Below are 252935 nucleotides of genomic sequence, written 5' to 3' on the forward strand. Positions count from 1 at the left end.
GGAGGTGATGGAACTCCAGTTGAGCTATTTCAAATTCTGAAAGATGATGCTGTGAAAGTGCTGCACCCAGTATGCCAGCAAATTTGAAAAACTCAGCAGTGGCCACAGGACTGGGAAAAGGTCAGTTTTCATTCCAATCCCAAAGAAAGGCAATGCCAAAGAATGCTCAAACTACCACACAATTGCACTCATCTCACACGCTAGTAAAGTGATGCTCAAATTCTCCAAGCCAGGCTTCAGCAATATGTGAACCGTGAACTTCCAGATGTTCAAGCTGGTTTTAGAAAAGGCAGAGGAACCAGAGATCAAATTGCCAACATCTACTGGATCATCAAAAAAGCAAGAGCATTCCAGAAAAACATCTATTTCTGCTTTATTGACTATGCCAAAGCCTTTGACCATGTGGATCACAATAAACAGTGGAAAATTCTGAAAGAGATGGGAATACCAGACCACCTGACCTGCCTCTTGAGAAACCTATATGCAGGTCAGGAAGCAACAGTTAGAACTGGACATGGAACAACAGACTGGCTCCAAATCGGAAAAGGAGTATGTCAAGGCTGTATATTGTTACCCTGCTTATTTAACTTCTATGCAGAGTACATCATGAGAAACACTGGGCTGGAAGAAGCACAAGCTGGAATCAAGATTAGTGGGAGAAATATCAATAACCTCAGATATGCAGATGATACCACCTTTATGGCAGAAAGTGAAGAGGAACTAAAAAGCCTGTTGATGAAAGTGAAAGAGGAGAGTGAAAAAGTTGGCTTAAAGCTCAACATTCAGAAAACGAAGATCATGGCATCTGGTCCCATCACTTCATGCCAAATAGATGGGGAAACAGTGGCAGACTTTATTTTTGGGGGGCTCCAAAATCACTGCAGATGGTGATTGCAGTCATGAAATTAAAAGACACGTACTCCTTGGGAGGAAAGTTATGACCAACCTAGACAACATATTAAAAAGCAGAGACATTACTTTGCCAACAAAGGTCCGTCTAGTCAAGGCTATATTTTTTCCAGTGGTCATGTATGGATGTAAGAGTTGGACTGTGAAGAAAGCTGAGCATTGAATAATTGATGCTTTTGAAGTGTGGTGTTGGAGAAGACTCTTGAGAGTCCCTTGGACTGCAAGGAGATCCAACCAGTCCATTCTAAAGGAGATCAGTCCTGGGTGTTCTTCGGAAGGAATGATGCTGAAGCTGAAACTCCAATACTTTGGCCACCTCATGCGAAGAGTTGACTCATTGAAAAAGACCCTGATGCTGGGAGAGATTGGAGGCAGGAGGAGAAGGCGACGACAGAGGATGAGATGGCTGGATGGCATCACCGACTCCATGGACATGAGTTTGGGTAAACTCCGGGAGTTGGTGATGGACAGGGAGGCCTGGTGTGCTGGGATTCATGGGGTCGCAAAGAGTTGGACACGACTGAGCGAATGAACCGAACAATCATCCATAATATGATAATAATCCGATTACACCAGCTCTTATATCAGTTAATACCAGTTGATCTGAGCAATTTGGCAATGTACGTTGTACAATCAAACCTGAACGACTCTATTGATTCTGAAAAAACCTGCAACGCTCCAGGTAGCCATCACTGTTCACAATTCCCACTTAGGGACAAGATTATGCAAAGTTATATTTTTGTTAGCGTCCTGTACTCTCGCTGGATATCCACGAAGGGAACCAGGTAAAGCGCGCCAGGCTTTCACTTAGGAACATGTGCAGGTGGATAAGAGCTGGTAGCAAGTGTTTGGGTCAGTGCTTCTTTCCCCACCGCATAATGCCAACGGAAAGTCGAGTGCCGCTTGGCTTCTCATTGGCCAAGTGAACGGAGACGAGGGAGGAAACCGAGCAGAAGACTGGGTCTTGCAACAGGTGCCTTAACCCTGGGACTTGGCGCCACCGACTATCCAATCAGCGCCGAGTACTGCGTTCCTCCACAATCTTCCTCGTTCAGTAGAGCCCTCTGCCAGCAAAATGAACGAATCCCCAGACATTACGTTGCTACCCAAGCCACGTTTGCATTCATGACTTCATTCACGCTCAACAGCCCAGGGATACAAGCATTATTTTTATTTCTCAGAAGATGGAACCGCACCTGAGCGACAGGAACCGTGACCTGCAAGGCAGATGCGCGAATCTGGAGCTGGGACCACTCCAGCGGGAAGAAGGACTTTGATCCGAAGGCCACTGCCGTCACCTCCCCAGCCCGGAGCTCCCGGATAAGCCGCCTAACTTGGATTCTCAGACGGCTACTACCTTCCCTTGCGGCCCATCGAGCCGTAACCAGCCGTCATTCACCCGACTTTCCAAACCAGGAAAACCCCCGCCAAGAGCCCGCGCGTCCCGGCTTGTAACCCGCAGCGTGTACAGGGCGAGGCCGCGCGCCTGCAGTCACCCCATGGGTTGTTACCCACGAACCCGGATCGGGCGTTGAGTGGCTAACCCTGGCTCCCAACGCCCTCCCGACCTCCGTCACCAGGGAAGCTCCCAAACGCCACCGGACCCGCCCCTGCGCCCACAAGCCGCTCTAGCCGCGCACGGAGCCGGCACTCTCGTTGCTCCCGGCCTGACGTCATCCGCGGGCGCCGCGACGAATTGGCGGGCACGCGCAGCCAAGAAGATGTCTCCGACGCCGCCGCTCTTCAGTTTGCCCGAAGCGCGGACGCGGTTTACGGTGAGTTGAGGACCGGTGGGCGCGGCCCCGGGCCAACACTGTTTGTTGCTCTCCTCTCCCTGAAATTACTTGAATTTTGCACTGGGGTAAAGCGCGGACAGAGGCGTTGCGCCGTGGCGACGGGTTCCCGGCCCTGTCGTGGGCTGAGGAGGCGGCAAAGGCGCTTTACTAGCCTCTTCCAAGAGTCCTCTGCGGTCCGCCGCCTCCTTTCCGCCGGCGAGTCCCGGAACCCTCCGCCCTCCGTGGAGGGCTCACCCGCAGACTACCTCCTTTTGGTTCCTGCTTCTCTGCGGTGCTCGCTTAGCCAGGCGGGTGTTTCCAGGACTGGCAGGGGTCTGCTCTAGAGGGAAGGCGGGAATGGTTTTAGTCCCGAGAACAGGCTCCCGCCCCGCCTCCTAACTGCCAGGTGGCTCTTCTCGCCCCTTATTCATCACCCTTTAACCTTTAACTCCTTAGAGATCGATGAGGACGGTCCTAAGTGGGGCGAGGCAAACTGATCGGCTTGGGAAGGGTTGTCAGCTGTCATTTTATACTTCCGCCTTGGGGAACAGTAATTTAAGCATTTGGGGAAACACTTTGCAGAGCGTTTTGATGTTAGCTTATTTAAATCAGAATAGCCCTGAGAAGTAGGGTGTTTAATTATCCACAGTAGATGAGATAGAAACAGACAGCCCGCCCCCCAGCCCCACCCTCTGTTGTTCAGTCGCTAATTCGTGTCCGACCCTTTGCAACCTCATGGACTGCAGCATGCCAGTCTTCCCTGTCCTTCACCATGTCCCAGAGATTGCTCAAATTCATGTCCGTTGAGTCGGTGATGCCACCCAACCATCTCATCCTCTGTCACCCCCTTCTCCTGCCTTCAGTCTTTCCCAGCATCAGGGTCTTTTCCAGTGAGTCGGCTTTTCGCATCGGGTGGCCGAAGTTTGGAGCTTCAGCATCAGTCCTTTCAAAGAATATTTAGGGTTGATTTCCTTTAGGGTTGACGGCTTTGATCTCCTTGCAGTCCAAGGGACTGTCAGGAGTCTTCTCCAGCACCACAGTTTGAAAACATAAAAGTTAAATGATTTGCTTCACTGTTTTTTCTGACTTCAGACTCAGTAATCTTTTTATGTTGCCCATCACCAAATGAAGAACCCTGTTCTAAGTCGTTTGACTGTATTCGTCCCTAGTTTTCTGTAATTCTGCGAGGAGAAACTGTTAGGTGTGTCCAAGGTCATATCAGTCCTGGAAGGGACTATTTAATAGGAGATCATCTAGCCCAGTGCTTCTTAAGATTGAGCATGGGTTGGGATCACCTGGGGATCTTGTTAAATGAGATTCTGGTTTCGTAGGAATGGGGCCTGAGATTCTGCGTTTCTAACAAGTTCTCAGGTGATGCCACTGCTGCTGGTGGTAATAAGGATCTACAACAACCCACATATGTAACTGGTGAGGAAAATGAAGCACAGAGACAAAGGGGTATGTTCTAGATTACGCACTTCCCAACTGCCAGTGTAGGAGGCAAAGGAGATGTGGGTTCATTGCCTGGTTGGGGAAGATCCCCTGAAAAGGGAATGGCAACCTGCTCCAGTATTCTTGTCAGGAGAATCCCATGGACAGAGGAGCCTGGCGGGGTACAGTCCAGGGGGTCATGAAAAGTCGGACACCACTGAGCTTGCACGCACCAAGATTACACAGCCTACTCACAGTCAGGAATGGACCGTTTCCAGTATAAATGTAACTCCTGTGAGGTAACAAGATGATTTTCCAAGTGTATGTGAATTTTCACAGAGTGAATGACTTGGCAGTATTTTTCTTTTTCATTTACGACTACTTTGTGACAGTCAGCAGGTTTAGTACTTTAAGACATCAGTGTTTACTTGATGTCAGGGACTGTGCTGTGCAAGCTACCTAGAGGAAGTGGGACTTCTGTTGGGTCTTGAAGAATGGATAGAATTTGCATGAGCATGTGGGAAGAACAATGTGCATGGATACACTAGAGTGAACTTGATAGAAAATGATGGGAAAAAGGCTACAGCCTAGTGGAGAGTATGTGTTTGGCGTTACTGGGAAGTAAGGTTGGATAGATTGAGCGGGATAACATTATTAAGGACCTTTAGAGGAAGCTGTGAAACAAAACCTGTAAATAAGGGGCCACTTAAGAGATATTTTTTAAAGCAGAATGAATAGCATAAAGGAAAGATAGGCAGTAAAACCTGGAATGAGAAAACTGAGCTGGGAAGCTCTCAACAAGCTTCAAGTGATGAGTAAGTAGCATTTGAATGAGAATTACTGCTGAACTGACAGGTAATTTTTCTCAGGTATAAACATTTTTTAGTTAGACATACAATTAATGAGTGGTATGTTTTTCAGTGAACAAGAAATCCTTCAACTTATGTGCTTTTTTTTTTTCTTCTAGAAATCTACGAGAGAGGCCCTGAACAGCAAAAATATCAAGCCCTTGTTGAATACCTTTAGCCAGTTACCTGGAAGGTAAGACATTAATATCCATGACTTGGGCTCATTGAAATCTTTATACTTACCCTGAGCTGTTTTAAAAATGCAGGTGTTTTTTGTTTTTAATAGTGAAAATGAAAAAAAATGTACCCTTGACCAGGCTTTTAGAGGTGTTCTAGAAGAAGAAATTGTAAGTATGTTTTTCCTTTATTTATTGTTAAAATTTTGCTGGCAGATTAGTAAATATTATTTTTTAATTTGCTTTTATTCTTAGGATAGATATTTAACCATGACTATTTTTTCCTGGAGTGAACTGCTTAGTCTGTGAAACCTAACTTGGTCATAGATAGCATAGGAGTTACATAATGAATAAGGGTTTTGATAGCATAGGTGCAATTTAAGAGTTTGGTTTAATAAATTAGCAGAGCTCTCTGCCATTGAATATGTATAAGAAAAGTTGACACGAGGTCTTCCTGAGCAAGAACTAGAACTTGAAGATGGGCCCTGTCTTTGCTGTATAAACAGCGACACATCCTGGAGTGGATGAGAAGTCTAGTCCAAGGATGTTCGACACGGATTCCAAGCCCTCATTTTCCTTATCAGCATCCTCCTTCTCAGTTAGTAATAGATAACAAGAGCCTATCCAACTTCAGTACAGAAATTTAAACGTGAAAAATCTGACTTTGTGTACCATTAGTGGATCACTCGAAAGGAAAACTTCCAACAGTTTATTCTTCGTTTAGCAAAGCTTGGATCCCAAGAAGCTAGATTCTTTTCCAGTGACCATAAAACAGTGTCCCGTTCTTTAGGACAGTTCTGTGTTCATTTTGTCATCTTCTTCAGACCTAGTCACCTGTTGTCAGGCATTGGGCAAGGTTACCTTGCTTTTTTGAGCCTCAATTTCATTTGTAAGAGAGGAAACACCATTTTTACAGGGTTGCATAAAATGACACTTAATAAACACTCAATAAATGCTGGTTTTTATGATATTATCACACCTAAGCATCATCTCTCTTCTATTATTAATAAAACCCTTCCCAGACATATTGATGCACTAGTACAGTTAATCCCCCTGGCCCAGTCTTTTGTCTGGTGCCTTTGAGTGACTTATTGGCCTCAGCGCATCTGTACTTGATTAGCTTACAGGCTTAATCACGCTAATATAACCATCTTCCCAAGACTCTTGGATTTTAAGTGAATCACCTGCTGCTTATTTATTTAATATACTTTACAGTTAGGGCTCTTATCATTCATTTAAAAAATATTCTTAGTAATTTTATCCTCTGTGAGAAATATCCTTATCCAATGTTTGTAATAATCAATTTAATGTCAGAGGGTATGTTTTTCTTATTATCAAATTAGTCTAAATTCTGGTTCCTAAATTAAGTTGTTTTCTCCTTTGTTGGTAGATAAATCATTCATCATGTGAAAACGTTTTAGCTATTATTTCTCTTGCTATTGGGGGAGTAACTGAAGGTAAGTATGGTTTGGTTTGGTTTGGTTTTAAAATAATCCTAGACTTGACATGCTTTATTGAAAACGTATTCTCCCCATACCTCTCTACCTAGTTGATTTTGTTCATTTTTCAAATTCTGCCTACCGACCCCCATTGCCGAGAAGTCCCACTGAAAGTGGCTCACGGTTATTTCTTGTCACTAGTATACAGTGTACACTTTGACATATTTTTGTTTGCCACTTACTTTGTTCATCCAGTGCCTGTTTATTGAGCATCTACTATGTGCCTGGTACTGAGCTAGGACTTGGAGATTCAGTGGTGAATAAAACATATTCCCTGCCTATAAAGAATCTAGTGGTTCATGGAGGAAACACATGTAAATGTCTTATTGGGGGTAATTGAAGTGGGAATGAAGTATAGTTGAAGTGATTCTTTAAACTTCAGAGTCTGAAGGGACCAGGATGGGCTAGAAAGAAAACTGTAACATAGGAGCTGGGGTGTAAGGGCTATAAAAAAACTGGAGCAGGATGGTGAGAGGATGATGAGAACCATGAGGAAAGAAGCAGGAGGGTAAGTTAGGATCATTTGTAAAGGGCTTTGTATGCTGTGCTAAAGAGTACCTGTGAGAAAGGCGTGGGATGGGGAGAAACTGCTGGCAAGAAAACTCGGTAGAGGTTGGTTAAGATGGGCCAGGGGTAGTAGGAGGTAGTTTCAGCAGACTTGTAAAAAGGCATGTAGTAAGTACACAGTGACTAATACACAGTAGTAGCTCGTTAAATATTTGCATAAAGAAGCAATGAAAAAGTAGCTCATCAGTACTCTTTTTTTAATTAGTCTTGTTAAAATATTCCTTTGATTTATTCATATAATTTATGTGAAAAGTGCCTTTTAATCTGTAAAGCACTATTCATATTTATTATTTTGATACTTATTCCTACAAAAAAAAACTGAAACATACAAGGTAAAAGTGATCTTCCAGTGTAGCTGTAAGCAATTTTATGAACTTAAGTAGTTCATAAATTTTGACTTTAGGAGTTAAACTTGTATGAAATGCTTATTCATCATCATTTATTAAGCATATTCTAACGAGTACTGCAATGGAGTGTTCCTTGCCAGTTCCTGTCAAACAGTTTGCAACATCTACTTCATTCATTGATTATCCTGATATGATTATTCTTGTAAACTGGTAATGTTTTTAATGCTTCAGTCAGTTCAGTTCAGTCACTCAAGTCGTGTCCTACTCTTTGCGACCCTATGGACTGCAGCACGCCGGGCCTCCCTGTCCATTGCCAACTTCTGGAGCTTGCTCAAACTCATGTCCATCGACTCAGTGATGCTATCCTACCATTTCATCCTCTGGCATCCCGTTCTCCTGCCTTCAATCTTTCCCAGCATCAGGGTCTTTTCCAATGGCTCAGTTCTTTGCATCAGGTAGCCAAAGTACTGGAGCTTCAGCTTCAGCATCAGTCCTTCCAATGAATGTTCAGGACTGATTTCCTTTAGGATGGACTGGATAGATCTCCTTGCAGTCCAAGGGACTCTCAGGAGTCTTCTCCAACACCACAGTTCAAAAGCTTCAGTTCTTCGGTGCTCAGCTTTCTTTATGGACTCTCACATCTATACATGACTACTGAAAAAACCATAGCTTTGACTAGATGGACCTTTGTTGGCAAATGCTTGAAGTTATGCAAAGTCTGTGTTTAAAACTTTGTTTGAGAAAGATAGGGACTTAAGAACTCAGTTAAGCCATGAATAAAAGTTTAAATACCTTTTTATTTTAATTTGATGGGAAAATTTTCTTCTTGAGACCAATATTATTGTTTATTATGTGACAGATTTTCTAATTGTCCATAAACATGTTTTGTTAAACTCAACTTGGCAGATATTTATTGAGCTTCTGTTGTGTCAGACTCTCCACTGGTGAAAACCTTCAAGAATGCCTACCTTTAAAAAGCTCATAGTCTACATAATAACAATAAACAGTTTGGATATGATAAGTACTATAACTTATGTACAGTGGCTTTCAGAAGCAGATATGGGGTAGCCTACACAAAAGTACCAGAAGAGTTTTTTAGATGCAGTATGTACTATATGCTTTGAAAGACTGAGTAGGAATTTACCATGTGATAGAGAGGAAGAAGCCTATTTAGGCAGAAAACATCGTAAACAAAACCATGCAGGCTTGAACATAGCAAGGTGTGTGGGAACTCAGGAGCGGTGTCTGTGGCCAAGGTTAAGATGAAGCTCAGAGGGCAGCATAGAGGCTGGGTCACGGGTTGTGACAGTGTTGGGGAATCATGTGATAACCCAGCTCATCAGAATCACCAGTGAAGCTCCATTTTCAAATTGACTGCCAGGCTTTCACTCAGTTTTACTGAATCTTTGAGAGTGGAATCTAGGTAATTTTCTTAAGTTCTGTAATTAAATGTGTGTGATTTTGCCAAATTATACTTCAGCTAAGGGCAGGGAGTATGTCTCTCTAATCTCTTGGATATACAGGACACAAAGTATCACAGATCTAGTGTTAGAGGACTTTGGAGGTCATCTGGTTCAGTCTTGTGTCTGGCCTGTCCTGTTTCCCCTCAGTAACTGAAGCTCACCGTTTGATTTCTCTTAGCTGGTTCTGATGATCAGATTTCCTTTGCATTGAGTTGAACTTTGCTGCTTTATGCCTCACTAGTTGTAGGCAGTATCCCTCATATTACATTCCAGCTGTGATCTTTCCAGTGCAGTGTAGAGCTGGAAATACTACTTCCTGTTTCTGAGCTACTGTGTTAATGCAGTATTAGGGGCTAATAATGCCCCTAGATACTTTTTTTACATATCATGCTGAAGTGGCTACTTTTCCTAAACCCTTAACAAGTATTAGTATCTATTACCGAAAAATAGAAGGAAGAATGAGTAGGGAAATAAAAGCATTTTTAACTAGCCTAGATGACCTTAAAGTCTTTAGTTTATTGCTTTAGTAAGATTGAATTTAGACGTAGCTTTTTATTTTACCAATTTTTTCTTTGAAACAACAGTATATTTTAAAAGTATAGTAAGAACTGAAATTAGTGTCAAACCTTTTTGTTATCTTTTTTGAACTAGATCTTTTCAAATGACAAAGACAATTTAAATTTAGCATTATTACAGAACATTTGGAAATGAGGGAAAGGGAAAATACTAGTTCCAGTTCTTCTACTTCAAAAAACTACAATTTATTTTGGTGTATGATTTTAGCCTCTCTAGTCTTTTTAATAGATTTTATTGTTATAACCATAATATCCATACAGTTTTGAGCCCTGCCTTTTTCACTTGACATTAAATCATAAGCATTTTCCAAGTTATTATAGTCATCATAACCATTGTTTTTAATTGGCTGCATTATATTCTTTTGAATAGCTTAGTGGTGAAGAAAACAGACTGTGGAGCCAGACTGCCTGGGTTCGTATCCCAGCTCTACCGCTTATTGGCTCTATGATCTTGGGCAACTTATTTAACTTCTCTGTGTCTCAGTTTTCCCATTCTGTAAACTGGAGATAATGTTCTCTACCTCATAGGGTTATGAGGATTACATGTGTTCGTGTATGTGAAGCACTTAGTGTGCCTGACATATACTAAATGCTCTAGAAGGGTTATCAAGGATGACACATACCAAAACTTAAATAAACTTAAGTATATCTTCCTTGGGGACTTTTAGGTTGCTTCTGTTTCTTGCTTTTCACAGCCTTGTTAGGATGGACAAAGTGTACCTTTAAGATTATCTTCAAAATTTTTTGCATGAGCTCTTTTACTCAGCCATATTTTAAACTTTGAAATTGGCTTGTGCTCCACTTGAAGGTATTTGTACAGCATCTACACCTTTTGTATTGTTGGGAGATGTTTTGGACTGTCTTCCTTTGGATCAGTGTGACACAATATTCACTTTTGTGGAAAGAAACGTTGCTACTTGGAAATCAGTAAGTGCCTTATTTCTTCTGCTGCTATCTTTAGCTTCCTGTAGATCCAGAGTTCTGAGCGTAGTTTGTTTCGTTTGTGGCTTTTATTTCTGACTTTGCTGATTGCTAAAAAGTTTACCTTTATGAGAATTATATGTTCTGCTCTCTTGGAAAAGCCAAGTAAGAGTCACATGGAGATAAAAATGACAGTACAAAATTTGAGTAGAAACAGTTACCTGGAAAACACACACTTTTACATGTTTTAAAAGTTACTTAGAATCGTCTTTGTTATATGTTTGAAAATATTTCATTAAAAATGTTATTTGCTTAGAAGAATTGAAAGCGGCATAGTAGATTCAGCACATATTAGTATTCTTTAAAATCTTACTTCCTGTGACTTACTATTGAAGAATGTGCAGCAACTTCAGAACAATAATAATAATTTCTGTCTTAATTTCAGAATACATTCTATTCTGCTGGGAAAAATTATTTACTACGTATGTGCAATGGTAAGTAACTGAGCAGTAAATGATTGGTTTTTAAGAAGGAAATATGGCCAGGAAACCAGGTGGTTGAATTAAACACAAGTGATAAAATTTTTTTTAAGTAGATTGTATCTTCATTTTAAAATAGCAATTTGATTTATTAAAACTGATCATTTGCTTTAAATTTATCTATTCCTGTTCCAGGTGTAAACTTAATGAAAACCAAACGTTAAGTTTATCTTGTCCATGTTAAACTCATTTTATTTTTAATTTTCTAGTCCTTTTTTTTGTGACAAAAAATAGTTTCTACCCCCATTTTGAGAACTGCTTTAGGAAAATACTTTTGAACTGGTTAAGACATTGGGTATATTGTAATAAATATAGAATGATCTCTGCTGTGTAACCTTTGTTTCCGTTTGTTGTTAGATCTCCTACGAAGATTATCAAAATCCCAGAATACAGTCTTCTGTGGACGAATTCAACTCTTTTTGGCCAGGCTTTTCCCTTTATCTGAGAAATCAGGTGAGCTTTTGTACATAAATTGCTTTGCAGGAAAATTTTTACCTGTTTTTCATGGACTAGAATATACCATGATGATTTTTAAAAAAAAAAAGGTTCTAAAAAGTTGAAAGATAGCATAGGAAATTGTCACTTGATTTTCGTTTACTTGTAAATAGTTGTACCTATTCCAGTGCATAATACAGGTAACACTCATAGCCATTGATTCTTCAAGTTCAAAGCTTATTAATAATAATGTACAGTTGAATCACACTGAAATATGTAGACATGAATCATGTTTTTATTTTTCTGCTTCCATTTTCTTCTTCAATCACTGTTTAGCCACATTTACTTTTGTTCATTTATCATTGTGAAATATAACAGTAGTATGAAAAGTGCATAAAGTAAGCATATAGTATAATAATTATAAAGCATATAGTTGTATTACCACTGTTCAGGTCCAAAAGTGAAGCATGGCAGTTCTCTCGAGCCCTCCACAGTCTGTTCAGATATGCCAGATTTTAACTGTCTATTTGCCTCAGTCACCCCTTCCTTAATATCAGGCTAATCTACCACCTACTTCACATGTTGTAAGGATTAAATGAGTTAAAATATGTGAAGAGCTTACAGCAGTGCCTGCTTGTGGTAAGACCTATAGTTTGTGTTACCAGTGGCAAAATTACCTGTGACTTTCTTTTTGTCCTGCTGTGTCTCTGCTTTTTTTCTTTCCTCTTATTTAAATGTGGTCAGGATTAATTTCAATTTACCAGTGTATTTACAACTTGTATTTCTGATCCTCTGTCTGTGACTATTTTCCCCTTTAGACTTTTCTGTAGTGCAAATTTTGTTTTGTCTGAAAATCTTTATTTCTTTACGAAGAATGGTTGAAGATTAGATAGAATGGTTGAAGTAGGTTGGCACTGGATATAGGATTTCATTTAGTGGAAGGTCATCATTACTTTGCCTTTGTCTTCTAGAGAGGAGTCAGATGTCAGTCTAACTCCTTTGAAGATAATCTAGTTTTGTTTTTTTCTCTGTTTACTCTTGAAATTTTCTTTTGCTTTGAATTTTTGTTTGTTCTTTTGTTTGTGGGGTTTTTGGTTTTTCAGTTTTATATAATGTATCTAAGCTTGGATTTTTAAAATTTATCATTCTTCAGATTTGTGGGCATCTTGAGTTTGTGCATTGGTTGTCCTTCATCCACTTTGTAAAAATTTAAGCTGATATTTCTTCAGATATTGTGTATGCTGCTTTCTCTTTATGGAACTCTAGTTAACATTCTATACTTTGTCTGTCTCTTACACTTTCTGCATTTTTCATCTGTCTCTCTTTCCATCACACTTTTTTTTTTTTTTTTTTGGCTGCTCTGGGTCTTAGTTGTAGCATGTGGGATCTAGCTCCCTGACCAGGGATCGAACCTGGGCCCCCTGCACTGGGAACTCAGAGTCTTAGCCACTGGACCACCAGGCAAGTCCCATTTCCATCACATTCTGCGTGATTTCTTTAGAAATGTTTTCTGGTTTACTACTTCTCAGTTCATCTAAGAATAATCTGCAAAATGAGTTCTTAATTTCTGTAATTGTATATTTCATTTCTAGAAAGTCTTTAAGTCTGCTGTGTCACTTTTTAGTTTCTTATTCCCTGTTTTCAAACTTGTTTTTTAGTTGTCTAACCGGGGTAGGCATTGTTACCTTTATCTGTGTGTCTGATAATGCCAGTGTCTTAAGTCCTTGCGGCTGTTTGTCACTCACACTTGTGCCTGTTTCTCACTGTCTTATCTCTTTGTGTGTTTCTGGTTAGCGTTTGATGTTATGTTTGAGAAGATATTTGAAGGAATAATTCAGAGGCCTGGGTTAGATACTTTTCTCCAGAAAAGGGCTTTCGTGATCTGCCAGGCACCTTAGAAGGTACTACGACTAGTGTAAGCTTACCTTCCTCTAGCCCAGCTCAAGGTCTGTGATTGCTTAGGTCATCGAGAAGGCTTGGCACTGGGCTGCAGTTTGGTTCATCCCTACCCAAGGACGTAACCCTGTAAGTCCCAGCCTAGAAGGTGGTTGGGGCAGGATTTGTTAGATTCCGCACCTTCCTTGGACTCAGATTTATTTTTAACATCCTCACTTCAGGAAGCTGCTAAAAGAGTGGCTCAGTTTGCAATGGATTCTTCCTCTTTGACAGACAGAAGTGGCTTTGAGTGCTGACGCTGCATTGCTTATCTTTCTTGCCTTCTTGGTTTTTGCAATACATTCCTCACTGAACGTTAGCTCTTTACAGTTTTTAAGAAAAACCAATTTTTCTATTTCGTTGTCTAAAACAATGCTGTGAACAGGGTTTATGCTCTGTAAGAATTTATAGAATTAATGTAATTGATCCAAGTTTGTAGTTGTCCTTAGTGAGAGGATTAATCTGAATTGTTAATTAGCTAATTATTAGCCTTCTGTTACTGGAAGCTCAACTTTTTCTATTTTTTTAACAGCTTTACTGAGATGTGAATTCACATACCATACAGTTCTCCATTGAAAATGTGCAGTTTTCTGTTTTTTTAGTATATTCACAGGGTTGTGCAGTCATCACTGCAGCTGATTTTAGAACATTTCTCCTCCTATAGGAGCCCTGTGCCCACTAACTGTCACTCTGCACTTACCCCCATCCCTGCCTCTCTCCCAAGCCCCGAAGAATAGGTCATCTACTTACTCATCTCTGGATTTTTCCTATTCTAGACATTTAAAAAAATGGAATAATACAATATGTGGTCTTTCGTGACTGGCTTTTTTAACTCAGCTTCACCTCTTCAAGGTTCACCTGTCTTGTGTGTATCAGTAGTTCATTCTTTTTTACAGCTCAATGATATTCTCTGTATGGATAGACTGCAGTTTGTTTATCCATTTGTCAGTTAATGGACACTTGAGTTGCTTCTGCTTTTTGGCTATTGTGGATAATGCTGCTGTCAACATTTGTGTACAAGTTTTGTGCGGATGTATGTTTTCACTTCTCTTGGGCATATCCATAGAATGGAATTGATGGGTCATATGGTAACTGTTTTAATTTCTCCTGGAGATATATAAGAGTAGAATTACTGGGTCACGTGGTAACTCTGTGTTTAAGTTCTTGACGAGCCACCAGACTGTTTTCCAAAGTGGCTGGTTCATTTTACAGTCTTACCATTGATGCAAATGCCTTCCAGTTTCCAAACATCCTTACTAACAGAAGCTAGGTTGGCATTTGGGGATATCTTGTAGTACTTTTTTTTTCTTGTGTTTGTAGATGCTGAAGAGTAAATAGAGTATATCCCAAGACCTTTAGAAAGCTGTTTTAGCATGTAGTTTATCCATTAAATTTAGTTAAGTATGACTGAAATTTTTAACCTAATGGAGAATTATGTCATGTGCTATTGAGTAATAGAGGCTAGACTAAGATATTTTAAGTAAGTAATACAGAATGGTGAGCCAAGTTCATTCACTAGCTTAATGACTTCATATCTAGCATATTGGTTTTTCTTTAAAAAAAAAAAAAGAGGCTTTTTGTTTTAAAATAATTTTAGACTTAAAGTCTAGAGTATATGTAAAGATACTATAAAGTACCTGAATAGCTTCACCTAACGTTAACCTCTTACATACTATGTACATTTATCAAAACTGAGAAATCAACATTGGTGCAGTACTTTATTTAGACTTTATCAGTTTTATCACTGCTTTTTTTTTTGTTTAAGGATCCAATCCAGGATCCTGCATGTAGTTGTGATGTCATTTTAATCTCTCCAGTCAGTGACAGTTCCTCAGCCTTTGCAATTTTTTTCATGACCTTCATAGTTTTGAAGAGTTCTGGTCAGGTATTTTGTAGAATGCCCTTCCATTTTTGTTTGTCTGGTGTTTTTCACAGTTAGATTGTGGTTGTGGATTTGAGGAAGAAGACCACAGAGGTGATGTGCTTTTCTTGGTGCATATTTCAGCATGGTGTTGATGTATCTTTCTGCTGGGGATGTTATCATTGATCACCTAATTACCATAGTATCCTTGAGTGCTATATTTCTCTACTACAAAGCTACTATTTTACCCTTTGTAATTAATAAATATTTGGAGGGAGATACTTTGAAGCTTTGCAGATATTCTTTTCCTCCTTAAATCTTTGCCCACTGAGTTTAGTAGCGTTCATCAGTGGATCTTGCCTAGAGTGATTATTATTAGGTTTCCTGGTGGTAATTTTCTATCTCTTTCATACCTTCTACATTTATGAATTGGGATTCTTCTCTAAAGAGTTGTCTCTGGAATTCCCTGACGGACCAGTGGTTAGGACTTTGAGTTTTCACTGCTGAGAGCCCAGGTTTGATCCCTGGTCAGGGAAGTAAGATCGCATAAGCCATGCAATGCAGCCAAAAAAAAAAAAAAAAAAAACAGTTGTGTCTTCTTTCCCTTGCTTATTTATCAGTTCAATCATCTATTTCAAAATGAAACTCATGAATATTTATTTTATATGAATTATAATCTCACAATATCATTATTTACTTTGTTCAGATTGTTCTAGTTCTCCCCATCGGATCTCTTTCATGCATTCCTGATATAAAAGGATAGTCCAAGTGCATCATGTATTTTTCCTTCTTAGCCGCTGGAATCAGCCACTTCTCCAAAGAGCCTGATTTGTCTTATTTTTAAAATGGTGTTTAGAAGACAAGATCTGGACCCTAGATATGCTAATTATTACTAGAATATCACTGCTTCTAGGCCATCTCAGTGGACAGAGCTTGGAAAGATATGTATAAATACTAACATATACATATGCATCTTTATTTATGTTATCTGTCTACATTTTTTCTTCAATGACCAAAAACAGTGATATCACAGTGACTGATAACTTGTGAGTCTAATCCCACACCAGTAGACCTGCTTATTTCTAACTTCTTTCCCTGACAGTGAGAAACATAGCTCTCACTATAACTTTTTTGTATATATTATTACACATTTATACTATCTGAGTAATACAGTTTCTGATTGTGCTTCAGCAAAATCATAAATTAGTACATAAAGCATTCTGTAAAATTGTTCTAGAGCACTCATAAATAACAGATCAACTATATCTGTATTAGTATATATAGAATTCTGCATACTCTAAAAGCACCTTCAAGAAATGAATTTTAGAAAGAATTTGAAAATCAAGTGTGATATTATTTCTGACTTGATCTTTTGCTTAATTAGTTATTTATCATTTTATATATTTTACTTATATGACAACAAAGTTGTATTCTTAAACTGGTTTAGGTGTTTGGGTTTGCTTTGAAAATCTTTTTTGTTTGTTTTTTTAATAGGTCTTAACTTGCAGAGTCAATTTAATCTGGAAAATGTCACTGTTTTCAATACCAATGAGCAGGAAAGCACCTTGGGTCAGAAGGTGAGGCTGATGTGAAATCAACAGAACGTATTTTAAATTATTGAGATAACTAGGACTTCCCAGGTGGCACAGTGGTAGAGAATACTCAAGAGACATGGGTTCAATCCCTGGGTCAGGGAAGATCCCCTGGAGAAGGAAGTAACAACCCACTCCAGTGTTCTTGCCTAGAAAATTCCATGGACAGAGGAGCGTGGCGGGCTGTACAGCCCATGGGGCCCCAAAGAGTCGGACCCGACTAGCATACATGGCATTGAAGACAGGCCAGAGTTGGCGAATGGTGGGGCATTCTTTACCTGCTCTTCGTTTAGGAGCAAGTTATGAAGTTTAAAAGGTTTTCAGTTAGATATAGCTAATATTTCACATTAAATTAACCAGAATACTTAATTTATCCTTTAAATTGTAATCATTGTCAATTTGGAAATGATACTGACTTTAAGATTTTTCCTTTCCCTTTTATGTATCTTTTAGGTTTTTCTTGGACTATTCTATGTAAACTAGTTGTTTAAAATTTTTCAATATGGAGCTGGACACCAAGCATATCCTAAAGTGTTCCCAGATAATAAGTGTTATGTGTATGAGTTGGGGAAGATTTTCAGAGTTCAGTTAAAGTTGGGGACAAAAACTACTTAAATTCCCTTTGAGAGTTAGTTACTGTGATTCATGGAGTCCTTAGTGTACTAATGATCCTCTCACTTCTCACAAAAGATCGTTGTGTACTATATTTCCAAATCATGTTTGGCCATAGATTCTCTGTTCATGGAGAGAATCTACTGACCATATTTGGAAAAGTACTGGTTTAAAACTCTACACTGTGTCTTCATGATTATCTTATTGTCATACGGCTTTTGAGTTCTTGGATCCCTGTCATGTAGAATTCTCTTCTGCCTGACAACTGCTTCATGACCAAATTACATTTTTAAAAATTTAGCACACAGAGGACAGAGAAGAAGGAATGGATGTAGAAGAAGGTGAAATGGGAGATGATGAAGCTCCAACAACCTGGTGAGTGTTTAGAAGTTCAGATTTCTTGATTTACACAGAAAATACCTTAATGATTTACCAAGTAAAAAGTTATGACCAACCTAGATAGCATATTCAAAAGCAGAGACATTACTTTGATGACTAAGGTCCATCTAGTCAAGGCTATGGTTTTTCTAATAGTCAAGTATGGATGTGAGAGTTGGACAGTGAAGAAGGCTGAGCGCCGAAGAATTGATGCTTTTGACCTGTGGTGTTGGAGAAGACTCTTGAGAGTCCCTTGGACTGCAAGGAGATCCAACCAGTCCATTCTGAAGGAGATCAGTCCTGGGATTTCTTTGGAAGGAATGATGCTAAAGCTGAAACTCCAGTACTTTGGCCACCTCATGCGAAGAGTTGACTCTGATACTGGGAGGGATTGAGGGCAGGAAGAGAAAGGGACGACAGAGGATGAGATGGCTGGATGGCATCACTGACTCAATGGATGTGAGTGTGAGTGAACTCCAGGAGTTGGTGATGGACAGGGAAGCCTGGCGTGCTATGATTCATGGGGTCACAAAGAGTCGGACACGATTGAGTGACAGAACTGAACTGAAGGTAGAGAGAGGAAGGAGGTAGGAGAATGTAGACAAGGAAGAAGGAAATAATGCTTACAGATTCCTTTTATTTGTAACTTTATGTCTTAAAATTTTAACTCCTAAATCACTAATGGACTGAATCAATTGGTTTCTAAATTGTGTGCCGGCAGTCTATTGTTTAGGTGTGGCTGACCTTATACAGATGCATAACGTTTGAAAAGCTGACCACAGGCAGCTTTCTCCCTTCCATTTCACTTTGCAATCATGGTGGTATATGGGTCACTAAACCTAGTTCCTGTTTCCTGTATAAAATTACAGTGTTTTTTGGAATATTTGTCTGGGCATGAAGCTTAGCAAAGATGCTAACTATTATCCATAGGTTCAACTTTTTAAGGTTTATTCAGAAAGAATGGAATAAGCTAGTGTGCAATTATGTTTACAGACAGAATTAATTTTAAGTGGTGATGTGGAAATATTTTTGTAGATACTGGAGGATATGAAGTAGTTGATACCGCAGCCATTTTTAACATGGTTAATACTAAAAGACTTCATTGGCCGTTTCTAATAACAGGATTTGCTGATATAAAGTCTGAATGTCTGTTTTAAAATCAAAAGTTGAAACAGTTTATAGCATAATGATTGCTTACAAAATTAAAAATTAAAAGAATATGTGTTCACACTGAAGTTTTGTAATGTATCCAGATTGAACTAGTAATGCCATTTTTGTAATCCTAAATTGATATATACCTAATGTGTTTCTTCCCTACTAGGTCTGCTTAACTTAGTGTGTTGGTTGGGATATAGCACCTTTGACTTTTAACAGTAGAGTCAAATGAACATTAGTTTAAACCACATAGAAATTAACTTCTTTCTCATGTAAAAGTCTGAAGACAGGCGCTTCAGGGCTGACGCAGTAGCCCTTGAGGGAGATCATCTGGGCACCCAGGTTCCTTCTGACTTCTTAGTCCACTGTCCCTGGGTATTTGCATTTTTTTCCTGTAGGCTTGGATGGTTCATCATCACATCTGCCTTCCAGCCAGGGAAAAGGGAAAATGGTGAAAAATGGCCCACAAAGGACATGTGACTCCCACTCCCAACTGATTGGGCAGAATCTAATCACACCTGGTGCAAGAGAGGTTGGGAACATAGCCTTAAATTCTTAATGTATCTAGCCAAAATTCAGGGGTTCCACTACCGAAGATAAAGACAGAATAAGGGTCTGAGAACCCCTGAAATTATTTATAGTTAAGTTTATATAAGTATTTTATGAATTTGTATTCTTTTCTGGGGAAAGAGGCCATGGCTTTCATTAGCTTTTTAAAAGAATTTGTGCCCCAAGGAAAACTAAAGCATTTAGATACTTCTAAAAGGACTTAAATGATTTATTGAATGTAACATTTGTTTTATCAGCTCCATTCCAATTGATTACAACCTGTACCGAAAATTTTGGTCACTTCAGGATTACTTTAGGAACCCTGTGCAATGCTATGAGAAAATCTCATGGAAAACTTTTCTCAAGGTGAGTTGCCGTTGCAGAGTACCAAAAGCCCATTATTTTATAGCTAATGGCAGAGTCAGAACTTGACTCTTGTCCAGCATACTTTTCACTATTTGGTTCTTATGCCTGTTATGTTTTTATACCTATTTCATAATATAGATGGTAAGCTGTAGATTACTATGTAAACAGTTGATTTTGAGAGCAGTTTATAAATTATTTGAGGATTTAAAGGTTAGTAGTTACAGCTTTGGTTTTTTTATATTGGTTTGATTTTTTACATAGTATTGTCAACATGCATTGGTAAACTGTTTGCAGACTACATTCTGCCTTTATTTTGCACAGAATTATTTTGCCTATCCTGTTAGAACAGGACTCTGCAGACTGTCGCCTTGGACCACATCCAGCCTAATGCCTGCATTTGTAAATAAAGTTAATACAATATTGGCAAACAGCCACACCAATGATTTACCTATTATCTGTGATTGCTTTTGTGCTATGATGGCTGACTTTTGTAGTTGAGACCATTTGATGAGTCATATGGTCTAAAATATTTGCTGTCTGACTTTTGTAGGAAAAACTTGCTAACTTTTTTTAAAGAATTCTCTGTATTTCTTTTCTTGGCCACTTAAAGATCAGTTTGTCCTTTTTGTTGTAAAAAGAATCTAAAATTAATAGGTATAGCTTTTAAAAGTAGAATAGTGTGTATTCTGTATTACTTTTTAAAGTTTTATATGCAATAAAGTTTTTATTTTATATGCAGTACTTTTTTTTTTTTTCCTCTATAAGTGTCCAAATTGAGATTAAATAGTAAGTGAGAAGTCACTTGGAATTGTCCCTCAACTGGATGGGGTTTGACATCATGTTTTTATTTGGTCCCTGTCTTTAGCACAGAAGAGGCTTGAGAGTTCCCACTGCTGATTAGACAGCTAACTTTACTGACAAATGTCTTTATTCTCTCAAAACATTCCCGTCTCTGTTTTCTCCTTACACATACTGTTTAAGAAATCACATATCTTTAGAAGTAGAGAGCTTATTCCTAGTTTTAGAATAACCATAAAATCTCACGCAGAATAGTTTTATCCTATTTTGCTGTCATAATTTTTCTTCCTTAATGTGCCTTTAGTATGTGTATATGGTTAACTGGGAATAAATTATAGATTATTTTGATACAGAGAAGCACTAAGCAAGTGATTGGGCAACAGTGCCAAATTAATTTGTATTTTTATTTTGCAGTATTCTGAAGAAGTCCTAGCTGTTTTTAAGAGTTATAAATTAGATGATACTCAGGCCTCAAGGAAAAAGATGGAAGAATTGAAAACAGGAGGAGAGCATGTATATTTTGCAAAATTTTTAACAAGTGAAAAGGTATGAATCTCCTTTTTTCATGAAGCACAGTAAGAAATTTTTTTTTTTTAATTTAGATGATACCCTTGTAAGTTAAGTACAGTAGAAAAGTTTCTGACTTTATTTTTTGTTAAAACTGATAAATGTTAGTTTGAGAGTCCTGTTTTTTTCTTGTAGAAGTAAGACTGATTTCAAAGGTAAACAAAATTGTTCTGCATTGTCTGTTTTGTAAATTTACTTTAGGATAAGTGGGTGTTAGTTACTTTCAAGTACATATATTTGAACCTTAAGTTAGGATTTAATTTGCATTTATGAAAATATTTTGTAATTAATTTGCCATTTAGGTACAAATAAGGGGTTTTTAAATTCCCTGCTAATTTTATTTATACAGTTTAATAAGTAAGTTTTTTTCAGTTACAATGCTAAAGGATTGTGTAAATTTCTAGTCAGGATGGCATATTGAGTTTGTTTCAGCTCACTTCTTTTGCTCCAAACACATAGCAATGATAGGTAAAATATAAAAAGAGAAAACCACAAAGACAAAGCCGGGCTTCCTTATCCAAAGCTGGATAAATATCTTCATGGACCAAAACTGCCAAGTAGTAAGTGAAAAGAAAGCCTTGGGCCTCCTGGATTCTATATTCCAAGCAGGTGGTGGCACCCAAGGGTTTGGCTATAAGTGAGACCAGGTGGGTTCCATGTGGGACGACCAGCTGAAGCCACACAAAAAAATATTCACCTGCTTGACGCCAGAGACTGGGGTGGAAATTAACCCACTTTTGAAAAGAAGCTAAGATAGTATATGACCATTCTTTTGCCAAAGGCTGTCCTTCCATTCAAAACTCTCTGATGAATTCTGAAACCCAGTGCTAAGAAAGATCACCGACAAAATCAACTATTGATGTATATGTTCCAAAACTTTAAAATACGTATGTTTTGGATGATCAAAGAGATCACTGACAATAGAACATCCTTTGAGAATGGGAAGTTGTGAAACTGAAAAATGTGAGCAGAAATGAAATAGAACAGTTTAATATGACAACTAATTGAGAGTCTTGAAAATGAAAAATATGATCATTGAAAGCACAGCACATAGAATTAAACAATAGATTGGACATAGATGACAAGAGAACGGGTGATGGAAAGTTCACCCAAAACACAGCACAAAGAGACAGACTTTTGCTAACCTGAGAGCAGTTAGGAGCCATGGAAGATAGACTGAGAAATTCCAGCATGTATTTAAGGAGGATTTCCAAAGAACAGAAGGGAGAGAATGGTGGAAAAACTAAGGGACTGAAGGAAATCCCAAGTTCTCACATTGAAAGCGTGCTACAGCTGCCAAGCAAGATAAAGAAAGATGAATCCATACTTCAGTACATTATGCCGTTACCTATGAGTATAAAGAGAAACCTTAAATAGGCCACCAAAGAGGGGAGAGGGAAAAAAAAAAACCCACAGATATACTGGAACAGAGTCCTAACAGCTATCAAGAATAGGTACCAGAAAACGGGAGAAATATTTCTGCTGAGGAAAAAAAACAAACAAAAAAAACTATCTATCTAGAATAGTGTCTCCTTTACTGACTCTTTGTGAGCGTTTTCACCAGTGCAGACAGCGTGAGCTTTCCGGGTTAAGTGCTGGAATCCCATTAGGTAATATTATGACAGAGGTAAAAGCAGCTTTTAGGAGCCTAAAACTTTACAGTATGGAAGAAGAAAAGGCACGGAGAATTGCAGCAAAGAATGTAAGGAATGATGTTTTGCATTTTTACTTCCATTTCTTGCCTCTTAAGCACAAGTTTATCTTACATTTCAACATAGAACCCTTCTTGAGCCATCTTCATATTTTCCCCATGTATTTCCAGCATACAGTGCAGGCATTGATGAACCTCTAGAGTTTTACTAACTGCAGTTTGTTTGAAGACTTTTGCTGACACTCATGCCAGTTTTAACGTATGAGTGTGCTTCCACTCATCTGAGAAGGCAAACACAATTACCAGACCTTTCATCAGTACAAATAAAACCAACCTGAAACGGTCCTCAAGGTGGAAGGCCTGAGCTGCCGTCTTTCTTGTAAACACTCTTGTACTCTTTGGGTCTGACGCAGGGCAGCTCCATGAATATCAGTGAACATAGTGGAAAGTTTAGGGCATACTCATCATCCTTTCTTGTTTTTAGAATCCCTTCCATGTGTGAGTCAAGCCATAGTTATGCAAACAAGATAAGAGAGTAAATCCTTTGGGGCTGCCAAGCAGCCGTGACTAAAGATAGGGTTAAAAAAAAATACCCTGCCAATGTAGGCTCTGGATCTGGAGCCTAATTCTAAAGAAGAACAAATTCTAAAAGAATTGGCAGAGATGACTGGTTAATTGATATAAAGATAAGAATAAAGCTGGAATGAGAAATGACCCATTGTGACTATGTTATTAGCCAGAGTAATAGAAATTAATAATAACTATAGCAAAAGAACCATTCAGAATGTTAGCTCCTCTAGAAATGAGGGCACTACATAGTCAGGATTCACACAAAAACATAAGTCAGTATATTTATAAGTGCTGACAGCCATTTGAAAACAAATATTCACAGCGAGGGTGGTCCCTGCCACTTGAACAACTTCCCAGGATTATGTAGGAACTCGGTGGTCCCTTTAAACAATTGGAGAAAGAACTGTAGTACACTTGAGAGAGGCTATGTTTTCCTTGAAATCTCTCACGATACACAGTTGATGAGTTTTATACAGTATACTCATTTTTTTATTGAGAAATAGGCAGCTTCTGCAGCAATACTACTTTTATATCAGAAAGACTGCTGTCCAAAGTCAGTGGGCTTTCACAGAAAAGAAAAGGCTAATCAATCGACAGGAAAAAAGTAATATTAAAATGGATATTATTTTTATCAGAAATTATTAGGCAAACTGGAGATTATATAAAAGCACTCTTATTTGAAGTGAACATTCTCAACTAGCTCAGATAAGGCAGGTAGAAGCCCACGTCACCAAAGGCCCAAGAGAAAATCGTAGATTCATGTGCTAGATTGCTGTTGGTCTGTCTTCCAGGGAATAGTGGTTTCCTTTTAAAGAGATTTGCCTTTTATAATCTTACCCTTCTAGTTTCCTTGCAGTGCATAGCTAAGCTTTGTAATTCCATTGGTTTGCATTAAGAAGCAATAAAAATAGATATAAGCTTTAAACTTATGTGGAAAAGAGAACACAAGAGAAATTTAACAACTGGAATATAGAGTACATGCATAATAATTTGCATCCACGGAGGATGTATATAAGTAAAAACTGATAAAAAAAAGTTGAAGTATTAGGGTGGAAAGAGACATACCAGGCAAATACCAACAAAAAGAAAGCTATATAAATACAAATAAAATTTAAGGCAAAATGCGTTAAGTAGGATGAAGGAATGCATATAAAAGGAATGAGCCACTAAGAAGCTCTGATACACTTACCAGCACTTAATAATATACCCTCAAAATACATCAGGAAAAACTTCAAACAATATGAGAAATTGGCAGGTCCACAGTTATAGTGGGATATTTTAAGTGCCTTCATCAAAAACTAATAGGTTGAGCAAACTAAAGATTAGTAGGTATTTGGAAGATTTTAGCAGTAATGAACTTGAGTACCTGATGGTTCAGGCAGACCAAAATTAACAGGTATATGATAGGTTTGCATAATCCTGATGTATATATGGAAACTTGTACACAATAAGTAGAGATAGTGTTTTGAGTACACATGGAATGTTCACAAAATTTGTGTACTAGGTCATAAAGGGAATCTCAGCGTATTTCAGAGATTCTTGTGCAGAATACACACATTCTCTGGCCACAAGGCAATTAAATCAGAACTATGAAAAGGATAGTTTTAAAAGATGTGAATGTATGGAAACATGAAAAGCATTCTCCAGGAATTAAAGAGGAAATCACAATGGAAATTCTAAATTTGTTATAAATATGTTATTATATAGCAGATTGGAAGTATTTTATGTCATGTGTGTGGGTCACAAAGTGAGAGGTAAAAATATTACTTGAAATGCACTAATGAAAAATTTAAGAAAGAACGACTGAGAATTTAATAAGCTCAAAAAGATACAGAATAAGCCGTGAGAGAAGTAGATAATAACACAAATTAATGAAATACAAGAAGCTATAGAACACAGCAAAACCAAAAGCTTGAAGAGAAAAATATTATAAAAAGAATTTTTGTAACAGTTCTCATAGAACAAGCTTGACCAAGGAAAAAAATAAAAAGGTACCAATAAACATTGTTAGCAATAAAAATAGGAGTAATTGGAAGTCAAGAGACAATAAAATGTGTAAGAGATTATATTCTGAACTGCTGTATTTTTCGATCTAATGAAAGTCATTTCGTAGAATAATTAATTGCCAAATGGATTCACAAAGAAATTAAAACCCAGAATAAACATAGAACAAGGAAATAGTAACCAAAGTGACACCTTTCAAATTACATCAGGCCTCTATTTTTTAGGTAGATATTATCAGTACCTCAGGCATAAAGGAAAAGCAACCTAGGTTCTTATATAAGATTAATGTAACTATTAAATGAAATCACAATAAGGACAGAACAATAAAAAAAGTATATATCAATTTCACTTATATTGTAAAAACTAATAAATCAACTGTAGTTATTTTTTAAAAATAAAGAATAATAACTAGTACTTATTATAAAAATAAATAAGAAGGGAATTCAAAAGAATTCTCAGTAATTTCAAGAACAAGACACGGTTGTCTACCAACCATATTTCTGTTCAGTGCTGTAATGGAGGACCTAGTCATTTCAGTAAGAGAAAACAAAAGCAACGAGAGTTGTATGCCTCGGAGAGAAAAGACTGCACTGTCTGTATTTGAAGTTAATAGAATTGTCTACAAAGAAATCCAAAAGAACCAACAGACTGTTTCAGTTGAGGAAGATTAAGCAAAGTTACAAAAGGAAAACATCAGTAGTGCTCCTGTTAACAAAATGTTGTTTAAAACAGCAGTGAAGACTAATACCTGGGAGAGATCTTCATGGAGAAAATGATAAAAATGAAGAGGTCTGATGACACTTATAGATAGGAAGCCCCAGTGCTACTTCTCTCCAAATATGTCCATAAATCCAGTGTGTTTTGAATCAAATCCAAACAGGCTCTTTTAAGGAACTTGAATAGTTGATCTTAAAGTTTTTATGGAAAAGCAAACGCCAAGAGTAACTAGGAAAATTTAGAAGAAGGTGGGAATGGTTGCCCTGTCAGATATTAAGACCTATAAAGATCTAATAATTAAAACAGAGAGTAAGTGTCAGTACAGGTACAAAGAAGAAAAAAGAACTAGAACTAGACAGCGTGAAAAGACAAGCCACGAACTCGGAGAAGGTATTCACCACATCCAGAACCAAGAACGATTACTATCCCGAACACACTTTTGACAGAAACACAGCCACATGGAAAACTGGAAAGATGGTATGAACAAGTAACTTACAGATATAGGAACCTGCATAGCTAATGAGCTTAGAAAGGATGCTAAACATCTGTAGTAGCTAAAGAAACTTAAATGATGAGATAATCACATCACACAACAAATTGGCAAAATTTAAATATCCTAACAAAAAATATATTGACAGAATTGTGGGGAACAGAGAGCTAGTACACACACCACTGCTGCTGCTGCTGCTAAGGCGCTTCGGGCGACCCCAGAGACGGCAGCCCACCAGGCTCCCCTGTCCCTGGGATTCTCCAGGCAAGAACACTGGGGTGGGTTGCCATTTCCTTCTCCACTAATTGAGTATAAATTGAAAACAGCCACTTTGCAGAGCAATTTATAATAAAGAGCAAAGTGAAAACTTCTTTTCTAAGAAGTGGGCCCTAGAGAATCACACAAAAACCCATTGATTGTAACCTGTGTGTGTGTGAGTGAAAATGTGGGAATAACCAAATGTTGATAAGTAGGAGACTGGGTGAGGGGTAAACTATGGTAAATCTTTATCCCATTGAGTTCCATAAAGCACCGAAAATGGATGACAGGGGTCAGCACATCGCTCACTGCATGTTTCTATAAGTGAGTATTTATAGAATACTCCCAGCTACACTTATTTCTTAACGTGTTGTCTGTGCTGCTTCTGCCCAGCGACAACAGAGAGGAGGAGTTGTGGTGAAGACAGTACAACCACAAAGCCTAAGATAATTTACAGACTGACCCGTAACAGAAATTTGCCAACCCCTGAACTAGAGCTCCAAGCATTAAGCTGTACATGTCAAAAATAATGTATGAAACATAGCTTTTTGCAGAGTAATGCATGTAGTATAGTTTGAAAACATGCGAAATACCGTGATATATTATTTATTGATGCCTCGTATATATAATAGTATATGCGTTAGAATCATCAACACCAAATACATGGCAGTGCTTGCCATAGTGAAAGGAGCGTCCAGAGGGGTGTCAACAGTTTCAATGATACTCTGTTTCTTTAACAAACGTGGAACAAGTAAGAATGTTAGGATTTGATATGTAATTGGATTGTGAGACGTGAATGTTATATTACTTAACTGTGCCTTTTTGAACTTTAAGAAATACCCATAATTTGAAAATTAGGTATTTTGATCTCATGTGTTAATAATGACAAATTAAGAATTTGATCAAAGAGAATGCTCTTAATATTTTGTTTTCTAGCAAAGATTTTTTTAAGTATTTTGTATTAAAGTAACAGAAATGGAAGATTTCATATTTCAGTTTAATTTTACAAGGGGTATTGTTTTGCTTTTTAATTTTTTTATCAAAATTTTCAAATGTGCAGAAAGGGATATTTTTTATGTGTACAATTTATTGACAGAAAGGCACATAAGGATAGCTAAGAGTGGCCTGAGCCTTTTTAGGTTTAGGATAATAATCAGGAAGCCTGAGGCCTGAGCCTAAGAGGTGCAGTAAAAATGAAGGACAATAAACGGCCCTTTATTCACAAAACAGACAACAAAAAAATATTTGAGCCATTGCATCGTGTAAATGTGTAACTTTTAAAATAACTGAAGAAAAGTAGAACTAGAAAATGTATATTGTGGAAGAAAGAATACAATTGAGTGTTTCAGTTTTACTAACTGCTATGTGGGTCATTGCAGGGGTCATTTTAACTTGTTGAGGCCTTGTTTTCTTAAGGATGGTGTGAAGCAGTTAGTTTAAATGATCAAACTAGTCTTTCCCATCTGATTCAATGTCTTGTTGACTCCTGTTTTCAATCTGTTTTTGTTTTATTTTAAAAAAAAATTATCATCCAACATAAAAAGTAAATGTGGAAAAGATGATTTTTTTAAAGCTCAAGGTAGATGAAAAGTTCCTAAACAGTGCCTGTTTCTTCAAGCCAGGAGTTCCAGACTGAACTCCTCAGGGTCTTGCCTCAGTCTGTTCCTCCTATCTTTCTTCTCGTATATATGTGCTCCAACTTTAGGTTTGCTCCTGTGGTTCATGGTTGCTGCTTTTTCCAGGAAGTCTTCCTGGAGTAGTTTAGGCAAATAGGTGAATGGTGGAACCTCTCCTTGAATTAGCCAACACTGGAGAAAAGTAGGCTTTGTTGGGAAAACTGGTGTGTTTTATTTGGGATGGAAAATCTGATCGATTGTCATTGGGACATGCAGATGAGATATGAAGTAGCTTCTTGAGGACACAGATCTGAGCTGAGCGAGATGAAAGTATAGATATGGTGTACAGTTTGGTTAATAGCTTATATGTGGTAATTTAAAAAGAGAGTGTAGACTAGAAGGAGAAAAATGCCTCAAACCAAATCCTAAAGAAAATCAGCACTTGAGGGAGAAGGAAGAAAGGAGGGGAGAGGAAGAAGATTGAGAATTGGAGGAAAACTAGAAAGATGTGACTTCTTGGAAGCGGAGCATATCAGGCAGGATGAGGACTATGAAGAGTGTTCAGTGGATATAACAAGTAAGTCATTGGTGATCTTAATGAAAACATTTCCCGTGGGTTGGTGACGCAGTGCCGCACGGACTGTGGCAGGCTGAGGACTGGATGGGAGCGTTGAATGTAGCCAGTTCTTTCAAGAAGCTTTGCTCTTCAGGGAGGAGAAGGTGAGGCTGTGAAAGAAGAAAGGGTTGAGGGCAAGCACCAAGGTAGTTACTGATGGGACATCCAGACAGAAGGATCAGCTTCAGTGGTGATGCTGTGGCAGAAGAACGAGGCAAACGCGGATGTGGGTGCAGTGGAAACATCCCGTTTAGTGAGTTTTTCCTCCTCGTTGAAGGTAGAGGTGGTTACCCACTGAGAGCGAGAGGGCTGGGTAGCAAGTAGTATTCTGCTAAGTGCAGGGGTTGAAATAGTCGCTGTGGAGAAGCCTTGGAGGGTAAAGATGCTGATTAGAGATCAGGGAGACTTCTAAACTGGAGACAGTAGCATAGCGGTGGTTCCGTCTACATGGCTGTGAGATTTGTATTTTCTTTGAAGCAGCTCTACCTGCAGCCTCGATGGGGAGCCTCAGTGTCAGGATAGAGAAGGTGACCAACAGTTGGTTTGATCCAAGTTGCCCTTTTGCCTGGTAGATATGATGGAAGTATGGGACGAAGGTATGAAAGAAGTTGGCAAGAAGGTGATTGAAGAGCTAGACCATGTGGTCTAGGGCAGGGGTCCCTTGACTACAGCTCACAGGCCACATCTGGCCCACTTCTTGCTTGTTTTTTAACATTTTACATGTTTATATTAAGTACCTGCATACTATCCATTACATACCTCTTGACTCAGATAACCTAAAGTATTTGCTCTCTGGCATTGTAAGGAAACGTTTCCTGACCCTTTGTGTAGACTAAAATAGGGTTAGAGTAAACACAGGATGAGACTTAGAGATATGCAGAAAGTAAGGGTTTAAGGAACATAAGTTGTCAGTAAAGTCCAAATATTAAGTACATTGGACAGTTGAGTGGCAGACCAGGAAGGATAGGCGCTCGTGAGTCAAGATTTCAGAGCTGGGCTGTCTGTGAGTGATGGCCAGGCCCAGCTGGGGCCGTGGCAGTCGAGGACCAAGTAGAGGGGCAGTGGCGGTCAGTGGAGTTGGGGTCAGGGAACTGAGGGCCCAGGTGGAGATGCAGAGCCATCCAGCACTGGAGGGAGGGGAGGCTGGGAGCGTGCCATTCAGCTTCCTGGTTAGGGATGGTTCATATGATAACAGAAAAGACCCGGGCTTTGCTTGAACAAGAGCCGGCCCTGGAGAAGTGGCTGGTGAGTAATATGGCTAATGACTGTCGGCCGCTGCGTGACCAGGTCTCCCAGGATGGCTGTTCTCTTGCTCTATCCGTGCCCTGCCGGCAGTGCCTGCTTCATCTGCTCACATGGCTGACCTTCTTGCACACCTGCCCCAGGCCCCAGCTAGTGACGGTTCTCATCTTTAGGTCAGAATGGGAGAGGGTGCCGGGAGACAGTGTAGCCCAGCTGCTGGGTTAGTAAATGGAAGCATCGCCCAAGGAACTTGGGACCTGGAGCTGGCGACGGGTTCCAGGGGCTGTCAGGAGTCTCACTGGTTATTCCTGTAGAAGACGGCAACCTCCCACTGTTGCTTTAGGTCTTGGGGGCAGGACAGCATGGGCAGGTGTGTAGGAGGTCCGTCGTGAACAGGGTGACGGTGAGGCAGACACTGGCGGAGGACGGACAGAGAGCAGCAGCTTGCCCTCAGCCTCCAGGGACTGATCAGAGGATGCCTTCATCACTGAGGTCATCCTACGGGGCGACCACTAGGTGGCAGTGTTGTTGAAGAGCTTCCTCAAATGACCTTCAAGTCCTTTCTCATTGAGATCCTGTGATAATACAGGCGTGGTGATTTTCTCTAAAATACAGCAGTCCGTTTTATTCACGGGTGATTCTTGACTTCTGAATCTTCTCATTTTCTTGTTATTGAGCACCCACCCTGCTGCAGGCACTTTTAGGGCTACAAAGAGCTACATCTCTTGGCACTGTTATCCACGGTGACCCTCCTTTGGCCACTGTTTCTTTATATGTCATTCTTTCTTGCCTTTACTTTTTTATATGTCTCCTTTTGTTCTGACCTCAGGACCACAGATAGAACATTGTTAACGACTGACATAAATCTCATGGCATAACTGGTTAAGAACCCTAAATGAAGCCTTTGCTACACTCCCCTGGGGCTTGTGCGGTAATGGCTCACGTACAGTGAGTTCTCTGTGTGTTTCTTGAGTTGAAATCTTCCATTTCTGTAGGCACCACCTATATCTTTAGGCAGAGTATGAATTTAATGTGCTGTTCTGTGTTGTGCTTGTTTTTTGAGTAGTTGATGGATTTACAGCTGAGTGACAGTAACTTCCGTCGACACATCCTGTTGCAGTATCTCATTTTATTTCAGTATCTCAAGGGGCAGGTCAAATTCAAAAGGTGAGTTAACATAGGTAGTAAATGCCTTATAAATGGCAGCAAAGAGAAAGATTGCTTGTTGATGTATTTGATTTTTTTTTTTTTTTAATGTACTGGGCTCATTTTATTTGTAAGGCTCACATCCCTGAAAACTAGATAATCAAGGGCTTTTGTAAGATACAAGACACTAAGGAAATCGTTTTAGAGAAAAGGCTGTCAGTGTCTTTTCCTGGTGAGCACCAGGCAGCCCAGAGTTCTCAGTTGTCGTGGGTGGAGCTATTCCTCACCTCGCTCACAACTTCTCCCAGCCTCATTTGCTAACTCAGCAATAATGGTTTTTCTCCAGATGTGGGACTGTCTGGGACATTCCAACTGAAAATTAAATCTCTGAAGCACGGCCGTTCTGGTCTCTTGGGCTCTTCAGGAAACCTGCTCAGGACCCGTGCTGTCGGTCTCGTACCTCCTCTAGTGCAGCCTGTCCTCCTTGTCCCACACGTCCCTGAGGCAGAGCTCCCCATAGCTGGATGGAAGTGTGTAGGGCAGTGTTGTGTCAGTTGTGTAAAGAACGTGGCTTTCTTCCTGCTGGTTTGGAATCCCACTTTCCTCACGCACTAGCCGCACTTCAGCTTTCAGACTTGTAATTTTAAGGTAACACATAGGGAGCACTCAAAGAAAGGCGTTCTTATCCTTGTCTGTTGTGGAGGGTGTGGTATGGCATAGTAGAAACGAGGGGCAGACCTGGGTTTGAATTTAAGCTTCAGACCTAAGCTTTGAGGCCCTGTAGTCTGTTTAACATAGGCACATTTCCTCGTTTTGAAATTTAATGAATAATGTATGTGAAGTTCTTAGATCCTGGTATTATCAGTCTTCATTGGATGGCTATAAACTACAGAGAACCTAGTACACAGTGAGACCTGAACTAATGGCAGCTGCTAACAATTTGGGTCTGTCTTCAGCCTGCTCTAGGGTTTGGAGGTTTCATTTATTACATTTAGCATGCGTTTGAAAGGAACACAGTATGAGTTATTTGACTGTAATTTGGAGAGGAGTATGTTAATATTTTCTCTGAGGCTTTTATGCCATATTGAACTTATTCTAGAAAACAGTCATTGCTCTGTTCATAGTTAATCAGATTGATTCATTGAATGTTTTATTCCCCATTATATATTTTAATGGCTTCAATTCCAACCATCTTTCTAAAGAATAAAATACAAGAACTTCCTCTTACAGTTTCATTGTGATTGTTCTCATATTGGTAATTTTTGACACTGTTTACAGTTCACTTCTCTGTTACATGCTTTGTGTTTCAGACAGTAGATAAACCTTAAAGTTGAATAAACATTCTTGTAACTCAAGCATGCTTTTATTGCTTTGTTTCCTAGTTCAAACTATGTTTTAACTGATGAGCAATCACTCTGGATTGAAGATACTACAAAATCAGTTTATCAAGTAAGTTCATCACGCAACAAACCCATGATTGAACAAAATGAAAATTTAGAATTTTCTTTGTTTCAGCCCCAAATAGGAAAATAAGGATAAAGTTAAGCTCAGGTACAAGACCACAAACACTTCTTGGTTCTCTGCCTACAACCACTCCTATGATGCAGAAAGTTGTTGAAAGCTTAGTATATTCTTTCTAATCACAGCTACTATCTGAAAACCCCCCTGATGGAGAAAGATTTTCAAAGATGGTAGAGGTATGTGTTTTATATTTACATAGTCTTTTTAGCACCCAGTAAACTCTCAAAAGGCTTCATTATGGAAATGTAATTTATTTTCCCCAGCATATATTAAACACTGAAGAAAACTGGAACTCATGGAAAAATGAAGGCTGCCCAAGTTTTGTGAAAGAAAGGTAAATGTATACTCAGCTCAAGCAGTATGAGAAAGGCATTTCAGAATATAGCTTGACACGATCAGTTTACATGACATCTGGATCTGTGTCAGTGTGTTCATGTAACAGTATAAACTGTACTCTATAAAAATACAACTGCTTTGATTTACTTCTGTTATTATTGAGGGGAAAATGCTTGCTGTGTACCCTCGTCTTGTCGTTTGTCCCCTCATGATGAGTGTGATAATATGAGGCGTCCATGTACTTTAGGAAGAAAACAGTAACTAAATTTTCTTGTGCGTTTAACACTGTTCCATCTCTGCCATCCATCTGAAGTCCCAGTGTGTTTTCACAGAACGTCAGACAGCAAGCCCACAAGAGCAGTACGGAAAAGAGCAGCGCCAGAGGACTTCCTGGGGAAAGGGCCCAGCAAAAAAATTCTGATGGGCAAGTAGGTAAACCTGGTTCCATAGCGGCGGTGTCATCACAGAAGCTTTTACATTGTGAAAATACTGCTCTAAGAACTCTCCAGGTTTTGTGTTTTTCCAAGTTTCTTGTGTTTATACCTGATTAGCCTGTAGGGTTCATACAAGACAGAACTTCCGTTTTGTCTCCGGCTTCCAAGATCCATTGCTATAGGTTCTGCCGTATTTTCCATGTCAGACAGTCTACTTGCTGTTAGATTTGATGCATCTTGTTTCTGTTTGTTGCAGGGTACTGTAATCCTTTCATTTCTTCTACCTTCCAGTTAACTATTCTTTTCTTTATACTGCATTTGATTATTTTAGAAAGAAGTTACTGGTTATTATTACTTAATAAAATATATGCTCATATAGAAAATTTGCTAAATACCAAAATGTAATGATCAAAACTCATCACCACCCCAAAACTCACTATTTACTCCAACTGTTCTTATAGCTTTAACATATAAGAGAATGGTGTCCATAAACAATGTATTTATTTTTGTGTGTTTTGTAGTGATGAGTTAACAAGGCTTTGGAATCTCTGTCCTGACAACATGGAAGCCTGTAAATCAGAGACAAGGCAAGTTTAAAATATTTCATATGAAGTGTTGCTTTTCTCAAATGTTAACTAGCATAGAATTTTTTGTCAGCTGTAAGCAGAACTCAAAAGAAATTTTAAAATTTATTGTGGTTGACTTCGGCTCAGCATAATATAGCTTTCCATGGAACACCTAGAGGTGCTGATAAAATAATTGTAGAAATCACAAGAAAGAAGGATTCACAAAAGGGAGAATGAAAAATCGGAGTAAGAACTGCAGGTCAGTTACTTGTAGCTGGGGAGCAGTGCAGGTTGAGTCCCGCTTTGGGAACCAAAGAACGTGGGTTTTATAGCAACAGAGGACAGAAAGTAAGCCTTCAAGCCTGCAGACTGGTCACTGAGTGCCCCTGGGTAAAGCTGAGGCCCTCAACACACTCTGTAAAAAAAGGGCCGTGTGGAAGGAAGAGGGACTGGCTCACTGGCACGGGAAGCAAGGAGCTTATCCACTCCCACCTGAGATGTGGGCAAAAAGAGAAAGGTATTCCCTGAGGAATTATAACCATATCTGCTGTTATGTGGCCTCAGAGTTTAAACTTATACTACCTACAGCAGTGTGAAGGAACAACCTAAGCTAAGAGGGTGAACTAAAAACTCCGAGGCGGGTGGCAGAAAGCTTTTTCTGGGGGGAGGGGGAAATCACATCTTCTACCTAATTCACTCAGGGATTCTACAGATAAGTCTGAAGATAAGCTCACCATCTGAACCTAAAACGATTTCCCATAACTAAGAATCAACAGGTAGAATAAGCAACTAAAAGGAACACGACAGTCTCAAAAAGGACCAGGCAAATTTGAGAAAACAAGCAAGTCTTCTAGCAACAAGAAATTATAGCCATTTTGTCCAGCACAGAGAATATAGCTGATGTTTTATAATAACTGTAAATGGAAAATAACCTTTAAAAATTGGATAAAGATTTGATGTCTTTTTTAAAAAAGAAAACACAGTCACTTGTCATTTCAATGACAGAATTTAAGTCTCTTTGGAGAGACCCATCTTTTAGCCTGGTTGCGTGTATCAAATTTTATTTCTAAAGACAAATTCAAGAAAGATGCAGTTAAAAATCAATCATGCCACCACGGTAACAATCTAAACTAAACTCAGTGTGAAACCATGTTGTCTGGTTCTCATTTCAGTTTGGTTCTGGTTTAAAAAAAATTACCCATGGATGTAGATGTGAAAACCTCCTGCTTGCTGGTCAAATTTAACTGCTCTCAAGCCCCGGGCCGCCCTCTGCGGCGGCAGCACCGCCGTACATGCAGCACACAGTGCTTTGTGTTCCCTTCCAGGCTAGACTGTCTAATCGGGGGCCGGCGGGGCACCACACTGCCCTCCACTGTCCCCATGAGAAGTTTAGTTTTGCCTCACCTCCTTAAAAATCTGAGTTCCTAAGTAATCCAGTTGTAAATCAGTGTGGTTAATACTAGAATCTTTATTGCCTCCATTTTATGAGTGTTAAGCACATACATGATCTTCACTAGTTATTTTAACACCCAGGGAATACATGCCAACTTTGGAGGAATTCTTCGAAGAAGCCATTGAACAGGCAGACCCTGAAAACATGGTCGAAAGTGAATACAAGTAAGTAATGTTTCTCATGAGCTGATTTCCTCTATCTTAAGCACTGCATATATACCAGACACTAAGGGAGACCACTGATACAAGTAGTACTTTTCGCTTAGGTGAGGTTATCTGCCAGCTTCACGTTACTCCATGTCCTGATTTCAACGGCCATTCATTCCTATTTGGACAAACAAGCAACTTAGAATGACGCTTTCTGTCAGAAGTGGAAAGATCCCCTTAGAACCCATCTGTCACCTCTTTTCCCTGTCCCCCTTCAGTTCACGGTATGTCCAACAGCCACTGATAATGAGCTACTCTAAGACCTCGTGGGGGCGTCCAGATCACTTGCAGAAACTTTTAAATGGAACAGATCTGTGCTCTGGATTCTCTGTGGCTCACCGATTTCTGGAACACGATCTCTAGTCTTTTTTGCCATACTGTGTACCACCTGTTACTGCCACAGGGGAGCATCTGGCAGATTCTGTTCTTGGTGTCGGTGTTTACGGTCTAGGCTACTGGCTGTGTCCTTTTCAGTTTTGGAGTCATTTTTTATCCACCAAGGTTGATACTGAGCAAATGAAAGTTTGAACGTTATATAATTTTTTTAAAAAAAGCAGATAGTACATTACAGGGTGAAATCTGTTGGGTTTATAAAACATTCTGAAACTCACAGCTACAGGCAGCACTGCCAGTGAGGATAGAAACGCAGTGAGCCTCTGAGTATCTTTCTAAGTGGTGAGGCAGATGGCTTCTGTCCTGCACACACAGCATCTGGCCAGTCCTGGGCGCCTACTAGTTGACGTTTAAATTTCTGTAAACTTTTAAAATGCGTTTGCTGCATGTGAACCTGCCCCTTTGGACTCTGCTGGTTTCTATTTGTAAGTGAACTGCATGCTGAGAGGTTCTTTAGGGCTACAGTCAGTGTGAGAAGAATGGTGCCTTCAGCTACTGATCTGAGCATAGAGCATAAGTACATTAACTAGAAGAGAATATAAAAATTATAACTATATAAATCACAAGATTGATGTCTCTTTTTATAGGGCTGTGAACAACTCAAATTATGGTTGGAGAGCTCTAAGACTGTTAGCACGGAGAAGCCCTCACTTCTTCCAGCCAACCAACCAGCAGTTTAAAAGTTTGCCAGAATATCTCGAAAACATGGTAATAAAGCTAGCCAAGGAATTACCAGTAAGTAGGAGTGATGAGTGTTTTATCCTTCAGTTGGTGTCCTCTTCTTTTGTAAAACTACTGTTGCTGTTTGAGCTAAGAGCTGAATTTCACGTTAATCATGTGGAAAAAATATGACCCACAAACCCCATTGTTTTAGAATGAGGAAATGCCTTTGAGTATACAAAGTATCAATACATAAACTGATGAAGTAACTTCACATGCTGTATAAAGTTGTTATACTTTGGTTACTCTTCCTGTTGGCCAATGCATTCTATTTTATCACAGGCAGGGCCCATGAGGTGGGGGTAGGCAACTTGGTCTATCTTCCTACTCTGTTCTCTTTTCTAATACAGTATGGCAATAACTATACTGTATGCAAACAACCAAACAGTTACTCAGAGCACGTTGTTAAGCACATGGTTGGTCCCTGGTCTGCCCTAGATTGTTGTTACCATGTATGTGCTGGGTACATGCAAGTCATCGCACCAGGCTTCCTACTGGCTCCCTTCTTCCCAGGCTGGGGTGAAGGGGGTCCTTCCTTCTCCAGGTTAACACTGTGCCACTGTGATCCTTACCTGACGTTCATGTTTAACATTCTAGGGGGGGAAAGTTCTGGGCCCCATAACTGCAATCTCTTACCTAAGATCAAAACTACCCGCACTTCTCTGATTTCAGAAGTTGGTACTCTAAGACATTCCTTTTACTCATTGTAGCCTCCTTCTGAAGAAATAAAAACAGGTGAGGATGAAGATGAGGAAGATAATGATGCTTTACTGAAGGAAAATGAAAGTAAGAATTGAATTTTCTTGGCTATTTTACAAAATTGGAAAAGATTGGGGTTCTTTGTTGAGAGGTACGTTATTTGATCTACTTCTCAACTTCTACTGTTTATCTCAGCTCTGTTTCTTATAGTGAGGAATCTAAAGCATTGCTTGATAACTTTTCCAATAGTGCATTTTATACAATAATATAAAGTGTTGGGACGGAGAGCACTTAGATTTGAATGCACCTCATACCTCTTAATTCTTGGGGTTCAGATTGGGGGCCGCTGGTTTCAGGGAAAACCTTCATGATTATAACACAGACAACAGCTTTAGTTTTACATCCCTAATGATTACAAGAATTGAACCAGGGGAAATATAAAAAGGAACTGTTTTACTTTTAAAATCAAGCTTACTGAAGTCTCAGTGGCCCCGTGTCCCATTATGGGCTTTGACTCATACACATCCTCACACTTTGTTCGTAATTACTTCCCCTGTGTTTTCTAGGTCCTGATGTTCGGCGAGACAAACCTGTAACAGGGGACCAAATAGAGGTATTTGCCAACAAACTGGGTGAACACTGGAAGGTCCTGGCTCCTTACTTGGAAATGAAAGACTCAGAAATTAGACAGATCGAGTGTGACAGCGAAGACATGAAGATGAGAGCCAAACAGCTGCTCGTGGCCTGGCAGGACCAAGAGGGAGTGCACGCAACGCCCGAGAACCTGATCAACGCACTCAACAAGTCTGGGCTAAGTGACCTTGCAGAAAGTCTAACTAATGACAATGAGACAAACAGTTAGCTTCGTTCTTTTATTATTATTATTAAAACTGTGATAAGGTTTTGTTACCAAGCAGCATTTGATAAGAGGTCCACTGGTTTTGGTAAACAATAAACATTTTTATAACAGTTGTACAGTTGGCTGGTGCTCCACGAACAACAGAATGTATGTTGGCTCTTGATGACTGACCTCAGGGTTTAGGGGGAGAAGTTGGGGAAATGGCCAGAATATTTTTGTTAATTATATATGTGTAAGTTAGTTAGCAATGTTCAGGGGCATGGTGTTTCCTGCATGCCATGAAGTTACAGAATTTAACTTGCTGAGAATCCCACGATTTCTGAATCTGCATGACTGCTCTAGTCTCATATATGCTTTAAAGCAGAGGATCAGCAAACAGTGGTCCATTTGCCACCTCTTTCTATAAGTAAAGTGTTTACGGCACAGCCACACTGATCCTTACTTAAATCTTCCCTACCTATGGGCTCCTTTCATGCTACAAAGGTACATGGTTGCAACAAAGACTTATGGCCTACAAAGCTTAAAACGTATGAAAATATCTGGCCCACTACAGAAAAATGTGCCAACCCCCAAGCTTAAAAGAAATGGGGTGACGTATAAAACCTAATTCTTTTAGCCTTACAGGACTTAGGTCTCAAGTCACTTAAAACAGGGCTACATACCTCAGGGATTGCTGTGAAGTTCCAACAAGATGTGTGTGAAAGCGCCTTGCACACAGCTTAGCACTGTGGAGTGACGGCTGGCCCGGACCGTCTACTTCTCCCATTCCCACATAAACTTACCCTTCAGGGCTCTAAGGTCGTCACTGTTTTAAATGCTGAGGGCGGTCTGAGCACCTGTCACACTATAAATGATCCTGGTGGGGCTTTCCCTTGCTGGCCAGTCCAGCAGTGCTCCAGCACAGCTCTGGTATCAAAAGGGCCTCGGGGCGGGGGCTGGGGGGTGCAAAGCCTGTAAGGCACGCTCAGGAATCGCGACGTTTTTTTTTTCCTATTCTCCTTTTCAAAGATCTTATACACAAGGCTGAATTCTAAAATAGTCTTTAACAGTTTAAGAGACGCTAGTAGAAGTCCAATTTCTTACACTTCAAGAAATCTTTGGAATAATGCTTTTTTGGATCAAATGAAGTCAAGTTTTTCATAATGACAGTTAAGAGATTACAATTTAAAATGCTAATCCCACAAAGGCTCCTATAACTTTGTTCTAATCCAACCTGACCTAGTAGCTACAGCATCCTCCAAATCATAAAATCTGAATCCTAATTGCTAAATTTTTGTCCTCAGAGTTGTTCAGAACAAAATAAGACAGTGAATAAAAAAGTTCTCAATTCACAAGCATCATACCAATAGATAAAAGAACCACTACAGTTCTCATGAGCTCGTCCTCCCTTTCCTGTTCTGCACTCTCTCCAAGGCAAGAGGAGGACTGACTGCCAGTATTAAAGCTTAGCTGAAGAAGCTATTTACAGGTAAGTTTCCCTGAAATGCTTATTTTATCCTCTAAATATTCTTAGATTGTACTACATTGTTCAAACTTGAGAGGAAAATGGCCATTTTTTTTGTCACTGCTGTGCTCTGTAGAGCCTTTTAAAACAGCATAAGCAAAGATAGAGATTTCATGATAATCCCTACAACTTTATTATAAATATCTAACTCAGAAAATAAGACAGTTAGCTGAATCCTATCCTTTCACTCACAATAAAACAAAAATGAACTGATTAGAGGGTATTAAAATCTACCATATACTGCAGAATCTCATATTCTTGATATTTCTACTAAAAATCACTGGTATTAAATTTTGAGATAGACATGAAGTTGGGAGTTGACAGAGTAGAAACAAACACCCAACTGAGCCAAAGAACAGATCTGATAAACATGGTTGCATTCATTATCCAAAGAACTTGTTACTTTCACAACTTTGTGTTTCTTTTTAAACAGGCTAGCAGGTGAAGAAGATACTATTTTCAAATAGATACATGAGAGCATAATTAACCATCTGCAGAAACTATAATAGTATTAAACATATCTGAACTTCAGCCAAGCTCCAAGAGACAAAAGACTTGAGGTCAAAAGCTGTTAGTCCCTCTTTTTTCTTTTTTTATTAAATATCCTCATTTTCTAAAAATAAGCAACTGGAGCTTGTCAACATTTTAAAGTTCATTACTACAAAACCATAGCAAAGTTCAATGTACAAACCATAGTACATCAGAGACACAGTAACAAATGTATAATCAAATGTACTATTATTTGATCACAATTTATTTTAAAGTCATGAAAAGCCAGCAACAGTCAGGCTGGACAAATACTTGATTGTACCCATGTTTCCATGGGGGTGGGGACGCAGCACTGAGTTACACAATGAGATCAAACTTACTTCCTTTCCACCTTCCTGGCAACATTTGTGTTAGATAAGGCAAAGGATGGGCAGCTACTGAATCACTGGTGGTTTGAACCATGCAAGAACAACAAATAATAGAGTAATAGGTGTGCAATAAACATCTGATTGCTGAATCTTGGGCTGAAAAAGACAGGGAGAAAACTTATCACAGAAGGTAATAATGGTTGAAAGGCATTTCAACTCATAATTTTTAAAATAATCCAAGCAATAAGCTTTTTAAAAAGTTCTTCCTGCCACCTTTACATAGGGCAGCACAGTCCAAAGGCAATTTTCTCTTTTCTGTAATTTCTTAGGTCGATAACACAAAGTGGTCTGCTTCTGCCCTCTCTTGTTCCACATGAGGGGAAACACCCAAAACCACCTAAACATCTTCTTCCAAAGCTCTGGGTTATAGAAATGATCAACAAATAACATTTATTTCACACCTAAGCATAAATAGCTAAAATGAAGATTACTGTTCACTTTCCTCTTCCATTATCTCCACTCTGCGAGGCCCGTAGAGTAGAACGTAAGCTATGTGCCAGTCTCCACCACCAGAAAGCCGTAAGATATCCTCTGGTGTCACGATGCTGACCTTATCGTCGTCAAACTTGATCCATTCATCTGAAGTGTGAGACAGAAACACAAAATTTATCTCATAGACGACCTTTTCAGCGTTCCATTGCAAAAAAGGTATTGAGTTTTAGGCACAGTAGTATTCCATCTGCCATACCAACAGTTCTCAAAGTGTGGTCCAGGGACTACGCACGTTCAAGATCTTTTCGGGGTTTCCATGAAGATTACAATTATTTTCATAACACTTCTAAAGCATCTGCCTCCCCACCCCCACCATTCTCTGAAGAGTGCTTTGGAATTCTCCAGAGGTTACACAGTGTGTGATAAAGCAGCAGAAGACAGAAGCAGAAACAGGAGAATCCAGCTGCCTCCTGTTCAGCCCAACAAACTCACAAAAATGTAAATCAACGCCATTAAATATTTTTCTGTTTTGGAAAAGATTGTTATTTTTAAAATGTTAGTTGGACTTCCCTGGTGGTCCAGTGGTTAAGAATCTGCCTGCCAATGCAGGGGGCACTGGTTTGATCCCTAGTTAGGGGAGATTCCACGTGCTGTGGGGCACCCATGCCCATGTGCTCTACAGCCTGTCGTCTGAAGCCACCGTAACGAGAAGCCCGCCTGAACAGCAACAAAGACCCAGCGTGGTGAAAAAGAATATATTTTTTAAACAACTAACCTGTAAAAAATTATGTTAATGTGTAATGACTTCATTAATGGCAGTCTCAAATGAATTTCTCAGTTTTCTATTTTAGTAAATATATTAAAGATACAATTCTTATAAACAAAAGTTCTTCAGAATCCTCAATAATTAAAGAATGTAAAAGGTTCTGAGATCAAAAAATTTTCAGGATAAATGTGCTAAAAAATTTAAACTTGTCAAAACAGTATGCAACAATTAAAAAAAAAAAAAACAATCTTTACCTGGTTTCCTTTTCACCCATGATACATAATGGCCTGAAGAGCTAGACCTTCCCTGATGTGTTAGCACTGCTTGTAAATCATAGTATCCGCAATTATTGGAGCCAATGTCTAAAGAAAAACATAAATCCAGTAATACTAGAGATGAACAGATATGTGCTTTCTCAAGTAACAAGGAAGAACAACTTAAGTTTAGCCTACAGAATACTACCTTATTACTAAAATCCAGTTAAGAGACTATGGTGCACTTAAAGCTTCATGAAAGATAAGTATGCTATCATTTACAGAACGTATATTCACTGAAAAGTGATTTTTTTTACTGTCTCATACTAAGGTAAATTATACTTTAAGAAACACGACTTTTTTTAAGCTTGGTATGTGGCAAGACAGTAAATTAAAAAAAAAAACCCTACACACAGTAAAACTCAATTGAAATGAAGATTTCACTTACCATCAGCAAAAGAAAAGGGTTCATATTTAACTTCTTTTTGGGGACTACTGTTTTTGTCACCCTGAGGGAAAAAAACTTTTTTTTAATTTTCATGGTACTGGAATTAAAATTTATATTCTTTTGAGTATATATCTCCACAAACATTTATTATCTATAATACAAATCTCCAAGGCAAAACAAAGGAAAAATACAATCTCCCTTACACAGTGCTAAAATGATATAACTACAATTAACAATATTTTGGCCACCTGATCTGAAGAGCCGACCCATTAGAAAAGACATTGATGCTGGGAAAGATTGAAGGCAGAAGGAGAAGAGGATGACAGAGGATGAGACAGTTAGACAGCGTCACGAACTCAATGGATGGGTCTGAGCAAGGTTTGGGAGATGGTGACGGACAGGGAAGCCTGGCACGCTGCAGTCCATGGGGTCACGGAGAGTCAGGCATGACAGCAACAACAGTTAGCAGCCAACTGTAAACCCCAAAGTCCTACTTCTGAACAATATACAATCTCATAGGTAGAGCAGCAAATCCTGATTACAGGACCAACTTCAAACCACTAAACCAAGAGCCCATCAGTGAAGAGAGTCCAGATAAACACTGTTCTAGGGTAGGAAAAAAAGTCAATTCTGCTGCTTTGCCCACACTATCAAACCATGTAGGTGAGGATAACAGCTGCCTCACAAAAACAGAAGTAGAATTACAGCAACTTATATTAAATCTATTAAGCCATGGCTACCTGCCACTTCAGTCCAAATGAACTATTTAATTCAGCAAGTATTTACCTAAATTAAAAAGATTCACAACTTTAGAGAAGAATCTTTGGTGGGAACTCCCTTGCCTCAACCCATTCCAGTGTGTAATACAAACGCAAACAACTCATTTAGGCATATGGACACAAAGTTCTTTAAAATCTATAATGATAATGACAATGTCAGCAGTTTAAGTGACAGCTAAAGTGACAAGACGCCAAAGCATCTTAAAAAGGCAAAATTAGGTCAACCACTCCTTTATATAGTTACTGAACACCTAGAGCAACTACAAAAAAAGCTACACAAGTAAATATATTAGAAAAACATTATATGTAAACCAAATTAGAATTCTAAAAAATATTCACATAACTGACAAGTATGGAAAAAAGAGAAATGAAAAGCAGAACAGAAGGCAAAATATAGGAAACTACCTTCAAAAATAATATGGGCAAATTAAAAGAATGGAAAAAGATGTATCATGCAAATACTAACAAAAGTAGAAATGGAAAAATTAACATCAAACAAAGCAGACTTGAGAACGAAGAGAATTACCAAGAACAGAGAGGGGCACTACATAATAAAAGAATCATTCCACCGAGAAGACAGCCATCCCAAGTGTGTACACACCAAATAACAGAAAACATGAAAAGCCAAAGCTAATAGAACCCAATGGTGAAACATACAAGCCCACAATTTTACTTGAAGACTTCACCACTCCTCAACAACTGATGGAACAACTAGACAGAAAACAGCAAGGTTACAGGAGAATCCAACACCACCATCAACCAGCTGGATCTAATCAACATCACAAAACACTTCCCTCAACAATAGTAAAATATATGTTCAAGTGCCCAGGGAATAGATACCAAGACAGATCATATCCTGAGCCACAAAGCAAACCCCAACAACTTTAAAGGAATTTAAATCACCCACATGTGTTTTCTCACAATGGACTCAAATCAGAATCAGTAAAAAGTAACAGGAAATTTTCCAAACACATGTAAACTAAACAAGACACTTCTAAATGACCCAAGGTCAAAGGGAAGTCTCAAGGGAAATTTATTTAAAATACAAGAAACATAATGAAAATAGAAATGCAATACAATTTGTTAGGACACAAAACAATTTGTTAGGACACAATTTGAAAGCACTGCCAGGAGGGAAATTTACACCACTAATATTTGAAAACAGGAAGTCTGAAATAAAAAATCCAAGCTCCCACAACTTAAGGACCTAGAAAAAGAGAAGGAAAATAAACCCAAAGCAAGCAGAAGAAAGGAAATAATAAAAGTGGAAATCAATCAAATTAGATGCAGAAAAACAGGAAAAAATGAAACAATATGCTAGTTCTTTGAAAAGAGCAAAAAAATGACAATCCTCTAGGAAGACTGACAAAAAAAAGACACAAATTACCACTATCAGGAATATAACAGGATAGCACTACACACCCTGCAAACACCTGAATAACAGGAACAACTACATGTAAAACTGACAAGCTAGATGAAATGGAACAACTCCACAAACCAAATATGATATAAACTACTTGTATAGCCCGTAACTAAAGCTGAATTTTTAATTTAACTCCTGAAAAAGAACTCTCCACGCTAAGATTATCAGACCAAGACAATTCTACCAAACACTTAAGAGACAACATCAATTCTATACACAATCTCTCAAAAAATAAGAGACAAAAAAAAGTGAATAAAACTGTTTCAACAAAGTAGAGGCTATAGATCAATATACAAAAATCAATTGGTGAATGCAAAAATGAAATTGGAAAAAGTATGCCATTTACACTGGAAAATCCCATGGACAGAGGAGCCTGGAAGGCTGCCGTCCATGGGGTCGCTGAGGGTCAGACACAACTGAGCGACTTCACTTTCACTTTTCACTTTCATGCATTGGAGAAGGAAATGGCAACCCACTCCAGTGTTCTTGCCTGGAGAATCCCAGGGACGGGGGAGCCTGGTGGGCTGCTGTCTATGGGGTCGCACAGAGTCGGACACGACTGAAGTGACTTAGCAGCATGCCATTTACAAAGACATCAAAAATAATAAAATAGCTACAAATAAATTTAAAGTACAAGAAATGTACACTATTAGACTGTTGAAAAACTTAATGACTTACATAAAAGCTATAGTAAGTTCATGGATTCTAAAGCTTAATACTATTAAAGTGGAAATACTCCCCAAATCGATCTACAGATTCAATGCAATCTCCATCAAAATTCCAGTTGTTTTTGAAGAAATGGACAAGCTCATCCTAAAATAAATATGGAAATAAAAGGGACTCAGAAAAGTCAAAACAATCTGGAAGAACAAAGTTGGAAGTTTCGTACTTTGCTATAACCCTTACTACAAAACCACAGTAATCAAGACTGTAGTACTGGGCTTCCCTGGTGGCTTAGTGGTGAAGAATTCGCCTGGCAGTGCAGAGCACATGGGTTCGACCTCTGGTCTGGAAGATCCCACATGACGCTAAGCAACTAAGTCCATTCAGTGTAACTACTGAGTCCTTGAGCCGCAACTACTGAGCCCATGTGCTCTGCAAGGCAAGAAGCCACTGCAATGAGAAGCCTCTACACCACAACTGGAGAGTAGCTCCCACTGGCCATAACTAAAGAAAAGTCCAGGGAGCAACAAACAGCACAGTCAAAACTGAAAAAAAAAAAAAAGACTGCAGTACTGGCCTAAGGACAGCCATACCAACAGAAAAATACTGAGGGTCCAGAAATACACGCACATCTATAGTCAACTGAATCACTACAAGGATGCAAAGACCTTTCAATGGGAAGAGAATAGTCTTTTCAACAAGTAGGGCTGGGACAACTGAATATTCACATGCAATAGGATTTGGACCTATACCTCATCTCACATACAAAAATTAACCCAGAATGACTCAAAAGCCTAACCGGAGGAACCAGGAAAACCTTAGAAGAAAACATACGCATAAACTTTCACAGCCTGTGACAAGCTAATAGCTTCTTAGATAAAACACTAAAAAGCAAGAGAAACTGAAGGAAAAACAGACTGAATTATAACAAAATTTAAAAAATTTTCCTCTTCAAAAGACCCTGTTAATAGGATGAAAAGACAAAGCTACAGGCGAGGAGAAAATATTCGGAAACCATGTATCTGACATAGGATTAGAATATAAAGAACTCCCAAAATTCAAGAGTAAAAGACCAAATGGCAAGTGGGTAGAAAAACAAGGGGCTTTCCTGGTGGCTCAGATTGTAAAGAATCTGCCTGCAATTCAGGAGACCTGGGTTCAACCCCTGGGTCAGGAAGATTCCCCTGGAGAAGGGACTGGCAACCCACTCCAGAATTCTTGCCTGGAGAATTCATGGACAGAGGAGCCTAGTGGGCTACAGTTCATAGGGTCACAAAGAGTTGGACACAACTGAGCAACTAACACATACACACACAGAAAATAGGAAGAGATATCAAAGAGGGCACATAGATGCCAACGAAACACATGAAGACGTGCTCAACATCATCAGCCTTGTGGCCACATCAAGCATCACTGCAAACCTACACAAATGGCTAAAATAATAGTGACACTACCAAATTCTGGCAAGAATTCAAAGAAAATAGATTGGCAAGACACTGCTGATAAGAATGAAGGGGGTGGCGGGAAAGTGGAGTTGGCTACAAAGGGGCAGCAAGAGAGATCTTTGTGATAAGAAAAATGTACTGCATCTAGACCGTATCAATGTCCATATTCCAGTTATGACATTATATATAGTTTTGCGAGATGTTACCACTAGGAGAAACGAGGAACTCTATTATTTCTTACAACTGCATGTGATTCTACAATTATCTCAAAGTTTAATTTTAAAAATGGCTTTTAATACACACACAAAACCTGCAGAAGAATTTTATTTTAAAATTTGGTATCTAATATCACACTGGAACTATTCCTAGTTACCAGGAAATATCTTTTTCCTTTTCAAAACATGTAATTCAGCTGTGCCTTCTCTGAATTTAAAAAATATAATTTATTAAATATAAAGTTGCTAAGGTTATAATTTTAACAGTTACAGGCATACCATTAGCACTTATTAAAAGTGCAACTTTAGTTGTCACAGTGGGCAATAAAGGAAGCAATATTCTGTAATACCAATCCATTTTAAGAAACTGAGATAATGTCATGTCTTACAAAGAAAATAATAAAATACACTAAATTTTACAAGGCAAGATGTTATGTGAAATGCTTTGAGAAAATAAATTTTAAAAGAATATAAGCTGCAGATTTTAGAGGAAAAGGAAATATTATGTTCATTCTATCATAAAGGACCCATTCAGCATAACTAGAGTCCTTTTCCTTAGGCTAAAATATATCTAAAACTTTAAGGGCTTTACCAATACATGTAGGATTTGTATATATGCCAAATATAGATTCACCCATTATTACTAACAGATTAACAATATAAAGTGAATACTGAACACAGAGTAAAGATAAACATGTTAAGGTTAGAAAATGAACAATAAGAACCTACTGTCTTTGGCTGCTGATTTACTTTTTTATCCTCTAGATCCTTGAATTTTGATCGAAAAGAAACCATTTTCTCTTGAAGTTCTGGTGTACATAGTTCATACACATCCAACATAAGAGGGAATTTCACATCCTATATACAAGCCAAAAATAAAAAGTGCAAACAGAATTTAAAAGGTAGTTATTTAAAATATTTATCACACTTTTACATTACTGCTTTCATATTCAAATAAAGCTGAAAATAAGACCTGTAAAAATCATGTGGAGACCCATGCAGTTGAAAATATAGTTCTTATTTTCAATCTGGCCCTAATTTTTAGATAAAAATTCTTTTCAACTTCTCCGTAAATATTTTAACCCATCAAACTAACTGCAGAGGAGCTACCAAAATTTTAAACAAATGAAGCATTTCAGAAATACTAAACTAGCAGATTTCTTCAACTACATTTAACCTGCTTATACAACCCTAAGTATATCTGAACATGTATTAATGAAATTCAGCTCAAGAGGTTAGAATTATATACCCATTCCCGAAGGATCAGTGTACCCTATGGATACACTGCAGAGCTACAGTTTAATGAAACGGACAAATCATAAGGCTTGCTGTGACATCAAATGATTATTCTTTGGGCACCAGTAATTTAACAATTTCCTTTCACCTGGAAGAAAGGAATCACATAGAATACAATGTGTTATATTGCCGCTTAGCCCACTCCTGTCCCCAAACCTACTGGACCGGTATCTCTGCAACTGAGGATCTGGTCTAGTGGTACTACTGGGGAAAGGAGGGCATACATCAGAATTACCTGGGACTCTTGAGAAACATAAGACCCGAGGCCCCACTTAATCAGATGCTTGGACAGGGCTGAGGGGCAGGCAGGCATGTGTTAAAAGAAAAGGGAAAATAGACAATTCCAATATATATTCTTGATTAATAACCACTTGTCTAATATTAATAACTTCTCTATAGTATTTTGAAGTGAGTTCTAAAAGAATAATCTATTGTAAATAAGGAATTACCTTCAAAAATTATTACAGTAAATCATTACTAACCTTAAGAACTTTAGCATTCACAGATTCCTTCTCTTTGTAAAAAAATCGAACCATCTGAATAGTTAAGTAAGCAGGTAACCGGCTGATCTTTGACTGAGGAGAGAAAATGGAAAGAAATTCTGTAACATGCAAATGCCACGCAAGTTTCTAATTCCTCAGTTTGGTAAAAACAAAGTCTGGGTAACATTAATTAACCAGCAACCAACCTTTTGATTAAATGGAATTGGATTCCAAAACTTACAGATTTGATGTACAAAGCATTTCTTTGCAATGTTGGAGACTGTTTGGTGATTTCTTCCTGAAGTCGCTAAAAAAGAACAGAAGACCAAACATTAAAAAAATGTCTTCTGCAATACAGAATTATATCTTTAATTCTTTAAAAAATTAGGACTATTTAATAGATAATATATAGTATGTCAACAGATTTATACCCGAGAAATACTGTGAATGAAGACAAAGTAAAAAGGCTTTTAGATATGGTTTAGTTCTTAAAAGGCATGAAAATAATTTGTCTTTATTTGCATGAACTCTTCACAATGTAAATCATATTTGAGTCTTTTAATTTATGATCCAAATGGTCAGATTCTGAGAGTTTCTACTGTGTTTTATACAACATAAGGAAACCTTTCATGGTATTCTTCTACTTACGGATCATCAGAATATTTGTATTAGAGGAAAAGGAAGAGAATGTAAGTAACTCTTTTTCTTTATGTTTTATGTAGCTAAGCCTTCCAGAACCAATCAGTTATTGTTAAATTTGAGAAAAGTCACAACACAGAAAACCTGTTAATCTAACAGATGTGGGAAAGCCTTCAGCCCTTGCATCTTCTAACCAGTGTCTGCCTTTCCATCCTTACAGCCTGGGTGACACTGAGCAACACAGGTCTCCCTCTGGGCATCATCTGTACTGGCAGTGACAGCACTTCACTGCAGTGCTGGTGTCAGAATTACACGAGTTAATACATGAAGAAAACTTGGAGAACTATTTGGTACATAGTCTATGCTCAGTAAGCATGTTGGGGGCTTCCCAGGTGGCATCCACCTGCCAATGCAGAGACGCCAGAGACTCACGTTTGATCCCCAGGTCAGGAAGACCCCCCGGAGTAGGAACTGGCAACCTGCTGCCATATGCTTGGAAAATCCGACGGACAGGGAAGCCTCACAGGCTACAGTCCATATGGTTGCAAAGAGTCAGACACAACTGAGTGACTAAGCAGCAACAGCAGCAAGAATTGTCTTATACTCGCATAAAAATCATTCCAGGTTTGATTTTTAAAACTTACTAGCCACATTACGAAAGGAATCACTATGGAGTCAGTTTTTAACATTTAACCAAGTTTACTCAGCAATGAAGAGGTAAAGAAATGTGGAGCAAAATTACTCAAGGATAAAACCAACGATGACAAAGCATCTAAAATTACCAAGACAATTAATGTTAACATCTCATGAAAACATGAAAGCATATCTGGTACTTTGCAAAATTTTTAACATGTGCTCAGTTATGTCCAACTCTTTGCATCCCCATGTACTAGAGCTTACTGATCAGGTTAACTGTATATTACTATCATCAGTCCACCATCATCAAGATGTTCCAGGTATATAGCTTTCATTGAGTTTTATAAAATTATTAAGAAAATATCCTGGAAAGTCCTTGTCAAAACATTCTATCCCACACTCTCCAATTAACATTTTGATGCCATGAAACTTGCCCCAATTCACTGCCTAGCCTTCAAAAGACGTACATACTTAGGAATACTGAGGAATTCCCTGGTGGTCCAGTGCTTAGGACTCAGCTTTCATTGTCAAGGGGGCATGAGTTCAATTCCTAGTGGGAGAACTAAGATCCCATAAGCTGCACGGCGCAGCCAACGTTTAAAAAAAGAGAGATGTACATATTCCCCCAAACTATCAAATAAATGACAGACAAGCAAAATTGTTCTATTTTACCAATGTGCCCACTAAAATAGGTTCTTTAGTATGACAGTGGGGAGACAGAACTAACTGAATAGTGAGAGAACCAAGTTTTAGATCTGGCTTTGCCACAAACCAATAAAGTCACTTAAATTCTAGGGCCTCAACTGCAATCCTAGTGCAACGGCAGAATGTCTACAGGCCCTCATCTGCACGGGCCAATCCCAGCGTCTATCTCGCCAGTATTAACATATCCTCATTACAATGCCCCCGAGGCCTCCATCAAGCCTCTGGTAATAACATTTTTGTCAACCCATCAATATAAAGCCTTGTTTTATGAGTCTTCCTGCTGTGTAATGACACCTTAACACACACTGTTGACGCAATAACACTGAACTCACAGCCAAGTACACTGTAACTCAACCCTGAATAAAGCTGATCTAACGTTATTCTCTCCTTAAGGCCATCAACACCTTCCTGCACTTAGGACACCAGAAAGCACTTCAGCAGCATGCCAGAAGGCCACTATCCACAGCAAGATCGCCTACAAACGCACAAAAATTCAAGAAATGTGGCAGTGAAATTACTGCAAGACACATACTAGTTCCCACTGAAACTAGAAGGCAGAGAACCTCAGGTGAGACAGGGTGACTCACACATCTCAGAATTTTTGCCACCTTGTGCATGTCTACAGGTGACCATGAAAGAACCAGGAGTACTGGGGTTACAAATAAAAGTTAGCAAGTAGGTGTATTTGCAAATAAAAGAATCCACAAACCATGTGGATCAACTGTAATTGTCCTTACCAACTTAAGTCCTGTAAAAAGATACTTGACTTCTTGATTAATGAAACAGCTAAGCTGAAGCTGACTTTCCTTTCCTTTAGTGACTTCTTCTTCTTCAGATTCTGTACACTTCATGCTGTGCAAAGTAAGTTAAGGAATATGCCAACAGCCATTCAATTTGCTATATAATCTCTAACAAAATAAGTTATCCCAATGCTTTTAAAATTAATAACATCATTCACTGGTATTTAAAACATTTCAGTCTCCCAGCAGAGATTCATTTCAATACTTAAAAATGCTCATTCACTTACCAACAATATGGATTAATGAGTGTGTAAAATAGGATAAACTCTCAGCAAATAACTTGGTATTTATATAGTCTTAAAATGGTCTTAATAACTCAAAGGTAATTATCTACCCATGATCTAGAAAATGCTGCTCTCCTAAGTTCATGTTTATTAACTGCTTCCATTTCATGTATGTAATTTTGCTGATTTATCCCATTTCATACAATTAAAAATTAATTCTCTGTGAGGTGAATTAATGAGGCATTCTGTTGAAGATATTCTTAGGAAAAAATAATGAATGTCCTTAAAGAGTCCATTTATCTAAAAACCTCAAGATCACTCCAATGGGTATTTTTTCAAATTCCTAATTTCCATATTTTTTAACCATAAAAACCTCTAAAGAATTTCCCTTCGTATCCCATCCACCACTCCAGTCAACAATACTATTTATACCAATTCATATTCAGTAAGTTATGATTACAGTTTATATGAATCTTGGCTCATAAGGATACGTCGTCTCAAATTCAACTCCAAAGAACTGATCAATTAAACTTTTCTTTTTAGAAGGTGTCACTGCTGATGCAGATGAAGAATCTGTCTGCAAAAATTTAGATGAAATAAAAATTCCAATTTTACTTCACATGGATATTAATGTACATCACCTCCCACACAATCCAGTTTAGTAATGCATATTTTTTTTTTAATGTAATCCCTGTCTGCAAAACCTTTCTACTGATCAAAAAATATTACCAAAACATTACAGATGCTGAGTAAGCGCAACGGATTAAATTCAGTGAATAATACATTGATTTCAAGCATCAAATGCAAGCTGTCAAATTCCAACTACAGATTCATTTATCTCAAGTATTCAAGGACATGTCTGTCTATTAAGATGAATTTACTTCAAGACTTTCAGGGTGGGATGGAAGGGAAACTCAAAGCCTACACAAATATATTTCAATTACCTCTTTAACAGTATCATCCTCTATAGCTTCCAATTTCTGCTGTAATACTCGCATCATTTGTACCCAACACTCATTAGCATCCTGTAATTTAAAAAGTGACACAGTTAAGTAATCCTGGCGGATACAGTGTTTGATTCACAAAATACTTCCAAAATAATTACTGTTTCCTTAGGGAAGGGGAAAAAAGTTGTTTTGTTTTAAATATTAAGCCAAATTAAATATTTTATGACCTTCAAAACAATGAAGCATTCCAGAATAGTTTGTTTATTCATTCAAGAGATGTTTAGTGAACTCATTATGCTGAACACCATCCTAGATACAAGGACTACATGGCAGTCAACAGAGTAGAAAAAAGTCCTAGTGGGGAACATAAATAAACAAAACACAACAAATTCAAAAGAAAAAAAAAAAGCAATATGGGAGTAGGAAGTGATTAGGGAAAGAGGAGTGTGCTCTTTTAGTAGGACTGTCAAGGAAAGCCTGTCTGATGCCTTGACATTTGAGCCATGAGACCTGAATGAGATGAGGAGGCAAGGCACATGCCTATCTGACGGCCAAAGGAAAAATAGCAAAGGCCCTACAGAAAGAGGATATGTAGAGAGTTCTTTTTTTTAATAGCAAGGAAGCCAGTGTATCTGGAGAGAACTGCAAGGGGAACAGTGGTACATGACAAGCTCAGAAAGGCAGGCAGGCAGGAGACTGTTTAGGACCCAGACAGAAAACAAGGGGACCAACATAATCTTACATTCTTTAAAGGACTCTGGGGGCTATGTAGAGAAGCACCACAGAGGGCAGAAGCAAGACGGTCAGTTACCAGACTACTGCACCTATCCAGGCAAGAGATAATGGTGGTGTGAACTAGAGGGGACTGGCATTTGTATTTCCAAACAGAGCTTAGTAAGTCAGTGTAGGACACCTAAGTTTTACATGTACAAAATGAAAACCACAGAACGCTTGCCCTGATTACCTGCTGAAGATACTGTCCTTGTTCACCCTTCTCTGCAAACTGTGGAAAAGCCATGTGCAAAAATTGCAGTAGAATAATTGGTGGAATACTAGAAGAAGTTTTATCCATGGAATCAAACAAATCTCTAAGGGCTTAAAAACAAAGCAAATACCTGCTTAGTAAAATAGTGACATAGTTAATATAAATAAAAGCTACTGTAAATTAATTCTCAATTAATAAAGAACTGCTTATTATTTTTAAGTATATCTATTCCTTTTGCAATTGCTGGATCCCTAATAAGAAAAAAAAATTGTTTTTAAATCTTAAAGAACTCATCAGAAGACTTCATAATGCAGTAACTAGCTATAAACAACTTCTGGCTGGTGCACTAAATCTTGCTATCCAATGACAGCCTTTCCCTTCCTAACAAAGCAGTGTATATTCATTCAGTAGAGAACACACAACTTTTGCCCAGAAATCAAACAGGCTTAACTGCTACAAATGAGCCATTATCAGGACATCAGGTAAGCACTCCCAACACTCCTCCCTTTAAGCCTATACTTGGTTGCCTTGTACTGAACTCCTGAATACTGCAGTCTGAAATATGTTTAAATCCTTAAACATACTTCCTGAACACTTTTAAAACTAACTTGCCTTCTCTGATTTTGAAGGCAAGTATTCAGTAAACGCTTTTGGTAGAATATACAGATACTGACCTGCAGTAATGTACTGTGCTGATGCCATCTCTCCTGAAGCTCTCAAGGCGCCTGCATACCTATGAGCAGTAGGACAGTTAGAGAGATTCTGAAACTCAGACGGGAAGAAACAAGTTCAAAGGGCTCATTAGGACACTGACACCCTCAACTGTAAGCTTCCCTGAGCTGTCCCACCATTTTTACTTCTCTTTCAGTCTTGGTTCCTTTAAGAATTATATGGGCAAAAAGGACTGCTAAGAAAAAGCGGAATTTAGGTAAATGAAGCCTACTTTACATTCTTTCCCGTCTTATCTATAATATTTTCTACAAACTGTGCATAACAAAAAGGTACATATTTAATGTCCATTATTACAAAGAAAACAAAATATAATTTGAGAAATGAAGAAAAAAGCTTTGGATCAAAAACATTAAATGGAAATCAATACGCCTACATTCAGCACTAATTTCTTATAAACACAAAATAAACTCCAAGTCCTTTTCCTCACCTATAAAATGAGGGGGGTGTGTGTGTGCGCATGCACTCCCTGTGACCCTGTGGACTGCAGTCTGTCAGGCTCCTCTATTCGAGGAGTTTCTGATTTCTACATTCATTTTTATGAATCTCAGTTAATTTACAGCAGTACAAAGGACTGGTCACCCAAGGAAATATTCAAATCACCATATCTACTTAAATATTTCATTCAGATAATATTAAACACCGGGCCACGGGGAAGAGCTGAGCAGCTGACCAGGAAAAGGTACAATACAACACTAACCTGAGAATGATAACAATGTTCCATTAATTTGACTACAAAATGAGTCATACAGAATTTGTCAAAATTGCTCACATCCAAGACTTAAGATGCATACCTTTCACTAGATATAAATTATATTTCAATTAAAACAAAACAAAAACTCTGTGCTTATATAAGTGAATGAAAGAGGTCACAGAAAATGTTAAATTATATTTAATTGAAGAGTCTTGTTTTTTTTAACGTGTTTAGATCTTTTGGAAACTCCTACAACTAAAATATTCTTAATTTTTTAATATACAATAATCCATGAAAGTGTTAGTTACTCAGTTGTGTCCAACTCTTTGCAACTCCACGGACTATAGCCTACCAGGCTCCTCTTTCCATGGGATTCAATTCTCCAGGCAAGAATACTGGAGCAGGTTGCCATTTCCTTCTCCAGGGGATCTTCCTGACCCAGGGATCAAACCCATGTCTCCTGCATTAGCAGGCAGATTCTTTTACTGCTGAGCCACCAGGGAAGGCCCCTAAATTACATATGTTCATTAAAAAATTAAAAATCATAACAGTTTCCCTGTCAGACACTTTAGCACTTTTAAAGGGCACTTCTGAAGTTAAAATCAAGTACTCATAAAGCAAGTGCATCCCATATCATCACTGAACCATGTCATTACATAACGGGCTGCTGTTACAAATTTACATCTAGCTACAGGGTAACGGGATCTGCCTGCCAATGTAGCAGACTTAAGAGACGCAGGTTCAATCCCTGGGTCAGGAAGATCCCCGGAGAAGGAAATGTCAATGTGCTCCAGTATTCTTGCCTGGAAAATTCCATGGACAGAGGAACCTGGTGGGCTACAGTCCATAAGGTCGCAAAAAGTCCAACACAATTAAGCATGCATACACGAGCATTCACATAGCCATACACAGGATGGAACGATTCGACATTTATGACAAAAGGTGCATTAATGAATTATCAATCTCTTTTTAACAAGTGGAAATAGGAAGATCACAGATGATTTAATACCATCGCCCCAAAACTGTCAATATGATGCCAAGAAAATATATAATTCCTAATTAAGGTAAGACTATCCAATCAGCCAAATAACATTCATAATGAACTTTACAAAGAAAAACCATTAATTAGAGAAGAGGAACTGGACACAAGTACTGAGAGGTTTAACAGATAAAAATATTGAGAGTGTTTACAGACAAAAGAACCAATAGAGTACTTTTCCCAATCTTTGTCAAGTCAATAAATAAAAAAATGATATAGACAATCTGAATGTAATAAACTTAATGCTTATTATACTTTATCACCTACAAAAAGAGGATGTCTTGACTATATTTTAATCATTTGTGAAATATTCGCTACCAATCAATCATAGATCAGATCAACTCAAACGTTCATCGACAGAAAAAAGAATAACTATTTAGTAGTATATGCCTGGCGATGGCACCCCACTCCAGTACTCTTGCCTGGAAAACCCATGGACGGAGGAGCCTGGTGGGCTGCAGTCCATGAGGTCGCTAAGAGTCGGACACGACTGAGCGACTTCCCTTTCACTTTTCACTTTCATGCACTGGAGAAGGAAATGGCAACCCGCTCCAGTGTTCTTCCCTGGAGAATCCCAGGGACAGGGGAAGCCTGGTGGGCTGCCGTCTATGGGGTCGCACAGACTCGGGAACGACTGAAGCGACTTAGCAGCAGCAGCAGCAGTATATGCATACAATGGTGTAGTCTACGGCATGAACAAAAATGAACACACACACACAACATGGAAAAGCCAAACATAACCAGACTCAAATAATATATAATATGATGTTTCTGTTCATACAGAGTTCAGAGTTCAAAAAAAGCAAAATTACTCTATGAGGTCAGGTGAATACAACTTTGGAAAGAAGGGGAGGGGCTGTGGACTGGAAGGGACTGGTGAGGGGATTTAAAGAGTGCTAACAAGATTCTGTTGATCCATGTTGGTTACAGGGATGTGTTCATTCTGGGATAATACATTTCTACATGTTTCTGTATAATTCAATTATTAAAAACAAACGGGTTTTGCACAGCCAAGAAAGGCATAAACAAAATGAAAAGAATGGGAGAAAATATTTGCAAATGACGCAATCGACAAGGGATCAATTTCCAGAATATACAAACAGCTCACTGAACTTAACAGCAAAAAAAAGCCAACTCAATCCAAAAATGGGCAGAAGACCTATATAGACATTTCTACAGAGACATATAGATGACACATGAAAAGATGCTCAAGTTTTCTAATTATTAGAGAGATGCAGATCAAAGCTACAATGAGGTACCACCTTAACAGTCCTGGCCATCATTAAAAAGTCTTCATATAACAAAGGCTGGAGATGGTGTACAGAAAGGGAACCCTCCTCATTGTTGATGGGAATGTAAGTAGGTGCAGCCACTGTGGAAAACTTTATGAAGGTTCCTTAGAAAACGAAAAATAGAGCTACCATATGATCCAGCAATCCCACTCCTAAGCATATATCTGGACAAAACTATATTCAAAAAGATACATGCACCCCAATGTTTATAGCAGCACTATACACAACGGCCTAAAGCTTTTAAAAACTTGTTTAATAAACTTGAATATTGTTTAAAAAGACTAGCACAGAAGCAAAGAAACTGGGAGCTCTCGAGCACTGCTGGAGAGGATGTTAAACGGTACTTTGGAAAACAGTTTGGCAGTTTCTCAAATGTTGTTTGACAGAGCTGCCATGTGAACAAGCAAACTGCTCACAACCAAGAGAAATGAAAACAACTCATCTGCACAAAAACCTGTGCTTGAATGTTCACTGCAGCATCACTTATACCAGCTAAAACGTGGAAACAATCCAAACGTCTATCAACTGACAACTGGAAAGCCAAAACACAGCATATCCACAGTGGAATATTATTCAGTCATTAAAAGCAGTGAAGGACTAATACATGCTACGCGTGCTTCGTCACTCAGTCATGTCTGACTCTGAGACCCTACAGACTGCAGCCCACCAGGCTCCTCTGTCCATGGGATTCTCCAGGCAAGAATACTGGAGTGGACTGCCATGCCCTCCTCCAGGGGATCTTCCCAGCCCAGGGATCGAACCCAGGTCTCCCGCACTGCAGGCGGATTCTTTACCATCTGAGCCACCAGGGTAGACCTTACATGCTACAATATGGATAAACCTAGAAAACAGTATGCTAAGTAAAAGAAGCCAGTCCCAAAAAGACCTTATAGTGTATGACCCCATTAATATGAAATGTCCAGAATCAGCAAATCTGTAGGACAAAAAGTATACTAACGGTTGCCTAGAGCTGGAGTTGGGAAAGGTATAACAAGCAAGTATGAGGGTTTTTTCTAGGTGGGGGCGTATTCTGAAATTAGACTGTGGAATACTTGCATACTGTTGTGAATATAATAAAGACCAACTAATTAAACACATGAACAGGATGAATTTTTGATAAATGAATTATATCACAACTAAGCTGCTAAGTAAATATACAGAGAAGTGCAAAAGAATACTATTCATCCAAATGTGAACCTTCTTTACCCAAAAAAGACATAAAACAATCTCTCTTCTGTCTTACCTTTTAAGGGCATCTTTGAGTTCAGGCACAGAACGAATACACTGAACTGTAGCATTCATGTAACAAGTATTACCAAGGTTTGTCAATCCACATGGTAATTCCATCTGGTAAGGAAAAGGATTAAATCAATTTTATAGAATGACACAGCATATATAAATCATTAAGCACTTTGAAGCAAATGGTTTACCGACTCACACCAATTTATATTCCACACCAACAATGTTTTTATTTTCCTAACAAAAAAAGTTGTACTTGCATCATGCTGACAATCATTTTGTGTTTTAATTCCTGTCGTGAAAATAAAGAATTTTATCAGTCCTGCCTCCTCTGCAGGTTTATCCCCTAGAAGAGGGTAACAAAATATATACTGAAACACTTCAAGGAGACTTCCCATGTGGTCCATTGGCTAAGACTCTGCACACCCAATGCAGGACACCCAGGTTCAATCTCTGGCCAGGGACCTGGATCCCACATGCCCCAACAAAGACAGGGCACAGCCAAAGTAAATAAATAAATTTTTTAAAAAAGGAAACACTTCCAAAAAATGAATGGTACCATATAAATGCTGGGTAGTAGAAACAATAATAACAATAATATTTGACAAGAATGTGTTTGTTAGCCAGTTTCTAAACCAACACTACATTCTTAAATTAAGGATAAAACTGTATGTATTTTTACCATGGAAGGTTTTGAGAATTTAAATATCCCAGCATTTAAACTGTGTAACTTCTTTAAGCTTGTTTTGCCAGAAAATAACAGTAAACACTTTAACAGCACTGTCTGCCAGACGCCTTTATTACAGATATTAATGACTTTGTAATGAATTGTTCAATTAGAAAAGGATCCCACGAGCCAATTTCAAAAACAAAACTCTGGTTTACTGCTGATAACATGCATCCTGATGTCGATTAAATCTTCAGAATGCGCAGATACTACTTTTTGAGTCATCTTACTAACTGTACTTCTTAAAAAGTAATAATCAGGCATATAAAACGTGGCATGTCTTACAGCAGATGCCAACTGTTCTTCTGTCATGTCTTCTACAAAGACAGTTTTAGCTGAGGGTTCCTCAGGAAGAGCATCTGCTGACCCCATCATCAGTACAGTCATTCCCTGTAAAAAAAAAAATCATGAAAACTCAAAAGCTGACCATGTTTATGTTCAAGAAAATAAGTCAGACACAGAAAAACATACATCACGTGCTTCTGTGTACCAGAAAAGGTCAACCTAGACAGATCAGTGGTTGCAAGGGCTGAAGATGGGAAAAGAGTGTCTGGAAATGGGAATACATTTCTTTCTGGGGTGACGGAAATATTCCAAAATCAGACTGTGGTGAAGGTTACACAACTCTGTAAATACACTAAAAATCATGAAATGCTAGGGTGCTGCTTCAGGCGAAAGGTCACCTGCGAAATGCTGGAACATCTGTATCTTGACTGTAGGAGTAATGACATGACTGCGTAAAGTTAACCAAATCCATGAAACTCTAAAGTAGGTGAATTTTACTCTCTATATACTATATTTTATTTATACCTCAATAAAGCTAAGGACAAAAACACTGTCACAAAGCTGAGAATGTTTTCAATACTGGAAAGGAGAGAATTCTTCAATCATTCATCTTTAGTGGCATCATTTCTCTCCATAACACACTAAGCAGTGGTAATATTCCTGTGAAAGTCTATTCTATAACTGTAACCATTATTTACAACTGAACAGAAAAATCTCCATTGTTGGAAATCATCAAGTCAAATATATAAATTAGTTCAAAATGTCCTATTTTATAATTCTACATATTATTAACCTAAGGAAATACTCATTTAATACAGATGTAACATTCCACACAATAGAACAAAGAAGACTGTCACCCTAAAACTCAACTCATAATCTTGAAACGTGAACATCGTACTCAATATCTTAATTGGAAGACATGAACACCTGAGACAAAGAGGGTAGAGAGGTTTAAAAACAGGGGAGAAAAGTCAGAAAAATGTATTTTTTAAGAAAGACCAATAAGATAAAAATATCTAGATGATTAAATTAGGAAATAAATAAGGTCAACAAACTCAAGCCTTATGAGTACCTATGACAATCATTCTATCACCTATTATTTTTACTTATACTTTCTATAAGATAATAGCAAAGGAGTATTAAGCAATCACTAAAGAATTTTTTTCCAAAGACAACTGTCTCAGGAAAACCAAACAGTTGAAGAATATACTAGCAATAGTCAGCTAGAAAATACAACTGAAAAGAATGAATACCAAATAATCTAAGAGTAAACATAATAAGAAATATATAATATTTTAATAAGAAAACTAAAGCTTTACATAAGGATATTAAAAAAACATCTAAATAAGCTGAAGGACACAACAAATTTCTGGACTGGAAAAATTACTATAAAGATATGATTCCAAATTATTATATACATTTAATCAAATCCCTTTCTGAGACCTTACAAAATGATTCATTCATGCAATAAACTCATGTCCATGAAAACAGCTAAGAAATTTCTGAAAAAGACTAAAACAATATCTTTTAAATTAACAGTTTAATTTAAGAATATTAACAATTTAGAAAAATATTCTAGCACTTTACCTTATGACATGCCATGCCCAAAATGAATTACAAATTGAGGACTTAAATGTAAATAAAATAAAACAATTATAAAACATCCAAGTTAATTTTTAAAAAATCTTGCCATTTTCGAAGGTTTTTCTAGAAATGACATAAAAGATGAAAGGACTAATGACACTAACTACATAAACCTTAAAACTTCCCCATTACGACAATCACAATTTTGACAAACTTAAAAAAAAAAAATCAGTGTATATGGATACAACAGAAAAATGGGCAAAGCAGAAAACAAAAAAGGCCTAAAATTAATATATCAAATAAGCTTTACCTTAAGAAGCTAGCACAAGTATATATTAAAATCAAAGTGAAAGGAGGAAATAGAGCAAAGAGGGAAAAATCAATAAAATAACAAATGAACAAGCAAAAGTTGACTCTATGAGGAGTAGGGGAAATCAATAAAACTAAACAGCTTCTCCCTAGGTGACAGAGACAATGAGCAAGAAATCACAATTTGCCACTACGGAGCAGGGTAGGTGGGGATGTTGAAACGATAGCACTACAGAGTCTAGAATTAAAGGTTATTAAGAACATAGTATGCCATCAATTCAACAACTGAAACTAAACAGGCCAATTACCTAAAAAACACAAATTACCAAAACTGGTGTAAAAAAAAAAGTAACATCTGAAGAGTCCTACATTTATTAAAGACCCTAAATTCTTAATTAAATGTCTTCCCACAAACAAAGCTCCAAGCCTAGAGAACATCACTGGAGAATTTTCTGCAACAGTATCAGAATATGAACTCTTTCAGAAAAAAGGGGAGATAGGACTACTTTTGACTCATTTTATAAGACAAACATTACACTGACAGCAAGACTCAAAGACAGTCCAAGAAACTACAGACCGAATTTTTCACACAAAGAAACAAAAATAATTTTAACAAAATACTACCAGTAGAATCTGAATTATATTTAAAAGAAAATACATTAAGATTGGTTAACTAAAAGGAAGTATAATTCACTGCATTAAGAAATAAAAGGATAAAAAAATTAACATTTCAAAATATATGTAAAAAGTATATGACAAACTCAACTCACATTCATGATAACTTTCTACAAACTAGAAACAGAACTTTCCTTAACCTGATAAACATCTATTAAAAAAACCTGTAAGTAATCTGTAAAACAAGGGACCAAAAATCTACAATGGGTAAAACTCAAGAGCAAAGAACATTACCAGGGATAAAGAGGAACAGTTCATTCTGATGAAAGGTCAACTCATAGAGCTATTAACAATCCTATACATGTATGCACCTAAAAACAGACGAAACTAAATTAATACAACTGAAAGGAGATATGATCAAATCCACAAGAGATGGAGATTACGACACATTTAATAAAAGACACAGATAAAACATCAGTTAGGATAGAAAGAACATGAAGACTATACACCAACTTGACCTAAATGGCATTTACAGAACATTTTACCCAACAATAGCAGCATGCCGTATTTTTTCAAGAGCACAGAAAACATTCAAATGAATGGAGTAAAACAAGTTATCAATAAATTTCAAAGGATGGAAATAATATTGGATATGTATGTGACCATGACAGAATCAAATTAGAAATAAGTAACACAACATATCAGAAAAAGCCCCGTATAACTGGAAATGAAATACAGTTCTAAACAATCCATGGCTCAAAAAAGAAATCACAAGGTATATTAGAAAGTATTTTAACTGTATAATAAAAACACAGCATATATAATAAAAACACAACCACTAGATTCAGCTACAAGTGCTTAAAGAAAAATTAGTAATAATAGTTTTAAATGTCTATAAGAAGAAAATAGATTTTTTATAATCTAGGCATACACCTTAAAGAGCAAGAAAATGAAGTAACTCCAAAGAGAAAAAAATAAGAGTAAATATCAACAAAATAGAAAATGGGCAATATGTAAAATCAGCAAAGTCAAAAACCTAACAGACTTATGATAAATCCTCACCAACACTGATCAAAATATTTTTATTAATAACAGAAATAAGGGTCATTGATAAATAATGATGATCTAATAGGATAACTAACAATTATTTCAGACACTAGGAACAACTTTATGTCAATAAATTCAACGTATTTAAGCAAATTCCTCGAAAGAAAAATATTTTTAAAAAAACGTTAAACATTAAAACATTAAAAAAAAACATTAAAAACATTTAAACAAAACGCAAAAACATTAAAAAAAAATCAAAATAGCCTGGTGTCTACTAGAAAAACACTATCAAATTCCCATGAAGAAAACCCAAATCCAGATGTAATGTATTGGTAACTTATTTCAAATATTTACAGAAAATAATACCAATCTCACACCAACTCATTCAGAAAACAGAAAGGAAATACATCCCAACTCTTTTAAATGAGTGTCCCACATAACTCTTGACGACAAAGTGAGGATAATGCAAAACAAAACCACTAATATGCCTCATCAACACATAAAAATATCTTTTGAAATATGAGAAAACTAAATCCAGCAATAACTAAGAGATAAATACATCATGATCCAAGTGAGTCTGTTCTCAAAGTGTTGTCTGTGAACCTCCAGGGGTCTCTCAGATTCTCTCAAGGAGCCAGTGAAGTCAAAACTGTTTCAATAATACCAAGATGCTATTTCCCTTTTTTAAATGTGGTGATAGTACGTGAACCGTGAACTTCCAGATGTTCAAGCTGGATTTAGAAAAGGCAGAGGAACCAGAGATCAAATTGCCAGCATTTGTTGGATCACAGAAAAAGCAAGAGAATTCCAGAAAACCATCTACTTCTGCTTTATTGATTACGCCAAAGCCTTGACTGTGTAGATCACAACACACTGCGGAAAATTCTTCAAGAGATGGGAATACCAGACCATCTGACCTGCCTCCTGAGAAATCTGTATGCAAGTCAAGAAGCAACAGTTAGAACTGGACATGGAACAACAGACTGGTAGTGGTGAAAGGAGTACGTCAAGGCTGTATATTGTCACCCTGCTTATTTAACTTATATGCAGAGTATATTATGTGAAATGCCGGGCTGGATGAAGCACAAGCTGAGATCAAGATTACTGGGAGAAGTATCAATAACTTCAGATATGCAGATGACACCACTCTTACTGGAAGAAAGTGAAGCGGAACTAAAGGGCCTCTTGATGAAAGTGAAAGAGGAGAGTGAAAAAGCTGGCTTAAAACTCAACATTCAAAAAACGAAAATCATAGCATCCGGTCCCATCACTTCATGGCAAACAGAAGGGGAAACAATGGAAACAGTGACAGACTTTATTTTCTTGGACTCCAAAATCACTGCAGATGGTGACTGCAGCCATGAAATTAAAAGACACTCGCTCCTTGGAAGAAAAGCTATGATCAACCTAGACAGCATATTAAAAAGCAGAGACATTACTTTGCCAACAAACGTCCCTCTAATCAAACCTAGTTTTTCCAGTAGTCATGTATGGATGTGAAAGTTGGACTGTAAAGAAAGCTGAGTGCCGAAGAATTGATGCTTTTGAAGTGTGGTGTTGGAGAAGACTCTTGAGAGTCCCCTTGGACTGCAAGGAGATCCAACCAGGCAATCCTACAGGAAATCAGTCCTGAATATTCACTGGAAGGACGGATGTTGAAGCTGTAACTCCAATACTCTGGACACTTGATGAGAAGGACTGACTGATTTGAAAAGATCCTGATGCTGGGAAAGATTGAAGGCAGGGGGAGAAGGGGGTGACAGAGGAAGAGATGGTTGGATGGCATCACCAACTCAATGGACATGAGTTTGAGTAAGCTCCAGGAGTTGGTGATGGTCAGGGAGGCCTGGCGTCTGCAGTCCATGGGGTCACAAAGAGCTAGACACAACTGAGCGACTGAATGAACAAAGAACTGAGTTATCAAGCCATGAAAAGACTTGGAAACTTAAATGCATATTACTAAAGATGTCAATCTGAAAAGGCTACAGACTATAATTCCAACCATACGACATTCTGAAAAAGGCATAACTACAGAGGCAATAAAAATATCAATAGTTGTCAAGGGTAGTGAGAGATAAACATGTATAAAGAATTTTTAGGATGGTGAAACAACTTACACATCACTATACATTTGTCCAAACCCACAGAACACATAATCCCATGAGTGAACCCTAACAAACCATGGCCATTCGGTGATAATGATGTGTCAATGTAGGTTCATCAATTTAACCAATGTGCTACTCTGTGGCGGATGCTGATAATGGAGAAAGCTATTCACACATGAAAGTATAATAAAAATTACAAAGTACCAAGTAAGTTAAAAAAAAACAAAACACACTTCTGGATACCAAAATTACTTGATAGCTGTCTTCACAATAAGCCTACACGAACATTTGTGTTGGAAACCTGACTACTTGCCTTTTTTTAACAAAATACAATTTTTACTTAAAACAACTGACAAATTATGGGTTTTTAGACTTGAGTATTTAGTAACATTTTTTCAAAAATGAAGAAATTGAGCTAGTAGTTTCAGGGCAAAGTACTGACAATATTTATAGCTGCCAATGACAAAATTAGAGCTTTTAAGTGAAAAGAATTTTCCATCTGTCACTATGCATCTGACAGTTTTCTAGAATTAAAGACTTTTCCACTGAGGTTGGTAGTGATATTAATAAATGCAATTTTGAAGAATTATATAATGAAATGCATGAGCAGTTCATGAAACTACTTACATGAAAGTAAGATCTAAATAACTCAGAAAAACAATTTTTCCAAATGACCAATATATGATGTTTCAAAGTCATTCACAAGTATAAGATCCATTCTTCAATGCAAAACAGATTTTTAACATACAAAAGGTCACTGATGTGGTTTCTAAGACATCAAGTTCAGTTCAGTCACTCAGTCATGTCCAACTCTTTGCGGCCCCATGGACTGCAGCACGCCAGGCTTCCCTGTCCTTCACCAACTCCTGAAGCTTGCTCAAACTCATATCCATCGAGTCAGTAATGCCATCCAACCATCTCATCCTCTGTCGTCCCCTTCTCCTCCTGCCTTCAATCTCTCCCAGCATCAGAGTCTTTTCCAATGAGTCATCTCCTTGCAGTCCAAGGGACTCTCAAAAGTATTCTCCAACACCACAGTTCAAAAGCATCAAACAAACCAATAAACCAACTACCACATGCTGAGTTTTGGTGTACTATTAAAGAAAAATGTTCACGATTTTAACTGAAAAGACATCTCTCTTTTCCAAATATTTAACTATTATGAGACCAGATATCTTACTTATACTTCAGCCAAAGCCATATATCACAACAAACTGAGACTGCAAAAACAAAACTAAAAATTCATTTATCTTCTATTAAGCTAGACTGTCAAGAGACATGAAAAAATGTAGAACAAGACCATTCTTTCACTTTGCTGTTCTGAAAAATATTTTTTAAAAATGAAATTAACAGGTTAATAGGTTTGTTACTGCTACTTTTAAATGAATAATATTTTTAATTTCTCAGCCTTTTTTTAAACTTTTTATTTTGTATTTGGGTATAGCCAATTGATTAACAACGTCATGACAGTTTCAGCTGAACAGTGAAGGGACTCAGCCATACATATACAAGTATCCATTCTCCCCCAAACTCCCTCAGTCTTAATTTCTAATACAATAAATATTGATATAACCCATATATATGAAATTTAAAATAATTTGAGGGTTTAAAAATAATTTGAGGGTGTAAAGAGGTCACAAAGATTATGAAATCTGAGAGCAGCATGTCAAAAATGCAAGGTTTAATAGTGAAAAACCAGTGAGACTAGCCAGATTATCAGAGTAAGAGAGAAAAATATGATCCTTTCAATAAGCAGGAAAAGCACTTAAAATTCAATAGCCATTCATAACTTAAACAGCCTCAGTGAACTAGTAAGTGACAAAGATATACACTTCCACCACTTTCTAATCAACACTGTATTAGAAGTTCCAGGAGTGAAGTAAGGCAAAAAAAGAAACAAGTCATAAAGATTGGGAAAGGAAAAGTAAAACTGCCTCAATTTGAAAATAGTCATGCTTATGTTCATAGAAAACCCAGCGGAATCTACAAAAGAACTACTGGGAACTAATAAGTGAATTTGGCAAGGTCACAGGATAAATATAAACTGTATTTTTATAAACTAGCCAGGACCACTGGAAAACAAAGATTTTTAAAGTCGTTAACAGCCAAGAAATAAGTTCCAGAGTCTAACTAAGAAAAACTATGTAAGATTTCCATACTGAAAAGTTATCTGAGCTAAGAGAACTGAACAACTACACGTTATTTAAGGATTTTGGTACTCGATACCTTTATGATGTTCATTCTCCCCAAACTGAACTGCAGATTCAATGCAATCTAAGACAAAATTCTAGGAGTCCATTTGTAGGAACTAATTCTAAAATTATAAGGAAAAGAAAAGGAGCTAAAATAATCTTGAGGAAATAGAAAAAACTTGGAGAACTTACACTACCTTATTTCAAAACTTATTATAAAGCTTCAGCAACCAAGACCATGTGGTACAAGATTAATCAACTATACCAATGAAACAAGAGTTCAAAAATAGGCCAACAATTGATTTTCAAGAAAGATTCCAAGGCAAATCAATGAGAAAAGGAAAATATTTTCAATATGTGATGCTGGAACAACTGGATAGACAGGAAAAAAAAAAAAGCATTAAAAATACATTTTGTGTAATAATTAGGGAACTGCATTACAATTAGTATTCTTAAGATAATACTCACATTTTTCATTTTGATGTTCCCCCAATCATCATCCTGTTTTAAAGACAAATAATAAACATTTAACCATCCTTGTATAATCCAAACATAATCTAAAAATCAAGTAATTTTAAATTACTTCAAAATAAAAATTCTCTGCATGCAGATTTTAAAATTACTGTAATCAAAAATATTTTTTAAAAAGCAAACAAAAAAACTAATGCAGCCTTAAAACTAGTAGGTCTAATAACTGTTTAAACTACCCAAGATACCACCTAAAAGACAGTAAACTTGGCAGCACAAAGGTAGTGAAACCCTTGATTGATGACATATGACAGACGCTAACTTTCTGCATGTTTGGAACCAGCAGAGCTAAAAACAATTTATGTGTTAAAAACAAAGAACAACCTAGGGAATGAAATAGGTCTACACAATTAGAATGATTATACAACTAATCACCCAAATCAAGAGACTTTGAGAATGCAAGTGCTGCTACAAATTATACCAGGAGAGTAAATAAGACCACCCAAGGCAAACTAACCATTACTAATATTTGCTGCATCCACAAATATTTCTCAGGACCTAAATTTCACAACTATGCATCAATTAACAAATACTTTAACTTCTGTATGTTAATTTAAACCATGTTTTCTGAAATGCCCTGATTGGCACAGATATTTTGGCAGCTAAGCCCTTCCTTTCATAGGAGGTCAGTTCCTTATCACTCCTTCCTTTCCACAGAAGGTACCAGGCATTCCATATGCTTCCCTTGGGTGGTGCTACTATCTCTTTTTGGACATCCTGCTTCAAAGGGGAAAGTAAGTTCCTAAATCCCTTCTCAATTTAAGGACTATTACTGCTAATGAAAAGGAATGGTAACTACATATGCCCCTGAGATAATGTACTTCTCCAAGGTCACACAAAGTTGAACCCAGATCTGCCTGATCTGTAAATTCCATGTTTTTTTGGTCCCTTATATGTTACTTAAACCTCTCTGATCATCAGTTTCCTCTTTTATCAAATACATAAAATAATTTACTTTCCTCATTTTTAAAGTACATACAGTTGAATATGAAAGAAAATAGAAGAATAAGTATTCTTATACTGTTTTACTGCCCAGTTAACAGGGGTAGCCAATCCTTATCTCTAAAATAACTAGAGCTCCTTAGCACTTCACATCTAATTCTTAAAGAAAATGTACTTTAACATCTATACTTGCCCAGGATTACAAATAATAATAAAGATAACACCTTTAAATCTTTTCTGTGGCCCTTTATCAATGATATTGGTAAGCCCAGACTCCTAACTGAAATCAGTGTGATCATTGTAAGTGAAGTAAAGGAAAAATTAAGTTGTATTCATTGATACCATGCATTTAAAATAAACACATTAATGCTGCTCAATAGCAGTGTTTTGAAACAGCTACAGTGTTCCTTTCTTAACATGAATAAGAATTTTAATCCCATAGACTATATACAGTCACCAAATAAAAATACCTCAAATGTTACATTTTCTGGTGCTAATTATTTTCACAAGTACGTAATGAAAATTTCGACTGAATTTTACCTTCAGTGTTCCTCCTTTCACCATAACTTTCTGTCTGGCCGGCTGGACTCCAGTCAGTGCAAAAAGCTGAGCCTTGAACACCATCGGAGGTTCATCAGTATTCAATTCTACACCTTCAAATTTCTCCTTTCCCCATTTCACAGTAACTGCAAACAAACCATAATTTTGTTTTCATTTACAAAATAACAAGGTTAAAGATCTGGAAGATCCTTAGAACTACCAGGCTAGTTCTTGAACACCAAACTATGTTACTAATCTTTTTACTCTACTAATGCCTACCAAATCAGAAGTGAAGTGAATGCAAAAGATCTTGGATAAAATTTAACTGGATCTAATCCAACTCTCATTTGATAAATAAGGAAACTGAGACTTAAAAGAAACAGACTGATTTATTAATGTCACAAAACTAGTCAGTAAATATTCAAGGTTTCTGAATCCTCCTCCAATATCTTCAAAAAATGACAACACTGAAACACCTCCCAGAATAGAATAAGGTTCGCAGGCTTCAAAATGTGTTTCAGTTCAATTCAGTCGCTCAGTCGTGTCCGACTCTTTGCGACCCCATGAATTGCAGCACGCCAGGCCTCCCTGTCCATCACCAACTCCCGGAGTTCACTCAGACTCAAGTGCATCAAGTCAGTGATGCCATCCAGCCATCTCATCCTATGTCGTCCCCTTCTCCTCCTGCCCCCAATCCCTCCCAGCATCAGTCTTTTCCAATGAGTCAACTCTTCGCATGAGGTGGCCAAAGTACTGGAGTTTCAGCTTTAGCATCATTCCTTCCAAAGAAATCCCAGGGCTGATCTCCTTCAGAATGGACTGGTTGGATCTCCTTGCAGTCCAGGGGACTCTCAAGAGTCTTCTCCAACACCACAGTTCAAAAGCATCAATTCTTCGGCGCTCAGCCTTCTTTACAGTCCAACTCTCAAATCCATACATGACCACAGGAAAAACCATAGCCTTGACTAGACGGACCTTAGTCGGCAAAGTAATGTCTCTTTGGTCATAACTTTTCTTCCAAGGAGTAAGCGTCTTTTAATTTCATGGCTGCAGTCACCATCTGCAGTGATTTTGGAGCCCAAAAAGATAAAGTCTGACACTGTTTCCACTGTTTCCCCACCTATTTCCCATGAAGTGATGGGACCAGATGCCATGATCTTCGTTTTCTGAATGTTGAGCTTTAAGCCAACTTTTTCCCGCTCCTCTTTCACTTTCATCAAGAGGCTTTTTAGCTCCTCTTCACTTTCTGCCACAAGGGTGGTGTCATCTGCATATCTGAGGTTACTGATATTTCTCCCGGCAACAATCATTAAAATCAGGTAAGGTCTGTTCCCTGAGCAAGAAGTGGTCAAGTATTAAGAAAAATGCAGGAATTCTCTGGCAGTCCAATGGTTAGGACTCTGCTTTCACCGCAGGAGGCTGCATTTGATCCCTGGTTGGGGAACTAAGATTCTAAGTGCCACATAGTGTGGCCAAATTAAAAAACAAACAACAAAAAAAGAGAAAAGTAAAAAAATATACCTGAATCATTAAAAAATATAGATATCCTACTTCACAGCCATTCAGATGGCTCTTACAAAAACAACATGACAAACACACACACAGAAAATAACAAATGTTGGCAGGGATGTAGGCAAACTGGAACCCTTGTGCATCTCCATGGAAATTTTAAAAGGTGCCACCACCATGGAAGTGCAGCAGTTCCTCAAAAAATTAAGCACAGAATCACTACTAAACGATCCAGCAACTCCATTTCCAGGTATATACTCAAAAGTATGGAGAGCAGGGAATCAAACTGATATTCACATGTCCATGTTCATAGCAGCATCATTTAACAGCCTAGAAACAGGAGCAACCCACGCGCCCATCAGCAGATGAAGAATGAACAAAATGTAGCATATACGTACAATGGACGTTACTCGGCCTTAAAAAATAATGGAATTCTGACACATGCTACCACATGGATGAAACTTGGGAGACATTATGCTAAGTGAAATAAGCTAGGTAACAAAAGGATAAGTACTATATGACTCTACTTATGTGGGGTATCTAGAGTAGTCAAGTTCACAGAGACAAAAAGTAGAATGGTGGTTGCCAGTAGAATGGTGGAGGCTAGGGAGAAATGCAAACAGGAAGTTATTGCTAAATGAGTACAGAGTTTCCGTTTAGGAGCATCAAAAATTTCTGGAGGTGGATGGTGATGTTTGCATAGCAATGTGAATGCACTCAAGGTCAAAAACTGTACAATTAAAAATGGTTAGAACTATTACATATACTTTAGAACACGTAACATATACTTTACCATAATAAAAAATTCAATCAATCTCATAAAACAGCTACTTTTGAAATACGTAAAAATAAACTAGGGAATTCCCTGGTGTTCCAGTGGTTAGGACTCCACGCTTTCACTGCTCAGGGCCTGGGTTCAATCCCTGGTCAGAGAACTAAGATCCCCAAAGCCCCATGGGCTGCCATTTAAATAAGCATACTAACTCAAGGATCTACAAAGTTTGTTTCCACTGAAACGTTTATACCTACTCAAAATGAAACTCCCACAACTAGTAGTTTTCTGATTTCTCTCATTACTAAAATCAGAATGTAAAAAAGTGACCCTGGAACATCCCCGGCAATCCAGAGATTACGGCTCCATGCTTCCACTACAAGGGGCTTGGGTTCAATCCCTGATCAGAGAACTAAGACCTCTCATGCCATGCAGCACCATTAAAAAAAAAAAAAAAAAAGTGTGACCCTGACTCCAAATCCCAGTTCAATCAATGTTAGCATTCATTCAGTGATAAACCCAGTAGAGTGCATTAAGGAGATTCTATGGACTTACAATTTAATAAAGGAAAGACAGAAAAAGGTTACAATAACCAACAACATAATATGAATATTACAAATGCCAGAGGAACACAAGGGAATACTTCATGAGTGAGGAAGAGCACCCTGGAGAAAGTGACACTACGAGTTACCACTATTGACTCTTGAGTCTCAAAGAAGAAATTAGGTGTTAGCCTGAGAATAAGAATAAAAGCATTTCTGGAAAAGACACTCAAAAGCATAAGGCAGCACTGGTATCCTGAGAGACAAATAAATCCCAGAGTGAAGGGGAAGCAGCTGAAAAAGGAGAAATGGACCAAGGATCAAGTCAGGGACGACAACGTAAGTCATGTTAAAATGTACAGGCTTATGTTGTACAAAACGCGCAGCCCCTGAAAGGTTTATAAAAGCCACTTTGGTTTGAACGTTAGATCACTCCAGCAGTGGCAGAGAAAATATAGGTTTGAAGAGGGAACAACTACAATCACTGAGATAAGCCAGAAACATAAAACAATAGCACAAACAAAAGATGAGAGAGGACAAGATCAGAATAGTATGAGCAATAATGAAGATGAATACATCTGAAATTTATTTAACTATGTCACTGTGGACAAGTTAAACTTTTCGCTTACCCATAAAGGACAATTATACCAGTACCAAACGATTATGTTGAAGATTAAAACAAAGCAATATGTATAAAAACCTGAGCTTTGCACCAAACACAAACGTATTTACGGCACTTACCCTTCACCATATATGAGACAGGATTTTTTTTTTACTACATCTTATGAATCAGTACTTAAAATGATCTTTTTTTAAATATAGGGGTTTTCACAGAAACTGGAAATAAACATTCTCAATATGGAGATGTCAAAGGAAGAAACCTTAGAAATCTACTTCAGTTCCCTCATTTTGGAAATAAGAAAAAGATCTGATTAAATATTTAAGATGTAACTCAATTTTTAAGCTAGTAAGTTTGGTGAGTACAGGCATTTTTCGAGGGGAACAAAGACAGGGATTGGTTTAACTGTGAGCCTACCTGTGTGTTTAAGTATCAGCATACACTGATATTTACCCACCATTACTTAATGCCCATCAAATTTTTTATTGCATAAATAGAATATTTTAAGTACCGTTCTACCGTTAATTGTTAAGGCTTTCAGAAAGAGGTTGAACAATCATTAATAAAGCATTCAGGCACACAAGAGTTCTGAGGACATTACTCCGCTGTGGTTCCCCTTTTGCCTGGTAAAGCAATAAAGCTATGCTTTCCTACTTCATACTTCTCCCCCCAAAACAAAAAATCATTATTAAAGTATTTAATTCAAAAGCCTAGAATATCAAGAATCCACCTCGAGTTTTAAATATTATTCCTTTGTTTGATGTCATTTTTTCAAAATGCTAAATGTTCACGAAAGGAATTAAGATAAGAGTGTCAACCATGGCCAATGAATCACACACCCATAGCCAACTGGAACCACCAGAGGTTTTAGGTGCCATTTTGAATCAAGACTGAGAGACAGCAAGGTCTATTAACTCCAGTAAAAACGTGATCCTGCCTCACACACTGGACCACCATCACGCCAAAGGGGGGGGGGGGGAACTGTCAAATGCCAATCAAAATGAAATGATGCCCTGCCCGCGGATATTTGTATTCCTTCACCTCTCAAAAGCTAACACTGTGCTTCGGCCGTGGAAGCCCGAAACAATGTTTCATGAAACAAAAACGAAGCAAAAAGGTAAGTTCGCCATTTGCCTCGGGATAAAACTGAAATTGATGCAAAAGGGGCGGTGGCCGCAAGGAGTAAGCCGAGGAAAATCGCAAGAACGTCGGAAGCTAACCTCCCATCCCCGGCCCCTCCATCACTCCCTGGCCCAGGCTTCCCCTCCTGGCCGCCTCCCTCCCGGGGCTACCACTCGAGAAGCCCGGGAAATGCCACCGCACCTCCAGCCTGGTCCACCCTCACCCCACCCCGCACGCGAGGACAGCGACACAAACTATTCTGCAGAGTCACCACTCGGAGGGGGCCGACGCGAGCTGCTTCCCCACCTCGCCCCCCGCGCCCACCCCACCCACCCAGCGGCGCCGGGGGCCCCGGGCTCGCCTCGCGCCGCAAGGCCCGAACTCGCGAGGCGAGAGTAAGGGGCGCGGGGTCCCTCGGCGCCGCGGTCTCCCCCGCCCAGTGCTCGGCCGGGAGTCCGCCCCGCAGGCCGGGCCTACCCAGCGGCCTAGCTCCGGGCGGGACTGCGGGCGCGCGGCGAGGAGGGGCTCACCGGAGTAGAGCGGCATGGTGGGGCGCGGGAAGGCCGGGCCTGGCGAGGACGGCGAAGGGAAGGGGGCGCGAAGGAGGTGCGGAGGCGGCTGAGGCGGAGGCGCGGCGGTGGCGGTGGCGGTGGTTGCGGCAGACACGGTGCGACAAGAAACTCATTCAAACCGGCCCCTGGCGATGACGCAGCAGCACGCCGCCCTCCTGCCGAGCCACCGGGCGATTGCGGGGAGGAAGCGAGGCGGGGCCTGCGGGTGGAGAGACCAGGGCGGCGAGGGCGGCGGGAAAAGGGGCGCGCGCGGCCGCTGCGCCGCACAGGTGCGCGCCTGCGCACTGAGCCCCGCCTGCGCCCACCAGCTCGGGCTCCGCCCCGCTCCGCCGGGCCGCAGAGGGAGCAGGGGGACCTGGGTGTCCCTGCGGCAGCCTCTTCAAAAAGTCTTCCACCCCTGTTTCCAAATGGCGGGGCGGTGCAAGCTGCGGCTTTATTCTTTCTACTAAAGGAGCTGGGTGAAAAGCCTTGCCCGGCCCCTCAACTTGGTCTCCTTATTAGTGAAAATGTCTGGCCCTCCCTTTCAGGATTTTGCACAAAAATTAACATCAAGGTACTTGGAGGGTATTTCATATAGGCTTGCTTTGGTTTTAACGTGTTACTGTTGTTTCTAACACCTGTTGGGACTCTAGTTTGGATCTAGTAAAGGAACAGACACAGCGCCCCTGACTGCCCCGCAGACTTACTCGCAGCCTCCACTTAATAGTCCTCGACCTCTTTCCCCAGCCTGGAAAAGGAGGAAATGAGACTGGAAGGTTCCTGTTGTTGTTTGGTTGCTCAGTCCCCTCTGACCCTTTTGCGACCCCACCTAGAATGTAGCCCGCCAGATTCCTTTGTCCGTGAAATCCCAGGCAAGGATACTGGAATGGGTTGCTGTTTCCTTCTCCAGGACGGTTTCTGAGGCCTCTTCAAACTCAAGTTGTCATGACTGAAATCAGTTTCATTCTAGATGAGCTACAGAGGAAACAGAACCTGTAAATGAACGAAGGAATTTCGAAGAGGTCCAAATTAAAGATGTTTCCTGCCTAATATAGAGGTTTTATAATGATCCTTTATACTGCAAAAGAGGAGCTGGGATTGTGGCAATCTCAAAACTAAAATGGGCCATATTTCAACCCAGTTGGAGAGTGATTTCATCAGTCTACATCAGGAGTCTTATTCACCCTTCACTATTTCACTATTTAAGACCCAAAATGTGACCAAGAGGACACGAAGATGCTGTAGAACATTAAAGTAACGTGTAATATTAAGTCATCATAGGTTCAGATTTTTTTTAAATTGGAGTATAGTTGAGTTACAATGTTGCGTTCCTTTCAGATGTACAACAAACATATATATATACAAAAAATTCTATATAGAATATATAGATTCTTTTTCAGATTCTTTCTCAGAATCAGTTCAGTTCAGTCGCTCAGTCCTGTCCAACTCATTGCAACCCCATGAACCGCAGCACGCCAGGCCTCCCTGTCCATCACCAACTCCCAGAGTCCACCCAAACCCCTGTCCACAGAGTCGGTGATGCCATCCAACCATCTCATCCTCTGTCGTCCCCTTCTCTTCCTGCCCTCAATCTTTCTCAGCATCAGGGTCTTTTTCAGTATACGTTATTACAATATGCTTAATAAACTTTTCTATTCTATACAGTTGGTCCTTGTTTATCTATTTTATATAATAGTCAGTTCAGTCGCTCAGTCGTGTCCGACTCTTTGTGACCCCATGAATCCCAGCACACTAGGCCTCCCTGTCCCTCACCAACTCCCGGAGTTTACCCAAACTCATGTCCATCGAGTCGGTGATGCCATCCAGCCATCTCATTCTCTGTCGTCCCCTTCTCCTCCTGCCCCCAATCCCTCCCAGCAGCAGGGTCTTTTCCAATGAGTCAACTCTTTGCATGAGTTGGCCAAAGTACTGGAGTTTCAGCTTCAGCATCAGTCTTTCCAATGAACACCCAGGACTGATCTCCTTTAGGATGGACTGGTTGGATCTCCTTGCAGTCCAAGGGACTCTCAAGAGTCTTCTCCAACACCACACTTCAAAAGCATCAATTCTTCGGCACTCAGCTTTCTTCACAGTCCAACTCTCACATCTATACATGACCACTGGAAAAAATATAGCCTTGACTAGATGGACCTTAGTCGGCAAAGTAATATCTCTGCTTTTGAATATACTATCTAGGTTGGTCATAACTGTCCTTCCAAGGAGTAAGTGTCTTTTAATTTCATGGCTGCAATCACCATCTGCAGTGATTTTTGAGCCCCCCAAAATAAAGTCTGACACTGTTTCCCCATCTATTTCCCATGAAGTGATGGGACTAGATGCCATGATCTTCGTTTTCTGAATGTTGAGCTTTAAGCCAACTTTTTCACTCTACTCTTACTTTCATCAAGAGGCTTTTTAGTACTTCACTTTCTGCCATAAGGGTGGTATCATCTGCATATCTGAGGTTATTGATATTTCTCCCAGCAATCTTGATTCCAGCTTGTGCTTCTTCCAGCCCAGTGTTTCTCATGATGTACTTTGCCTATAACTTATATATAGTATTGTCTGTTAATCTCAAACTAATCTATCCCTTGCCCCAATTTCCCCTTTGGTAACAGTAAGTTTGTTTTCTGTATCTGTGAGCCTATTTCTGTTTTGTAAATAAGCTCACTTGTACCATTTTTTTAAGATTCCACATATATGATATTTATCTTTATCTTAGTGTAATCATCTCTAGGTCCATCCATGTTGCTATAAATTACATTATTTTATTCATTTTTATGGCTAAATGGGAAGGTATGGAATACATTGTGTATATAGAACCCCTCCATCTTTATTCACTCATCTGTTGATGGGGCATTTAGGTTGCTTCCATGTCTTGGCTACTATAAATAGTGCTACCATCAACACTGGGGTGTATGTATCTTTTCAATGACTTTTCTCCAGACATATTTCCAGGAATGGGATTGCAGGATCATATTGTAACTATTTTTAGCTTTTTAAGGAAACTCCACACTATTTTCCACAGTGGCTGCACCAATTTACATTTCCACCAACAGTGCAGGCGAGTTCTCTTTTCTCCATACCCTCTTCAGCATTTATTACTTGTAGACTCGATGATGGCCATCCTGAGCAGGGTGAGTGGATTCTCCATTGTAGAGCTTTTTGGGGTTGTTTTTTGCCTCAAAGTGTGGCACACAGAACTTCTCAGACCAGGGACTGAACCCATGCCCTCTGCAGTGGAAGCACAGTCTTAACCTAACCTGGACTGCCAGGGAAGCCCTCATTGTAGTTTTGATTTACATTTCTCTGTTTCTCTGATAGGGCTTCCTTGGTGGCCCAGTGCAAAAGAATCCACCTGCCAGTGCAGGAGATGCGGATTTGATCCAGGGTCGGGAAGATCCCCCGGAGAAGGAAATGGCAAGCTACATACAGTCCACGGGGTCGTAAAAGAGTTGGACATGACTTAACGACTAAACAACAACAGATTTCTCTAATAATCAGTGACGCTGGGCATCTTTTCATGTGCCTTCTGGACATCTGTATATCTGCTTCAGAGAAATGACTATTCAGATCTTCTTCCCATTTAACAAAATGAAACTATTTTGCTGCATCAGGCCTTAGTTGTGGTATGTGGGAATCTTTGTTGTGTTTTTCCTCTGTTAGCTTTCAACATACATCTATTTCTTCAACGTCTGTATTCCCCCCACCACATTATAAAACAGAACTGTGGCTTCCCAGTAGACACTCTGGACGTATCAGATGCTGTGAGAACTGGATGTAAGAGAAATTTTTTTGAGCTTGCTTGTTGTATCCATGACCAGGGAGTCTTCTAGTATGTTTTCAACATACACAGCCCCAACTTTTGGTACAACTAACTTCTAGCCTCACTGGGGGACCTGAATTTAAGACAAAGGGGGCAAAGTGAGGATCTGAAACAATGCTAGCACTGAACGGAAGCGTAGAAGGAATTTTGCATGGCTGGTCTCCATGGATGTCTGCAAGACTTGTAGATAACCAGCCACCCTGGTGCACACCTTATACATGCCTAAGTCCTGATCTACTTGTGTCTAATGGAGAGAATCTTCTGCTTAAGGTGGATTTCTTTAAATAATAAATATATTGGTAATATCTTATCCTGTTTATTTATAAACAAGGTCTGTAAAAGATGGCAGATACCAGAAAGGCTTTAAGTTGGTGAACCCCTCTACCGTTTGTTGCTTGGAATGGCCCCCATCATCTGGCCAACAAAAATCCTATGCATCTCTAACGTATTTAATACTAACTCTTTTACATTTGCTTCAAGCCTGCTCCTATACCCCATTTCTATCCAGTAGCAACATCACAGCTGTTTGCTCTTCTGATTCATCAAGTATGTACTGAGTGCAAGACGTTCAGTAGAAGCTGTGGATACAAAGATGAACCAAACAAAGGTCCTTCCTCCCCCTCCTGAGACTTAGAATCTACTAAAGATTGAAATTGGCTCTGAATGCATCAGAGGTCTTGCCTGTAAACAACAGAAACCGGAGGCAAGAAGCTCATGGGTGATACAGGGTAAACTTACACAATTATTAGCAAAACCTGGGAACCAGGCAGAGGTCATGGATAGAAACCCAGGGACATGGGCAGCAGGGAACATAGGCAGGGTCACATCATAGAAACAGTCTGGCCACTCCTGCATGAGTAATTTCAAATCCCAAGTCTACTTCACTCTCTCAAAATTCTGTGTCCTGAACAAGAACACATAGTTCACCAATGGCAAGGAAAGGAATGCCTGACTCCACTTCCCACTCAAACACACTGGGCTACGGGGCATAAGCTGCCCCAAATTAAAGGGCTAGGTATTTATTTCTTACATCTGCTGTAACAAATTACCAAAAATTTAGTAGCTTGAAACCACACACACACACACACACACACACACACAAATTTATCACTTTACACTTCCGGCAGATGGAAGTCCAAGAAGTGTCTTAACCTTAAGGTATTGGCAAGACTGCACTCTTTCTGGAGGCTCCAGAGAAAAATTCATTCCTTACCTTCCCCAGATTCAAGAGGCTCCCCACATTCTTCGTCTTCCGGCCCCACTCCAGCCAAGGCACCATTTGACCTCGGCTTCCATCCGCCCAGCAACTCTTCTCACTCAGAGCCTCTGCCTCCTTCTTTATAAAGCCCCTTGTGGTTACACTGGCCTCCTCTGGATAACCAGGATATGTTCATTTAAACTATCTAGAGTAGTTGTAGAGCAGAAACTAACACAACATTGTAAAGCAATTATAGTCCAATTTTAAAAAATAAACTAAATCAATTAAAAAATAAAATCCCTAATCAGACCTGCATATAAAGTAATCTCCCAGATTTAGGAGATTCAGGCATGGGCATCTTTGGGGAAGCATTACACTGTCTACCACAGGCTTCCTCTTCCATAAAACCCCAGTAAAGATGCAAACAACATATATGGATACATTTTATATTCCCAAATAATATATGAGGAGCAACAGCTTTACTTCATGAGGCCTTCAGCAAAGACCAACATTTCTTCCAAAAAGTTCTCTGCTATCCCCTAAAGCAGAACGTCTCAGTTCAATGCGGATGTGAACCACCTGGGATTCCATTAAAGTGCAGACTCTGATTCCACAGGTGTAGGATGGAACCTGAAAGGTGATGCTGTGAAAGTGCTGCACTCAATATGCCAGCAAATTTGGAAGACTCAGCAGTGGCCACAGGATTGGAAAAGGTCAGTTTTCATTCCAATCCCAAAGAAAGGCAATGCCAAAGAATGCTCAAACTACTGCACAATTGCACTCATCTCACATGCTAGTAAAGTAATGCTCAAAATTCTCCAAGCCAGGCTTCAGCAATACGTGAACCGTGAACTTCCTGATGTTCAAGCTGGTTTTAGAAAAGGCAGAGGAACCAGAGATCAAATTGCCAACATCTGCTGGATCATTGAAAATACAAGAGAGTTCCAGAAAAACATCTATTTCTGCTTTCCTGACTATGCCAAAGCCTTTGACTGTGTGGATCACAACAAACTCTGGAAAATTCTGAGAGAGATGGGAATACCAAACCACCTGACCTGCCTCTTGAGAAATCTGTATGCAGGTCAGGAAGCAACTGTTAGAACTGGACATGGAAAAAAAGACTGGTTCCAAATAGGAAAAGGAGTACATCAAGGCTGTATATTGTCACCCTGCTTATTTAACTTCTATGCAGAGTACATCATGAGAAACGCTGGGCTGGAAGAAGCACAAGCTGGAATCAAGATTGCCAGGAGAAATATCAATAACCTCAGATATGCAGATGATACTACCCTTATGGCAGAAAGTGAAGAGGAACTAAAAAGCCTGTTGATGAAAGTGAAAGAGGAGAGTGAAAAAGTTGGCTTAAAGCTCAACATTCAGAAAACGAAGATCATGGCATCTGGTCCCATCACTTCATGGGAAATAGATGGGGAAACAGTGGAAACAGTGTCAGACTTTATTTTGGGGGGCTCAAATATCACTGCAGATGGTGATTGCAGTCATGAAATTAAAAGACGCTTACTCCTTGGACGAAAAGTTATGATCAATCTAGATAGCATATTCAAAAGCAGAGATATTACTTTGCCGACTAAGGTCCGTCTAGTCAAGGCTATGGTTTTTCCAGGGGTCACGTATGGATTTGAGAGTTGGACTGTGAAGAAGGCTGAGCGCCAAAGAATTGATGCTTTTGAACTGTGGTGCTGGAGAAGACTCTTGAGAGTCCCTTGGACTGCAAGGAGATCCAACCCGTCCATTCTGAAGGAGATCAGCCCTGGGATTTCTTTGGAAGGACTGATGCTAAAGCTGAAACTCCAGTACTTTGGCCACGTCATGCAAAGAGTTGACTCATTGGAAAAGACTCTGATGCTGGGAGGGATTGGGGGCAGGAGGAGAAGGGGACGACAGAGGATGAGATGGTTGGATGACATCACCATCTCGATGGACGTGAGTCTGAGTGAACTCCGGGAGTTGGTGATGGACAGGGAGGCCTGGCGTGCTGTGATTCATGGGGTCACAAAGAGTTGGATATGACTGAGCAACTGAACTGAACTGAGGATGAAGCCTAAGATACTAACAAGCTCTCAGGAAATCACCCTTTTGAGCAGCCAAGCACTTGTCTTTTTCTGCTTGGTCGGAGTTGGGTTGCAAATGTACCTGGGTCTCAGCCCACAGGAAGAATATACGTGGGGGACGGGGGTAGATGGTTGCGGAAAGCACAGGGCAGCAATATCCTTTTAAGAAAGAGGAAGGGGAGGGATGTGGGCAAATCACGTCCATTCACATTTCAGTGGTGAAAACAATCATATGGCCAAGCTGCATGGAAGTTTGGGAAATGTAGTCTCTCTGAGCTCCAAGACCCCGCGCAATCATTTGATGTATTTGCTGAATAATGTACTTGGGGTGGTGATGATAGGAATTCAGAAATGAAAGAAATTGAGGTGAATGGAAAGCAGTTTGGGGTAAGAAGGTTTTAGAGAGACAGAAAAACATCTAAGCGATCAAATTCACTCATTCAACAAGTATTGATTGTCGACTCATGGACCCTACCTGGCAGATGCTAATGGTCCATCAGCAAATGTAGGGAAAAAGCTAGTACAGTAAGAGTAAATATGCATGTGGAGGACAGGAAGGAAAGTAGCTAGAATAGAGCAGAAGACGTGTGCAGGGCTGTGGCAACAGATAACGTAGGGTGGATAATATGGGAGGCAGTTAGGGAGTGCCTGAGTGCCAGGATAAAAGGTTTAGTCTCCTTGAAGCAGTTTTCTGTCTTCTTAAAGTCACTTGTCAGCACAAATGAGAAGTGTAATATTGAAATTTCTTCCATGTGCCACACATTTCCAAATGACCTTATTCCAAAGTGAAGATCTAACCTATATCAAGAAATCTTTTATAGGGATCCCTTCCAGTCAAGACAGAAAGACCACTTTAATTTTCTCTACTTCTGTTTTCTACAAGAAAAAGAATATTTGCATATCGTGTAATTTGGAGCAAGATATTTAGAGCACTGAAGCAGAAAATTAAAGTGGAGAACAGGGTGGTAGTAGCGGGAATATTAGTTTAAAAATCTCATGTACTCTTCAAGTGAGTTTTCAGTGTGACTGGACGTTCTGTCAAAACAAACAAAAAACAGCAGTGTTGTTTTCTTTCTGATAACTCACCTGGGAACCAGGGCAACAAACTAGAAACTTCCTTCCTCCTAAAAACTTGAATGCATTTTAACAAAGACTGGTGGTGGGCACTGTTTGCGAGGAAAATTGGAGGAAAAAATGTAAACACTTTCCAAAGCAAAACAATCTTTTGTATTTTTACCCCCAATTTAGTATTTATCCTCATATTCAGATTTGATTCCACAGAGAACTTCACCATTTGCATGCTAATTTTTCATATAGTGATTACCCCTGTTATCTTTCACCATACACAAATCCATTTTCTGGTTGTTATTCAATTTTTAAAGATTACAGAATGTGCCAAAATTTCCAGGTAAGGAATATTGTTGCTTTTGCCTCTAGCCTTTTTGGAAAAGAGAAGCCTTATTTTCCCTTTGCAAACCAACCCTTCTCCTCTTTCAATGTCAAGGTTTGTGTGGGTCTGGCCTCACGTGTAACCAATCAGAACACTACTTCTCTTGAAACCAAGCAGACCCCTGTAAGGGCCTACCCAGGAACAGGTCCCCCACCACATCCACCTCTTGTGTGTAGAAAAGCTTTAGTCTCCAAAGGCTTCCACGAATTCCAAAGAGCAAATTCAATCAGTGAGAAAGTGCAGAAACAAAGGAAAACAGTCAAGCAGATGAAGTAACAATAGTTTAGCTATAAAATCAAGTCAAGGAGCTTTAGTTTCCCCTCAAGGGTTCTAGATAATATCTTGAACTATATCCTTGACTTTTTAATTAATTAATTTTAATCAGAGGCTAATTACTTTACAATATTGTAGTGGTTTTTGCCATACATTGACATAAATCAGCCATGGGTGTACATGTGTCCCTCATCCTGTATCCTTGATTTGTTTTGCAGTTACTAAAACCTTGGGCTTCCCTGATGAGTCAGTCTGTAAAGAATCCTCCTGGCAATGCAGAAGTCCTGGGTTTGATCCCTGGGTCTAGAAGATCCCGAAGAAGGAAATGGCAACACACTCCAGTATTCTTGCCTGGGAAATCCCATGGACAGAGGAGCCTGGCAGGCTATGGTCCATATGGCCCAAAGGCTCAGACACAACTTAGTGACTAAATCACCACCAAAACAGAGAAAGTTAACTGCATGCTGATCACCAGCACATAGACCCAAAGCAATTAGAACCAGAAGGCTGATTGAGATTCCCAAAGCATCACCCTAGTAACATCACCATCAACCAGTCAAGAATTGTGCACAAGCTGATCACACACCCTGACACACTATCCCTCCGTCTTTACCCATCTGTAAAAGCCACTGGAAGCATGAGGCTTTCTCACTTGGCCCTGCAATCAATACTGTACTTCTCTTCCTTACAACCCAGGGTCAGCAGATTGCCTTGCTGTGTATGGGGCAGGTGGACCAACCCAAGTTTGGTTTGGTAACACCCTCTACACACAGGAACAGCCTCAAGGATAGACATGACTCCAGCAGTATGAGCATTTCCCAGGTCCTAGGAATGATTGCACCCCACTCCAGTATTCTTGCTTGGAAAATCCCATGGACAGAGGAGCCTGGTAGGTTGCGGTCCATGGAGTCGCTAAGAGTTGGACACGACTGAGCAACTTCACTTTCACTTTTCACTTTCATGCATTGGAGAAGGAAATGGCAACCCATCCAGTGTTCTTGCCTGGAGAATCCCAGGGATGGGGGAGCCTGGTGGGCTGCCGTCTATGGGGTCGCACAGAGTCGGACACGACTAAAGTGACTTAGCAGCAGCAGCAGGAATGATTAGGCTTTTCGCTGTGATTGCTATACTTCTGGGCTTTCCCAAAGGCTCAGCAGTAAAGAATCCACCTGCAATGCAGGGGATACAGGAGATGTGGGTTCTATCCCTGGATCAGGAACATCCCAAGGGCATGCAGCAGGCAGGGCAAGGTACTGCAGAGCAATAGCAGGGGGGTGTTCTCCTGACCACGACACTCCCCTGACCTTCATCATGTTGATGTACTTTAGGATCGAGTGATTTCCTGAACTTAGAAAAGAAGTGTTGACCTGGTTTTGCAATGTGGCATTTGAAGTCATTGCTGAAAGCTCTGTCAGTTCTCAATAATTTTATGCTCAAGTTAATACTTTGTTTTGTTTTTAAAAAAAGTCCTCTAGGTCAAGTACATAAAATTCACTGTGTTCTCTGCACTCTACTGGACCTTATTACACTAGACATACTACATTGGGGTGGTGGTGACGGTTCTGAGGAGCTAGTAAGTACACTGTCCAGAACTGTGAAAGATCTGAGGTTCACTTGCGTGCTACAAGTCAGCCCGCCATCACTTCATGGATCCTGGGTCGAAGCCAAATGACTTTACACTTAACAGCACAGCAAGCAGCACAAGCTTCACGTTCCCATCAGTTCCCCTTGCCCTCTGAGTCCCACAGGGGTGATGCAGAGTGGTCCAGGGGGTTGCTGAGCATGCAGTGGGGTGGGTCTGCATCACAGCTGAGGAGTCCAAAGTTTAGGGTACCTGAATCTTTTACAATAAGCACAAGCAACTCTGCCCAACTTTTGCCCTGGGGAGAAACATTATGTTTATTATACAACAGTAAACAAACCTGCCCTCTCCTTGATGGAAACAGAGTATCTCCCAAGGCTGTTCACTATATAAATCTCCTTGACAAAGACAGGGTAGAACAAACAAAGGCTGTCAAAGCTTCCGCTCTCCGGATGTGAGAAACTTAAGAGACTCACGGAGGATTGTTTCTAACAGACATTAGCCAACTTTTCATTTCAATTGTAGCCACTCTTATTTTACAGCACAAACCAGTTTTATCTTTTAAAAATTCACTTTAATCTAGTCATGAGATTTTACAAACATTTGTATGCAGTCAGGGACTAATTTATAGCATGGTTTCTATTCATCTCATCCATGAGAAAACACCATAGCAGTCATTATGAAAGGTCTCCATCCATAAATTACTTTTATTTCTCATTAAATGAGCACAGAGTCATTAGCATATTAATAACAGATATGTTTATTATTACATATCCATCAGTGCGGCTTTTAATACCACTTGAAACATGCATATCATCCTAGAGACGAATCAGTTTTCCAGTGCTTCTTATCTGATAGACATTACTGCAAAGCCATTATAAATTACTGAGGAGGTATTTGGTTAAAAAAATAAACAATAAATCATACTGCCCATATGAATCAACTCTTGTTATTGAACAAGAGTTTAACAGTATTTATCTGGTAATTCCTATGTTAACTGGAAAACATCACAGATGTATTGCCATAATTTTCTTTTATACTGGGTGCAACTTTCTACATATTTTTGCAGAGTTTTATAAAGTCATTCATTATTTAAGCAGGTAGTTTGATGCAAACATTGTCTCAATTTATCAAAGTCCAACAAACCTCTAAATATTTTAAATTAAACCAATTATCAATGAAAAAACCCCTGAACACACATAATTTTTTGAAAATATGTTTTTTGAAATTTTTATAGTCATGGCAGTAAAATAATTCTCTCAAATTAAGGCACTAAAAGGGCAATGCAACTCCCACTGAAGGTGTTCTAAGAATAATTTACATTTCAAACAGTGCATACATTTCTTATATGTTTGTTAACTTAATGTCTTTATCACTTAAAACCACAAAGAAACACATTATACAATTACAGAAATGATGTACCCCACAAAATGCTTTTAAACTTGGTTCTTTTGTACAGTTAGTTCCTAATGTCTCTAGTAGTAAAAATAACTCAATATGGCTTGGCAAAAATGCATAGATTAAATGTAAATTTTTTTTTTTGCCTTCTCCCATTCCCCAATCTACAAACTTGCTGAAACACATACAGTATTTTGTAAAGCATAATGTAAGATATTTATTTTCCATCAAGTCCACCATGGGCAATCAACAGTAAGGCTTTTAAATTCTACAGTGAGGGCACTGAAGTCAAGTGATATCACTGCTTTCTTAAAATAGTTTTGTATAGTCTTGCAAGAGCATGAAAACTGAAGTTATTTTTTTAAAAACCTTTCAGTTGTCTCATTTTGAGATATTCTCTTTACTCCTTCCATGAGCTGATCTTGATAGTGACAGCCATTCCACTTGAAAGTGAAAGTCTCTTCCCCTCACTGGTATGAGGAAAACTGTGTTCCATCATGATTGACAGGCGTTTTCTTAGAAATTCAAAAAGGCAGCACCTTTTTAAAAAAAATATATCTAGCTAAGCTTTCCCTCAATTGTACTTGCATTACATAGTAATAATTAATCTAATCTACCTGTAGGCAAACCCGCAATAAAAAAACAAAAAACAAAACAAACAATCCTCAGTGTGCTTTTGTGCCAAAGCAAGGACAGAATAACAGCAATCTTAACCCTGAAGCTTGTGATATTTGTGTCAAAGGAACAGCCTGTCTGCTCTGCATGGTTAGAGACGCCTGCTTCATCAGGTAGCATCCCACACAATTCCACAAGGCACTAGGTCACGTGGTTAACTGTTGAGGGGGGAGAAAAAAATTGTTAAGTAACGTACTCAGCTGATAAATACAAAAAACAAAACTTGAAAGGAAAGGTACACATACATTATATATAATAATTAAGTAACACACAAAACTTGGCAAACAGGAAAAGGGAAAAAATACACCATTATCTCCTTTCTGCTTCTACTGTTTCAAACACATTGTTCCCCCTACAAAGCTGTAACCAATTTTAAGTACTTTAGATTTATTCAGCTTTTATCCTGACAGGAGAGGCTGATACAGGGTTCTACACAAGGAAGACCGGAGTGAGGTAATAAAGCACTGGAACAGTATTGCAGCTGGGCAACACAAGGAGGACTGGATGTGAGCCAATCCAAAGAATTAGACTTGGTTACTGATGATACGGAATGAAAGAAACAGGGTAAATTAAAGATGGTTTTTAAGCCTGCTTGGGAGAGTTGGGTGACATTAGCAGAGACAAATCAGTTCTAGACTCAAATATCCCTCTCAGTAGAGGGTTAACATTCCAGGGAAAGATTGTATTTAGGATAAGAGAAAAAACATAGGTTTAGAAAGAGATAAAAATGGGTTCCAATGACTATGCCACAAACTGGCTGTGTGATCCTGCAAGCTGCTTAATTTCTCTGAGTCCCAAGGTTCCATGCATTAGAGAACTTTGAAGATAGCATAGCCACTTCTCAAGAAAGGGTTTAATTATGCCCTGAAATTGTTCATTTTACCATTTAAACTTTTTTTAAAATTTTGTCGAAAGTAGTTAAACTACCCTCCCCCCAAAAGAAGAAAAAATGGGTACTTAAATGAAAAGTTTATTTGTAACAGAGATAATGTCAAATAATTTTGATTAAAAAAAAAAACCTATGCTAACACAGCTAAAAATAAGATGAGCAAAGTTTCACATGAAAAGTTATGACCAATCTAGATAGCACATTCAAAAGCAGAGACATTACTTTGCCGACTAAAGTCCGTCTAGTCAAGGCTATGGTTTTTCCTGTGGTCATGTATGGATGTGGGAGTTGGACTGTGAAGAAAGCTGAGTGCCGAAGAATTGATGCTTTTGAAGTGTGGTGTTGGAGAAGACTCTTGAGAGTCCCTTGGACTGCAAGGAGATCCAACCAGTCCATTCTGAAGGAGATCAGCCCTGGGATTTCTTTGGAAGGAATGATGCTAAAGCTCAAACTCCAGTACTTTGGCCACGTCATGCGAAGAGTTGACTCATTGGAAAAGACTGTGATGCTGGGAGGGATTGGGGGCAGGAGGAGAAGGGGACAACCGAGGATGAGATGGCTGGATGGCATCACTGACTCGATGGACGTGAATCTGAGTGAACTCCGGGAGATGGTGATGGACAGGGAGGCCTGGTGTGCTGCGATTCATGGGGTCGCAGAGAGTCAGACACAACTGAGCGACTGAACTGAACTGAACTGATGTACCATATATAACACAACCAACGACAATAAAACCTGACATGGAACTAAATAAATACGATATTTATAAATATTCTGAGCTTGAAACAGGAATCAGTTAAACTACTTGGTAAAGTCGTTTAAGTCATATATAAAGACCCAACTACAAATGATGCCTTTTACAGGGAAAAGAACAATTTGATTTTGGGTTTTGACAGCTATTATCCAGTCACTTAGTGTGAGAAAGGTTAACACTTCAATCCTTACCTAGCTTTTCCAGATGTATTTTTGACCACTTTCCGGAAAGACTGATTTGCAGTGGACCTTGTAGAAAGTGTTCGAGGGGATGCACGCACAAAACCAGATGGTGGATTCTTAGGGATTTTCTTTACTAAATGAGTTACCCATTTTTTTTGTTCATCCTGAGAACACGCTAGCAGCAGCATATCTCTTGCTGACGTTACATCATAACTTACTATTTTAAGAAAAAAGAGCACAATCAAAGTCACATAATACTTAAAGGAGCCCTCTCAAAGGTTCTTGACAATTTGAAAAGATTTACTACACTTAATTAAGCTTGGACAATATCTTCTCTTTTTAATTCAGAAAATTTAAAGAGAAAACATTAGCCATAACCTAGTAAAAATGAAGTAAAATCAGAAATATATATGTGGCTCCACCAGTGCCAAAATATTACATCTTATTGTCTCTTTTCAACTTGTTACAGGAAGTGCTACACTGAAGAAGTTATCTTATTAAATGGTATAAGAATCAGTTTCATGCCTTACCTTTACATGGAGAAATCAAGTCCTCTTTCTTATCTATGTGGTCTCTGTGGCACTTAACATGGCATCTTCGACACTCCAGGGCAGGGGGTGGCTTAAAAACATGCCAGAGAGGTTTGGCACAGGCCTCACAGTTGGCAGGAAAGTGGTAGAGTGTAGGAATGAACTCATGGCCTTTGTGGTTTTGAAAACTTGTTTTTTCAGCTTGTTGTACTGGTTCCACCTCTAAGTCTTTTCTACATTCACCTTCATTTGCATACAGTATCTACATTCAGAAATGGTAAACAGAAGATTAAAAAAGTCTGGATCTGCACAAACAAGTTTCAAATGTATAAAAGTATTGATGTATTTACGTTTACTTCACAAATACACTTATAAGTTAGGTAAAGAATCTACTACAATTATAACTTCAGATTTTTACCTGGAATATTTTAGGAATTTCTTCAGTTTCAGCTCTGTACACATCTCCTTGTGTTACAGGACGAACATGAAACAATTTACTAAAATGAAAAGAAGATGTAAGCGATTATAAAAACACATTTACAGTAAAAGACAAAAGCAGGTATTTCACTGAAGAGAACACAGAGGTGGCAGATAAGCATAGGAAAAGATTAGTTATTAGAGAAATGTAGATTAAAATCAGAGTAAGTTTCACTATAAACCTATCAGAATTTTTAAAGTAAAGATAGAGATAAAACCAAATGCTGGTGGTGATGCAAAAAAAACTAGATCATTCATACAACTATGGCAGGAAACAGAAAACTACAGAGCCACTCTGGAAAAAGAGTACGGCAAGTTCTTACAATCTGTATGAAAACTGGTACATGAATGTTCAAAGCAGCTTTATTTTTAATAGGCCAGAATTAGAAAAAACGCAAATAAATGGTTAAACAAACTCTTGATATATTCATACAACAGAACACTCAATCATGAAAAGAAAAAAACTACATCTTGGATGGATTTCAAGGGAACTACACTGAGTGAAAAAGCGTATCTCAAACATTACACACTATTTGATTCCATTTATATAACATCCTTGAAGTGACAAAACCACACAAATAGAGGACAGATTAGTGGTTGCCAGGGATCCGAGGAGGGCACAGGAAGGGTGTCCTATGGCTACAACAGGACAGTGAGGGATCCCCGTGCTGGAATTTCTCTGTGTTTCAGCTTGGGCCTCTGTGACCTATTATTAATGACCAACATAATTATACATTTTTTGAGATGTTCTATGAATGTAATACCAATAAATACTTGACATTTACAAAAAATGCTTTTCGAATACATCAATCAGGTATGCAATGTTTTCTCTCTCATATTTTGATAAAAGTAGGATTTAATATAAAGCTGTTATTTAAATTTGTTAGGGAAAGAAGTTTATAACATAGTTTAAATAACAAAATAAAAACTAAATGGTAAGTCTAAAAATAATTTAACACTCAACAGACTTAAGATTGGGAATAAAAGGCAACTTACTCAATGTCCAATACCATAGACGGATTGGATTGTTCCTTATCTTGTTCATCATTATAGAACAAAATTTTTTTGCTGCTTACCACAACATACTAAAATGAAAAAAACAAGGGGAAGAGAAAACAGCAGTATTAACTTGGTTTAAAGTGGTAAGTATAATACTTGCCTTTTAAAATGTCTAGATTATATTGTATCAATCTAAAAATAATGACAATTAATATAAGCTCTATGATTTAAAAATAAAATATACAACAAAATATCAACTTAAAAAAATGAGTTATATGGTACCTGTTTCTTCCAGCCATATCTTTTGATATTTCCTCTATTTGGTATTGAAAGCCAACCTTCAATTCTTGATTCTAGAAGGAAAAAAATATATAGTATTCTGTCACAAAAGGAAAAGCTATTAAAAGCTGTGTGACAGCATGCAGCAGCAGGCATTGGAACACAGCTACATGAGTAAGTGCTAAAATCTGCTCTTTCATGCTTTAATCACACAAATCAACTTTAATGGCCATACAAAAATTGCAGAAAAAAATTCCAAGCCACTTTCCCCTTAAAATTAACTTTCAGTACTCAATCATAAAAGTATGAAATAATGACAATACCCTTAACAGCCAGGCAAGACTGGAATGGATTGCAGCTTAGATGGGATATGATACAGAAAACTTTAAATATCACTTAACATTGATATAAAAATACTGAGCCAAAAAAAAAAAAATGCAGCAAGTGGAACAAGTCAGAGGCATGATTTACACGAGAAAGAGCAAGCAAAAGTACAGAAGTGTCCTATTACTCACAGAAGATAAGAATAGAAGATAAATAAATAAGGAATGCAGGCAGAACCAACTAGATATAAAGAATAAGAGACAAGCATTTTATTTGTTTTCTCAGTACAATATTCTGATAAATGATCTGGTAAAACATCTATAACAATTTCATTGAAAGTGTCCAAATGTGGTTGGGGAGAGGTTCCCTAATTCTAGTGGTAAGTCCAATTACAATTTTTAGCAAACTAAAGAGGTATAAACCCTTTAAAGTTTGTAGATCAGAATAAACAGTAAAAGAACACAGAATTCAGCAGGTAAAACTGATAATCTTTTACCAGTTTGTGCCCACCAGAAACTCTTTGACTAACTCAATCAAGGCATTTTATAATTATTATCATTAACATTTAAATATATTAAATACATACTAAATATAATTAATGTTTATGATTCCATTTAGAAATTATTATTTTATATCAGGTTAGAGATAAGACAATAATTTTATTTTTTAGATCTATTACATTTGAAATACAGATGAAAAGCAACCAACTTTAAGGTACAATGCTATGTGACATTATACCATTGTTTAAATCATGAGCCTAAGGGGAATATATATTACCTTCCTCTGTGTAACTTAAAAGCTGGAAAACAGTCTGGTCTTAAAGTAATGATAATAGGTAACATTTACTATATATTTATTATTTATCAAGTGCAAGTAATACCTCATATATAATCTATATATAACCTCATGAACATAGGATATTACATTCTCAGGAATATAAAAGAAGATGGGTCCTCCTATTATCCTCCATTTACAAATGAAGAGACTAAGGCTTAGCAAGGTGAACTGACTTGCCCTAGGGTAATCCTAGCAACTGGCCAAGCTCCAGGGTTCACCCAGGCAATCTAATTTCTGAGTTTCAATTCCTAGAGCACAGTGCTAATCTTTCCTTAGACAAACTGCAGTTAATTGAATTAGGAGTGATGATCTTGTTCCAGCTTCTTCCATGTACCTAATGGCCTCTGATTTTGTTATTCTCCTTCATGTAGTGGTTAAAGTGGAAGAAATAATGAGAAACTTCAGTTCAAAGTGATCCGCTTCTTCTCCCAACTTTTTTCTTAGTTGGCATTATTATTTTGTTCATCAATAATTAATCTGTCCCATTAGGCAGTTCCTTGGAAAGTTTGAGAGCAGGGTACCACATCCTAACACTTAAAAAAATATATATATATACACATATATGTATATATATATACATATATATACACATATATGTATATATATATATACATATATATACCCCAAGGCATCTGACATACAGAGTAGGTACCTGATACACCTTTTAAAAAATTATTATTCTGTAGTTCTTTCTTTCTTAATTAGCCAAGGAAGTGAAAGTGAAGTCCCTTAGTCGTGCCCAACTCTCAGAGACCCCATGGACTGCAGCCTACCAGGCTCCTCCGTTCATGGGATTTTCCAGGCAAGAGTACTGGAGTGGGTTGCCAATGCCTTCTCCAAGTCAAGTAAAGTCACACTCTATTTAAATAATGGTTGTAATTTAAAAACCACAGGGCTAATTTATATTCAATAACATATAGAAGGCTGCTCATTATTCACAAATATTCTAATTTACAAAAGGAAAAGTTATTGCTAGGAAAAGTTCCCTTCAGTGTGCCAAAGTCCATTTCATACCAGTAATTCCTCACTAAAAATAAAAGACATAAAAGCCATGGAAATCTTGACATTTATACAAAATTGTGTATGCCAAAATATCCTCCTTCCAAGCTATTTCTCTATGAGAATAAGTGCCAGAAATATATAAGCTTTCTGGTTCTAGTTTGGATTAATTTGCCAGTGTTTTCTTTGAATATACTGACTGAAATATATTTTCAATGAATTGTTGTATGGTGCCATTTCAGTGTTCCTATAGAAATTTTATACATCAAAGGCATTTTATAAATTAAATAAGCCCAATTTTCTATCTGCCCTAATTGAAATAAAATGAAGAAATCAGAAACTCAAAAAAAGTGCTGAAGATATATGAAGGTTTTTGCCAATTTAAAATTATTTTTTGCCAATGTTATAACAGAATTTTAGTCTTCCCTTCCAGTGAATTCCCTTCAGAGAAGCAGGTAAACCAAACTCAGTGATTTAAAAAAATTACTTACTCTTGTCTAATATGCAACTTAATATACCAGTTTTTTATTCAGTTCTTTAAAATTTTTTTTAGTTGTAAGGACCTCCTTTAAAACTATGACCACCTGTGACCTAAGTGGCAACCCAAAAGTATAATATTCTAAATTCTTTTATAATACAAACAGAAATAAGCTTCTCCAGATAAATAAATGTTGAGGACTTCTAAGTCTAGATTATTATCAATAACATACTATAGAAGTACCAAAAAAAAACCAAACAAACTTGGTCCCAGGTTTCATTTATTTGTAGAGAAATTTGAACTTAAAAAAAAATTTTATATGTGTATGATTGCAATATGAGCAATTAACTCCTTTAAGAGTTAATTATATGTAACTCATATAAGAAAGAGGATAATGTAAGAAAGAGGAGTAAATCAGTACCAAATACAGCCAATTCAAACATCAAGACTAATCTCTGAAGACTAACAAAGTTTACTTGGATGAACTACATATTGCTTAAGAAACACAGCTAGAGAACCATTCCAAAAAATTTAAATTGAGAAGTGATACAAAAAGAAAAAAAATCAATCAATGCTCAAGAATTCAGATGCACTGATTATCTCCAATCATTGATCAGTCTTCCAAACTAAATAAAATTAATCATTACCTTCAAAAAATCTTTCAGACATGTGAATGATAGGTAACTCTCAAATTAAGAATGAATGCCAAAACTTTTTACAATTCTTTCTAGATATGACCACAAAAACTTAACTTTATTTGCCGAAAGTCTAGTAAATGGTAAGACTTTATAAATATAGACTTTCAAGTTACTAGTACTCTTGCTTGGAAAATCCCATGGACGAAGGAGCCTGGTAGGCTGTAGTCCATGGGGTCACGAAGAGTCGACACGACTGAGTGACTTCACTTTTACTTTTCACTTTCATGCATTGGAGAAGGAAATGGCAACCCACTCCAGTGTTCTTGCCTGGAGAATTCCAGGGACGGGGGAGCCAGGTGGGCTGCTGTCTATGGGGTCACACAGAGTCGGACACAACTGAAGCAACTTAGCAGCAGCAAAAAGCAGTAAGATATCTGATACAGAGGTAAAGTAACTTTGATGATAATTATCCATAATTTCTACCTCCGATATGAAAGTCACAGCCTCCAATATGAAAAGGTGCAGCACTGTAAAGACCTCTGTAAAATTTCAAATTCAGAACCCAGTAATAGAGACCGACCCTGACTGGTCAATGGAGAATGGCCACCAGCACCTTTTTCCCCCCTCCGCTTGAACTTTGAAAATATTAAACGCAAAAATCTCTCAAAATACACAGCTATACTAAGTATAGCTCAGAATGGAACCAGTAGAACCATTAAACAATTTCTTTTGCTGACTGATCCCTCCTGAATAGACTTATTAGATCAGGATTCTGAAATCTAAATGGATATCTCACCTAGGTTTGCCAGTCAAACCACCTGATGACGCTTCAAGTTCAGCCTTCCTGAATAAGCCAGGATGAAATAAAACTCATTACCTTCCCCCAACCTCATCTCTCAATTCAAATCCTCTAGACAGTATTCATCAAGTCAGTCTCTGAAATGTTTAACCTAATACAAAGAGAACCAAGGCATACATAGTAAGACATTATAAACAAAGCTGAAGGGAAATGGATGGAATAAAGACAAAAAAGCTTTTGAACGCAGGACCTCTCCAGTGAGAGCACAAAGCCCTTACGACTGAACCGCCAGGAATTCCCATGTCATACTCTTAACTGATGACTGGGTCATAACTTTACAACGATGTTCAAACAACAGCTGAAGCTAGAGATTCTTATTAAATCCAAAGTGATCCTTTGATAAGGAAGTGAAGCTACAAGATTTTCAAGAGGTTGGAGGTTTCAGAGAGCCAAAAATGGGAAAACAAGGAATTTTTTGACCATCGGAGTAAGAAATATTTATTCCCTGCCCTTCCCTTTCCAGATATCTCATTTTGGGCTGGCAAAGCTACAAAAGAATGACTATTACATAGAATACATATCAGAAGTGAATTCACTTCCTATTTTGAATTTCACTTTCTTGACCAATAACAACAACATGAAATTTTCTAGGTTGTCTATCAAGTTTCTTATTTCAAATTCTCAACAACAAAAACAAGTAATATCTGTTAACATAGATCCTTATCATATCAAATGTGGTGATGTGTATCTTTCTTTTCATGCATTATTCAGCAAATACATTAATTAAAATCTACTTCAAGTTTAAGACCACTTAAAACTCTCAAGACCTTGAACTAAGAATATGTAGTACATTAAATGGGTGTCTCTCTGTGTGTATGTATACCTTTAACATTCATAATGCATGGTTTAGTATCTATAACCTATTAATTTCTAAACTGAACCTGCATCAAGTGTACTGCTCATCTCTGTTAAAAAGACATAAATGTACTAAAATCCACACTACAATGTATCCAAAAATGAGGCGGTATTTTTTTTTTCAGTTGATTCTCCACTGGAAAAATAAAAATAAAAAGAAGAGGAAGTCTGACATCCTAGCTCCTCACTTTTGTGTTTACTTCACTCCCTGCCACCTCTCTACACCTCCCAACTGCTTTTATCTATGTTTCCAAATTTGAAACTTTAAGTCTGGTTGAAGTTTATCACTATAGCACTAGGTAGGTTTCTATATAGAGCTACTATGGTTCTGATTATTAAGTACAGTTCTTAGTTTCAGCACAAAAATACATAAAACACTAAACAGCTGCTACACATAAAAACATGTACAATTTTCCTTAAACAATGAGAGCTGTAGCAGCAGTTTTGACTTTCATCACAGGGATGGGCTGCTCAATACTGATTCATAAACTTCAGGTTTCTATTTAATAAGAGCCATTCAGATCTATTTTAAGAGCCTAAGATTGTTTATGACTGCTTTTATGCTATAAAATGCAATAAGTATGCAAATATCAGACTCTGGGCCATGAGAAACAAATCCCTTCTTAAGAATTCATGGACAAAATGACAGAGTTACAAATCCAAAAAAAGAAATCTACATTAATTCCCATGTTTTAGCAAACTTGAATGAAGTAACAGAAATTATTCTTACCTGGAAGGTTTCCATCAGTTTCATCAGCACTGGGAAAACTAGCAACACTTGTAGAATCTGAAAGGTCCAAAAGTTTGGCACGCAGCTGCTCAATGTCACTCTCTTTGCTGGCCAACTGCATCTGAAGCTCATTCTTATGTGTACATTCTTCTACCAATTGCTATTTAAAAAATAAAAAAGTAATAAGATAATATAAAGAATTAAGTTCAAATCTCCAACATTAGAAACTAAGAATCAGTGGAGTTATAAAATATGTAACCGAGAATTGCTAATACTAAAAACTGACTATAAACTTCACAAATGTTTACTACCACAGATTGTAATACAACTGTAAAAACACAAGTTCTCTTCCTCAGTAATACACTGCATGCATAAGCTCCTTTTCTCTTTCCTTTAAAAAAGTATTTTGTTTTTTTTCTTCTAAAACACAAAGCATTAAAAACCAAACTCAAACACCTGTTAAAACAATAGAAAATGCTTTTATGGTTCCAAATGAAAGTGTAAAAGATATAGAGGAAAACCCTTAGTGGTTTCTCCAAAAGTAGCATTTCTAATCAAGCAGATGCTAAGGGGTAAAAATTACTCAAGTTATAGTTAACAGAGTATCTTCCTAGTTTGTCAAGATCATGGTTCATATTAGAGTAATAGTAATCAAACTGGGAAGAATATAAACCTAAATATGCATTTTTTATACTGAACAAACAAGTAGCTAGGTATATACAGTAATAACAAATGCACACACACAACCTTACCGCTTGCATTTCATTCAGCTCCTTCTGATGTTTCACTACCATTTGGTTGAATTTCTCTCTTTCTTGGTTGAGTTCAAGTTGGAGCTTTCGATTTTCTTTTTCTTTCTTTCTCAAATCCTGTGTATTTGCTTTCTTTCTATCAATTTTAAAGTCCTTTCGATTCATTATTTCTGCCAACTTGTTAACAGCCTATTATGATATTAAAATGTTATTAATAAGGTTCTTCATTGTAGCTATTCAATTTAAGCCTCCAGTAAAAAAAATTTTTTTCCTTAAAAAACATTTCCTTCAAAATGTGCGTGTGAAAATTAGGAGAACCTAATGAAGTTTGGAATATGATAACTGGTAGCACAAGTAACTATTACTGACTCATCTCATTGTTCAAATGTTTAATAAGAAACAGATAGGCTTACAAAAAAATCCAGTTACTGCTCAACAATTATTCAGCACTTACTATACTGCATGTAAGCACTCTGATAGGCACTAGATATACGGACAGAAAATACAGTTAACCCCAAGGACATCCTAGTCTGGCAGAGGAGCTGGAAAGCAAGCATGACAGTGCTGAGTGGAAAATCAGGAAAAAGAAGCAAGCAAGGTGCTACAGAAGCAGTACCTAACTGAGACTAGGAGAGGTCAGGGAAGGCTTCCTGGAATACCTGCATTTGTGTCCACGTATATTTCTTAAAAAGACCAACAGGAATCGAATGAGCAAGTAGAAATGGTATTAAGGAGGGGAGCCAAGGATGACACAAGAATTTGACGCAACAGTACACAGGCAAAAAGGCTCAAGATAATTTTTTTCTTTTAGACAAATAGGAGAGCAGGTGGATGAAGCACCATACTCAGGGCCTCTTGAATGGGAAAGAGGTTGTAAATATAGTTGAGGCTAACCCCTTTTGCCAGAAAGAAAAAATATATTCTAAATAAGACAGAACTGTTAAAAGCACAGGAAATTAGCTACATAAACCAAGAAAAAGAAACATAAGCTATGGTATATCTGTCCTGTAGTAGCTAAAAAATAAAAAAAAAAAAAATCAGATTTTTCCATCAAGATAGAACAAATCCCTAACCAGTATCATTTCCATGTAGATTAGATCCCATCAAGGATAAAGAACCCTTGAGTAATTTTTTTAGTGCAGTAAAGGCTTACTTCACCGAACTCATAAATGGCTATTTGGTTTTTTTCCAGTAGTAAATCTAACAAAAAAAAAAAACCCACAGAAGTATAATGTGAAGAACATGAAAAGCTATTATAGTTATCACTCATCAAAGACTATCTCTGCTAAAGCCTTTTCTTTTCTTTCAATCTACTGGGTGCATATCCTTCTAGACTTTTCCTAAAACTATAAGTAGATTATATATAAATGTTTCAATTTTAAATGGAATTTTGCAATACACTGTGTGCTGCAACTTGCTCCCTAAATTTAATACTGTATTAAATATCACAGTAAATACTATTTCTCTGTGTCATTACATGTAGATCTACTTCATTAATTTTTAATGGCTTCTTTGCACCTCATTGTATGGGTTAGTTTTAGTTTTTCACTTTTAAAAATAATGTAGCAATTTTATTTCTGTATATTTCTTTTGAGAATTTATGGAAGTATTTAAATAGGATAAATTCCTAAATGAGCACATACTGGGTCACAGAATATGCACATTCAAATGCTTTCTTCCATTAAATTGTTTTTGTATGAATGAATGTTCCCCATGTGCTTATAATACTCACAGCTGAGTATCATGACTCATTAAAACCTGTCAATTTGATTGTCAAAAAGATATCTCATTATTGTTTCCATTTTTATTTCTTGCTTTACTACTGTGGCTGAACCCTTTCTGCTTTGGTCACGCCTTGAAACTAGTGGGATCTTAGTTCCCTGACGAGGCTCAAACACGCGCCTCCTGCAGCGGAAGCACAGAGTCTCAACCACTGGAGCACCAGTAAGTCCCCATGGTTGAGCCTTTTAAAAAAATCTTTACTGCTTTTTTTTCCTCAAGTGTCCCTTGGCTTTTTCTTTTTTCTACTGAACTTTTTTCCTATTTGCAGATCCTCTTTATCTTTCTCTGTATATGCTATAAATACTGGTCCTAGTTCATTTTCTTTCAACTTATGTTCTTTTGGAGTATGTACAAAAATAAATGTCAATCTTTATCTTCATGGTCTATGTTTACAGAGAGAAGTAAAATCTCCACTGAAGGATTTTCAATGACTATTAAGTGCATTTTTGAAAAATTACTTTAGTTGAAGGATTACTGAGAGAGAATAGATTAGTGGTAAGGAGCTATAAGTACAAAATATTTTACTGTAATAAAAAAAAATGAACTGAGGTACACAGTACCTTTTGAAGAATTAAAAACTACTGGATGACTACTGGTACAATGATAAGATATCAAGTTTTAGTGTAAAAACTGGTCTAGCTGCAAAATACAAAGCGAAATGATACATCTACCCCTTTTAAGTTTCTTACTCCCCATTCTTCTCTTTCTTTTCACTCTTCTCTCTTGACTTCAGTCAAGCATATGCTTTCTCCTCATTAAGTTTTCCTACTGTCAATTATGGGTCCTCCATACAATCTAAAACATATTTTTTACTAATCAGATAACTAGACAAATTAGCTTTCTTAACTCAACTGAAATCCTATTTCCTGAAAAAAGAGTATTACATTATTTGTTCCAATGACTTGACAATCTCAGTTTTAAGAAAAAGGAAATGAAGAACAAATATAAACTTCTGAATATGATACTCAAATACAAACATATGGGGAAGGCTAACCGCATGTATACCTGTGTTTTAAGGGTTCGTTCTGTATTGATATTCTTTTCAAAGGCAGCCTTAAGGATATTGATCTCCTCCTCCTTCTTCAATTTATATTCTGTCAACAAATTACATAAAATGTCATATAAATATGCCATTAATTTCTGCCTTGCAAAGTAACAATGTCCTTTATTATTCAAATTAGTATATACTACATAGTAACTTTCAGTGCCTTTATTAAATAATTCTTTTTTTCAGTTTATTGAGGTATAACAGACAAATAAAATTTTAAGATTTTAAAATGTACAATGTGAAGAATTGATATACGTATACACTGTGAAAGGATCCCCCCACAATCAATTTAATTAACACATACATCACCTCATATATTTACCTTTCTGTGGGGGGAGTGATGGTGAGAATATTTAAGTTCCCTAAGATAATACTTAGGGGCTTCCCTGGTGGCTTAGACAGTAAAAAATCCACCTGCAATGCAGGAGACCTGGGTTCGATCCCTGGGTTGGGAAGATCCCCTGGAGAAGGTCATAGCCACCCACTCCAGTATTCTTGCCTGGAGAATTTCATGGACAGAAGAGACTGGTGGGCTACAGTCCACGGGGTCGCAAAGAGTCAGACACAACTGAGTGACTAACACTATTCAAGGTAATACTAAAGGCTACACAAGTTATTTAACATATGAAAACAAATTCTGCAAAACCCTAACACATAACAAAGATTTACCTCTGAACTTGATTTTAATGTTACAATTTTTAAAAAAAATCTTACATACCTTCCTCTGCCTTCCTCATTTTATCAGTTAGCTCTTCATTTTCTTTTCTTAATAATTCAATATCTTTGGTTAGCATGCTGTTTGTTTCTTCAAGCTAAACAAAGCACAGAATGGCTGAAGTTGTATTGTTACTCCCATATTTAAAGCAATAATCTTTAAAAAAATACTTGCATTTTCCATAGACAAGGACAGGTCAGACATTGCTTAACTATAAAAATGTCTGGTTTCCAGTTTGAAATACGTGGAAGTGATTAAAAATATTTTAAAGTAACTGTTAACTTCCAAAAATTATTTCAGTGTGCATGTATACATACACAGTCATACAAATGAAAGGAATACGAAATGTAATGAAATAAGAACAAGACTAAAAACTAGGAAATGTACATTTAGTTCTCTGTCTCTGTGCCCTCAGCAAGTCACAATCTTTCTGGGCCTCAGTTTCTTCATCTGAATAACGGTGACAAAAAGGACAATTTAAAATGTTTGGCTATTAGCATAAATGATACCACTGTGGGCCCATATATTTCCTCCCTATTTATTCCTTCCCTGACCCTACCCAGACGGCACTGTGTGATAAAATCATTTCTTTGTCATCAAGGGCTTTTTAGGTAGTAGATATTATTTAATAATCAGAAGTGGCCTCTATGTTCTGTAGTCCCCAAACAATGATGAAGACCTTTGCTGACATATTCCTGATGCCGACAGGACTAGTTACCCATTCTTAGGAACTAGGAACGCACTTAGGAACGCACTTCCTACTTTTAAGCACATACCTCCCATACCCTAGGTTAACTATAAAATTGTCCCAATGGTCCTCTGGTGGTGTGGAGTGCAGCAGGAATGCTTCTGGATCATTTTCTGCCTGAACCCACTCCGTGACTACTGGACCCATAGTAACTTGTCCAAAGACTGTACAGAGCTGCCTACCTTGGCGTTTTAGTCTAAAGATACCTTCTCAGTTCAGTGGGTACTTTTCATTCTCTCTGCCCTCCAACAATTACTTTCGGTAATTTACTTGTTCCCCATTCTATTTATATGACTGCATTTAATCTTCATAAGAATCCTATGACACAGAATCTGAGGCTTGAAGAAATCAAAGCAAACTGCCAAGATGACGTTAACTTCTCAGGGGCAAAGCTGTGGTTTGAATCCAGATCTACTTACACCAGAGCACTTGATGGTGGCTTTACCACCAAGAAGAAAACTCTAATTCCCCTTTCTAGCCCCATAATCTATTGACCATACTATACTTTTCAGGAATAGACAACTGTTTGTAGTAATGGTTTCTCTATAATGGATTTGTAGATATACACAAAGAATTTTTGTGGATATCCACATCCCAAAATAGCATCTCTGAATCTTATAGAATTTTGGCCATGAAATCAGTTGCAATTTACTAAGATAATAAAGCAAATGAATTTAAAGTTAAGTATTTCTTCACATAAAATATATTAAGATCTATAACCAGAAAGGGGGAAAAAACCCAATATACTGAACAAGAATTTCAATTATTAACCATTGTTTTAGATTATATAAACTATTTTATATATGCATACAAGTAGACCATTGTGTGTAAGGAAATACTCATGCACATACACTTACCCAAACACTTTAAAATGTGGCCTATTTAGACTTTTCAATTAATTTTAATCACATAACTTAGCCAACTATCACTTACCCGACTAAGAGTGTGATCTTTATCTGTAATCTCTTGTCGATTTCTCGAAGCAGCTTTCTTGCTTTCTTGGGTCAGTTCAAAATACTGCTCTTCCAGAAGCCCTCGAGCCAACTGCTCAGATTCAGCCTTTGTTTCCGCTAGATCCAACTGAGTAGCAAGAGTTTCTCTGGTAGATTTAAGAGAGAGATGAGTATAAACAAATCCAATTCATTCTTCCAACTTAACTATATGGTTAAAAACACAATTCTATTTAAATGATAAAAGAATCAAGTATTCTATTGCTTAAAACAAACCCTGAACACATTACAAACTTTCTAGAAAAGTAACCTCTCACACTTTGAAAAAGGATGCTAAAATTTTGTACATGTTATTTTGCTTAACTAAGAAAAGGTAATAGAACAATGGCAAGCAGTCTACCCCTGAAAAGGAATTTGCTGGGATCTGGAAGGAAAGGCAGCACGGCAAAGTGGGAAAGTCACTGGCTTGTAAATCAAGAGGCCAGACCTAGACCCTGATCCCCTTCTATCCCCATTCTATCCCACTGGGTAGGGACACTAGGCAAGTTCCTTACACTTAAAAGAACTCAATCAAATCCATAAAATGAGAAGATTAAGCTACATTATTTTTGAGGTCACTTCCAGCTCTGAAATTTAATGAGATTATGAAGATTTATAAATAGATCTGCAAACCACTATGAACTATTCTAGGAATGCTCCTTGAGAATTACCCTTTAAAGCCTTTCAGAATTGACATTCGGACCACAACCAGATCACTGCAGTTTGCCTGCTCTTCCTATGAAGAGAAACTGTCTTCAATAAGTTATTTTGGTCATAACTATAACCTGTACATACAGTAGGTGCTCAATAAATGTTTATTAAATAAATGAATGACTTCTACCTACTTTCTATTAAGGGAGTAATACAAATAAAATTTTCTGTCTCAAGCCTAAAGAGGAAGACATACAGTAACTACAAAAACCAGTAATAATATCCATTCTTTTGTCCAACAAATATTTAAAGTTCCTGTGTGCCAAACACTGTTCTGGGATTTAAGGCATACAGCATTAACAAACTCCTTGCCCTCAGAAAGTATATATTAGCAAGGTGAGACAATTTAAAGAAATGAACAATATACAGTATGCCACAGAAAACAATAAAAAGAAAGGTAAAGAGGCTGTAAGTTGTGGTCACTATTTTATTGAGGGCGATCAAGAATGTCTCTCTACTAAGCTGATATTTGAGAAAAGAAAAGGAGGAAGTAAGAGAGGAGCCACACAGGTATCTGAGAATGCTTTCGGGCAAAGGAAACATCTAATAAGAAATGTTCTGAAGGAAGCTAATGTGAGGGGTGTCAGGGGTGGTTGTGAGATGTGATAAGTGAATTGGGGAGAAAGAACAAGTGTTAGAAGGCTTTCTAAAACAAGAGAGGGACTCTGGCTTTTACTCTGAGTGCTCCATTTTAAAGCGATCATTCAGGCTGCTGGTTAAAATCAGACTTAGTAGGGGGACAATGGCAGAAGCAGCAATCTAGTGGCAGAAGCAGTGAGCAGAAGCAGTCAGGAGACACCTGAAAATCAAGACTGGAGATAATGGCAGTTTGGATCAAGTTGGTAAATGATAAAAAGTGGTGAGAAATGATCAGATTCTGGACAGGCTTTTTAGTTACAGCTAGGCTATATTGATGGATTGCATGCAGAATGTAAGAAAAAAAGAGTCTAAGATGATGCCAACTTTTGGATTTAAGCAACTAGGACTAACAAAACAGCTAATAGTGACACGGGGAAGACAGCAAGGAGCAGGTGGGGGAGTAAGGCATTTTTCTGGACATGTTATATATGATATGCTTGTTAAACACTCTAGTGGAGATGTCAGACAGCTGAGTTTACAAGTCTAAAATTCAGGGGAGAATATACTTGTACACTGATGTTATTTAAAGCCATTAGGCTGGATGAGAACAAGCAGGGAGTGATCCCTTGGGCCCTCCATAGTTTAAAATGACAAAGGAGCAAAGACGGGTGAGGAAGAGGAGACACTTCAATAGGCGGAAAGGAGTTTGGTGTCACAGAAACCAAATGAAGCAAATTCAGAGAGAGTAATCAATGATGACAACTGCTGCTATTAAATAAGATAAATAGTTAAGAACTGACTACAGTTCTTAACTATTAGGAAGCTCCAGGTGACCTTGAAAAAGGTTATTTTGGTAGAGTAATGGGTGCAAAGTTTGGAATGAGCTCAAGAAAGACTAAGAGAAGAGAACCTGAAGGTAAATGGTATGTCACTTTTCAAGGAAGTTTGCTACAAAAGGAAGCAAAAAACACGTTGTAAGTAACTATACAGTTTAAAGAAAAGGAGGTTGTTTTTTAAGAAAATGTTTACCTCTATGCTTATGTAACAATGGAAATGACTACAGAAAGGAAAAAATGATACAGGAGTGATTCACTTTGCGGTACACCTGAAACTAATACAACACCGTAAATCAACACTCCAAGAAAAATTAGAGAGAAAAAGAAAAGAAATAAAGGAAAGATGAGAGAATCATCGGAGTCACAGGCAGAAAAGGATGGGATTGAAGGGCTGCCTTTTAGGTCGACTCATGTTAATTTTGTCTATTTTCATGAATCAGAAGGAAGGTAGGGTTTACATGTACAGCTGCAGACAGGTCAGTGGCTGTGTTAGTGGAAGAGAGTAGATGTCCTATGACTTTCAGGAAACAAGACTATTTGCTGAGAATGAGAACAAGAAGAAGTTGTTGATCTGAGGAGGGAGGAAAAGATGAGGCATACAACAATACAACAACGTGAGAAAACTAGCTTCAATGTCTGTTCTTACACCATCCAGCTATAAGCAGTTATTAAACTTAATAGATTCATAAGACTGCCTCCTTGTAAAGCCCTAAGCACACACGCAATAGAAATTAATCTGCCTTATAATACTAAGAGGAACACTCTAAATATCTTTACCTAACATAAAAATTATAATTTCCAAATACTACATGAACTATTTGTATACAAACAGATGTTTGAAGATTGAGAGACCTTTGAAAACAATTTACTGTCACAATTTAGTGAATCTCTGTACAACTGCTATAGTGTTAAAGTACCAAATTATTTCTTCACCATAAAGGCAAATTTTAGTCAAAATTTAGTTTGATTTGTTCTGAATTAGGCCAGTAAGATTTGCTATTCCACTGCCGTAAGAATAAAGACACATCTACTCTCTATGTTTAAACTTAAAAGTTAAGAAATCTTTGCTGTAGGACTGATTCTTGTTCTAAACTAAAATGGACATACTTTTCACTTTGTAGTTCCTGTATTTTCTTTAAGTTTTCTCTGTTTTTTTCTTCAATTTCTTCCTTAAGTTCCTTTACCTGGGTTTTATAAAGTGTCTGCAAAACAAGTGATAAGAATAAATAAGTGTATTGCTGGGGTTAAAAAACAATTTGGTAGTTCTTTAGAAAGTTAAACAATTAACATATGATCTAACAACTCCACTCTGAAGTATTTACCAAAGTAAAAATATATATCTATACAAAGTCTTAAACCTGAATTTTCATTGCAGTTTTATTTCATAGTAACATGATTTTCATTGCAGTTTTATTTCATAGTAACATGAATTCTCATTGCAGTTTTATTTCATAGTAATAGATGCAGAGGTTATAAACTTCTAATTGTGAAGTCAATTTCTGTTTTTTTAACAACACTTTTTAGTTTAAAAGATAAGGAAAAAACAGTGAGGACCAGCAAACAGCTGTGGAGTATGACTTTTACACTGTATACTTAATTATCTCTCTGAGAAACAGCACTTCTCTAGGGGAAAAATGCATTTCTACAAGAATGCAACTGAAAGAAAAATGATGGCTAGCTCTGGTTTGTTTACAATTTCTAAAATGAAATAGTCCATTCTGCCTTTAGTAATCAGATTCTCATTTCTCCGACTTCAATTACTGAAATTTATATGTGGAATCAATGAAGAAATAAAAATAACCGGATCTGAAAGCCAAAACTAAAGAAAACCTTAAATTCAGCTCATAAAAACTTATCAAATTTAGCAACATCTAACCCAGTCCTCACAAGCAACAGAATAAACCAAAACTAAAGACAGTTAATAGTTTGTATTGTTTTATAAAGGCAAAAATCAAGAATCCATAAGAACTACCACAAATCACTTGGACATCCATCCCCAAATATGGAGGCACTGAAAGATTACCCTATGGAAGCCTACGGACAGGAGGGTGTGCTTGATATTATAGACCCCTGTGTAGAAGTCACCCCCACACACTGAAAAAATGAAGGCTAATTTACATTCACGGAAAAGGTTTTCAACAATCTTGAATTTTTTTTTTAATTTAAAAACATATTCCAGGGATTGCATAATAAGCCAAGAAGAAACAGACAAAAAATGGAAAAGTCACCAAGTTTATTAGCATGAAGCTCATAACTGTATGAAATTCCATAGAGCTCTAACAATACCCAGATTTTTTACTGAGGAAATCATTACTTCCAATATTGTTCATACTTGGTTTCTAGGGCATATTCAGCAGTGCAACTCAAACTCTGTGCATTCAATTACACTGCTTAAAGCCCATAGTAAAGGTGGCTTGCCAGTGAAACAGAAACGGAGCAGCTAGATAAATGTCAAACTGAAATGTTAGGGTACAAGCTTGGCAACCAAAAATTCAGAGTTTTCAATAAAGCCTCAAAGCAATAGCTATAAATGCTCATCAATAGTAGTAATGAAAATAACCTGGCCTGTAGTAAAAAAAGAAAATGATTTTTATGGAGAAAAAGCGTAACAGATTCATAAAGTGCACAAAACAGGAAAAATCTCTTGAACCCACAACTGTATGCAGCAAGAGCTACACACACATGTACGAAGGCCACTGTGATGTGCACACGTGAACCACACATGGTAATACTGGCACTCTAACCCACCAGAGCTTGGTACCAGGCAGACAGAACTCTTAACAGACTCTTTTAAGTAGCTCCAGTTTGAAAGCAATTCTGGAAATATTTGCACAAAAATAGTCATTTCTTTAACTTAGACTACCAACACAGATTCAGAAATGAAATGCAGAGAAGGGGATATACAATGGGAGAAAACTACTTCATAGTCATTTGAAAAAGAGTCACAGTTCACATTAAACATCTAAACGCCTTGTTAAGTCAGCTTTGGAAACAGTCTACATATTAAAAGTGATTCTCACCGAGAAATACTGCTCCGCTTCCAGCTGATCCTGCAGCTCCCGCATCTGCCCTTCATTCCCTCTGTACTGTCTTCAGACAAAAGAGAAAGCAGTAAACAAATGCTCCTACTTTTACTAGGCTTTATATTATTCTTTGTTTCTTAAAGTTGCTAAAACAAAAAAGTTTACTGAAATAACCTCTGTTTTAAAAAAAATCATACTTTGTTATTCAGTATTACTTAACTAGTTATATTTGGTTAGGACACACTGTCTGGTGCCATTTTGCTCCTTGTAAAATGATACTATGAAAAGTAGAGGGAACCGTTTTCTACTGAAGTTCACTTTCAGGAGAATATTAACTGTGGATGAATCCAAATGCAAAAGTAAAATGATATTATTTTGGTAAATTTTTGTAAAGAACAGCTTTCTTAGGAGTACATTTAAAATGTCTTATGCAGTAAGTAGACTATTAAAAACGTGAACATATTAAAGAAATAAGAAAAATTTAGTACTATATTTTATGATTAATTAAGCACAAGAGTGGGGTGGAAATGAATACTCAGATATGGAATAAGAAGGGAGACAATAACAACAGCTGACAACACAGATAAAGAGAGATGTACATATATAGAATACATATATGTAAACACCGCTCACAGAGAGGAAAGAACTCAATAAGTCAGATACACAATGCAACCCAACACACAGCTAATTCAACAATGAACAATTCCATCTGCAGCTGCTGGGTTTTCATGTTAGATGGTAAAAGCTTTTTACTTTCAGCATATGGTTGATAGAAATTATTAGTTGAATGTTGCGTGCAAGTTACTGTGGGAGAAGAAAATTATAAAACACCTTACTTGGTGAAAACAGTGGCTCTAAAGGGGAAAAGAATTTCACCAACATAAACTCAACAAAATTAAGAGAGACAATTCTACACAAGAGTTACAGTGTTGTACATGAAGCTGGCAAGTGAATGTAACATAAATTTGGAGGAAATAAAATCCCATGACTTGGCTTAAGGCATCCCCATCTTTGACATTAAATCTCTGAAGCATGTCCTTACACAAATTCTGAAAGTCTCAGTGACATCTTGCTGTGTTTCTATTTCAAGTAAGCAGACACATCACATCTCAAAAATAGAGAAAAAGGACAGTGCATTCTGCGATGAACCAAAGAAACAAAACAAACACACACAGGGTCATCATGTCTAATTCTAGTCTCTAAAGTAAAGAAAACTGAATACTTTCTGTAAGGTACTAAATCCTTAATAAAAAGGTTATTCCTGATGTTTGTAATTCTAGTGTGATGACAGATGATTTTTGTGGATATGGAAATCATACAAAAACACTATTTTTCTACCATAAACAGACTTATTGTAAAGTCAATAGTCCTGACAATGTCTTTTTTTCCCCCTTTAATAACTGCATTTTTTTGTTTTGCTTTTTTAATAACTGCATTTGTTTTAAAGTCTGCCCTTCCAAAGCCTGAGCCTCCTTGCAAACTTTTGCAAATAAATTCTTTTATTTTTTCTGAACGTTTTTTCCTAAATCTTCATTTCACAAACTCTAAGTACATAATCTATACACATATAAAATATCAAACACATAAGCAAATGTTGAACACACACAAAAAAGAAATCAAGAATGTTATTTCTGAGACTTACTTTGTAAGCTGAGCTAATTCAAATTCTAATAATCTCTTTGCTTCCAATAAAGTATTTATTTCCTGTTTCATCTGCTTTTCTAAACCTTTTAAATTGTCTGCCTCAAATGCTTGAGTCTTCAATTCATTTTGTAACAACAGTCGCTTATTTGATTCCTGCTCCAGCTGCAGGGTTAGATTCTTAACCTATGAATATGGGAAAAATAATTGGGATCGTAAATCTGTTTAGTAATTTATTAGACATTATTTGAACAAATACTAATCAAACCTCAAGTACACTATTAACCTCAAGTACACTATTTCCTTATACAAACAGAAAATATCTGTATCCTAAAGAGTCTCCACTGTTTTATGCATTTATTGCTGCAGAATTTAGTGTTAAATCAAATGAATCCCCAAATTTCAGATATCAGATCTTGGAGGGGGGAAAAAAAAATCTGGTTTCTTTGTATGATACCTGTATGGAAATTCTGGAGGAGAAGGTGAGTATAAAAGTTACCTTTGGAGCAACATTCCTAAATGGTACGTAAGTTTATTAGTTCATTCAGAAATGTTTGTGCTCTAATCTACAGCTCTGCAAAGTTCACCCCCAAAATTTAACATATATTGAATTCAATTCAATAAATATTTATCAAGTACTTATTGGGCATAAGGACTAAAATGCTCCAAATTCTTACAGTGGTCATAATTTCCTTCATGATCTGTTGCTTACTTTTCTGGCACTGTCCCTGGCCATTCTCTGAATCCAATCGTACTCCTCAGACCTTCCAGTGTGATATATTCTCCATCACTGCATAGTGCTTGCACGGGTTATTCTGTCTTCCCCTCTTCATTTATTCCTTCAGCTCTTAAATGTCAAACCCTTAGTGAGGTCTCCATTAACCTCCTGAACACGATTAGCCCTGATACTTCTAACTTGGTATGTCCTTTTTAAGTATGTCATGCTTGTCATGACAATGTTAATATCTGTCTTTCCCCTTGGGTTGCAAATTCCACGGAGGTCAAGCCCAGAACTATCTTATTTCGTACCTTATAGCAGTGAACACAGATATATGTAGGTAATTTTATTTAAATCTCCACCATGTTTAAATTATACTGACTTTTTAGTCATAACAATGATTTTCTCCTTTATAAGATGAATGAAACTCAGAACTGTTTTTCTTACTTCATCCTCCATCCTGTCTTTATTTTCAATCAAATGCTCCAGCTTCTGCTGAGATTGTTTCAGATCAACATCTAGCATAGAACACTGCTTCTCAATCTGAACAACCCTATTTTCAGCCTTCTCTCGAGCTTCTCTCTCCTCCTTCAGCTTTTTTTCCATCTCTGGGAAAGAAAAAGTTAAAAATATACATTTAACGAAAAAGACTACTTTTAATACTTTCACTTTCATGGGCTGCATAAGACACTTAGTTGTCAAAAACCCCTACTGTTAACAGCCTGGGATCTTTTAGAGCTATTCATTACTGAAGTAAACTTAATTTTTGCAATGCATATAAAAAGGATTCCATGATAGTGTAATACTTAATTACTATCACAAGATACCAGTCTATAGTGAGGTTCCTTTCTTGATCAACATCAAAGAACTAAGGTTCTAGAGGTTACTTTACTAGGGTCCTGAAACTCTTGAGTTGTACCATCAGGATTCAAATTTAGTAAATCTGCTATCTCACTTTCAGGCTGTCTTGTCTAGGTGACAAAATAGAAACCACCAGAATGGGGTTTTTTAAAATAACTCCCTGATTTCCAGCTTGGATGCTGAATATCACTATCATCCATAGCCATGATGATATTTCCCATTTATTGAAAGCTTTCTATGTACAGGCACTTTAGTGCATTTTCCCCATCTAATTTTTTGAAACAGTCATAAGAGAAGCTAAGCAGCAAAGTAGATTTGTCTGATTACAAGCCTGGGCTCATAAAAACAAGATAATCATTAACCAATACAGTAAGAATAGCAGGAAGAGCAGGTTTGACAGATAAGATCACAAGTTTATCTCTTGAATAAACTGAATTTAAGGTGCCAGGTGACACTTCAGCTTACAATAGGTTAAGAAGTGAGTAGAAGGTGAAGAAAAGGAAGACATCTTTTTATAAATCTGGCTATAAAGGGACAGAATAAAATAGTGGCAATTAGGAAGGACCACAGGTTGCTGCAATGGTTTGTCCTTTTTTTTTTAAACAGATGAGAAAGATTTGTACATGTTAACAACAAGAAGGGATTCAGTGGAGGAAAAAGGTTGAGAATAAAGGAAAGAAAAAGTAATTAAGTTGAGATAAGAGACTGGATCTGAGTATAGGTAGAGCATATTAGCAAGGACAGGAAAAGGATCACGCTCTACTAAGATGAGAGAGATGATAATGAAGATGGTAAAGGAGCAGGACAGCCTGCCCAAATCAGAGAATTAGATTCTGAGGAGTTCAAGTCTATGACTTCACAGTTTCTTTTTGAAACAGGAGAATGTTCACCTAAAAGTGAAGTGATAAAGACATGGCATAGGAAGCTAGAGGAGAAGAAAAATGTAGGAGAAGGAATTGATGAGTGACATATATAAAGCAACAGCTCACTTGAGGCTGAGGACAACGCACTGAGATAACACCCAGCTAAAGAACTAGCTGAAGCAGTGAAAAGCAGCTGGCTGGTCGGATTGAGGTTGCATTTGGAGGCATACTTCAGTGGAAGTGCAAAGAAACAACAGAGCTGAAGGTACAAAGCACAAAAAGTGAATCAACAGACAATGAGTTTCAGAATGCATCTCAAAGAAAACAAAGGAAGGGGCCGAAAAACTGGGAGAAATGAGAATACACTGACTTTTACAGGGAGAGGAGGGTGGTACAGGGAGCAGAGCATGGTGGAGTAAGGGAACCAGCAGGTGAAACTTATTTTAAAAAAAGGAAGGCTTCAAAATGAAAAAAAAGGAAGCCCCCCCCCTTTCCCAGATCATCACTTATAATGTCTAAGAGTTTAAACTACTACACAATGAAATTTGATCAAAATCAAAAATTTTTGTCATTATTTAAAAACTAAGCATGTAGAAAATATTAAAATTGACACTTACCACACATTGCAACAGACTTTGCCTCTTCAATAGATTGATGTTTGTCAGTTAAACGAGCTTTGGTTACTTTATGTTCATTCACCTCTTGTTCTAACCGTTGCTGTAATGATTTAAGCTTGTAGTTTAAATCTATTTCTAAGTTGTTCTTTTCCTGTAAAACGAGAATGAGAGTCAAGTACTACGCTGTGCAAAAAGCAAATCATTAAATCTTACATTAATTTTATCTCTTAAGAGATAATATATGAATCACATTGGCTTGAAATATTACACTGTATGTACTTAAATACTTTTACTCAGAACATAATTTTATATTTATACTTCTTGTGCACTTCACTTTATAATATCTTACTTTAAAAATCACAATGGCTGCTGCTAAGTCACTTCAGTCGTGTCCGACTCTGTGTGACCCCATAGATGGCAGCCCATCAGGCTCCCCCCTCCCTGGGATTCTCCACAATAAGCACATATAATTAAAAACAAAGTATCACCTCTCTGAGCCCTCTACCCTCCTTTCCCAAGTGAATCATTAGCCGTGGCTGATGGCAAGGAAGATTTCTATTATATTCAGAAAGGTTCACTGAGAGTTATCAGAAAAGAACAGGACAATTCTTCAGGTCATTTAAAATTTTTTGCTACTATTTAAAAAACTAATCTCTATTACATTTGCATTGTGATGATCAGATATCTAATACCCTTCAAGGATAAAAACAAGTAACACTCTAAAAAAGCTCAAAATAAGATCCACATACATCACACACCAACCAACCATAAAAATTTTCAGAAATGTAAACATATAGATTAGGAACGAATGGTCTCTTAGAAAATCACCTTATAATATCTGGTAATCAGTAACACTATCTCATAATTGGTATACATTAAATCATTTACCTTTTCTGAATGATTAAGCATGTCTTGAGCCTCTTTTCTTTCTCCTTCCACTCTTTCAAGATTATGTTTGAGATGCTTCACCTCCTCTTGTAAAGATGTAATTCGAGCTGTCAAGTGAGAAAAAAGTTCAAATCACAGTCACTGAGAGAGAAATCCTTTTTTTCCCCAGCATGATCATTAAGATTAAAAAAAAGCTTTAAATCTCCAAGTAGTAAATTTATTTTATTACTTGTAGTTTGGAATAGCTACAACAGTATTGAAAAAGAACAATGAAACTGAAGAACTCAAACTTGCAATTTCAAAACTTACTATAAAGTTACAGTGACCAAAACAGTATGTTACTGGCCTAAGTACAGGCATACAGACCAACTGAATAAAACTGAGACTCTAGAAACAAAACTGTACACCTATAGCCAACTGCTTTTTAACAAGGATACCCATACCCATCAGTGAAGGAAAACAGTCTCTTCAACAGACAGTAATGGGACACCCAGATGCATGTGTGCTAAGTTGCTTCAGCTGTGTCTGACTCTGCGCCCCCATGGACTGCAGTCTGCCAGGATTCTCTGCCCAGGGGATTCTCCAGGCAAGAATACTGGAATGTGCTACTATTCCCTTCTCCAGGGGATGTTCCTGACCCAGGAATCAAACCCTTGTCCTCTTACGTCTTCTGCATTGGCTGGTTCTTTACCACTAGCGCCATTTGGGAAGCCCTTTGGCAATGTGTTATGAGATATGACACCAAAAGCATAAGCAACATATTTTAAACTGGACTTCATCAAAATTAACTTTTGTACATCAAAGGACATTATTAAGAAAAATGAAAAGACAAACTACAAAAGAGGTGTAAATATTAGCAAATCATATACCTGATAAGGTCTTACCTGGACTCTTTAAAAGTCAACAACAAAAAGACAAAAAAATAAATGCACAAAGGACATGCACAGACATCTTTCCAAAAAGAATATACAAATAGCCAATAAGCACATGAAAAGATTGCTCAACTAATTACTCACTAGGAAAATTAAAGTTAAAACCACAATGAGACAATGCTGGTGGAAACTTAAAATGATGAACAATGCTGGTGGAAACATAAAATGAGATGTGGCTGTTATGGAAAATAGTCTGGAAGTGCCTCAAAATCAAACCTAGCATTACCACGTGACCCAGCAATTCTACTCCTAGGTATCCAAAAGATCTGAAAGCAAGTATTCCAATAAATACTTGTACCGCAATTTCACAACAGTGCTATTCATAACAGTCAACAGGTGAAACAGCTCAAAACTCAAATGTCCATCAACAGATGAAGAGCTAAACGAAATATGGAATATATATATATACACATACTACAGGATATTACCCAGCTATAAATGAATGAAGTACTGATACATGGTACATCAACCAATCTTAAAAATATGCTAAGTGAAAGAAGCCTGAACTAAAGGTCACAAATTATATGATGTCATTTATATGAAATATCCAGACCAGGTAAATTCAGAAATATAGAACAGATGAGTGGTTGCTAGGGGCATACAAGGGAAGGACAGTTGAATGGGCACAAAGTTTTCCTCTGGGTTAATGAAAATGTTTTGGAACTAGAATGTACGGAACGCCACTGAATTGTACACTCTCAAATGGTTAACTTTAGGTCATATGAATTTCACCTCAATAAAAAAAATATACAAAAGCCATTAGAAATACAAGCGGGCAATGAATAAAAACTACAGTCACAGTGATTATTTTTCAAACATGTTTCAAAATTTGGCAAATCAAAGAGAGAAAAAATAAATGGAATCTTAAAAATCTGATTAGATTAGAAAACTGATCTACTATTTCCAAAAGTCAAATCCAAAAACATACCAAGAAAAATGGTTACACGATTTCCAAATGCCTGTGTAACAGTTAAAAACAAAAGTACATTACACTATGATATATGACATGAAGCTAAGCATTTTTAAAGGGTTGTAAACAGTAAAAAAGAAAAACATGTAACAGCGATCATATGTGGCCCACAAAACCTAAAGAATATAATGTCCAATTACATTTGGGAAGTCATTTCCTACACACATGAAGAAGCTTCTGCTCATCAGTGTACATAGAGAGCATTCAACTAGCAAATAACCATCACTTTACCACAAGACCAGCCTCCCAAACTGTAAGATCTATACTGAGGGATCTAAAATGTCTTAAGAACCATAAAAAGTTAATGCAAAAATTTTATGTGTGCATGTGTGTGTGTTTTACCACAATGTACTTTTTATATGTATGTTGAGGTTCATATAAATTCTGTACATTTTTTAACGTGTATGAGCTTCGATTCACATGTAAGTCAAAAAATAAACCTTCAAGGAAGCATTGAAAAATGATACACATTAATGATAAGTCATGCTATGAATCTTCCTTAACTTCACCAATATCTAAAGAGTCAGTTAAAACCACTATTGATCAACACATAATGATGGTCTCTTCCTTAAAAGCAAGCACTTCAAAGCTCAGTAGTATCTGGAAAATCACTAACTCAAAGAATTTTAGAATTGCAAGAATTTATAGGAGTCACCCAATCTTCTTGGTTTACAGATAAAGAAGGCAGATGAAGTGACATGCACACAGCTAATAAGCTGTATATTAAGGCCTAGAGAGGCAATTTAAGGACGTGACATATGAGGCTTTTCTAATACATATAATGAGGATACTTTCTTGGTTGTATTCAGATCTATTTTAAGCCTAGTCCCTGAGAAATAAGATTGTGCAACACTCGTCAGCTGAGAACCAATGGGAGACCCTAATTTCTGTTTCCAAAGTCCAAAAACTGACCCTGACCTCTCTCCACAGAATTAGAGCTGATCGTCAAGTCTCAGGAGACTCCAAACTATGTTCCCATCCTGTGACTTAGGTTAAAATGCGCTACCCCACCCGCTACTTTTCCCTGAAAAGATCTGGCAACTTCCATGCATGTCTGTTTTGATTAGGTAGTATGGATGCTATCGCTTACAGAAATAGAAAATAGAAAAAAAAAAAGTGAGAAATGGTTAAAGCCAGGCATCCTGTTGAAAACAAACTGATTTTATTAGTGACAAGTATTCCTTTATTCACTGTTAGTTATATTCCATCTTTTTCCTTTTAGACTCAGAAAGACTGCTGATATCTCTAGTTCTAACCTTTCCAAGTACTGAACTTTTTATTTGCAGTGGGATTCTCTTACTACTGTTTAGTTTCTATTTCTACCAACAATGCATGAAGAATCCCGGGTTTTAATAGTAATAATCTTCTCTACCTGGATTAGTTCCACTTTCAGTAAGACTTCTGTGAATTGGACACTTTAAAAAATTAAGGTTTCAGTAATCTGGCTGTAAGCCTGGAAATAACCACATTACCTCCATCACAAGGGTACCTGAGAGAGGGAAGAAATTACAATTTGATACGAATTCTCCTGAAAGAGAAAGAATGCTAACCATTTCCAGTATTACCAAGGTCATTTTCTTTTTTTATTCAAGTATACTTGATGTATAATATTGTATCAGTTACAGGTGTACTATATAGGACAATATGATCAAAAATATTTTACCTTACACTTAAAAATTACTAACACACAAAAGGACAAATACTGAGGTACCACTTCTATGAGGCAGTCAAATTCACTGAGACATAAAGTAGGTGGTTACCAGGGGCTGCAGAGGAGTGGGAAATGGGGAGTTACTGAGTACAACTTTTTAGTTTGGGAAGATAAAAAAGTTCTGGAGATGGACAGCAGTGATGGTTACACAACACATGAATGTACTTTGTGCCACTGAATTGTACAACTAAAAATAGCTAAAACGGTAAGTTTTAATGTCTGTTTTACCACAATAAGAAAAAATATTACCTTGTAGGTCTCCAATCTTCTCAGAATCATGACCTCTGTCTCTTCGTTCGGCTTCTAATACAGCCTGCAGTTGGTAATAATCTTTGTCCATTTGTGACTTGGAATTCTCTAAAATTCTATTTCTCTCTTGCAGTTCTCTGTTTAGGGACTCTAGCTGAGTGATGGATTTGCTCATCTCTGTGTGACTCTTCCTTAATCTAACCGCTGTGTCCGATTCTGTCCTAAGTAAGTCATTGGCTTCTTCTAGCTAATTTAAAAAGAGAGCAAGAAAATAGGTTTTTTTTTTTAACCAAAACACAAATTTAATTAAAAAATCTCATTCCAAAAACTTACCTGCTTTTGTAATTGTGCCAGCTTCTCATTAGCAAGCTGTGAATTCTGGCTGACTTTCTTTAAGTCTTCCAACTGATCCTTTAATGTAGAAACTAGAAAATGAAGGAATAACATGTAAGTTTTCATTGAGGAAACATACAAAACCCTTAAAAAAAAAAAAAGGAAATTTGGCCTTAGGCCATAAAAGTCAGTTATATTAGTTCTAAATTTCATCTTGGAATTACTTACATTTGAAATTTATTTAAAAGTAGAGTACTGTTTTATAATATACAATGCAAAAACAGATTTGTGTCCACTGTTACATTTCAAATTCTTTTGATAAAGGTTAATCTATTAGTGAAATGACATGGCTATTATTTCTTTTTTACTGTATTCTTTTTTGAGGGGGCCATGCTGCATGGCATGTGGAATCTCAGTTCCCCAACCAGGGATTGAACCCACCCTTGCCTTGGAAGCACAGTATCTTAATCACTGGACCACCAGGGGAGTCCTGATACAAAGCTAATTTTAATGTTCTCTGTTTTTGAAAGTAAAAATCTTTGCTTACTTCAATTACTTTCAAAATGATTCAAAATTTAAAAGGTACCAAATGGTATATAGTACAAACATGAGTCTTTCTCCCAGCACATTGTTTTCCAGCCCCTCTGGCTCTCCTCCTCAGCAACTACTATTACTAACTTCTTGCACATCCTTTCTCAGATAATCTGTGCATCCATACCCAAATATATGAGAGCACAAATGTGTGTTTTCACATGCATATCTGTATATATATATACACACACATCTATACATACATATATATGCACTTCAGTTCAGTTCAGTCGCTCAGTCGTGTCCGACTCTTTGCGACCCCATGAATCGCAGCACGCCAGGCCTCCCTATCCATCACCAACTCCCGGAGTTCACTCAGACTCACGTCCTTCGAGTCAGTGATGCCATCCAGCCATCTCATCCTCTGTCGTCCCCTTCTCCTCCTGCCCCCAATCCCTCCCAGCATCAGGGTCTTTTCCAATGAATAAACTCTTTGCATGAGGTGGCCAACGTACTGGAGTTTCAGCTTTAGCATCAGTCCTTCCAAAGAAATCCCAGGGCTGATCTCCTTCAGAATGGACTGGTTGGATCTCCTTGCAGTCCAAGGGACTCTCAAGAGTCTTCTCCAACACCACAGTTCAAAAGCATCAATTCTTCGGTGCTCAGCCTTCTTCACAGTCCAACTCTCATATCCATACATGACCACAGGAAAAACCATAGCCTTGATAGACGGACCTTAGTCGGCAAAGTAATGTCTCTGCTTTTGAATATGCTATCTAGGTTGGTCATACTTTTCTTCCAAGGAGTAAGCGTCTTTTAATTTCATGGCTGCAGTCACCATCTGCAGTGATTTTGGAGCCCCCCAAAACAAAGTCTGACACTGTTTCCACTGTTTCCCCATCAATTTCCCATGAAGTGATGGGACCGGATGCCATGATCTTTGTTTTCTGAATGTTGAGCTTTAAGCCAACTTTTTCACTCTGCACTTTCACTTTCATAGCATATATAAATACGCCATTTTCTTTTAAACAATTAGTATTTTTTTTAAGATACATTTTAGAGATTCTAAGTTTATAAAGAAATGCTTTATTCTTATAAAATGCATAGTACTCTACCATATACACTAAAGTTTATTATATCACGGATTATATTTACATTGCTCATAATTTTGGCAATTTAAAAACTCTAAAATTAATAACTTTATGTACCAGTATGCATATGCACAAGTGTATGTGACATAAATTACTAGAAGTGAAGTAACTGGATCCAAGGATGCAGAGAGCTATTTCAAATTTGCATCACTAATATCAAGACACATAAAATTCTAGTTTGGTAGTTCTCAAATGTGGCTACTTGTTAGAAGTGCTGAGAGAGTTTATTAAATATACCAATGCCCAGTCTACATGTAGAGGTGAATTAAACTAGAACTTCTGGAGTTTAGGTATTAGTATTCTTTAAAGTTTCCCAAGAGATTCCAATACACACACAAGGGTAAAAATCACTACCTGAGCTATAACATTCTACTGTTTTTAAATATGTTATAAATTTATTTTGGGCCATAGGTATTAGCTCATGAAGGGGCTTAGGACTGAGTCTTCAAAAATATATCATAGGAACTAAATTTAAGACAACCTGAAGACAAAGACCTCAAGACAATGTTAGAAATTTCAGTGTTTTTCCAAGGAAAAGCAACAATTTACCTTCATTTTCTACATTCCTCCTCTTCTCATTTTCCTGTTCTGCTTTTCTTTGGTATTCATTAATTCTGTGTTGTAGCAACATTTTCTCCTTCTCAATCTGAGATACTGTAGATTCTAGATTTCTTCTTTGATTCCCCTGAAATTATAAGAAAAGTTCACCACTGCAATTAATACTCCTCATTTCTTCAAGGGAATACTCAGTTCTTTTTTAAAAAGTACACAATTAAATAAGATAGATATTTAGGCTTCAAAATCACATAGTATTTCCTAATAACGATACCTACAGTGGAATTAGCTTGCCTTAGAAGAAAACAGTAATTTTATTTTAACTAGATATATAAAATTTTCAGAGATTAAAAAAAATCCATGAACATAAAAACAACCCTATGAATCTTGTCAGATTGAAGGTCATTGGATCAGTTTAACATGAACACAAATAATACCAATATTTTGGCTTATTTACAATCCTAAATTTAAGAAATGAAATACACAAGGAATCAGATAACAACTGATATTATTATTGTTTGGCAATTAAATTGTACTCAAATGATACCAAAGATTAGTGTTTGTGGTTTAACTTCACTAGTACCTATATGAGGTCTCCCTTAATTTTTCTTCCTGTTTCTGTAACAATTTATCTTTCCTAAGATGTTCTATATATGCATGTACCTACTTAATGTGTATTAGAAAGTAATGAAAAAGATACTTTAGAAAATGAAACTAAGGGGACAGAAGAGTTAAAGAAAAAAAAATACTTCAAATTCTACAACTTAAGAAAAAAAAACTTCTGCTTCTGCATTACCACTATCAGCATATCTTGCATTTAATGCTATATTTTTCTCTTTAAGACACCACATTGGACAAACCTTTTACAGTGTATGTTTTTCTGGGCTTTCCCATCTATAAGTGAAACCCATCTTTTAAGTAAGATGCTGCCAGAGAGATACAGTAAAATTTGACAGAGACCATCCAAACTCCTTTCAATTATAAGATTTAACATTTTAACTTTTATCTTTTCATTTTGAAAATCTGAAATGATTCTACATTTCAGAAGTTCCACAGACAGTGAGTACATGTAGCCTTCCACTCAGTTTCCCCTAAGAATACATTATATTTAACAATGGTACAATAACCAACTCAGGAAACTGATACTGATATATATACATCATGTGTAGTCTGATGTCATTTTATCTCATGTGCAGATTCACAGAACTACTACCACAACCAAGATACAGAACTGCTTCATCAGCACAGTGATCTCCCTCCAGTCACTACTTATAGCCACATGCACCCCTCACTTCTCCCACCATCGACATCCCTGGCAACCAGTAACAGGAGGTCTTCCATCTGCATAACTGTCATTTTTAAAATGTTATCTTAATGGAATCATACAGTAGGGATCTTTTGAGATTAGCTTTTTACATTCAACAAGTATCTCTGCGATCTGTCCAAGTTATTGTGTATAACAATCGTTCATTTTCCCAGTCTACAGCTTATCATGTCATCATCTTATCAGAATCTTTCACAGAGCAAGCACTGTTAGTTTTGACAAAGTCCAACTTATCGAACTGTCTTCCTTATATGGATCATGTTTGTGGTGTAATGTATAACTTCACCAAGCTGTAAGTCCCAAGGATTTTCCCCTATATTTTTTCCCTAGGAGTTTTATATTTTTTATGTTCCTATTTCAATCTATGTCTGTTTTTTTAAGTTAATATTTGCCTAAGATGTAAGACTTCGGCTGAGATCTGTATCTTGGCCTATGAATACGTCATTGCCCCAGCACCACTTGCTAAAAAGACTGTCCTTTCTCCACTGAATTGCTTCTGCACCTTCGTCAAAAATGAGTTGGCCATAATTGAGGGTAACTGATCCACAGTTTCTCTGCAGTACTGTCTTTGCTTGGTTTTGGTATCTTGGTCATTCTAGCCTCATAAAATCCACTGGGGAATGTTCCTTTCGTTTATATTTTCTAGAAGAGAGTATAGAATCGGCCTTAAGTCTTCTTAAAACACCTGGTAGCTTCGTCTAGTAAAACCATCTGGTCCTGAAGATTACCTTTGGAGGAGCTTTTAAATTATGAATTCACTTTAATAGTTATATAGGGATATTCATATAATGTATTTCACATTGTGTGAGTTGTGGTAGCATGTATTTTTGGAGGAATTTGTCCATTTCACCTAAATCTCACACTTCAGTGTTTAGAACTGTATTATTTCCTTAAGAACTTTTAAAATATAGCCATAAGAGTCTGTAGGAATATGCCCTGCCTTATTCCTGATACAGATCATTTGTGTCTTATCTTTCCTTTGACAATCTTGCTAAAGATATCAATTTTTTGACCTTTCCAAACAGCTGGGTTTTTTCTTATCATTGATTTTGTTTTCCTGTTTCCAATTCCACTGATTTCTGCTCCTTATTTTTCCTTCCTTCTCTTTGCTTTCAGTTTATTTTGCTCTTCTATTTCTAGGTTCCTGAGGTAGGAGCTTAGATGACTGATTTGAGACAGTTCATCTTTTCTTTCTTAATATTTCACTGAAGTATGGTTGACTTACAATGTTTCAGGTGCACAGCAAGATGATTCAGTTATACATGTACACGTATATTATTTTTGAAGTAACTTTCCATTATAGGTTATTACAAGATATTGAGTATAGTTCCCTTGGCTACAGTCATCTTTTCTAATGTAAATGTTTCAATGCACACATTTCTCTTAGAGCACTATGTCAGCTGCATCCCACAAATTTTGATGTTTATCTTTTCATTGCTGAAATATTTTTAAAAGGAGGCAGACCCATAACGTTATGAGATATAATTAACATCATGTTTTTTCATTTCCTTTGAGACTCTCTTCGTTCACCTATGCATTATTTAGAACTGTTTAGTTTAGTTTCCATGTGTTCGCAGAGCTCTGATGCTTTTCTGTTATTCATTCTAGCTTGGTAACATTTTGGTCAGAGAACAGGCTGTTTATGACTTTAATTCTTTGAAATCTGTATAAGTTTACTTGGTATGTGGTCTATCTTGGTACATATTCCTTGAGTGCTTGAAAAGAATGTGTCCTTTGCTATTGTTAGGCGGAGGGGTCTACAAATGTTGAATAGATCCCACTGGCTGATGGTGTGGCTGAGTTTGATACATTTGCTGATTCTCTGTCTAGAGAGTGGTATTTAAAAGTCAACAGTATCACAGATTTGTCCTTTCAGTTTCATCAGCTTTTGCTTCACATATTTGGTAGCTCTTCTGTTTGGTGAATACAAATTTAGGAATGCTATATCTTCTCAGAGGATTGACATTTTTGTCATTCTGCAATGTCCCTCCACCAGTGATAATTTTATTTGCCCTGAAGTCCTGATTTCAATACTGCCACCGCTGCCTTCTTTTTGCTAATGCTTACATGATGTATTTTTCCATCTTCTTACCTTAAAGCTGTCTATATTGTTATTTTTGAACAGTTTCTGGTAGATAGCATATGGGAAGGTAATTTTTAAAAATTTACTCTGACAATCTAACTGCTGCTGATTTTAATTTACATTTAATATAATTACTGATTTATTAAAGGCTCCCATTTTGTTTCTATTGTGTTCTTTTTTCTCATCTTTCTGTAGGTTACTTGAAAATTTTTTTAGAATTCCACTTGCTTTATCTAGTGTTTTTAAGAGTATCTCTCTATAATTCTCAGTGGCTGCTCTAAGTATTACATTATATTACTCGTATTGGCTTATGACCAGTTTGATTAAAGTATAACGTTATCTCTGCTGACACCTATTTATAATTGTCTAAAAATTTCTTCTACACATATGGAGAACCACATTGGACAATGCTGTAATTTCCACTTCAACTGTCAGATGTAATATAAAACACTGACGAGGAGAAGGAGCACGCAGTGTTTACCCGTGGTTTTACTCTCCGTTGTTGTTTCTTCTTTCCTGGTATTTCAAGATTTCTTAATCACTTCCTTTCTATTTAGAGAATTTCCTTTAGCAATTATTTTAGGGATGGTGTGCCGGTGACAATTTCTCTTGGTTTTCCTTCATCTGAGAACACTGTGGTTCTCATCTAGGATGTTTTCACTGGACGCAGAATTCTCAGCCAACAGCTCTTTTTTTCTTCAGCCCTCAAAAAAAGCAGTACCATTTCCTCTGTTCTCCATGGTTTCTGTTAAGAAATCTGTCATTTGCATTGTTCTTCCCCTTTAAGGAAAGGTCACTTGCTGCACTTAAGATTTCTTCTTTGATGTTAGTTTTCATAAATCTATTGTCTGTCTTGGTGTGGATATCTTTGGGTTTATCCTTTTTGTGGTACACTCAAGTTTCTTGTAGGCATGTATCTTTTGTTTACAGGTTCACATCTTTCTCCACAATTGTGGAATTTTCAGCCATCATTGCTTCCTGCCCTCTTCGCTCCTCTTTTTCAGCAATTCCAAAACACAATATAAGAACCTTTCTGCTATAGCCCCAGTGGTCACTGAGGCTCTGACACTTTTTCTGTTATTCAGAGTAGGTAATTTCTATCCATCTTCAAGTTCCCAGACTCTTTTCCTTGTATCCTTCACTGTGCTGCTGAGCCCATCCCCTGAGATTTTTATGTCAGGTATTTTTAACTTTTGGTTGGTTCTACATCTTTTATGTCTTTGTTAAGACTTTCTAGTTTATATTTTTCATCTGTTTCAGGTATATTTGTAGTTGTTCACTGAAACATGATGATTCTTTCAAATCTGTGTCAGGTAATTTAAACATCTGTGTTATCTCACTGCTGGCATCTGTTTATTGTCTTTTCTCATTCCAGTTGAGAAATTTCAAGTTCTGGCTATTATGACTGATTTTCTAATGAAATCTGGACATTCTGGGTATTATCTTACAATATGGGGAATTTTTAAAGGTTTTCTGTTTCAGCAGGCCTCTCTGGTCACTGTTCTGGTGGGATGATGGAAGTGCTGCCTCATTTCTCTCAAATGGAGGTAGAAATCTAGGTTTTTCCACTTGGTCTTCAATGACACACGGGTTTGGGGGGGGGAGTGGATCCTCTTCACCATTGGTGGAAAGGGGAGTTCTGGCACCCCACTAGGCTTCGTCGGATGATACCATGAAGGTGGGAGGGTACCTGGTCACTGCTGCCTACACGACCCCCACAGGCACTGCAATGCAGGGGCAGGCACTCATTTGTTCAGTGTCCAAAGTGTTAACTCTCTAAAAGGCCTCTTCTGACACCAACACAACAGGGAGCAGGAAGAGGGCCTTGCTAACTGCCAGAAGTAGAAGATGAGATTCCCATATGGTCTCCAATGACACTGTCTTTTTGGGGGTGGGGGGGGGTGGTGGTGGTGGAGGGAGGGCAGGGGGTTGGGTGGTTGGGCAGGAAGGCTCATCATTGCCCAGCAGTGATGCAAGTCCCTCCAATGGACCTTCCTGGTCATGGGGCTGGAAGTCTGAGCTCCCAAATCTGTTTCTGTTGGTGGGGATGGGGTTACATTTTCTATGTTGTATTTGGTGAACAGAGCAGTGACTGTAAGTTTTCTGATTTGCTAGCCTGCCGCTTTCCTGGTCCTCTACTTAGAGAGTGGCTTTTTTCACCTGTGCTTGTTGGTGTTCCCAGACTGCTGGCTTATCCAGCACCCAGCTTGGAATACACACTGCAAGCAAACAAAAACCCAAAAAACCCAGAGTACTTATTACTGTATCATTTCTGGAGGTTCAAGTATTCTAGCTGGTCTGTCTTCCCTCCACCTTTCATAATCTTTTTAATTTTTTTTTGTTTAATGCCCAGGGTTTTTAAGCTGTATCTAGTGGGAGAAATAGGGGAAAGGACTTTCATTCCATCTTTATAGAAGCAGGACAATTTTAATTTTATAATTAATATTTCCCTCTTTACCTTGAATTTAGAAAGCCGAGTAACTTAAACCTAGCATATTTGTTTTTTATCTGTGTTCTAGAAATGAAACAAAAAGTGGAGGATATACGAAAAGGATTTCTTAAACATTTAATGTTAAATACTACAGTGCCAGGCCAAGTCCACAATGACTAATGGCAACTTGGTAAAATATTACATAAATCTGTCCAGACTATGTTTATTTGAGGCTATGAATATGGGGGGAAAGAAAACAAAAAACCCACCATCACTGACATATGCTGTTCTTTAGGAGAAAATTAAGACAGCACAAAAATCATCAGGAAGATTAAATCTAAAAAGGACAAAGGATGTAAACAGTGAGAGGAAGGACTTTGGAAAGATATTTACAAGGTAACCAAAAGGAATAAAAATGTGCTACATACTTGCAAAAGAACATCTGAATCATAAAATGTTCATGCAGTATTTCCCTGATAGTAACAAGTTCTTGCTAAGTGACGATAGAAAAAAATCATTCCAAGATTCATATAATTCCCATTTGATCATATGAAATTATGTTAATGTAAGTCCTTTTGAAGCTGTATTCTTCCTTCTTTCCTATTTGTCTCTTTCTGCTACAGTTCTAGACTCAACTTCTCACCTCCTGCTCCTTTCTCTCTTCAACTATTAAGAACCACTAAACTGAAATTCATGTACTAAAATTTGAGCATGGTTCTAGAATAAAACCACACAAAAGGAACTAAAGCATAGTCTAATTTCACATCAACTTTTAGCTCCAAAGTGAGGCTTTCATCATGATTCTGTAGTCCTGTTCTATACTGCAACCTATCAAGTTCAGATGTGACATTCTCAAAAAACAAAACAATCTGCAAGAGGGAAAAACTCTAAAAAAGGACAACTTCTGATGAGAAAACAAAAAGTACCTCTTCATCCAATTCTTTCATTATCTTGTCTAGTTTTATGTTTGACGTTCTGTAAAAGTAAAAGCAATACAGATTAGAAATACATTTACTTTTTACTGCCTGGGGTGAAACACCACATTCCTTACTTTTCCATTTAGCTAAGATTTCTTAACCTTTTTTGTGTGTATGCCGTGGACCCTTCTGAAGTCAAGTCTGGTGAAGCATTTTCACAAAAATATTTTTAAAGCATAAAATACACAGGATTAAAAGGAAATGTGAAATACAGTCATGAACTTTTAAAAACAGTATGATTCACTAATATACATGTTTTATTAATATATTAAATGACATAATCTAGCAGTAGTAATTTTAAAGTAGTAATAAGCATAAATGGAATTTAGAGATAATATTTGCATTCTAGGAAAATATTTGTGTGATTTCTACTGGTAATAAAAAAAATTCACAGCTACTGCTAATACTTATAGATTACTATGTTCATAATTAAAGAAAATGCTGAATTTCAGTTAAAGGTTACAGAATAGATTCACTATTCTCCCCAAGTTTAAGGATCTTAAATTCCATGCATGGATGCTTTAGGAGAGGTTCAAGGATTCTAGGTTAAGGAGCCCTGAATTCCTCAGGCAATACTTGCTACTAAACAAAGATCAATCATTTAAACTTTAATGCAAGATTAAGTAAATGAAGGGAAAGGTGGCATATATAAAGCAAACTTGGCAACTTGGGCAAAAATTTGAGATAAACTGAAAGGGTATCACCTCCATCACAATTCATATTTTGGACTCTAAACACATTTCTGCGCTTCAAATCTGTATACGCAATGCTTCACTTGGATGTCTCACCAAATACTTCATTCAGCATGTCCAAAGCTACACTTATTCCCTCTGCCCCACCCCCCTGGCACAGTACCAATCTGCTGTTTCTCTGCTATCCCCAAACAAGGACCCCACCTGGGAATTCTCCGACTCATCTTCCTCCCTCATTCTCACTTAGTGAATAAATATCAAGTGCTGCCTTATTAACCAGAGAGTTCTTTTTAAAAAGCAAATTTGATCTTTTGTTTTCCTTTAAGTTTAATAAATTTAATGCTTTAGAGAGATCAAATCCTAAAGGAAATCAGTCCTGAATATTCATTGGAAGGACTGATGTAAAGCTGAAATTCCAATATTTTGGCCACCTGATGTGAAGAACTGACTCATTGGGAAAGACCTTGATGCTAGGGAAGACCGAAGGCAGGAGGAGAAAGAGACAACAGAAGATGAGATGGCGGGATGGCATCATCGACTCAATAGACATGAATTTGAGCAAGCTCCAGGCATTGGTGATGGCAGAGAAGCCTGGTGTGCTGCAGTCCATGGGGTCACTGCAACACAACTGAGCAACTGAACTGAACTGAATGCCTTTCAATCACCCTTAGGATAAATTCCAGCATCTTATCTTTTCAAAAACAGAGTCTTCCAAGATTTAGACTCTCTTAATCTACCCAATAGACTGAGGAGCCTGGTAGGCTGCAGTCCATGGGGTGGCTAAGAGTCGGACACAACTGAGCGACTTCACTTTTACTTTTCACTTTCATGCACTGGAGAAGGAAATGGCAACCTGCTCCAGTGTTCTTACCTGGAGAATCCCAGGGACGGGGGAGCCTGGTGGGCTGCTGTCTACAGGGTCGCACAAAGTCAAGACACTACTGATGCGACTTAGCAGCAGCAGCAGCAACCTACCCAAATCTATTTGAGGTCACCACCTCCCTCCCCATCACACATGCACTCATTTTCATATAATTATTGGCCACTTTGGCCATTCTTAATTTCTTCATTAAATTGATCCCTACTACCATCACTATCACTAATGTGTCATTTGCCTTCTAGTTTTAATTATACAAACTGTTCAACATTTATATAACCAATATTTATCCATTTCCTTCTCCTTATTTCTGTTTTATACCCAGAAATTCCTTACAAATCCCGTGTTCAGGATTATATTAAAGTGCTTTTCTAAAAAAAGCCTGTATTAAATGCTTCACCATTTAATCTATAGGCAGCAAGCAGTTTACTAGTTTCTTCTCCGCTAGTCACCAAATTGCCAGTCTTACCAATCCCATTTTTTGAATACTTCATCTCCATATTACCTACTTTTATTTATTCAATACTAACCACTAACAGTAACTATAAAATGTTAAAGTTTGTAATAAATAACTCAGCATTATGCTAGGCTACTTTAAGTTCTCTTGATCACTTTACATTTTAATAAATATATTGGCTCTTATTAAATTTAGACTCGCAGGACAAAAAAATTCTGAAAAAATACTGTTCTAAAGAAGCAAAGTGGAAATTAAGAGTGTTCACATCAAAAATTTAGTGAATTTTTTAAATTTAGTGAATTTTAATCTTCAAAAACTTTTACATTTTAGAAAGTATCTTATCTAATGTAAACTAATTTTCCCTGTCAGCTAATTAAAATGGGAGAGAAAATGAATAAATCAGTGAATCAGTGTTAAGTGAATAGTCTGCACTGTATGTATATCAGTGGCAATCTTTACATCCCTGCCTTACTTCCATCCACTTTTAGGGATTTAAAGTGCAAATAGGCATTCGTTATGCAACTTTTAATGGGAAAAATGTAAAGCATATTCTCACCTGCACTTCTGCTCCATTTCATCTTTTAATTGCATTTCATTATGTAACTGTTCTTCCAGCTTATAAATTGTTTTCTGCAAATTTTCCTGCTTTAATTAAAAACAACAAAAACTCACTTTAATAAGAATATTCAGAGAATTTTAAAATAGCAAGTTTATATTACCATTTTATTTATAGCTGTTCACAAGGAAATTATCTGATCCAATCTTACCTTTTTCCCTTTTGTCTGAAATTTTTATTAACTCAACAAGCACCTCCTTCTAACACTAATATGTCAGGCGCTGTGGCTGGCACTAGTAACATAAAAATTCAAAAGATTTGGTCCCAGTTCTCGTAAAGCTAATAGTTAAATAGTGGGACACAGGGAACAGGAGGGGGAAAAGAACCTATAATAACTCAAAGACATATACACAAAATATTATGATGTGGTAGATATAAATAAAATTACACATAAGGTGTACTGCACAAGCAAAGAGGACAGACCTCATCTGCCAGGAAGATGGAATGTTTAAGATGAGACGTGTAAGAAGAGAAGTATTTACCAAGCAGAGGAAGTGAAAGAATGAATGCATTTTGGCCAAAATGAATGAGTCCGAAAGTAGAGAGACAAAGAAAATATGATCGGATAATGGGGAGAAATCACATCCAGAAGACAGAACATACAGGGAGACTGAGTCACATAACAGCTGAAAAGGCAAGTGGGACTATTTCCTTGTATGCAGAAAAGGAGTTGGGCACTTTAACACGTAAACAGTTTAAAAGGGAAAATGACAGAGTGGTGGCATTTTAGAAATATCACTTCAGTAATAAAGAAGGTGAATACATTAGTTAGCAGAGAAATTCTAGACAAAAATCAATTAATAGACAGTCCAGGCAAAAAAGAATACACAGGTCTAATGTAAGGAAGAAGCTGTAGAAATTGAAGAGAAAATGAATTACTACATCAATCAGAAGGCAGAATTTATGATCCAGCAACCGATTAGAAATAAGAACAGAATAGCATTACAAAAGATGTATGACAAAAAGAATTACTGGGGAGAGGATGGAGAGAGAAAGGGTGAGTTCAGCTTTGGCCTAGGTTGAGGTGTCTAAAAGTTGTGCCGGAAGAGAAGTCCATTCAGAGAAAGAAAGGATTCAGGTCTAAAGCTCAGAGAAACAAGCTGGTCACACATGAGATTAATTATAGAAAATGGGCAGAGAGCCAATGTCAGAAGTACTCTGAGAAACATTTAATAATTAAGGGGAGGAGGAAGCAGGAGGAGAGCCTGCAAAGAGGACTGAAAATAAAATCCAGAGGCAGAAAGAGAAAAGGCAAGAAATAATGAGAGTATGAGAGTTCTTAGAGTTCTGAGGACAACAGAGTGCTCAATGTCAAATGCAACAAAAAAGAAAAATAAGATATGAAATGAAAAATATTCATCATATTTGGCAACTGCAAAGCTGTTCTCTAGCATCTCTGCTAGACGGATTTCAGAGAAGAGTTGAAAATTAAATTGGTTGACTTTTATACTTTGTTCTGCTGCTGCTAAGTCGCTTCAGTCGTATCCGACTCTGTGCAACCCCATAGACGGCAGCCCACCAGGCTCCTCCATCTGTGGGATTCTCCAGGCAAGAGTGCTGGAGTGGGGTGCCATTGCTAGGTTAACAGAAATAGTAGGCACACAAGTGTTTTCTTCTTCCCCTCTGATCTTGAACAGAGCAAAAGATAAGAGCCACTGACAGAAACTTATGGCAATCACCGCAGAACGAGATCAACCCAAAGAAAATACGCTACCATTGTTATTTAAGTCCTAATGTACCTCTATACTTACAGATAAGTAATACAGTAAGAGTGGAGTTATAACAGCTCCTTATTTTCACCTTCTCCAGATCAAATGTGCTTTAATTTTGAAGACTTCTGAGCCCTAGTTAGCTATATAACTTGGCAAATAGCTTTATTGGGATGAGAATTTAAAAGAGAAAAATCCATAATAGCTAACAGGTACCCACACAGTTCTTTCCCTTTTTTCTCACTTCCCCTTCCCACCATATGCTCTCTCGAATGTAAAAGGAAACATGAAGGAGAAAGAGAACAATTTTATCAGCTTTTAAAAATGAACGCTGCCTATTCCTCGTCTCAATTAAAAATACAGCCTGCAGCACACAGAGTTCAAAGACTGGTTTGAAGACAGCCAGGTTTATTTAAGAAAATTTCCAGTTAACCCAAAAGGACCTTCTCAAACATAAGCAAGTAAAAATTTTTTAAATCCGTTCTCTTATGAACTATTCTCACAATGAAAAGAACTCATGTTTCTAATATTTACTTCCTATAGTAATTCACTTTTCAGGGTCAAATGAGCTGACGCTCACTGTACTAGATACTCTCCATTGGCCACCTCTCCCTTTCAGGCTCGAAGATCCATCCTCTGCCTTCTTTGTCATGAAATTTACAGACTGCATTACGTGGGCTCTTCTCTCCCATGATTTTAAAGTTGGTTTCAGCCAACAGGTGCCACTAGCTGGAGATCAGTTGGGAGAAACGAAATTCCCACTCTCCTCACTCTCCTCTTGCCTTAGTGTGGCTTTGGCAGTGTTCTCTGTTCTATGCTCCTCTTTCATGATTCTCCACATTCTCTCTGAGCTGTGGGAACAAGATTTGTCTCTCCTCGTCCTTCAGACTAGGGGCAATGGCTTCCCACTGCTGTCAGTCAATGGCTGCTTTACCCCCTTTATTTACTGCTCCCTGTGATCCTGCTCATGACACCATTTACAGTCTCTTCATTAAACTCTCTTCACTTCATGAACAAACAAAATGTGGCACATAGATATAACAGAATATATTAAGCCTTAAAAAGGAATGAAATTCTGATACGTCTACAACATGTTTGAGCCTTAAGGACATTAAGTAAGATAAGCCAACCACAAAAGGTCAAATATTGTATGATTTCACTAGAACAGTCAAATTCAGAGACTGAAAGTAAAGACAGCAGTTATCAGGGGCTGGAGGGAGAGTGGAATGCAGACTTTAATGGGTAGAAAGTTTTAGTCTGGGATGAAGAAAAAGTTCTTGAGACGACAGTGGTGATGACCACCTAACAATGTGAGGGTGCTTAATGTTACTTAAAAATGGTGTTAATAAAATGGTAAATTTTGTGTTACATAAATTTTATAACACACACAAAAAAACTCTCATTTAAACTTTCTGAATTTGCCATCTGTTTTCCTGTCAAGATCCAACCTGATGCACTGATTTATCATAAATTCCTAATTCCAAAGATTAAAAAGACCACCTCTGTCAACCTGTGTAGCAACGTGTAGTTTATTAACTGCTTCCACATATAATATCCCATTTGATATTCAGGCAAAAAAATCAAACAGGAGAGGAGACAGTACGTAAAAAAAAAAGCTATAAAAATGGTGGTCCAGTGGTTAAGATTCTGAGCTCCCAATGCAGAGGGCCCAGGTTCGATTCCTGGTCAGAGAACTAGATCCCAAGAGTTCACCATGTTACAACTAAGACTCGGCATGGCCAAATTTAAAAAAAAAAAAAAAAAAAAAAAAAATCAGGCTCACTAACTACACATTTGGAAACAATATATATATTAGTATCATGCATACAAAATACATTATCCACAAAACAGCTTTTAAAAAAATAACAATAAAAAAATACCTACCAAGCTTTTATCCACATTAGAGCTAGTTCTGTTATCGTTAGGATTTGCTGAAGACAAGTATCTGAGAAGAAAAAAAGTTTTTAAAAGAAAACAAAACAGTCTTTAATATCAAGTAGTAACCAGTAACAAATACTATATGCCTATTTTTTGAACTTACTCTGCTTTTAAAAATTGAGTGCAGGTTCTTAATGCTTTATTTTTACAAACATAACACAGAAATAACACATATATTACATAAAACCCACAGCTAGGTCTGAAGTGGTCTTCCCTAGTGGCTCAGTCAGTAGAGTCTGCCTGCAATGAGGGAGACCTGGGTTGAAACCCTGGATCAGGAAGATCCCCTGGAGAAGGAAATGGCAACCCACTCCAGTATTCTTGCCTGGAGGATCTAACGGACAAAGGAGGCTGGTGGGCTACATACAGTCCATGGAGTCACAAAGAGTTGGACATGACTGAGCAACTTCACTTTCACGAAACATGAATACAAGGAAAAATCACAGAACATAATCTAGAGTATGATAATGTAGTACAAATAGTGCATGTGTGTATATAATGACTATTTAATTCAAGATTACCTTTGTGTAGAAAAAGTAATCACTTTTGTGTAGAAAAAGTAGTTAACTGCTGAACTCTACTATAGAAAATCTAAAAACACTTAGGGGGTTGTTTATATCAACATCTTGAGTGTTTCAGAACACTCAAGACAGAATAATTGATAAAAATATAAAATTTTTAAAAGAGAAAAAAAAGAAAGAATGCTGAAACAAACATACCACTTTACAGGGTCTCTGTGCATTTCAATATAAAATAGTTCCAATATTACAGTCATAGAGTATTAGGGAGGGAAAAGAGATTAAAGTACTGTCTTTTTCTAGGGGTCAAAACTCAAGTATTACCTACTTGTCTGATGATACAGAGAAAGTATTCTAGCATCAAAAGAACAAAATTATTGTCTTATAGTTGGATTACTGGAGAAATTGCATAACACAGGACTAAACTGAATTCCTATTTTCTAAACTTGACCTGAATTAACCTCTTATTAAAAGTTTTGACTAAAATGACAAGATGTTTCACTTTAAAAGAAAGTGAGCTATAATAACCTCAAATTTAATCGTTACTCCAAGAAATTCAAATGTCTACTACCATTTGAATGGAGTATAATTTGACTAGAAGTACATATTCTAAAATAAATTGATCAAGCAGATTTGACATACCCAGTTGATGCTGCCACATAGTTCAGTTCACTTTTATATACTGGTGTAGCATTTTATTTAGATTTCTGTTGTGTAGTATTCGCCAACCTACATTGTACAACTCATCCATTTTCTCACTAGGATATGAACATCTCAAGAGAAGACTCTGTATCTTATTAATCCTTATACCTGACGAAGAGTAGACTGTCAAATGTGTCTGTTGAATGAATGCCCAGCATATAAAAATAACATTTCACTTGTATCTGAAGTCCACTAGAAAAGCTAAAGCTAACATTGGCTCATACTAATGATAATAACAACTAACACTGAGTGCTTATGCCATGCAGAGCATTGCTCTAAGTGTTTTACTGTTTTGATTCATTTAACCCCTACAACAACCCTGAGACACAATTATTATCCCCATCATCCCTATTTTTGAGGAAATGAACGTATAAAAGATCAAAGCTATTTGCCTAAGGTCACAAGGCCTTATAATGTAAAATATGGTGAATTCACTGAGAAGTTTTAGGGAGGAATCACTTAATTTTTTGAAGAATTGAAAACTATAGGCCTTTTCTAACATCAATATAGTGATAATGCTAGAAGACTACATACTGTTTAAAAATGCCTTATAAAACCAGGACTCTTTGGATAACAGGATTAAGCAAAATATCAATAGTAACAGAATCTCTTGAACTATTAATAGCTGTAATGTGAAGAAACATTAAGTTATTCACCAAAGAATTTCTGAGAAACAATATCCTGAGCATGGATGAGTTTGAAAGATACTAAATACGAAATCCTGGAAATATAATTAATTGGTGAATGTGATATATTAATATATATTTTTATACACCATTAAATCTACTTTAAATATTCTAAGGTAAATTTTAGATATCCCTAAGAAAATAATACGACTACAACAAAATCAGTGCCTACTCCCAAAACCAATGTGTAGCATACTTACCTACGATTGCTATAATATGTAAATCCTACAAAAGGTAGCTGATTGCCAACAAAAGCTTTAGGTATAGGGAATGTTTCTTCATCTCCTTTATCTTCTTCCAAGTCATCAAAGTTACTTGTGTCTATGTCACTACTTAAATCAGGTACAACTGGTGCTACAGCTAAAAACAGAAACAAAATTAGTTCATTTCAAATTTAATATCAAGTGAAGCAATGATTTTGCACTAACTACTAATGATTTCCTACATATAAATAACTTGTGAACCACAAATTCTAAATGGGCTGAATTCTATTACAATAAGCTTTACTAGGATTATTAATCAGCAGCTACAGATCATGGATTATATAATTCTGTAAATCAATTATCTTCAAAAATAATTATGATAATTATCATATATACCTCAAGTTTAATTTGAGTATTACAAGTCAAGTATTATTATGGTTTGTTTTAAAATACACTGTAGTATAAGATGTGCAAAAGCAATTAGGACTATAGAAAAGACTGTTCAGAAACTACAGGGCAAAACAAATTGCACTTAAAGTTGGTTAGCAACAGTATTTCACTTGTTAATCTGCTCTATAGCAAACTAGAAATCAGTTACCTCTCTTAGCAGTCTTGGATATAGTTAATAATTTGTTACTGAAATATTTTTACTTATCTAGAATCTAGATAATCAGTATTCCCCTCCCCACCAGCTCGATAGCTCTCCAAGAGCCAAGTTTTGTTTTCTTTTTTTCAATTAATTGATTTATAATATTGTGTTTCAGGTGTAAAGCTAAGTGATTCACTTATATGTGTTTGTGTGTATTTTTATTTTTTTCCCCAGATTCTTTTCCATTATTGGTTATTATTACGATATACTGAATAGGGGCAAAGTATTTTGAATTATATTTTCAGATTCTTTTCCATTATTGGTTATTATTATGATATACTGAATAGGAGCAAAGTATTTTGAATTATATTTTCAGACTACCAATAGTTATCTTCCTTGAATTAAGTGATTAGGGACAACTCAGGTAAGTCTTATAAAATGGCTGTTGGGAAAAGAGAACAGGGATACAAAACCTCAACAAAGAATCTTCTTCAGGAGTTCTAAACTTGATGGGAAACAAGACCCACATACACTTAAAATAAAAGTGTATGTGACAATGCAAATCTTCACAACATAGAAAATATCATATGAAACTACTACAGCCACTGTCTTCTTTTGGAGCTTAAATATGCTACAGAAAGTACATATAAAAATAAATATTTGGAAAAACATTTTCTAGTTTAAAGATATAGGAGTATAATAAAACATAACTGAAATATTATCATCAAAACATTCAATAATTATTTTACATACAATCATTTCATGTTCCCTAAGAGAAAAAGATGAAGAAGAGCAAACAGAAGTAACTGACGTTACAATCTTAATTTCACACATAATTTGAATTATTGCTCTACTAAATCATCTGGGTATTCCAGGCAAGTAGGAACTACTGTTGTGCATCTCAGATACCGTGACCTATCAGATAAATTTGGGAATGAAACAACACATTCAATCAAAAGAAGCTGCCGTTCTAACAGTGTAACAGGAAAAGAGCTTTTCCACCATTTTCTTTCCTTAATGGCCAAGAAAACTGCCCAACTAGACGATTCTAGCTTCCTGACATTAACTGCCTAATTTGTGGAAAGAGGGGAAAAAAGGATTGTCATTCCTTATGTAGTACATCCTCTCAGCACAAATTTAACCTTAAAACAGCAGTTCTCAATCAGGGACAAGTTTGGGCCCTCAGGGATATTCAGTAATGTCTGAAGTTCCCAATTAGGGACAATTTTGGCCCCTCAGAGATATTCAGCAATGTCTGAATGTCAGAAATGTCTGGGTGCATAATTTTTGTTGTCACAACTCGGGGGTGGGGGGATGTTGCTGACATCTGGTGGGTAGAGAACACATCCTTTCCAGCATTTGTTATCTGCAGACTTTTTCTGATGATGGCCATTCTGATCAGTGTGAGGTGAAGACACTGTATACTGATAAAAGGGTCAATTTTATGAAGAAGATACAACAATGATAAACATATGTGCATACAACAACAATTCCAAAGATACACATATACACATATAAATGACATAAAGGAAACAGTTCTAAGAGTGTCTTCAATAACCCACTTTTAATAGTGAACAAAAAATCCAAACAGAAGATAAATAAGAAAATGAAAGACTTAAATAATACTGTAAACCAAATAGATACAACAGAAAAATAAAGCACACCCCAACACCAGTAGCAGAATACACATTTTTCTCAGATGCACATGGGACTTTTCCATGACAAACTGTATGTTAGTTCAAAATACAGTAAATTTAAAGAGGCTGAAATTATACAAAGCATTTTCTCCAACCACAATGGAATGAAACAAGAAGTCAATAATAGAAGGAAAATTAGAAGATTCACAAATATGTGGAAATTAAACAGTATTCTCTTAAACCATGAGCTGAAGAAATGAAAAAGAAAGAAAGAAAATGCTTTGAGATGAATGAAAATGAAAACATACCAAAACTTATGGGATTCAGTGAAAGCAATGCTTAGGGAAGCACTTTATTTGTAAATGCCTATGTTATATTTAAAAAGCATCTCAAATCAACAACCCAGACTGACACTCTAAGAAACTAGAAAAAAGAGTAAATCAAGCCCAAAGCTAGAGGAAGGAAAGAAAAAATACACATCAAAATGCAAGTAAATAAAATATGTAACAGAAAATGAACCATGAAAATTAACAAATAATTGGTTCTTTAAAAAGATCAATCAAATTGGCAAATCTTTTACTTCAATAAGAAAAAAGGAGAAGAGACATGAACAACTAAAATCAGAAATTAAAGTGGGGACATAATTATCAAGCTTCTACAAATCAAAGGGATAAAATTAAAAAACTATGAACAATTGTACACCAACAGATAACTGAGATGAAATGACCAATTGCAGAAACACAAACTATCAAAACTTACTTGTAAAAGAAAATTCGAAAAGACCTATGGTAAGAGATTTAATCAACAACAAAAAATGTCTCAACAAAAAGCCCAAGACAAGATGGTTTCACAACTGAATTCCATCAAACACATAAAGAAGAATTAATGCCAATCCTCACAGTTTTCCAAAGACAGAAGAGGATAAAACATTTCCTAATTCATCCCATGAAGCCAGAATTACTCTGATACCAAAGCCAACCAAAACACCACAAGAAAAACATACAAACCAATATCCCCTGATGCAAAAATCTTTAACAAAATACTAACAAATTGAATGTAGCCACATATTAAGAGGGTTATAAACTATGATCAAGTGGGATATGTTTCAGAGTGGCTCACCACATGAAAGTTAATCAGTGTAATACATCACATTAATAGCATGAAGAAAAAAACCCGCATGATTATTTCAAATAACACAGAAATGGCGCTTTACAAAATCCAACACACTTTCATGATAAAAATATTCAGTCAACAAGGCATAGAAGGGAACTTCCTCAATATAATAAAGGGCACTATTGAAAAATCCGCGGCCCACATCATATGCAACAGGCAAAGACTGAAAGCTTTTCCCCAACGATCAGGAACAAGACAAGGAAGGATGCGCAATTTCACTGCTGCTATTCAACAACATGCCGAAAGTTCTAGTCAGAGCCAACACGCAAGAAAAGAAAATAAAAGGCAGCCTAACTGGAAACACATTCAGTAACTGCTCTAAAAATTCCACTGTCTTTCTTTTCCAGGAATGGGAAAACCCATTCTAAAGTTCATATGGAATCTCAAGGGATGCCAAATACAGGCATACCTTACAAATATTGTGAGCTCCACTTCAGATCAGAGCAATAAAGCAAACAGTGGAATAAGGTGAGTCATGTAACCTTTTCTGGCTCCCCAGTGTGCATAGAAGTTATTTTAACACTATAATGTAGTCTGTTATGTGTGCGACAGCAGCATTATGTTTTAAAAACTTTAAAAATTAAAAACCTAATTTAAAATTAAGGCCTTAACGAAAAAATATTTTACTGCTAAAAAATGCTAACCATCATCTGACCACACAGTGTTGCCACAGATCTTCAATTTGTAAAAAACTGCAGCTATCTGTGAAGTGCAATAAAGCTAGGTATGTCCATAATCAAAACAATCTTGAAAAAGAAGAACAAAGTTGGAAAATTAAGATTTTCTGATTTCAAAAGCTACTACAAAGCTACCACAATCCAAACTGTGTAGTACTGGCATAAAGACAGGTATATAGATCAATGGAGTATCATAAAGAGCTCAGAGATTAAACCCTCACATTATATGTTCAAATGCTTTTTGATAAGGGTACCAACACTATTCAAGGAAAAAAGGACAGTCATTTCAACAAATGGTGCTGGGAAAACTGGACATCTATACACAAAAGAATGAAGTTGGATTCTTATCTTACACTATATACAGAAATTAACTCAAAAGAATGGAAAGCAATGACTCTGACAGATATTTGTATACCAATGACCAGAGAAATATTACTCATCATAGCTAAAAGGACAAGCATTCTGAAGTATCAGTCAATAGAAGAATGGATTTTTTTTTAAAGTGGTATAAACACAATGGAATATTATTCAGCCTTAAAATGGAATGAAATTCTGATGCAGGCTATAATATGGATGAATCCTGAAGACAAGCTAGTGAAATGTCAGTCTCAAAAAGATAAAGAATGTATGAATTCACTTGTTTGAAGCAGCAAGAAAAGTCAAATTCATAAAGCAGAACAGTGGCCACTGGGGTTTGGGCTAAAGAAAGAATGGAGATTTAAGCTTTATTGTGTTACAGAGACTTAGTTTGGGGTGATAGAAAAGTTCTGAAAATGGACGGTGATGTGGTTACACAGCAATCTGAAGGTGGTTAATACTACTGAACTGTGTACTTAAAAATGGTTACAATGGTAAATTTTAAGATATTTATCCTTTATGAAAATAAGAGAGAATCTTTCTTAAAGTTTATTTTTTTAAAAAGAACCCAACATAATGCTGAGGCAGTCTAAACTTCTAAGACCCTAAAACTTGCTAGCTCCTAAATTTTTTATCCACGAAGCCTATATTGATTATCTTTTTCATGAAAATATAAAATCCTAAGAGAGGACACCAGACCTGATGGAAAAACAGAACCTAAAGTAGCACATATGTGCATACAATTAATTGTGTTTGCTTTTAACTAAACTGAAAACTCATCACATGTTTTGACAGTTACCACAGTTTACCATAAGTGTCTCCCATCAACTAAAAGGTGGATTAAGTAATGGCAATATCTTATCTGAAATGAGATCATGAATGGCAAAGTTTTTCAAGTAACCACATGTTATATGTAAGACAGCATTATTAATGTTATTATATGTAATAACTGTTATAATTTTGTTTTCCCTAAAATTTAACTGCCAACAAGTGCCAATCCCCTGCATTTCTCATCTATATAATACTGAATAGTAGAAATCCTTAAATGGTACATGGTATTTCACAAGATCAAAGATGTTGGAGTCAAACAGACTGAGACTTGGGTTCTGACGTTGTCATTTGCCAGCAGTGTGACCTGCAGAAAGCCATTTAGGTCTTCTCATTTCTTCTTGTCTTTAATCTGTCATTTCTTCCATTCTATCCCAAATGAGCAGAAAAAGTAATTTTACAGTCTTAATACTTAGTGCCTCTAAATTAAGAGTAAGATCAGGAAGCTTATGGAAATTCTGCCAAAAATCAAGCTGTTTTGTATTTGTACCCTGCTCCCACACGACCAAGGAACAGATGATGAAGACTGTCATTATAACTTGCAGACATGTAAGTGGTAAAACTACCAAAAGAACTATTATTTGCAAAACAGCAAGAAGTCTTGCCAAAGAAAATTAGAGAGGCAAAAGAAAATTAAAAAGAACTATAACTGTTATATAATTTTTAAAATCTTGGCAGGTCAGAGAGGTCAGTTCAGAATAGAAGTATTCTTGGTATTTTAGGGGTGGGAAGTAAAGAAGGGGTAGGAAGAGAGAAAGGGAAGAAGAGAACAGTAAGTTCTATAGACTTCAATTTTTGTTTCTTTTTTTACAGTAAGCACAAAATAGGAGCTTTTAGGATTAGGGAAAGCTCTCAAAATGCTCAAGTACATTAAATCTAAGTAGACTGTAGCAAACCATCGGTAAAAAAAAAAAGATACAGAAATGGTAACAATACTACTGATAATACTACCTATTTATAGAAATTCTTTAAACATGCAGTTCATTTGATTTAAATCAATGACACAATTCATCTTACTTGCTTTTTCCATAAACAGTTATAGTAAGGAAGTATAATATAAAAAATGCCACTGCTGTGGACGCCTCAATTCCACTAGACTATGAGCTGTTTTCCTAGTGTCTGAAATAGAGCTGTGCTCAGGATAAAGCAGGTGGTCAATGCTTGCTGACTAGACTGCCTCCTCTCCTAATTAATACCAACTTTCAATAAGCAAAAGGAATTATGTCTTCCCTACTTTTCACAGTGAATTATTGTATAGTTACTCTGGAATTATTTATGCATAGCTTCACTTTGAAAAAGAAGCAACAGAAAGATATTACTTGGTAGTTTCTGTAGTTCTCTTTTTAAATTTTCTCTGATTTACAATTGTAAACGTATGTTTCCCGCCTTCTGAAACTTTACTGAGAGCATAATTTGAATAAAAAACAATTTTTCAAAGCAGTCACTTATCATCTCACTCTACTCATCTCTGTCTTGCAAGCTTCTCTTGCAACAGGAAAACAATAATCATGTCACATTTACTTATGAGGAGGAGGAAGTTCCTTATTTCCCAGTGTATAACTAACTGTTAATAGAGTCTCTCAAGGTGACGCTGCTCCTGCAGCTTCTCCAGACAGCAATGTCAGTATCTGCAGTGGTGTCATTTCTTAATTTCCAGAAAACTTTATTTCCCCTTTTCCCTCTGTAGTCAGTTTTACAGCTTAGTACAATATATGTACTGTACCTGAAGGCAATATGATATATAACAAGGATATTTCACTAATACTGGCAAACCTACATGATCTATTTCTTCAAAATTAAAAAGAATCATCTCTTGCAATCTCAACTAGACAGGGAGATCTTAAGAGGAACACCTAATTTGTAACTGTTTCCATAATAGCTGAGTTCATTTCATAATTACTGTCCATTGCTGATGCTGCAGCAGGAAGTTAAGGGCTAACGTACACTATTCTTTCTCTGCTAAGTGAAAAAGGGAACAATTCCTGAGACTTCAGCAAGGGAAAGGTGAATTCTTGGCCTCCCAAATCCACAAAGATCATGGGAACCTTTGGTGCCATGATGATTTCGATTCAGCTACGTTAAACAAGGTTTTCTGTGAACTGTCATAATCTCAACTGTTTTTAAAACAGGGAAATAGTCTAAATGGACTGAAAATTAACTTCCTGCATACTACAAATTTTTATTTATTTTCATTGCAAGCTGCAAGTCTGACGGAACCAAGCATACCATAATTTCTTACATGCTAACACAAATTAAATTCTGATAGAACCTCCTTATACTTTAGGTTTTAGCAAAAACAAGAGAATAAACTTTTTTTTCCCCACAAGAAATATTACCTCTTAATTACTGACTTCCTCTATAATGAGATACTGAAGTCTATACAAAGCAATTCAACAAAGATCAAGTATCACATTATGATTGCTGAGCCCAACTCCATTACATGTACATAACATTTCATCTTGGCATACTGAATGGAACATTAGACAAGGAGCAGTGTGTTTTCCCCAATATTATCAGTCTCTCTTTAACTAGGTTAGGACAACACTTACACAGCTTTGGATTTTCATCAGATACACATTTATTTTAGGACGACAGTTCCAAGAGACTATTTACCACAACTACTTTCAAATATTCACTGTAACGTGCAAGAAGAAACAACTTACTGTCTCGAAGCGTTTCCCAAGCCCACTGATCGTTTTTGAAGAAGAGATGTCGTTTGATTTCTTCTACACCATTTCGCCCTAATCTCACCTCTCTGAATAGAGAGAAAAGGAGAAAAGTCATTAATCATTTAAGATTTTATTACTATTATCTATTCATATTTATTTTGGGGCATAATGCTAAGTTTCTGCAAGATGATAAATACAATTCTGTGTCACCCTGAAATTATGTTGACTATCAGGATAATTTTGAGCATACATAAAAAATAAGTTGAAGATTGAGAATATTAAAGAATTTTTTCCAATAAAAACCCACACACACCAAAATACCCCACAGATTTATCGATCCTCCACAGCTTTTCTACTGACACCAGATGAATCACTTTCCTTGCTTCATTAGCCTAATGAATTTTCTTGATAGGTTTTTTAATAGAGGTAAATATATTTTTTGCAACTAACAACTTTATTTCACACCAGCAACTTAAAAAAACTCCAAAAGATATTGTAAATATAAAATTTCCATTTTATCCTCTAGTACATACTTCTGACCAAACACCAATGACAACTAATTCTTGACCCTCCTACAAAATTGAAAGCTTTATAGACTATGCCAAAGCTTTGACTGTGTGGACCACAATAAACTGTGGAAAATTCTGAAAGAGATGGGAATACCAGACCACCTGACCTGCTTCTTGAGAAACCTGTATGCAGTTCAGGAAGCAACAGTTAGAACTAGACATGGAACAACAGATTGGTTCCAAATAGGAAAAGGAGTACATCAAGGCTGTATATTGTCACCCTGCTTATTTAACTTATATGCAGAGTACATCATGAGAAACACTGGGCTGGAGGAAGCACAAGCTGGAATCAAGATTGCTGGGAGAAATATCAATAACCTCAGATATGCAGATGATACCACCCTTACGGCAGAAAGTGAAGAAGAACTAAAGAGCCTCCTGATGAAAGTGGAAGAGGAGAGTGAAAAAGTTGGCTTAAAACTAAGATCATGGCATCTGGTCCCATCATTTCATGGCAAATAGATGGGGAAACAGTGGAAACAGTGGCTGACTTTATTTTCCTGGGCTCCAAAATCACTGCAGATGGTGATTGCAGCCATGAAATTAAAAGACGCTTACTCCTTAGAAGGAAAGTTATGACCAACCTAACCAGCATATTAAAAAGCAGAGATATTACTTTGTCAACAGAAGACCATCTAGTCAAGGCTATGGTTTTTCCAGTGGTCATGTATGGATGTGAGAGTTGGACTGTGAAGAAAGCTGAGTGTCAAAGAATTGATGCTTTTCAACTGTGGTATTGGAGAAGACTCTTGAGAGTCCCTTGGACAGCAAGGAGATCAAACCAGTCCATTCTAAAGGAGATCAGTCCTGGGTGTTCATTGGAAGGACTGATGTTGAAGCTGAAAGTCCAATACTTTGGCCACCTGATGTGAAGAGCTGACTCATTTGTAAAGACTCTGATGCTGGGAAAGATTGAGGGCAGGAGGTGAAGGGGACGACAGAGGATGAGATGGTTGGATGGCAGCACCGACTCAATGGACATGGGTTTGGGTGGACTCTGGGAGTTGGTGATGGACAGGGAGGCCTGGCATGCTGCAGTTCATGGGGTCGCAGAGTCGGACACGACTGAGTGACTGAACTGAGCTGAATGGGACAAGCTACTGATCCTTGGCCTCTTCCGTAGGCACAGAAAAAAAGGATTTTAAAATGTGCCTTTAATTGAGCTGGAAAGAGGAACTCAGTACCATGTGCTTTAGTACAGCACTTGTAAACAACAAAAATCCCAAACTTTTTCATGAGTTAAAGACAAACTGCTTTAGATATAATGAGACACTTTTAATGACTTTCACTGACTCTCTCAGACTGAATTAGGGAACCTCTCCATGGTTCTTTGGTACATGATACTTGAGAGTACTTATCTCTGTACAGTAAGTATCTCATCTGCTTGTCTGCTTCCCACAAAGGGCTAGGACATAGTGGAGAAGAGGCTGTGCACCTTGTTCAATTCTATACCCCCAGCATGGTTTTTATATTAGACTACATTTATATAGTGCTTATATTAAAATATAGAAATTTCAAAAACTATCATGTTTCAGGTTCTAAAGGACATATTGAAGGAGGATAAATTAACTTTAATTAAAGTGAATCCAAAACTGAAACATATTTAAAGGTACAAAGCACCTCTAGTACTTACATTAACCATATACAACCTTAAGTCCTAAATGTAATCTTAGTAAGTCATCTGGTTCATATTTAAATTTTAGAAGTAAATGACAAGGAGATATATATATATATATATAATATGCCATTTCTGTTTCTAAGATACTTACTTGCATTTACATTTATAAAAAATGCTTGTTGAAACTAGAAAACCATGTTAATGAAGGAGGTAGGAAATAATAATACTTTTTTTTGTACAGCTCTGCACTATCTCCTTAATTTCAAAAAGTATATGCCAGTTATAATTAAATCTTTCCCCCAGCTTTACTGAGGTATAACTGGCAAATAAAATTTTAAGATTTTTAGCTTACATTGTGACAATTTTCAGTGGAGAAGGGAGTGGCAAACCACTTCAGTATTCTTGCCTTGAGAACCCCATGAACAGTATGAAAAGGCAAAATGATAGGATACTGAAAGAGGAACTCCCCAGTTCAGTAGGTGCCCAATATGCTACTGGAGATCAGTGGAGAAATAACTCCAGAAAGAATGAAGGGATGGAGCAAAAACAATACCCAGTTGTGGCTGTGACTGGTGACAGAAGCAAGTCCCTTGGACTGCAAGGAGATCCAACCAGTCCATTCTGAAGATCAGCCCTGGGATTTCTTTGGAAGGACTGACGCTAAAGCTGAAACTCCAGTACTTTGGCCACCTCATGCAAAGAGTTGACTCACTGGAAAAGACTGATGCTGGGAGAGATTGAGGGCAGGGGGAGAAGAGGACGACCCAGGATGAGATGGCTGATGGCATCACGGACTCGATGGACATGAGTCTGAGTGAACTCCGGGAGTTGGTGATGGACAGGGAGGCCGGGCGTGCTGCGATTCATGCGGTCGCAAAGAGTCGGACACGACTGAGCAACTGAACTGAACTGAACTGTGACAATTTTATATTCATACATATACACTGTGAAAGGATTCCCCCAACAAGCTAATTATCACATCAATCACTTCACATATTTACTTTTCCTGTTTTGGCTGGGGGGAAGAACATTTAAGTTCTAGCCTCTCAACAAATTTCAACTACACAATGCAGTATTAAATGGCATCAACTGAGGACACATCATCATTTTTCTATCACTAGGGAAAAAAATGCCCTCAATTAAATTAGTACATGCCATTGATCTTAAGATGCACTCTAATTTTAGAGATTTTGACATGTCTCTAAAAAAAATAAAATAAAACCCTCAGGGAATTCCCTTTCACTGCCTGGGTTCAATCCCTAGTTGGGGAACTAACAGTCCACAAGCCATGCAGCATGGCCAAAAGAACAACAACAACAAAACCAGACTCAATAAAATATACTATCATCTTTATACTTAAGTTAAAATTTTAACAATGAAAAAACTTACAATCTGATCTAGTCATCAGAAAAGAATCTTTTAGTATCCCAATTTCTTTAGGTAAGGTAATTGAGATCCAGAAAAATCAGAAAATTACATCAGGTTTTACTGTCATGAATGACTTGAAGAATGGTAACATTTTTATTTCAATAGTGCAAATAAAGGAGCTCAGAAATAGACCTTAAAAACTGAGCAGCAAAATGAAAGTCTCCTTGAATAGTGTTCCATGTTAAAATTATTTACCTGTCAGTAAGGAAGGCACAAATAAGATTTTTTGCTTCTTTTGATATATCATTATCATCAGGGAAGGTAAGAGAATTTTTATGGTTCATAATCTTACTGTAAGTTCCAACCAGAGAATCTGCATAAAATGGTGTATCACCTGACAAATTGACAGGGAAAACAAAGCAAATTAAATACATTTAGAGAAATAAGCTTCAAAGGAAAAGTCAATGTTACTGCTTAATGATAATTAACTATGCATAAAATAAAAACATACACCAAATACATAAAAAGAAGTAACACATCAAGTTTGTCAAAATACACAAAGTATGTGTTTTTGGATCACAGCTTGGATCAATCTGTTTTCTACTAACAAAATCAACATTGCTTACTTAATGTAATATTTTATCAGAAGAAGCCAAGTCTAAGTATGGAGATGAACAACGGTTAAGAGGTACACAAAATTTTCCTTTACTCACCTACAAGCATTTCATATAAAAATACCCCAACTGACCACCAGTCACATTCTCGTCCATAATAACCATCACCACCTTGAGATTTTAATACTTCAGGGGAAATATAATCAGGTGTTCCAACTGCTGTATCACATCGTACCATGCCTTCCTAAGTAGAGGTCAAATTTTCAATTAGGATATAAATGTAAAGTGTCAATTATTCCACATGAGTTTTTTCTTAATGTAACCTATAGAACTCTAAGTCTTTATAAAAATATCATATTAAAACCTAATGCAAACTTGACAAAAAGTAATAAATAGCTTAATCCTATATACATACTACGTACATAATATATTCATGTGTATGTGTTTACAGATACTTTTACTTTGTAATAACTTTCACTAGAAAGACATAGTGAAATTATTAATTTATTATTTATTATTTTTCACTTATTATTCTTTTATTATTAGACCATTTATTATTCCTCCAGTTGAAACAATAAGATGATCTCAACTGCAGAGAACACGTATATAAGTCAAGGCAAATATGTTGACAAACTGACAACAAATCACTTGATAACATTAATACATAAAAGGTGATTTAACTGCTTTTTTACTAAAATAGTCAGTCAATTTAACTATACTTGAAATAGAGAAAACACATGTAAGAAGTGACCATACACATATAAAACAGGAAGGCACATGCATGGAGAAAGGGCATAATAGTGTTAAGCCCACTGACCTCCGTTTACTATACATTTTAAACCTCTCTCCAAAATAAAAACAAAACTATATATACCTGTTACTTACTGTAGCTGGTATTAATGCAAGAGAATTTTTAATGTTTATGCAAAAGTTCTCACATAGGGCTTTCCTCCTAACCAGTTAAGTTTCCTTTGGAAATAAATACAACTTTCTGGTTATTCTTCTATGATAAGTTTCAAAGAATATAAACTGTTTCAACTGAAAATAAAGCAGCATATTTGCTACTTCAGCCATGTACATGTTATTTATTATATAAACAGTGAGCATGGATATCTTTTATGACCGGCTCCCAAAATAAGTAGTAAGATTTCTTCATGTTTAATACAAGGCTAAGTAAAACACTAAGAAATACATGTATTACTGAAATCCAGTTTTTATGAAAGTCGCATTTTAACACTGGCATTAGTATTTAGTGCCATTTAAACTAAACCCATTTCTAGTTAAAATAGTGGACATTACAGAGTTATTTCAAAAGATTCAGTAAATCTGGCAATCCACACTTCCCCTAAATAGGGAAAAAAATAAAGTCCTTACAAGATACTAACACAACAATGAAACCATGGCATTTCAGTCGAACAAATATGACAGGGCACATCAATTCTGTACACGTCCAGATATGGTTAGGAATTCTTAAATTCTTAAAATATTTTGCAAAAAGCACCAATCTTGAATTAGCAAAACTAAATTAAAATCTAATTATTTAACCTTATTCATCTTCATACAAGTACCAAAATCTGCTAACTTCAAATGTCCAGATTTATCCAGCAGCATGTTATCAGGCTTCACATCTCTGCGGAGGGAAAAAAAAAAACAATATGTCTGAAATAGGTCATAAATTGATAAAAATTATATGAGGCAATAATTTTAGGTCAGATATCCTCACTCAGTTTAGGTAAGACCAGCTTTAAACTACATGAGTCTCTCTCCACATCTATAAACTGAACTTCATCAGGGAGACTCTCTCATATGTTATGTCTCAGAAGAAGACATGTAATATTCCCTTTGAAGCAGTTTGATTCCTCCAAAAGGAAAATCAAGTCATTTGAGAGAGAATAACCATAAAAAATGTAACATTCAAACATAAAAAGTAACTGAAACACACAAGATAGATAAATACATAAATATCCCTAGAAGAGGGTCTTAAGTCACTTGCATTTTTATATCCCTGGCACTGAGCACAGTAATTGCACAAATTCAATTGGTGTTTGTAGAACAAATGAAGCTACCCTTCTAACAAATAAGTATGATCTATTCACTAATCAAAAGCAAATTAATTTGAATATAAAAATTAAAAGCATTTAATACCCTGGAAGATACCTTAAAAAAATAGCTTATACATTTTACTTTTCAGGACACTATATAAAAGCCTTATAATCAAATTAAGAAATATTAAAGAGTACATTTATATCAACAGTAAACTGAAATGTTAGAACTACAAATTTCAAAGTTTTAAATCCTGAAATACCACTTATGTCATATGGAAGAATAAGTGGACTCAGAGGGGGACGTGTTAATCAAATAAAGTACTTATTTTTAGCTTCTCTCTTCAACAAATGAGAAAATTTAAACATTTTTATCTTTACCTATGGATAAAACCCATGGAATGGATTGCATCCAATGCAAGAACTACTTCTGCAGTATAGAATCGGGCCCATTTTTCAGGCACATCATAGTTGCTCATTAAATTTACAAGATCTCCACCAGGCATGTATTCCATTACCATGTAGAGATAACGATCATCTTGGAACGCATAAAATAGCTACACAAATACAGAAGAACAAAGAAATTAATTAAGATTAAGCAAAACTGTTTCATTTAAGAATTGTCAAAAATACTAGTATAATTAAAATGATCAAATGCAGTAGCTGTAAGCACTGTTTTTAAAAAGGAAATAAATACAAACATAAATAGCACAAAGAACTTTGCATATGTGAAGGAATTATTAACTGGTTATTTCTGAGGAGCTGGAGACTTTTTTCTCTACATTTTCTGAATTAATTGAATTTCTTATACTGAGAATTTTTAAAAATTATAAGTTTCAATAAAGGATATACAATTCTTCTAAGCAAAGATATATTGTAGTTCTAATTTAAGTTGTGCATAGTGGGGTTTAATGTTAAATTTATACTGATATCACAATTTTCCAGTAGTCTAATAAATTAGGCTTTAGTTTTAATTGTCTCTGACTAGCTGTGTGACTAGGCTATTATATAACCTCTCAAATTATCTGTGACTATATCCTTTTTGGGAGACTATATGAACTGTACTGGGACTATACGATATTTGACTATTATTTGTTGCACAGTCTGCATCTATATGCCTGGCAGTTGGCAAGTACTTAATGAATGTTCAGTGAACAAAAGCACAAATTTAATCTATAAATTGAGGATGTAGCTAATGGGGATTAACTGCCTTTCTGGGTTGTTAAAAAGAGAATAGTGAATACTGAAAGCACTTACTATAACAGGTGCTCAGTAAACAACTGCAGTCAGTAGGAGGAGCAGCCAACAGAGAAGCAGGAAAAGGGCAAAAGAGTCAAAGCAGGAAGGGGAAGGTCCATCAATATGAAATTGGCAACAATATCAGGCATAAACATATGACCAGGGTTGAAGTTAAAAGGAGAGCAAATTTACAAAAGAACATTTTTTTTTTTTTTTTTCTTTTTTGGTCCTGACGTGCAGCTTGTAGGATCTTAGTTCCCTGATTAGGGATTGTACTGGGGCCCAGGGCATTGAAAACCCCAAATCCAAACCACTGGACCACGAGGGAATTCTCTACAAAAGGACATTTTAAGTAAACATGATAAGATTAGAATACAACTAAACTAAATGAAATAAGCCCTAGAGAAAAAGTATAAATTATAACTAATTTACCTAGGCAGTTATATCTTTAAATTATTTTTGTATTTCATTTTTTTCAACAGCGTTTTACGATTTCAGCTATGGATTTAGTTACTTTAGTTATTTTAGTTATGGATTTAGTAACTTATGGGCTTCCCTGGTAGCTCAGCTGGTAAGAATTTGCCTGCAATGCAGGAGATCCTGGTTTGATTCCTGGGTCGGGAAGATCACCTGGAGAGGGAATGGCTACCCACTCCAGTATTCTGGCCTGGAGAGTTCTAAGGACAGAGGAGCCTGGCAGGCTACAGTATATGGGGTTGCAAAGAGTCAGACATGACTGAGCGATTTTCACTTTCACTTAGTAACTTTAATTACAAAAATATATATTTAGAGGGAAGGATAAGAAACTAAGTGGTGCCTCATGGCTATCCCAGGTTAACACGTACAGTGAATCACTCGGACACCATAATTAAAGAAACATTGCTGATCTGGTGGCAGTTTCCCTATTTACAGACAATGTATCAAGAAAAATAAAGATTAAAATTCATAAGTTGTAAATTTAACCTTAAACGTTTATGTCATGTTTTTAACTTTTTACACAACACTGAACATTCCTCATATCAGTGGTTCCCAAACAGAAAGGGAAACTGCTGGTGTCCCACAGCCCCCACTCACCCACTCTCCCCAACATACCACAATGCCTGAACACAATTTTAGTTGCTAATAGCTGGTGTGTGGGGTGGAAAGGGCTGCTACTGGGAGGACCTGGGCAGAAGTCAGGGATGCTGTTACAAACCCTATAAGGCACAGAATAGCCCCCAGCAGCAGAACATCACATGGCTGAAAGGAAAAGGAAAGTTAGTCACACAGTCGTGTCTGACTCTGCGATCCCATGGACTGTAACCCGCCAAGTCCTCTGTCCATGGAATTCTCCAGGCAATAGTACTGGAGTGGATTGCCATTCCCTTCTCCAGGGGATCTTCCCGACCCAGGGCTGGAACCTGGGTCTCCTGCACTGCAGGCAGATTCTTTACCAACTGAGCTATTAGGGAAGCCCTCACATGGCTGAAAATGTCAACAATACCAAGGTTGGGAGACCCTGCTCTATATAGCTGATACAAACAAAAATAGACATTTCAAGTATAAAAAGCCTTATTATGCAAATCTTAAACATATTTCATATTCTTTTTATACCAATTACTATTATGCTTATTTAGGACAGTTTTTATTACATAGTATAAATAAAGAAGCTACAGAATTCATGCTAGGAATTCAGAAATGATCTAGCTTAGTAGTTTTACTCCATTTTTTAAACCAGAATATCTTATCCCCCTCACACGAAATCTTAATAAGAACCCCAATATAAAAGACACATAAAACATGCAGCTGCTCTAATTGAAGCAGCAACAGAAAACCCAGAATTATAACCTATCCCAATAACTGCTTGCTCCCATGACTCCCAATGAGGTACCTATTCAGTTGAAAATAACTAATCTAAGCCAACTTTCACATTTTTGAGCAGTGAAACTGAGGCTCAAAAATGGAAATAACTGGGCCACAACTTCAGGTAAGCCTGTGGCAGTCAAGACCAGGACCTACAATTACTGACTTTCTGATGTATTTTTCCTTCCATTGAAAAACCTGAAGCCAATACAATATTATTTAGAGGCCTAGCTTAACTTTTTTTCCTTCCTTCTCCCATTTTCTTCCATTCCATATAAGGAGAGACAAATATTTGCTTCCTTCCTAGAGATGATTCAATAACATTAAATTTTATGATTTTAAAAATGACACATTACTTTTATAACTGCCAATAAATTCTCTCTTACTGTTCACTAAAAACCAAAGTCAGCTTCTCAGATATGTTAAGTTACAAGCCAGTACAACAGCAATGAAACAACAGCAAAAGCATACCTGAACAACCCAAGGACTGTTAGCAAAAGCCATGATGTCCCTTTCTTCCCAGAAAAAAGCAGAATCAGATCTCTTAATCATTTCAAATTTGCTGAGGAGCTTCATAGCATATACCTTCCTGGTGGATTTATGCCTTACCTTTGAAATGGAAAATAATGAACCTTTCATTAACTTTTAAAGATCAGCGTTTACACAAACAATTTACTAAATAATCTAACATTACTGTCTGGCTGTTTTAACGTCTCTTCTGAATTACCCCAGCAAGATCATGTTAAGGCTTTAAATATTTTAAGTATAGAAGGAAAAAAAGCTTTATTCCCTATATTATGACATCCCTTCCCTTCTCCACTCTGCTACGGATGCTACTTCCTGTTTAAAAACTTACTATGCCACAGCATTGTAGATGGAGTAGTATCAGGAGTAAAGGCTTCTCTTTTGATGCTTAAAACCTCTTCTCTACCCTTGAATGCTTGGGGAAAATATTTCACACTACTGCTGAATGACACTCTAGGCTTTCATATCAGTAGGCAAGAAAGTCTAGAGCAATTTAAACCAAGACGTTTATAAAATCAATACTTTTCCAAAACATCATATGTGAAACAAACAAGTAGATTTTTTAATTTTAAAAAGATTTTTAAATCTCATTAAAATAACCTACCAATTGAACTTCTCCAAATGCACCTCTACCAATCACCTTCACTACTTCATAATCTTCAGCTTTCATTCGTAAATCTCTAATTTTATTTATTGTGTCTTTATCTGTATGAAAAGAAAAAGTTTATAATTTTAAATCACTGAAGCAGTATAACTAAAACTGCTTATTTAACATTCAAGTTCTTGAGAAACAACAAAAAACAAAGATGTACATTAAAAATTATTTGTTATAGGTAAAATATGAAGTTATAACAGAGAGAAATGCTCAATGTGCTGAGAATTGTTTTCAACAAATTCTGGAATGACTTCACTCTAGCTGTTAAATAATTTTATTAAAATGTGACCAGAACATTTAAAAAAAAAAAAAAAACAAAAACATATATACTGAGGATAATTAGTTCATTAGTTCCTGGTATTTTAAGTATATATCAACTTTGAACCAAGGGGCCACAGGTAGATATTTTAGATTAATTAAATCTTCTTTTTATCAAGTCAGTTTTGATAATCCTTTTAAAAAGATATAATTTAAAATATCAAAGGTAAAATAAACATGCTAAAGAATGACATACTTATTATATTTCTCTATTTGAATGGAGACTTTAAGTTAAAACACACAGTGGGAATGTGCAATTATTTATATAAACCTGTCACACTACAAACTACAATAATTTAAAATCCCCACTGGGTAGATACTCTAATTCCTAATTTGGTCATAGATTAAAATAGGGCTATTTTAATCCACATGGGTCAACATTGGCATGAGATTACATGGAAAAGCTTCACATTTCAGAGCTGTACAAAATACAGGGCAGCTGTTAAGTTCTAGTTACTACTAAAAGCTGCATATAATATCTTGTCTTTCTTTTGAAATGCACAATTTAAATGCGTGTTTGTATACCTTATGGCCTATAAACACATGCAACTGAGAGTAAACTTTCACACAGGAATACTATAAGTACATTTAATTTTAGATCACATATCTATTGGAAATGCATCAGCAAAATATAAACAATAATCAATTTACTGCAGAAACATTTGTGTTAACCATGCAGTCTCTATAGTAATCACTGTAGATATAGAAATGTAACTTTAAAAACATAGTCTCTGCTTTTATGGATTTCAAATGAAACAGAAACAAACAAATAATAATACCAAAAACTGCAAAAAAGAGAAATAAAGTACAAGCACAGAGTTTGTGGAATAACAAGGATGACACCTAACCTAAGCCTGCCTGAGAGGGAGATAGTGAGAAAAGGCTTTCTGGAGGTGACAGAACCTGAAACAAGACTTAAGAATTGAAAAAAAAAAAAGGAGTAGCAGTTAGCTGGTTGGGAAAAAGAAAAGAGAGACTAACAGGCAGATGGGCAAATATTAGCAAAGGCACAGCAGAACTGTTTGAATTGCTGGGGCATCAAGTCTGTGGGAAGGACTTGCAAAGAGAGGCTGGAGAGTCCCAATCTAGTTAATAAGGAGCTTGAACTTTACCTATAGGCCAATAGCTGTAAAATTATTATATCATCAACAAAAAATATTTTTCACATTAAAGTTTAAAAGCAGTACAATATGAAAAGCGATAAAAGTGCTCTGCTTCAAGAGGATCATGGCAGTGGGTGGTAGCAGAGGAACTGCTTTGTACACCTCTCTACCGCAGCCCTGAAGAGTCCTGTGGGGTTGGTCTGCTGGGAACTAGAACCACCACCTGAAAACCACCACTCTGTGCGGGAAGCCATGAAAAGAAAGAGGTATAGAAACAATACAATCAAATTTACATTTCAGCTACTCCAGCGACTATGTAAAAGATAAATTCAATAAAGGCAAGGCTGGGGGGTGGGGAGTATTTTAAGAGTACTATAATACTCTAGATGAGAAATAAGGAAGTCATGAACCAGATAATGAGTTATATGATAGCCTATGGAGTTGAGAAAGATCCCTGGCTCTGGTTATACCAAGTTTAGAGACATAAACAGGATATTAAGTCTGTAGTTTTGGGCCCCGAAAATATGTCTGCCACAAATTTATGTGTTAGTAGAGATTTCGCTGCTTCTTTTAATTTCTAACAGCACAAGTTACAAAGCTGCTCAACATTACTTGTGATTCAGACAATATTAGCTGTCAGAATGACTTAATTACATTTCAGTTTTGCAAAGAAGTGCTGTTTTGCCTTGTAATTTTAGGTTAAAGCAAAAACTAATGTCCAAAGTCAGTGTTCAATGGTAATTCAATGACAGTTGGGAGTGGTTCTCTTCATCAAGAAAAATCTTCATTTTGGTCAGCTCTTCCTACCATGCAAAATACCACAGACTGGGCGGCTTAAACAGACATTCATTTTCTCCTAGTTCTAGAGACTCAAAGGCCAAGGTCAGGGGCCAGGGAGTTTGGTTTCTGGGGAGATTTCTCTTTCTGGCTTGCTGGCATCCAGCATCTCTCTGTGTGCTCACAGGACATCTTGTGTGCTGTGCAGGTGAGGACACTAACCCTGTCACCAATTCCATTTTATCAGAGTCCCACCTTTCTGATCTCATTCAACCTGAACTGCCTCGTTTGGCCCTATCTCCAAATACAGTTATACCGAGGAGCTAGGGATTCAACAGACAGATTTGGGGGACACAAATCCATAAACAATCACAATGAAATATTACCACTGCTAAGACACTGACTTGCTGCATGCAAAGATAAATGGAAATATTCAGCTTCAATTACTGTCAAAAATGTACAGAATTGTTAATGTGTAAGTCCATGAGACTGAATGAGGTTTACCACTGATACTGTGGCTCAGTAACACATGATAGATCCAAATACTTTCCAAAAAGTACTTGCTGATGTCTACAAACTACAGGCTTTAAACATCTTGTGTTTTCATAAGATCTGTTAGTTCAACTAAGCCATTTTCTGCACCATATAATTTTAACTACCATCCCTTGTCACACATCTCAGCAGACCCCACTCCGAGCTGTACTTAGAGTTTCCTCAACTATCTTGCCTGTACTGGTTCCATGCAGACTATACACAGAGGTTAATTCTTAAGTCACTTCAAATTCAGCATTGATTGCTCAAATAAATAAGAGTCAAGGAAAATCACTCAAAATTATCTTGCTTTTAAATTGACTATTGCTGCTGCTCCCAACAGTCTTGATGCTTTGAGCAACTACTGTTCTTGCCAAGAAGCTAATAGTCTTAAGGAAGTTATTCTCTCTATACACATTTGCTCTGCTGCTGCAAACACTCACCATCAGCAAACAGCTTTCTCTGTGTGGCTAACAAATAAGCCACTTGTAAACTTACATAAGGTCATAATATCATTTTTCTTCCTTCATTTTGTAAAGAAAATTCTGCTGTGATGGGATATTCTCTTTTAAATTTTCTGGGTTTTTCTTACTGTTACTTTCCTGTGAGTTGGGAATGTTACGGTGAGTGCTTATTCTGCTCCTGTCAATGCCCACTGCACTCTTTCAGCACAGCCACAGTGTCACTGAGTAGTCACACAATGCTTCACCCTCTAACTTGAAGAAATAATCCACACTTCACGGTGGTGCAAAATAACAACATTCAAGTCCACGTTTCTTTTCCTTTTTTGTTCTGACATGATGGGCATGCACTGACAATGGGAAAAAAATAAAATGCTGTGGTACGGTGATACACATGGAATGCTCCTGAGTTATAACTGCAGCACTGTGATTTACAGTGCTGAGCAATGGTGTGAAGCAGGAAAGAGGCCACGGGTGATTTCCATCACAACTACTCAACTTTTCAACTTGTGCTGTAGCAGATAAGTAATCTGAAGAAGACAATGGCACCCCACTCCAGTACTCTTGCCTGGAAAAATCCCATGGATGGAGGAGCCTGGTAGGCTGCAGTCCATGGGGTCACCAAGAGTCGGACATGACTGAGTGACTTCACTTTCACTTTTCACTTTCATGTATTGGAGAAGGAAATGGCAACCCACTCCAGTGTTCTTGCCTGGAGAATCCCAGGGACGGGGGAGCCTGGTGGGCTGCTGTCTATGGGGTCGCACAGAGTCGAACACGACTGAAGTGACTTAGCAGCAGCAGATAAGTAATCACAGACAATACAGAAAAGAATGAGCATAGCTATGTCTCAATAAAACTCTACTCACGGACACAGAAATCCATGTAATTTTCATGTATCATGAAATACTATTAATCTTTTGACATTCTATAAATTATTTTTAAAAATATAAAAACCATTCATAGCTCATAAGCCATCCAAAAACAGATGGTGCGCCAGATTTGGCCTGTGGGCTGTAGCTTGCCAACCCCAGCTCCAATGGAAACCCAGCCCCCTGACCCCATTTGCCCACCAGCTGTACAGTGGTGCCCTTTACACTCCACGTGCTCACCCTCCAGTGGCCCTGGACACGGGACAGGTGAACCCCACTGCCATCTCTACACACTCAGTTTTGATTTTCATGTTTAAAAGGTTATATCTCCCACTACCTCTTACTGTCACTGTAATCTATTCACCCCCAGCTCATCACATCTCACTGCTAGATAATTCTGGTTTCTGGTTTATTAACCTCTCCAGGATTTTCGTAATTCTTCAGGATTTTAATACACCCACAGATGATACTTCTAATAACCTGGCCTCTCAATACCTTTAACTTCTCTCTTTCAAGGATCTTGTCCTCCACTTTATCTCAGCTGCTCATTTCCACATACTAGATCTTATCAATATCAGTAATTACACTCCTCCCTTCATTTCAAATCCTACACTCGCTAAGCACTCCTCAACTTTCCTGAGGGCCAACAACTCAACCCCAACAATCCCCAGCTCACCAAGATCTCCGAACCCACTGACCCTATCTGGTTTTACTGTACCTCACTGCACTGAAAGGTTCTCTTTCTTATCTACCCAGCTTAAATTACACAATCAAACATTATAATTACTCGCTTGCATATAACTTTAATGCCTTGGCTCTTTTCTGCCTCATTAGAGTTTGGCAAAACCATAATTTCAGCTAAATCTAACTCTATAGCTAACTTGATGTCAGCACCCATGTAGTTGAATATGTCTGGATAAATACATAAAATCATACTGACAGATCCCTCTTTAACTCCATAATCGCAAACATAAAGCGTGCCCTTAATTCTCCTTGGCAATCATACATTTCTTTAGTATATTCACTCTTCCATTCTACTAGAGACACTAATTCCATTTTCTTTTCTCTTTTCAAACCTCCCACTGATTCTTGTTCATAGCTAATGACTGTGTTGGCTACTACCCTGAAACAATGAAAAGAAAACTGTCACAGACTTACCATTAAATAGATATATTTATATTATATATTCATATTCAACCACCAGCATGTGCCCTCATATATGTAGTCTCTTCACTTTTACTATCTGAGAAAACTGCTCTTTCACCAATCCCTCGACCAGTGATGTCATCCTCACTAGCTCGAGGACATTGCTCCAGCCATTCTCCCCTCTTCCTGCTGTGTCACTAGCTTTCCCCTTCCTAACAGGATCATATCATGCCATTTTCATTCCCACCTTAAACAAACAAACCTCCTGACACCATTTCTCTCACTAGCTACTGCACGATTACTCAACCCCACTATGGCAAAATTCCTCAAAATCTGTCTATACTCTATGTCTGAATCCTTCTCATCTGCTCTAAAATCCTTTTGGGGTAGTCTTTGGTCATTACCTTTCTATCAAAACTGCTGGTCAAGGAGTTCCCTGGTGGTCTAGCAGCTAGGATTCAATGCTTACACTGCCAGGGCCCAGGTTCAATGCTAGTGAGGGAACTGAGATCCCACAAGCTGCACAGTGTGGTCAAAATTAGAAACAACAACAACAAAAAGCCAGAACTAAACTGCAAGTCACAGGTGACCACCATGTTGCTAAATTCCCAGTCTTCATCTTGATATATCAGTAGTTTCTGACAGTCTGATGACCCCTGTTATACATACTCGACTTCCAGAGTACTACATTCCTACAACAGTACTAAGGGTAATTTTTTTCCAACATCAAATGATTTCTTCTCAGCTGCTTTTGCTGGTTTCTCCCAGATTTTTTAACACTAAATCTTCTCAAGGCTCAGTCTTTCATGATGCATTCTTCTGTGTTTACACTCACTTATTTGGTGGACTTTTAAAAAGCACTGACACGTCAACAACTCCCATTTTTTTTTCTCTAGTTCAGACCTCTCTCTCTGAAACTTAAGATTTATATATTCGATTGCTTATACAATATATCCACTTAGTTAACAGACACTTCAGAGGTTAAAGTGTCTGCCTCCAATGCGGGAGACCCGGGTTCGATCCCTGGGTCGGGAAGATCCCCTGGAGAAGGAAATGGCAATCCACTCCAGTATTCTTGCCTGGAGAATCCCATGGACGGAGAAGCCTAGTAGGTTTCAGTCCACGGGTCGCAAAGAGTCGGACACGACTGAGCGACTTCACCTCACCTCACCTCAACAGACATCTCAAATTTAATGTATCTGACTGAAGAGGTGTTCTCACTTCAAACCTCTACCGAGGATTTCAACATGTCAGCTGATGGGTCAGTTTTGCTTGGGGCAAAGACCTAGGGGCATTCTTGACTCCTGTTTTATCTTACACTCCACATCCTATCTGGCTGACTCTACTTTTGAAATATATCCGGAACCTGATAACTTCTCACGCTCTACACTGCTACCATGCTGGACCGAGTCACCATTATGTCTTCTTTGGACTACTGCAATCGCTGCTAAACTGCAATCATTTCTTAACTGATTTCTGGTGTCTATCCCTGGCTCTCAATAGTCTGTTCTTAGGGGCAGTACTGTTACAACACAAGTCAGATCATGTCACTCCTCTGTTCAGAACTCTCTAATGTCTTGCCATCTTACCCAGAGCAAAAGTCAAAGATCTTATGATGGCCTACAAGACTCTACATGACCTGCACTCCCCATTTCCTTCATTCTTTGACATCATCCTACTATTCTCTCCCCTGCTTAACCCTCTCCAGCTGCAATGGCTTCCTTGCTGCTGTCCAAACATGCCAGGTACACTTCTTATGGCCTTTGCATTGGCTGTTCCTCTGTATGCCATTTTCTATCCTTAAGCATCCACATGGCTAACCCTCTCAACTACTTCAACTCTTTTCTCAAATACCACCACTGAGTGAACCCTATCCCAGTAACTGTACTTAAAACTGAAGAATTCTTAGAACTCCCAAGCCCATTTTCCCCAAAGTAAACATTAATCTCTGTTTCTTATGAAATTTAATATAAGCAAAATGATAAAATTGCCAAGCCCTTACTACTTCTAAGACCAATAAGCAGGCATGTGTGACCACCAGATCCTTTTAACAATCTGTGACTGTCAACTGTGTTGAGCCAGGTGACGCTGGCAGAAAGTTAAAATTCAGAGAAGTATGAATTCAGAGTGGAGAAGGAAATGGCAACCCACTCCAGTATTCTTGCCTAGAGAATCCTATGGACAGAGAAGCCTGGTGGGCTGCTGTCCATAGGGTCGCACAGAGTCGGACACAACTGAAGCAATTTAGCGTGCTGCATGCATTGGAGAAGGAAACGGCAGCCCACTTCAGTATTCTTGCCTGAAGAATCCCAGGGACAGGGGAGCCTGGTGGGCTGCCGTCTATGGGGCCGCACAGAGTCGGACACAACTGAAGTGACTGAGCAGCAGCAGCATGAATTCAGAGAAGCACGGGTAGCGAGGATGAAATGGACAAACTGGGTCACAAGAAACCACCGTAAGTTTTGATAGGCCACGAATTAGCCAATCATCTCTAAATAAACACATCAAAAGATGAGCACAGAAAGATTGAAAATTTACAGTTTCAGGGTTATGAAAAATTAAATATTTCAATCACATACAGACTCTTTAACTTTCTAGAAAGCAAACAGATTTCTTTAGTCTTTTTTTAAAAAATCATACTTTATATACAACAAATTTTACTTCTAGGAATACATATATGTACAAAAGAGTATTACAAAACATTTAACTTGTGTTACTGAATAATAATTACATAGAATGTTGTTCAACCTACGGTGTTGAACAGAGATTAAACTGCACGTGGTATATGAACTCAATTTTCTAAAAACATAAATATATACTGAGATAGATATATATTTATATATATATACAGAAAAAAGCCAGAAGCGAATATACCAAAATAATAACTGCAGTAGTTTCCAAGTATGGTGGGATTAGAGATTATTTTATTCTTCACATTTTCCATTTACTTCAAGTTTTCTATGATTCTGTTGCTTTCTAATGAGAAAAAGATGTATTTCGCCTAGTTTAGGGTCCTCAATCATAAAGTGCATCATATTTTACGTACCACTATAGATTATAAGACATCCCTAATTATTTTAAAAATGTTTTAAGAAAATGTCAGAATAAAGTATGGCAATAAAAACTGTGTACAATGCACTATTTGTCCAATATACTGCCACTCATTGCATAAAGAAATCCAGTACGCCTTGCAAACTTCTAGAGTAGTCAAGCAGTCCTAATAAGCTCTAAAATGATCTAAAATATATCTAGAAAATCTACAATGTAAGATTCAATTCCCTAAATCCTGATTTTGTTTCAATACAACAGTTAATAATAATAATAAATTATTCTAAGCCCAAATGTCCAAATAGGATTCAAGCTCCAGGAAGATGGGGCATGTTTTGCCAGTGTGCACACAGGTGTACACACACATAAGGAGTAATCTAGTTTGAGAAATAGATCAACAAAAATCAAAACCAAACCCCAAACTCCTCAACACAGCATAAGATGGCTGTTAGATACTATTCTCCGGTCTTTTATTTCTAGATACTCTCCTCAACAATGCTCTGGCAATGCCCAGTTACTTGCAGTTTCCCACACAGAGATGCTGCTTTACATCTCCAGTCCTTTGTAAATGTTGATCACCCATCTAAAATGACTAGCCCCACTTTATTTGAGCAAGTCGCTACCAAGCAAGATCTAATTCTTTATCCATTTCCTCCTCAGCCATTCCTGATCCCCTCAATCTAGAGGGTGTGTGTGTGTGTGTCTGGTGTGTGTGTGTGTTTTGAGCAAGTCACTGCTGCTACTAAGTCGCTTCAGTCGTGTCCGACTCTGTGCGACCCCATAGACGGCAGCCCACCAGGCTCTGCCATCCCTGGGATTCTCCAGGCAAGAACACTGGAGTGGGTTGCCATTTCCTTCTGCAATGCATGAAAGTGAAAGCAAGTCACTACCAAGATCTAATTCTTTATCCATCTCCTCAGCCATTCCTGATCCCCTCAATCTGATAGGCTGCCTACCGCGCACATGCATGTGTGTCCCCCTTCCCACCTCTGCAACTTCACGGGGAGGGGGGGTGTGTATCTCCGTCCCCGACTCTTTGCGATGCCATGGACTGCTGTGTGGCCCACCAGGCTCCTCTGCCCATGGCATCTGCCAGGCTAACACATCCCCCTCCAGGGCGTCTTCCTGACCCAGAGACAGAACCCGTGCCTCCTGCACCTCCTGCGCTGGCAGGCGGCTGCTTTACCATCGCACCCTGCCTTCCTCCTCTGGGACACCGCTATTTCCCTACTGCTTCATCTGTCAACGTGGCCTGGAATTGTTTGTATTTCTTCTGTTAGATTGTATATTATCATTTCCTGAAGGGTGGAGACCACACTTCATTCATGAATATGTCCTTGATGTATGCATGTGCTCAATAGATACTTACTGAAACATATAATGATATTATTTACAAATGGCCACACTCACTCACTGCTCTTATCTGTTCAAAGAAAACCTATATGTTCAGGCACATACATTTACTCCAAAATAATAAAAGTATATACTTAAAAAATCAATCTTGGGTTTCTCAAAATGTTAAACAGAACTGTATGACTTGAGAATTCCACTTTCAGGCATCTACCCAAGAGAAATGAAAACATATGCCCACATAAAAACTTGTGCACATTCACAGCAGCATTTATTCATAATATCCAAAAAGCAGAAAACAATCCAAATGTTCATCGACTGATGCATGGATAGCTAAAATGTGGCATTATCTATAAATGGGGTAGTATTTGGCAATGTGAAAGAATGAAATACATGCTACAACATAGATGAACCCTGAAGAGATCATGCTAAGTCTAAAAATTCGGTCATAAAGGATCACATACTGTATGATTCCAGCTATAGGAAATGTCCATATTGGCAAATCTATACAGACATTCCCTAGGGTTGGGGAACTTGGAGAGAAATGGGAAGTGACTGCTAATGGGTATTGGGTTTCTTTATGAGATGATAAAATGTTCAAAATGTAACTGAAGTAATGACTGCACAACCTTATAAATGCAGACAAAAACCAATGAACTGTATACTTTAAATGGATCAATCTTCAGTACATAAATTATGTCTCAATAAAGTAGTTTTTAAAAAAATCAATCTTGGGTTTGGCAATGATTTTTACAAGCAACACCAAAAGCACAATCCATAGGAGAAATAAATGATAAATAGAGCTTGTCAAAATCAAAAACATTTACTCTGTAAGATAGTATGTAGTCTTCTGAGTCTGGAGATGCAGCTTATTGATGCTCCTCCGCACTAAGCATCTGCTGGACTGGTGATCAGACTCCAAAGAATCAAGTATGGAAAGGAAAAATAGTAACTTTCCAAGGGAGAAGCCTGGCAGACACTATCTTAAAACAACTGATAAAGATGAATATTATCACTAGTGAATCACAATGATATCATATATACCAAATATAATGTAATGAGAAGCACATGTCATCTCTGTGGTACTCATCCTCAAAACCCATAACCCCCGTGGAACTATGAGAAAACATTGGAAAAAAGTGAACTGAGGAAAGTTCTATAAGATACTTTATCAATAATCTTCAAAACTGTCAAGGTCATCAACATAAACAAGGAAAGCTTGAGAACTCTGACAGACTGGAGACGACTACGGAAAAATGGCAACTAAATACAATGATATATGCTAGACTGGATACTGGAACCAAAAAAAAAGATTAGTGCAAAAACTGATATCTAAGTATGCAGTTAATAGTAATATACCAGCTTTAATTTCTTAGTTTTGCCAACATACCACAGCTACAAAAAATGCTAACATTACAGAAAGCTGGATGAAGGGCAGCTGCAGGATACTATGTACTATTTTTGCAACTTTTCCATGAGTGTATTCCAACATAAATAATTTATTTTAAAACTAAATAAAAAGAATATTTAACATTTGTATATGAAAATCTGATTTAGTAATATTTTACTTGTAATAACTTCAACAAGATCATGCAATACCCTAAGTTAGACTGCATACTATATTCAATTTTACGGCTCCACTAAAAAAATTCTAACTTTTATACCACTTTTGGTATAAAACTGAATTTTGGCAATACATATATCAAAATGCAAACTGGATGCAACTTTTGACTCAGAAATTCTTGGAATTCACTCCAAAGAAAGGAAGAGCAAGTATACCAAGCTGTATGTACAAAAATGTTAATTACAGCCTAAAACAGTAAAAAACTGGGAGGAACCTGAGAACCACTTATTATAGAAACAGTTTTTAAAATCATGGCACATTTATTCATCAGACTATGTGTATTCATTAAAAAATATGTGTTATCCATACTCATTGGCATAAAAAGACACTCTACAATGTGCTTTTTCACTGAACAAGCTATGGAGAGCTGACAAAAATGTCCTACTGATTTTTATTTGGGCTGTCTAACTTTTTGCCCAAACGACAATATAATCTATTGATAGTCCAAAGTATCTGCAGACCTGATTTTGCCAGATACATTTCTTTAAGTATTAGATTATGCTCCTGAAGATTATTAGTTTTAAAATATCCTAACTTCTCTCCAATATACCTCATCAATCCTAGATATTATTATTTTTATCTTTCTTCCTCAGATTGCCGGAGGTTAAGGGTGTTCTTATTTTAACCTACGTTTCTTGAAATATTAATGCATTTGTTCATCTATTAACTGCTCATTGGTCATTTTAATTTTTTCTTCTTTATACTACATTTTCAATTACTTTGTCCATTTTTATAGTTTCTGGTTTTCTTATGGACTGGAAGGATCTCTTCAAACATTAGGAATATAATTCTTTTACATATGTCATTTTTTCCAGATTTCTTCATAAAGTTTTGAAATGACAAAATCTGTCAATGTTTGCTTTACAGTTTCTGGCCCTGTTACCTTGCTTTAAAAAAAAAATTAAAAAGTCATTCTCTACTAGAAGACTATACACATAATACTTATAATTTCATCTAGTACTTTTTCGTCTTTACATTGGTTCAAGCTGTAGAGACAATATCATTTTCCTTGCATATATAATTTAGTAAGCAGAAAAGTATCATGATTTTAACAAGTTTAAAAAATAAGTATTTTACATTGGAAGCTTGCCTGAGTAATGAAATATTAAGACTTTAAGATGGGGGAGAGAGGAACAGACTTTGTGATGATCCTCACTGCCTGTTTACATATATATAAATATCTAATTAAGTGTATAATCCATGAAATGTTGTTTTGGAAAGGAATTTAAGTAGCCACGAAAGAAAAGATAAACTCCATTAAAATACTATACAGTAGGTTACTAAATACAATTACTTAGAAAAATAAAAACTTGAGAAAATAAAAATAAAAACATCTTTTTACAATGATGCATGTAATTTAGCCTTTAGTGTGCAGTGATTTAATACAATAACAGAACCTATTGAAAGGGGATACCTCTTGCATTTCTCTAATAATCAGTGATGTTGAGCACCTTTTCATGTGCTTTTTGGCCCTCTTTATGTCTCCTTTGGAAAAATGTCTATTTAGGTCTTCTGTCCATTTTTTGATTGGGTTGTTTGTTGATATTTTTGAAAATTAATCCCTTGTTAGTAGCAATGTTTGCAAATATTTTCTCCCAGTCCAGTGGCTGTCCTTTTGTTTTATGGTTTCCTTTGCCATGCAAAAGCTTTTAAGTTTAATTAGGCCCCATTTTATTCATTTTTGTTTTTATTTCCATTAATCTAGGAAGCAAAAAATCCAAAAAATAAATTACTGCTATGATTCATGTTAAAGAATGTTCTGCCTATGTTTACCTCTAAGAGTTTTATACTATCTAGTCTTACATTTAGTCTTTAATTCATTTTCAGTTTATTATTTTTATATGGTATTAGAAAATGTTCTGCAGTCCCATTTTCCCAGCACCACTTACTGCAGAGATTGTCTTTTCTCCATTGTATATTCTTGCCTCCTCTGTCAGAGACTAATTTACCATAATTGCACAGGTTTATTTCTGGGCTTTCTATACTGTTCCACTGATCTATGTCTGTTTCATACCAGTACCATACTGTTTTGATTGGTATAACTTTGTAGCATAGTCTGAAGTCAAGGAGTTTTATTCCTCCAGCTCTGTTCTTTCTCAAGCTTGCTTTGGCTATTCAGGGTCTTTTGTGCTTCCATATAAGTTAAAAATATTTTGTACTAAAGTCTCTGAAAAATACTGCTGATCCATAAACTGCCTTGGGTAGGATGGCCATTTTAACGATACTGATTCTTCCAATACAAGAACACAATATATTTTTCCATTCTGCTTGTGTCATCTTCAATTACTTTCATCAGTACCTTAGAGTTTTCAGAGTACAGGTCCTTTGCCTGCAGGTTTATCCCTAAGTTTTTTTTTTTTTTTTGATGCTATGCTATATTGGAGTGTTTCCTTAATTTTTCTTTCTGATATTTCACTTTTAGTGTAAATATACAACAGATTTCTGCATATTAATTTTGTATCCAGCAACATAATTAATTGATGAATTCTAGTAGTTTTCTGGTAGCATCTTCAGGATTTTCTGTCTATAGCACATCATCTGCAAATAGTGACAGTTTTACCTTTTTCCAATTTGGATTCCTTTTACCACTTTTTTTCTCTGACTGCTGTGGCTACGAGTTCCAAAACTATGTTGAACAGAAATGGTCAAGAGTGAGCAGCCTTGTTACCCATCTCAGAAGAAATGCATTCAGATTTATACCATTAAGTATGATGTTAAGGTTTGGTAATATATGGCCTTTATTATGTTGAGGTATGTTCCTTCTATGCTCACTTTGAAAAGCTTTTATTAGAAGTGGACACTGAATTTTATCAAAGTCTTCTCTATATCTATTGAGATGATCATGTTTTTTACTCTTCAATTGCTAATGTGGTATATCAAACTGATTGATTTCCAGATATTGCAATATCTTTGCATTCCTGGAACGAGTCCCACTTGATCATAGTATATCATCCTTTTACTTCATTGCTAGAATTGGTTTGCTAGTATTTTGCTGAGCATTTTTCCATCTACATTCATCAGTGATAGTGACTATGATTTTCTTTTTCTGTGATATCTTTCTCTGGTTTTGGTATCAGGGTGACGGTGGCCTCACAGAATGAGTTTGGAAGTATTCCTTCCTCTGCAAAATTTTGGAATAGTTTTAGAAGGATAGGTATTAACTGGTCTCCAAACGTTTGGCAGAATTCACCTGTGAAGCCACCTTGTCCTGGACTTTTGTTTGTTGGCAGTTTTTAAATTACTGATTAAATTTCAGTGCTGGTAACTGGTCTATTTGTATTTTCTATTTCTTCTTGGTTCAGTCTTAGAAGACTGTGTCTTTCTAAGAATCTGTCCATTTCTTCTGGGTTGTCCATTTTACTGGTGTACAGTTGCTCATGAAAAGTGAAAGTCACTCAGTCGTGTCCAACTCTTTGAGACCTCTTGGACTATACAGTACATAGAATTCTCTAGGCCAGAATACTGGAGTGGGAAGCCTTTCCCTTCTCCAAGGGATCTTCCCAACCCAGGGATCAAACCCAGGTCTCCTGCATTACAGGCAGATTCTTTACCAGGTGAGCTACAAGGGAAGCCCAAGGATACTGGAGTGGGTAGCTTATCCCTTCTCCAGGCAATCTTCCTGACCCAGGAATTAAACTGGGGTCTCCTACATTGCAGGTGGATTCTTTACCAACTAAGCTATCAGGAAAACCCATAGTAATCTCTTAAGATTCTTTGTACTTCTGTGGTGTTGGTTTTAACTTCTCCTTTTTCATTTCTGATTGACTTGGGCCCTCTCCCTTTTTTTCTTAATGACTCTAGCTAAAGGTTTATCAATTTTGTTTATCTTTTGAAAGAATCAGCTTTTAGTTTCACAGATCTTTTCTATTGTTTTTTAGTTTCTATTTATTTTTGCTCTGATCTTTGTTTCTTTAATTCTACTAACTTTGGGTTTTGTTTGTTCTTCTTTCTCTAGTTGCTTTAGGCATAAAGTTAGGTTGTTTATTTGAGATTTTTCTTGTTTCCTGAGATAAGCTTGTATAGCTGTAAACTTCCCTTGCTGGGTTTATTTTTTTAATCCAAACAAATTCTCTACCATATATTTACTTTCAGGTTCATGAATTTTTTTTCATACATACAACGATCTCCATTATGTTCCTGTAGACTGATAAGATTTGTTTAGTAAGTATGCTTTTCTAAAAGATTTATATAATTATGAATCTTGTACCCCAAAATCTGTTAAATTCATAATGGTTTACAAATATAGACTGTCAAAAATTAATGTTTCCAAATCTGCCCCTCCTCCTCCTTTCATTGCATCAGTTCAGTTCAGTTGCTCAATCGTGTCCGACTCTTTGCGACCCCATAAACTGCAGCACGCCACACCTCCCTATCCATCACCAACTCCTGGAGTTCACTCAAACTCACGTCCATCGAGTCAGTGATGCCATCCAGCCATCTCATCCCTCTGTAATCCCCTTCTACTCCTGCCCCAATCCCTCCCAGCATCAGGGTCTTTTCCAATGAGTCAACTCTTCACATGAGGTGGCCAGAGTACTGGAGTTTCAGCTTTAGAGTCATTCCTTCCAAAGAACACCCAGGACTGATCTCCTTTAGAATGGACTGGTTGGATCCCCTTGCAGACCAATGGACTCTCAAGAGTCTTCTCCAACACCACAGTTCAAAAGCATCAATTCTTTGGCGCCCAGCTTTCTTTACAGTCCAGCTCTCAGATCCATACATGACCACTGGAAAAACCATAGCCTTGACTAGATGGACCTTTGTTGGCAAAGTAATGTCTCTGCTTTTGAATATGCTATCTAGGTTGGTCATAACTTTGCTTCCAAGGAGTAAGCGTCTTATAATTTCATGGCTGCAATCACCATGTGCAGTGATTTTGGAGCCCCCCAAAATACCTCCCCCAAAATATGTTTTTTCAAAAATGTGACTAACTGCCATGAAGACAGTTTGATTTTATCCAGGTATCTTTCTAACCCCTACTTTAAAAGTTCACCTTAAAATCTTTATCAGTTATGTGAAGCTGATATTTTCTTTATAGTCATCATTATTCAGATATTATAGTTTAGAGTCCAGAGAAACAAACCTTTATATTTAACTAGGTATTCAGTCAAATGGTCACAGGTTATCTTTTCCCTTTCAGTCCCCATACAGTCTTCAACACAAAAAGACGAAAATACAGCCTATAATATAGTCAGGACTGAAGTTTAAAATATTTCATGCTGCTATAACTAAAAAGCCTCTTGATGAAAGTGAAAGAGAAGAGTGAAAAAGTTGGCTTAAAGCTCAACATTTAGAAAACGAAGATCACGGCATCTGGTCACATCACTTCATGGCAAATAGATGGGGAAACAGTGGAAACAGTGGCAGACTTTATTTTTTTGGGGCTCCAAAATCACTGCAGATGGTGATTGCAGCCATGAAATTAAAAAGACACTTACTCCTTGGAAGCAAAGTTATGACCAATCTATATAGCATATTGAAAAGCAGAGACATTACTTTGCCAACAAAGGTCCGTCTAGTCAAGGCTATGGTTTTTCCTGTGGTTATGTATGGATGTTGAGAGCTGCACTGTGAAGAAAGCTGAGCACCAAAGAATTGATGCTTTTGAACTGTGGTGTTGGAGGAGACTCTTGAGAGTCCCTTGGACTGCAAGGAGATCCAACCAGTCCATTCTAAAGGAGATCAGCCCTGGGTGTTCTTTAGAAGGACTGATGCTGAAGCTGAAACTCCAGTACTCTGGCCACCTCATGTGAAGAGCTGACTCATTGGAAAAGACCCTGATGCTGGGAGGGATTGGGAACAGGAGGAGAAGGGGACAACAGAGGATGAGATGGCTGGATGGCATCATTGACTCGATGCACATGAGTCTGGGTGAACTCTGGGAGTAGGTGATGGACAGGGAGGCCTGGCGCGCTGCAATTCATGGGGTCGCAGAGTCGGACATGACTGAGCGACTGAACTGAACTGAACTGATACCTTAAAGTTGCTATACCTTACTGAGACTTGAGCTTAATTACTAATAAAAAAGATCTTACTCCATATTCCAGGTATATTCTTAGGTCACACTACATGAGATACCTGTCAGCAAAAAATAATTCAAAACAAAACATTTACATTCAGAAAACAATTCTGATGTACCCAATAATGAAAACTATAAAAATCTATATGAATTAATTCCAGCAATATGAAGAATACTATCCTATGAAAACCTATTACTCTCTGTGAAATATTACATAAATACAACTTCAGGAGTTGAAGGTAAATGTCACATTGTCATGTAAATGGGAGTCACACAGTATGTACCCTTTTATACCTGGCTTTTTGGGGGCAGGTTTCCTGGTTTTTTTCATTTACCACTCAGTGCTTCTGAGATTTATCAATGTTGTTGCACTTATCAGTAATTCACTCTTTCTCACTTTTGAATCTTCCATTACATGGTATACCACAACTTATTTATCTATTTACCAGCTGATGTACATTTCTGTTGCTTCCAGTTTACAGCAATTATAGACAAAGGCTCCTTAAACATTCTCATAAGTCTTTGTGTGTATACCTACATATTATATTTCTCTTACGTAAATACCCAGCAGTGGGATCCCTGGGTTATGTGATAAATGCATGTATAACTTTATAAGAAAAAGGCCAAACTGTTTTTCAAAGTGGCTCACCATTTTACAAACCAACCAGCAATGTGTCAGAGCTCAGCTGTTCTGCATTTTCACATATAGTTGATACTGTCAGTTTTTAAATTTTAGTTATTCTAATAGGTGTGTACTGTTATTTCACTGTGGTCATAATTTGCAACCTCCTAATGACTAATCACATTGAGCAACTTTTCATATGTGTGTATTTTTAAGGGGGAGAAACATCTATCCAAACCCTTTGCCCATTTTTAAATTGGGCTGTCTTTCTATTATTGAGTTGTAAGACTTTAGATTATCAATCCTTTATCAAGTACAGTAAGACCCTTACATACCAATGAGTTCCATTCCAAGAGCATGTTCATAAGTTCGATTTGTTTGTAAGTCTAGCAAAGTAAGCCCAAGGTACCCAACTAAATCCACTACACAGTACTGTACTCTAAGAGGTTTATAATACTTCTCACACAAATAATACATAAAAAAATAAAGAAAACATTTTTAAATCTTATAGTACTATACCTTAAAAAGTACAGTAGTACCAGTTATATTACTGCTGCTTTTACACTTGCTTACAGACAAGCTGAGCTTGAAATAAAGATATTGTACTGGACTTACAGAGTTCTGTACAGTAAACTACACAAAAGCACAACCACTTAAAGAGGATGCATGTATGTGACAATGAATGCCAGATATGTGAACTAACCTACATGACTGGACACATGGAACACATGTTCACATCTTTGAAAGTTCGCAATTTGAAGGTCCATATGTAGGGGACCTAACTGTATGTGATTTGTTAATATTTTCTCCTATTCTGTAAGTTGTCTTTTCACTCTCTTGACAGTGTAGTTTTGAAGCACAAAAGTTTTAAATTTTGATGATGCCCGATTTATTTCTTTCTTTTCTGCCACTGTACTTTAGGTGTATATCTAAGAAACAATGGTCTAACCCAAGGTCATAAAAATTTATGCCTATGTTTTTTCCTAAGAGTTTTACAGTTTTACATTCTGAATTAATTTTGTACGTGGTGTGAAACAGAAGTCCAACTTCACTCTCTCGCATATGGATACCCAGTTTTATGAGCACCATTTATTGCAAAGATTCTTTTCCTCTCTCACTTGTCTTTGCAACTATATTCTCCCAGTCAGTGATTTACCTGTTCATGTTCTTAGCAATATAATTCTCAAGAGAAAAAGTTTTGAACTTTGATAGCATCTATCTTAAAAAAAAAAAAAATGGTCTGTGCCATTTGTGCCCCATCTAAGAAATTCTTCCCTAACTAAAATCCTATATATTTTCTATGTTTTATTCTAGAAGGGTTACTAGTTTTAGCTCTTACATTTAGGTCTATGATACATTTGAAGTTGATTTTTGCATATATTGTAAAGTAAGATTTAGGAATTGAAATCCCTTGTCAAGTCTGTTGAAAATCAATTGACTGTATATGTATGGATCTATTTCTGTTCTGTTTATCTATATGTTTACTCTTTCATTTCATTACACTGTCCTGATCTTAAAATTCAACACTGTTAATACCCCAACTTTGTTCTTACTTTCTAAAATTTGTTTTGGCTATTCCAGACCCAATACTGCAATATCAATTTTAGAATTAATGGTTACTTTATACAAAAAAGCATGCTTAGGTTCTGAGACCACATGGACTCTGGCTGGGGAATTCCTGACATTTTAATACTCAATTATCTAATCCATCAACACTGAGTATCTTTTTTAAGGTCTTCTTTCATTTGTCTCAGTATATGAAATCATTTTCAGTATAAAGGTCTTACACACATTTTGTCAAATTTATCCTTAAATTTTTTCATGCTTCTGCTTCTACTGTAAGTGGTGCTATATTTGTTAGGTCTATTTAAAATTGCTTATTGCTAAAATATATAAATAAACTGCTTTTTGTTTATCAATCTCCTAGCTTACAACCTCAATGATAAGTTCTTGTAGGTTTTTCCGTAGAATCTTGAGGATTTTCTGTACCAAAAAAAAATGCTGTCTGAATAAATTTTAATTCTTCCTTTTTAATCTCTATAATTTTTCCTTTTACTTTATTTCACTGTCTAAAACTTCCAGGACAACAGTGAATGAAGTAATGAAAGAAGACAGAGTTGTCTTTCCCAGTTCTTTGAGGAAAGCATGTAGTCATACACAATTAAATACAATCTGAACTATAGGTTTTTTGTGGCCTCTCCTATCAGCATTAGAAATTTTCCTCCAATTCCAAGTTTGCAGAGAGATATCTGCAAACCAAGAATGAATACTGAATTTTTTCAAATGCTTTTCCTATATTTAGTAAGATGATATTATGGATTTTCTTTTTAATATGTTAATACACAAATTGGTATTTAAACCTTAAATGAACTTTGCAATCCTGGTATAAATCCTACTCAGTCAAAATTTTAACAAGGCTAGATATGAATCACTAAAACTTTAAATATTATTCCTGTATTTTTCTTCAGTCTAAAAACTAGACTAAACTACACAGGTTAATCAGTTTACATAGTTTAGCTTTTTATCTTCATTTTACTTATTACATTTCTACTGTGGCTCCTGATGTTCCTATTTACAAAATATAATGTAAAGGCAAACTTAATATTATGAAAGCAGCAATGTTGCATAGTAAAATCAGTAATCGATTTTTAAAAATGTGTTCCAATTCTTGTGATCTTACTTCACCAAATTATACTCTCCCACCACCCCCCTACTCTCTGTACTAACAAGCAATTATCCTTTTGCCTCCCATCAAAGAACTGGTCAAGCTTCTCCATCTTTTCACTTCTTCTGTACTGTTAAGTAAGGAGGTGAAGCAAATTAAATAGCACTAAAATTTTCCTGCAATATCAGTAAGATGTGAGAAATTAATAAAACTTGTTTAAAAGTTCACTATTCAGAATCTGGCATTATATTCCAAAACAGAATTAAGGATGAAAAAATATTTTTATACAAAAGACAGAAACAGAAACCCAAAAGATTGATAAGTAAAATTCTGAGGCAGGATTTCAAAGTGTAGAAATGATAAAAGAAAGTAAATCTAAAGTTAAAAAGATCTGACTACTTAGAAAAATAAAACTTTTCTAACAAAACATACATAACCAAAATTGGCAGATAATACTACAACAAACTCAACCTAACTGTATCAATACGTATAGTTTAGGAACAGATTTTTAAAAATGGAGTGGGGAAGATATTATGACCAAAATTCTTATTATCAATTATTTAAGATGAAAAATTTGAAACTATTTTATTAAGTTTTCTAATCAAATTTTAAACAAAATATCTAACATCAAAATCTTATAAACATCTTTTTATAAAAGAACATCTGTAAAACTTAAGTATACACCAGGTTTCATGAAGAAAATTCATATCTTACAGCTAGGAGGGCTTTTCATATGTAATCAATTCTTAACCTGCAGGTATTAAAATATAACAGCTAATTCATTTATAAAAGAAAAACAGAGAATAAGTAAAACATTACTGAAATTCAATGTGCACGTATGTTTAAAATATTTATCTTAACCATTTACTTTTTATTCCCTTCTCTGCAAGATATTTTAGATTTTCCTGATAAGCACTCAAACTGACAAAGTTTCTTTCCTATTTCCTTCTCATCTGATGTAGATACTATTGATGAAATAGCCAGAGTAAATAGAAAGAAAAAAAAGGGCTTGAATTATCTAAGTCAATACTTCATTTTATATAGTCTAGCATTAACCTCCACAAAAAATTACTTACATCTGCTTAAAAAGTTGTCAATATTTTTGTTTTTTCTTAAGGCAGGAAAATCCAAATCATATACCAAAGCATCCAATCCATCCTAAACAAATAAACAAACAAACAAAGTTAGTTTTTGGATCACACTATGAACAAGCTCCTCTTTCATGAGTATCAAGAATAAAACTTATGCTTTAACATTTAATCTGCTTAATCTGCCTTTCTCTCACACATCCTGCATTCATTTAACACCTTCTATAAGGTTACATGAGTACTGGAAGAAGAGAAAACTCATTTTTATTTCATACAGAGCAGAGGTCCCCAACCCCCAGGCCAGTACCAGTCCATGGCCTGCTAGAAACCCGGCGGCACAGTAGAAGTAAGCAGTTGTCTTCCACAAAATCAGTCCCTCATGCCAAAAAGGTGGGACACCACTGATAACAGAGTTTTCACTCTCTAACTCTCCCAGGCAGAGGAGCAGCAAAATTACCACCAACTGGCTACAAGTGACCTCAACTTATGCCCTTTTCTCCATATAAGGGCATGAAATTTTACTTGTCACCTCCCTTTAACTACTGCATTTATTTATTTCAGACATTCATAAAAAACAAATGACCTACATTTTGGACCACAGATATTTTATAAGGTAGTATCAAATATTAGTTCCTAAAATGTGAAGTTTAGTGTAAAATAAATTCTGCATTTACGGACATTTTTATGGTCCGTATATAAATATATTGGGTTCTCTTTCTTTGAAACACTTTTTAGAACAACCACTAGGTAAGGGACAAACATGGGCTTTTACTTTTAAGGGGGACATTTAAGTATTATCTAAGCAAGAGCAGGACAATGAGAAGATGTACCAATCAGTGTTGAAGTAGGAATGCATCTATTCAGATTATATCTTATCATGTGCCAAAGGGGAAACAGACAATCCCAAGTCATCTTCATTGTATTTAACTGGGGCAATTTAATTTGCTACAATAAAGCCCCAAAATAAAAAGCACCAAAGGGAAGCACACCATCTGGAGACCATGAACAGTCATGTTCATAAAAGTCTGAAAGAGAAATAGAAGCTAGGGGAGATATACTTTGTGTTAAGTCAAAGGTATGAATAACTCCAGCTATTTTAGAATACTTAAAATATTTCTCTAGGAAACTGAAAAGTCTAGTCAAGTTTTTATAGGTTTTAAAATATATCACTGCTTAGGTTGGAAACTGACCATGGAGAAGATGACTAAAGAGACCAACTAACCCTACTGCTGGCTTTTTAGAATTCAGAGGTTTGCATAGATCTGAAGAAAGTCTCCCCACCAGAACAGGTTCATCTATCCTTGAGACACATTTCTTAGTCTCATAAAGCATTTGAATATTTCTGTTAATGATTTTTACAATAAAGAGATGAGAATTTTTACTTGTATTGAAAACCAATCAATAAATATATTAATTCACTATTTTCTAGGACAAGGTAAATTAAATGTATATATGCCCCTTTGACTAGATTTTAAACTCTTTAAAGCAGAAACCACAGTTAACATCTCATTTTCTCCCACAGCATCTTCCAGAATGTCTTGAACAAGTGGGCATAAAATGTATGTTAAACCAATGATTTTTTTTGCTCCAGAGCAAATGTATTATATTACTCAAGAAATAACACTTTCCCTATTAGATAGTAAGTTTCAGCAGACCATGTCACTCCAAAAAAATTGCATAGATTATAGAGTAATGCAAATAACACTAGCCCCACAATTTTAGGTCGACTTTTGATAAACATTTCTAGGAAATACAAGTAAGCATAATGTAATAAAATCAACATATTATTACATCTTATAATAAGTACTATTTTAAGAGCTCCTACTTCCAAAGACACTTTCCAGTTTTAAAAGGTTCAGAACATCTACATTTATGACAATTTAAGTTGTTTTCTAATATCGAATAAAACATTAGAGAGTGAGGGAAATGTGCATTAAACTTTACTCACAACACGCCCTTTCCAATAAGTATACTGCAAAACTACCTACAATTACTCCAAATAATTTTTTTAAGTTACTAAATGTTAGGAAAAAACCTCAAAAAATCCCTTGTTTAATTAACCACTACATTCCATAGTCAAGGCAAATAACAATCAGAAACATTAACCGATTTGTCCAACGCCACAGAGCTAGTTAGTAAATTGTGTTACAATCAAAATACGAACTCTTCGTCTAATTAGTTACAGAAATAACATGACCATGATAAAAACATGATTTATCTCTAAAATGAAATTAGGAATTGAGAACAAACATGTATATTTAAGTCCAAGAAGTACCATTTAAAAATTAATAGAAAATCACAAGTCATATTCTTCTAATTAAAACTAGAAAGTACACTGGTTAGGACTCAAACCTAGTGTCCTGAGTCAAAGTACTACATTTTTTTCTAGTACGCCACCATGCCCTCTTCTGCATGACCTTCCCCAAACTACCTATGAAATCGAACAGTTTTCCTTACATTAGAGTTATTTTTTACTTTAATCTCCACAGCTCGATTTCTGATGCGACGAGTAAGCTGAGCCCTAGAACTGAGCATGGCGTTTTACTCACAGCATCGCAGATACTGTTGGCTCTCCTGTCCCAACAACTATTTCCTGTTCTACCTTCCTAATTTAATCTTGATTTTGTTCGGGCAACCCACCTTTCTCCATGAAACTATGAGCTTCCATGAAGGGAGAGATCTTCTCCAACTCAAGGAGGTCACTTCTAATTTAAGCTAAACACGGAGGCCTATTACTCTTGCCAGTGTTCAGCTGAAGTACAGGAACATGGTAATAATCTGGCACATCAAATGTGAGGGGAAAACCTACAGAAAGGTTTCTGGGGAAAAGTTTCTTCTCTCCTGAAAGAGATACATGTCAGAGACAGTCTCTCTTTTTATGAGAAACTGTCATATCTTTATATGACACTTAAACAACAGCAGCCACCTTGGGGCCTCAAGGGGAACTGGCAGGAGACAAAGCCAAACAGTGAGGACAAGAGACACGAAAGATGGAAGGAGCCCGAGTCTGTGATGATGCTTCTGAACCACTGAATTAATCTACTCTGGAAACTATCCTTCCCACTCTATCTCAAGATAATACATTTCCTTATGGTTTAACTCAATTTACACTGGATCTTCTAATTCTTGTGACCTAAATGAAGTGAAAGTCGCTCAGTCATGTCCAACTCTTTGTGACCCATGAACTGCCCATGGAATTCTCTAGGTCAGAATACTGGAGTGGGTAGCCTTTCTCTTCTCCAGGGGATCTTCCCAATCCAGGGATCGAACCCAGGTCTCCGGCATTGCAGGCGGATTCTTTTCCAGCTGAGCCACAAGGGAAGCCCAAAAATACTGGTTTGGGTAGCCTATCCCTTCTCCAGCAGATCTTCCCGACCCAGGAATCAAAGTGGGGTCTCCTGCACTGCAGGCGGGTGGGTATCAGGGAAGCCCCTCTTGTGACCTAAAGCACCCTGAAATACACAGAGTTCATTAAATGCCAGTGTAGGAGATATAGGACTTGTTGCACCAAAAGGTGAGAGAATCATCCATTCAAACAGTGAGACCGGGGCAAGACAGGGCTGACAAAAAGTGTCACTCTTTGGTAAACTTTGTTTGTATAACTGAGCCTCAGTTTTCTCTTTTATAAAATGGAAATAACTCATTACAACTCAGGCTCTGTGAGAGTTAAATGAGTGACGTATTTGACCCTTAAACAGTTCCACTTTTCACTCTTTATTTCTCTAGCTGACATTTGAAAGCTCTACAAGTTAGTCTCACTATTGACAGAAATGACATAAAGAGAAAATATGTATTTTAGTCATGTGGTCATAAAACCTCAAGAGTAAATCTCAGGTCATGGTATTAAAAACTTTCTGAGTGTAGAAATCCCATATATAGTTAAAAGTTGGGGTTTTTTGGGGGAAAAAAAAAGATAATGCATCTGACTAGCCTTAACAATAGAATTCAAGCTTGCATTTGTTAATGGAAAACTAGTGGCCTCCACTAACTGGTTTACAGTCACTAGGACTACGTGTCTGGCCCTATCACCATATACTTTGATTTTATAATTGTAGGAGAGGGTATACAGTTTTTCAGTATCATTCATAAGCCAAAATTATATTTTTTTTATCAGAGAAATAAAATGGGCAAGAAGGTATCCTTCTAGCATAATCTAAGGTATATACCAACAGAGGCTATAAGGGGAGTCAAAACACTGAGGTTGAGGAGAGGGATGCAGGCTTCCATTTTAATGAAGTAGAGAAGCTACCTACAAGAGTAGGACAAAGAAATCTGATTTTTATTCAGTACTCTGAAGTTCTGTAAAATAATGTAGAATAAGGCTTGCCACTTCCTAAAGTCCATATTCTAGTACCAGAATTCAGAACCTTAACAGAAATTAACATTAATTATTATCCTCCCATTATTATTATTATAGAGAGTCAGTGTCAAAGAATTACAAAAATTAAATCCTTTGCTATGTATATTTGAACAATGATAGTAGACCAGTCGGAGAAGGCAATGGCACCCCACTCCAGTACTCTTGCCTGGGAAATCCCATGGACGGAGGAGCCTGGTAGGCTGCAGTCCATGGGGTTGCGAAGAGTCAGACACAACTGAGTGACTTCACTTTCACTTTTCACTTTCCTGCACTGGAGAATGAAATGACAACCCACTCCAGTGTTCTTGCCTGGAGAATCCCAGGGACAGAGGAGCCTGGTGGGCTGCCATCTATGGGGTCGCACAGAGTCGGACACGACTGACGCGACTTAGCGGCAGCAGCAGTACACCAGTTATGGCAGTGTATTTTGAAAGAAACTAGTCACATTAGAGAAGTGTTGAATACTTTCACATAAACACACAAAGGCAACCATAATTAACGACAAGTATAACATTTTACAAGAAACTCTAAAGAATGGACATTTCATATGTCTTAAAAAGAGCTGGTATTAGGAGCGGGGAAAGCACTAGTTGTGTTACCTCACAACAGAGTTTAAGTAAAAGAGAAAGAAGCAGGAGGAAATTATTCAACTTAACACCGCTGCAAACTTCAGTCTCTGGATAGTTCTGAATTACAAAAGTAAGATTCCCGTGTAAAATATCATTTGAAGATTAGGTCCATTAGTAATAATACACTTGTTATAAAGTACAAGAATATAAAGGCACTAGGAGAGAAAATAGTACTATGTATAAAAAATTTCATCTTTAAGTAAAATTTCAAAATCAAAATCATTACTATTTTAAATAAGTTTTTGAGAAACTACCCCCCCCCGCAAAAAAAAAAAAAAAAAAAAAAGTAAAACTAAGGCAGTAAAACAAGGACTTTTGAAAATCAAAAATATTTTCTTCACTACTGTCAAATATTTGATGACAGTCGGTGTACCACTTAAAGAAAATACTTTGGGTCCCTGTTAATCTCTTTGTTAGATAAAGAGATAAGAAATTTCTCAAAATTAAGCAGTGATATGAAAATGGAAAAAGAATTTCCTCAGGGAATTTTAACAACTTCTGATATTAAACTAAAATATGTTTAAGCAATGTGACATTACTATATACGTGCCAGTGCATCCTAGGATAATTATACAACAAAAAATTTAGTATTCCAAACACTTAGTTAATGAAACATACAGTGGCTTTTCCCAACCAGTCTCAAACTGTACCTCTGCAGCCTCATTCTTCTCTACATGCATGTATCTAGGCTTGAGCCATCCTGTGCCAGGGTCGCCTCCCACTGCTCAGTCTGCCCCGAGGCCTTTTTACCTGCTCTTTTCCCCAGATGGAACATGAATATTTCTTATATGCAGACTGCCTCAAATGTTTGTGTTGCCTTCCCCAACACTCTGAGAAAATGTTAAAAAATAAAACATCTCCTATGCGCTTCCTGCTTCAGGAACTACTGAACTTGTTATAATTATTTGTAAGTCTGCCTTTAGGAAACAGAAAGAGTAGTAGTAGTAATAATACTGACAATAAAAACAGTAAAATACTTTGTCTCTGGGAACTCACTAGTTAGTAGGTTAAAAAAGTAAACAATATGGGATCCTGAGTATTACAAAGTACATAAACAGAGAAGACTGCTTAACTGGAGCTTCATAAAGGACATGAAATATGAGCTGACCTTTATTTCTCTTTAGCCATTCTTTATACTGAATTACAGTCAATTTACAATGTTGTATTACCTTCAGGTGTACAGCAAAGTGGCTGAGTTACATATATATCTATCCTTTTTCAGATTCTTTTCCATTATAGGTTATCACAAGACACTGAATACAGTTCCCTGTCCTTGTTGTTTATCCATTTTATAAATAGTAGAGTGTATCAGTTCATCTCAAACTCCTAATTAATCCCATCTCCTTTTATAACCAAAAGCCTGTTTTCTATGTCTATGAGTCTGTTTTGTAAATAAGTTCATTTGTATTATTTTCTAAGATTTCACATATATCACATTTGTCCTTCAATGTCTGACTTACTTCACTTAATATGATAATCTCCAGGTATACCCATGTTGCTGTAAATGGCATTATTTCGTCATTTTTTATGGCTGAGTAATATCCCACTATCCTAATATTCCACTGTAAGCACACATACACATATGCACACACACACACATCATCTTTATCCATTTATCTGTTGATGGACATTTAATGCTTCCATGTCTTGACTTTTGTACATAGCACTGCTATGAACACTGGGGTACATGCATCTTTTCAAATTAGTTTTCTCTAGATATGTGCCCAGGAGTGGGATTGCAGGATCAAATGGTAACTCTTTATTTTTAGCTTTCTAAGGAACCTCTATACTGTTTTCCATAGTGGTTACACCAATTTACTTCCCATCAACAGTGTAAGGAGGGTTCCTTTTTCTCTCCACACCCTCTTCAACATTTGTTATTTGTAGACTTTTTAATGATGGCTACTGACCATTGTAAGGAGATACCTCATTGTAGTTTTAACTTGCATTTCTCTAATAACTAGCAATGGTGAGCATCTTTTCATGTACCTGTTGGCCCTCTATATGTCTTCTTTGGAGAAATGTCTCTTAGGTTTTGTATTTATCTGATTCAGCTGTTTGTTTTTTTGACATTAAGCTGTATGAGCTGTTTGCATATTTTGTAAATTAATCCGCTACTGGCAACATCATTTGCAAATACTTCCTCCAAGACCATACGTTGTCTTTTGTTTTGTTTATGGTTTCCTTTGCTGTCCAAAAGCTTATAAGTTTAGTTAGGCTCCATTTGTTTGAGTTTGTTGATCTTTAAAGAAGAGAATTTGAAAAGAGCAAGATGGAGGTGGGGTAAGGCACTCTAAAGAGAAGAAAGGCAAGAAAAATTTAAAGAATGAGAATAGGATGTTTTGGGCCCATAGATATGAGGAAGAGGTGGTGCAGGAAACAAGATGGGTTAACGAATGTGTATTAAGGGTATAACATACCAGGCTAAGAATTTTGGTATTTCTGTTATTGGAACCATAGGAATTTTGGGGAGAGGAAGAGTGACATGACTAGCTTTTATTTTACTAAAGTCTGACAATGATAAAGACAATGGATTAAAAAAAGAAGAAACAGGTGGAAAAGGGAGTGGTCAGAAGCATACTGTGGTAATAAAGCACAAAAAGATCCAAGTCTGCACTAAATGGGGGCAACAGGAATGGAGCATTAGAAGCGAAAGTATCTGAAGAATGACTAAAAGAGGGACAGGAAGGATTAAGAATGAATATCTTCCAGTTTAGGTGAGTAGAGAGTGACTTCATTAACCAAGGCAGACAATACATTTTGGAGAGGAAAGATAAAGATTTTAGATATACTGAAACTTGATATCCCTGTAGGATACCTACCATTTTATGGATAACTAGATGGTAGTTCAAAATATGAGTTTGAGTTCAACAGAGAGACTGGGCTGTGATACAGATTTGGAAGTCACAAGAATACGTTTAAATTCATGATAACAGATGCAATTACCCAGCAAGTGTAAACCAAGGGGAAAATGGAAAAAGAGTGAATAACAGATTTCTGAGAAACATTAACATCTGAAAGACAAGCAGAGCAAACATGACCAATGAGCAATGAGAGATGTGGAAGGAAGATGTAACAGTGTCATGAAAGCTGAAAGAACTGTAGAGAACTTAAGAGCAGAGCAAAATGCCACATGGAGGTCAACTAAAATGAAAAATGCAAAAGGAGCCAAACAATTTGTAATTAAAATTTCACTGATGATAGCTGCAGAACAACGTAATGCCACTGAACTGTACATTTAGAAATAATTAAAATGGCAAGTTACATATTCTACGTATTTTGCTACAACTTTTTGAAAGTCACTATTGGACATCAGCAAAGTGGTGGACTAGGAAACTCCAAACTCTTGTTCCCCTACAGGGAAAAAAAACAAACCCTACACAGCAGCTCTGTAAACCAAATTTGTAGGAGTTCAGGAAAACAAAGGTTTAGAGCAAAAAAAATCAAATATCCCATGGAGTAAAAGCCACATTCAAATGGTAGGAAAATTTGTGACATGTTTACTCACTGTTACCCGACTCTCTCCCGGAGTGGGGGTGGTCTTGGTCTTGAGCAGGTAACAGGTTGGTTCCCACTTCCCCCACCTCGAACTGGAGGGAGCAGAGTGAGACCACATTTGTCAACTGCTGTGTGTGCCTGTTTTAACCTATCCGAGGGATGTCTGAAGGACAGAGACAAGGACCTTTCTGTTCTGTGCAACTAAGAATACAGGCAGACAAAGCAGTGGGGGCAGAGCTCATAAAAGCTACCAGAAGACTACAAACCCCACAGACACCTGAGGCAAGAGGTTACAGAAGAGATGTACAAGACCACCTAGGCCCAGAAAAGCTACAGTGAGACTCCTGGGGAAGCTTTTCTTTTAAAGGTTACTACTAACCTTAAATACAATGCTTCTCAGAATGGAAGGGGCATAAACCAACTTATAATGGGTAGAAAAGCTAGTGGAAAAGGAACAAATGAAATAATGGCCAAAATAAGTGAGAAAAATTAGAAGCTTGCATGATTTAAATTTAAATTTGATGAGACACTTTTAGGTACAGGAGATATGTTTTTATAGAATAAAAATGATTAAGTGAGGTTCCAAAAAAATCTGAGGACAGAATTAAGATACAAAGCTGAGACATCAACCTTCTAAAAAAGAAAAATATTTCTATGTAAACAGTATCACGTCATAAGCACAGAGTCATATTCTAATTGAGAACACTTGATAATCATGTGATCTTAAGCAAGTTACCTAACCCTTCACAGCCTCAATGTCCTCACCTGTAAAATAAGTGTAACAACAATAACTATCACATGTGAAATGTGACCATGTAGGGCTGTTTTAAGAAACTGATACATCCATAAGAAGTCATAAAAATATATTCATGGATAATTTCACAGAGGATTTTCCTCCCGATCATTTTAACAGTTTACAGATATAGGTGAACACAAGCTAGATTTTGTGTGGGCATGAATAAGTGAAAACTTTCAGATGGTTTGAAACTTTCAGATGGCTTTATTTTTGGGGAAGAGAGTTTATTTTTCCAATTTTTCCTTCAAGTGTCTGATTCGTTTCTTTGGGGAAAAATAAAACACGTCATATGTTCAGTTAGCACTATTATAAAAATATTTTCCAATAAACCCAGCCCAGTGACTTTGTAAATGAAAGTGAGAAAAACAAACTGATTTCCAGCCAACTATATTGACTAATAAAAAATGAAATGCACTTTTCCTTTCCAGTCTAAAGCCTTTTGATGAGTCACAGAAATGGCTTGTGGAATCTTCATTTTTCAGAGTCCTCGTTGTCACTGGCTTGGCACATTTCAAATAGCCAAATCTATTGGTTATTTTAACAAGCACCAGTGTGTGATCTTGACTATTTAATAAAGAGGAAAGGGATGCAAAGCAGTGTTTCCTTTTAAAGGCACCAAAATGAGTCACTTGCCTGTGTGCTTCATGTCACCCTAATCAACACATGCAGTTAAAATGTGGAATATTTTTTCAGAATGGTTACATTTGTTGTTGAATTAAAAAATAAAATAATTTTAAAAAAATACACAGCTCATTGCTATCTTCTTAAAGTTCCTATACAGATTTTCACAAAGCCAGACTTTGGTCAAAGGTGGTTGGGGGTGGGGGGAATGAACAGACTCAGAGACCTACGTAATCATAAGATTTAATGTCACTAGAGGCCCAGAAGGAGAAGAGAAAGATAATGGGACTGAAAGGCAAGAAATAAATAAAAGCTAAAAACTCCCTGTATTCGGCAAAAGACCTAAGCCTCTAAACTGAAGAAACTAATAGGACATAGCCAAAGAAATCCAAACCAACAAAAAAACTGTCCAAGTAGACATATCAAAAAACAAAAAAAGATAGTTTCAGATGACAAAAAACTAAGACATTTGTGACCAGCAGATCTATTCTAAAATGACAGTTTAAGGAAATTCTTTTTTATATATTTATTTTTAAAAAATAATTTAAAATTTTAATTGAAGTATAGTTGTGTACAATAATAAAGGAAAATTTTCAAATCAAAAATGATAAAAGGATGAATCTTCGGATAACAGAAAGAACAAATGAAAAAGTAAAAACGGGAAAATACAATATATTTGCATCCTCTTGAAAGTTGAAACAAAAAATTTTAATATTATATTACCTGATTGTTTCTCATTTTATATAGATATTAAAGATGAATATATTATATACTAGGAGGCTAAAGGAACACAAAGAAGATTTCTACCCTTTCCTCAAACCAGTAAAATGTCAACACCAATCCAATGTTGTGAATTATACATGTCTAATACCTGCAGCAACCAAAAAAAAAAAAAAGCTATACAAAGAAATACACACAAAAGCATTATAGATAAAGAAGCCTGTTTCCACTATTTGGTTGGAAGAATATGATGAACTTTCATTTTAAAATTCTAATTCTGGAACATAAGATTACATCATAAGTCACCAAGGATAAAATCAGAGGCATCTACCCATGTACCAGACCACCATGATGCAGGTGTTTTGGTCTAAAGGGGCTTTTTCAAAACTTTGTGAGTCAAAGAAAGGTTGTGGAGGCACATGTCTACCAAAGCTCTCAGACTTATGATTGGAAAGGATTCTTTCCTTTGAAGACTCCCCAGCTTGTGTGAGCAGTTAAGAAAGCAGAGTGGTTGTCACCTCATTATATGAAGACCCCTGAGCTAAGAATGACTCAAAGAGGCATCCTTCTTCAGTCACAGCGACGGCTAGCGCATGTTCACATTCCAACACACACACACACACACACACACACACGCAATGACCATCATTAGCTGCTCAAAGAAGTGATACTGGACTAGAATGGAAAGAGGGTTTAGTTGTAAAATAAGAGCTTGGACTTTCAGTACAAGATGATAAGTCCTTGGGATGTAACACACAGCACGTTCACTATAGTTAACAATACTGTACTGAGTATCTGAAAGTTGCTAAGAGAGCAAATCTTAAAAGTACTCTTCATATATAATTCACTATATGAACGAGCTAAAGAAGAAAAATCACATGATATCAACAGACGCAGAAAAAGTATTTGATTAAATCCAGCTCCCATTTATGAGAAAAACTCTCAGGAATAGAGGTGAACGATCTCTCAACTTATCAAGAATATCTACAAAAAAACCCTGAAACTAACATCAAACTTAATGGCAAAAAAAAAAAAAGATGATATCCCTCAAAAATCAAGAACAAAGCAAGAATGTCCTCTCTCACCACTCTGATTCAACACAGCAGTGAAGCCTACAGCCAGCTCAATGAAGTAGTGGAAATAAAAGACATACAGATCAGGAAGGAAGAAAGTTAATCATTTATATTTACAATATCATTTATGCAGAAAATCACAAGGAAACTACAGAAGAAAAACAAGCAAAAACACCGAGAACTAATAAGTGAGTTTCACAAGGTCCTAAGACATAAGGTTAATACACAAAAACAACTGTATTTCTATATATTAGCAATAAACATGGAGAAACCAAAATGTAAAATAGAATGTCATTTATATCTACTCAGGTAGAGGAATACTGAGGAATAAATCTAACAAAATATGCAAAGAATTTATGCTGAAAACTACAAAATATTGATGAAAGAAATTTTAGAAGGATCTAAATAAATTGAGAGACATATAGTGTTCATGGACTGAAAGACTCAAAATGATAAAGACATTAATTCTCCCAAAACTGACATTAAGGTTTAACATAATTCCTATCAATTACCAGCAATAGTTTTCGTACATAAGGTAGATATAGGCAAAATTTTTCTAAAATTTATATGGAAAAGTAAAGGAACTAGAAAAGCTAAAAAAATGTTGAGAAAGAATTATGTGGAAGAATAACTCTGCCCAAGTTTAAGACTCACATAGCTGCAACAGTCAAGACAGTGCGCTATGCGTGGAAGGACTGACATATGGGCCTCTGTTGGTGTCTCCAGGAGATTGGTTCTAGGACACCAGGGAATACCTAAATCCACAGATGCTGAAGTCCCTTAAATGAAATAGCACAGTGGAATTCCCTGGCAGCCCAATGGTTAGGACTCAGTGCTTTCATTGCCAGAGCTGGGTTCGATCCCTGGTCAGGGAACTAATATCTGGCAAGTTGTGCAGTGCGACCAAACAAACTAAAAAGGCACAGCATTTGCACATACCATCCACACATCCTAGATTAAACCATCTAGAGAACTTATAATACTTAATACAATGTAAATGCTACGTAAATAGTTGTAAATACATCGTAAACGCCATGTAAATAACTGCTGACTACAGGCAAATACAAGTTTTGCTTTTTGAATATTTCTGGATTTCTCTAATGTTTTCAATCTGCGGTAAACTGAATTTGTGGATGTGGAACTTATGGATAAAGAGGGCCAACTGTATACATGAATGAAGCAGAATAGAGAACCAAGAGATAGACCCACACAGGTATAGCCAAGTGATTTTTTGACAAGATACAAAAGCAATTCAATGAAGGAATTGAACTGAATAAATGGTATTGGAAAATTGAATATTTTAAAATGTAATCTCAATCTAAAGTTCTTACCTCACAGAAAAATTAACTCATACTGGATCACTGGTTTAAACGTTAAAGTGTTTAGAAAAACAACTGTTAAATTTTTTGAGAACTACAAAACTGAGTGAAAGTTTCTGAAACATGACACAAAAATATTTTTAAATATTTTCAATTTAGATAAATTGAACTTTGTAAAAATTAACTTTTGCTCTGCAAAAGATTCAGGTAAGAGGATAAAAAGATAAGCCAAATACTGGGGAAAATTTTTTTGCAAACCAAACATACTAGAATACCTGAATCACTCTCAAAATTCAACAATAAAAAATAATCTGATTAGAAAATGTGCAAAAGATATAGACAGATATTTCACCAAAGAGGATGTACTGATGACCAATAGGTGCATGAAAAGATCCAAGTATCATTAGCCACTATATACTCATTACAACAACCAATGTGAAAAACAGTTACAATTTCAATGCTGACAAGAATGCAGAGAAACAGAATCTCTCATACATTGCAGGGTGGTATATAAAATGGGAGAGTCACTCTGGAAAACAGCTTTATAACCAGTATCATATGACTGACAAAAGTCCATACAGTCAAAGCTATGGTTTTTCCAGGAGGCGTGCGTGCATAGATGTGAGAGTTGGACCATAAAGAAGGCTGAGCACTGAAGAACTGATGCTTTCTAATGGTGGTTGTGGTTAGATCCCTGGGTCGGGAAGATCCCCTGAAGAAGGAAATGGTTACCCACTCCAGTATTCTTACCTGGGAAATCCCATGGACAGAGGGGCCTGGCAAGCCACAGTCCACACGGTTGCAAAGAGTCAGACACAACTCAGCAACAAAACAACAATTGTGGTGCTTGAGACCCTTGAGTCCGGTGGACTGCAGATCAAATCAGTCAATCCTAAAGGAAATCAATCCTGAATATTCACTGGAAAGACTGATGCAGAAGCTGAAGCTCCATAACTTTGGCCACTTGATACTAAGAGTCAACTCACTGGAAAAGACCTGATGCTGGAAAAGATTGAAGGCAAAAGGAGAAGGGGGCGGCAGAAGATGAGATGGTTAGATAGCATCACCAATTCAATGGACAAGAATTTGAGCAAACTCCAGGAAATAGTGGAGGACAGAGGAGGCTGGTGTACTACAGTCCATGGGGTCACAAACATGGACATGACTAAGCAACTGAACAACAAATCATATGACCAAGCATTTGCACTCATGGACGTTCATCCCAGAGAAATGAAAACACTGTACATGCAAAAATCTCCACACAAATGCTCACAGCAGCTTCATCTCTAACAGCCAAAAAATAAAACAACAAAAATTATCTTCAACAGGTAAATGGCTAAACAGACTGCAGTACATCATACTACAGAATAATACCCCTTTGAGAGGCACAAAGAACATGCTCAGTTGCTCAGTCATGACTGACTCTTTGCAACCCCATGTATTATAGCCCTCTAGGCTCCTCTGTCCATGGGGTTTCCCAGGCAAGAGTACTGGAGTGGGTTGCTGAACCACCTGGGAAGCCCACTATGGAATAATACCCTGCTCTAAAAAGGAGTCAACTACTGATCCCTCCAACATCAGGAATGGATCTCAGGGGCATTATGAGGAGTAAAAAAAGAAAAAAAAAATCTCAAAGGCTGTTTACTGTATGATTTTCATTCTTCAAATGAAAAAATTATGGAGATGGAGAACAAATTAGCGGTTTCCAGGGGTTAGGGATGTGAAGTTTGGGGGGATACATCTATATGGGAGTAACACTGGGAAAACTTTGCCGTGATGGATTAGTTCTGAATCTTGATTGCAGCAGTGGCTACAGGAATCTCAACATGAAAAAACGGCCCAGAATTATAAACACACATTGAACCAACTACAATCTTCTGGTTTTGATACTGCACCAAGGTTACACATAATATAACCACTGAGGAAAACTGGATGAAGGGAGCACTAGACCTCTCCGCACTAAACCTCTCCGCACTAATTTGCAACATCCTGTAAAATTAGAAGAAAGATAAATGGCAGGACACCAACAGCAAAACGACACAAAGGCTGGAATTATCTGACAAAGACTTCTAAAACAGCTATTATTAAAATGCTCCCCAAAATAAGGCAAGCACTTAAAATTAATGGTTAGACAATGCAAGCAATAAGAAAAAGAACTAAATGGAAAATTGAGAAGGGAAAAATACAATGACCAAAAAGAAAAACACACCCTCAGTAACCTCAACAGCAGCATGGAGATGACAGAGAAAAGATTCACTATGCAGGCAAACCCTAGAGATAGTGTGGGTTTGATTCCAGACTACCACAATAGAGCAAATACTGCAATAAAGTGAGCCACACAAATTTTTTGGCTTCCTAGTGCACATAAAACTTATATTTACACTATACTGTTGTTTATTAAGGGTGCCATAACATTATGTCTGAAAAACAATCCACACACCTTAATTTTAAAATACCTTATTGATAAAAAAAAAAAAAGTACCACTGGAGACTTCAATAGTCATGGTACTAACATCAAGAATTATTAATCACAGATCCCCATAACAAATAAAGTTTGAAATATTCCAAGAACTACCAAAATGTGACATAAAGACACAAAGTGAGCAAATGCTGTTGGAAAAATGACACCACTAGACTTGCAGAACACAGCGTTGCCACAGATCTGTAAAAAATGTGGTATCTGTGAAGTGCAATAAAATCAAGCACAATAAAACAAGGTACGCCTGTGCGTGAAGATAGATCAGTAGAGGTTATCTAGTCAACACAGGGGAAAAAAATAAAAGGTTTTAAATGAACAGAGCCCCAGGGACCTGTGGGAAAACAGCAGAAGGGAACATGTGTGCTCTTAAAGAGTCCCAAAAGGAAAGGAGAAGGAGTTTGGTGCGGTAAAAATATTTGAAGAAACAAAGGCTGAAAACTTCCCATGTTTACTACTGATTCCAGCAGCTCAGTGAAACCCAACAGGATAATCCCAAAGGAACCTACATCATAATCAAACTGCTGAAAACCAAAAACAAAGAAAATACCTGGAGGACAACCAGAGAAAAATGACATTAATTACACAGGAAGAGCGAACTGGACAACTGCAAATTTCTCACCAGAAACTATGTGAAACCTCTGAAAGAAGTGGAACACCATTTTTAAAGTATCAAAAGGAAAGAACTGTCCACCCACATTCTATAGCCACTGAAAATATCCTTCAGGTATAAAAATATAATTTTTAAAAGCCTGACAGGAAGGAAAACTATGAAAAACCATAGCAAACTGACCTGCTGTAAAAGAACTTAAAAAAAAAAAAGAAAAAGTTCATGAAGTTCTTGAGAAAGAAGGAAAACGACAGTGGAAGGAAACTTGGAACGTGAGGCAAAAAAGAAGAGCAACCAACATGATAAGTATCTATTCTTCTCCTATTGAGTTATCTAAAATACATCTGACCAATGAAGACAAAAATTATAACATTTTCTTATGGGATTTACAGTGGGTATAGCTGAAACCTGGGGAAGGAAACGGCAACCCACTCCAGCATTTTTGCCTGGGAAATCGCATGGACAGAGGAGCCTTGTGGGCTACAGTCCACGGGGTTGCAAAGAGTTGGACACGACTGAGCGACTAAGCACACAGCTGACATAGATGACTACAGCATAAGGGAGGGTGAAGGGGCATTTACAGCAGTAAGGTTTCTACATTCCTTAAGAAGTGGTAGCATATTGTGAAAAGTTAGGCATGTATATTGAAATCCCTAGAATACCAAGCAGCCACTAAAAAAAACCGCACACAAAAAATATATAATCAAAAACACAATAAACTAAAATGGATACTAAAAAATGTATAAATAATCCAAAAGAAGGCAAGAAGAGTCAAATGAAACAAAAACAAAGGGAAAATGTACAAAATATGTGGGAAAATGTACAAAATATGTAAGAAAATGGGAAAGAAACCAAATGCATTAATACTACATTAAATATGAATAGTTTTAGCACACTGACTAAAAGATCATCAGAAAGGATTTTTAAAAACAAATGCATTAGGGACTTCCCTGGTGGTCCAGTGGTTAGGACTCTGCATGTTCACTGCCAGGACCTGGGTTTGATCCCTGGCCGGGGAACTAGGATCCCACATGCTACATAGTATGACCAAAAAAAAAAAAGTCAGGTACAAGATGGAATCTGAAACTGCAGCAATGAACTTCTTGTACTCTTTAGATCTTGTACTAATAGATGATTTTACAATTGGTAATTTAGAAAATATTGGCCCACTAAATTATGAGCTCTTCCAAATGTTGATACATTTCATCACACTATATTGAAAAATCACATTTATTAATGTCACCACCAACTACATGACAGAAGTTTTTAGGTACTGGAAAGTTGTCACACTCACGGTAGCAAATACAGGTTTTCCAAAATCCTAATTTTCACCTAAAAGCCCTAATTTTATCACTGGCCACAAATAGTATCAGTGGTTTCTCAATCATACTTCAAAATTTAGTCAGCACAGGTCCTTCCCAAGTGACACATACATACACATAACTGAAGCCATACACAGACACATCCTTCATAGTCCAAGACCATATTACTGACAGTAGCAAACAAATGTTAGTTCTGTCACAGGGCTACTAATCCTTTCACCAAATAAGCATTTTTTCTCTTTGTAAAGCAAGATTCATCCATCCTTTTTAGGTCTGAGTTCAGTGAATTCTGACAAACTAACAGCTGTATAACCACCACCACCACTTCAATCGAGACACAGAACACTACCATCACCCTGTATCCCTCACACCTCTCTGCAGTCAATCCTCTACCCCAGCCCCTGATAAATGTTCAGTTCTGTTACAGGACCAGTAATCCCTTCACCAAATACACAGATATTAATTTTTTTTTAACATTTTCCCAAAGTCATCCTCTATCTTCAGTTCAGTTGCTCAGTCGTGTCCGACTCTTTGCAACCCCATGAACTGCAGCATGCCAGGCCTCCCTGCCCATCACTAACTCCCGGAGTTCACTCAGACTCACGTCCATCGAGTCAGTGATGCCATCCAGCCATCTCATCCTCTGTCGTCCCCTTCTCCTCCTGCCCCCAATCCCCCCCAACATCAGAGTCTTTTCCAATGAGTCAACTCTTCACATGAAGTGGCTAAAGTACTGGAGTTTCAGCTTTAGCATCATTCCTTCCAAAGAAATCCCAGGGCTGATCTCCTTCAGAGTGGACTGGTTGGATCTCCTTGCAGTCCAAGGGACTCTCAAGAGTCTTCTCCAACACCACAGTTCAAAAGCATCAATTCTTCAGTGCTCAGCCTTCTTCACAGTCCAACTCTCACATCCATACATGACCACAGGAAAAACCTTAGCCTTGACTAGACGGACCTTAGTCGGCAAAGTAATGTCTCTGCTTTTGAATATGCTCTCTAGGTTGGTCATAACTTTTCTTCCAAGGAGTAAGCGTCTTTTAATTTCATGGCTGCAGTCACCATCTGCAGTGATTTTGGAGCCCCCCAAAATAAAGTCTGACACTTATTTCATGCCAGTTTAGTAAAATGTTACTATTGTCTACTGTCAAAGTATCGTGCGTGATGGTGCCATTAATCTTCACCATCATAATCATTTTCTTCTCATTCAGATAGCCATGCTTCATAGCTTGGATTGCCTACTAAAACTTTCCAGTCATGTCAAATCCAACAGATATGTTTTAGCAGAAAGTTATCTAAACCTTGCAATAAATACATTGCATTTTGATCAAAGAACTGATTTCCATCCCTTATCCAATCAAGTTCTAGACGACTGCTTCTGAGGTAAAATACTACAGAACTTACCTTCCCCTCCAACATTGTCAATAAACACTTGGCAAGATCTTTCCCCTACTACTACATATCTCACCTTCCCTACTCCGTTGTTTGCCAACCCCCATACCTTTCAATTTAAATGTTTTTCACTGTGTACCTTCTGTGTTCAAAGCACTCCCCTAAGTGCTGTGGAAGCATTTCTCTTGGTGCTGTGTTATCTCCAACTTTGATGCTCTTTCCACTATGCTACAGAGTCAGGATCAGAAAGCCTGCCACTTACTGACGATATGCTGTATGCTGGGAAATTCATTTACCTTTTCTAAGGTTTAATTTAATTTATAAAGATTAATATCTGCATCAGCCAGCCCATGGAACTGTTGTAAAGATTAAATAAAATAATAAAATAAGTGCAAAGTTATAAAAATGAGTATCACTGGCTTTTGGTCTCTCATCTAAAAGATATTGGGGTGTGGGGGACCCCACCTATTCCTTTACACATACCACTTACAGTTTTAAAATATATTATCCCCTTAAAATAGATACAGCTTAGATTTAAATCAATTACCAATTACACCTATCTCTTAACCTCAAGTCAGCCATTCCTGGATTTCATCACAGAAACAAAAAATATTTTCCAGTAATTCAACAACAAACAAATATTTATTGAAAACTTAAAAATATGCCAGGCACTGCTCTCAGAACTAGTGGCCATCAGTGAGTTGGACAATCGGGTACCTGCTCTCATGGAGTTTACATGTTGAGCATCAGTACCTCAATATATAATAGGGCAGAAGGTCAAGAGTTATTTAAGCACCTTAAATGTTTTCATTTAGGAAAAAATATTAATCTCATAGGAACAGTAGACTTCTAGTCTCTTTTGAGAGACCAAGTCAAGCATATGCAGGCTTGATGTCTAGCTCCTGGGCAACTGAGTCAGTCCTCCCAAACCCGGCTACGCTGCCACCCAGACCCTCTTAAGCGTACTACATCTTCCAACTCCAATTCTCATAATGTAAGGCCGTGGTGAGGACTGTCAGAATCCGTATTTGGCTTTGACGTGGTTGATCCATGAAAAGGCATTTGGAACTCTTTCACTAAGTTACCCAAAGACATATCATTAAAGCAAAGCAGCATTCAGGTATCCTTTCGTTAAAGGACCAAATGCTATCCCAGCTACGGTCTTAAGCTGGCAGTCTTTGGCAACTAGCTGACAATACTTATTCTAACTGTAACGTCAGATAACAATTTAGTTTTTTAAAAAGAGCATTTCCAAAAATGATAAGGGAGAATAAATTATCATAACTTGGGTTTCTCTTGATGAGGAGCTACTGCTCTTTGGGACTGCCCAGCAGGTCATCATCTCCCTTTATCTTGGAAACTGAAATTTCCATCCCGCCTTCATGCAACTCGAACACTTACCTTGGGATAAGCTGACTCTCTCCCAGTTCTGAGGCTACAGCACATGGTAGAAACCTATGCGTATCATCACACCACTCTTCAGACCACCGTGACTGATTAAGATACAGGCACAGGATCCAGTCCAGAGATCGGTTAGAAGAAAAGACTTCTTCTCCCCACTGGACCCGAACAAGCAGGCGTGGCGCCTAGTGGCAGGCACCTTACAACCACAAGGAGTTATGTATCCGAGAAAGGAGACAATCCTAAAATAGCTGATTTAGAAAACTAGCTCCCAGTCACATTGCCTGGGCCCAGAAAAGAGACATTTCTGAAGCTAAAATCTATCTATCAACTATTCAGAGGCAAGAAACATCCGTTGTTATTACCTGGGGTTGAGGTTTCAACCTGTTACAATAAAGATTCCTAGTAAAAGTAGTGGAATCTCCACAGGCCTTTTAGCCTTCAATCACTACATTAAATGGCTACTTGGCCCCTACTATAAGTAAGGAAGGCACAGCCTGAATGCCACAATTACAAAATTAAGCCTATTGTTTTTATTTAGATTGTAATTATAATTCATTTAATTATATTAAATATTTACATAACTTCTTCATGCTCTTCTACTCAAAAAGATGAGAAAAGCTATAGGGGAGTGGGTTGAGTCTGGTAAGGCCAAAAGACAGCTAACAACCTACAATGGCAGGATTAACTCCTACAGGCAAAAAGGCTTTGGGGCCAGGCCAGAGGAGCACAGGACACGAGGGCCAAAGGGACCAAGGGGCAGCCATTTATTCTCACAACTGTTCGTGAGGTTTCAAACCCCTGCTTTACAGAAGATCATATTTAAAGTTTACAACCACCCTCTGAAATAAATTATCGTTTAACTCTATTTCACAGACTGAGGAAATGGCTGAAGAGAGTTCAATCGATTCAAGATCAAACAAAAAAAGAAAAAGAGAGAAGACGATGTTAGAGACTGCCTTCCCCCACTGTTCTTTCTCTAGGAACTCCCTCCCCAATCAGAGTCCTCATGTGATCCTTACCACAGGGGGGAGCACCTGACCCAAGCTGAATCCATGCATCTTTTGCTCCAGAATGCTGGGTTTGAGACCCCAAGATTTACAGTCAGTAGTTGAAGTTGTTAAATATAAAGCCAGTGCTCTGGGCAAACATATCCTCCACAAGTGACTACCACTAGTTTACTGTGTTAATAAATCAGAGAATGACAGCACAAAGCAAGAAGAGGTGCCTGCATTTGAGGTCCAAGATTCAATTCTTACTGAAGTTCAACTGAACCTTTACTTTAAATGAGACCAGGTTCCCTGACTCTAGAAAATTTTTTTTTTTGCCTAGGAAAACTGCAGTTGAGAGCTATCGTGTATAACTGACAGAGTCCTAACTAGTTCATTGAGAAAGAAGTTGGGGGGAGGGGCGCTGAATAACTATTTACAACAAATATTAATTGAACAGTAACACTTAAGATCTTAAGACAGACTCACACAAGATAGTTTTGATCAAGTTCTAAACTACCTGAGACAGATTACAAGTATTTATAGAAATTCAAAAGAGAAAATAGCAATGTAACACAGTTGTGACTTATGTTAGACTACAAAGATGAGAAAACTGGCAAAGACCACGTTGAGAAGAACTCAAGACGACACTGAGAAGATCTCAAAAGGAGAGAAAGAGAAGGCCTAGGAGGAAAGAGCAGGCACATGCTAGAGACGGAGACAAAATCCACCTGGAACATACCGTCTGTTTTGGAGAATTGTAGGAATTAAGACTAAGTATAGACATAAGCTAAGACCATATGACCAAAAGCACTAAAGTTAAGAAAAAGGCACAGGTATGGACTACACTGGCAAATTTCGAGATGGTCCCACTAAACCCAAGAATACTGGTTGAAAATTTGGATTTAAGTAGGGCAGCAGTAACAGAAACCAAAGAGCAGATTTGAGAAACATTTGAAATAAAGAATCTCCTACTCTTCTCCCAAGTTTCCAAGTACTAGTGTTTCTAATAGTGGAACCTTCATCAAATTTGTAACATAAAAGCAAAGAACATAAAACATAAAAACATAAAAGCAAAGAAAGGAGTAACTATTATCAACCCCTGGATGGACTTAGGGAACTTGCAAAAAAATTATTTCACTTAATCCTCATGATTAAACCTATGAAGAAATATTATCATGATTCTCATTTTGCAGATTAAATATATTCTAGTTCAAAGAAGTGAGATAACTTGTCCAAGATCACTCAACTAAGTAAAAATCTGGTCTGTGGAGTGGGGCAGTAGATAATAATGCACTTGGTCAATCAACACCAAAGTCCTTTTTTCCCGGACAAATTATGAAGACATAATGACGACAATGATGATAATGATAGCCAACATTTACTAACTGCTGGGAACTAAGCAAAACATGTTACATGCACTAGCATTATCACATTTAATATTCCTAACAGCCCTGTAAGAGTCTGTGATTAATCTTATTTGAAGATGATGTATGGATTTGAGTTTTAAGGAAGTTAAGACTTCTGCTGAAACTCACAAGGCTACTAAGTGGTTGATCTGGTTGGGATTAAAAATCACACAATCTGACTCCAAAGCACATGCTCTCAACCACTAGACAACACTGCCTCCATGACTAGGCATTACTAGAAATAAGCAGAGGAAATATAATTAGGGTGAGACAAGTAAATACTTTTAGAGTGGATGACAAAAATCAGAGAAACATTTTCTTTGCCCTACTGTTAAAGAACTATTACAATTTTAAAAATTAACAAAAAGGATAGAAGACAAATCTAAAACAATTTCTTAATAAGGTTGGGAATTTAAAGCAACTTGTATCTAACAACAATTTGGAGATGATTTCAATTAGGAATTTTGTATTATACTCCTAATGAAAAACAAGGGTCGGAGAGTAAATATCAGCTGTCCAAGGCCATACAGTTTTTCAATTTACAGTGTCAACTAGAGTTCAATTCAGGATTTCAGACCCCACCCCACTATCACCCACAAACCATTCAGCAATGAGTACTCCTAGCATCCAGGATGGAGTGTCAGAATATCATTCCCCACTAACAGCTGACTTCCAAGTCTGGGGCAAGAAAAGTACAAGATGAGCCTGAGCATCTTATTACACCAAGAAACAAGGAAGTTCCTCAAAGATTATTAAGATCATAGACAAACAACACGGGAGTCAACATAAAGAGGCTTCCACTAGTCAAAGAAAACACAAACTGAGCACACCAAAGACGACAAAAACTGACTGAAAAACATCGTGTATATATACATTTTTTTAATGGTTTACACAATAACGCAAAAAAAGAGAGAGATAAATAAATAAGCGCTGGGTCTATCTTATTTGCTGACCTTTATGGATAGGGGCTTCCCTGGTAGTTCAGATGGTAAAGAATCTGCCTGCAATGCAGGAGACCTGAGTTCAATTCCTGGGTCAGGAAGATCCCCTGGAGAAGGGAATGACAATCCACTCCAGTATTCTTGCCCAAAGAATCCCATGGACAGAGGAGCCTGGTGGGCTACAGTCCATGGGGTCCCAAAGAGTTGGAGACGACTGAGCTTGAGTGACTAACACACTTTATTTTTTTATTGCCTGGAGCAATGGGTTCTTTTGTATACCAGCTTTTCAAGTAAACGGAGCCCACAATAGGAGACTATAGGGTGGGAGGGGATATATTTCCCTGGTTCCTTCTGTACTTAAAACCACACCCTAGCCAAAAAGCCCCCTCCATAAGGCTACCCTTCCCACCTGCTCTCTTCCTTTGTCCCTTCAGGCCTAGAGGTGGTAGCAGGTCTCTCTCCAGTGTTTCTTGTCCCAGGGTACTCCACTATTCCTACTGATTTCCTTAAATATTGTCTGTATCTTTGTAAATAGCCCCTTTCTTTAACTTCCCTTAAATACCCGATTTGTGCCATGTCTAGCACACTAAACCTCTAAAACACTTACTCTGAAAAGTGGCAAATAAAGAGAAAGACTATAAGGATCTTTAAAAAAAAAGTTGATATATGTGTATCTGCTTCATACTTTGCTGTACACCTGGAACTAACACAACATTATAAATCAGTTCAGAAAACGAAGATCATGGCATCTGGTCCCATCACTTCATGGGAAAGAGATGGGGAAACAGTGGAAACAGTGGCAGACTTTATTTTGGGGGACTCCAAAAGATGGTGACTGCAGCCATGAAATTAAGACACTTACTCCTTGGAAGAAAAGTTATGACCAACCTAGAGAGCATATTCAAAAGCAGAGACATTACTTTGCTGACTAAGGTCCGTCTAGTCAAGGCTAAGGTTTTTCCTGTGGTCATGTATGGATGTGAGAGTTGGACTGTGAAGAAGGCTGAGCGCCGAAGCATTGATGCTTTTGAGCTGCTGTGTTGGAGAAGACTCTTGAGAGTAGTCAAGGAGATCCAACCAGTCCATTCTGAAGGAGATCAGCCCTGGGTGTTCTTTGGAAGGAATGATGCTAAAGCTGAAACTCCAGTACTTTGGCCACCTCATGCAAAGAGCTGACTCATTGGAAAAGACTTTGATGCTGGGAAGGATTGGGGGCAGGAGGAGAAGGGGACGACCGAGGATGAGATGGCTGGATGGCATCACTAACTCGATGGACGAAATCTGAGTGAACTCCGGGAGTTGGTGATGGACAGGGAGGCCTGGCGTGCTGCGATTCATGGGGTCACCAAGAGTCGGACAGGACTGAGTGACTGAACTGAACTGATACTCCAATAAAAATTGAAAAAGAAAGAAAGAAAGAAAAAGGCTGAAGCATTCGTCCTGTACTTTATGAACTCTATATCATGATAAGCAAACTGCCCTACAGACGATGAGTAAAAGTTCTTAAATGATTATGTTCTCTTAACAGAAGAATTAGTTAATAAATGTGAAAGGAATGATATAATTAGAAAACCATTATTTTGCTTTCCCTAATGAATAACTGCTTCAGCTAAAAATTATAAATGGATGGAACCATTAGCTGAAAGGATACTAAAGGATTTTACAAAGCAAGTTATTATAGGCTGTCACCACCTGAACACACTGATCAACCTTAGCATTCTAAAGGGTGAGTCAGCCAGATACTGTGTGCCTCTTGATGTGATGCAAAAGAGAACACAATCTTGAAACACTACTGACTAAAAGGTGGAATAATTAAATCAAGCTTTTAGATCTAACTATCAACTCACGGGAAATATGGACAATATAGGAGCAACTTAAATGACATGACAAGAAAACAAACAAAAAAATCCAGAATGTGAAATACTGTATGGTACCAATGACCTAGTTCTTTCAACAAGACAATGTGGGCGGTAGATAGGGGATGGTGTTGGAGGGGGGAATGCTCTACATTAAAAAGAGATTTGTTAATAAAAGACCTAGGAAACAAATGTAACACATAGAATCTGTCCAGATCTAGATCCTAACAAAACTGCAAAATAGACATCGTTTTAGACAACCAGAGAAATCTGAATATAAACTGGGAATTAATGAAACCAAGATGCTTTCCATTTTGTTAAGACTTGATAATGGCCACTGTGTTAATATAAGAAAAAAAATTGTAAGAGATGTTTATTGAAGTATGTAAGGGTGAAATGACAATGTCTGGAATTTGCTTTACAATATTTTGCCAAGAAAAAAGGATGTTTGATGAAGCAAGTGTGACAAAATTTTGAAAATTGCAGAATCTGGGTAGTGGGGGTTCACTATGCTATTTTCCCCACTTCTGTGAATGTTTGAAAATTTTCATTTATAAAATTACCAAACAAAAAAAAATTCATGTTCCTTCCCTACAACCATAGTTTCCAAACTAGAGACTGTCTAAGAGTCTATGTCCCATGCAGAATCCTAGGACTCACCCCAAACAAAGAATTCTGATTTTGTTTGTCTGGGCACAGGCCCAGGTTCCATTTTTAACAAGTCCTCAAGGGAATCCGGTAAAAAATCTACAGGCTCTATCTGAAAATTATATATTCAGACTACTTCACCACAAATCTTTAAGCGTACCCCCCCCTCCAAGAAAAGGCATGATCGTATCTCTTAACCTCCCCTTCAAGGCTTACCCTACTGATATCTGCTCATAACGTATCCTTTTCCTGGGACTGTAAGTTCTATGAAGGCAGGGCCTTCCATTTTTACTCACCATGGTGTCCCCAGTGCCTAACAGAACACCTCACACACAGTACACATCAAATAAACATTTGCTGAATAAATGAATTCATTATTCATTAATGAATGAATAACAGCAAAGAGAAAAAAGAAGAGTTAACTGCAGTTCACTATTTCAAAATTAGTTCCAGGAAACAACCTGAGATAAAGTTTCAATTTCTTGCCAAAAGTCAGTATAGGAAGTATGGTATAAAGACTATAAATAAGAGTCTGGGAATAACAATAAACTGAAATTAAATAATAAATAAGCATAGGAAAAAAGAGGGGGACACGGGTTAGCCTACACTTTAAAATACAAAACAAGACAAACCTCTCACCTCAGACATCAAACTTTGGACATTAATTTAAACACCCAACCTACTACTAATTGTTTAGAATTGTTTAGAAACTATAATGAAAATGTGTACTCTTACATTTCACAATCCCAAATGGGGGGTGGGGTGGGCATAAAGAGATAAGACAAGTAAACTAGCACATGCACATATTTTAATGGAAATAAATGAGTAACTCAATTACTGCGTTCTCAATTTCAAAAAGCACAATTACTGCTTTCTCTGTTCAAACAGCACAATCCCCTAAAATAATGACACAAGTCACAAATGCAAAAAAGAATAACTGCCAAATATAGCAAAAATTATTTTAGGGTGATCTTCTGAGGCTATGTAGAACTAGCTGCAAAAATAGCACTTACCAAAGATGGTCCCTATTCTTATATTTCTACCCCCATATCAGTTAACTTAAAATTTTTCCTTTTTAATAATAAATCAGTAACACAACTTTTTAAGTTTTTAAGGAACTATAATAAACACTTATAAAATTTTAGAGATGCAATGGACACACAGCCCAACTCTTCACTGGGGAAACTGAAACCCTGGTAAGAAAAAAAGATTTACTTAGTTATACAGCGAGTTAACAGCAAAACAAGGATAGGCCAATGCTCTGAATTTCCAGTCCAGTGTGCTTCTCACTATACCATGCTAACAGGATTATTTCTGAAAAATGTTTCCATTGTGAAATAGTAGTATCTATTCACCTTCTCGTACACACACGTGTGGGGTATTCATCAGCTATGTTCTGGACGTCTCTCTTAGTAGGGCTAGTAATGGGAAAGGGGAGCTACCAGACCATCTTCAGCAACAGAACTCTGTACGTAGTCTTCTCTGATACATAGGCCTTTCTGTCATATGTCATAAAGAATCTCCAGTTTTTAATACAGAAACAACAACATCAAAACTTGTAATTGTGAAATAAACTGTAGAGTTATACAAAATCTAATCGAAAACTGGATATTCACTCTTTTGTTCATTATAAATTATTGTATGTGGTTCCTTCTTCTGGATTAAAAACATTTCTGACTCAAAAAACTACTGAATGGCTCAATTCATGTCTCAGCTGTTACTCTGAGCCACCTCTCTATACACCCACAGGGTTCTTGTAGTGCAAAGCCTGTTTAACAGAATAGCGAAAGTGTAAGATATGTAGAAAGAGAGTAAGAAAACTACATCTCTACAAACCAGCTGCCTACTGTCTTTTTTTTTTATCAATCTAAACCCTTGATACAAAGTAGGGATGTTATAAATCATGACTAAATGAATAAACAGTCTTCAAAAGCCCCTCCTCATCTGTACTGAATCTCATCTAAATCTCTCCATTTTCAGTAACAACTGGCTTGGAAACTTCAAATAAAGTAGAGCTGGATTATGAATTTATGAGAATGGTTTGAAGTGCCAGATAAATTACTCTGCCCCTAGAGAATACAATAAATATCAACTTCCAGCCTAAGCACAGTAACTAGCATGTAACAGAAATAATGTAAATATGACAAAAATAATAGTTACCAATTAACAAATGCTAAACGGAGAAGGCGATGGCACCCCACTCCAGTACTCTTGCCTGGAAAATCCCCTGGACGGAGGAGCCTGGTAGGCTGCAGTCCATGGGGTTGCGAAGAGTCAGACACGACTGAGCGACTTCACTTTCACTTTTCACTTTCATGCACTGGAGAAGGAAATGGCAACCCACTCCAGTGTTCTTGCCTGGAGAATCCCAGGGACAGGGAAGCCTGGTGGGCTGCCGTCTATGGGGTTGCACAGAGTCAGACACAACTGAAGCGACTTAGCAGCAGCAGCAAACTGCGGAAAATTCTGAAAGAGATGGGAATACCAGACCACCTAACCTGCCTCTTGAGAAACCTATATGCAGGTCAGGAAGCAACAGTTAGAACTAGACATGGAACAACAGACTGGTTCCAAATAGGAAAAGGAGTACGTCAAGGCTGTATACTGTCACCCTGCTTATTTAACTGATATGCAGAGTACATCATGAGAAACGCTGGTCTGGAAGAAGCACAAGCTGGAATCAAGATTGCTGAGAGAAATATCAATAACCTCAGATATGCAGATGACACCACCTTTATGGCAGAAAGTGAAGAGGAACTAAAAAGCCTCTTGATGAAAGTGAAAGTGGAGAGTGAAAAAGTTGGCTTACAGCTCAACATTCAGAAAACTAAGATCATGGCATCTGGTCCCATCACTTCATGGGAAATAGATGGGGAAACAGTGGAAACAGTGGCAGACTTTATTTTTTGGGGCTCCAAAATCCATGCAGATGGTGATTGCAGCCATGAAATTAAAAGACGCTTACTCCTTGGAAGGAAAGTTATGACCAACCTAGATAGCATATTCAAAAGCAGAGACATTACTTTGCCAACAAAGGTCCATCTAGTCAAGGCTATGGTTTTTCCAGTGGTCATGTATGGATGTGAGAGTTAGACTGTGAAGAAAGCTGAGCACCGAAGAATTGATGCTTTTGAACTGTGGTGTTGGGAGAAGACTCTTGAGAGTCCCTTGGACTGCAAGGAGATCCAACCAGTCCATTCTGAAGGAGATCAGTCCTGGGTGTTCTTTGGAGGGAATGAGGCTAAAGCTGAAACTCCAGTACTTTGGCCACCTCATGCGAAGAGTTGACTCACTGAAAAAGACCCTGATGCCGGGAGGGATTGGGGGCAGTAGGAGAAGGGGACGACCGAGGATGAGATGCCTGGATGGTATCACCGACTCGATGGACATGAGTTTGAGTGATCTCCGGGCGTTGGTGATGGACAGGTAGGCCTGGCATGCTGCAATTCACGGGGTTGCAGAGTCGGACACAACTGAGCGACTGAACTGAACAAATGCTAACTAAATGCCACATGTTGTGATAATCGGTTTGCCGATATTATTTAATCCTTCTGAAAAATCTAGTACTATTATCCCCCCACTTTCCTGAAGATGAAATAAGCTCTGAGAGGTTAAAATAATACCAACCATCACCTGATAAGTACTATGGCAGAGCCTACATCTGAATCCAGGTTTAGAACCTACACAAAGATTTGCTGAATGAAAGAAGTAATTTTTTTTAAATCTTGCAACATACTATCAGAACATTCTGACCCAAACTAATTGGCTATGCAACAGGTACTGGTAACACTCATTAACTCATAAATTATGAACAATGCAAGCATATAGCTTTAAGGCCCAAAGATTCAATGACCTCAAAGTCTTCTCATTCCACCAACAGTTATACAAACCCAAACGCGATCAATTCAACTGGCAGGACACACAGAGGAATTATACAGCAATAATCTAGAATCTGGAATGCTAGCCACACTCTTTTGAAATAACACAACGAGACCTAGGACTGTCAAAGTTAAAGTACACAACAAAAGTCCCAATTGAGTGACAGTCATACTAGCAGTGTTAACAGGTAAGTTACATGGGACAAAGCTTATTTTTGGAATATTAGTAATTTGAGTAATAATATGACATTCACATAGAGATACCAAATAGGCAGTCAGGTATTTAGGATTCAAAAACAGCAAAAAGACTGAAAAATGAAGACCAGGATATCATGAGTAGGGAGATGATACCAGTCAAAGATGTAAGAATGGATGAATTCTTCAAATGAAGAGAAGAGAAAGGTAAGTATTATGGCACCCAAGATTGAGGATGAGAGAAAGAGAAGTCAGCAACGAAAAGATAGGAAATCAGTAGGTCAAGAAAACCCAGAAAGAGAGCCTTTAAAGAGGAAAAACTCAAAAACAAAAACTTGAAACATTTGCCTTCTACATTCTGAAAAACTGACTAATGAAAGATGGGAGTAACACATACAAAGCGAACAGCAGTCTTGGAACTTAGCATGTATGCACTGTTCAGCTATCATTGGTCCCCTTCCCTTCATGCCACCAACTCATTGCTACACCTCCACTGACTAAACAAAACTAGGGGGGGAAAGGTTAAAAACTAAAAAAAAAAAGCTACAGTCAGATAGCTGTATTTTCAAGAAATGTATGTCAAACTTCAAGACAAATATATACCTAACCTTCCCACTCACCAGGCTTTGGTTTTCCTTTTTAATTTACAAATTATAGACATTTTTCCCCTCTGGAAAAATTAACATTAATTAAACTCCATCCCTTACTGTTTTCAGAGGTATTCAACAACTTGAGAAACTGCTAACAAGCCTTAGACAAATTAATTCTAAAGTTTAAAAACAAGTTGGGAAAAGGAAAACAGCTCTTGGATAAACTATTACATGGACAGTAAGAGAACCATTAGGACACTGGAAAGAATCTGACTGACAGAAAACCAAATTACTGAGCAATCTGGATGCTCTGATAAACAAGGGAATGGGTACCATATTACCTTAGTATCTGCAGACTCTACTAGCATTTGCAACATAAAAAATGTGCTTATCTAGTTCTTAAACTATATGTTCAAGATAAGGCTGAAGAAATCATTCATCTGCGCTTCTCCCAGTTACAGTATCGTATAACCACTAACACAACAAGAAAAAGCTGTTTTCATGGTGGGTGAGATGGTTTAAAAGACCCTTTGCCAGCAAATTCTTTTGAAAACAAAAGGTGTGGGAACTTTCATTTCTGAAGAAGGGATCTAGTCAAGGAAACAGAATTTGACTTTTTTTCCTGAGATTATAAAAAATATATCAGAACTTCAGTGTTTCACATGGCACATAATACATAATATGTGTACATAATGCAAACACAATACATACTACTCAATAAGTACCAGCTAAATAAAGCAACAAAAGCCAAAAATAGATAAAGTCAATCTATTTTAAAAGGGTATTGTTCCTACAATACATCAGATGTCCAAAGTCCGAACAGGAAAGAGTGAAAACAGACTCATTGAAAAAGATGAGGCCACCTGGTAGGTCATTCTAAATGGCTGAATGAATGAAAGAATGAACGCTTGATAAGAAACATAAAATAGAAAATTCATGCTAGATGCTACGAAGCTGGAGAAAGGATTTTGCCTCCAAAGAAAAATTCAATCTTTACCAAGTTCAGATTAATATAATAAAGTTTTAACAGCTAACAAATAATTATGGAACTAAACAGAAAGACGAAGGTGGGGGAATAAGTCTGTTGACTATGGTTCTTTAAGGTGGTGGGCTCTAAGTTACTTGGGGGTCCTAACTATGAGAGGGCCTGACTGCCTGCCCACTTTTCCTCTTTGTTCTTAAACCCTTTCATCATTACATCAGTTTCAACTTGCACCTCTATCAGATGATTTCCAAACGTTATCTTTAACTATGAGCTCAGTTTCACATCTCCAATAGTCTACAGATCATGTCTTTGTGGTCGTCCCACTATCCCCTCAAACACAACAAACCTAAAACTCATCTGTTGCCAATTCTTCCCGAGTGATTTCCAAACCTGACTTGTTTCACCCATGTTTTTATCAGTCTCCCTATAACCCAGGCTTCAGTTCAGTTCAGTTCAGTCGCTCAGTCGTGTCCGACTCTTTGCCACCCCATGAATTGCAGCACGCCAGGCATCCCTGTCCATCACCAACTCCCGGAGTTCACTCAGACTCACGTCCATGGAGTCGGTGATGCCATCCAGCCATCTCATCCTCTGTCGTCCCCTTCTCCTCCTGCCCCCAATCCCTCCCAGCATCAGAGTCTTTTCCAATGAGTCAACTCTTCGCATGAGGTGGCCAAAGTACTGGAGTTTCAGCTTTAGCATCATTCCTTCCAAAGAAATCCCAGGTTTACAGTCATCTAATTTTTTAGTTGTCCCTTCTCCCCAACTCTGCCTGTCAAATTCCATCAATTCTCCTTCCCCATCCAAATGACCCAACTTGGAGCTTCAATCATTTCTGGGCTATCACAATAATTTTTTAAAATGTCCAATCTCACCCCATTTCTACTCTCTCTCCACACAACCCATCCTGCACACGGCTACCACATCCACCTTCTTGATTCATCCTGGCATAATCTTATTTACAAATACTTAATAGCCACAACAGTCTGAAAAACATCTAAACGCCTTAGCCTAGCAATCAAATCCTCCATGCTCTAACCCCAGTCTATCCTTCTAGCTTTCTCTTCCCTTAAATGTGTACCAGCCAGTCATGTTTCCACCATCAATTCATATTATCTTCCACTCCCTCTTTGAGTACCTTCTACCCAAATCCTATCCATCCAGCATCCAACATACTCTATCAACTCAAGAGTTCTTCCTTTCAATATCCAAAAGTATATATTACCTATTCCAGTCATTTGAAACTTACTACATGTTTTCTCAATCTGTGTTTTGCTTTATTTTTGTGTATATGTATGAGATTAGGATTTTCAAGAAAAGAGTTCATGACTTACATTTCCCAGTATCCGTCACATTTCAATAAATTTATGAAGTTCCCACCAAATGAAACTATGACAAGAGGCTAGAAGACCACTGCAACAGACAAAACAACCTCTACTAAACACTCCTTGTAACACTGCTCCATGGAATAAGGAGATCAAAAAACAAGGCAAAATCAAAGATATACAAAAACTGGATAAGTATTAAGAAGAATGAGACTTCTTAAAAATTCTGGAGATCCTTCCTAGAAAGATATGTTCTAATTCCTTCTCTCAGTCAATAAAATGTTTTCCATTGTATTAAGCATCAACCCTTTTTGTTTTTCAATATAAAGAGCATCCATAATGTGGGTGAGACATTTCAAATATACAACCCACAACTCTTATTTCAGTCAAAGATGCTCAGTCATTTAGAAAGCTTTGGAGAAAAACTCACTTGTAGACCCATACATTTTAAATATATATATATACATATATATATATATACACATACACACAGCTATTTTGAGTAACTGAAATGTATATTAATTTCATACATTAACTTACATTTTCCTGATTCAAGATAAGATGTTAAAATGGTTATTATTTCTCTGAATGGCATCATTTAGTTCACCTAACTTTACTCCCACATACTGTGTACATCTAACATTAATTCCCTGAGAAGGTTGTAAATTACTAACTACGTACATATTCCTTGCAACTTTAAAGATAAAGTGGTTTTGTTTGGACAAAAACAGAATAATTATATAACTGCTAGTTGTTTGATAAAGGAAAAACTTGCTTACGAATAGACTGCAGCTATCAGTATTAGGGGAAACTGATAAAATTTAAGAACTCCAATTATCTATAGATAACTGTGCATGCTATCAAACACTGAAGAATTTTTTAAATAGTGTTTTGGCCTTTCATATCATAAAAACTTTTTTAGAATGCTACAAAATCTATCATGTTAAAGCACAACACCAAAAAAAGGCAGTTATGACAAAATATCTGTGCAGTACTTTTGTAATCAACAGTACTGTAAAAGACGTTAATATTGTGATGATCTATCATTAGCTTGGGTTTTTACACTTAACAGTCCAGCAAAAAGTTCCTCTGACTCAAATCACCTATGACACTTTGGCTCAAAAATCACTTCCTCAAAATCGATTCTCCATTGTCACAAGTCTAAAAATTAAACCCTTAAGGAGCTAAGCAGATGGAAATGGAAAGCAGTCTTTTCCAACCTCACTGTCAAACCGATCGGAAAGTTCATAACTAAGCTCGCGGTTCAACAAGCTACATACGTAGTGGTAACTTTGACGTGGTAACTTTTTATATGATGCCTGCAACAGAGTTTTGTAAGTACCTTTTGTGTGATGATGAACTGAGTCAGAGCTAAAAGTTCAGAGAATTCAGAGCCAGCCCAATGATACACCGGGCCAAGGCAGGAGATTTTAGAGGGACTGCAAGATTCCTCAGGGAAAACGCCAGGTTCTGGTGTTTTCTAAGATGATGTACACCTGAAACTTTCTTTCGCAGATAACCAGACTGAGAGCAAGAGGAAGGAAATAAATAGAGACTCAGACAAGCACAAGAGAACAGGGCTACTCACCAGCAGACAATCTGAATTCACTTCCGATTTGGGATCCCGCAGCAGGTTGTCGATTTTTTCAAACCGCGTCTCAAAACTGTCCCCAGTCGACATGTTGCTGCTGCTGTGACAATACCCTCGTACCAGCACCGGCAGCGGAAAGCGATTTCAACCAACTTCCTCCGGCGGTGGGTTCGCGGCCGCGGGGCGGAGGAGCCGGAACCCCAGGGTCACCAGGTGCGCCCGGTGCCCCCTCCTCCCCCTCACTGAGGGGATCTCCGCGCTCCGGACCCCGGGCCGGGGGCGACGGCGACCCACAGCCGCTCGGACGCCCAAAGTCGCATCCCACCTGGCAGCTCCTCACGACGGCCGACTGCGCCGTCGCTCCGGCGGAGGGCTGCAGCCTAGCGGGCCCCGGCCGCCTTCGCCATGCAGGGTTCCCGGTGCCGAGACGGGCAGGAGGGGGGAGAGAGAGAGAGAAGCAGGGTGGAGACTCCTCCGGGCAGCAGGGGAGGGAGAAGAGGAAAGGCGAATGCGAAGGGCGGGCGCGGAGCTGTGCCAGCTGCCGCCGCCGCCGCTGCCGCTCGGGCCCCGGGCCGGGCCCGCTCCGCTTTGAGGCGCTAGAGGCGGTCTAGCCCCGCATCCCCGGCTCCACTCGGCCCGGCCCGACGCCCCGATCCGCCTCGGCCAGGAGCTGGTCCCCCACGGGACAGCCTCACTCTCCCATTTTGTCCCGGCGCTCCTGGGGCTGCTGTCGCGGTGTCCGGCGGGGCAGGGCGAGGTCGGAGCCCTTTGGAGGCTCGGGGGAGTACGGGCTGGCGAGCGGGCGGCGAGGACAGGGAGTCGGGTCCTGGCGGCTGCGGCTGGGGGAAGCTTCTGAGAGGCGCTGCGGCCCCGGCTGGGGAAAGGGCGAGTCGCGCGGCGAATGCTCGGGTGGAGGGGGGGGTGGGGCGAGGGGGGCCGTGAGGGACTAATATGTCCGCCTTCCTGTTCAAACAAACGGAGACCGCCGCCGCGAACTGCGCATGCGGGGCGCGGACGTTCGGAAGGGGAACGGGGCCGGCGCCGCGGGAGCGCGCGCGCGCGCGCGCACTGCCCGCCTCCGCAGGGCCGGGCTGGGCTGGGCGGGGCGGAAGGCGGGGCGCACCCGGGGCTTCGCGGGCGGGAGGGGAGGCTGGCAGCCGGGACGGGTGGACTGGGTGCGGCGGGTGGCACCGCCCTCGCCCCGGCAGGCTCTGAGCAGCCACGCAGGGCTCGGGAAGCGGCGTGGGATCCACACGGGGAGGAGCTCTCGCCGCCTTCGCTCGCGTCCTGGCAGTTGCCCCAGCTCTGCTTCCTCTGGGCTGCAGCGGTAGGGAGAGTTGTGGCAAGAAAGGATGCTTGATATTGTTATTTTAGAGATACTTTTTTTTTTTCTTTTTTTAAAGGCCTCTTCGCCGACAGGAACCAGCATTTTAGCACCAGCGGAGGCTGGTCTTCAGTAGTGCTTCAGCGTCAGCCCTCCGTGAATCCCGTGTCGTTTTAACGCGTCTTGCTTCCATGGGAAAATTACGAAGCAATGTAGTACATGCATAACCCTCCAAACTCAGCGTGTGTGTCAGGGGAGCTTTTAACTATGGACTCCGGAAGATACAGTCAGTAGAAGTCAAGCTTAGTTTAGTTTGAAAAAAAAAAGGAAAATAATCTCATAGGAAAAAAAATCAATATTTTTTAAAAGTTATTCGTACTAGTTCCCTTACACCATTAAGCCTCCCACTGTAGTTTTCTTCTTGATGTGTAATTCTGCCATTTCGACTTAAAAACATTCAGTGAAACTTAAAATTGTGAGTTTACTGGACTGAAGTAGAACATGAAAATAATGGGCCTTTCCTTCTAATTCAATTGCTTCATTGACTGTTGTGGGAGAGGGTGAGACGCCTTACCTAACCTACTGATAAGGTACTTTCAGCAGGAAATCCAACTTAATTCATTTCCAATCAATCTTCAGTTTGACTCATAGGTCAAATAAAGGACTGCTAAAAATCGAAAATGTGGATGTTTTATCCACCACTGGAAAAGGCTACAGACGAACCAATTGTCTTTCTATATAAAAAGCTCTGTACAGCATCTGAACAGCATACCAACTTTCTGCTGTGAGTCAGAGCTTAGGAAAATGTACTATTGTTTGAAAAATGGCATTTTGTTTGCATTGTGTTAGATGCAAGAAATATTGAACTATAAAATCCACAGTATCAATGAAGATAAAAGTCAGTCCTCACAAAAAGACAAACAAATTTCAGGTATTTCATTAAATGCTTTTGCAGTGACTTTTCTTGGCTCCAGTATTTTAAGCCAGTCATGTGAATTAAATTTATTTTTAAGCATAGAGCTTAAAATAAATCTGGCAGTTGCCCTAAAATAAATTTCCTAAACCCTGCTTGTCCTTTTTTATTACCATTTTTAGGTAGTCTTAGGAATTTTGTTGTTTCTCAGAACGGTTCGCGTTATGCTGCTTTCCACTTGAGCACATGAAAAAATGCTGGTAGCTAACACAATACTTGAGTGGTCCTGACAAATGTAACTCGGACTGAAAGTCCATCTGGCCAAACTACTAGAAATATAGGTGAGGCCTATATATTTTGTTGATCGCAGGGCTATCTGATTATTTGTAACCTCACACTAGTTGTCTTTTACCATAAGATAGATAGACTCTGTATCAGTGTTTTTGTTTTAATAGAGAAATCCTCACCTGTAATAGAATAGACTTAGGCCTCATTGGAAAAGACTGATGCTGGGAGGGATTGGGGGCAGGAGGAGAAGGGGACGACAGAGGATGAGATGGCTGGAAGGCATCACCGACTCGATGGATGTGAGTTTGAGTGAACTCTGGGAGTTGGTGATGGACAGGGAGGCCTGGCGTGCTGCAGTTCATGGGGTTGCAAAGAGTCAGACACGACTGAGCAAGTGAACTGAACTGAACTGATATGACATTAAATTTCCTAACTTTAAAATTCTATTGTCATTAGTCTTTTCAAAGCATTGTGGACATTTGAGATCACCCTTAAAGTATATATTAAAATCCTAAATGCAATTGTAAACTATTGATACCATGTACAAATAGATTAGGAATATAATACTGATTACACATACTGAAATTACAAGACATGAAATTAAAAGACGCTTACTCCTTGGAAGAAAAGTTATGACCAACCTAGATAGTATATTGAAAAGCAGAGACATTACTTTGCCGACTAAGGTCCGTCTAGTCAAGGCTATGGTTTTTCCTATGGTCATGTATGGGTGTGAGAGTTGGACTGTGAAGAAGACTGAGCACCGAAGAAGTGATGCGTTTGAACTGTGGTGTTGGAGAAGACTCTTGAGAGTCCCTTGGACTGCAAGGAGATCCAACCAGTCCATTCTGAAGGAGATCAGCCCTGGGATTTCTTTGGAAGGAATGATGCTAAAGCTGAAACTCCAGTACTTTGGCCACCTCATGCGAAGAGTTGACTCATTGGAAAAGACTCTGATGCTGGGAGAGATTGGGGGCAGGAGGAGAAGGGGACGACCGAGGATGAGATGGCTGGATGGCATCACGGACTCGATGGACATGAGTCTGAGTGAACTCCGGGAGATGGTGATGGACAGGGAGGCCTGGCGTGCTGCGATTCATGGGGTTGCAAAGAGTCGGACACGACTGAGCGACTGAACTGAACTGAACACATACTGAGTGCTTCCCATCTGTTAAGGCAATATGTTTGTGTGTGTGTGTTAAGTTGTTTTAGTCATGTCTAACTCTTTGCAACCCTATGGACTGTAGCCACCAGGCTCCTCTTCCATGAGATTCTCTAGGCAAGGTTACTGGAGTGGGTTACCATGCTCTTCTCCAGGATATCTTCCCAACCCAGGGCTCAAACCTGGATTTCCTACATTACAGGCTGATTCTTTACCAACTGAGCCACCAGGGAGGCCCTAGTATTATCTTCCAGTTATATTGTTTACATCACACAGACAAATGATTCCATATAAAAAGGGAATTATAAAACTTGCAAAGTGATCGATAAGGTGGCTTCCCAGGTGGCACTAGAGGTGAAGAACCCACCTGTCAATGCAGGGGACAGAAGAGAAACCGGGTTCCATCCCTGGGTTGGGAGGATCCTCTGGAGAAGGAAATGGCAACCCACTCCAGTATTCTTGCCTGGAGAATCCCATGGACAGAGGAGCCTGGCAGGCTACAGTCCATGGGGTTGCAGAGTCAGACAAGACTGAAGTGACTTAGCGCCCACCCAATATGGTTTCAGTCCCTAGGGGAAAATGTGAAATGAAAAGAGCAAGGTGTGAATAGAAAGGATCTTGACGGCATTCAATAACAGTGACTTGACTAGAGGTTTCTAAACACTGGGTCCAGGAACCAGGCCATCCTTGGTGGCTTGTTCGTAAAGTAAGCAGTTCTACTTTAAGACCGTCTTTCAATCTGAAATTCTCTTGACTACAAAAAAAAAAAAAAAAAAAACTAAATGTACTTTCCTTGAAGAAGAAAGAGTAACAGGAAATGGTACCATTTTTTTCATGTTTTCACTTGGAAATTGAAAAATTACAAAGTTGGCAGCTTAAGCAAATATATCAAGTTAGTTATATTTTAATTTTTCTGGTTTTCGGTATTCAAACATCTGGAAATGTTTAATTTAGATGAGACTCTTGCTAGGACCTAATGAAGAGACTGCGGTGCTAAAAGAATTTGAGTGAGGCATAGTTGGGAGAGATCATGGAAAAAGCAGAAAGATTTGGGTGTAGACTTGTATATAGTGAAAGACAATTAAGTCCAGCATTCCTTTGCTTTGGTTATTTGGTAGGAAATAGATTCCTTTTAATGTTTACAGAATTTCTTTCACAAACAATGATGTAGTAATTAACCTCCAAGGAAGGTCCCCATTAAACCCTGTCTCCCAGTATTCACCCCCTCCTGGAGGCCCCTCCCACACTGAATCTGGGCTGGGGCCTTGTGACCTGCTTTGACCAGCAGAGTGCAGCAAAAATGGCAGTGTGCCAATATCAAGCCTAAACTTTGTGAGTTTGCCTGGCAACTCACGGTTCAGTGCTCTAGGAAGTCCAGCTAAACTGAGATCACCATGGTGTGAAGAAACCCGAGCTAACTAACCACAAGAAGACATCAGATGGAAGATGACTGAGGAATCCATAGAGAATAGAGACTCCAGACTTCTGACCCACATCAAGCCATTCCAGCAGTCCCTAGCCATTTGTAATGCCCCTGCTGATGCCACAGGAAACAGAGACAAGCTAATCCCTTCACACACTGCCCACACATCAGAATCGTGAACACGTAAGAAAATGGTTGCTACTTTGAGCCACTTTTTGGGGTGGTTTCTCAGCATGAGATGACCAAACAGTTGGATTTCAGGCAAAAAAAAAATATTCATAGTTGAATGTGCATATAAACACATATTGAGTGTACCTTTTATACTTTTTTTTATCTTAACCATGACACAAGGAAGTGGTCCACAATAAAGTGTTATAAAGGAATGATACGGTTTCCCCGGTGGGGAATCCACCTGTAGTGCAGGAGATGCAGATGTGGGTTCAATCCCTGGGTCAGGAAGATCCCTTTGAGGAGAAAATGGCCACCCACTCCAGTATACTTGCTGGGAAAATCCCTTGGACAGAGGAGCCTGGTGGGCTACAGTCCATAGGGGTCACAAAGAGTCAAAGACACGACTGAGCAAGTGAGCACACACACACACACACACAAAGGAATGACAAATTAACTCATGTTTATTGTCTTTACTTCAATAAAAGCTTTGTACAAAAGAAATATAAAAGCTTTTTAATCACATTAAAGAATGCTTCCAGATTTTTTAAAAAATTGTAAAGCTATCATATTCCCATATAAACACATTTTCACCTGTATTTTAATATTTTCTCAATTTAGTGCATAGTGAGGTCTAGTCCGTCTTAAAAATGTACCAAAAACTCAGGTACATACTGTAAATTACATATCAATTGTAATTTAGTGCCATAAATTGCATGCAATTTCAAAATTGCATACCACAAATGTGTTAAGAATGTTATGTGGCTAAGTTCCTATAGAAACTATAGCTAACATTTCCAAGAAAGTACGATACTTATTATGTTTCATGTAACTTTCCAAAAGGGCATTACTTTTTTTTTAATCTAGAAGAGCTTCAGTTGATTCTGAACAACTTTAGTAAACTCAAAGTTGTGAAAATTTACATTCAGTTCTGTTTTAGGAAGTTGGTTTTATATGATTAATATTTTCCCACAAAGTAGTTTATATGTACACATTTTTGTAGGTCTGTGACGTGAATCAGGAAGAATATGTTCCTTTACTCAGGAATGCTCTTGAGATCGGGCAAGGTTTTCTTTTCTTTCTACAGAACATTCAAGCTTGGGAGTCAATATAATTTGACATGTTTATATCTACTAGGTGTACAGTAGTAGATGTACATGTTTACATCCTTTATGTGAACAGTAGCAGTAACATGGTTACATCCTAGGCAGTCTAGATGCTTGCTGCCTAGGAAAGTTGGGGATTCGGCATCTATCAAGATTCCAGCAAGGAAAAGTGTAGAGCCAGCCATGAGCACAGGGCGCCCTTGAGTCAGAGCTTCTCCTGACTCACCCTGGAATGCCTTTCTCTAACATCTGTTTTTTATTTCTTAGAAGCTGCTATTCCATTCAACTGCAAAAATACTTGCACTGACCCTGGAAACAGAATCGAGAAATAGAAGGAAACAGATTTCTGTAAAACAGCTACTTCCCTGCTCTATGTTATTGCCATCTTGGGGACCCTTCTGTTACTACACTCACAAGCTCCAGCATGTAAATGTCTGATGTTGCAAGGTCATTCCAAGGGTGGGTTCCACAATAGTTTGTATTTATGGAACCCCTGAGATGATGTATACATGACCGTAGTGAAAGAGGAAAGGCCAGATCAAGGAGATAATAACAGATACACATGGTTGGTCACAAACTCTCTTTCATTTTTTTCCAAGAGCCTCCTGTCCACATTTCCCCTGTCCCATCCAGCAGCTCTCCATTGAGTCCCAGTTGCGAGCTTCCTGGCCCACTGCTTTTTAGGCACTTATATTCTTCCGCTTGCTGCTGCTGCTGCTAAGTCGCTTCAGGCATGTCCGACTCTGTGTGACCCCATAGACAGCAGCCCACCAGGCTCCCCCGTCCCTGGGATTCTCCAGGCAAGAACACTGGAGTGGGTTGCCATTTCCTTCTCCAATGCATGAAAGTGAAAAGTGAAAGTGAAGTCGCTCAGTCGTGTCCGACTCTTAGCGACCCCATGGACTGCAGCCTACCAGGCTCCTCCGTCCATGGGATTTTCCAGGCAAGAGTACTGGAGTGAGTTGCCATTGGCTTCTCTGATTCTTCCTCTTAAGGGCCCTCAATTGGTGAATTGCCTTTTTTGGCAGTGACAGGCTCTTCCCTCAACATCTACTTCCCCTTTTTTTTTTTTTTCATGACAACTTTTATCACTCATCTCTGTCTCAACTTCAATGCCAAGCCTGGCACTCTGTGACGACCTAGAGGGGTGGGATGGGAGCAGGAAGGGAGGCTCAAGAGGGTGGGGATATATTTATATATATGACTGAATCATGTTGCTGTATGGCAGAAACCAACACCACATTGTAAAGCAATTATCCACCAATTATTTTTTTTTTTTAAAAAGACTTCCATGCCAAACATGTGGAAACAGAAAAATGTCTGTTTCTGAGAGTTCACCATTTTCCCCCTCCCTTTCATTCAAAGCCCAGTTGAAATATATAACATCTCTAAAATCCCTGTAACTTGAAGAGAGGCACTGATTTACATGTTTACCCATCAACATGTAAATATTACCCTATATACTCTACATATTCCTTCTTGGGGCTTCCCCAGTGGCTCAGCCGTAAAGAATCTACCTGCAATGCAGGAGGCACAAGAGACTCTGGTTTGATCCCTGGGGCAGGAAGATCCCCTGTAGAAGTAAATGGCAACCCATTCCAGTATTCTTGTCTGGACAAGTCCATGGACCAAGAAGGAGCCTGGCAGGGCTACAGTCCACGGGCTAGCAAAGATCTGAGCTGCCTGCATATTCTTTCCTAATAACCATGACCCTTTATAAACTTTGCTTTTTATTTGCAGGCAATGTTAGTGCTCTGCTAGTTGAATTAATACATATGCTCTTGTTTATGTGTTCTTGTCATTACTGCTTCATGTGTTCCCTAGGGCATATGCTAGGCCTTTAAAAGCAATACTCATTTTTTTTTCTTCTTATAAAAATAGTACATGCTTATTTTTAAGATTTTGGGAAATATGGAAAAGTAAGAGAACAAAATTCACCCATATTCCCACCACTCAACTATAATCACTATTGATAATTTTGAAGTTTTTTTGTAATTATTTAGTTCCTTGCAGAGGTTTGTTTATTTTATGTGCTGTATGTACATTATTATATACTGGTTATTTTTCAGTTTACATAATGATTTGTATAAGCAAATTTACCTTAAATATAAGTTTTAATACCTGCATAATATTCCAGTCCAGAAATTTATCATAGCTTATTTAACCATTACTATAAATAGCACTACTAAAAAGATTTTTTTGTGCATAAGTTTTCATTAAGCTTTTGGTGCATAAAGTTTTTTCTTTTCCAAAAAAAAAGTTTTTTTTCTTTTCCTTCTTTTTTTGGATTTTTTTCCCTTAAAAAATTTTTTTAAATTTTATATTATACAATTTTTCCCTAATTGAAAATTATTTCCTTCAAAATGATTCTCAGAAGTGGGTCAAAGCATTTTAAACACTTTTGATGTATTTTGCCAAATTGTTTTTCAAGTAGTGATGCAAGTTTATACTCCAGCTACTTATATTTATTTTTTTATTTTTTAAAATATTTACTGTTTATTTGTTTGGCTGCGCAGGTCTTAGTTGCAGCAACTCTGTTGCTGTATGCAGGATCTTTAGTCGTGGCATGTGTAATCTAGTTCCCTGGGCCCCCTGAATTTCTAACACAGAACAGGGCCTTAGCCGCTGAACTACTAGGGAAATCCCTGGCTACAGATATTTATGTCCCTTTTAATACCTCCTCGCTGGCGCTGAATGTGTCATTAACATCTTAGCTCATTGTTGTATTGATTTGCGTATCTTTCATTACTACAAGGTTGAATATTTTTCCATTTGTTGTTAATTAGTTGTTTTTCTTTTTCTATGAATTAATTTATGATTTGTGCCTATTCATCAGATGGGCCTTAGGATTTTTCTTATTGATTTATATGAGTATAAATATGAATGTATATATGTATCTGTATATATGTAGGTATGCATATATATGTATGTCTTAAGGATACTAAGTTTTGTTTTAGAATTGAAAATTTTTACCAATTTTTTGTTTATTTAAATGTTGTGAATGTATTTTTGTCAATTAAAATACACACTTTAAAAAATTCTATCAGTGACTTTTTAGAAGGAATTTATTATTTTTATGGTTAGAGACTCCTCCCACCTTACAAAAGTTTGATTATATATATCTCTATTCTTTTTTGTCTCCTTTCCCCACCCTTGTTATGACTTGCTTTCTACATAGTTTTAAAATTCCAACTGAAATTCATTTTAATATATTGAATAAGTTGAGAATCGACCTGTATCTTTTCAAATTGCTGAACAGTTCTATCAACATCGTTTATGAAGTTAACTTTCCTTATTGATTATGTTACTCTCATTGTCATATATTAATTATAATATCTATATTTATTCTTGAACTATTGTAATTCATTGCAGATATATTAATTCTACCAACATAATAATATAATGGTAGTTAATGTGATTATTTTAATAACCCAGAAAAGTTATTCCTTCTTTGTTACTTTTCTTTTAAAATATTTTCTCAAACTATTTTAACCAGTTATTGTTCCATATGATTTTAAGAATATTTCTTCAAGTACCTCTTCACTCTGTATTGCATTCCATTCCATTACTATTTTAACTGAAAATATTTTATGACTTAATTTGGAAGGAATACTTTATGATATTCCATTTTCCAGTTCAAAAATCAGTTCAGTTCAGTTGCTCAGTCGTGTCCAACTCTTTGTGACCCCATGAATCGCAGCACTCCAGGCCTCCCTGTCCATCACCAACTCCCCGAGTTCACTCAAACTCATGTCCATCAAGTCGATGATGCCATCCAGTCATCTCATCCTCTGTTGTCCCCTTCTCCTCCTGCCCCCAATCCCTCCCAGAATCAGAGTCTTTTCCAATAAGTCAACTCTTCGCATGAGGTAGCCAAAGTATTGGAGTTTCAGCTTTAGCATCATTCCTTCCAAAGAAATCCCAGGGCTGATCTCCTTTAGAATGGGCTGGCTGGATCTCCTTGCAGTCCAAGGGACTCTCAAGAGTCTTCTCCAACACCACAGTTCAAAAGCATCAATTCTTCGGCGCTCAGCTTTCTTCACGGTCCAACTTTCACATCCATACATGACCACTCTATTTATTCAAAAATTGTAAAAATGTATCTTGACAAAATTTTATAGATTTTATCACCTAGGCAACACATATTTCTCATTGGGATTATTTCTGGGATTCTAAAATGTTGGTTGCTGTCTTGAATAGGACCTATGTTCTGATTATTTCATGATTATTGGCATAAAGGAGCAGTACTGAACTTGATATATGTAGTGGTCTTTTATCAAGCCATTTTGCTGAACTACTATTGGGTCTATAAAATCTTTTAATGTCCTCCAAAGAGGGGACAAAACAAACTGTGACAAATCACTAATTCTGAGATGTATCTCAGTTTTGGAGAGGTTAAAATGTGGAAAACAGCAAGTCATAGATTTGATAAAATACCATAGATTTCTAAATGATGATGATTGGGTTTCTTTCTCACCAGTAATCATATCTTACATCTACTTCAGGTCTTTATGTCTTGGCCAGAGCAATAGAGGCAAATGACAGGCAGTCCTGTCCTTCTGTCCTAAGACGTCTGCTACATATAACCTCCAGAATGGGTTTTGAGTTACTGCATTTAAAAATTTTGGTTTCCTTAAAGACTTTTTTTTCCTTTTGCCCTCAATATGTTTTCATCTCAATTTAGCCTGCTCTCTCTTTTTGATACCCTATTTGTATTTCATAGAGATCAGTTTGAAAAAAAAGGTATAACTTAGATCTAGTAAAATGCACAAATCTTAAGGGTACAACTCAGTGGAATTTAAAATATACATACCTGTGTGAACACCACCAGATCAATTACTTAAAACACTTTCAACATTCCCAAAGTTCCTCATCCCCCTTCTCATAATTAGCTCACCATAAATAGCTCATTAGTATAGGTTAATCTATATTGTGATTCTTATCACCATAGATTAGTTCTACAAGTCTTAGAACTTCATAGAACTGAAATCATATATTATGTACTTTCTTGACTTTTTAAATAGATTTGGGGAACATTTTTTAATTGTAGTAAATACATATAAAATTTACCATTTTCATCATATATAAGTGTTCAGAAAAGTGGTATTAACTGTACTCACATTGCAGTAGAATCATCACCACCCATCTTCAGTTTGGGAAGATAGGATGTGATTTCCAGAACATCCCATCTTCCCAAACTGAAATCTTGTACCCACTAAACACCAACTTCCCATACTGCCCCCGACCCCGCACCCCAACTGCTGGCAACCTTTCATCTCTATGACTTTGGTACTATTCATAGTATTCTATGAATGAGGTACTATTTCAGGTACCTCAAATAAGTGGAATCACACAATCTATCTTTTTTGTGTCTGGCTTATTTCACTTAACATAATATCTTCAAGTTCACCCACGTAACGTGTAAGAATTTTCTTCCCTTTTAAGGATAAATAGTATTGCATTGTATGGAAATACCACATTTTGTTCATTTATAAATCCATTGATGGAGATGTAGATTTTTAAAAATTCATCTTTCTAAATGTCTTCCTCTTTCTGTAATAAATCAGTATTGGATGAAGACTTCAAAAAAAGTTCCTAGGAGATTTTTTTGTCTTATCCTGCAGAAATTTATTCCATAGTTCTCATTTGCCACCCCCTACCCTCACCTCCATTTTCTCAGCTTTGAATTGAAAGAAAAATATCTAGGCCCAGAGTTTGAAAACAAATTAGAGGCAGAGTTTTGCTATTTAATTCCCTCATTATCTAGCTTAGGTACTGATGTATTCTCTTTTCTAATACATATTTTTTGATGTGGACCATTTTTAAAGTCTTTGTTGAATTTGTTACAATATTGCTTCTGCTTTATGTTTTGGCTTTGAGGCATGTGGGATCTTAGTTCTCTGATCAGGGATTGAACCTACCCACCTAGCATTGGAAGGGGAAGTCTTAACCCTTCAACCACTAGGGAAGTCCCCCTTTTTAAAACAAATATATATACATGTTTTAGTTGTTTGGTTGCAGCACACAGGATAGTTGATCTTTCGTGCAGCATGTGGCATCTCTAGTTGCTGCACCACACAAACTTTTAGTCATGGCATGTGGGATCTAGTTCCCTGACCAGGGATTGAGCCTGGGCCCCCCACATTGGCAGTGCAGAGTCTTAGTCACTGGGTGACCAGGGAAGTCCCTCTCTTCTCTAATATTCTGTGATTTGATATCCATAGGACTTATTCTAGTTTTTTTATTTTTTTTTTCTCTGCTTAGCAAGCATTTCTTTTGTGTAGTTCTTTTGAAATGAAGTGGAATTACTTCCTGATTCTCTGTTAGAAAGAGGATGTTTAACCTAGAAAATTTAACTGTATTTACTCTTCCTTAAGGACAGCTTTACCTCTGCCCTCAACTTTCACTGTTTTTAGGGTTCCTCTACCTCTACCTGAAAAGTTATGACCAACCTAGATAGCATATTCAAAAGCAGAGACATTACTTTGCCGACTAAGGTCCATCTAGTCAAGGCTATGGTTTTTCCTGTGGTCATGTATGGATGTGAGAGTTAGACTGGAAAGAAGGCTGAGCGCCAAAGAATTGATGCTTTTGAACTGTGGTGTTGGAGAAGACTCTTGAGAGTCCCTTGGACTGCAAGGAGATCCAGCCAGTCCATTCTAAAGGAGATCAGCCCTGGGATTTCTTTGGAAGGAATAATGCTAAAGCTGAAACTCCAGTATTTTGGCCACCTCATTTGAAGAGTTGACCCATTGGAAAAGACTCTGACACTGGGAGGGATTGGGGGCAGGAGGAGAAGGGGACGACAGAGGATGAGATGGCTGGATGGCATCACTGACTCGATGGACGTGAGTCTGAGTGAACTCGGGGAGTTGGTGATGGACAGGGAGGCCTGGAGTGCTGTGATTCATGGGGTCGCAAAGAGTCAGACACGACTGAGCGACTGAACGACGACGACCTTTACCTGAAATTCTTTTTCCTCCCATAATTCATAGATTATATTTTCCCCTAATTTTTCCTCCCAGTTTTATGAGACAGTTGACACACAGCTCTCTATAAGATTAAGGCATTACTTCCCTTGAAATTCTTTATCTTTGAGAAGACTACCTATCCCAAGGTCTCCATCCTTTTCATCCTAAGCCTTAGTGTGTTCTGGGGATTGTAGAAACTGAATTGGATAAGAGGGGCCGTGAATGAAAGGAAGGGCACTCTGACCATTCAGACCTGTTTCCACACAGTTAAGGCCATGGATGTCTAGATTTCTCATTAGTGAACCGCTGTGTTCCCAAACTGTGGGCAGTCAGTGAAGGGAATCAAGGTGAGTCATGAGACAGGGTTCCTTCTACCTAATTCACACCTGTGCTTTCCAGATTCAAAACATGCTGTAATGGAGAATTCCCTGGTGGTCCAGTGGTTAGAACTCTACTCTTTCACTGCCGAGGATAAAGGTTCAGTCTGATCAGGGAACTAAGATCCCGCAAGCCTCATGGTGGCCAAAAAAAATAAAATAAAATAAACCTGCGGTATGCCTCAGGTATCAATTCTGTTCCTTAGTTTGACACTAATGAAAATTTAATACTAGAAATACTTCCAGCAATCTCATTCATGATTGACTTTTATTCTTTATTTTGGGAGTGATTGTGCATTTTCATCTTTTCATATGATTACATGAATATTTAGGCATCCCAGGTGGCACTAGTGGTAAAGAACCTGCCTGATCTCTGGCTTGGGAAGATACCCTGGCAGAGGGCATGGCAACCCACTCCTATATTCTTGCCTGGAGAACCCCAGATGGAGGAGCCTGGTGAACTATGGTCCATAGGGACTCAAAGAGGTGGACACCACTGAAGTGACTTGGCACACACTTCTTACCTAGAAATCTCAGCTGTTTTACAAGCATCAGAGAAGAACTGGAAAGCACCATACAGATACTACTGCTGGACTGATCATGATCAAGACAGGCTCTCAACTGTAAACACGTGGCTCTCTATTTTGTTTTCAACCAGTGCAAATCTTAGTTGTTATGACATCTTACAACACCATCCAGTAAGAACAACAGATAAAAGTAGGCTGCTATAATTGAAGCCAATAGTTGTACCAGGACACCCACCCTCTCCTCACTGCTTTGGCAGAGAAAGGGCTCCATGGAATGCCTAAAGCTCTGAGCAGCGTAATTTCTAAATCAGTACTCTAGACATCACTAAGGGCCTTCCTAGTGGTTCATACAGTAAAGAAGCTGCCTGAATGCAGGAGATCCAGGTTCGATCCTTGGGTCAGGAAGATCCCCTGGAGAAGGGAATGGCTACCCCACTCTAGTATTTTTGCCTGGAGAATTCTATGGACCCAGGAGCTGGACGGTCGCTACAGTCCCTGGGGTCACAAAGAGTCAGATATGACTGAGCGACTCACACAGACACACAGACACACACACACACACACACACACACACAACATCACTAAAGGATGTTTGTGCCAACTACCTACTAAAGAAGAGTATGAGAAGGGGCATCAAGAGGTCTCTCCATAACTAGAATGCTTGAGCTCTGACATGGTGTTTTAGGAATTCACTTGATTGGTGTTGTCTATACTTAGCACTCATCCCCTTCCTACTCCAACTACTGAGGGCGCTCCATTGGACCGTGTGATCACCAAGACCCTACTCTTCCTTATGTTCATTTTACACATCTTTACAAACATCCTTAAAATTGGTTTTCTTACATCTAATATCAGGATGTGACTTCCAGTTCTGACCATGTTAAGAGTGTATCAACTATGGCCCGTCTCTTCTGCTGAATACCATGAAAACTCTGGACAAAGTACACAAAAATAATCAGCCGAGGACTCTTAAAAGTAAATGAAATCAGGCAGATCGCAGAGTGGAGTCAAAACTTGAAGAAGCAATGCATTTGAAAATGAGTTTTCCATCTTTTCCCCTCTTTTCTCCTGTGACTTTGCCCTAAGTGTAGAACTGTTCAACAGTATTGATACAGTTACTTTAAAACTCTTGCCTTTTTGCACAGAAGGACTGGGAAAGGGGCCTCTCTGGGGCAGAGAGTGTAGGAGAAATCCTGGAGAGAAGTGAGCTGGAGAAGAGGATGTCTCAAAATTGTATGAGAAACTAGACAAGACTCTGGCTTACTCTTGTGCTGCATAGGCACGCGTACTCAGTCCTGTCCGACTCTTTGCAGCCCCATGGGCTATAGCCCATCAGGTTCCTCTGTCCATGCGGATTCTGCAGGCAAGAATACTGGAGTGGGTAGCCATTCCCTCCTCCAGGCAATCTTTCCCACCCAGGGATCAAACCCGGGTCTCCTACAATGCAGGCAGATTCTTTTTTATTTTTTAATTTATTTTTAATTGAAGGATAATTATAATATTGTGTTCATTTCTACCACATGTTAATGCGGATCAGCCATAGGTATACCCATGTCCCCTCCCTTCTGAGCTTTCCTCCCACCTCCCACACCAACCCACTCCTCTAGGCTGTCACAGAGCCCTGGCTTGAGTTCCCTGAGTCGTACAGCAAATTCCCGCTGGCTATCTATTTTACAGATGTTAGTGTAATATGTTTCATTCTACTCTCTCCATCCGTTCCACACTCTCCTTCCTAGCATCCCCCGTGTTCATAAGTCTGCTCTCTATGTTGCAGGCAGGTTCTCTACCATCTGAGCCACCAGGGAAGCTGCATCTGCATGGGACAGACATGAAGCATCAAAAGCTTAGGGGCTTGAATTAATATTTAAACCACCAACCAGATCTCAGACTAACCTCTTAGAGATGTATGTGGTTGAAGGAGCCATCAGCAAGGTCAGGAAACTGAACTGAGATTAGAACCACTGCCCACAGAAAGTGCATTTTTGGTTATTGTTCTAACAATCTGTTATTTGTTTGTTCCTACAGAGAACCACATTCCCCAGCCCCCCCACCTCCACCCCTCCACACACACACATATTGAGGAAGTTATTTGGAGTGAGCCACAGCCTGGGGCCTGGAGTATGAAACCCGAGGTACTCTTCTCCCTCACTGTGGCTCAGTTATCTCAGACTCTTTGCAACCCTGTTGCCTGCACCCCGCCAGGCTCCTCTGTCCATGGGATTCTCCAGGCAAGAATACCGGAGTGGGTTGCCATTTCCTCCTCCAGGGAGTCTTCCCGACCCAGGGATTGAACCTTTGTCTCCTGAATAGGCAGGCAGATTCTTTACCACTGAGCCACCAGGGAAGCCCCATTTTGTGCTTTAGATGAGGGCATAGACCAGACAGAATTGGCATCTCCTTTTGGATACTGTATAAGGAAAGGGGACCAAGACACACCCAAGAGGGCTGGTGGGTAGGCTGGAAGATAAATTCTCTGAATAGTGGCACTTGCACCTCAATACTGGAGGAGCTCAGGGTTGGCTGAAAGTATTGTGGGGTGGGAAAGGAGTTAATTTATTTGCAGATTACACAGAGAAATGAAGGCAGCTCATGGACACTGGGTATCAGCAGGGTCAGTAGGTGTTGCTGTGTGTCTTTATTGTCGCATCGGGCAAGTAATAGAGGCATCATAGCCAAAAAGAGCTGAGGCGATTAGGCCGAGTATCCCTGCAACGATTCTGGAGCGATATCCTCTCTCAACAAGTGCAATAATGGAGGTGATCAGGTAGATGATGGCCGCTATGAGGGATCGGAGGAAATCAGTCCAAGGCCAGTGAATGAATTGTATCCTGGTGTGCAGGTCACATGTGTAGACGATAAAGAAGATGATAGCTAGGATCAATTCAATCAGCGACAGAGAGATATAGCCTGATGTTGAGGCATTATAGAGGGTCAGAATCACAAGGCACAATATAATTTCAGCAAACAGAAGCATTCCCTTTTGGGTGCACAAGAAGTTAGTGCAGCTGTTGTGCTGGAAATCTGCCATGGCAGGGCTGGAGTCCTTGGGGGCAGGGAGAGTCTGCTGGCAGATTCAATGCTGGTGCACACCCAGCTGTCTTTTGGCCGTCTAGAGAGTGGTTTTCAAAACCTGTAGGCTGCAGTTAACTGGTTCAATCACCTGCTAAAACAATAATAGAGATAATAATAATGAACAGCATTCTTTAGAGAATTTTAACAGGATTCATATCCACACAATTCAATAGTCAAAGAATCCAGAATATAATCCAAAATTACTTGATAAGCAAAGGACCAGTAAAACATGACCAGTTTTCAAGAGAAAAGACAATCACCAGATGCCAACCCCAAGAGGACACATATGTTGAAATTATGAGACTTTAAAGCAGATACTAATAATCAATTTCATGCATGCGTATGCTCAGTCATGTTCTACTCTGTGATTCCATGGATTGTAGCCCACCAGGCTCCTCTGTCCGTGGAATTTTCCAGGCAAGACTACTGAAGTGGGTTGCCATTTTCTCCACCAGGGGATCTTCCTGATCCAGGGATTGAACCTGCATCTCTTGCTGTCTCCTGCATTGACAGACAGATTTCTTACCACTGAGACTTCACGAGGTAAAGGTAAACACATATGAGATAAAATAAATGGAAAGCTAGGAGGTCTTAGCAAAGAAAATAAATTATAAAAAAGGACAAAATTATATTAAAACATACATTCTCTGATATTTAAAATTACTAATGAACTCAATAACAGAATGAAGATGACAAGTCAATGAACTCGAAGACAGATTAACAGAAGTTCTCCAATCTGAAGAACGAAGAGAAGATTAGAAAAAAACTGAATATGAGGAGTCAAGGGATTATATATCACAAGTCTAACGTTTGTAACAATGGAGTCCTGTAAAGAAACTGGTTCAGAAACAGTGGCTGAAAACTTCTCCAAATTGGTGAGACACATTAACTTGCAGATTCAAGAATTTCACAGAACATAAAGCAGAATAAATTCAAAGAAAACCACAACCCAGACACGTTATAATCAAGCTATTGATAACTAAATATCATGAGAAACACTGGGCTGGATGAAGGACAAGCTGGAATCAAGATTGCTGGGAGAAATATCAATAACCTCAGATATGCAGATGACACCACACTAATGGCAGAAAATGAAGAAGAACTAAAGAGCCTCTTGATGAAAGTGAAAGAGGAGAGTGAAGAAGTTGGCTTAAAGCTCAACATTCACAAAACTAAGATCATGGCATCTGGTCCCATCACTTCATGGGAAATAGATGGGGAAACAGTGGAAACAGTGGCAGACTTTATTTTTGGGGGGCTCCAAAATCACTGCAGATGGTGACTGCAGCCATGAAATTAAAAGACGCTTACTCCTTGGAAGGAAAGTTATGACCAACCTAAACAGCATATTAAAATGCAAAGACATTATTTTGCCAACAAAGTTCCGTCTAGTCAAGGCTATGGTTTTTCCAGTAGTCATGTATGGATTTGAGAGTTGGACTATAAAGAAAGCTGAGCGCCGAAGAATTGATGCTTTTGAACTGTGGTGTTGGAGAAGACTCTTGAGAGTCCCTTGGACTGCAAGGAGATCCAACCAGTCCATTCGAAAGAAGATCAGTCCTGAGTGTTCATTGGAAGGACTGATGTCGAAGTTCCAATACTTTGGTCACCTGATGTGAGGAGCTGACTCATTTGAAAAGACCCTGATGCTGGGAAAGATTGAAGGCAGGAGGAGAAGGGGACGACAGAGGACAAGATGGTTGGATGGCATCACTGACTCAACGGACATGAGTTTGAGCAAGCTCTGGGAGCTGGCGATGGACAGGGAGACCTGGCCTGCTGCAGTCCATGGGGTCGCAGAGTCGGACATGACTGAGTGACTGAACTGAACTGAACTGAAATGTTAAAAAGTCTTAAAAGCAGCTAAGGAAAAATGACACATCATATACACATCATATTAAGTCCCCTACATTTGAACTTTCAAGTTAAGAACATTTGAAGATGCAAATATACATTTGCATGTCCAGTTACATAAGCTGGTTCACGTGTCTGGTGTATATTGTCACATGTGTATCCTCTACAAGTGTTTGTGCTTTTGTGTACTTTACTGTACTGAATAGAGCCTAGTAGCACAGGATCTTTATTTCAGATGAGTGCTAATGAATTGATGCTTTTGAAATGTGATGTTGGAGAAGACTCTTGGGAGTCCCTTGAACTGCAAGGAGATCAAACCAGTCAATTTTAAAGTAAGTCAATCCTGAATATTCATGATGGTGAGGCTGAAGCTCCAATACTTTAGCCACCTGATGCAAAGAGCCAACTCATTGGAAAAGACCCTGATGCTGGGAAAGATTGAAGGCAGGAGGAAAAGGGGACAACAGCAGATGAGATGGTTGGACGGCATCACTGGCTCAACGGACATGAGTTTGAGCAAGCTCTGGGAGATGATGAAGGACAAGGACGCCTGGCATGCTACAGTCTATTGGGTCGCAAAGAGTTGGATACAACTGAGCGACTGAACAACAACAAGGTTGGTCATAGCTTTCCTTCCAAAGAGCAAGTGTCTTTTAATGTCATGGCTGCAGTCACTGTCCACAGTGATTTTGGAGCCCAAGAAAATAAAATCTGTCATTGCTTTCACTTTTTTACATGTCTAAATCTAATTTTCTCTGGTAACTACAGTAGTTTATATGTTTCTAAAAACAGAACTATTTGGCTTATGGAACAAGTTGAGAGCTATGTAGTGACTGAAACATATGCTCTCCAAAAACAAGATAATCTCACATTAGCAAAAGAGTAAAATTTTAGAAAGGATTCTGTGATGGTAGTAGAAACAGTAGACTGAATGAAATTTGAAATCCTGTATGAAAACTTGCTTGTGATTTTTCCCTTACATTTTAGGACCTCTAGCCCATTTCCTGGTCCTGTGTTCTCCAAAACTAATGTTCTCGTAAACACCAGTGGGACTGAGCATCAGAGTGATCCCTAATGCCAGAGTACACACTCCCACTCCCTAAATGCCAACCTAAATTCCAGAGGGAGCCAAGATCTACTTGATCTCTATTTCTGGGTCTGAGAATATTGCAGTTTTGTTAGGTTGTTTTTAGTCCTAAGAAGGCAGCATTAGCTGCTGTTTCAATGGTGGAGAAAATAGCGACCTCTCTTTACTATTTATGACTGTCATTTCCCTATCATGGGACTTAAAAAAAAAAAATGAACACTACAAAACCAGAAAACAGTTCTTACTGTCTAAAGAAAGGGAAAACTATCTTTGTTGTGATTTGGTAGAAAAGTTGAATGATGAAAGTGAGGAGTATGCTTTCTGCGTCTCAGATTTTTCATCTGGAATATGAAGATTTTGATAATGCCTGCCTCAGTTGTTGTGAAAAACAAAAAGATAACCAATAAGAAATAATAAGCTGTAGAATTCTAAGCAAATGTCAGTTATTAATATTGCCTTAATGGCACCCCACTCCAGTACTCTTGCCTGGAAAATCCCATGGACAGAGGAGCCTGGTAGGCTGCAGTCCATGGGGTCGCTAAAAGTCGGACACAACTGAGCCACTTCACTTTCACTTTTCACTTCCGTGCATTGGAGAAGGAAATGGCAACCCACTCCAGTGTTCTTGCCTGGAGAATCCCAGGGACTGGATTCTGGGGAGCCTGGTGGGCTGCCGTCTATGGGGCCACACAGAGTCGGACACGACTGAAGCGACTTAGTAGATAAGATTTATCATATAAAGAATTTAATTGAATTGGAAAAGTTGATACTTTCAAATTCCTTTTTTACTTTATGGAGAAAAGCAGCTGGCATTTTAGCAATTTTCATTCTTTCAGTTTTATTGAGATATACTTGACATATATCACTGTGTAAATTTAAGGCATAATGATTTGACTTATACTACAAGCAAACTATTTTTAAAAGTCCTTTAGCCTTTATACTAATTCCCCTGCTTTCTATTTTCAACAAGATGATTCAGTCTGTCCACATTATCTTCAGTGAAGCCATGTTCATTTAAAGGTGTTTTAAGGATACAAAATATTCCCACAAATATACATGATACATCTTATCTTTTAAAGACTAAATTTGAGAAGCTAAAAATCTTTCCTCAGCTATTTCTAAAATACTTTGCCCCTAAATACCAGTCTTCAAGTTCTCAGAATTCATATCCAATCTTCACTACAGCTCAAGATTTGTTTCAGATAAGGTCAGTCGGAATATATTCTTATTGTGTAATCTAGTTCTTTTAGTCTACATAAAGCATATTTTTACACTCTCTGCACACAGTGTTTGTGCTTTTTGAAATGTGTGAGACTGACAAAAGTAATACATAATAAATTATATTTTAAAATAATTTGATTAGCACAGATTATACCAATAATTCAAAGATGTTTAGTGAACTTCAACATCATCCTTTTTAACATCATATATCAATAGGAACCAGACTGTTCATAGCAGCTACCTGGAATTTTTTTTTTTTTTTTTCATTTCTCCAATGGAATTCCCTGGTGGTCCAGTAGTTAGGACTCTGCGCTCTCACTGCTGAGGGCTGGGGTTCAATCCCTGGGCATGAAACGAAGATCCCACAAGCTGAGCAGTGTGGCCAAAAATAATAATAAATAAAATAAAAGTTCTCCAAATCAGCTTGCCTATTTGGAATTAATTTTGATTTAGATCTTCTTTCAAAATACGAAGTATAGACAATTTCCAGTTATTTGATTATCTCAATTGCTTGCACTCTAAATAAACTGGAGTTTTGTGTATTTTTCATTAAGTAGGCAGTTGGGAAAGGGAAAATGCATTCGTAATGACTAAGAACTAGCATTTGTGAAAGATAAAAACACAATAATTCATAAGTGGATTGTTCATTTCATTTAGTTTTTATTAAAATCTAATGACTAGATTTTCAAATTGAAGCATCCTAAAAGATTAAAAAATTAATGAAAAATGCCTTTTGTATTTTTTCATGGTTAAGAAACAGACATAGCTATTTCACTAAGATAGTAAGATTTATTAATTTTAAATTTCATACATTATATGAAATATAAAGTCAGAGAAAGGTGTTGGGTGAATTTACTAATAGTAGTTAAAATTTATAATTTTAATGAATATTTATCAATGTTTATTAAGTCCTTACTGAGTGCCTTGTACCTCTATAGAATTTTATTTAATTATCTTTTTAAATTATCATAACCCTCCGACATATCTCCATTGTATAGACAAAGCCATTGAGCCTCAGAACATGAATTAACTTATACATATCAGGAAGCTAGTATATGACAGAAACAAATTTTGAACAAGGTCTCTGACCTCATAGTCTGTTAATTTGCATGTGTTTCTATGTATTTCTGAGTGTGTGTCTGTCTTAATATACAAGTAATGACTCTGTACCATTTTCACTGTATTAAAAGAGGAAGCTAGGAAAATTTTTTCCTTTAGTATAAGAGAACAAATAATTATATAATTTTTAAGGGTTTTCAAAAATATATGGCTATTCTAAGAGGTAGGTAATGGTATCTCAATATTGTTTTAATTTTCAACTCCTTAATGACATAAGATATTGAGCATCTTTTAATATGCTTATTTGCCATCTGTATCTTCTTTAGTGAGTTGTCCATTAAGGTCTTTTGCCCATTTTTTAAAAGTCAGGTTGTTCATTTTCTTTTTTTTTTTAATGGATAACTGAAGGCTGCATTTTATTGTACAGGCAGTCCATTTACCTCATCCTCTCTAATGAAGATTTGTCAAAAAATAACATGAATTTCTCTATACTTTTGCTTCATTTTCTAAAAAAGTACAGTTTTCCTCAAAAGCTAAAAATTAAGCCAATTTAGTTTTTCCAGAACTGAATAATATTTTCCAACATAAAATTGATAATTTATATTACTTAAACCAAAACTAACAAGATCTTCTTCAATATTGAAGACTTCACAGCAAAAACAGGCACAAGTCATACTGTTGCTAACAGGCTGGTAAAACTAGTCATAAAAATTAATAATATACATTTTGCTCAGCAACAAAACAAATTTTGGCAAAAATCTTTGCCAAATGACACTAATGGATATCGTCCAACATAAACAGCATAATTGTTTAAGCAGGTTTGGTTGATTTATAATATTACATTAGTTTCAGCTTTACAACATAGTGATTTAAACTTTCATAGACTTTATTACACTCAGCATTATTATAAAATATTGGCTATATTCCCTGTGTTATATAACATACCTTTGTAGCTTATCATTTTATATATATAGTTTGTACCTCTTAATCCCCTACCATAATCTTACCCTTTCCTGTTCCTCCTTTCCTCCCCCAACCAGTAACTTCTAGTTTGTGCTGTGAGTCTGTTACTATTTTGTTATATTCATTTGTTTATTTTTCAATAGATGCCACATATAAGTGATAACATACAATATCTGCCTTTCTCTGTCTGAATTACTTCAGTAACCACAACCTCCAAGTCCATCTGTATTGTTGCAAATGTCAAATTTTAACTCTTTTTTATTGCTGAGTAGTATTCCATTTGTGTGTGCATGTGTGTGTTTACACCACTTCTTTGTAAACTCACCTGTTGATGCATACGTAGGTCGCTTCCACATCTTGACAAATATAAATAATGCTGTTATGAACATTAGGGTATGTGTATCTTTTCCAATTTGTGTTTTCATTTTCTTCATCTGAAGAAATAACCAGGAATGGAATTGCTGGATCAAATTTTTGTATTTTAGCTTTTTGAGGAAACTCAATACTGTTTTCCACAGTGGCTGCACTAATTTCCATTCCCGGAACAGGGTGAAAAAGTTCCCCTTTCTCTACATCCTCACCAATGTTTATTATTTGTAGCTTCTTTGATGACAGATGTGAGGAGATATCTCATTGTGGTTTTGATTTCCATTTCTGATTATTAACTATGTTGAGTATCTTTTCATGTGCCTTTTGGCCATCTGTATGTATTATTTGTATCTTCTTTAGTGAGTTGTCCATTAAGGTCTTTTGCTCATTTTTTAAAAGTCAGGTTGTTCATTTTCTTATTGTTGAGCTTTGAGTTCTTTGTATATTTTGGGCAGCAGTCTTTTTATCAGATATTTTGAAAAAATATTTGCAAATATTTTCTTCCATTCTGTGACATGTCTGCTCATTCTGTTGACATTGTGTTTCTCAGGGTAGAAGTTCTTAATTTTAATGAATCCAACTTATCCAACTTATGCATCATGCCTTTGGTGTCATCATATCTAAAAAATTTTTACATATTCAAGATTATGGGTTTTTTCCTATGTTAACTTCTAGGAATTTTACAGTTTGCATTTTGCACTTTATATCTGTGATCCATTTTGAGTTAACTTTTATGAAAGGTATAAGGTCTCTTGTCCAAATTAATTTTTTTGCATGAATATGTCCAGTTGTTCCAGTAAAATTTGTTTAAACTACAGTCATTGCTCCATCTCATTGCCTTTGGGTTTTTGTCAAAGATCAGTTGACTATGTGAGTGTTTTTCTGGGCTCTGTTTTCTGTCCATTGATCTATTTTTTTATTCTTCCACCAATACTAAACTGTCTTGATTACTTTTAGCTTTATAGTAAGTCTTTACTGGTACTTTAGACCAGTAACATTTAATGTAACTATTATTATTTTAGGAGTTGAATGTGCCAGTTTTTGTTTTATGTTCATTCTCTCTTTTTTACTTCTCTGTGTTCTTTTTCCTGTTTCCCAGTGGGTTATTACCATTTTACAATTCCATTGTTATGTATCTATGGTTTGTTTGCATAAATCACCTTGTATACTTTTTTAAGTATGACATTTTATATATGTAGAACTTATCATAGTTTGCTGGTGTTGACAATTTATCAGTTTAAATAAAGTATAGAAACCATGCTTCTATTTATATCCCTTTAAAATCCAAATAAAACAGGGATCTCTGTTTTATAGTTGCAAGAAAGTAAATTCTGCCAACAGCTCTTCCAACAGTCCTTGGAAGAGGACTCCAAAATTCACTTCATTTCAGCCTGATGAGCTCTGACACTGTTTCCACTGTTTCCCCATCTATTTCCCATGAAGTGATGGGACCAGATGCCATGATCTTCGTTTTCTGAATGTTGAGCTTTAAGCCAACTTTTTCACTCTCCTCTTTCACTTTCATCAAGAGGCTTTTTAGTTCCTCTTCACTTTCTGCCATAAGGGTGGTGTCATCTGCATATCTGAGGTGATTGATATTTCTCCCGGCAATCTTGATTCCAGCTTGTGCTTCTTCCAGCCCAGCGTTTCTTATGATGTACTCTGCATATAAGTTAAATAAGCAGGGTGACAATATACAGCCTTGACATACTCCTTTTCCGATTTGAAACCAGTCTGTTGTTCCATGTCCAGTTCTAACTGTTGCTTCCTGACCTGCATACAGATTTCTCAAGAGGCAGGTCAGGTGGTCTGGTATTCCCATCTCTTTCAGAATTTCCCACAGTTTATTGTGATCCACACAGTCAAAGGCTTTGGCATAGTCAATAAAGCAGAAATAGATGTTTTTCTGGAACTCTCTTGCTTTTTCCATGATCCAGTGGATGTTGGCAATTAGATCTCTGGTTCCTCTGCCTTTTCTAAAACCAGCTTGAACATCTGGAAGTTCACGGTTCACGTATTGCTGAAGCCTGGCTTGGAGAATTTTGAGCATTATTTTACTAGCTATGTGAGATGAGTGCCAAAATCACTGCATATGGTGACTGCAGCCATGAAATTAAAAGATGCTTACTCCTTGGAAGAAAAGTTATGACCAACCTAGATAGCATATTCAAAAGCAGAGACATTACTTTGCCAACTAAGGTCCGCCTAGTTAAGGCTATGGTTTTTCCAGTAGTCATGTATGGATATGAGAGTTGGACTGTGAAGAAGGCTGAGTGCCGAAGAATTGATGCTTTTGAACTGTGGTGTTGGAGAAGACTCTTGAGAGTCCCTTGGACTGCAAGGAGATCCAATCAATCCATTCTGAAGGAGATCAGCCCTGGGATTTCTTTCGAGGGAATGATGCTAAAGCTGAAACTCCAGTACTTTGGCCACCTCATGCGAAGAGTTGACTCATTGGAAAATACTCTGATTCTGGGAGGGATTGGGGGCAGGAAGAGAAGGGGACGACTGAGGATGAGATAGCTGGATGGCATCACTGACTCGATGGATGTGAGTCTGAGTGAACTCCGGGAGTTGGTGATGGGCAGGGAGGCCTGGAGTGCTGCAATTCATGGGGTTGCAAAGAGTCGGAAACGACTGAGCAACTGAACTGAACTGAACTGAACTGATGAGCTCTGAGTAAAGGAACCAGCTAGTTTGTACCTGGACTCCTGACCTACAACCACTGTGAGATAAATTTAGTGTTGCCTTAAACTGCTACGTTTGTGTGTCTGTGTTACGCAGTAATAAAAAACCATTACACAGTTCCTGCTTTCCAGCTTCCTTAGAGGGAACTAGAACAACTTTGAGTCTAGGCCTAATTTCGTCCCACTGCTGGTGCAAACCCTATGTGTTCAATCTCTGTGAATGACGAGATTTTCCATTCCAGCTATGGGAACCAAAGCCACTTCATCATTGGATTAACTCCAGGGATTATCCCTTTTCATCCTTTTGGTGGTTCTTTCTCCAGTGTCAGGTAATTTCTTCACATGAATATCTTAATCAGCATTCAGCTGAAGATTCCAGAAGGAATCTCTTCAGGTTCAAGGAAATGAAGCTTCCTGAGATACCCAGCTTCATCTCCCTGACTCAGGCAGGCCAGTGAGCCCTGCCTGGCTTCCTTCTCCCTGAACCATAGCCTGAAAGCTCCAGGTAAGTTGGGACAATCACAGGGCTCATCTTCCTCATTTCCTATTTGGCATCCATCACTGTCCTTTGTTACCTGTGTATAAGATCTTGAAAACATCATTTCATATATTTTATCTGGTTTTACAGTTGGTTCAGATGAGAAGGTAAATCTACTTCTTGCAATTCCACCTTGTCTGGAAGCAAAATTCCAGCCCCATGTGCAATACTTTAATTTTTAAAAAATATTTATTTGGGTGCATCTGGTCTTAGTTGCAGCATGCAGGATCTTTGCTGTGGCACGCAAGATCATTCGTTGTGGCCTGTGGGCTCAGTAGTTGCATGCAAGGGTTTAGTGGCCCCGGTACATGAGAGATCTTAGTTCTCTGGCCAAGAATCAAATCCATGTCCTCTGAATTGGAACAGGGGACTCAACCACTGGACCACCTTGGAAGGCCCTGATACTGTGCAATTTTAAATCTTCTTGCCTTTGCTCATTGTGTTCTCTCTTCTAGGTCATCCACTTGGCGAGCTCCTTGTCATGTTCCAAGGACAGGTCAAATGTTATCTTCTCTAGGCATTCTAATCCCAAACTCTAAGAAAAAGTAACCATCCCCTCCTTTGTTCTCCCATTGTATCATATTTCTACTATAAGATGCATTAAACTATAACCAAATTGCTTGATCAGGTGTCTGACTTTTCTGTTGGGATGTGAAAGGAAACAGCTTTTATTCAATGGACATTGCATGTATTCCAACAAAACAGATCGATGCTAGAATTGGGACTACCAAGATGAAAAGATATATTCCTTACTATTAAGGAATTCATAGTTTAGGGAGAGGACATCCTATTAGGTCAATAAACAATCACAATGCCATAAGAGAACTGTGAGTGTAAGAAGCTATGTGCGTAGGAAGAAACATCACAAAACAGAGGAGTCTGTCAAAGCATCACAAAAAGTGTTATCTCTCCATCTGAAGGCTGGAGTAATCTGTAAGTAAAAAGCTGTTCAAAAACATTCTACACTGAGTAAGCAATGGGTCAAAATACAAGGAGATGTAGAGAACATGGTATGTTTGGATAAAGAGAAATACCTTTAGCATGACTGTTTTCTCTCTATTTGCATTTGGAAATGTTCAAAAAGAGTAAATCAAAGCCACATTCAGTTCAGTCACTCAGTCATGTTCAACTCTTTGCAACCCCATGGACTGCAGCACGCCAGGTTTCCTTGTGCATCAACAACTCCCAGAGCTTGCTCAAACTCATGTCCATCAAGTCGGTGATGCCATCCAATCATCATATCCTCTGTCGTCCCCTTCTCCTCCTGCCTCCAATCTTTCCCAGCATCAGGGTCTTTTCCAGTGAGTTGAGTGCCTATTGTATGCCATGGGCTTCCCCAGGGGCTCAGCAGTAAAGAATCTGCCTGCAATGCAAGAGACATGGGTTTGATCCTTGGGTCAGGAAGATCCCCTGGAGAAGGCAATGACAACTCATTCCAGTTTTCTTGCCTGGAAATTCCACAGACAAAAGGAATCTGGCAGGCTACAGGCCATGGTGTCACAACAGAGTCAGACATGACTGAGCACATGGTGTTTCTATGTATTGTATGCCATGCTGCTCTCGATTCTTGCACTCTAAATGATGAGCAAGCAGAGGTCCATTCCTGTTTCAGTGTAACTAATGGCTCACATCAAGTGCTGTGCTGCCAAATACAGAATGTATGTGTAGGATAAAATAGCATCCAGTTATCTCACCAAGGCCCCTCAAGTAGGTCCATGAAGCAGAAATTCCAGGTTGAACTTTTTTCAGCACCCTATTAGTCCACGTCTCATCACTGGTAGCCTCAGCATCTACCCTGGGGTGAGAGAATACAAACTCATGCTGATATTGGCTGCATCAGCACCCAGGAATGAAGGGCAAAAGGAAGGAAGAAAAGAGGAAGGAAGGCAAGTCTGCTGCCCTTGAAGGCAATTAAAACATTTTTTCAACCTCCTGTTGAAATACAAATAACTCAAATAGTTTTTGTGTTATCCATGCCACTCTTTTTATTGGTTCATTATATTTAATACTGGCCTAGAGTAATGTTGAACAGATTGTGTTTCACATCCCTGAAACTTCTATCTTTGGAGACCTGTATTCATGGAAAGTGGGTTTCTCATGGGAAGTTATTTGCAATTTTGATAAGCAACATGGTTTAGTCCATCTAAAACAAACAAATCTAGAAGAATAAGTTGTTGAGGGGGGTGATTAGGGTCTGGGAATCTGTGAGGCTCTGTTACCAAAGAATCGCTGTTTTCTGAGCATTGCACATGTGTTTCAAAGAGATCTCAAGAATTTGTAGATCATTTTTGAAAGGAAAGGAGTTTGATACTAACGTTCTGCCCTGATCTCACCGTGTTTTTTTTTTTTTTTTTGGTGTAATGTGTTCTTCCTCAAAAGGGCAGAATCCAGGCCTGATGCAGTGTGAGAGAAGGGGTTAGTCTGTTTTATAAACTGTTAGAGAGATTTAAAAAATAGGCAATCTAATTGACTCATACATGGCTCACAGCCATTTAAATGCTTGCAAAATTGTTTCTTGCGCATTCATAGTGACCACAGAGAAGCAGAAGTAAAATGGAAGCAAGTGAGATGGGGACTCTTAGGAAATCTTTAGCAGGACTTTGAAACTTTTATTAAACCTTTGGTCACACCTTGTATAGAATTCTCCTTTGGAAAACTAAATGCATTTTGATGAGCATACCTCAAGCCAACAGTCACATACTTTGCAAAATAGTACCTCTTTGGTGTTAAATTTCATCTTCTATAAATACATTGTCTTTTAGAACAAACTTCTAGAGAAATAAATTCTTTTCCTAAGAAAAACCGTGGCTAGCTACATCATTACTAGGAGATTTGTAACCTCCTTTAAACATGTTACTAAAATAGAAGCTGAGGTGACTGAGTTTGCTATTTACATTTAATTAAAGGCATTGCTTAAGTTAAAACATATTTGGGTGTTTATTTAAACCATTAACATACACATATGCAACTTTCTCTTGGTTCACATTTAACAAAGATTTTCTTTCCCTAACTTCTTCAAGACTCTGCCTTTCAGGATTGGCTTTCGGTTCAGTTCAGTCGCTCAGCTGTGTCCTACTCTTTGCGACCCCATGAACTGCAGCACACCAGGCCTCCCTGTCCATCACCAACTCCTGGAGTCCACCCAAACTCATGTCCTTCGAGTCTATGATGCCATCCAACCATCTCATCTTCTGTCATCCCCTTCTCCTCCTGCCCTCAATCTTTCCCAGCATCAGGGTCTTTTCCAATAAGTTAGCTCTTCACATCAGGTGGACAAAGTATTGGAGTTTCAGCCTCAACATCAGTCCTTCCAATGAACACCCAGGACTGATCTCCTTTAGGATGGACTGGTTGGATTTCCTTGCAGTCCAAGGGACTCTCAAGAGTCTTCTCAAACACCACAGTTCAAAAGCATCAATTCTTCAGCACTCAGCTTTCTTTATAGTCCAACTCTCACATCCATACATGACCACTCGAAAAACCATAGCCTTGAGTAGATGGACCATTGTTGGCAAAGTAATGTCTCTGCTTTTTCATATGCTATCTAGGTTGGTCATAACTTTCCTTCCAAGGAGTAAGCGTCTTTTAATTTCATTGCTGCAATGATTGGCTTTACCTGTGATTATTTCCAGGTTCTCCTAATGCTCTGCCGAAACTTGCCTTATATCTTCACTCAGTATCATTTGTTTCTTTTTCTTGACATCACACTCCAAAAAATAGTCTCATCTCTATGTGCTTTACTTTTACTAATCAATTACATGTAATCAGCTGAAATATAATACCATCTATTTGTAGTTTCAATCTCTAAATTGGTTGGTCAGTCGCTAGCTTGGATGTAAGGAATTCATTTCAAATGTGTAAGAATTCATTTGAAAAGCCTAAGTTGTCATAATGATCCCAGCATAGTTACTCAGCATGTTCTTTGTTATGAACAATGATCTCCACAGTTACCAAAGACATTTTTCAGGCATCCATTTGAATTTTTAAACTAACTTTATAATTTTTTTCATTACTCTGTTACTTTTTTTAAAACTAGAACTTTATGACATCATTTTGAGTCAAAATGAAAGATTGAATTTCTTTTAGAAACTAACAGCTAAGATTCATTTTTTTAAACTTTTTTTCTTGCTGTACTGCATGGCTTGTGGACCTGGGCCCTTGGTAGTGAAAGCACAGAGTTCCAATCACTGGACCGCCAGGGAATTCCCTAAGATTCATTATTAAAGATATCTTTTCTTTTTGGCTTCTTGTTGATTTAGTTGTGAAAGATTTTTAAACATTTTGTGTATGTGTGTATATAACCTACTAGACTATGACACCCACTAATAAAAGAGTTAAACCACTCTAAAGGAATATGTTTTAAGTATTTAATTCCTTATTATGTACTCTTTGAAATTATACCTAAAGTGTGTGTGTGTGTATATATATATATGTTATATATATATATATATAATTATTATTATTATTTTTTTTGCCCTGGCCTGGCCTCAGCTTCAGAAAATTTGCCCTTTATCCTATCCCATGGCTAGTTCCAATCATTTGAAATTTCCTATGGGTCTCATGAAATATTTTGGACATTTTCCAGATCAAAAATCTTCTCAATCATTCTAACAGAATTTAACGATTACCATGAAAATATGTGGGAAAAGGGAAGCTCCCACATTTAAATTACTGCCACTGTCCTGTCTTCTTTCTCCTAGTGTTTGTGGCTTCAAACAGAGAGGCACAGGCCAAATGAAGCTTGGGGAAAATAACACACTTCTTAACCCAAAGAAAGCCTGAGGGGCAGAGCCATAGTCATGGCTAATTTAGCCACCACCACCATATTTTTGATCCTTCCTTTAGGAGCGCGAACAAATAAAGAAACGGATATCCAACATCTAGATAAAGAGTAAATGTGAATCAATTTAACTCCTACATTGCTGACCTCTTAGCTTCCAAACTACTGGCTTCTTGGCAGAATGATTCATTTTCTTCTCCACTTCCAAGTTTACACTTACTGGCCTAGCTCCACTCTGGAACAGAAAGGCTGCCACTTAAGTTTAGTGGGTGAGCTCTTTACCTCTGTTGACAGAACTCCACAGGGCAGGCCAGGCAAATGAATATGCTTGTTGCTAGGACACCAAGCTGTTGCCAAGGCAGCGGGCCCCTGCTGTTTGCTATTCTCCTATCCACTAGCACTACACCTGTTCCTTAAGAAATATGCCTGTTTTCCTCCATTATAAAGCAAACACTTAGTGGGAAATAACACAGTTGCACCGCTGTAATTTCTCTGTAGTTTTCCAGGAGGAATGAAATGCACCAAATACATTTTGATGTGTGGAAGAGGAATTCATGTCTCTCCATTAACACTGAAGTCTGCATATGTTAATACCTCCAAGGATGTGATGCAACAATCATATTCTGAGGCCACCCTGACATTTGCCCCCTATGTGCTCAGAGAGTGACTCTCGTTTCATGAATTTTTTGCAGACGGCACACAATGGCCTCCTGTGCAACTCACCACTCCCCCACTCCCCACCACCGCACCCCATCCACCTGCTAGCATCTTGCTGTCACCAAGATTGCCATCTTGCTGTCTATGACTGCTAACCAGGGCTGGGACCAGGGACTAAGCAACAAAATTTAAGGAGCCTCTTCACTTTCAGGGACATGCAGGTGCCCTGCTGCCAACATGTACCCCCAAATAGTAAATACCTGAATCAAGGGTACTGAGACTTAGGCCAAGAGCCAGTCTCCTGTTACTGATGAAATGTTGAATTCCAAGGGTTCTTAATCTCTTAGCACAGTTTTGTTTTTTTAAACAACAAAAACATTTTGTACTGGGGTATAGCCAATTAACAGTGTTGTGGCAGTTTCAGGTGAACAGGGAAGGGACTCAGCCGTATATATACACGTATTCATTCTCCCCCAAACCCCCTCCCATCCAGGCTGCCACATAACATCGAGCAGAGTTCCATGTGCTATACAATAGGTCTTTGTTGGTCATCCATTTTAAATATAGCAGTGTATACATGACCTTCCCAAGGTCCCTAACTATCCCTTCCCCCCAGCAACCATAAGTTTGCTTATGTTTGTGAGTTTCTTTCTGTTTTGTAAGTTCATTTGTATCATTTCTTTTTAGATTCCACATATAAGGGATGTCATATGGTATTTCTCCTTCTCTGTCTGACTTACTTCACTCGGTATGACATTCTCTAGGTCCATCCATGTGACTGCAAGTGGCATTATTTCATTATTTTTAATGGCCGAGTAGTATTCCATTGTATATATGTACCACATCTTTATCCATTCCTCTGTCGATGGATATTTAGGTTGCTTCCATGTCTTGGCTATTGTAAACAGTGCAGTTTTTACTCCCTCCTTTGTTGTCTCCCCAGTACGCTAAGACTGGGGATAAGTCTATAGGAACCATATTAGAGAACAACTGAATTGACAGACACCACCTTTCTGAGAACCACCTCTCTCCCACAACACTGACTATCCAAGCAGGATCCCTGGTCCTCCCTATAAACAGACTTCTATGGCCCAGAGCTGCTTCTTGAAACACGCTTGCATATTCACCTTGGACTCTAGGTAAATAAGGTTCCAGTTCAAGATGAAACATAGCACCTTCCATTTTTTTGAAAACAGTTTCACTTGATGTAGTATCTATCTAAAGTGGCCTTAAAAGCTGTTGAGAATTAGGATTTGTATTAGATAACTGAGAGTTTGACCCAATTAAGAAGTTTATATAACCAAACAGGATGGGCTCCAAAGACATGATGACTCTCTGTAGCGCCAAAATTTTTAGGAGAGAAGTGATTCTTCTTTCAAAGGGTCTCTACAGCCCCTGATAACAGAACTCGAAGAGTTGGCCCTCTTCTTTGTCAGTCAGTCATCTTGCCAGTGTTTTATTTCTGGAGGCTCTTTTATCTTTTCTTACATCTGCTTCTATCAGGGGCAAGACTTGCCTGAAGGCATCTGGACTCCTTTCCCAATACAAATAAGAGGACCTGCACAGGTCAAGGAGGTTACAGAAAAGGGAGCCGACATTCCTTACGATAAGGGTTTATGATCTGAGTGGTTAATGCTGCTCCATCTGATTTTGATTTGACCCCAAATTGTTACTTCTCATGTCAGCTACTTACTTGAACATGACCACCCAAACCCAAGACGGTCTCATTTAGGTCCTCACTATCTCTTGCCTCTACGCTACTGCCTCCAATGTGTCTCATGCTGATGTAACAACATTATGATCAGATAACCTCCCCTTCTCAAAAGCATGAACTGAGTCCCTGGTGCAGAGGTCAACAAGCCATGGCCCGTGGGTTACATCCAGCTGCCTGTTTTTGTCTGGTTTGTGAACTAAGAATGGTTTTTACACGTGGATTCATGCACTCGGGCTTCCCAGGTGGCATTAGCGATAAATGCGGGAGACGTAAGAGACTTGAGTTAGATCTCTGGGTCGGCAAGATCCCCTGGATAAGCGTGTGGCAACTCACTTCAGTATTCTTGCCTGGAGAATCCTCATGAACAGAGGAGCCTGCCGGGCTACAGTCCATAATGTTCCAAAAAGTCGGACACAACTGAGCAAGCATGCATTCATGCCTTTGTCCATAGGCCATGCTCACTTTGAACCTCAGTGCAGTAAAATGTGATCCCCCCACAAAGAATTTCATATGGCAGGCCTATATGCAAAAAAGAATGATTTTTATTATAGTTTGAACTTCATTATGCAAATTTGATTTCTTATTGTATAGGTTGGTGCCTTATATCTATGATTTTTGCCCTTGACCTCTGAAACATTTGCTATCTGGATCTTTATAGACAAAATTTGCTGACCTAGGCCTTAAGCACATTCAGAGTCACTCAAATCTGTAGCCTGGGCACAAGAACCAGCAAGACCGTCCCTTAGTCTCTTTATAGTCTCACCCTGGATCCCAACACTTACTTTCATTGACCTACTTATTGTTGTCTATTTTCCTGCCTGTTCTCCTCGTGCTGTTCTCTTCTCCTGGAATGTCCATCACCTTCCATCCCTTGATATTAAAGTCTTCCCCTTTCTATGAGGTCTTTCAAGATTTCCATTGTCTGACTATATATTCTCCTTGTCTATTCTCCTCTTGCACAATATATGTAAGTATAATCAGCCTTCAGCTGTTTAGGGTAATAGGATTAGATGTGTGTTGGGGGCAAGAAGTATAGGCTGTAATAGTCAAAATACAGTTTGAAGTGGAGTTAGTGTAAATATATTTGGCTATGATTACATCTTATGTACAGAGAGTACATTTATTACTTGCCTCTCCAGCAATCATTCACCCAACTTCTAACCACAGTCTGATCTCCAGCCTTGGGTCACATGATCTGAGAACAGCTCTACCCTCTTAGATTCTTAAGGAAAATATATGACCTTGGCTTAAACCAGTCAGGGCATCATCACGTTTCCTTTGCCAACGTGGTCAGTGTGGACATGTGACCTCGGCTGATCCAGAGTGGATCTTGGGACCTTTCCTTGGCATTTGTGGAATATGAAGTGGAAATAGGCAGCCCCAGGCAACCATCTTGTAACTAGGATGGAAGAATCTTCTGAGAATGAAGTCAGGATAAAGGAAACAGAGTTCAAGTTGGAGAGAGAAAATTGGAAAGCTAATAACATTTTTTGGAGTCCTATATCCAGCCACTCCTGTATTCTTACCTGGAGAATCCCATGGACAGAGGAGCCTGGTGGGGTACACTCCATAGGGCTGCAAAGAGTCGGACACGACTGAAGCGACTTAGCATGACACACATCCAGCCACATCCGAAACTAGACCTCAAGTTTAGCTAGCCAGGCAAGACTCTGTTTGCTTAACTAGTTTGGGTGGGGATTTCTGTCACTAAGAACTATAATATCCTGAGAAAAGAATACATTTATCAGTCTGTAAATATTATTCAAAAATATGGCAAGAGGAACTTCCCTGGTGGTCTAGTGGCTAAGACTCCACCCTCCCAATGCAGGGGTTGGGTTTGATCCCTGGTCAGGGAACTATTAATAGATCCCATGTGTCACAACTAAAAATCCTGAATTGCTACAACTAAGACCCAGCACAGCCAAATAAATAAATAAGTATTTTTAAAATTATTGCAAGGATCCAAACACAGTTGTCTGGATGAGAGCATACTATTAAGTACATCATGCAGGGTACTGGGTGTGATGCTCATTGCCTCCACTCTTCTATTACTAACATTCTCTTCTCCACTAAGCAAATCTGCAGTCTCATCCAAGAGGTTACAAAAGAAATTCATTTTTAAAAAATCTAAAAACTAAGTCATCGTCTGACCCCCATTCCTCATGAAATTCAGGATGACATTTATCTACATGTGGCCTGGGAAGGGATAGATTGCAGCTAAGTTGACATAACATGGCAAGCATTGTAGTTCATAACAATATAAAGAGATTTTCACAGATTCATCCTTATTTTTATGGTTTTTAAGTATAAACACACACATCTATTGAGTATGTATATATGTCTCTGTATATTTACTATGTTTGATCTCAAAATTGGATTAATCCACTGCTGACTTACTGAGAATTAATTCTATTATATTAAACTGGCCACAGGTAGAAGGCATATGGGAATGATTTTTAAAACACTTAAAACCAGAACTTGTGGACTTTCCTGGTGGTCCAATGGTTAAGAATCCACTTGCTAACACAGGGGACTTGGGTTCTATCCTGGTCTGGGAAGATACCACATATCATGGGTCAAATAAGCCCGTGCAAGAGAAGTCACCGCAACAAGAAGCCCACTCACAGCAATGAAGATCCAGTGCAACCAAAAATAAATAATTAATTAAAACCAGACAAAACCCCTAAAACTTGTTCTTCTACTCATGATAGAATAATAGAGACTAGATTAACCCTCCCACTTTAAAGAGCTAGGAAATTGTTCAAAATATATAAAACCATGTGTCTCCAGACACTGGACAACAGGCAGCACAGGACAGCAGTCCCTGGGACAAGAGAACAAACGAATTGAAAGCCCAGTGATTAACCCCACCCTAACAACAGGCCATAATGCAGGGAGGAGGAAGACACATCAAGCCCAGTAGTGTCTTTGGGTTGAAGAGCCAGAACTGAGAACTGGAAGACAGAGCAACTGAAACTAATAGGGCAAAGCTTCAGAGGAGAGAGTTATACAGAGAGGCCACTGCTGTCAGAGATTTGGATAGGCCCTCTTGAATTTAAGGCCAAAGATAAGAGAACTAACGAGACTGAGGAAAGAGCCACAGGCAAGGGGTAGGAGGAAAAATCCCTGGAGGATTAGCCACCCATGGCTAAGGGCGGTTCACGTTCCCACTAGTGCCGGGTCAGGTCTCCAGAGGGTCACTGTCTTCAGTACTGAGGTCAGCTTTAGCCCTAGACTGAAGGCTGTTCTGATAAAGCAGACCAATGAGCATCTGTGGCAGGGGGTGGGAGAGCAAGATTTATTGCAAATGGGCACCCAATGACATTTTTTGGAATGATGCTAATTTTCGAAAACTGGATTGTGGTGATGACTGCACAACTGTGTAAATTTACTAAGTATCATTGAAATGTGCGTGTTGAGTGGGTGTGTTTTATCCCATATACATCCTATCTCAATAAAGGTATTAACAAACAACCAAAAGACAACCAAACAACCAAAAGACCACACACATACTCTATAGACATCCTTATATCCCTGAGGTCATCTTCAAATATCTTATAATTTCAGTATTGCTATGATTTTGGAAGACCAATAGAAATAGAAAGATCTATTTTTGCTTTATTGACTATGCCAAAGCCTTTGACTGTGTGGACCACAATAAACTGTGGAAAATTCTGAAAGAGATGGGAATACCAGACCACCTGACCTCCCTAGTGAGAAATCTGTATGCAGGTCAGGAAGCAACAGTTAGAACTGGACATGGAACAACAGCCTGGCTCCAAATAGGAAAAGGAGTACGTCAAGGCTGTATATTGTCACCCTGCTTATTTAACTTATATACAGAGTACATCATGAGAAACGCTGGACTGGATGAAGCACAAGCTGGAATCAAGATTGCTGGGAGAAATATCAATAACCTCAGATATGCAGATGACACCATCCTTATGGCAGAAAGTGAAGAAGAACTAAAGAGGTTCTTGATGAAAATGAAAGAGAAGAGTGAAAAAATTGGCTTAAAACTCAACATTCAGAAAACTAAGATCATGGCATACAGTCCCATCACTTCATGGCAAATAGATGGGGAAACAGTGGAAACAGTGGCTGACTTTATTTTGGGGGGCTCCAAAATCACTGCAGATGGTGACTGTAGCCATGAAATTAAAAGACGCTTACTCCTTGGAAGAAAAGCTATAACCAACCTAGATAGCATATTAAAAAGCAGAGGCATCACTTTGTCAACAAAATGTCTGTCTAGTCAAAGCTATGGCTTTTTCCAGTAGTCATGTATGGATGTGAGAGTTGGACCACAAAGAAAGCTGAACACCGAAGAATTGATGCTTTTGAACTGTGGTGTTGGAGAAGACTCTTGGGTCTTGGAGTCAAGAGACCTGGACTGCAAGGAGATCCAACCAGTCCATCCTAAAGGAGATCAGTCCTGAGTGTTCACTGGAAGGACTGATATTGAAGCTGAAACTCCAATACTTTGGCTACCTGATGCGAAGAGCTGACTCATTTGAAAAGACCCTGGTGCTGGGAAAGACTGAAGGCAGGAGGAGAAGGAGACAACAGAGGATGAGATAGTTGGATTGCTTCACCGACTCAATGGACATGAATTTGGGTGGACTCCAGGAGTTGGTGATGGACAGGGAGGCCTGGTGTGCTGTGGTCCATGGGGTTGCAGAGTTGGACACGACTGAGCAACTGAACTGACTGATGATTTTGGTATGTAAGTTCATCAAAGGCAAGGACTACATTTTATACACTTTTGTCATTTCACTAGTGGTCAGCAGGGTTCCCAAACATAAAAATGTAAAAAAAAACTGGTTGAGAGCTTTATGGAATATTTCTTGCTTTCTAGATCTCTAAATTTGGCTTTTCCTTGGTAGCCCAACTTTACTGTATTTCATATTCTACCATCACAAATACTAGAAATATAAAACCTATTTTTATTATTTGCCCTTGAATACATTTTTTTACAGTGTTCTATTATTAGAGGCCATGGGGCAGCAAGGTCTGAAGAAGCAGACAAATTAAGAGAAAATGACTGATTGGTGTTTTTCATTGCATCAGAAGTTATTTAGCTGTGCAAAGGGGGAGGAGAAAAGAGGATAATGGTTTTCTAAAACTTACTGTCATATTCTCTCAGACTTCCTTCCCTTTTTCCATAAGATATTTTCACTCTAAAAGAAACAATGTAAGGGGACCTATTTAACCATCTGATTTATGGCATGAAAAAGAAAAAAATTATTTCCAGAAACCAGAAAGTCTACAGAAGGACACACCTTGTCCCAATCAGATATCAAAACAAACATAAAGAAATTCACAAAAACCACCTCAAATATATAGTATTGCTCTGAACTGAAATTCTTAGGGAAAAAATAAAACCAAGAAAATATGACTGTTCTATGTAAACTAAATATAAAAATAAGGCATGATTGAAAGCAAATTCCTTTGAAATGGGTGGAAATAGTGCAACCACCAAAACAAACAAAGCTGGTCCTAAAGTAGTAAACAGATGAATCTCGTATGCTGACATCATTTAAAATGTATGTAGAATACCAATCAGCAATCTTGATTATCATAGTCATAAATTCTTTGACAGTCATCTTTCTCTTCTGTTTTAACTTAGAACAACTGCTGATACATCACTTTTTCTCTCCCTCTTCCTTGCTTCATCCAAGGATAAACAAACTGGCCTTATTAAAATAATTATCAGAACTTTGAGAATGTTGTCACTTAATAAAGTTGGAGAGAACAATTGAAAGAAGGTTCATAAAAGAAAATTTGAAGACCTATTTCATGGAAATTGACCCAAAAGGATTAATCCTTAGTAATGTTACCTATGGCTTCCTCAGAGGCTCAGTCAGTAAAGAATCTGCCTGCAATATAGAAGGCTGCCTGTAATGCAGGAGCCCTGGGTCAGGAAGCTCCCTGGAGGAGGAAGTGACAGCCTACTCCAGTATTCTTGCCTGGGAACTCCCATGGAAACAGGAGCCTGGCAGGCTACAGTCCATGGGATCGCAGAGTCAAACATGACTCAGCGGCTAAACCAGACCACCATCACCACCACCAGTGCTACCTATTGGACACACATGTACCAGGAATCTTGCTCCTAACATCTCTGTATTGGTGTCCTCAGATTCCAGATTCAGCATATTTATTGCCAATCCCTTACCGTCCTGCGGAATAGATATGGCTGACATCAGATTCTTTGCCTTATTCTACCCTGTGCATTTCTGGGTCTATTTCTCCCCTGTGTTTTTTAAAGGGAAGCATCCATGGTAAAGGACTTCAGTTTTGGCAGAATCCAGACTGAAATTAAAGAGAAAGAAATGAGATAACTGGGACTATTCTAGTCTATTTTAATACGGTTAGTTTGAATTGTATTTTCCTTATTAGGATTTAATCAACTTTCCTATTTATTTACAAGGACTTTACACTATGGACTAGGACTTAAAATTATGAGATTACAAATATATTAAATTCACTTTCACATAAGCTTGCCTTTATGCCATCTTTTTTGTCATCTCTCTCACTCCATAAATTATTAAGTAAATGAAGTTTTGCTACAAATTTTGCATACTATAGATATCAAAGCTATCTAGATATTATACTATAGATTTTTTGAGAAAAAAATCTAAAGGTATCATTTTTTAAAAAATAAAAGCTAGAACCCGTCTAAAATAAAATTATTCTTTATTGATTGCAATGTATGTAGCAACATCACCTCTTTGTTCAAATATAAGTTGTATATTTTGATGTCTCATGTCAATGATCCAATAACCTACAACCATGGACTTCTTTGGCACATGCATGATCAGACTATATCCACATCAAACTCGACAGCCAGGAATCATTTTATATACAGATAGGAGACCCTCCTTCATGGTGTGTCTGAGTGGTTCCAGGGAATGTAGCCCTTTTGAGTACCTTCCCCATGTGTTGGTGGATGCCCACAATCCCACTATATTAAACGTAAGCAGTGGTGGTAGCAGTGACCACATATGAAACAATTACTGAGTGCTAGACTCTGATGCATGCTTTTTATATGTTATATAATTTTTGTGAGACAGGAATGATTTATCCCCAATTTACAAATAAGGAGTTAAGCTCAGTGATGTTAAGTCATTTGCTCTCACTTACTGTGGGAGATAGAGCTGGTATTTCAATAGGCGTGGGGCACTCCAATCTCTTTCCACTGGTCCGTATAGCCTTTTGAAGGTTTGAACATCTTCCTGCAATCCACATATACAAACAGGTAGCCCACAGATAAATGCAACTATCAGGTGTGTTAAGCTTAGCCCTCAAACAGTAGAAGTCTGAAATTTTTTAAACTGGGGGTTTCCACAAAACTTTGAACTGTAAATGAAATGTCAGATTTGGGAAGGCTGGAGCCCACAAACCCATTTGGCAAAAGAGTGTGGGAGCTGGAGGCCATCTTTGCCAGAGGCCAGTGATCTGCTCCGTCTGGGTCACCCCTTCCTGCTTTCCTTAACTGCTACATGCTTTGCTTCTTTACATCACCTGCCCAGCCCCTGGGACGTGTGATTCAACTACACTGCTTTTGCTTTAGGCTTTGATCTCTGTAATTACCTCTGGGAAGAAACAGATGAAGCCATGTTAGCCATTTGTATTTCGCTGGGAAAATATCTGATATGTTCCTGAGAACAAAAAGGAAGAGACTATTGGAATGAATAAGTAGGAGGAAGGGGGAGATTCTTGATGTCAAGTAGACACGGTCTCCTTCACAAATCTGCCTGGAGCTGTTTTTGTGTGTGTGTGTGTGTGTGTGAGGACCAGCATCCTCTCGTGGAGGACAGCTGAAACCTCTTGCCGGTGAGCAGCCACACTGCTTCTGCTGCCGCCACGTCTCCGACTCCTCACTCTTCTACTATTTGCGTTAGCGCGTGCCTGCTAAGTCGCTTGCTGCTGCTGCTGCTGCTGCTGCTGCTGCTGCTGCTGCTGCTGCTG

General features: G+C 37.8%; 5 protein-coding genes across 7 annotated transcripts in view; 2 read left to right on the forward strand and 3 right to left on the reverse strand.

Moving 5' to 3' along the window:
• The first annotated feature begins 1975 nt into the window (after nt 1-1975).
• On the forward strand, nt 1976-38911 carry THOC1 (THO complex 1). 3 transcript variants are annotated; one of them, XM_040264701.1, is made up of 21 exons: nt 1976-2684; nt 5083-5156; nt 5250-5310; nt 6530-6596; nt 10399-10517; nt 10957-11005; nt 11408-11503; nt 16776-16858; nt 17787-17860; nt 19825-19933; nt 21146-21277; nt 31529-31629; nt 32991-33057; nt 33255-33305; nt 33393-33463; nt 33798-33893; nt 34421-34486; nt 35999-36082; nt 37105-37252; nt 37948-38023; nt 38503-38911. In XM_040264701.1, exons 1-21 carry the CDS (start codon nt 2631-2633, stop codon nt 38796-38798), a joined length of 1974 nt encoding a protein of 657 aa, XP_040120635.1. In that variant the 5' UTR covers nt 1976-2630; the 3' UTR covers nt 38799-38911. The 3 variants fall into 3 exon arrangements, with proteins under 3 accessions (XP_040120635.1, XP_040120638.1, XP_040120637.1); XM_040264704.1 differs by having other exon boundaries at nt 37948-37972; nt 38503-38908; XM_040264703.1 differs by lacking the exon at nt 1976-2684 and adding an exon at nt 4056-4142.
• A 1955-nt stretch (nt 38912-40866) lies between these two features.
• On the reverse strand, nt 40867-75644 carry USP14 (ubiquitin specific peptidase 14). The gene is made up of 16 exons (XM_040264705.1): nt 75317-75644; nt 70223-70368; nt 68681-68713; nt 60361-60465; nt 59353-59456; nt 55030-55088; nt 54335-54465; nt 53368-53448; nt 52915-53000; nt 52137-52251; nt 49661-49726; nt 49420-49512; nt 48371-48499; nt 43117-43177; nt 42669-42776; nt 40867-41795 (listed from the first exon to the last, which is right to left on the reverse strand). The coding sequence occupies exons 1-16, from the start codon at nt 75330-75332 to the stop codon at nt 41644-41646; spliced, it is 1485 nt and encodes a 494-aa protein (XP_040120639.1). The 5' UTR covers nt 75333-75644; the 3' UTR covers nt 40867-41643.
• A 10776-nt stretch (nt 75645-86420) lies between these two features.
• Nucleotides 86421-211680, reverse strand: ROCK1 (Rho associated coiled-coil containing protein kinase 1). Its single transcript, XM_040264706.1, has 33 exons — nt 210702-211680; nt 176072-176153; nt 154409-154509; nt 153751-153888; nt 150580-150755; nt 149702-149786; nt 148256-148400; nt 147798-147936; nt 143982-144073; nt 136055-136214; nt 133895-133955; nt 130242-130330; nt 127609-127657; nt 120839-120974; nt 118608-118699; nt 118275-118521; nt 114413-114519; nt 113525-113675; nt 111631-111791; nt 110467-110651; nt 108822-108891; nt 106909-107003; nt 103620-103785; nt 101942-102035; nt 101181-101269; nt 98394-98582; nt 97642-97801; nt 91925-91995; nt 91640-91728; nt 90585-90663; nt 90167-90428; nt 89646-89853; nt 86421-87969 (listed from the first exon to the last, which is right to left on the reverse strand). The coding sequence occupies exons 1-33, from the start codon at nt 210792-210794 to the stop codon at nt 87966-87968; spliced, it is 4065 nt and encodes a 1354-aa protein (XP_040120640.1). The 5' UTR covers nt 210795-211680; the 3' UTR covers nt 86421-87965.
• A 15885-nt stretch (nt 211681-227565) lies between these two features.
• On the reverse strand, nt 227566-228120 carry LOC120881121 (proteolipid protein 2-like). The gene has a single exon (XM_040264707.1). It carries the CDS (start codon nt 227989-227991, stop codon nt 227599-227601), a length of 393 nt encoding a protein of 130 aa, XP_040120641.1. The 5' UTR covers nt 227992-228120; the 3' UTR covers nt 227566-227598.
• A 16992-nt stretch (nt 228121-245112) lies between these two features.
• LOC120880832 (ribosomal biogenesis factor-like) overlaps nt 245113-252935 on the forward strand; it is a 16430-nt gene continuing 8607 nt past the window's right edge. The window contains exon 1 of the mRNA XM_040264236.1: nt 245113-245233. Within this exon, the coding sequence (XP_040120170.1) occupies nt 245113-245233 (121 nt within the window). The remainder of the gene's footprint in view (nt 245234-252935) is intronic.

Source organism: Oryx dammah, unplaced genomic scaffold, assembly GCF_014754425.2.
Source record: "Oryx dammah isolate SB20612 unplaced genomic scaffold, SCBI_Odam_1.1 HiC_scaffold_22, whole genome shotgun sequence".
Classification (NCBI taxonomy): domain Eukaryota; kingdom Metazoa; phylum Chordata; class Mammalia; order Artiodactyla; family Bovidae; genus Oryx; species Oryx dammah.

What these genes read in the sequence shown, in the direction of transcription:
- THOC1 (XM_040264701.1), top strand. Translation starts at nt 2,631, where the DNA reads ATGTCTCCGACGCCGCCGCTCTTCAGTTTGCCCGAAGCGCGGACGCGG. An exon ending in TATTGGGGGAGTAACTGAAG is followed by an intron (nt 6,597 to 10,398) that starts GTAAGTATGGTT and finishes CTCCACTTGAAG; the next exon opens with GTATTTGTACAGCATCTACA. An exon ending in CCAAGTTTTGTGAAAGAAAG is followed by an intron (nt 33,464 to 33,797) that starts GTAAATGTATAC and finishes GTGTTTTCACAG; the next exon opens with AACGTCAGACAGCAAGCCCA.
- USP14 (XM_040264705.1), bottom strand. An exon ending in TGAATGCTAAAGTTCTTAAG is followed by an intron (nt 48,500 to 49,419) that starts GTTAGTAATGAT and finishes GCTTGTATATAG; the next exon opens with GATGTGAAATTCCCTCTTAT. An exon ending in TAAATCAGCAGCCAAAGACA is followed by an intron (nt 43,178 to 48,370) that starts GTAGGTTCTTAT and finishes TTTTTCCCTCAG; the next exon opens with GGTGACAAAAACAGTAGTCC.
- ROCK1 (XM_040264706.1), bottom strand. Translation starts at nt 210,794, where the DNA reads ATGTCGACTGGGGACAGTTTTGAGACGCGGTTTGAAAAAATCGACAAC. An exon ending in TTTATATGAAATGCTTGTAG is followed by an intron (nt 147,937 to 148,255) that starts GTGAGTAAAGGA and finishes TCAATTTGTCAG; the next exon opens with GTGATACACCATTTTATGCA. An exon ending in TGGCACAATTACAAAAGCAG is followed by an intron (nt 118,522 to 118,607) that starts GTAAGTTTTTGG and finishes TTTTTAAATTAG; the next exon opens with CTAGAAGAAGCCAATGACTT.
- LOC120881121 (XM_040264707.1), bottom strand. Translation starts at nt 227,991, where the DNA reads ATGGCAGATTTCCAGCACAACAGCTGCACTAACTTCTTGTGCACCCAA.